Source organism: Bos mutus, chromosome 22 (assembly GCF_027580195.1).
Source record: "Bos mutus isolate GX-2022 chromosome 22, NWIPB_WYAK_1.1, whole genome shotgun sequence".
NCBI lineage: Eukaryota > Metazoa > Chordata > Mammalia > Artiodactyla > Bovidae > Bos > Bos mutus.
This window is the reverse complement of record NC_091638.1, coordinates 68,476,037-68,741,590: the sequence shown is the minus strand read 5'-3', so window position 1 is coordinate 68,741,590 and position 265,554 is coordinate 68,476,037. Positions and strand designations below refer to the sequence as shown.

The 265,554-nt window shown below is 52.8% G+C and overlaps 13 protein-coding genes and 1 non-coding gene across 30 annotated transcripts; 5 read left to right on the top strand and 9 right to left on the bottom strand.

Annotated features, from left to right (window-relative positions):
* Positions 1-3,812: 3,812 nt before the first annotated feature.
* On the bottom strand, positions 3,813-21,117 carry MAP4K2 (mitogen-activated protein kinase kinase kinase kinase 2). The gene is given in 33 exon segments (XM_070358904.1): positions 3,813-8,715; positions 8,807-8,862; positions 8,961-9,031; positions 9,277-9,363; positions 9,457-9,525; positions 10,285-10,462; positions 10,551-10,654; positions 10,754-10,812; positions 14,838-14,955; positions 15,038-15,098; positions 15,179-15,258; positions 15,352-15,436; positions 15,559-15,600; positions 15,676-15,764; positions 15,846-15,951; positions 16,055-16,088; positions 16,179-16,217; positions 16,299-16,342; positions 17,078-17,136; positions 17,452-17,530; positions 17,976-18,083; positions 18,175-18,256; positions 18,630-18,692; positions 18,767-18,898; positions 18,979-19,051; positions 19,418-19,460; positions 19,547-19,572; positions 19,575-19,593; positions 19,910-19,965; positions 20,273-20,337; positions 20,424-20,514; positions 20,750-20,807; positions 20,952-21,117. Coding segments are annotated over 33 exon segments (2,460 nt in total). The 5' UTR covers positions 21,048-21,117; the 3' UTR covers positions 3,813-8,627.
* A 320-nt stretch (positions 21,118-21,437) lies between these two features.
* On the bottom strand, positions 21,438-27,858 carry MEN1 (menin 1). 4 transcript variants are annotated; one of them, XM_070358917.1, is made up of 10 exons: positions 27,718-27,858; positions 26,860-27,320; positions 25,718-25,926; positions 25,384-25,512; positions 25,052-25,092; positions 24,890-24,977; positions 24,079-24,215; positions 23,530-23,665; positions 22,912-23,076; positions 21,438-22,711 (listed from the first exon to the last, which is right to left on the bottom strand). In XM_070358917.1, coding segments are annotated over exons 1-10 (1,851 nt in total). In that variant the 5' UTR covers positions 27,720-27,858; the 3' UTR covers positions 21,438-22,228. The 4 variants fall into 4 exon arrangements, with proteins under 4 accessions (XP_070215018.1, XP_070215019.1, XP_070215020.1 ...); XM_070358918.1 differs by having other exon boundaries at positions 27,706-27,828; XM_070358919.1 differs by having other exon boundaries at positions 27,616-27,731.
* A 4,667-nt stretch (positions 27,859-32,525) lies between these two features.
* On the top strand, positions 32,526-32,598 carry TRNAE-CUC (transfer RNA glutamic acid (anticodon CUC)). Its single transcript has one exon. It is a non-coding gene; the product is annotated as a tRNA-Glu (tRNA).
* A 5,738-nt stretch (positions 32,599-38,336) lies between these two features.
* CDC42BPG (CDC42 binding protein kinase gamma) lies at positions 38,337-56,753 on the bottom strand. Of its 7 annotated transcripts, none has more exons than XM_070359755.1 (37): positions 56,471-56,751; positions 53,877-53,968; positions 53,705-53,788; positions 53,269-53,364; positions 52,712-52,860; positions 52,124-52,217; positions 51,710-51,910; positions 51,340-51,585; positions 50,921-51,000; positions 50,002-50,099; positions 49,834-49,914; positions 49,444-49,535; positions 49,164-49,343; positions 48,650-48,745; positions 48,390-48,514; positions 48,240-48,312; positions 47,929-48,035; positions 47,728-47,842; positions 47,364-47,512; positions 47,195-47,283; positions 46,868-46,920; positions 46,700-46,780; positions 46,538-46,597; positions 46,141-46,246; positions 45,735-45,868; positions 45,502-45,641; positions 45,320-45,401; positions 44,503-44,719; positions 43,561-43,623; positions 42,841-43,440; positions 41,722-41,819; positions 41,410-41,494; positions 41,184-41,304; positions 40,938-41,058; positions 40,688-40,811; positions 40,481-40,566; positions 38,337-39,545 (listed from the first exon to the last, which is right to left on the bottom strand). In XM_070359755.1, exons 1-37 carry the CDS (start codon positions 56,628-56,630, stop codon positions 39,489-39,491), a joined length of 4,635 nt encoding a protein of 1,544 aa, XP_070215856.1. In that variant the 5' UTR covers positions 56,631-56,751; the 3' UTR covers positions 38,337-39,488. The 7 variants fall into 7 exon arrangements, with proteins under 7 accessions (XP_070215856.1, XP_070215858.1, XP_070215857.1 ...); XM_070359757.1 differs by having other exon boundaries at positions 46,700-46,777; XM_070359756.1 differs by having other exon boundaries at positions 48,653-48,745.
* Positions 56,754-62,797: 6,044 nt separating this feature from the next.
* On the bottom strand, positions 62,798-83,432 carry EHD1 (EH domain containing 1). Its single transcript, XM_005894080.3, has 5 exons — positions 82,800-83,432; positions 79,175-79,272; positions 67,805-68,217; positions 65,192-65,356; positions 62,798-64,735 (listed from the first exon to the last, which is right to left on the bottom strand). Exons 1-5 carry the CDS (start codon positions 83,201-83,203, stop codon positions 64,211-64,213), a joined length of 1,605 nt encoding a protein of 534 aa, XP_005894142.3. The 5' UTR covers positions 83,204-83,432; the 3' UTR covers positions 62,798-64,210.
* Positions 83,433-96,894: 13,462 nt separating this feature from the next.
* On the bottom strand, positions 96,895-117,967 carry ATG2A (autophagy related 2A). Of its 2 annotated transcripts, none has more exons than XM_070358995.1 (41): positions 117,671-117,967; positions 115,205-115,367; positions 114,936-115,088; positions 114,711-114,813; positions 114,163-114,298; positions 113,719-113,817; positions 113,325-113,421; positions 113,068-113,232; positions 112,824-112,964; positions 112,028-112,265; positions 111,799-111,943; positions 111,605-111,697; positions 111,005-111,163; positions 110,666-110,909; positions 110,223-110,319; positions 109,966-110,122; positions 109,120-109,262; positions 108,910-109,043; positions 108,656-108,813; positions 108,023-108,173; positions 107,695-107,894; positions 107,520-107,600; positions 107,183-107,289; positions 106,994-107,086; positions 105,372-105,478; positions 105,073-105,149; positions 104,205-104,375; positions 103,950-104,076; positions 103,651-103,865; positions 102,904-103,112; positions 102,524-102,659; positions 100,702-100,902; positions 100,385-100,486; positions 100,217-100,301; positions 99,992-100,127; positions 99,834-99,906; positions 99,600-99,682; positions 99,242-99,363; positions 98,946-99,100; positions 97,627-97,779; positions 96,895-97,537 (listed from the first exon to the last, which is right to left on the bottom strand). In XM_070358995.1, exons 1-41 carry the CDS (start codon positions 117,839-117,841, stop codon positions 97,301-97,303), a joined length of 5,817 nt encoding a protein of 1,938 aa, XP_070215096.1. In that variant the 5' UTR covers positions 117,842-117,967; the 3' UTR covers positions 96,895-97,300. The 2 variants fall into 2 exon arrangements, with proteins under 2 accessions (XP_070215096.1, XP_070215097.1); XM_070358996.1 differs by having other exon boundaries at positions 105,372-105,442.
* Positions 117,968-124,665: 6,698 nt separating this feature from the next.
* On the top strand, positions 124,666-134,131 carry PPP2R5B (protein phosphatase 2 regulatory subunit B'beta). Of its 2 annotated transcripts, none has more exons than XM_070359291.1 (14): positions 124,666-125,376; positions 125,816-126,290; positions 127,074-127,270; positions 127,852-127,953; positions 128,113-128,205; positions 128,332-128,462; positions 129,623-129,682; positions 129,786-129,894; positions 130,440-130,493; positions 130,826-130,876; positions 131,000-131,119; positions 132,223-132,350; positions 132,615-132,716; positions 133,342-134,131. In XM_070359291.1, the coding sequence occupies exons 2-14, from the start codon at positions 126,092-126,094 to the stop codon at positions 133,484-133,486; spliced, it is 1,491 nt and encodes a 496-aa protein (XP_070215392.1). In that variant the 5' UTR covers positions 124,666-125,376; positions 125,816-126,091; the 3' UTR covers positions 133,487-134,131. The 2 variants fall into 2 exon arrangements, with proteins under 2 accessions (XP_070215392.1, XP_070215393.1); XM_070359292.1 differs by having other exon boundaries at positions 124,671-125,376; positions 126,205-126,290.
* A 6-nt stretch (positions 134,132-134,137) lies between these two features.
* On the bottom strand, positions 134,138-135,002 carry GPHA2 (glycoprotein hormone subunit alpha 2). The gene is made up of 3 exons (XM_005894078.2): positions 134,900-135,002; positions 134,555-134,739; positions 134,138-134,443 (listed from the first exon to the last, which is right to left on the bottom strand). Exons 1-3 carry the CDS (start codon positions 135,000-135,002, stop codon positions 134,342-134,344), a joined length of 390 nt encoding a protein of 129 aa, XP_005894140.1. The 3' UTR covers positions 134,138-134,341.
* Positions 135,003-137,343: 2,341 nt separating this feature from the next.
* MAJIN (membrane anchored junction protein) lies at positions 137,344-154,385 on the bottom strand. 2 transcript variants are annotated; one of them, XM_005894109.2, is made up of 8 exons: positions 154,285-154,385; positions 148,764-148,809; positions 146,000-146,075; positions 145,700-145,825; positions 144,807-144,838; positions 144,416-144,507; positions 139,178-139,250; positions 138,272-138,298 (listed from the first exon to the last, which is right to left on the bottom strand). In XM_005894109.2, exons 1-8 carry the CDS (start codon positions 154,383-154,385, stop codon positions 138,272-138,274), a joined length of 573 nt encoding a protein of 190 aa, XP_005894171.2. The 2 variants fall into 2 exon arrangements, with proteins under 2 accessions (XP_070216609.1, XP_005894171.2); XM_070360508.1 differs by lacking the exons at positions 144,807-144,838; positions 145,700-145,825; positions 146,000-146,075 and adding exons at positions 137,344-137,628; positions 142,801-142,864 and having other exon boundaries at positions 138,181-138,298.
* Positions 154,386-183,970: 29,585 nt separating this feature from the next.
* Positions 183,971-191,077, bottom strand: BATF2 (basic leucine zipper ATF-like transcription factor 2). Of its 2 annotated transcripts, none has more exons than XM_005894077.2 (3): positions 190,861-191,077; positions 189,202-189,306; positions 183,971-185,993 (listed from the first exon to the last, which is right to left on the bottom strand). In XM_005894077.2, the coding sequence occupies exons 1-3, from the start codon at positions 190,897-190,899 to the stop codon at positions 185,310-185,312; spliced, it is 828 nt and encodes a 275-aa protein (XP_005894139.1). In that variant the 5' UTR covers positions 190,900-191,077; the 3' UTR covers positions 183,971-185,309. The 2 variants fall into 2 exon arrangements, with proteins under 2 accessions (XP_005894139.1, XP_070215649.1); XM_070359548.1 differs by having other exon boundaries at positions 183,971-185,990.
* A 14,731-nt stretch (positions 191,078-205,808) lies between these two features.
* On the top strand, positions 205,809-213,400 carry ARL2 (ARF like GTPase 2). 3 transcript variants are annotated; one of them, XM_070359427.1, is made up of 6 exons: positions 205,842-205,999; positions 207,655-207,778; positions 210,089-210,199; positions 210,295-210,457; positions 211,996-212,076; positions 212,921-213,400. In XM_070359427.1, the coding sequence occupies exons 2-6, from the start codon at positions 207,702-207,704 to the stop codon at positions 213,053-213,055; spliced, it is 567 nt and encodes a 188-aa protein (XP_070215528.1). In that variant the 5' UTR covers positions 205,842-205,999; positions 207,655-207,701; the 3' UTR covers positions 213,056-213,400. The 3 variants fall into 3 exon arrangements, with proteins under 3 accessions (XP_005894137.1, XP_070215528.1, XP_070215529.1); XM_070359428.1 differs by having other exon boundaries at positions 205,860-206,099; XM_005894075.3 differs by lacking the exon at positions 207,655-207,778 and having other exon boundaries at positions 205,809-205,964.
* A 7,468-nt stretch (positions 213,401-220,868) lies between these two features.
* SNX15 (sorting nexin 15) lies at positions 220,869-232,438 on the top strand. Of its 2 annotated transcripts, XM_005894074.3 has the most exons (8): positions 220,874-221,070; positions 226,104-226,139; positions 226,352-226,472; positions 227,768-227,883; positions 227,983-228,151; positions 228,465-228,608; positions 231,336-231,593; positions 231,881-232,438. In XM_005894074.3, the coding sequence occupies exons 1-8, from the start codon at positions 220,972-220,974 to the stop codon at positions 231,973-231,975; spliced, it is 1,038 nt and encodes a 345-aa protein (XP_005894136.1). In that variant the 5' UTR covers positions 220,874-220,971; the 3' UTR covers positions 231,976-232,438. The 2 variants fall into 2 exon arrangements, with proteins under 2 accessions (XP_070215177.1, XP_005894136.1); XM_070359076.1 differs by lacking the exon at positions 226,104-226,139 and having other exon boundaries at positions 220,869-221,070.
* A 234-nt stretch (positions 232,439-232,672) lies between these two features.
* Positions 232,673-249,653, top strand: SAC3D1 (SAC3 domain containing 1). Its single transcript, XM_005894108.3, has 4 exons — positions 232,673-232,979; positions 233,149-233,729; positions 234,526-235,022; positions 249,473-249,653. The coding sequence occupies exons 2-4, from the start codon at positions 233,156-233,158 to the stop codon at positions 249,521-249,523; spliced, it is 1,122 nt and encodes a 373-aa protein (XP_005894170.2). The 5' UTR covers positions 232,673-232,979; positions 233,149-233,155; the 3' UTR covers positions 249,524-249,653.
* Positions 235,583-251,327, bottom strand: NAALADL1 (N-acetylated alpha-linked acidic dipeptidase like 1). Its single transcript, XM_005894073.3, has 18 exons — positions 251,128-251,327; positions 250,865-251,037; positions 250,661-250,782; positions 250,150-250,272; positions 241,887-242,170; positions 241,680-241,784; positions 240,557-240,642; positions 240,297-240,416; positions 238,305-238,390; positions 238,159-238,222; positions 238,006-238,073; positions 237,689-237,780; positions 237,517-237,607; positions 236,698-236,779; positions 236,444-236,614; positions 236,282-236,369; positions 236,083-236,175; positions 235,583-235,769 (listed from the first exon to the last, which is right to left on the bottom strand). The coding sequence occupies exons 1-18, from the start codon at positions 251,325-251,327 to the stop codon at positions 235,583-235,585; spliced, it is 2,235 nt and encodes a 744-aa protein (XP_005894135.1).
* Between the last annotated feature and the right edge of the window lie 14,227 nt (positions 251,328-265,554).

Sequence of the window (265,554 nt, the reverse complement as noted above, 5' to 3'; positions counted from 1 at the left end):
AATCTCTAATCTTTAATTAAAAAATACAATTTCCTTTTGGTCAAGTGTATGATCAATTTTTTTAAGTGTTCTAAGGGCAGATGAATAGTTAAAAGAGTTTGGACGTTGGCTACTCCCTGATCTGTTCTGACTTCTTTTAGCCCTTGCGGTAGCTAATTTCATCTTCACAACCACCTTCAGAGATGGGTATTATCTGTTACTTATAGATGAGAAATCCAGGCACAGTGAGGTTAAGTCACTACCCCAATGTCACACAACTTAGCAGTGTAGTCTGTTGGTCCAAGACTCCTATTTGGCAGAACAGGATTAGAATGTTGGCCATGCCGCTTTCTGGCTGAGGACCATGGAACAGACTTCCCAGTTTTGAGGCAACTTGGAGTCCTACAGAGCCAGGCCAGCCACCCGCCAGCTGGCAACTAGGGAAGTCATTTAATGTCTATGCATCTCAGCTTCTTTGTCTGTAGCATATGGACATTAATGCTACTGTACAGGGCACTGCACTGATTGAATGAGATCAGGGGACGTGGTTGGTTTTAATGGACTATCTCCTGAGCTGTGGGGTCAAGAATTATACACAGATGCCTCCTGATTTTAAGCCAGGGTGAAGTATAATGAAAACAGCAACACATCTATCAGGTCTTTGTCCCCAGATTCTGGTAAAGAGCTTCAGAAACCCTTGGGATTTCCTGAGTGCTGGTAGTGTCTTTCATTATTCATAATGAGGCCCTTTGGACTGGTCACCGGATTTATGCTAACAGGGAGACTCACTGGCAGCTCTGAGGTCCCTGAGTGAGCTTCAGGATGGTGGCTGGTCACCAGAAAAACCAACCAAGTTTCAGCCTTACCCTCCACCTCTGGGTGGGGGAGAGAGGCTGGAGATTGCACTCAATCACATGACCAGTGTTCATTCAATCACACCTATGTAATAAAGCCTCAATAAAAACTAAACAACGACGTTTGGAGAACTTCCAGGTTGGTGAACATACCAATGTAACAGGAGGGTGATGCACCGATTGCATGCACCAGGGTGAGGCTCCTGACCTCAGGACTCGTCCAGACCTTGCTGCCCAATGCATCTCGCTCTTCATTTAAATGTGGCCTTTAAAATAACGCAGCAGCCATATACTGCACATTCCGGAGTTCTTTATGTCATTCTAGCAACTTATTGAACCTGAAGTGGGCTGTGGGAACTACCAAATTTGTAGCAAAGCTGGTCAGAGGTGTGGGTAGCCTGGAGGCCCAGGTCTTGTAGTTGAACCCCTTAACCTGTGGGATCTTCACCAACTCAGGGTAGTTCATGTCTGAACTGAACTATGGAACATCGAGTTGTCAGAGAATTGGTGTCAGGACGTAAAGAATAAGTTTTAGGACTTCTCTGGGGGCCCAGTGGTTAAGGCTCTGCATTTCCACTGCAGGGGGCACGGGTTTGACTCCTAGTCAGGGGTCTAAGATCCTGCAAATGACGCAGTGTGGCCAAAAAGAAGTTTTGACACCCTATGAATCCCTGGCGTTTTCCATCGTTTCATTCTAATTTGATAGTTCAGAAACTCCAAGCCCCTGGCAAGGTTGAGAGGTAGTATCGTGGAGCTAGTTGAGCCTGGAGGGAGCAAATCCACGGATGTTTCTGACCCACCCTTCCCCACCATGTCCAGCCTTTGGAGAGCCTCACACGTGATTTCATTGCCCGGATTAGGACTGTCTACCAGTGAGTGAGCACATGTGATGCACCAAATACTTTTCATAATTTTTTCCTGGAAAACCATGTACATTTACACCTTCCTATTAAAGGTATTAATTTGAACAAGGGGTTGATAGGTATTGGAATTTGTGAGTTGGGTACAAATTAGAAATAATAGCAAGATAGCTATGTACATGGAGAAGGCAATGGCATCCCACTCCAGTACTCTTGCCTGGAAAATCCCATGGATGGAGGAGCCTAGTGGGCTGCAGTCCATGGGGTTGCTAAGAGTTGGACACGACTGAGCGACTTGACTTTGACTTTTCACTTCCATGCACTGGAGAAGGAAATGGCAACCCACTCCAGTATTCTTGCCTGGAGAATCCCAGGGACGGCGGAGCCTGGTGGGCTGCCGTCTCTGGGGTCACATAGAGTTGGACACGACTGAAGCAACTTAGCAGCAGCAGCAGCAGCTATGTACAAATCGCATATCTGGTAAAGGACTTTTTAATCCATACTCTCAAAACTCAGCAATAAGAAAACAGACAACTCGTGTGGTGTTAACTAAACTTATTGTAATCATTTCACAATATATGTGTATCAAATCATCACACAGTACACTTTAACCTTTCAATATGTTTTATGTCATTTGTATCTCAAAGCTGGAATTTTAATTCTATTTAAAAAAATATTTATTTGTGGCTGTGCTGGGTCTTCGTTGCCGTGAGCCGGCTTTTGCTAGTTGCGGCCAGTGGGGACTACTCTTCGTTGCAGTGCTTGGACTTCTTATTGCAGTGGCTTCTCTTGTGGGCATGAGCTTGAGGGTCATGGCACACAGGCTCATTGGTTGTGGTGTAAGGGCTTAGTTGCTCTGCACCATGTGGAATCTTCCTGGACCAGGGATGGAACCCACGTTCCCTTCATTGGCAGGTGGATTCTTGTCCACTGAGCCACCAGGGGAAGTCCGACAATCCTATTTTTAAAAGCAAAAGATTTCAATAGACACTTTACCAAAGAACATGTATACCAGCAGGCTTCCTAGGTGGCATGAGCAGTAAAGAATCCTGGCAATGTAGGAGACATAGGAGACGCGTGTTCCATCCCTGGGTCGGGACGATCCCCTGGAAGAGATAACAGCCTGCTCTAGGCTTCTTGCCTGGAGAACCCCATGGACAGAGGAGCCTGGCGGGCTACAGTCCAGGGAGCCGCAGAGTGGGACACCGCTGAGTGACTGAACACACACATGTATGCTGGCAGACCTCGCTTCATTGCATGTCATTTTATTGTACTTTGCAGACTGTGTTTACAAACAAGGTTTGTAGCAACCCTGTGTTAGGCAAGTCCGTCGGTGCCATTTTTCTAAAAGCGTTTGCCTCCTTTTTCTCTCTCTGTTACATGTTGAGGGCTTCTCTGGTGGCTCAGCTGGTAAAGAATCCGCCTGCCATGCGGGAGACCTGGATTCAAGCCCGGGGTGGGGAAGATCCCCTGAAGAAGGGAACATCACATGTTGGTAGTTCTCACGATATTTCAAACCGTCAGCCAGCAAAAAGATATCATTTGCGGAAGGTTCAGATGATGGTTAGCATTTTTAGCAATAAAATATTTTTAAATTAACGTATGTACATTTATTAAAGACATAATGCTGTCACACACTTAATAGACTTGGTATAAATATAATTGTCATATGTTCTTTAAAACCAAAAAATTCACAGGACTCCCTTTATTGCAGTGACATGGACTAAACCCATACTATCTCTGAGGTGTGTCTGTATATGGTAAATAAACATAAGAAAAGATGCTCAACATCATTAGTCATGAGGGAAATACATGTTAAAACCACTATGAGATACTACCACACCTATTCGAGTGGCTAAAATTAAACAAGAGGGACAATACCAAGTGTTAAGGAAGACTTGGAGGAACTAGAACTCTCCTGCACAGCTGGTTGGAATGCAGACGGTCCAACAACTTTGCAAAACAGCCTGGCATTTTCTTAAAAACTGAAGATTTTTTTTAAAAATCAGAATTGAACAAAAAAAATTTTTTAAGTGAAACAATACATACATGACCCAGCCCTTCCACTCAAAAGCATTTACCCAAGAGGAATGGAAGTTTATATCCACACAAAGACATGTATGTGAATGTTCATAGCAACTTTATTTGCCATAAATAGTCCAAAGCTGGAAACAGCCCAAATGTGTATCAACAGGCAATTAGCTAAACTGTGAAACATCCATCCAATGGAATACTACTTGGCAATAAAAGGAATGACCATTAATATATGAAAGAACATGGATAAAGCTCAAAAGAATGATGCTTAGTCAAGTCAAATAAAAAGAGTACATACCGTATGTTTCTATTTACATAAATTCTGAACTATGCAAATTCATGCCTAGTGACAAAACAGTGGTTACTTGAGGCTGGGGAGGCAGGGAGGAACAGGAGGGCCTGATCACAAAGAGGAAGAATTTGGGGCAATGGAAACATTTATCTTTGATTGCAATAATGGCTTCACAGGTATATGTGTGTGAGTCATCAAACAGTACATTTTTAATACATGCAGTTCACTGCCAATTCTACCTCAATAAAGCTGTTTGAAGAGAAGCAACAGAAGGCAGCTAGAGAGAGAGGGACCCGCCCAGAGCTTGTCACAGAACATTGGTTTCATTATCTCCACTTGATTTCATCGTCTAGGAGAGGACTATCTTGGCTTTTTGGTTTTCTTTTCTAAGCCATTACTGAGTTTTTTGAGTGCTTGCCTTAAAATATTTAAACTCATGTTTTCTAACATGGTTTTTTTCCTTCTGGATTTGACATGGCATGTGCTTGACTCTTTTCGACCCCACACACTGTAGCCCACCAGGCTCCTCTGTCCATGGGGATTTTCCAGGCAAGAATACTGGAGTGAGTTGTCATGCCCTCCTCCAGATCTTCCCAATCCAGGGATTGATCCCAGGTCCCCTGCATCGCAGGCAGATTCTTTACCATCTGAGCCACCAGGGAAGCCCAAGAATAGTGGAGTGGGTAGCCTATCCCTTCTCCAGGGGATCTTCCTGACCTAGGAATCGAACTGGAGTGTCCTGCATCGCAAGTGGATTCTTGACCAGCTGAGCTGCCAGGGAAGTCTGTGACATGACATGGGGGATCTTAATTCCCTGACCAGGGATGGAACTCATGCCCCCTGCAGTGGAAACATGGACCCACTGGACCACAGGGAAGTCCCTTACATAGTATTTGATACATACAAAAAGTTATGTGGACCCTCACGTGCATTAGGAACTGAGCTATAAATTGAACATCCATGAACCCCCTCAACTAGCCTGAGAACCAAGATATTACCTTCGCAAATTCCTGAGGTCCTTCCTTACCCCGGCCCCACTCCCCCAACAGGGACTGTCGTTTGAATTTTGTGCTTTTCTTCCCCTGATCTCCTAAGCGTTTGATCGTGAGTGTGTGTGCTCGGTTGCTCCAGTCGTGTCCAACTCTTCTGTGACCCTATGGACTGTAGCCCACCAGGATCCTCTGTCCATGGGGTTCTCCAGGAAATAATACTGGAGTGGGTTGCCATGCCCTCTTCCAGGGAATCTTCCCAACCAAGGGATCAAACTCACATCTGCATTTCAGGTGGATTCTTTAACAGATGGTTTAGTTTTGCTAATTTTTGCTATCATGCTGTGTGTCATTTAATGCAATTTGCTGTTTTCACTTGACATTACATATCTATGATTCATCTGTCTTGTTGGATTATGTGTATTACAATACTTCCAATTCTCCCTACACCCTGCAGGTTGATATAGGATATGGTCTACCTGGGGAAAATACAGCCCAGCAAGCTCACCCAGTCCAGGGACCCAACTCCAGGGTCTCCTTGTCAGAATATCACATTCATTCCTTCACTCAAAAAGCTTTCTGTGTACCAAGCAATGACCAGGCAATGGACATGCCACCATGAACACAGAGGATACCCCGCTGTCCTGAAGCACCCATCTGGTTGTTACCGCTCATCCTGACCCTCACTTGACTCGGGGTATGGGCCAGCTACCCAAACATGCTGGGGTGACTTGCCTCTTCCACTGACGCACAGGATGGCTTAGAGAGGCTGATCTGACCCATCCCAGAGGCTTCTGCCCAGGGAGGGCAATGTGACAGTAGCTGTCACAAGGACAAAGCCAGCTCTGACCCAGCAAGGCCACTTCCAGGAATTTATCCTATGGGGCACTTGAGTATGTACAGAGTGGCACTGGCTTAGCAGTATTTATTGCTGCATCATTTGTAATATCACACTAGTAGAAACAACTGAAATTTCCATCAATAGGATCTAAGGTTAATTCACAGTAGTTATGAGAAACCCATACAGTGGAACATCACTGGCTATAAAAGAACAAAGGTGGAGGCACTGATCATGGAAAGTTCTCCAGGACAGAATTTTTTTTTTTTTTGGTCATACTGCACAGTTTGTGGAATCTTAGTTCCCCAACCAGGGATCAAACCTGGGCCCTGAGCAGTGAAAGCACAGAATTTTAACCACTGGACTGCCAGAGAATTCTCTCCAGCTCTCCAGGATAGATTTTAAAGGGCAAGATTAGGACACTGTGTGGAATATATCACCGTGTAAGAAAGGGGAAAGACGAATGCATGCTGAACTGCTTAAACATGCATGAGTACTTCCAGAGAGTTCATAAGTAACTGGGACCTGGATAGGAGACTTGTTATCTAGTTTGTATTTTTTTTTTTTTTTAAATTGTGGGACTTCCCTGGTGGTCTAGTGGTTAAGACTCAGCGGTCCCTGGTCTGGAGCAGGGGGTGAGTTCCACAGGCCACGTGGTATGCTCCCCACCAAAAAAAAATCTATGTACCATGGCCAAGGATTATCTATTAAAAAACACACATAAAATAATAATTTTGGTCTTTCAGTGCGTATTCCCTGGCTTCTTGACCTTCCTTTGGCTGATAGCCAGCCTTTGCTGGCAGCAAATATTTAATCAAAGGTCCCTGCTTTTCCCCCGCCCTCTGCTTTTGCCACTTTAGTCTGACCACCCCCACTGCTGTAGTGTGCTGGGGGACTGGCCTGCCACAAGGTGGCACTGTCTGCTGCCTGCTGCTCTGTGGGCTGAAAGTCCCCCAGGGCACCTGGGCATCAAGGGTCGGGGTCTATGTCCACTGAGCAGAAGCTCACCTCCCCAGCCCTGGCACTCCTCAATCCTGCACCTCTGCCAAGAAATCTGGAAAAATGGAAGTTAGGGATCAAATCCCTGTCACCCCCTCCACCTGGCCCATTAAATGCCCCCCAAGTGGGTGCAGACAAACTTCAGAACCTGGAAGGTGCCTCTTACCTTCCTTTGGATCTCAGGGAGAACACAGGAGCTGTGTCTCTGCTCCTGATCTGAGCCCCCGCTTCAGTTGAGAAACCCTCTCTTGTCCCTAAGAGAGCAGTCAAAGCTCTGCAGCAGGGTGGACAAGGGGACAGTGTGACAAACACGAGATGGCTCAGGGTCCCCTGCCAGGAGCACTAGGGACTGGGATGCCATCTACCCACCCACTCAGCATTTCATTCATTCATCAAATATTCGCCAATGGCCCACAGGTGCAGAGTTCTCATCCAGAACTTGAACATCAGAAGGGAGGGACCGGGCCAAACTGACCTTGGACCTTTGCTCAGGCTCCTCCCCCCAGCCCCAGGCCTTCCCGCCCACTGCAGCCTTGGTCCTGCCTCACCTACCCAAAGACTCTGCTCACGGGCAGCCTGGTCAATGCTTGGGACTACTTGGGGCTCCCTGGCCTGGGAGTGTGGCACTGTCTAAGAGGGACACGTGGAAGAATCACCATGGAAAGCCCAAAGCCAGCAACAGGTGAATGGATGTGCCCTCGAGATGCAGGCTCCAGCAAGGAGGACAGCTGCCCTCACTGGGGGCTGGCCCACATGTGGGTAGGGAATCCCTCTGGGAGCCCAGGAACTCTTGTTAAATGGACACAGGCTAATCTTCCCAGAGTCTAGCTTGATGAGCACGCCCGTGTTTAGTAATCCCAGCCTGACAGAGCAGACAGCAGGTGGGAGGCAGCCCCAGGCCTGGGTGCGGGATGCAGGTCATGACAGGCTGTCTCCACAGGCTGCAGCCTCCCTGGGGCTGGGTAGAGCAGCCCTGGGCTGGCCTCTTCTGGCTCCTTCGACAGGCTACCTGGTGGGCTCCCACATGGGACAGGGGTCCTCTGGATGAATCCACTGTTCGGCGCCTCCCCCGCCCCATCAGCATAACTCCTTGGCCACAAAGGAGACCTCACACTGCAAGGCAGGGGGCTCATCCTGAGCAGGGGAGCCCAGGACAACACAGCAACCCTGAGATCTCACGGGGGCCGAGGCCTCCCCTTTACCTCTACCTGGCTCCCCGTGAGAGAGTCACCAGAACACTGGTGGCCCCCCTTCCATGTTTCATCCACAGCCCCTGGTGCCAAGAAAGATGCGCTGGAGGGAGATGTGGCGGGAGATGAGGCAGTGGGCTCAGCATCCCCTGACCCAGAGGGACCAGTGGAATAAAATCAAACCAGCTTTAATGCCAATATAGTCTCTCTTTTAAATACCATGTTCCCCAGGATGGAGCGCAGGGGCAGGCTCTTGGCAGGATGAGTGGAAAGGAAAAGTGGAACAAAATGGAATGGATAGCCCCGGGCTGCCCCTAAACTGCCCAGGGCCCTGCCATAGCGCTCCAGGGACCAGCTGCCCGCTTGGGAGGGGGATATGACAGCAGCTTCTTCTGGTCCAGTTAATTGTGGAGGTGTGGGCTACGGGCCCCTCCCTTCCCAGAGCCCCCAGACTCTTCTCAGGATTTCTGCCCTTTCAGACCAGCAGAACCAGGGCCTGAGCTCCTCTGATCTTGGAGGGGCCCCCTGCCTGAAACAACTGCCGCGTGGGGCGGGCAGGGGTGCCCCTGGCCAAGCCAGCTAGGTGACTTGCTCAGTAACTGCTCTGGTGGCCTGTGAGAATGTAGAGGTTGCTGTGAGCCCCAGGCTTGTCGGTGGGAATGCTCTCAAGGATGATGTCTCTGGAGAGGAGGGAGAATGGAAGTGAGCGAGGTGGGAAGGCGCATGGCACCGCCATCCGTGGGGCGGGGACTGATGGGCACCGTGTCCTACCTGTGGGCGCCGAGCACTCGGAAGATCCTCGTCTCATCTGTGATCTCCTGGGTCACCTGGGAAGAAAGGGGGCACTGAGGCCACCCCAGCGCACCCTCTCCTAGAAGGTGGGGACCACCGGGTGGGGAGGCCTAGACTCCCGGGTCCCCCTCACCTCATTGGTGTCCAGGCTGCGGCCCTGCATCCCATGGCTCCAGAAGGCCAGCACGCTGTCCTGCAGGCACACTGGGAAGGGCCGGGCCACCATCAGCCTCGTGCCTGCCCGAGGGCCACTGGTTCCCCCAGCGATGCCCCAGGCCCAGGTGTGGGTGGCAGACCAGACTGCAGGTGGCCAGGATGGCTCTCAAGAGGGGCTGGGGGACCTGCCTCCTTGTTCTGCTGCCAGCTCCGAGCCCCAGGGCCATATCATGCGCTCCAGGCTGGCATCTTCTGCATCCACCCCCCTCAGCCCCACCGTCCAGTTCACTCACCCACAGTCTCAATGGGGAAGTCAAAGGTCAGCACGGGCGCCAGCGTGGCCGTGGGCTCGCCCAGCAGGTTGACAATCCTCACGCAGCCTGCATAGGGCCGGGGTCGGGGGGTGCTGATGGGTGGGGGGGCTCCCTTACCACCCCCTCCAACACCCCAGCCCTGACCCCAGGAACACTCACGGTCAAAGCAGACCAGGACTGTGTCCCTGTCCACCTGGATCACCTGCTGGGCCGAGCCCGGGAACCCCTCTGCAGTTAGAAAAGGGAGACATGGCCTGGCTGAGCCACCAGCCCTGCTCTGGCTCCGAGAGGAAGACACGGGGCAGCGGGTGGGTTGTTAGGCAGCCTTCACCACAGGAGCATCCTGGGGGGTGTTATGACGCTGGATCTCACTGCACAGCTGGGGCACTGAGGCTTGGCGCCAAAGTGACCCATCCGCAGGCTCACAGGGAGCCGGGCTGAACCTCAGGGAGCCACAGGAGAGCAGGGACCCGGGAGTCAGGGGAGCCGGGCTTCAAGACTCAGTCACTATGTGACCTCGGATCTCTGAGCTTCAGGTTCCTTAACTGTAACCCAGGCATGACGATACCTACCTCACAGGGCCGTTGTGAGAATCAAGAGTAAAATCTCATGAGACCCCTGGCTAGGAGTTTGGGCACCGTATGGTCCAGGGCACCTTCCCCTTCCTTCACCCACCGCCACTCCCTTCACTCCCTGAGCTGCCCTAGCACCCAGGATCCTGCTTCCTTGCTCAGAATGAAGGCCTCTGGCTCCTGCCTTCCCCAGCTTGGCTGTCCTTGCAGCCCCCGCAGGGTTGATCAGGTTGTCTTAGCTGCTGAGCCCTTTGGTCTAGTGACATCTTCTATGGGGAGACCCAGCTGAAGGGAGGCTGGGAGCCTCGGGATCCCCAAGATCTCCGTGGAGCTGTAAACTGTGGGGCACTCTCTGTGCATACATATCACGTGCACACACACACTCATTCACGCAGAGCCTGGCCCTCCAGCTCACCGGGTGGGATGAGGATGTCCGGCGTCAGGCCAGCCTCCAGTGGTAGGACGTGGAACAGGACGCGGCAGCCGGGCCCCTCAGGGCCCTCGGCCCCCACACACACCTGCGGGAGCTCCTTCCCGTCCAGTACCAGCGGCTCCAGCATCCCTGCTGGGCTGGGCAAGGGGCTGGAGAAGTTCTGGGGGCAGCAGCGGCACTCAGGTCTTTATTTCCTCCCCCACACCCCTCTGCTGCCCGCCCAGGGGGTCCCCCCACCGGCCCCGCACCTTCAGCAGCAGGAACTTCTGCAACGGCTCGTACCACTGCAGCAGGAGCAGGCTGGAGGGGAGCGCGGCCAGCAGGAAGGTGCTGCCCGTGTGGGGGTTCCGCACTGCGGGAGAGGAGGCGGTGGGCCCCGGGGCTGTGCCCGCCTGTGCCCAGCTAGCCCCGCCCCGCCCCTACCTCGTCCCACCCGCCCCCCAGCTCTTACCCACACGACACTGCAGGCAGCCTTTGGTGTCAGGAATCTTGTTGGACAGGGCAAAGCGCCTGGGGGGACAGCAACCAGGGCAGGTGTCCCCGGCACCATCCTGGGCAAGCCCTGACCCCCCGCAGAGCCCTAAGGATGAGTTCTAACACCTTCCCTGCCTCACAGGTGGCAGACGGAGGCTCTGGAAGGCCAAGTCACCTGCTCGAGTAACTGAGAAGCGGATGTGATGTTGGGCCCGTGGCTCCAGCACCCAAATTGACAGACTGGAGCCTGTACATCCAGACCAGGGGTTTGGCTCACAGAATTCTCTCTAACCCTGACTGGGGGGCAAGGCACTTGACCTCTCGGTGCCTCAGCTGACTCCTCTGCAGATGGGGGTGGGGGGCGTGCAACCGTGGTACCCACCTTGCAGGGTCACAGTGAGGTTTGTATGAGTTAACTCAGCAGAGGGCTTGCAGCAGAGCCCGCATAACAGGTGCCCTCACAGAAGGCTAGCTTTTCTCATCCCCTATTAATACTTTCCCACCTATTTTCAGTCATTGAAAATCCTTTTTAAGGAAAGGAAGGATCCAAATGCTGTTGTTGTTTAGTTGCTAAGTCATGTCCAACTCTTTTGCGACCCCATGGACTGTAGCTGGTCAGGCTTCTCTGTCCATGGAATTTCCCAGGCAAGAATAATGAAGTGGCTTGCCACTTCCTCCTCCATGGGATCTTGCCAACCCAGGGATCGAACCCACATCTCCTGCATTGGCAGGTGGGTTCTTTATCATGAAGCCACCGAGGAAGCCCAAAATGAAGAAATTAGGGTGTGGGAGGGCTGGGAGTTGATTCAGGCTCCAGCTCCTCCTTCAGCCAGAGCACTCAGGGCCAGTTCCCACCCCACACGCCGTATGTCACAGGTGGGCAAGCTGGCCAGAGGAAACAAAGACTCGCAAGAAAACGGCAATCACCGGGCCCTCTTCTGCTTCCACTGGCTATTACACGGGGTGGCCAGTGGGTGGCTTCCTTTGGTGCTGAGGGAGAAGTAGGGTCCTTGCTCTGGTTCCTTGCTGTCCCCCAAGCCCTCAGGGGAAGTTCCGAACCCGTTTCTTGCTCTGAGAAGCAGGGCAGCATGCCAGCAGCCCAGCCACCTCTCCCTGTGACCCAGGGCCCATCTGCACCCTCTGCTGGGACGTGGGGCCTGCCGAGGAAGCCAGCACCTCTCTCCCTGCGTTTGCTCCTCTCTCCCCTGTTCCTTCCACTCTCTTCCCAGTTGGCCTTCAGATGGGACAGAGGCAGATTTTTTTATTTGTTTCTTTCTCCAACAATTTGAGATCTCCGCTGTGACTTCCCGAACACACACCCAAAGCTGCCTGTGACTTGGGGCTGTATTGGGCCTATTTCCTGCAGGTCCCGGGCCAAAGCAGAGGTTGGCCTGGGACTGAGGTCAGGAAGCTCCAAGGCCACTGGGTTCCTAGCGTGGTCCTCGAGCGAGACTACTGCACGAAGAGCCTGGGCCCCTCATCTCCTCGGCGGGTGTAGCCACGGCCCAGCCTCCCCCACCGTCCCCACCGGCTTCCACCACCCACCTGGTCATGGCGAATTCTAAGCCCACAGCCCACCTACCCGCTCAAATCTCAGGGCCACCCCCCACTCCCTGACAAGAGCTGAGGCCTGACTTGTACATTTCAAACTCGATGTGACACCATTGAATTCTGCCCCACCCGCAGCTGATGACAGCTCCATCCTTCCGTTGCCAAGGCCAAAACCCTGGAGTCATCCTTGACTCCTCTCTTTCTCTTCCATCCACCAACTGTCAGGAAATCCTGTTGGTCTGGCTTTCAAAATATAACTGGAATCTGACTGCCTCTGTCCTCCTTCACCGCTACCCTGGCCCAAGGCGCCATCACGTCGCACCAGCCTCCTGACAGGCCTCTGCTTCCACCTCTATCTCCTCCAGCCTCCTCCCAGCACAGCAGCCAGACTGACCTGTGAGAACCTCAGTCAGGGCACACTCAGTCAGGGGTAAAGGCTGCTCTGTGGCGACAGGGCCCTCGGAGGCCAGCCCCTTCTCACTGCCCCCGTGTGGACCCCCTGACTCCCGGCTGTTCCTCACACGAGCAGGCCTGGCCTCTGGGCTCAAGCCCCGACCCCCCAGCCCCCAGATATTCTCAGGACTCACTCCATCACCCCCTCCAAGTCTTTGCTCACCAGCACCCTCTCAAGGACGTCCTTCCTGCCCACCCTTTGAACACCGCCTCCTGACCCTCCACGTCACCACTGCGCTGCCTCCTTCCTCGTGTCCATTGTTGTCTGTCCCTCTTGAGAGAGAGTCTGAGGAGTACAAGGGTCTCTAGTTCCCAGGAGGATCTCACACCCAGGAGGCTGCCTGGCACATACCAGGAGCTGTAAGGCTAAATGAGGGCCCCTGCCACCCGTGGGCAGAGGAGCCTGGCAGGATACAGCCCATAGGGTGGCACAGAGTCGGACACGACTGAAGAGACTTGGCACGCACACACCACCTCATAAACACACCTCAAGCCTGCTCACTGGGGGTCTCCCAGTCCCTCCCTTCCCCTCACGCACACTCTCATTAGTCCCCACATCCCGTCAACCCTACTTCCTAAATATTGCTCGGGTCCGTCCAGTTCCCACTGCTGTCCCTCGTCTCGGGTCACTACACTGGCCTCCCTTCCAGGCCCTCTCATCAGTCTCCTGCTCCATTCATCCTTCCCGCTATCACCACAGCCGTCGGCAGGTGCTCCTGTGTCCATCTGCCCAGACAAGCCCCTCTCTCCTTCCCCAACTCCAGGAGAGGGCGCGTGACCCAGGCCTGGCCCCTGGCTCCTCATCCCGTGGCCGCAGTGACCAGCCCAGAAGTGGGCACGGCCCTCAGCTAGGCCCGTGAGAACTGGCCCCAGCCCGTGGTGGGAATTACTTGGAAACAGAGGTTCCAGTTCCACGGGTTTATTAGCTAGTGGATCACTGGGTGGACCTGCAGGTAGCTGTCACTGGGCAGGAAAGCCTACTTGAGGATGTAGGTGACGAGAGGGAAACAGAGCCAGGAGACGCAGGAAGACGCCCAGGGTGCTGCTGGCGCCGGGGCCCAGCTGGGCCTGCAGCTGACCCTACTCCCGTTACTGCTACATGTTACTGTTGGTCGCTCAGTCCTGTCTGACTCTTTGTGGCCCCATGGACTGTAGCCCACCAGGCTCCTATGTCCATGGGATTCTCCAGGCAAGAATCCTGGAGTGGGTTGCATTTCCTTCTCCAGGGGATCTTCCCAACTCAGGGATCGAAACTGGGTCTCCTGAATTGCAGATGCTTTCTTTACTATGTGAACCAGCAGGGAAGCACCAGACCCCACTCCTACCCAAGGCATTAAATTCCCTTTTGTGCTAAAGCCAGTGAGTGAAATCATCCGCAACAGGAAGAGTCCTGACTGACATACAGAGGGATCCTACTAAGATGCTCCCCGTGCCGCTGCCAGTCAGACAAAGCCCAGATCCCGGCCTGGCATCAAAGGCAGGGCTCTGCCACCTGTACCGCTTCCCCTTGGGCTTCTCCCCCTCCCCTACTCAGCCCAAACACCTTCTACCTCCACAGATCGCCTAGGAAAATTCACACATAATTCACACATATTCCTTCCTTGCTGGAAGGCTGATCTCTAATGCATCTGCCTGGAAGACCCCAACTCCCACAAGCTCGTCTAGCCTCTCTGAGGCCTCCCCACCCCTCCCAGCTCTGGCTCACCCCAGAGCTGAGTGTTAAGGACTCATGGGACTTGTCCCCAAGCCCAACCTAAGAACTGGCATTTCCCAGTGCTCAGGAGACATTTGCCCCACAGCCTACCCACCACAGTGCCAAGGGCTCATCTGACATAGTCACATCCACTGTCTCCTTCCCTCCCGACAGGCCTGGGGGCAGCAGGAGGGAAGGCTACCAGCGGGGCTGACCAACGAGGAAACCAGGCCTCAGAGAGAGGCCAAGTGATATGACTAAGATGCCAACCATGTCAGGACCAGGAAAGGCCGTGTTCCAGCCCTGGCTCTGTCCCTCCGTCTCCCCTGGGTGCTCCCATCCCTGTAGGGCCAGGGTTGCTGACCTGGGGATGATGCGCTGGGTGAGGCGGTTGGTGGGGATGGAGAGGGGGACCTGCTGCTGTAGCCGCCGCTGTTCAAACAGGCCTGGGAGGTCATGGGCCCAGATGTGCGTGGATTTCCCTGTGGAGGGACGTGGCGGAGGTGGGGATCAGAGCTGGTGGGCAGGCCGCCAGCCCCGCCCCCTGCCCGTCCCACCTGGTACCTGAGAGGGACAGGAGCACGTTGTTCACGCAGTAGAGCCAGGCGCAGCGGTGCGAAATCAGCTGAGGCCACAGAGCGACAGGCAGATAGCGTCAGCCCCCGGCCCCGGTTCCCCAGCCCTCCCCTGCTAGCCGGGCCTCACCTTCTCCAGTGTATCCTCATGCAGTTCGTGCAGGTTGAGGGTATAGATGCCCTCCTCGGCTCCCACCACCAGGAACTGGTCTGCAGGTTGGGGCATGGGGTCAGAGGTCAGCTACATCCCCGGGCCCAAGCCAGGGATTCCCAGTCTCCTCCCTCCTCCCTGGCCCTGCCTACCCCGGGTGACAGGGTGAATCCAGGTGATAGCGGCATGGATCCGCAGGGGGCAGCCATTGAAGACCTTGGAGAAGCAGGCGCCCATCTGGAGAGGAAGCAGGAGGCTGATGAGGAAGTTAAGGGGCAGCGGGGGGCGGTAGTGGGGGCGGGCAGCAGGTGGTGGGGCAGCAGGCAGCCGGGAGGCGGAGCTATGAGACAAACACTTACGTGCACCTTGGGGGTCGGGGGGAGCCCGTGGCAGGATGACCTCTGGGAGGGAGGAGAGGAGTCAGGGTCTTACCCACAGACTCCTGCCTCCCCCACCCTCCTTCAGCACCCCCTCACCTCAGGATCTTCCCGGTGCTTCATGGTGGCCCAGGCGGTGGGGAGCAGGGGAGGGCTGGCGGGGCCTGGGTGCGGCAGGGGTGGGGTTCCTGCAGGCACAGAGCGGCGGCCGTGAATTCCAGTCCCAGACCACCCCGGGGCCGGCCTCCTGCTCCCTACAGCTGGCTCACCTGGGAGGCTGGGGTGAAGGTCCTCGGCTGGAGGCTCAGTGGGAGATGACCCCAAGAACGGGGCCCTCTTGATGGTTCCTATGGTGTCATCTGGAGAGTCCAGCTCCTGGCGGGAGGGTCAGGGGACCCAGCCCAGCTGTTAGCAAGTGACCCTGTAACCTACTCCCAGCCAGCAGCACCCCCACCCTCAGCTCCCCTCCACTCTGAACCTGGAGTTCCGAGGCCGGCCGGATGGTCAGGCTCCTGTTGGGGACAGATTGGAGGGAGATGAGGTGTGAGATACGATGGGGTCATGAGCCCGGTCCCCACCCTCTCCGGGCTCCGGGACCTCACCTTTCCTCCAGGGCCTCCTGGACTGACTGCAGCAGGCTCCTGGGCAGGGATGGGGAGGGGTCAGAGGTCAGCCTGCCCTCCTGCTCCTGCCCCCCTGCAGCTTCCTTCCCCCTCACTCACCCACTCAGCTCCTCCTTCCCCAGCAGCGTCCACTCCTCTTCCCACTATGGGGAAACCAAGTCAGAAAGGCCGGGAAGGAGGCAGAGAGACAGGCAACGTGAGAGGGCGCTGGAGAGATGGGGGAAGAGAGAGAGAAGGCAGGCAGGCAGACAGACAGATGGAAAGTGAGATGGTAACAGGCAAGAGAATCGAGAGAGACAACAAGAGACAAAGAAACTGTGAAAGAGGGACAAAGGCAAAGAATGAGAGGGAACAAGACAGTGAGAGAGACAGGCACGGAGAGATTGAGACTGTGGAGGCGAAGAGAGACGCTGATAACAGAGACAGCGAGAGAGCAGAGACGGTGAGTCAGACAACCCAGCAGCCACAGCGACTGAGGCAGAGAGGAACGTGCCGAAGGAGGTGGCGGTGGGGGGGGGTCCTCCAACTCGTGACAGGCCCACATGTGTTTTTTGGCCATGCTGCATGGAGCACATGGGATCTTAGTTCCCCAACCAGGGATGGAACCCGCACCCCCTGCAGCAGAAGCGTGGAGGCCTAATCACTGGACCGCCAGGGACGTCCCAGGCCCTCCACCAACTGTCCAAAACGACCTGCCCCAGGAAGGAGCCCCAGCCCTCCCGGTCCCCTGCGCGGACGGGTCTGTTAGAATGGCTCTCCCGGGCCTAAGGGCCAGGCTGCTGCGGCTGTCAATGCTCCTGGGTTTGAGATGCTTGGCCACCTGCAGAGCTCCCTAGCCCTGCCCCAAGGACCACCCAGCCACACAGCCAGCCCCTCACCGGCTCATTCAGTGGGTCTGTTTCCTTCCTGCGTGGGGCGCCGAATTTCACCTGGTGAACTGGGGGCCCAGATCCAGGGGTTAGGAGGCCAGAGACTCAGGACTGATCCCTAAAATCATACCAACTCCACACACAGCCCCCCATCAACTCCACACACAGCCCCCCACCAACTCCACACAGATAGCCCTCTGCCAACTCTCCCAATTCTATACATTCAGCCCCCTCCAGGCAAACACAAAGCGCCCCCCAAGTCCACACTCAGCCCTCCATCACCAAATTCACATACATAGCCCCCCAATCCACACAGCCCCCACCAAATCCATACACACAGCCCCCAATCCACCCACAGCTCCCCCTCCCAAAAACAGACTCACACTGGATCTCCGAGGGGGTCCTCTCGGCTGGGCCATGCTGCCCCCGGGAGTGAATGGTGTCCGGAAATATGTCATAAGTCTACAGGAGAACACACACGGTGGACACACGCCCACACTCACCTCATACTAGGTATTCCTTGAGGTGCTTTATACACACTGACGTGTTTGTATTCACAATAATGCTCTGAGATTACCGTGAGATTAAACGCACCTTCCTTTCACAGATGAGAAAACCAGCACAGAGAGCCAAGGAACTTGCCAAAGATCACAGAGAAAACAGGTGACTTAAGTTAAGGACCTTCAGTTAAGGTGGCCCTTAACTTCACAGGGCCAAGGGCAAGAACCTATTGGAGTGGGCGACAGGGATGCAAACTAGCTCAGGGAAGATTCCTAACGCGTGGGCTCAACCAGACCGAAGCTCCCTGTGCTGCAAACACACGAGCTGAAGGGACGTGACTGAATCACCTCTGTACTCCTCAGCCCCAGACCAGGCCAAGACCCAGTCCCCAAGGGCTCTCACTTACCTCCAGGTCACAGTCTTCTGGAGAGGGGGTTCCCAGGTGGGGATCATTGGCCTTGTCCAACAGCTGTGTGAGGAGAGCCCGAGGCAGGTGCTGGGTCGTGAAGGGGTGCTGGAGGATGGAGGGGGGCGCAGCTTGGTTCCTGGCCTCCAGTCCCTGCTTCTGAGCATCAGGCCCCCTGCTCCCCCCTCCTGCCTCCCACCTGCAGAAGCCTCTCCGCTGTCGGTCTCTTCTTGGGATTCTTGGTCAAGGCAAGCTTGAGGAAGTGATGGAAATTCTGGGTCCTAGTGGGTACAAGAGCCCCCCCGCCCCAATCCCGGCCCAGGTTAGCCCTCAGGCAGAGTGTCCTGCCCCTACTCCAGAAGATTCTGCGGAGCCTGCCCAGGGAGGGGCCAGCTTGAGGCCACGGGCAGCTGGCCTGAGCAACACTGCTGTTGCGACACGGCAGCGCCTCCATTATCAGCCATCTGCCTTTCTTCCTTGTCCACACGGGTCCCCGGCGTGGAGGCAGGGCCCAGGCCCCACTCCTGCAGACAGTCTGTGGAGGCCCAGGAAGGGCAGACCCTCAAGGCTGCACCTGGGGAACCGGCAGATGGCTCCTCCACCCTCATCGGGCTGGACTGAAAGGGGGGCCCCAGCAGGCGATGTGGCCCTTACCAGCGAGTCTTGTCTCTCAGCTTTGGCGGCTGGAAGCTGCTCTTCGACATAAGCATCAAGGCCCTGTGGAGACCACAGGTCAGAGGTCAAGGGTTACAGGGTTCTTGGCCCAGGCCAGGGGCAAGTGTTCTGCTGACCTCATGGGATGCAGGTGGAAGAGAGGCGGCTGCAGCTCGCCCAGCTCGATGGCAGTGATGCCCAGGGCCCAGACGTCACACAGCTCATTGTAGCCACCTTTGCGCTCCACGGCGGCCACCTCTGGGGCCATCCTGCAGGCAAGGTCACACATGAGATGGCCAGGGGCCTCCACGCATGGCCCCTACCCCCTCAGCCAGAGGCGCAGCCTCACCAGTATGGAGTCCCAATGAAAGACCTCCTCTTGGCCACAGACGCTGTCAGCTCGCCTGACACCCCGAAGTCAGCTGCAGGGAGAAAAGCCGCTCTCACCCCACCTCAGGCTGACACTCCCCACCCACGGCCAGGGCACAGGCTCAGGATGCACCTGGCGGGGCTCAGACAGCAGGGGGCCCAGGCTCAAGGCCAGGCCAGGTTCCCTCCTGGGAGGGGTCGACCACCTTGTAGCCCTGACCCAGTGCCCGGTCCCAGGTTAGACTCCATACAGACCCAACCACATCCAACTTTCCAGCAAGAAGGGAGAATGGTGCCACGTTCTAAACGGGGAAACCGAGGCTCAAGTGGTAAAACGACTTGCCCGAGGACAAGCAGGCTCCCAGACTCCAGGAGCTCCCACAGAACCCTCGCCCTGACGGTGTCCCCAGGGTACTGACCCAGCTTGACATCTCCCTGGAGGGTGAGGAGAAGGTTGGCTCCCTGTGGGAATGGAGGAGAGAGAATCCCATCTGGTGCCCCCAAGAGTTCCCTCCTCCCTCCCACGATGCCCTTGGCCAGATCCCTACCTTGATGTCTCTGTGGATCTTCCCTGAGAATGCAAGTGGTGGAGCCCCTGCGGACAAAGAGGAGCCCCTGAGAGCAGCTACCCCGTATATCTCCCCTCTCCTGAACCCCCTCAGGCCTGGGGCCCCCCACCCAAGCAGCTTCCTCCACCCCTCTCCCCAAACAGGAAGTGACTGAGCCAAAAGGGAAATGGGCTGCTTCCGGCAATAGGGCTGGGGCCCCTTCCCCCCCAGGACCCACAGCCCCTCAGGCAGCTCAGCCTGAGGGACTCCACCCACCCCACCCCACCCCACACAGGGGCCTGCTGGGCTGCCTGCCCTGCTCCTGGGGACGAGGGGTGTGAACAGTCCTACGGGCCCAGCTACCTTCAGTGCCTCTCGACAGACATAGGCAATCTGCCGCTCCTCCAGGGGCCCGGTGGCTGCAATGGAAGGGGTAAGGGCTGGCTTGGGGGTCTAGCGGGGATATGCTGACCCACCCAGCTCCACCCTGTGTAGGGGAAGCAGCAGGCACTGCTGGCGAAAGGAGAGTTGGCCACATCCCCTTCCGACATAGGGTAGGATATACAGCCCAGAGAAGGACAGCATTTTTCTCAAGGTCACACAGCCAGTGAAGAAGTGGAGAGGGGCCCAAGTGCAGGGCCTCAGCGCTCTCCTCCTGCCCTATGTTGGGGTAGGGGGATGGGAAGAAGGCCGTGGCCCTCTGGGGCCTGGAGTCCTAGCCCTCACCGTGGTAAATCTCCTGCAGGGACCCCCCTCCGCAGAACTCCATGCAGATCCACAAGCGGTCATTCCTGGGGTGACACAGAGCTGGGGTGGGCACATGGCAGGGCCACATGGGGGCTGCCTGGGGGCGGGCAAGGGGATACAGCAGCCTCACCTGAGGTAGCTGCCAATGTAGGCCACCACATTGGGGTGGCGGCACTCACGCAGGATGGTGATTTCCTGCTGAAGGGAGCTGATGTCGTCCCCTGGGAAACACAGGGCATCATGAAGGGCGCCGCCTTAACTCAGTGCCCCATCTGCAAAATGGGCACAGAGTGCCTCCTCTCTTCAGGCCAGACAGGTGCCAGCCGACAGTACCTCCTGGGGCCTGCCTCTCAGCGGGGGCCTCGGAAACGGCAACTCTCCGCTCCTTACACCGCGCCCGCCCGCGCCGCGCTCTGCCCTCCCTCCAGCGCTGAGGCCCTGGCTCCCGGCCCTCACCTGGGTCTAGCTTGACTATTTTGACCGCGGCCAGTTCGGACGTGACCGTATCGCGGGCCTGCAGGGGCGGAGGGGTTGAGAGGGATGAGGAGGGGGTGAGGAGGAATGAGGAGGAGGCGGGGCCGGGGGCCAGCTCCCGCAGCAAGACGCAGAGCGCGTATCCAGCTCTCAGCTCTCCCGCCCGGCCCGCCGCCCGGCGCACCTTGTAGACGTCGCCATAGGTCCCGGCCCCCACGCGCTGCAGCAGCTCGAAGCGGTCCCGTGGATCCTGCAGCGACACGTTCTGCAGCAGCGCCATGGCCCGGCGCCGGGCAGGCGCGAGCTGCGGAGCCGGCGCGGGGCGGCGCGGGGCGGGGCGGGGCGGGACGGGCGGGGCGGGGTAGTACCGCCGGGGCGGGCGCCGGTGGCTCCGAGGCCGCGGGGGCGGGACCGGGCCCCAGGGCGGGGCCAGGCCGGGGATGCCCCGCCGCCCGGCCGGGAGGAGGCGCCCGCGGGACCGACCCTTGGCGGCAAGGGGAAGCCCCAATCCCGGGAGGAGCGGGCGGCGCCGAGGCTCTTCCTTCAGCCACTGGTTCCTCGAGCTCTACAAGTGGGGAGACTGAAGCCCGCAGGGCCAGAAAGCAGAAGAAAGAGGGGACGCTCCATCCCAAAATTCCCAGATGAAACACCGACAAGTATTTTTTTTTTTTTTTACAAAATGTATTCATCTTCCTTGGAACTGAAAAATAAATCTATGTACAAAACAGGAAGAGATCAGGCTCCCCTCACCCACACGCAAACAAACCCCTGTAGATTTCCTCTAGGGTCCCCCGAGACAGGCTGGACCTCGGGGAGGTTCCCAGAGGGTGGGAAGAAAGGTCTGCTCTGATCTAGGGCCAGTTTGGGCAGGGAGGGGGCAGGGCTCAGGATTCACACAGGCCGGGGGCAGAGTTTTGCGTCCCCGACCCATGAGACAGAGAAGGAAGCTAGCATTTCCAAATTCTGGAAGCGTTTCTTAGGTTCTTTGTGCTAGGGGGCTTGCAAGGAATGGACTTCTGAAGTGTGGAAACGTTCTCCTAGGAGCTGGGCGGGGTCCTTGGTTCCCGGGCTGTAGGTGGGACCTCTGCTTCTAGGGTTTAGAGCGAAAGAGCCCCATGGGCTGGAAGCAACCCTGAGCCAACACCGCTCAGGACGAAGGTTAGAGCCTGGGTTCTGAGGTGAAGGCTGTTTCCCGTGGTTGGACCTTTAAAGACTGGTGATGGGGTCAGAGGGAAGGTTTCAGATGGCCGGCTGGGACCCTTGGGGATGGGCTCTATATTCCAATGACTGGGCAGAGCCCTCGATTCGGGGCGCTGGGCAGAGTTTGTACTCTGGGAACCTGCAGCCTGGGTTCCGGGTAGGGATGGGGCCTGCGGGTGGAGCCTGGGCTCAAGAGGCTGGGGTGGAGCCTCGACGGGTTGAGGGCGGGCTCTTGGTAGGCGGATATGGAGTCCCGGTACTTCAGAGACCCTTGCGCTGCCGCTTGAGGAAGGAAAGCGTGTAGTCACTCGGTGTAGACACCTTCTGCTTCTTCATCTGCACTTGTGACTGCGCAGTGAGCTGCAGCTTGATGGCGCTCGAATTGATCTTGGTGGCCACAAGCAGCTCCTTCATGCCTTTCATCTTCTCGCTCTGGAATGTCAGCACGGGACCCTCGGGTGGCGGTGATGCAGCGGGTGCCGGCACTGGAGCGGCGCTGCCGCCTTCAGCGCCGCGGGCAGTCCCGGGGACTGTGCCTGGGGGCTTCCGAGGGGGTCCTGGCACCGCACCCTGGCCCGCGCCTGGGCCCTTGTCCAGCGCCGGCTTCTTAGGCGGCGGCGGCTCCTCGGGCTTGGATTCCCGCCGTGGGCCCCGCCGCCGGCCTTCTCGGGCTTCCTCGCCCCACGGCTCTTCAGCCTCGGCCGCCTCCGCCTCTCGGCTCACTATGCGTACCTTCTGCCGTACCTGGGCCGGATGGGGAGGACAAGCGAAGGCCAAGGTTGCAGGCCAGTGGCTGGCACCCCGCACCCCAGCCATCTTGGGGCCTTGGTCTCACTCGCACCCAAAGGGTATAGGCAGATCCCCTGCAGTGCTACAAAGGTCTGACTCCTCCTGGCTGCTGTCACCACCCGCCCTCCCAGCCACCCTGCACAGCTGCCTCTCACCTGTCCCTCAAAACGGCCTAGGGACTGCACAAGGAAGGTGGCCCAGCCCACATGCAGCACGGGGGTGGGGCTGCCCTCTTCCCATTTGCAGATGCCATCATAGAATCGCAGCAGATGGGCGAAGCACTCTGGGTCCTGGAGGGCAGAACCCTGACTCTGCGTGCCCTGAGAAAGGGGGGAAAGGGCACAGTTAGTTCAGACCCCATTACTCACCCCTCACCAGGCGGCACAGGCCAGACCTCTCGTCTGGACAGAGAGCCCTGGCCCTGGGGGAGGTGAGTAGGGGTGGAAAGAATTCTTAGAAACTCCTTCCTTTTATAAATCTAGTCCTTAGCCTGGACTTGGGGCGAGTGGGGAACCACCCTTTATCTCCATTTCACTCCCTCAACTGAATGAGTGACCCTGACAGAGAAAGAGAAGGGCTTCCATCCCATTTACCTCACCTCCTCAAACCCAGACCCAGACCCTCGGCTACTGCATAAGAGAACACAGCTGTCTGCCTGTCCTGCACCAAACTTTCCTGTGCCGCCCCCAGTCCCAGGCAGCAGTTCCACGTCCTGGGACTGGGAGCCCTGCTCAGGTGGGAAGGTGTGCACAGGCTGGAGCCCAGCCTTTCACCTGGGTCTGCTCCCCGGGTCGCTCCTCGCCAGCCTCCAGCAGGCTGGCGGCCTCCTTCAGCAGGTTGGGGATGACGTCATTGGCTACTTCAAAGAACTCCTTGTAGATCTCCTCGTCTTCACGGCAGTAGTTGTAGCTGTGAGGGCAGCAGGGCACTGTGGGGTCTCAGCCATGGTGGGTACCCCCAGGGACCTGGCAGGGGAGGGAGCCCTGGTTTCTTTCCCGGGATCATCCAGGGACCGAGTGAATGATTGGGGTCCTCACTCCGAGATGATGGTGCTGTGTCAGCCCAGAGCAAGAGTTAAGAGGGGGGCCGGGAATACAGAGCTGGATGGCAGTGGTCAGACATCAGGAGAGGAGAGGGAAGGAAAGGCCTGAGGCCCTCATGAGGGGTCCCTACCTCTCAGGCAATGATGGTCTTGGCTGCCTAGTGACTGGAAGGAGAGGGATAGAACTTGGGACCCAGGCCTCCCTCCTGGATGAGAGGGGTTGTAAATTGGGTGGAAGGGGAAGAAAAGCTGGGCTGGGGTCATGTGGGGGGATCCTCACTCCTGGATGACAGTGGCTGTGTCGGCCCAGGCCTGCAGAGCTTCGCGCACATTGCGGTTGCGACAGTGGTAACCAGCCAGGTACATGTAGGGGTAGATGTGCTCATCCCGGTAGTAGGTCTTGGCTGAGGCAATGCCCTGAGAATGAGCAGAGGGGTCTCAAGGAGGCAGCCCCAGATGGCACAAATGTTCCACTGGATCACAATTGGAAGGGGCATCAGGAAGATTCCAGAGAGTCTCCTCCCATGAGACCTTACTACCCTGGCCATCATCCTCTCTGCCAGCTGCCCCTCCCCTGGTCTGCAGGTCTGCTTGCTCAGGCCTGGGCCAGACTGCTGCAGGCACCCTGCAGACAAAGGCCTAGGAAGGGGAGGGGCTTATCCTCCAAGCTCAGGGTCTGTCCCTTTCCTGAACTTTCCCCCACAAACACCAAGGCCTTCCAAATCCAGTCTAATGTCCCTCCCAGCCCAGGAGCCCCCAGCCCCACCAAGTTAATACTCCCACCTCAGTGCTCTCACCACGTTTGACTTCTGTTATACTCCCAGAGGACAATGACAAGTAGTAGAAAAAGTAGGGCTGAGGGGACAACTCTAGGACCTACCCCTCCCAGGCAGAGAACCAGAACACCTCTCAGACATCCCTGACTGCACTGAATATGCACGCAGTAAATACAAAAAGGGGACTGGATAGGTGATACCCCACAATACACACAAAGTTCTCTTCTTACCTGCCCCCCCAGTTCCAAGTAGAAGGGGACCCCAGCCACCGCTGGGCCACCCTTCTCTACCCTTCTATACCTAAGATGTCCCCACCTTGTGGTAGAGGGTGAGTGGGTCCGGCCGGCCCGGGGTGGGCTCCAGCTCCTCCAGATCCGCCAGGTTCCCCAGCGCCATTGGGTACCTGGGAAAGGCTAGTAAGTCCAGGCTGCCCCCTAGCCCGCCCTGGGGCCCAGCCTGGCCACTCCCCCTACTGACCTTTCCAGATGTCCCAGGTCATAGAGCAGCCACAGCAGCTTCTAGGGGCCAAAGAAGAAAAGTGCAAGCTGGTGAGAGGGAGGTGCACCCTCAGTCTACCAGGCAGAGGGAGCAGTCCGGCACCAGTAGGGGACTCCCCCCCGAGGTGGGAAAAGCCAGAATTTAGGAACTAGCCCCTGACTGGTGTCAAAGCACTTTCATGTCTCAATTTCCCCCTTCCCAAGAGCCCCAGGAAAGTCCAGGCCAGGAATGATTCACCCATGTTACAGAAGGGGAAGCTGAAGCTCAGCAAGGGGAAGCACCCTGGCCCAGGGTCCCACAGGTACCCTCACCTGCTGCAGCTGCAGTAGCTCCAGGGAGTCAGTGTGCAGGTCAATGGAAGGGTTGATGGCGCATACCATAAATGCCACCTCCATCTTGCGGTCACAGCGCATGTACGATCCTTTCAGGTACAGCCAGCTCTTGGGAGAGGATAAGACCAGATGTCTTATGATGGCCCACCAGTGCCTGCTGTAGGGATTGACATCAGGAACAGGGCCCTCCCCTTGAACAGGGCCCCAGACGTATGGAGGTGGTGACAGGAAGAGGGGAGAATGGCCCAAGAAAGCAGAGCTCCTTGGGTGGCCTGGGCTAGGAGAATATGGAGGGGGTGGGGGAGTGCAGTACCCGCTCAGCCACACCCGCGTTGACTGTCTGGCCTCTGCGATCCTCATTGCCCTTGCCATGCCAAGTGACTTCAGCTGTTTGTTCTCCATTGGGCCCAAACACTACCCAGGCGTGGTCCTCGGACAAGGCCAAGTGGACATCCCGGAGACCGAGAGCCTGGCAGGCCCCCACCACGGCGAAGGCCACGCCAGAGCTGTCCAGTTTGGTGCCTGTGGAAGGGAAAGTAATCAAAGAGGGTCCTCTGAGCTCTGGCCTGGGGGAAGGGACCTGCCAGCGGTAAGCCATGCTCCCTCCCACCCTCACCCCCATACCTTTGCCCTCTGACACTCCTGCCCTGCTTCCCTCTATCCCTTTCCTCCTAACTGTTCAGGGCCTCTCCCTCCCCCCTTACATTCCCCATCCTCAACAGGAGACCCTGAATCTTTCATAGTTCCCCAGCTTTTGACCCTGCCTTTTCTATTTCTCTGCAACTGTATTATATGTTTCTGCTAATTTAAGCATTTCCTCATTTTACTGTACTAGGTTATAACCAGGACACTGGCCAACACTTTTTTACACACCCACTGATGGACACTCCTAATTTATCTCTGTCCTCTTTTCTTGCTAAGCTCAGAAGTAGCCTCAGATTCCTTCTCAATATGGCACTCCAGGACCTGAATGCCAGTTAACTGGCCTTAGAACAAAAAGGAAAGCTCTTTTCAAGTCCTGAGCTTTCAGCTTCTCAAGGTGAAGCCCTAGTCTCTTCACCTTCAAATTATGTTCATAGATACTCCGTGGATTGTCTCAATTCCATGAAACATAGACAGATTTTGGCTCCTCACCCCCTAAATCTTCTGCTGCCCTCTGTGCCCCAGGCTGAGCTGCAGTAGCTGAGGTGCTGAGGGGGCAGAGGGTGGGCTAATGGATTTGGAGTCAAGTGACTGAGGTCCAGTCCCAGCCCCGTCACTCTGTGTCACTTTGGCAGATCACTTTCTCTCCCGGGGCTTCAGTTTCTCTAGCTGCAATGGGGGACATAACACTTGGCCCACCTCACAAGCTTACAGGTCTCAAACGGGCTCTGTAAACCACAGTGTTGGGAAGAGGTGGGCCAAGATTCTCACGTGAGACAGCCACCTGTCTCTTGCCACCTGTCGGGCTCCAACCTGTGATGAAGCTGAAGAGGGACTGGATGTGGGCACGATCCTTGAAGTAGGAGCGGCTGAGGCTATTCCAGATGACATCGGAGACCTTCTTGACCAGCTCACGGCTGGAGACGCCCCCCTCTCGCGGGTAGAGAGACAGGTCAACGGCGCCACGGATCTGGGCAGTGAAGCGGGCATAGAGGGCAGCGATGATGGACAGGTCGGCCACCGGGAAGTAGGTGAGGCCGCCAGGAGGGTCGGGCGCAGGGCTGGGCTGAAAAGTGAGCTCAGGCACGTTGGTGGGGATGACGCGGTTGACAGCTAGGAAATGCTCCACGAAGCCCAGTACCAAGGATAGGAGCACCAGGTCCGGCTCCTCCCGGCCCAGCTCGGCAGCGAACAGGCGCACCACATCGTCGATGGAACGCAGCGGGAATAGCGTTTTCTGGGCAGCCTTCAGCCCCATGGCGGCGGCCCTCGGCCTGCGGGCGACCGGAGGAGAAGGATGGTCGTGTGGGCACGGCCCACGAGTCCCCTCCCAGGTTCGGCTAGCGTTCCACACCCCTCTACACACCCACAGACACCAACCCTTGCTTCCCCGCCCCTTCACGCTCCGCTCATCTGTTCCCCCTCTTTCATCGAAGAGACCCCTCAGCCGAGGCTGCAGGGCCTTCCTGTCCCCCACACCACCAGGAGCCCCGGCCCCGAAGGAGGTGAGCCCCTAGGACCCCGCTGAGCACTCCCAATGGCCGCCCCGCCCCCTCTCTGCGCTCATACCCTCGGGGCCCTAGAGTCCGCCGGAAGGCGCCCCTAGGCCAGTCCCCCCAAATCCCAAGGAGAGACCTGGCCTAGGTCCCCCGCGCCCACCTCCGCGCTTACATCCCACACAAGGCACCGCGGCCCCCGCCGCCTGAAGTCTGCTGGGAAATGGAGTTCCGCCCCCCTCGGGCCGCACTGCCTGCCGGGAAGAGGAGTCCAAGGCCCGCTGTTGTCCCTGCCAAGTCTTGAAATGGTGGCCGGGCCGGCCAGTCCGCGATGGCTTATGGGAGTGGTAGTCCCGCTGCTCTGGGCTCCCCAGAGGGCGGAGAAGAGCGGAGGCAGCCCCGCCTTTCTGAGGTCCTCAGGGATTGGTCATTCCAATTCACGCTCACCCAGGTAGCCGAGGAACCGCAGTGCCTTTTGGGAGATGTAGTCCGGGTAGTGAGCGGGCGGTGTCCGCTTCTGTAGGTTGTTGCTTGTTGGCAAGATGTGATGACAACGGGAACTTTTTAACACTGCTGGAGTACTGTAAATGTGTTCAGCCATTTTAGCTGGTTATTTATCGGTATCGATTAACACATAAAAGTGCCTACTGTAAGTCTAGCTTTCGGTCTACAGGGAAAATCTGACACGTGTGCAAAGAAGACCATCTAAAGAACCATTGTAATTATTTGTAATACAGCAAAAGAAGAGTAAAGTAACTCTCTGCATCCTAAGATGGATCTTCAGGGCACATTGTTCAAGGGGAGAGGCTGCAGAACAATATGTATGATGGGGTAGGATTTATATTACCATTTAAAAACTTCAAAATAATACTAAATAATTTCTACAGAACTTGAAGGCTTTTGAACTGTAGCATATTCAAAAGCAGAGACTCTTTGCCAACAAAGGTCCCTCTGGACTGGTTTTCCAGTGGTCATGGAGAGTTGGACTGTGAAGAAAGCTGAGCGCGGAGAATTGATGCAGACTCAGTCCATTCTGCAAGGAGATCCAACCAGAGATCAGCCAGCCCTGGGTGTTCTTTGGAAGGAATGATGCTAAAGCTGAAACTCCAGTACTTTGGCCACCTCATGCGAAGAGTTGACTCATTGGAAGACTCTGATGCTGGGAGTCGGTGATGGACAGGGAGGCCTGGCGTGCCGCGATTTATGGGGTCGCCAAGAGTCGGACACGACTGAGCGACTGAACTGAACTGAAGGAGACAGGACCAACGTGGTGTTCTAGATTGAATCCTAGACCAGAAGAAAAAGGATTTAGTAGAAAAACTGGTGAAGAGGGTGGCTGATTGGCCCAGCTCGCCTAAGTCTGAGGGGACTTCAGGGGAGTGGGACTTTCAGTTTTAAAACTAAACCAGTCAAGTCTTGGGCACCTGTGAGCACTACTTATGAAATTCAAAACTATCTGTAGCTTCGTTCATTTTTCAAAGGAGATCAGCTCTGGGATTTCTTTGGAAGGAATGATGCTAAAGCTGAAACTCCAGTTCTTTGGCCACCTCATGTGAAGAGTTGACTCATTGGAAAAGACTCTGATGCTGGGAGGGATTGGGGCAGGAGGAGAAGGGGACGACAGAGGATGAGATGGCTGGATGGCATCACTGACTCGATGGATGTAAGTCTGAGTGAACTCCAGGAGTTGGTGATGGACAGGGAAGCCTGGCGTACTGCGATTCATGGGGTCACAAAGAGTCGGACACGACTGAGCGACTGAACTGAACTGAACTGAACTGAAGTTTTGATAAATGTACCATGTTGTGTAAGATGTTAACATTTAGGGAAGTTTAGTGAGGCATATATGGGAATTATATATAATTAATTGTTAAGTCTTGGGCACCTGTGAGCACTACTTATGAAATTCAAAACTATCTGTAGCTTTGTTTATTTTTCATTCCTAAGTTTTGATAAATGTACAGTGTTGTGTAAGATGTTAACATTTAGGGAAGTTGAGTGAGGCATATATGGGAATAGATCATCAAGGACTGCGTTCTGGGGTACCCCGTCATGTACAGGTTGGGAAACCAGGAGGAACCAGCAAAGATTCTGAGAGGAATCAGCCAGAGAGATGGGAGAAAAGCCACATGGGCATTTGGTTTAGAGGACCAAGCCAGAGGAATGAGCCACAGGGTGCCCACAGGTCAGCAAGCTGAGCACCAAGGACTGATTGCATTTAGCTCTGTGAGAACCCCTGGCGACCACCTTAGGAGCAGTTTGGGAACAAAAGCCCAGAGTTCTTGGGCTCAAGAAAAATGAGAGGGAAGAAATTGGAGACAGTGATAATACACAACTCTTTTAGGGAGCTTTCCAGAAGAGAAGAAAAAACCAAGCTGGCAACTGGAGGTAGAAGAAGGTCAAAGGAGGTCCTGGTGTTGTGGCTGTTTTTTGGGTTTTTTTGATAGGTAAGAAGTGGATTTATTCAGATACAGACAGAAGCACACTCCACAGACAGAGTTTGGGCCATCACAGAGGGTGAGTGCAGCCCCGAAATTTGATGTGTTGGTTTTTATAGGCTGGGTCTTGATGTCTCATCGCAGAAAGAATTCAGACAAAGTGATAGGTGAAGAGTGGATTTATTCAGATACAGAGAATCACACTCCACAGACAGAGTGTGGGCCATTGCAGAGGGCGAGTGCAATGTGGCTGTTGTTTAATAGGAAAGAAGGCAGGACTGATGACCTTGAACAAGTAGAGAGGATGGGCGTTCCCAATTTGCAGGCCTGTAGAAAAAAAAATTTTTTTAACTAAAAAAACCCCCCACAATTTGCAAGCTTGTCCTTTGCTAGTAGCATGAACAGTTCTAGTCACAATAATTGGAGATACGGTAGAGTACATGGGTACTTTCATTTTCCCAATGAAATAGGAAGCCCAGCTGGTCTTCCTCCCAAACGCCACCTTCTCAATGAGGCTGACCCAGACCTAACCAGCCTACTTAAAATCATAGTCTCCAACCGAAATGCTTCTTCTAACCCCTCCCCTCCACTGTGCTTTCTAAAATGTTTTCTTCTAAAGCACTAACAGCTTCTAGAACAGGGTTTCTCAACCAGGGCAGATTGACATTCGTATCGTATACGTGCTCAGTCACTCAGTCGTGTCTGACTCTTTTGAGATCCCATGGACTGAAGCCCACCAGGCTCTTCTGTCAATGGGATTTTTCAGGCAAGTATATTGGAGCTGGTTGTCATTTCCTACTCCAGGGGAGCTTCCCAACCCAGGGATCGAACCCATGTCTTCTTCGTCTCCTTAACTGACAGGCGGATTCTTCACCACTAGCGTCACTGTAGTTGGGGACCGATTTGTGCCCTGTAGGATGCTTAGCAGCCTCCCTGGCTTCTCCCCCTTTTAGATGTCCCTCCCCCTGTTGTAACAGTAGAAATGTCTCCAAACATTGCCAAATATCTCTGGGGGGCAAACTGCTCCCTGTTGAGAACCACTTCTCAAGCACCTCATAAGTGCTCAGTTGCTTCAGTCATGTCTGACTCTCTGCAGCCCCATGGACTGTCGCCCACCAGGGTCCTCCATAATTGTTGTTATTGCTCAGTCACTCAGTCGTGTCTGACTCTTTGCAACCCATGGACTGCAGCACACCAGGCTTCCCTGTCCTTCACAATCTCCCAGAGTTTGTGCAAACTCATGTCCATTGGCTCAGTGATGCCATCCAAGCATCTCATCCTGTGTTGCCCCCTTCTCCTCCTGTCCTCAGTCCTTCCCAGCATCAGGGTCTTTTCAGTGAGTCAGCTCTTCTCATCAGGTGGCTGAAGTATTGGAGCTTCAACTTTTCAGCATCAGTCCTTCCAATGAATTGATCCAGGATTGAGTTCCTATAGGATTGACTGGTTTGATCTCCTTGCAGTCCAAGCGACTCTCAAGAGTCTTCTCCAGCACCAGTTTGAAGGCATCAATTCTTTGGCACTAAGCCTTCTTTATGGTCCAACTCTCACATCTGTACATGACTACTGGAAAAACCATAGCTTGACTTATTTATTATTTGTCTCAAACCACCAAAATGTAAGCTCCACAATGACAGGTAACATGTCTGTTTTGTTCATGGATGTGTTCCATGTCCCTAGAATAGTGTCCTGTACATAACTGATGTTCAACAATTATTTGCTGGATAAATGAACAAATAACATTCATTCATAAGAGTGATTATAAACATTGGCCCAGAATTTAAGCTGTTTGCGGCGGGGGACAGAAGTACAGACACAAGAGGAATGAGGGACAGCAAAAGGGTGGCAAAATCAATGAATTATTGAACTTCCCTGGTGGTCCAGTGTTAAGAACCCACTTACCAGGGCTTTCCTGGTGGCTCAGTGGTAAAGAATCTGCCTGCCAATGCAGGAGACACAGGTTTGATCCCTGGGTTGGGAAGATGCCCTAGAGGAGGAAATGGCAACCCACTCCCACATTCTTGCCTGAGAAATTCCATAGACAGAGGAGCCTTGGTGGGCTAGAGCCCATGGGGTCATAAAGAGTCAGATGTGACTGAGCACACCCACGAGCAAGGCAGGAGGATGGGTTTGATCCCTGGTCTGGAAAGATCCCACATGCTGTAGAGCAACTAAGCCCATCCACAGCCACTGAGCCGGCGCTCTAGAGGCGGGAACCGCGACTACTGAGCTCACGCACCACAGCTACTGAAACCCATGCTCATCAACAAAAGAAGCCACTGCGACGAGAAGCCTGCTCGCCACAGTGAGAGAGCAGCCCCCACCCGTCCCAACTGGATAAAGTCCATGAGGCAGTGAAGACCCAGCACAGACAAAAATAAATAAATGAACGGATTGTAGGTTCCAGTGGGGTTAAAACTTTGTTGTTGTTGGGGTACTAGGGACAGCTGAAAAGATAAGGGTGTTAGTTAGAGAGTGGGAGGCTTGGCATTGAAATTATGGGGAGAAGGTTGCTGTCATTATTAGCAGTGAAAATATTTAGGGAAATTCCCTGGTGGTCCAGTGGTTAGGACTCCACCCTCTCACTGCTGAGGACCCAGGTTCAATCCCTGGTTGGGGAACTAAATCCCACAAGTCATGCAAGGAGGGGGAAAAAAAATTAACAGTAGTGCTTTCTGTACAAACCGAACAGGAGCTGTATATATAAATTTTAAATTTCTAGTAGCTACATTAAAAAAGTAAAAGATACAAGTGAGATTAATTTTAATCACATATAGCAAAATGTATTTCAACTCATAGTCAATATAAAGTTATTAAGGACAATTTATGTTTTTCTACACTAAGTCCTGTTCGCACAACACAAGACTTAGTTCTGTACACACCAAAGGTCCATATGGTCAGAGCTATGGCTTTTCCAGTAGTCATCTATGGATATGAGAGTTGGACCATAAAGAAGGCTGAGCCCCAAAGAACTGATGCTTTCAAATTGTGGTGCTTGAGAAGACTCTTGAGAGTCCCTTGGACAGCAAGGAGATCAAACCGGTCGATTCTAAAGGAAATCCAACCCTGAGTATTCATTGGAAAGACTGATGCTGGAGCTGAAGCTACAATACTTTGGCCACCTGATGCGAAGTGTCAACTCATTGGAAAAGACCCTGATGCTGGGGCAGACTGAGGGCAGGAGGAGAGGAGGGCAACAGATGATGAGATGGCTCGAGGGCATCACCGACTCAATGGACATGTGTTTGAGCAAACTCTGGGAGATAAGTGAAGGACAGGAAAGCCTGGCATGCTGGAGTCCTTGGGGTTGCAAAGAGTCAGACATGACATAGCGACTGCACAACAACAATTGAAGGACAATTGCTTTACAATATTGTATTGGTTTCTTCCATTCATCAATATGACTTAGCAACTGAACAGCAAAGCCTTTGAAATCTGGTATGTTTTATACACACAGCATATCTGACCAGTCACATTTCAAATGTTCAGAGGCTACGTGTGACCAGTGGCTCCCATATGACAGTGTGGCTCTCCAGTATGGCTGTGAGAGTGAGGGACTGGAAGGTAAGATCATGGGACAAGATGGCACTCAAGGAACAGAGAAGCCTGGCAGCTGGATCATCCATGTGTATATCAAAGTCTCTAAGATTCAAAATAATAGTAAGTGAAGTGAATTCAAAGTGCTCAGTTCAGTCCAGTTCAGTCGCTCAGTCGTGTCCGACTCTTTGCGACCCCATGAATCGCAGCACGCCAGGCCTCCCTGTCCATCACCAACTCCTGGAGTTCACCCAGACTCACGTCCATCGAGTCCGTGATGCCATCCAGCCATCTCATCCTCTGTCGTCCCCTTCTCCTCCTGCCCCCAATCCCTCCTAGAATCAGAGACTTTTCCAATGAGTCAACTCTTCGCATGAGGTGGCCAAAGTACTGGAGTTTCAGCTTTAGCATCATTCCTTCCAAAGAAATCCCAGGGCTGATCTCCTTCAGAATGGACTGGTTGGATCTCCTTGCAGTCCAAGGGACTCTCAAGAGTCTTCTCCAACACCACAGTTCAAAAGCATCAATTCTCCGGCGCTCAGCTTTCTTCACAGTCCAACTCTCGCATCCATACATGACCACTGGAAAAACCATAGCTTTGACTAGACGGATCTTTGTTGGCAAAGTAATGTCTCTGCTTTTCAATATGCTATCTAGGTTGGTCATAACTTTCCTTCCAAGGAGTAAGCGTCTTTTAATTTCATGGCTGCAGTCACCATCAAAGTGCTCAGTCATGTCCAACTCTTTGCGACCCCATAGACTATACAGTCCATGGGATTCTCAGCCAGAATACTGGAGTGGGTAGCTGTTCCCTTCTCCAGGGGATCTTCCCAACCCAGGTCTCCCACATTGCAGGTGTTTCTTTACCAGCTGAGCCACCAGGGAAGTAGGATAGAGGGAATTCCCTGGCGGTCTAGTGGTTAGGACCAATGCTTTCACTACCAAAGGCCTGGGTTTGATCCCTGGTCAGGGAACTGAGGTCCTACAAGCTGTGCAGCATGGCCAGCCAAAATAAATAAATGTAATAAAACAAGAATTGGATAGAGAGAGTGGCAACAAGCCAGGAGCTAGAATTATTAAGAAATGAGCCATGCATGGGTTGGGAGACACTGAGACAAAGTAAGTGGTAAAAGCTGATAACTTGAGTTCAGACCTAAGTGTTTGAAAGGAAGAGGGAGCAGGATGTCTACCAGTGGCCTCAGGAAGGACACCTACCCCATCTCCAGGCCGCAAGGCAGGAGGGCTGTGGAAAGTCTGCGGGACACGAGGCAGTGAGCATAACCCCAAAGGGCAAAGTTTCCACCAGAGCAGGAGGGCTAAGGACCATTTGCAAAAGGGGGCGAGGGCGCAGGGGATTTTGCTGCAGTTGGACCATCAGCTCTAGAGCACATGGTGAACAGCTTTCGGGAGCTGAGGGTGGAGACGGGGTCAGAACAAGGGATGGCCAGAGCCATGGAGAACCTAGAGGCCTCAGCCCCTGCAGTGGACCGAGCAACAGGGACAGGAGTAGGCCCAGGTATGATGGTCTTGAGGCAGGGGTCCGGTGGAGGGCCAGCTGCAAGCACGGAGGTCAGGGCTTCCTGCCGAGGACAGGGAGGGTCCTGAAGATCCAACTGGATTCCTGCTGATGGAGAGGAGGCTAGGGGACGGTGGTCCCTCTTGATGCCCGCCAATGACATGGTACACACGGACATAAATTAACGTCATGAGGGGAGGGCAGGGAGCCAAATGGGAGTTCAGCCTCCAATTTACCAGAAAAACAAATGTATATTGTTGTAATCAAAATTAATTTAAAATAGCATCTGCTATGTCTTGACAAAAGTATTAAATCTTAATTTAATAAGGAAACAATCAGACAAATGCAAATTGCAAGTTATTCTACCAAAAAAAACTGGCCTGGACTGTTAAAAAAGATGTTAACCTCGTAAAAAAATGACCTATAAAGGAAGGAGGAGAAAGTTGTCTTGGGTCAAATGAGATTCGAGACACAAGAACTGAATGCAACATGCGATCTAGAATCGGATACTCAACTTTTTTTTAGTGCTATAAAGAATGTTTTTGACATGATTATACCACAAGCTGGTTGACTTAAACAGAAATGTATCACTTCACAGATGTGGAGGCTAGAAGTCCAAGATAAAAATGACTGCAGGAGACACAGAGAACAGAATTATGGGCACGGGAGTCGGGTGGGGGGAGGAGAGGGTAGGGTGGCTGGAGAGTAGCGTGGAAACATACACACTGGCATATGTAAAATAGAGAGCCAGCGGGCATTTTGCTGTGTGACTCTGGGAACTCAAACCAGGGCTCTGTGACAACCTAGAGGCGTGGGACGGGGTGGGAGCGGGGAGGCTTAAGAGGGAGGGGACATAAGTATACCTATGGCTGATTCATGTTGATGTATGCCAGAAACCAGCATAATATTGTAAAGCCATTATCCTTCAATTAAAAATAAATAAATTAAAAAAAAAATGTCTGCAGGATTTGTTACTCCTGAGAGCTGTGAGAAAATCTATTCCAGGCCTCTCTCCTAGCTACGAGTGGTTTATTGGCAAATCCATGGCATTCCTTGGATTATAGAAGCATCACCCTGATCTCTGCCTTCATTTGCACTTGGTGCGCTCCCTGTGTATGCATCCACATTTCCCCCTTTTTTAAAGGACACCAGTCATATTGGGTTAGAGCCAACCCTAATGACCTTGTCAAACTACTTACGTCTGCAATGCCTCTAGTTCCGAATAAGGTCACACTCTGATTTGGGAATAGGACTTCATTTTTAGGGGTCATAATTCAACCCATAACAGATTAATACAGAGTATCAATATTAAATCTTGTGAGAGTGACTTATGGTGGTTCCTTATTCTTTTTTTTTTTCTCTTTTTTGGCCTCACCATGCAGCTTGCAGGATCTTAGTTCCCTGACCAGGGATTGAACCAAGGCCCTCAGCAGTGATAGCATGGAGTCCTAACCACTGGACTGCCAAAGCACAGCCAGAAAAAAAAAAGATATGCCCTGGGAACTTCCTGGAGATCTAATGGTTAGGACTCTACACTTCCACTGCCAAGGACACGGGTTCAAGACATGGATCGGCAGGGAATTCCCTTGGTGGTGGTTCCTTTTTCTTAACGGATGTCTGCAAAGTATTGAGCAAAGTTCAGGCTGTGTGTAACTTACCTTCAGATGGTAGCGAAATACATCGTCAGTACATGAGAAGCACAAAAGCAGCAAACTGAGCAATGGTGAATCCAGAAGAGGGTGGGGAGCTTGAAATCTTTCAACCTTTTTTGAAATTTGTCAACATAAAACTTTGGGAGAAAAAACATTTTTTTAACATGAAACTGTGAAAACCTGTTGGCTAAATTATTGAAGGGTGCTAGGGAAATGGCCATTTCTCCAATTTGGTGAGGCTGTAGCTTGTAAGAGGCCTTGGCGTCCCTGCCCTAGGCTGTGTCTTCAGGTTTTGGCATCTCCATAGGCAGAGCAAACATTTCCTGAGTGTATATAATTTAATTTATATATAACATTAGTATATAACCATTTTATACTGATTATCTCACCAAAGTCTTACTAGAACCTCTCATGATGGGTTTTATGATCCCAACTTACAGAACGAGAAACTGATGCTTAGAGAGGTCAGGTAACTTGCTCATGACTGCAGCTGTTGTGGTTCAGTTGCTCAGTTGCTGTTCGTGACCCCATGGACTGCAGCGTGCCAGGCTTCCCTGTCCTTCACTATCTCCCTGAGTTTGCTCAAACTCATGTCCATTGAGTCGATGATGCTATTCAACCATCTCATCCTCTGTACTAGACTGGAATCAAGGCTACACTCCTAACCAGGCCTTGCAATTTCATGGGCCCCCAAGCTCTAGCAAGACCTAGGCCCTTTTTTGGTTACTTTTGCTAGCTTTAGGGCCATCTACAAGCCTTAGGGCACAGCCATCAGCTCCAGACCTGCCCTGATCCTGGTGCACAGGCCTTACCTTCCTGCCTCACCCAGCCCCGCCTCCAGGCCAGGGTCCTGCCCAGTCATGGACACCCCAGCTCAGAACAAGGAGACCCCTCCCAGACATCCCCGCCTCCCCACCAGCCTCACCTGGGTGGAACAGCAGGCTGTGCCCTCCAGATCCACTTCCTACCCCTGGCCCCCTACCTCCCGGTTCTGTACCCTAAAGGCTGCCCTCTAGATCTGCAGAAACTGAGGTCTAGGAGCCTCTGGTTGCTGCTTGGGTTTGGACAAGAGGAAGCAGGAGATGGAAGGGAGGGAGTAGAGTGAGGAAAGGAATTAATTTCCTGGGCTGCCTTCCTGCTTGGCCACGGCCAAGTGCTTCCCTGAGAGCCATAACTCCCGCTGGTAACACCTGCCTTGCCCAGCTGACCTGGAGGTGATAACAGCTCCTCACTGCTGCCAGGGCTCAGGGCACCACCACTCCTTGGTCGGTTCCCCTGATGCTGCCCACACTTTTGTAAACTGCCCCTTCACTTATGACTTAAAAAAATATATATATATATCTATTTGGCTGCCCTGGGTCTTAGTTAAGGGATGCAGGATCTTTAACTACAGCAGGTGGGATCTAGTTCCCTGACCCCGGATGGAACCCAGGCCCCCTGAATTGGGAGTTCACAGTCTTAGCCACAAGGCCACCAGGGAAGTCCCTGTCCCTTCACTCTTAAACTCTCATTTCCACCCCCCGTGTGAACATCATCTGATTTGTGAAGACACAAAAAGACAACCTGGTCTTTAACTGTCCCTGATCCTCTCCCTCCTCCCCGATCCCTCTGTTTTCTGAACCCCAGGAAGACAGATCCAGGCGGGGAGGCCAGCAGCTTACAAAGCTGTTTTTATTGGTTCTTACTGCCTCACAGAGCGTCAGGGTTGATCCCTCCCGGGCATATGGCATTTGAGAAGATAAATACTTATTTTGCCCCCTACTCAACCATAGGGGGATGTTTAATAAAAATAGTAATATAATAAAATAATAATGACTGTGATCAATAATAAAATGCTCCTATGATCCCCTAATACACAGGTGGTTGAAGCTTTGAGAAAAAGGACCCGTCCCCTTTCTGGGAAGGGCCAGAGTGTGCCTGGAGACCCAAAGGGTGCCCACCTCTCACCAAGTAGCCCTTATAAATACCCCCCATCCCACCCCTGGCTGGGAGTTTGCTTCCTCCTGGACGGATTAGATGACTAATGGATGCTAGCTGGCTCTTGGGGCCCCTCCCTCTTCCAGCCCCACTGCCTCCCTGCAGAGAGAAGGGGCCTGGGCCTGTGCTCTCCCAGCTCCCACTCCCTCCAGCCCTCTCCTTTGGCCTCTCTCTTCTCCATTGCTCGTCCTTTACCCTTCTCTCCTTCTCCTTCTCCTCTGGCTGGCTCTCACCTCCTTCCAATCACTATCCTCTCCTCCTGTACTTCCTTTCCTCCCTTGTGCCTCTCTCACCACCTTCACCGACATCCTCTCTCCTTCTCTACCTTGGCCTCTTGACCAGAGTCTGTCTTTCCTATCCTGCCCCTGAGTGGAGTCTGGGATACGCCCCTACTTGGCCTTGCTGGGCTTTAGTCCACAGCCAAGACCCCAGCTTGCTCCCAGGGGTCCAGCCTTTCTCTGTCCCGCATCCGGACTCTCATAGGCCTCCTGGGGCTTGGCCCTGGAGATGAGAACTTTGGCACAATCACCCCTGGACGATGGGGCAGAGGGGCCCCCAGAACAGGAGGGGGCCATCCTATTCCTCGTGGCTAGCACAGGTTGGGGTTGCGAGCAGAGGGAAGGGCAGGATGAGGGCTGGGAGTTAGACCCCCACCCCTATCCCGCCTGCAGGGGCCTGGAAACCCAGGCCACGGCTGCCCAGCCCAGACCCTCCCTGAGTCCAATTTCCACATGTCCCGGACCAGCCGGAGTTTGGCATTCCTCAAGCTCTCTGCTCCCTCATGTCTCTCTGGGTCCTGGGACTGGGAGTTGGGTCCTGCCAGAGGACATCAAGGGGAGCTCTCAGATTCAGGGGCTGGGGGGAGGCTCCGGGGTCGTTCTGAGACCTGGAGGGGGAAAGAAACAGAGTCAAGGTTGAAAGAGGAAGGCAGGACTCCTCTCTCACCAGGCCAGCACCTCTCAGAGGCTTTCCCAGGACCCATCCATTCATTCGCTCATTCTACATTCAATCAACAAATAGCCTTTACTCCAGGCAGAAGACAAACTTGACCCTCGCAATCAAGGACCTCATAGGAAAACTAGAGCACAGCAGGATCGACAAGGACAGGGTGGAGGGAGGAGGGTGCCAGAGGTGGCGCTGGCCCCAGGGAGGCAGTGACCACCTGACCAGGCAGCCAGGTGGCCTTTGGAGAAGGTGATGTCGGTGAAGAGGCTTGAGCTGGCCTGAGTCTTAATCAGGTGGAGGACGGGAAAGGGCATTCCAAGAGGAGCAGGGGTGATGGCAGGGGTAAGGGCCTGGAGGTGTGAGAGAACACGGCGGGTCCCAGGGCTTTGAGTGGCCTGCTGTGGCTGCAGTGGGGGTGGCAGATGGAGACAGAACTGGAGGGTGAGGGGATGACTTCCCAAATCTTAGATCTTCCGGGTCCCCAGCCAGAGTGGACTGCTCCCTCCCCTGACCTCCTGCCAGGCCTGTGCTTAGAATTCCAAGAACTCCCCTTCTGTGGTGCTCTCCTTTTGTTCCAGGCACCGTGCTCAGGTATCTTCACCTCACAAAGGTCTCATAACGATAACCTCATTTTACAGGTAAGACAAGCTCAGGGAGGCTGGGCACGTCACCTGGGGCCACAATGCTGAGACCGTCAGAGCCAAGACAGTCAGGCCTAGGCTGACCTGCTTCCAGGCAGGTGGAACCCACTAAGGGGTTAGACAGAGGGAGTCAGCATCTCTTAGCATCCAAGGCAGGTGTAGGCTCAGCTTGTTCTCTGGCCTCAGGTCCCAGCACGAGACAGAAGGGCCTGACTCTGAGCTGGAGGAGACTCACCTGTATCAGGGAGACTGCAGGGCTCAGAGATCCCTGGGGGCAGGACACAGACTCGCTGGACAGAGATGTCCAAGGCTTCCTCTTCACTGCTCCAGGAGCAGGATGAGCGAGGGGACGAAAATCCAGGGTCAGATTTGAAGCGTCCAAAGGGGGTGGAAACATGGGGGAGGGACGCAGAGGTAGTGGAGGCGGTGAGGCTGTCCTTACTGGGGTCTGCGTCTTTAGCGAGGCCGTCACTGCCCATGGAGACTGGGCGCCGCGAGGCCTCGGAGAAGCTGTGGGGCCGCTGCGGGCCAGAGCCGCGGGCACCTCGTCCCTTCACTTCCGCAGCCTGTTAGGGGACAGCGCGAAGGGCTGGGACCGGGTCACACGAACTGCACGTGGCCTGGACGTGCGGAGGTCCAGGGACCCAGGTAAGGAGAGGCTGCTGATGGGCTCCGGAGGACTCATAACTCACCACTGGGGGCAGGTCCCTGGCGCTGGGTCTCCCGTCAGCAGGGCCCACGTGCACCAGGTGGTTGAAGTTGGTGGGTGTTGAGATGAGCTTGGAGCGCACGAAAGGGTCCCTCAGCATCTCCCTACGGGGGTAGGGGAAGGGACGTGCGGGGCAAAGGTGACACCTCTCCAGGAAGGCGAGGCTTGGACTCGCCCCGCCCCCAAAGCGGGAGGCCCCGCCCACCCACCACCCAGGGCACAGGCGCACCTGCGCTGCTGCTGCAGCTGCTCCTCCGACACGCGGAAGAAGAAGCGGCGCTTGCTCTTGGTGCGGAAGAGCTGGCGCCGGCTGTTGTCCGTGAGGTTGGGGATGTCGAACTCGTCCTTCTCTGCCAGAGAAGCAGAGAGCTTGGCGGTGCTCCCAAGGCCCCACGGCCCCAGTCAGCTGGTGCTCAGGGTCACAACCCCTTCCTCCCACCTCCACATTCCCTCACCTGCCAGCGGGTTCCTGAGGTAGGTCAGACGGACCTTCTCGGTACCAAAGAGGAACAGGGAGCCCTCTGGGTTCAGGGGTCGCACCTGAGGCAGCAGGCGCAGAGGTCACACCATGTTATCCAACCGCACCCCAGTCCAGCCTCAGGGGCCTGGGCAGGCCTCACTTTTTAAATTTTAATTAATTTCACTGCATTGGATCTTAGTTGTAGCATGTGGGATCTAGTTCCCTGACTAGGGATTGAACCCAAGCCTCTTGCACTGGGAGCGCAGAGTCTTAGCTACTGGGCGATCAGGGAAGTCCCCGAACTCACCTTCTTGAGTGGCACGGTCTGGACCCATTCTGCCCTCCTCACATCAAACACATCGATGGCATTCTCGCTGAACACTGTCAGGTAGGGGGCCGCATAACCTGCATAGCCAGGGTGGGACGCTGTGCGGTGCAGCCCCAGGCAGGTCAGGCACCTCTCTGGGCTGTATCGTAGGGCACACCCTGTCACAGCACTGTAACTTCCACACCCCACCAAAGGTCCTCCTGGAGACTCTCTGGGTTGCCCCACCCAAGCTCCACGGCAAGTCAGAGATAAGGAACGGGGAGCACTCACTCTAAGCCATGTCAGGCCTGCTTGTATTTTTCCTCCTTTAATTCTCAAACAACTCTAGGCAGGTAATGTTATCGTCCCTAACTTACAGATGACGGAAACCCCAGAGCTAAGTCTCACTTTGTGGTGAGTGGGAGCTGGGAACTGGCCCCGGGCAGTCTGGATCCAACGCCTACACACCAAGTGTCTGTGCTGCACCCAACCCGCAGGCCCCACCCCAGAAGAGCGGCTGTGAAAGGAGCATTGTCCCTCTCTTCCAGCCTGTAGCCCAACACCTCAGCTACCTGTGGACGTTTGAGGCTCCCCTGATGCCGTCCACTCATTCATTCCTCCAAACATTATAGCCCCTGGGGGGTGCTTGCCTGGGCTGCGTGCTGGATGTGATGAAGCACTGCAGACCCCCCATGTACCAAACCAGTCATTGTAATAAGAACGTGCTGAGAGTCAGGGCAGAGATCTGAATGCAGGTGGGGGAGCACAAAGGAGCAAAGGACCGATGGTGCGGGGAGGAGTGTAAAAGCGGTAACGATATTGACAACAATCATGGGGTTCATTATGGAGGGCCCACTAGCTCTAGACCCTGGGGCTGGACTTGCAAACTGAAGAGGCGGCCAGTTACAAAGAGGACAGTAGTTCAGGCAGGGAAAGAGCTTGAATGAAAACAAGGTCCCGTGCAAGAGGAAGATGAAGGAAGATCCCATACAAGCCACCAAGGGTGTGTCAGGCAGGAGGGCACATACTGGCCTCCCAATCCAAACTCAGGAATTTGGGCAGGACCCTGTCTTCCTCTGATACCAGGCCCTACCCAGCCTGGCCCTCCACAGGCCTCACCCCAGCCCGTGGGCACTGCTGGCCACAGCAGCTCTTGCATGCGAGACTTGCGGCCGGCGCTGTCCACGTAGACCCCGGCGGTGGTGAAGAGCAGCAGGAACTCACTGAGGCTGAGCTCCACGGCGCCCAGGGCCTCACCCAGGCCCCCGCGGGACGGGGGCAGCTCCTCAGGCACAAGACCGGCCCCTAGCGCTAAAGGCGCTGCCTCGTTAAGCAGTGGGTAGAGGGCGAAGGTGCCAGCCGCACCCACGCACAGCCGATCGCCCAGGAGCCCCAGGCTCTGCACGGGCGCTGGTGCCTGCAGCTCACGGATGCGGCGCTGCCAGGGCCCTGGACCTGGGCCCAGCTGGTAGCAGAGCACCTGGCGCTTGACCGCCACACAGAGCACGGGGGTGCGGGCCTGCAGGATGCGCCCGGCCGCCAGGGCCTGGCAGCCTCGAGACTCGGGGATCTTGGTGCTGGCTGCCTCCACGTTCTCCAGCTCTGCCAGGGCAAAGAGGCGCACGCTGGGGCCTCGGCCACACAGCGCGACCAGAAGGCCCGCAGCAGGGCTCACAGCCAGCCGCTGCACCCGCCGGCACTCGCCCACCTGGAAGATGTCTGCGGGGTTGGCGAGGGAGAGTGTCACCAGCAGGTGGGTGAGGGGCGCCCGGGGCCCAGCCTCCTCTGTCCCTGGGGGCTGACTCCACCCAAGCCCACCCTGGCCCGGCCGGCGGGTACCGTTACTGTGCAGATGGATCACAAACAGCCCTTCCTCGGTGCCCAGAGCAAGCCGTTCCTGGTCTGGAGGGGGGAGGGAGGGGATCAGGGGTCAGGGGTCAGAAGGCCCATCTAGAGGCGGGAGATTGGGTGGTCTGCCTGCCCCTGCCAAGGACTCAGAGAGGACAGTCCCACTGTTCCTGGACCCTTCTGTCCCTGAGTCCAGACTGGCTCTAATGGGGAAGGGCCACAGGGGCCAGGAGTCAGGATGAGAGGCCTCTCCCACCCTGAGCTGTGGGATCTGGGGATAAGTCACGTCATCTCTCACAGCCTTGGTAAAATGGGGCTGATAATAGTACCTTTCTCACAGAGCTGCTGTGAGGCTGCAAAGAGATGAAGCATCGCAGGGTAAGCGTTAAGCTCACAGCCACCTCTGCTCAATAAACGCCCTTGTCCCCTGGCTCCAAGCTGACACAGGGGACTTGGAGGACGCAAGCCCTGTCTCCCGTGGCTCTGTCCTGAGTGACGGCAGGGAGAAGCCCCAGCCCCAGCTGCCGGGGGAGGCCAGGGAGCCTCCTCTCCTGTTCCCCAGCGGTCTGGTTCGGAGGCCCTGCTGTGCACCAGGCTCCTGGGTGAATGTAACAGCCCCACAGTGGATAGTGTGAGGCTCCCCCATCACCAGGCGGCTGCTAACAGCCTGGACGGGAACCTCCTTTATCTCTTACTAAAGCCTTGGGTCTTTACACTCACTCGTGATTCTTATGCAGAAAGGGAGGTGCAGAGAAATGGAGGGATAGAAGCTAGGCACCCCACCCCAGCCCAGGTCCCTCACAACCATGCCCAGAGGAGTGGCGAGGAGGACACGTGTGCAAGAGGGTCCACAGCCCTGGGCTGCAGGGACCGGGCAGTGACAGCGGCCTGAGTGACCGCAGCAGGCCGGCGCCCCCTCCGCATGAGGCTCACCAACGATGGCGGCGCAGAGCGTGTGCGGCAGCAGCGGCAGCCCGTTGTCGTAGGCCTCCTTGAGGGTGTACACGGGCCGGGGCCGGGGCCGCGCGTCCAGCAGCAGCCGTTGCAGCTCGCTCAGCACCTGCAGCCAGCGCTCCCGCTCGCCCTCACTCTCCGCCAGCAGCAGCACGGTGCATGTGGCAGGCGGCACAGTCAGCTGAGAGGCCGTCACCTACGGGCAGAGAGGGGGCACCCAGGCTGGAGGGCAGAGTGCCGGCAGCCAGCTCTCCTTCCTCCCGTCCCTCTGTCCATCGCTGAGGCCCTGGAGCACCAGGTGGGCCTGCCCAGTGCAATGTCAGGCGCTGGCTGGCAGCAGGTGATAAGCCAAGGCGGGGGGTGGTCAGACAAGCACAGGGACAACTCCAGAGCCTTGGGACCAGTGCCACCGAGAGGGCAGGACAGGGCCTCTCGGGAACACAGGGCGGGGCCCGCTCACCCAGGCTAAGCGTGAGAGACGAACTCCCAGGGGAAGAGACGTTTCTGCTGGAGCCTGGGGGACGAGTGGAGTAACCAGGAGTGTTCAAGGTCAGGGACGGGCAGGGAGCCGGCAGGGCCCTAAACAAGGCTGGGCACAGCCAGCTTCACGTATGGAAAACTCTGCACTGTGGGGTGATGTGTAGCCACACAGACAGGAACGGAGGCTACTGTAGCCATCCACGTGCAGGCGGGTGGGCAGGATGAAGGAGGCAGCCACAGTGATGGAGAAGAGCAGCTGGAGGGGGTCCACCACAGAGGCAGACAGAGGTCTGGCCCATCCCATCCCTGAACTCACCCTAAAGATGCGAGGCAGGTCCTTGGATTGGGCATGGATAACATCAGGGGCCAGGACAGGGGCGGCTGAGAACTGGGGGTCCCTGGGAGGTTCACGGAGCAGGTCAGAGGTCTGCTGGCCCCAGCCGCCCCCTCGACCCACTTGCCCCCCACCCCTGCCCCAAACCATGGCCTGACACCCACCTCAGATCCAGAGCCTGCAGGAGGGCCCCGCTGGCCGGGCTGAGCTTCGGGTCTGGGGCATCAAAGAGCAGCAGGCGCGAGTCGCTGAGGGCGGCGAACACTCGCTGCCAGCCCCGACGGACACCCGAGGGCCGTGGCACCTGGGGGAAGGCAGGCAGGCACAGAGTTCCCACTGGGCCCCGGCCGCCTGCCTGCCCACCCGCCCGCTCTCCCCTCCCCCAGCGCCGGCTCACCGACAGGAAGCCCTCGTAGGCGGTGCCCGTGCCCGTTTCGGGGTGCACTCCCAGGGCCGTGTGGAGGAGGGTAGGGGGCACAGGGCAGGGGGGGGCCTGTGGGGCACAAGTCGGGTGACAGAAGTAGCCGCAAACTGTGGGGAAAGGAGGAGCCATGAGGCGGGTGGGGACCACTGAGGAGCAGAGACCCCGGGCAGCCCCAGCCCAGCGCCCCACAGGCTGTCACGGCCCGGAGCCATCGCCAGTTCCCAGTAAAGAGAGAGAAGAAAAAACTGAGCAGTGGGAAATGTTGACGGGGGTGGGGGGGCGCCTGATGTGGCAGGATGGGGGCTGCTTCCCCTCCCCCCACCCGGGGGCTGTGGCTGGCGCAGGGGAGGATGGTGAGCTGGGGGGCTGAGGGTCTCACCGTCACAGCCCAGGCCCTGGCGGCCCAGGCCCAGCATCAGCGAGGTGCAGCGGAGACACTTAGTGGGGGATGGGAAGCTCCAGGGACGCAGCGTGTGTGAGCCGGGCTGGCGAGGGGGACAGGCCCATTACCCATGTCTGACCCTCACCCAAGGCCCCCGAGCCCCCCGCCTCCCCCAGGCCACCCCGAGATTCAGGCAAGACCACCAAATGAGCCAGGTGGCAGTGTGAACTCAGCGCTCCGAGGGGATCTGGCCGTACTCAAAACTCAGTGCCACCGTCACCATTCCCATCACGGTCTGCCGGCACGGGGTGGGGGGTGGGGGGAACCCCAAGCGGGACCTTGAAAACCCGGCAGAATGGCTCGGTGCCCCTGCCCCGCCCCACCGGGCACTGACCTTTGCAGGGGGACTTTCTGCAGGGGGTGTGGTGGCAGCAGGCGTCCTGGGGAACACAGCCTGCAGGGGAACCGAGCACAGGGAGAGGGTGGGGCCCGGCCCCCCCACCCCCGAGGCCCAGGCCCCCCACCACCCTGCCATGGGTCTCCTGCCTGTGCTCACCCCCAGCCGCAGGCTGCGGCGGCCCTCCGGCCTCAGCTCCAGCGCCTCTCCGGAGGTGCCTGCATCTTTGGCGGAATCCTTCTGGGGAACGGCACGGGGGCGGAATCAAGGCCACTGCCTGTGTCCTTCCCGGGGGTCCTCCCTGGCCAGCCCTGCACCCGTTCTTACCTCTGAGCCCCGGAAGGACAGGAAGGGAATCAGGGAGTTTGAAGGCTTGGTGTCTGCAAACAGAGGGCATGTGTCATGGGGGCCATGGGGTCCCTGTGCCATTAACACCTGTTCCTTACAAACCAGGGGCCAGGGCGGGGCCTCAGTTTCCACCCCAGTAAATGGGGGAGAGACTGCAGGCGGGGAAGGAGCGGGTGGTGGCATACAGCGGGGGCTCAGTAAGCACTAGCTAACAGCGGGTTAGGCAGCAGAGCCAGGCTGATCCCCCTGGTGACCTGGAGAGGAGGTCTTGCTCCGGGACAGACAGGTGTGCGCTTGGCTACTCACCCGGCGGCCCACGCGCCCGCAGCTCCTCCCGCAGGGTCGCCAGCTCCTGCTGCAAGGCCTGGTGCCGCTTCTCGGCCTCCTGCAGACGGCTGGGGAGAACCGAGTGGGTGCTTGCCACAGGCCTCCGCCTGCGTCCTGGGCCCCTCGCCGCGCCGGCCCCTGCCCTCACCTCTCAGCCCGCAGCTGGGCCTCCTGCGCCTGCGTCAGCCGCTCCTGCAGGCCCTGCTTGGCCCGGATCTCGGCCTCCAGCGCTGACTGCAGCTCCAGCCTGGCTGACGCCTCCATCTTCTGCAGCCTCCGTGCCTTCCACTGGTGGTCCTGGTGGCCAGGGGGCATCACCGTGCAACGCCCCCAGGGTCGGGTTGCCGCTGAGGGCCCCCCACCCCCACACCACCTGGCCAGGCTCAAAGCCCCGCCTCTGCTGAGGGCCGGCGGGAGCTTAGGCAAGTCCCTGATCTTCCGTGAGCTCAGTGTCCCTACCTGCGGAGTGCGGCTCCCAGCACCCCTCCCCTCCGGGTGTTCCCGGGGCTCACCAGCGGCCGGGAAGGGAGAGTCTGGGTGCCCACGTTCCGCAAGGACTCCAGCTCCTCGGCCATCTTGGTGGCCAGGGCCTGCAGGTAGCCTCTTGACACCTTCTCATCATTCACCCTGATCAGGAAGGGGGCTCAGGGTCAGAGGCTACAACCTCAGCGCTGCCCGGGCCCAGCCCCCACCCCCAGTCCCCAGGCACCCACCAGCTGAGGATGTCGGCGATCTGGGCCTCCCAGTTGCTCTCCGTCTCCCGCCGCTCACCTTCCAGCCTTTGCTTGCTCTGCTGTTCCCGCTCCAGCTCTTCCATGAGCTGGGAGGGAAGGAGATTCAAGAGACACAGATGAGCCACGTGGGAAGCGGGGATCAGCCCCCAGCCCTGAGCCTGCCCATGTCCAGCCTGGCTCACCCACCCCATCTGGCCCACATCCCTGGCAGCTGTGCCCACCCACTCAGCTGGCTCCCTGCTTGTTCCCCCATCTCCGGGTCTCTCTGACCCTCCGTCTGCACCGCTCACCCGCTCCTGCTCCTGGCTCAGCCGCCGGTTCTCCTCCTGCAGCCGGCACAGAACCTCCTCCTTGCTGCTCGGCCTGCAGGGGAGAAGGAAGACTCGGTGACCCCCTGGCTCGGCCCCCGCCCTGTCCCCTGCCCCGGCTGCCCAGCTCACCCCTGGCCGTGGGCCTGCTCCAGCTGTGGACGCAGTGCGGCCACCTCCTGCTTCAGCTGTGTCTCCTGGGGCCTGCCACCCTCAGGTGACCCTGTGCCGTTGGTCTCAGAGGCGGTGTGGAAGGTCTAGAGGGTGTGGAGAGGGGTCAGGGCAGGGGTCCAAGATGCCATGACCTAGTCTACCCCTGGGGCCTGGCCCTGACAGACCCTGAATGGGGTCAGGATAAGAGAAATGGCACTGGGGACAGGGTAAGGCCTCACCACCTTGACCTGGGGAGACGCCTTCTCTGGGCTTCGTTCCCGCTGTCTCTGGAGCTGAGTCACCTCTCGCTTCAGGGCGGCCACCTGAGCTTGCAGCTGGGATGGGGTGCAGAGTCAGCCAATGCTGACCCTGTCCACCCCAACTCTTTTTTTTTTTTTTTGTGGCCGCTCCCCACAGCATGTGGGATCTTAGTTCCCTGACCAGGGATTGAACCTGTGCCCCCTGCATTGGAAGCGTGGTCGTAGGCACTGGACCTCCAGGGAAGTCCCTGTCCACCCCAACTCTTGACTTTGCTCCAGATTCTCGGGCTTTGCTGGCCGCAGCAGGAGTAGAAGGGGTAGACCCCTGCCCACCCTACCTGCTCCCTTGCTCAGGCCTCGGCCAGCCACAGTGGGCATGCAAGGCATTTGGTGTTCCCAGCACCTCAAACCAAGCTCCCCAGGCTTCCTCCCGCCACATCAGGCGTCATGAGGGCAGGGCGCTGTTGCTGTCCCCCCCCACACCATCATTCACCCTGCTCTGGGCATCGTGGGCTTCCTCCAGCTGGGAGTTCAGGGCTTGGGTCTGGTTGGCCATGGCCGCCTCTCTCTCCTGGGCCTCCTGCAGCTTCCAGAGCAGCTCCTCCTGCCGCCCCTTGGCCTCACGAAGTTCCCGCGCCTGTGCCTGCTGCCCCGCCCGAGCCTCGGCCAGCTCCTGGGGTCCAGGTGGGCGAGGGGAAGGCCAGCCAGAAGTTAGGGCATGGTCCTCCTTAGCACCCAGCCCTGGGCCACTCACCCATCTCACCACACCCCACCTGGAGGAGCTGGTCTCTCTCCTGCCGCAGGTCACTGTCCTGGCCTGGGCTGCCAGCCGGACACCCGTCTGCCTTGCTGTCCCCCAGCGTCTCTGCCAGGAATTGTCACTGAGACCTGCACGTACAGCCTCAGCCAGGAGCTCTACCTGCAGTGTCTCACGGAACCCTCACCCCAGCTTGGTTCGGGGCAGGGGGGCAGGGGGTGGATCTTCTCAGCCCATTTTCTACACACAGACTCAGAGATTTTAAGATATTTCCTTAAGATCACACAGCACGTACAGACCCAGGGACAGGACTGGAACCCAGGTTGGACTCAGGTGTGCTGGGAAACCAGCTCAGCCCCCAAGGTGAGGGGAGAGGGGAAGAGACGAGGTGCTGGGGGCAGGGTACCTGACAGCCTGTCCTGTAGAGTCTGCATTTCCTTCCGCAGCTGCTCCAGCTCCCGATGGTCCGAGGGGGTCTGCAGAGCCTCTGCAGTGTGGGGACACCCGTAACATTGAGGAGCTTGTCCTGCGGCAGGGCAAACCCACCCTGCCCAGGCCCTGATGGCACCTGTACCTTGGAGCTTCCGGCTCAGCTCCATCTTCTCCTGCTCCAGACAGCGGAGCTTCCGCTCCAGGGGAGCCAACTGCTCAGAGCTGCTCTCAGGGCCAGGACTGGGGAAAGCAGAGCAACACAAGTTGGCAGAGAACCATCCCCCAGCCTCCTCCATCTTTCTTCATCCAACATTGATTCATCTAAGAAATGCCCACTGCGCACCAGCTCTGTACCCAAGTCTGGGCTCTGGGCTGGGAAGAGAGACAGAGGAGACCACACCTTGCCCTTAGGAGGCCCCAGGCAGGTACCATGGGTGGTAGCCAGGACAATGGTTCCAGAGTCCCCTGGGCCCTGGTTCCACAGCCCTGGCCCTTATTGTGTGTGTGACCTTGAACAATAACCTAATGTATCAAGGTCTCAGTTTCCCCACAGGAAAAGGGAGGTGACGCTAGGGGCTCTTGCAAGAGCTGTCAAGAGAACTCAGTGGTATGGGCCCAGGACATAGGGAGCACTCTATGAATAAGGGTGAGAGGCATATGCTTATACTTCACAGTTCCCACTCTCCCAGGGCCTCGCTGCAGTCTCAGGCCAGCCTTACAAGTGGAACTGGGCTGAGAGCATCTACCCATTTTACAGAGGTACAAAGTGAGGCTCAGGGAGCAACACTAGATCTCTGGATCTGAGTCCACTACACACCCAACCTGCCATGGAGGGTCCCATGAGGAACAAATACTGGGGCAGAACCCATAGGGGTCATGGCCTCACCAGGACCTTGAGGACATGAAGGGTTGTCCTACTGGGGGCTCAGAGCACACTTCCCGAGCATCTGTCTCATGTGGATACAGGTGGGGCATTCAGTCACTTTCCCGGGGTCCTGATGGGCTGCGCTCCCAGTGTTCTCCAGGCCAGGCAGCCCTCCAGGTGTATGAGGACTACTCACCTGCCTGAGGTGTAGGTGAAGCCCACGAATGGCAGGTGGTGGCCTAAGAAGGTCCCATGGGAGGGTGGCGGCAGGGTTCCCTGCAGAAAGTGGGGAAGGAGAGTCAGAGTAAGAAGTACAGCTCCAGGTGGAGGTTCGAGACCCAGGAGCCCTCAAAAGACTACAACTCCCACAAGTCTTTGAGGTTCTGGCTGCACAGGTGCTGCTGGGAGTCTTCTTATAGGATGTCTGGATGACAGGATGACACTTGTGGTCAAAGATCCTTCACTTGGCACAATCCACTTCAGTGCAGGTGAACCAGCCCAGGTGAACCGTAACTCCCATGGGCCTCCCATCCCCAGCCCAGCAACTGCTTTGGGGAACTTTGCGGGGCAGGGGAGGGTCCCGCAGCCACTGCTGCTGTGGGTCCCTCCACTCACTGGATGGTTGAGGGTGTCGTCGTCCACATCGAAGTTGGAGGTGTCCATGGGCCCGCGCAGCTCGGGGATGTAGGGGGCAGTGCTGGTCGCCAGCCTCTCCCAGTCCACGCCTTCAAAGAAGGGGTGGTTCCGGAAGTCGTCCAGCCCTCTGCGGCCCAGACGCTCCTCCTGGCGGCACAGCAGCTGGCGGATCAGGTCTTGGGCGCTGGCTGGCACGTCGGGCACGTCGGGGAACTGCAGGTGGTCCTGAGGTCCCGGGGGACGGGTGCAGGTGAGTGTCTGGAATCCTACCCCCACCCAGGGCACCTCCAACCTCACAGCCTCAGTAGTCCCACGGCCCGCCCAGAATCCCAGGGCCTGGCAGCCAGACCTCGTGGTTCATGATCTTGCCGTAGGTTTCCACCAGAGATTCAGCATAGAAGGGCGTCTCCCCGAAGAGCAGCTCATAGGCACAGACCCCCAGGGACCACCAGTCGCACTGTGGGCCGTAGTGGCCCTTGCCCTCCTCCATGGCCTGCAGGATCTCAGGGGAGATGTAGTCGGGTGTCCCCACCGCCACCGATGAGTCCACCTGTGGGTGGCGCCACAGACACGGCCTCGCATTTGGGCCCAGCTCCCCCATTCCCCAGGGCTGGACGGGCCCAGTGCCCCGACCTGGGTCCTAGGCTTAGCCCTTCCTTCCCCTGGGAGTCTAATGCCGCTCACACCAGGCCTGGTGCCTCCTGCTCCCCTGGGAGCTCTCCCAACCGGGTGTCCGCTGTCCCACGTTGGGTGGGGTTCTTACCATGCCACTGTTGTTGAGACGTAGGCAGGAGCCAAAGTCGGCCAAGCGGATGTGCCCGTTCATGTCCAGCAGGATATTGTCTGGCTTGACATCCCTGGGGGAGGGCAGTTAGAGTGATCTGTGAGTGTGGATATGCATTTAGGTACATACCTGGGTGTGTGAGTGCATGCGTGTGCACACACCAATGTGTGTATGCTCACACTTTGTTCCTGCATGTGCTGGCGTGTGAAGAGGGGAAGGATGGTGGTCAGGCCTCCTGGCTCCCAAGAAGGAAGAAGGTGGTTAAGTTGGGAGAGGGACCCTTAGAGGCAGCTGAGTGTGCCGTGGGGGACACAGGAGCCAGACTCCCCCAGTGTCACCCACTGGCCGAGTCACCGCGAGCCAGGTGCTTACCCGTGCTAAGCCCTGACTTGCTCATCTATAAAATGGGACGATGGTAGCTCCCATGACACAACTTTTGGGGTGGGAAGAGTCACAGGTTCTCTGCATACGAAGCACCCAGCACAGGATTTGGCACATATATGCTCAGCTGTCCTCAGAGCTGTCAAGAGAGGCTGGCAAAGACAGCAGGGGCTTTGGGGGCCCCACCTGTGGACATAGCCCAACTGATGCAGCGAGTGGATGGCCAGCACCATCTCAGCCAGGTAGAACTGGGCCAGCTCGGGCGGGAGGCGGTCTTCAAAGCGGCTCAGCAGAGTGAGGAGGTCCCCTCCAGCGTAGTAATCCATCACCAGGTACTAGATGGTGGTGGGTTGGGGGCAAGAATCAGATAGGGGGGCACCTGTCTCCCACACACCTCACAGGGGTCCCGCAGGGCTCTGGAAAGGCAGGGCCGTGTCTCCCAGCAGCTCTGGGGCAGCCAGCTCTCAGCCAAGGCTCAGGCAAGAGGCTCCAGGCCTGAGCTGGTGGGGAGTGGAAGTTTCTTGGACCCAGGAGGAGGGGTCTATCTCTCCTTGGACCAGAGCTTCTGGCCCCCAGGGATGGCATCACTGACTCAATGGACATGAGTCTGAGCAGACCCCAGGAGCTAGTGAAGGACAGGGAAGCCTGGTGTGCTGCAGTCCATGGGGTTGCAAAGATTCGAACACAACTGAGTCAGTGAACCACCACCACCACCCCTCCTCCAGCTTTCTGGGCATCCTCACCAGATACTCCTCATCTTGGAAAGCATAATGCAGAGCGGTCACCCAGCGGCTGTCCCCCTTCACCAGAACATCCCGCTCCTCCCGGAAACAGGCCGTCTGTAACAGTTTGGGGAAACAGGGGGTGGGGGGGTTGGGATCAGAGCCCAGGAACCCCACCTTGCCAGTTCAGGGGATGGAGGAAGACTCAGTAAGGCTAGGAATGGGGATCAAGGTCGCCTGTGTTAGCCTGAGCCTCAGTGTTATCATAAGAAAAATAGAACAACCCTCCTTTTACTAAGAAAGGCTTCTTGTGCGGAAGGGATGGGAGGAACCCATGCTGCTGGGGGTGGATCCTCTGCCTGTTTGGCAGCCATGCCCGGCCACTCCCCCTGCAGGTCTCAGAGGCCTGTAGACTCCCCCTGCAGGGACCCCAAGTTCCCCCGGACCCAACACTGACCTCGGCCCGCTTCAGCATCTCCCACTTGTGCAGCATTTTCATGGCAAAAATCTGCCCACTGTCCCTCTGCCTCACCACAGCAACCTGAGGCCACAGAGAGCACCAGGGTTACGCCGGTCTGGGGGCAAACACCTTTTCCTCCCCCCTACCAACTCAAGGGCCATCTGCTCACCTCCCCGAAGGCCCCTCGGCCGATCACTTTCAAGATCTCAAAGTCGTCTCTCTGCAGCCGCAGCTCTTTCACCTTTGCTACGAAGGGACTGACTGAGGGACAGAGAGTGGGGCTCAGAGAGCCTGTGTGGAGGGCCCCGGCTCCGTCTCACCTGCCCTCCCGCGAGGCCAGGGCAGGGATGACCTCCCCAGCGATGGCCTCTGGCCAGGGGGTTGACAGGAGCTGCAGCCCATTCAGCCATGATCAGGAAGCACAGAAGGTGCGGTGCTGGCTCTGCTGACCACCTGGCCCCTGGATCTCCCTGAATCCACGGTTCCCAGGTGGCATCTGTCCCAGGGGCTGATGGGATGTGTAGTCCTCCCCTGCCTGGGGGCTGATCCTGACAGGCCAGGTCACCCTGGAATGATGGGGATACCATTCCCACCCCCAGCCTGCAGTCCTTGGCCCCTGAGCAGGACCAGGCCAGAGCCTGTCTTGGGAAACTGGACTGGCAACATTCCTTGTCCCTGGAGAGGCTTCTATGCCACCAAGGAGCTGTGGGTCCCTTGTAGGCACAGAAGTACCTGGGTGGAGTGAGGCCTGGGGCTGCCCTGGAGGGCAGGTAGGGCACGATTCTGCGGGGCTCTGGGAAGGCAGGCTCTGTGCTCCCCGAGAGGGGCCTCCTTGGTCCGGAGGTACAGAGAGGTCTGCCTGGGTTCACACAAGACTCAACAACAGGGCCAAGACACCTTTTCTGGCACCTGATGCTGGCACCTGAGGGCGTGAGCACTCGGGATTTCCTCCAGGCCTGAGAAGCCCTATGACTCTGAACCCTGCCTCCCTCTCTGGACAAGGCCTGTACCTGGCCAAGCACCTCCTCCTTACCGTCAGACACTCCCCGAAAGGACATCTCCAGCCACTCCCTGGCCCTTCCCAGGCCTGGAGGAGCCCCATGCCTGGGGGAGGAAATTGGGGCCTGGAGACTTAGGGAGGTGAGGGGGAGCAGCTGGGGTCAAGGGCGCTACGGTCTAGGCTCCCTGCCTCAGTTTCCCCCTGCCAGCAGGTACACTCCCTGCCAGCTGGGCAGGTCTGTGGGCGGGACAGAGAGCTGCTCCACAGGTTTATCAGGCAGAACCCCCGCAGCAGGGGTGGTGTGGAAACCTCATTACAGAAATAAATTGTCTCTTTCCTGGGTCTGTGTGTGTAGCTGGGGAGGAGCAGCTGCAGGCCTCCAAGGGGGAACCTGAGGTGGGGGCAGCTACCCATCGACCAGATGGGAGCCGAAGCCTGGGGCCCAGAGCCAGGAGGACCCAGGCCCCCAAGACAGGCTGCCCAGTCCCCTCGCCACGCTGCAGGGATGGGGGCTTTGGGCGGGAGCAGGGACAAGTTGAGGCAGGAGCAGAGTGAGTCACCGCCCTGCGAGTCACCTCAGGAGATGTCAACAGACAAGCCCCCACGCCGGGGTCCACGGCGAAGGTGCCAGAGGCGGGCAGGGAGGAGCACGTGGGCATCACGGGGGTGATGACAACACGGTCAGACACACACACACACGGTGCAGGAGTCCCGGGGGGAGAGGCGGGCAGCACAGCCAAGGGCCCTCTGACCGCCCTCTGCCTAGAGGAAGGCCTGGGGCACGTCTCACAGGCCCCCGACCGTGCCAGGCCTGCCCAGAGCTCAGGCATACCAGGAATGCTAGTCGCCTACTGGGCAAACACTCACCTCACCCCACCCTTCGAGCCAGGCCCCGGTGGCCTTCCCCCATGGCCCCACCAGGTGTAACTAGACAGCCCTGGGGGCTGGCACTGGCTTCAGGGTCATCTGAGGCCAGCCACTCCTGGTGACTCAGGTGAGTCAACCCCAGGAAGGGTGCAGACCCACCTCCAGCCTGGCCCCCTTCCCCAACCTGGGGCACAGCCCTCAGGAGGCCTGGTCAGCCGCTTGCCCACAAAGGGTGCCTGGGCCCAGTCTTGGACGGTCCTGTGTGTGGGTAAGTGTAAGAGTGTGTGTGTGTGTGTGTGTGTTTGTGTGTGGTGGGAGTGGGGGATGCTACAGAGCTGTGAGTGAATGTAGACAAGTGTGTATCAGAGCCAGCGTGGGTGGGGTGGTCGGCAGGGCTCCCTGGGTCCCTCCAGGAGCTGAACGTGTGTCTCAGTGTGTCCGTGGAAGGTGGGAGCCAGAGAAAACGTACGTGTCAGTGAGTCCCGTGCACAAGGGTCTCCATGTGAGAGTGCGTTCTCACGGGTCCTGAGGTGACTGTGTGAGCGTGTGTTGTGTACATGTGTCTGGAGTCTCCACCTGGCACCAAGTTTCTGTGTGTCTGTGTGTGATGTGTGTGGGGCCCACGTGCCAGGTTCTGGGAGTGGGAACGAGTGTGTGGGTGAATCTGAATGGCGGTGAAGTACGCAGGTGAAGGAAAGGGCCGGGGTGGGGGTCCGGTGGCACGTATCAGGGCCAATGCAGGTCATCTAGGATGGGGTGGGGGCGCCTGAGAGAGTGCGGCTCCTCACAGGAGGGTCTGCGAGCAGGGAGCACGGAGGCAGAGGCTCCCTTCGGGGTGTCCCTCTGTGCACCTCCCACCCACCCCCGCCCCCCACGGTCCCGCCCGGGCCACTCACCCCAGCTCAGGAACTGCGCCACATTGCGCTCCCGCCGCAGGGGGGCGCTGCTGAGCTCGTGGTGCAGCCCCAGCAGCAGATCCAGGAGGCCGTCGAGCCCCGGGCCGCCGCCGGCCTCGCCCCGCGCCAGCCGCTCCAGCGCGCGCAGCCGCCGCTCCATGGCTGCGGCCGGAGCCCCGAGCCCGGGCTAGAGTCGGGCCGCTTGCATGCCCGCCGTCGGTCCGTCCGTCGATCAGTCCGCGGATCGGTCCGCGAGTCCTCCCCCCACCCTCCCGCCCTCCCCGCTGTCACCGTCCTCCGCTGCCGCCCGCGCGCCCTCACCTGGACGCCGCTCCCCACCCTCCGCCCCGCCCCCCGACGGACGGGCAGGTGTGCCCGGGCCAATGGGAGACGGGACTGGAGGTGAAGGTGGGAGGGCGGAGGCGCGCGGGGGCGGGGCCAGCTCCCGGCCAGGAAGTGGGGGGGCGGGCCCCGAAGAGTAACTCCTGGGCGGGGCGGAGCAAGGAGAGGGGTAGGGGAGGGGTAGGGGAGGGGTAGGGAAGGGGTGGGGGGGGTCCCATCACATCCCGGACAGGAACCCGGTCCTCTCGCGGCCCCAGCCCCAGCCTCTCCAGGGCCCTCGCCGGCGCCTGTCCTACTAGGTGGGGGATGCCCAGGGCACTGCAGCTCCCCTCGCCCCCTGGGGCAGGGGCAGCCTCTCCGGAGAGCCTGCCCTCTCAGCGAGGGGAGAGGGGCTGGGGACGCCTGCGGCCCCGAAGCCGGATGGGAGTTGTAGTCCGCTCCCTCCCTGGGATACCGGCCTCTTGGCATACCCCCCCACCCCCTGGCTAGTTTCTGATTTCATTTTGTTTGTATCGTTACGGCCGACCTGGGAGACGGGTAGGTGAGGCAAGGATGCTTCCACCCATTTGGCAGATGACGCACAGGCTTGGGAAAGACGAAAGTGAATTGAGGGACTGAGGGGTGAGGAAGCCCCAAAGCTAGATCCTGGAGTGGAGTTGGCCTGATAATGTTACCATAGCTTTTTAAGCTTGGGCGGCCCGCCTGGAACGTGAGGACGAGGGCCAAGGAGAGGTCGAGGCCGGGCCGGAGGAGGTGGGAGAGGGGAGGGTCGGACTGTCCGGGGATATTTCTGACTTCTGCCCAGCTGTCTCCAGCTGGGCTGGGCTAGACGCCATGGGGACATGGGGCTGTCCAAGAGGAGGGATCAAGGGGTGGGGCATTTTAGTGGCTTCAGACAACAAATTCTTCCTTTAAAAGATCTCTTTGGAGATTTGCCTGCCTCCTCGGTTTCTCCGTGTTGAGCGGGGAGCCGCTCTGTGAAGGTCTGTGGAGCTGGACTGAACATCCCCGGTAGCACACAGAGGGGGTTCCTTCGCAGTCTCCCATCTGCTCTGCTCAGAGACCTGCCCTGGGGCAGGGCCAAGGTCTGTGCAATGCTCTGTCTCTCCCAAGTCAGTCAGGTGGGGGAAGGGAAGCCAGGATTCAAACCCAAATCTGGGGATGCTGTCATTGCCTCTGTGTCTCCTGGGACGGGGCAGGAGACAAGGATCGGAGGCCGTGTTGAGCACTCCTGGCTCTTACCTAAGGCGGGCTAGGCTTCCTTAAAGGCCAGGGCCTGGGAAGGGCTCCCAGGAAGGGTTTTCACCCTCTGTAGCCACAGGGGGGAGCCAGAGACCAGAGGAGGGCCCCGTGCTCAGGACAGGACCACGTTCCATTTCCTGGGGAGTAAGACATGATGCTGGGAAAGATTGAAGGTGGGAGGAGAAGGGGATGATGGCATCACCAACTCGATGGACATGAGTTTGAGTAAGATCTGGGAGTTGGTGATGGACAGGGAAGCCTGGCGTGCTGCAGTCCATGGGGTCGCAAAGAGGTGGGCACGACTGAGTGACTGAACTGAACACACAGGGTGAGGGTCCTGGGTGGAATAAGGGCCATTCCTCCTCTGACCCCTTTTGGACACCTTGATCTCCGCACCCCGACTATGGCCCCCAGGGTCAGCACTTAAGGACCAGCCTGAGGTGAGGCCTCTGGGTCTAGCTCACTCCCTCTGTGACCTTTAGCCTCTCTGAAAGCCAAGTTCTCAAACAAGTCCATCCCCCAGCACTTCAGACTCCATCCCCACAGTACAGAAGAGGGAAAAACTGAGCCCCAGACAGCAAAAACTGAGTTCTGCTGGGGTCTTCATGGGGACTGGCACTGGGGACTCCCCGCCCATCAGGTACATGGTTCTATTTGGCCCTGTATTTGCTTTTTTGTCACATCCTTGTTTCAAGCTTCAGTTTCCTTGTCCATGAAAGGGGGTCAGGTCTGACTCTGTCCATTCCTTTGCAGTTTTAAGGCCAGAATGCCCCTCAGGACCCATTCCGTGTCTGAACCCCTCTTCTGGCCTCGACAAGCAGCCAGTCCTCCCTTGCTGTCAGAAACAGCTCTGGCACATGGGCCTACTTTGCCCAGCAGATCTGTTCTCTGACACTGTGTGTGGCAAGGACCCTGGCCCAGCAGGTGGGTGCTCCATAGAGGTGGGAGTCTGAGCAGGAGTCCTCTGCCATCTCCGACACTCTGGTCACTGCCTCCTGTAGGGCCACCTGTTCCCTACATAACCTCTCTCCCCTCTGAGTGCCCTTGGCATCGGAGTGCTGGCATTAGCTCTCATTCAGCCCTGGGGGCAGCAGACCTTGCATTCCTATGGTGCTTCTTAGCATTTCAAAGTGAATGTAGATCTGTTATCTTCACTAGGGCCCTGCCAGAGAAGGGCGTTAGTAATGCCCTCCCTCATTAACAGATTGCTATCTTGAGGCTGGGAAGGTGAGTGGCGGCTGGTGCTCCTTACCCAGGTACCAGGCCTAAGCCAGTGTCTGGCAGCAGAAGGGCAGTGTGTGGCACTCAGACTCTGGGGACAGGGGACAGGAAAGGCCAGCCTGCACTGGACTTGATGTGTGTAGGCTTCTGAGAAGGGTCTTAAATGGTTAGAAAAGGAAACTGTCAGTTTAATGACCCTCGCCTGGCAGAAGGGACTGTTCAGATAAGGGAGGGCCCCAAGAGGACGAAGGCAGAGCCCAGTGCAAACGAGTGGCAGGGAACCCCAGTTTTCTGATCCCCACAGAGCATAGCCCTCTGGGTCTGGGAGGGGCCCAGACACAAGGCAGGCTTCTGGCTCACATCCGCACCCACTTTTTAGGCCTCCCAGCCCTGATCTGTGGCACCCTTTTCCCCAAGGCCAAGGTCCAGCTTGGTGACTGAGATAAGCCTCTCCCAGCCCTACTCCCAGAAGCGCCTCTCAGCAGATGCCCCGCAGGTAACTAGAATGGCAAGCTACCCCTGCCCTTGGCCGCACCGGAAGTGCAGCGCCCTCTCCTGGCCCAGGAGCCAGAGAACAAGGAGGGGCAGCCTTGGGATCCTGTAGCCCTGCCTACTGTTGAGTGATTTCCATCTCTCTTGAGTCTCCGTCTCTCTGCACTGCAGAGAACGGCTCCAGCTCAGGTATGGGCGGCCAGTGGTACTGGGAGCGCCCTCCAGTGGTGGCTGGGGCTTGTCTCTCTAGGACAAACCTGTTTGGAGGGTTGGGAGCTCATGTAGAGTTTCACAGCTGCTCAGAACTCTGAGTTTTACTTAAATGTGTGTATTCCTGGTGGTCCAGTGGTTAGGACTCCGGGCTTTCACTGACGATGGCACAAGTTTAATCCCTGGTCGCGGAACTAAGATCCCACAAGCCTCCACGCACCACCGCACCTCCCCCGCCATGCCCCCCTCGGAAAAAAAAGTGTGTTTGCTAGGGTGCCTTGGAGGGAGGGGCTGATGCAGACAGTGGGGTTGAGGGTCCCCAGTCCACAAGCAAGTCCTTGGCAGCCTCACAGGCCCACTCCCCCACCCACCCCAGCACAACAGGGGTGTATCCTTTGAAACGTCCACACTCCAAATGGGTGGACATATGGTGATTTCATCATCCTGGCTTTTCTTCCAAAAACCTTCTCTGTGCTGCTCCTACACGCCACAGGGGCTCCCACGCCCCTCAGCCACAGCGGCTGCAGCCCCATGTGGTTTTCTAATTATCAATCCTTCTGGGCGCACAGGAAGCCAGGCCCAAGCCCCCTCGGCCACCACCCCCTCTGGCCCTTGGACGCCACCGAGTCTGGGAGCTGCTTCAGGGAAGGGTGGGTCCTGCCTGCTTTGTTCTGGGAATTGGGTGGGGTGTTGGGCTCCTTGCACCCTCACTCCCACCCTCATCAGCCTCCCCGAGGTGCTCAGGAAAGGCGGCCACTCAAGTTAGGTATCCGTGGGCCCTGCCTCTGGGAAGCAAGGGTCACTGTCTGCCTTCAGCGCCTGAAGAAACAGACTTGGGAGAGGACAGATGAGCCCCAGCAAGTGGCAGAGCTGGGATCTGAACTCCTGCCTGTTCAAAGGCTTCCCTGATGGCTCAGAGGGTAAAGTGTCTGCAATGCAGAAGACCCTGTTTCGATCCCTGGGTCAGGAAGATCCCCTGGAGAAGGAAATGGCAACCCACTCCAGTACTATTGCCTGGAAAATCCCATGGACGGAGGAGCCTGGTAGGCTATAGTCCATGGAGTTGCAGAATCACGACTGAGCGACTTTACTTTCTGTCTGCCCTAAAGTGCTGGATGGATGGGTGGGCTGCCTAATCTTCTCACAGTCTCAAGGGTGGCCTTGGGCACATCCTCAGACCGGTCCCTGTGAGGTAAGAGGCTGGCACTGGGTGGGATTCATGGTTCATCTTTTTATTAAAGAGCAGAACAGTTTATTGCTCTCACATGGAACCTCCAGGTATAAGACAGCGCTGCTGTGGGGCCCCGAGGAGGAGTGGGTGGACTCCCTTCCTCTCCGGCGGCCTGGGATCTGAGGTATCATGTGGGCAGTCTGCCCCAAAAGTTTCTGACTCCAGGAGTGCTAGGAGGCAGCTGGAACCCTAACCTGACCCCAGTCCAGCCTCTGAAGAGGTAGCCTTTTACCCAGGACCCTGGCCAGGTAGGGAGCTGGGGAGGAGGCAAGGGGTGGGGGCCAGCCCTCCCCTGGAGGGTGGCCGCACCTCAGTCCACACCCATTGGCCTTCCTGAACCCCATCATAGCCGGGAGAGGACTCCCCCACAACCTGTAAAACCCAAACCAAGGCATGAATTCCGGGGCTGCCCTCAGCCCCTGGTCAAGCCTCAGATCGGCATTCCCATGCTGGGACATACAGGGGTGGAAGCCCCCAGGTGGCTGGAGGTGAAGGGGCGGAGCAGGCCGGACAGCACTTCTCACACTCAAGGAGCAAGAGAACCTGTCCTGATTTTTGTGCTCTGATAGCTTGGATGAGCATCTCCACCTCTCAAATGACTAGAAACCAAGGGGCTGCCCCAAGCTTTCAAGACCCCAGGCCTGAGTGACAACATTTAATCTTCAAGGTGGGTTTCTCAAGCCTGCGTCTACTGCTGCGGGCTTTGGGGGATGCAGTGACCTGTCAGCTTTGCTTTTTCTCTTAAAGAGCATTTTCTATTGGAAACTCGGTGGTGTGCGTGCTCTTGGAGCTGGGCAGACCCGCCACACTTGCTCTTCAACCTCTCCTGAGTCTCAGGTTCTTGGCTGTCAAATGCAGAGAATGTTAACCTTCCAGGTCAGGAGGTTCAGGGTCAACCCTCTGAGTGGAGCACTCAGCCTGGCCCTCAAAACCCACAGGCACCTGCTCACATCCTGCCTCTTGCCACAAATGTGCCTGGAGCGGATTCCACCCCAATTGCACCTCAAATCTGCACTTCCTCGGCGTCGGCTCCAATTTGTCACCCTCCCCTCTGCGGGTACAAACAGTCCCCCATCTGTGACGCTGGCTGGCTCCACCCTTTGTAGTTTTGTTGTTGGTGTTATCTGCTTGGTCTGCCTTCAAAGTACTGCCTTCCCTGTCTCTAAACCACCCTGGGGCCAGCACAGAGCCCAGTGTTCCGTGTCTGCTTGCCCCCTCCAGGTGCCCGTGGGCGCCCCCCCGTCTGTCCACGGCTAGGGCGGAGCCCAGGTTGGAGGTGATGTGGTGACGATCATGGGTGGGGGGCACCTGCTCCCCCAACCCCTGGGGGTGGGGGAAGCCTAGTCCCCAGTCATCAGAGGCTCTCCCAACCTCTTCACCCCATCCTTCCCCCAAATAAACGATTCCTGCTCAGCCCCCACCGAGCACAAGGAAAGGGGATTTTTGGCCCCATTTGCAGACCTGACCCTGCTGGGCTTGCCAGTCTGTCTCTGCTGGTATCTTGGCCCCCACCCCCTGGCTGCCAGCGCCCCGGCAGGCACTGTGGGGGTCAGGCCCTGGGAAGAGACATCTCAGAGCCAGAAGCCAGCTTCAGCACAATTTAACTTTTTTTAATGCGAGAAAAAAAAGTCATGTCTTCAGTTGCTTTTTCTCTCCACGGGCAAGTGTGGTTAAGCCACTGAAACTTCAACAGTGAATTCCCGGCGAGGCAGCGGCCTCCATCCTCCTGATACTGTGTGGGGTGGGGGCCAAGGCCCGCTACAAGTAACGAGGCCAGTTCCTGGGGACACGGACCCAGTGGGGGCCTAGAGAGCAGCACTGGGAGGGTGGGCCAGGTCAGAGGTCGGAGTGAAGCAGTCCCTAAGACCCCCGAGGGTGTGCCAGTGGGAAGCCGGCTGCCCTCGCCACAGGGCCTCTGCGATCACAGCCCTGGAGGCCAACCACTGGCCCGCAGGAATGTCCAATGGCCCCGGTGGGCTCGGGTTTCCCGCTACTCAACCTAGGGGGCGCCATTCTAATGGCGTCCAAGTGGAGCCCTCCTCAGGAGGAAGGCAGGTGGGAGAGGGTAGGGGCTGGACGGTCCCCGGTCTCTGTCTGGCCGCCAGACCCGGGCTGCGGCACCGAGCCCCACTAGGTTCCTGAGGACCCGCCGCCCACCAAAGTGGGGCAGGGAGGTGCCAGAATGTTTCAGGGAAGTGAGAGGATGAAGCAGGGAATGCCGCCTCTGGGGTCTCCAGTGGGGTGTGCTCCGCACGCACCCCACCTCCCATGGCTCCTGACTGGAGTGTGGGGAAGGAGACAAAACTCACAGCTTCTGAACAAGTGGCTGGGAAGTTACCGGAAAATTCAGTCAAATACGAAAAGGGTTACTTGATCGAAGAAAAACTAGCTTACGTATTTCTCTGGAAGACTTTCTCCACCCCATGCCCCCTGCGCCCCTGGACTCCCCACAAAAAGGGGAGCAGGCCTGGCTTCTGTGATGCCACATCGGGGGATGCGGGAGCAAGGGCAGGGCCTGTGGCCAGGGCACCTCGGGAAGGGAAGGAGGGAGGCACAGAACCAACCGAATCTGCGAGAGGCGGCAGAGGCCAGACTGGGCGGGGAGGGGGCCATGGCCTGACTCAGCCTGAGAAAACAGGGACCCTGCGTCCCTGTCTGCAGAGGCCACAGCTGCAGGAGGGGTGAGCCAGGCAACTCCCCGCCTCGGGAGGACAGAGGCCCTGCGTGCGCGGGGCTGCCAGACAGAGGAGGAGGCAAGAAAGAACGCTGCCTCTAACGTTATATATTAAAAATATCCATAGTTCTTATGCACAAAATTCCGTCATTCACATGTGAGTATCACCCCTGCCTCCCCAGGAGCAGCCTTAAGAGAAAGATGGTGGTTTTCCTTTGCAAGCTGAGGAAACAGCACTCAGTCTTTATGGTCTTGGGAACTGCGGGCTACCCCCCACCAAGTCTCCGCCTGGCCGGGCACTGGGTGCCGGAGTCTGGCGGCGGGGCACTCACTCGTGCCTCCGCTTGGAGGGCGGGACCAGGTGCGGAGGCAGGTCGGCAGGCAGCTCGTGGCCCTCCAGCTTGACTTTGATGAGGTGGTTGGCCAGGGCGAACTCCTCGTCGTCCAGCAGCCCGTCCCGGTCCACGTCGGCCAGCTTCCAGATCTTCCCCAGCACAGTGTTGGGGAGCTTGGACTTTACCATCTCCTTCTTGGCGTTGGCGCCCGTGATCTTGCCGTTCACGGGCGACAGCGTGTAGAAGATCTCGTCGTAGGTGGGCTTGTCCTTGCCCACCACCCACTCGACATCGTCGATGCCCTCACCGGCCCCCTCGCCATAGCCATGCCCAAAGGGCCCATTCATGGTGCCGTCGAAGGCACCGCCCTTCACGACCTGGGCGGGCATCAGGGACTCCTCCTGGCGCACCATCACCATTAGCCGGGCGATGTCGTTGGCCAGCATGTCGTCCACTGTGTCCAGCAGCTTGGGCTTCAGGGCCTGGAATTTGCTGAAGTCCTGGGTCTGCAGGAGCTCCTGTCGGGGCAGGGGAGGGCGGACAGGCCTGGGTCAGGCCCTCCTGGTCTCTGGTGCCACAGGTGCAGCAAAGGGTTCCCAAGGGAAAAGAGCTGGCTCCACCTCATGGCCCAGCCACTTCAATCCTGGCTCCCCTATCTCTTAAGTCGGAGGTAAAAACAGTCCCCCTCCTAGCAGGGCTGAGGCAAGAATTAACTGGGAGGAGGCTGGGGTGCCTGGCACAGCCCCGTCCTCTCCCTACCCCTCTGGGTGAGTCACCACATTCCCCTGCGAGGTGTCACGGCCCGGGTCCACCTCTCCCGGGTCAGCTTCCGATTGGGTGGGGTGCTGCTTCCACTTTGGGAGGCCCCACCCTGTGGAGCCGGGGTTCCCTCCAGAATCACCTTCCCGGTGCCCCGAGCCGTCTGCATTCCGATCCCCACCAGCCCGCTCCCAGGGCACCGGGGGCGGCTGTACCTGCATCTTGCGGAGGTTGGGGAAGTCACCGGGGGAGATCTGATGCTCCCGCTCAATCTTCTGGTAGATCTCGCCCAGGTTGTTCACCAGCTCTTTCTTCTTGCTCTCCTTCCCGAAGACATTGGGCATCTCCTTCTTGAGGGAGCTGATGATATACGCGTGGACCTGTGAAGACAGGGAAGGGGCGGAGTTAGGTGCTTCCTGGACACCTTCTCAGGGCGTCTCCTGATCAAGTGATGCCCAGCATGATCATCAGGACTGCCTTGGGATGACTAAGGATTAGAAAACTCCCACAAGGATATTCTCAGATGTTTCAGGCTTTATCTAACTCAGTACCTTAGTTGGGTATATCTAACATAGATCCTGCCAATTAGGGTGGCACACCCTTCCCTTCCCTACAGCGGGCAATAATGCTGGCAGCCTGTCAAGCACAGCCCTCCAATCCCATGGCCTTGCCAAGCAGCGTCCAGCTAGGAGGGCTGCAGCCAGCCAACTTTACGCCCTCTTCTCCCAGACCTGCCAACTCCACCCTGAAAAACCCTTCCACTAGCCTGACCCTGTCTTCCCTGCAGGGTTGAAACCTGGCTGAGAACTGCCCGAGGGAAGCAGGTTGGTCACAGGGTCACAGTCACAGCTTTGCTCATTACAGGCTGGCAGAGACTGAGCAACTCAGTCCAGGAAAAGGAAACAGTCTCACAACAGCAGGTGCAGGACAAGACTGGAGAGGCTGGGGCTTTCCAGGCAGGGTGACTCAATGTGCCGAGGGCCACGCCATTACACACCATCTCTGCAGATGAACAAGCAGGGGCCCAAAGCCTGCCCCTCGTTCTGTCCTGAGGCTGAGCAAGAACCCTGCAGGAGTGGGGCTGGATGGCAGGCTGGGACCGGGGGCGGGGGCAGGGGGGGCAGGGAGCGGGGCAGCGGTGGCGTGGTCCTTTCCTGTGACCAAGCAGAAGTTGGACTGGAAACAGGAGGCCAGCACTCCCCTCCATTCACCGTTCTCTTCCTCAGCTCAGGACACCACTTGTCCCTTGAGGCCAGGAGCCACTTACATGGATGTTCTAATGGGTTCCTTTCTCAGAACTAGCTCACCATCAGGAAGGTTCCAGAAGTGAGACAGCTAGAGAACCGAGCAGCCCCGAGTCCTGTAGGGCGGGGTTCTCTTAGCCCAGCCCTGAGTCCTCCAGGGCAGGGTTCTCCCTCTTTACTAAGCATATAGCAGGTCACAGGAGACTGTGTCCAAATGCAGATTCCGGTTCAATAGGGCAGAGCTGAGGCCTAGAAACCTATGCTTCTAGCAAGCTCCAGTCTACTGGTCCTGGGGCACTCTGGGTAACCAGGGTGGAGACACACCAAGAGGTGAAGGATGAAGGGTCACTGCCCATTATTTGGGACAGGGAGTACTCAGAGCTACCTGAATTCAGGCCTCAAGACAGTGGGTGTCCTGAGTCACTGTTTGGCCCACAACAGAGTGCCAAAGCCTCTGGGCTACACACAGGCAGTCGGCTCCGCGGGGGCAGGAGCACTGCCTGGGGGGGTGCCCGGCTCTCCCAGGACAGGGCTTGCCCCTGGAGATGCTCATGATGCGGCATTATTCAAAATCATATGTCCTAAGAGGATATGCCATTGATCCGGTGGTAAAGAGTCCGCCTGCCAAAGCAGGAGACTCGAGGGACATGGTTTCCATCCCTGGGGTGGGAAGATCCCTTGGAGAAGGAAATGGCAACCTACTCTAGTCTTCTTGCCTAGGATATTCCACGGACAGAGGAGCACAGGGGGCAACAGTCCATGGGGTCGCGAAGAGCCGGACACGACTGACCGTGTGAGCACAGACACACAGGGAACATGCTCTGCTCCTCGATGCCTGAAGGGCCCACTGGCAGCATTAACCTTCCCTTTCCAGACACCGGAGGCTTGTGCAGCGCTCGGCCAGGCGCTGAGGCTCCCAACTCGAGCAATTCAGATGCTGTGCGCAGACGCCAGCAGGCCCTGAGCTTCCACAGAGGGCAGGGATGGTTTGCAAGGCCTCTGGGGCGGAGGCCACCCAGTGGCTTCCCTGGGCCCGCAGGCCTGCGCCCCAATTCTCCACGAACTACCTCCTGTTCCAGCTGAAGCATCACTTCCCGCCCGGGTCCCCCCAGTCTGGTCCACCCTCCTCAGGACAGCTCCCCAGCCACCTGCTTGGTAGCAACCAAGACGATACAAATAAACCGTGCTTTCTTTTCATCCTCTGCTTTCCCCTGTGCGGCGGACAGATGCCGGGAGGCTGGGAACCTAGCAGTTCCCACTGCATCCCCGCACGTGCTGCAGGCCCTCAGTGCTTGGCAGGCCTGGGGGGCCAGCCGATGAGGCCTCGAGCGGCTCCCCACCCACGCTCCACTCCCCAGGCCGCCCCTCGGTAGAGTGGCATCTTCTTGTTTTGATGTTTATGTGTTAAAAGGAATCTCAGTGAGGAAGAGGTTGTACCCATGGGTGCACAAGAGGACAGATTCAGACGAGGCATGGCACAGTGTGGCCAACGAGTGCAGGGCTGGGTCTGGGGCACCCAGTCCCAGGGCCCCGAACTGACACCCCAGAGCGCCCTGGCCCGCGGCCGCCCGCCCCACAGTCTACCTTGGCCAGCCGCGCCCTCTTGATTAGGTCATTGAGCTTCCTGAGGGCAGCGTTTCGGGGCAGAGACTGGATGTCTTTGAAGAGGTCCTGCTCCTCGGCCTCGAAGAGCTTGCGGTTGTCGGGGATGAGGAGCGGGTGGGACCAGAAGGAGCCGATGTACACCCGGACCACCTCGGGGGTGTTGATGATCTTTCCCAGGGACCACATGAGGGCCCCGTAGACCCGCATCAGCTGCTGCGTCTCAATCTGGTCGGCCTTGTTCAGCACCACACGGATCTTGTCCTCGTGGTTCTTGAGGGCCTTGATGACCTCTGAGAACTCGTCAGAGATGTCCAGCTTGTGGGCGTCAAAGAGCAGGATGATACGGTCCACCCGCTCGGCAAACCACTCGAGGACGGCCGCAAAGTCATACCCTGCCGGAAGAGAAAGGGTGGGTCAGGGGCTCTGGGGGTCTGATGGCTCCCATCTCTGAGTTGGCCTGGCACTTCTTACCCTAAGTTTCCAGAAGGGACTCCTGTGGACAGCACAGCACCCTGCGGGCAGCAGGTCAGTCAGGCACCCCCTACTTCCATACCCACCATGGTAGCGCCCTCACCCATGCAGCATATGGCACTGAGAGGTGCTTTACAAACAAATAACGGAAAATGAAAGTCACTCAGTCGTGTCCAACTCTTTGCGACCCCATGGACTATACAGTCCATGGAATTCTCCAGGCCAGAATACTGGAGTGGGCAGCTTTTCCCTTCTCCAGGGGATCTTCCCAACCCAGGGATCAAACCCAGGTCTCCCGCAATGCAGGCGGATTCTTTACCGGCTGAGTCACAAGGGAAGCCCATAATAATGGAATAGGGAAAAAAAAATGGAATACAAAAAAATAAAGCCCAAATAATGGAAAGAAACTCATGAAGTCCAAGTCCTAAAGTGGGAACAACTATGGCAAAAGCGAGGAGGAGAGCGAGCGGCACAGTTCAGCACCAGGCGGTGAGGGCAGACTTGGGCGCTCCCAGCTGGGCGCCCCTGATGGCAGCCACAGGTAAGAGCAGGAAGACCTGCCGCTGCCGCTTGTCCAGGGCTCCATGCTGGGCTCCTGTGCTTCAGGAGCGCCATGCATTCTCTACAGCAGGGGTTGGCAAGCTACAGCGCAGGGGCCGGATGTGGCCCTCCACCTGTTTCATAAAGTTTATCGGAACGCAGCCTGCTCACCTGTACTGCCTCTGGCTGTTTTTGCACTATGACAGCGGGGTGTGGCTGTGGCAGAGACCACGAGGCCTGGAAAGCCAGTGATTTTGAACGCTCTGACCCCAAGAGAAAATATTTGCTGACCCTTGCTCTATAAACCTATGAAGTGCTGCAAACCACTTCCCCCTCTAAAATGAATCGGCTGGACTAAGCCCCAGTTCCCGACTCTATTCTGTGCTGTTTCCCACCAACAATTAAGGCTGTTGGTCTGCGGCTGCACTGCTGACAGAACCGTCTGGTTTCAGCTCAATTCCCGGTCCCCCAGCTTCAGACTGAATTTCCCAGCCTCTCTGCTGCAGAAACGAACAAGCCACGAAAAGGTGCACCAGCCCTTTTTCCTCGTCTCCCTCCCTGAGGCCTGGAATGCAGGTGTGAGGACAGGAGCTGGAATACCTACCGTGGGTTCAGGACTACCGTATTTCACACAAACTATCAGATGCTTCATTGAAGCCAATGGATCTGTGAGTCTCTGCAATAGTGGTTTAATTGTAACACATTTTTACAATTATGCCACCTCAAAATGCTTCTACCTGTACTGTCCCCAGAAAAAGTAAAAATTCTGCTTACCTTTTAGGAATACTAAGGAGTGGTAGGAAGACCATGGAAACAAGGGCTCAAGAGTCTTTGGGAAGCTTGGGTCCCAGCCCTCGAGCCGCCACTATCTGCGTGACTCTGGGCAAGTCCCCTTGTTCCTCACCTGCTGGCCAGAAGCTACCCCAAATGCAGGCCGGCCCTCCTAGGAACCACTGTATCCTTCCCAGAGTACAGTCACGCCCCTGAGAAGGTGCCAGAGAAAGCACTCCTGTACAGAAGGGCCTGGGACACTGCCCAGAAACAGGCCAAAAACCAGCCCCCTCTACTGCAGACCTGCACCCACACTCCCCACCCCAACCAGGCTGGGATTTAAACAGGCCTTCTCCAGACAGCAGGGAGCAGAAGAGGAGCAGGCAGAGGGGGAGAGCAAAGGAAAGGACCAAGTGTCAACAAAAGGCCCAGAGTGGCTCACGGTGCCACAGAGAGGGCATCCTCCCTGCTTTCTTGTAAGGCGTGGGCTGAGCCGTCCCGCCAAGCCTCCCGGGCTGAACGTGAGTCCAGCCTTGCAGGCCGCCTCCCCTCCAGCCAGAACACTCCCCCAGGGCGGGGGATGCTTTAAGATAAACCGGGCCGTGTGGGGCGTGCCAGCAGTGAAGCTGTGCCTGGTTAGACAAACATTCCGGGTGCCCGGCCCCCAGTTCAAATGGGCTCCAGGGTTGTCTGCCTGCCCAAAGCAGCAGCCACGCAGGCCTCTGCATCTGGACATGCAGAGACAACGCAGGCCTTTAGTAAGAAAGCCCTGGAGTTCACTCCCAGCTCAGGCCACTGACTCTGTGACCCGAAATTCTTAACTTCTGAGTACACTTTTTTTTATCTGTAACAGTCAAATTACAATTCCTTCTCCTAAGTTCACAGGGAGGACTACATGGACTCCCAGCACAGGCCCCGGCACCAAATGCCGGTTGGGTAGGCTCAGGCCAGGGAGAGGCGGCAGGGCCCCCGAAAGAGGTTCTGAGTCACTGGGGTGCGTCACTGATCAGGAACCAAGGGCGACACACCAGTCAGCCTGGCTCAAAGCCAGAGGCCGGCACTGGTCCTTGTGGGAAGACGCCGAACTTCAGGGAAACCCCAAACGCACGGCTTCCGTCGACTTAGCACGCAGCCCGGCCAGGGCAACCTGTTCCACCACAGGACAGGGTGGGAACCAGGACGCTCTGATGGGAGGCTCCGCCCACCGGCCACCTCCAGTTTTTGAACAGCGGGGGAGGGAGGCGGAGTTGGGGACAGCAAAGCCCCTGTGAATGTGAACTTGAGCCTGGGCAGGGGAGCCATCAGCCTTCCAGGGGCCGTGCAGATGAAGGAACGGCCAGGCTACCAGATTCCCTGCACTCAGAGGGTGTAGGAAGGCAGAGGGTGAGGGCCCGGTCGCTCCCCCGCCCGCCACCACCAGGCTGCGGGCTCCAAAGTACAAGGTCCCCAGGGCCCTGGAGGAGCAGAGAGCGGGCCAGCCCCAGCCTCGTGGCCACCGCCTTTTATGGCCGGCTCTGGGAACAAGCAGGTCAGTGCTGAGAAGGCGATGACTCAGGACTGAAGGGCTGCTCCCTCTCGGCAAAAATGAGGCCCCACTTCTCACCTCGGCACATTGTTCGTCCTCAGACCACCACAAGTCCAAACGACCCGAGTCCCACAGCTGGGGAGGCGGTGATGCCAAAAACGAGCTGCTGGGAGAGAGGCGCCCTGATGGGCTGGGCTCGAGGCCCAGTTAGCTTTGGCCTGGGACTCAGGACGGCATGCAGGGAGCTGAGATCACCCCCGGACTCCACGCAGCTTGGCCTCACTCCTCCAGTCCCCCAGTGGTGGGGGGTGGGGGGATCTGATTGGGGGAGAGGAGGAAGAGAGAGAAAGCAGGAGGAGGAAGACAAGAGGAGGAGGAGGAATCGCCTCTGAATGAGGCACCAGGTCCACCAGCCCCACCCAGAGTGAGCGTGGCCTTGCCTGCAAACCCAGCTACTCGCCAACATCTCAAGTTGGAGCCAACAGAGCGAAGAAGCCCATTTTTTTGCAGGTGAATGAAATTTCCTGTTTATATGGAAAGTGCTCACACTTTTGGTGAGAGAGACCGGGTGGCTGGCCAAGCACGCTCACAGGTCATGCACAGGGTCTCAATGCTCAGACTCGAGAGACGTCATCGCAGGTGGAGGACCACGTCCTACCATGTGGCTGCGGCCACGGCAGGGGTCCCCAACACCTCAGCCTGTGTGTCTCCACGGGCACCGAGGGCTGGACCGACCTACATCAGGGATGCTAAGAGCAGCGACTGAGTCTGCGTTCTGTGCCAAGGGGCTTAGCGGGAGGTGACAAGTCCTGGGACCAGGGACATGTCCAGAGAGGAGCCCTCCACCCCCAACACTGCCCCAAGCACTGAGCTCCAGGCTCTGGGACATCCTAGAGGTCAGCCTTGGCGGCAGGATCGGGCCTAACACACGGCAACCCCAGCAGAAGCAGGAAGGCGCCCAGTGAGGAGGACACCACGCTCCACACACGGGTGTGGACACCGTGCTGCAGCCTCGTGCATCTCAGGAGGACGGTCACGGGGGTGCTGACACCCACAAAGGACACAGAACACACAGCCAAGGGTTTGAGCTGGAAAGAAAGGGCTGAGCCTGCAGTGTGAGTAAACGCCATGCTGATAAGAGACAAGCTTGGCTCAGGAAGTTCCGGGACCTTGAAGACATTATGAAATGATGAAACAAGCTGGTCACGGGGGATGATTCCACCGGTATGAAGTGCCTCGAGTCAAACTCACAGAAAGAGGAATGGTGGGGGCCAGGGGCTGGAGATGGGGAGGGGAGCTGTACTTTAATGAAGACAGAGTTTCCCCTTGGGAAGAGGAAGAAACTTATGGAGGAGAAAGATGGTGGTGGTATTTGTACAACAATGGGAACGTACTTAAAGCCACTGACCTGTGCATTTAAAATATGGTTGAAATGGTAAACCGTATGCTATGCATGTTTCAGACTTCCTGTAGCTCAGACAGTAAAGAATGTGCCTGCAGTGCGGGAGATCAGGGTCTGATCCCTGGGTCAGGAAGATCCCCTGGAGAAGTGAATGGCAACCCACTCCAGTATTCTTGCCCGGAGAATTCCATGGACAGACCATCGGGTGGCAGAGTCAGACACGACTGAGTGACTGACACTTTCATGCGTATTTTACATGGGTCATATAGACAGGAGGCCCCAGCCTGCCCCTCTGGCCTTGGCCCCGTCCCCAGCGAGCCTCCTGCAGGTCCCAGCTGCTCCAGGGGTTCTGCCCCTGTGGCGCTGCCTCCCTCCTGATGGGGTCTGCCTTCCAGTCAAGAGTCTCGCTCCCCACCCTCTAGCACAGAGAAGAGGGAAGAGTTGGGATTCAGCCTCGCCCCAGCCCAGCATCCTCCAAACACAGGTAGTTCCAGTAGCTGGGGGGGGGAAGCTGCTTCAGCTATTCCAGAAGTTTCTAGAATGCAAACAATAGAGGGTTTGTCTCCAGTCGATTTTTGTTTCCTGCCATTCAAGCTGCGTGGGCCTCGGCGTTTCTTGCCACAGCTCCCATCACACATGCTTAACCCGCGCTGGGGCCCGGAGGAAGGGGTGCAGGAGGACACGAGAGATTAAAGAGCAAAGAGTACACACCGTGAGGACTTGTTCAGAGTTCCCTGGGGCTACAGATCCTAAGGGAAGGGCACAGAGGCTGGGAGAACGGGTCCAAGAAAAGAAACTGAGAAACCGGGACTTCCCTGGTCCAGTGGTTAAGACTCGGCACTCCCACTGCGGGGGCAGCGGTTTGATCCCTGGTCACGGTACTAAGACCCCACGTGCCTTGAGAACTGAGAAATTAAAATCAGCACTCTGCGCGAACATTTACAGCAGCTTTATTCAAAACTGCTCCAAACCAGAAACCCAGATGCCCTTCAACAGGGAAGATAGATGACAAGTTACAGTACATCCATAGCCCAGGATGTAGTAGCTACAAAAAGGAATGAACTACAGGCTCTCAAAGACGGATGAGCCTCAAAAGCACACGCTAAGTCCAAGAATACAGACACTAAAGGCTTCGTTCTGTATGATTCTGTCTATGACTTTCTGGAAAGGCACGACCTTGGGGCAAAGATCAGTGGTTGCCTGATGCGGGATGTGGATGAGGGACTACAAAGGCATGCGGGGAACTTCCTGGGGGCGATGGAAACTCTGTGTCTTGGTCATGGCAGCAGTGGCTATACAACTGCTGCCTTGGCTGAACTTTTACCCTGTGTAACAGACCTCAATAAATCCGGCCTAGAAATAAGCAACAAAGAACAGAGGAGGGGGGCAGGGGGTGGGGAGAGGGTGGATGGACTCTGGAATCAGGCCTGGACCTTCTACTCTCTGAGCTTCCGTTTTTTCACCTGCAACCTGAAGGTGGCAAGTTTTGCTGAGACTGTGAGTGAGTGAGTGCCTGACCCGTCCTAAGCGCTCCGTAAATGTTTGCAATCTCTTACTCACAGGATTTGTATTTTGGGCCCAAGAAGCTCAAATTCCGACGGCTGTGTGGGCAACGACTTCTAATGTGTGAAGAATGCCTCGTACCCCAAATATAAACTGAGTGTTTGCAGGCAGCTGCCCGGGAACAGGTGGGGCTCCAGCATGGGCTGGTCCCACTCCCCCACGGGCAGAGCGGCCAAAAGCTGGACAGAGGCGGGGGGCGGGGGGTGGGGGGGTAGTGAGAGGAAGGCCCTGAGGAGGTAGCTGTGCTGAAGCCAGGCCCCCAGAGGAGGTCCTGGAGTCTGAAGGGAAATCCCTGCTGAGTCAGTGCTTCCCCTCCTCCAGCCTCCTCGGGATGTTCTTCAGAGAAAGGCCTTCCTCATCACAGTCTGGGAATCCCTGGGTTTTTCACTGTATTTTTATTCAGCTGACATTTGTGGAACACTGAATTGGGCAGCGGGCACTAGGGCAAAAGCTTAACACTTGCAAATTCCTGTGACCGCTGACGAGAACCTGGAGGCTGGTGCTGCTCTCCCTGCTCTATCAACACGGCTCCCGGGGGCGCAGCACCTGCCTAGGGCCCCAGCAGGGATGCAGTACTCAGCCTCTCACGAGGCTTCAAGGCAGGCTCATGGAGCCGTTCTACGGGCAACAGAAAACCTGGTGAGCTTTCGGGGCCAGGGCCTCTCAGGAGAGGGCAGCAGGAAAGGCCACCTGTGGTCAGGGGGCGGGGCAGGCGAGGGATGGCTCCTGAGCTTAGATAGAGCCTGGGATCCAGGGACAGTTAGCAGGGAGCAAGTGAGAACCCAGCCTTAGCTAGGGCTCCCAGGTCCCATCCATGGACAGCTGGGGGTGGGGGCGGATTTCTAGCTGGAGGCAGAGAATAGGGAGCGAAAACAAAATCTCAGCATTGCTGTTCAAAGCCCTGAGCCTCAGGCCCATTTCTGGACTTGGAATCTGGTCTCAGGCGGGGAGAGAAACAGGGTAGACCCTGCGCATTCCGGAGAGCTGAGCCCGGCACAGCAGGGCCCAGGGCTTGTCAGAGCCATGCTCTCAGAGCTCCTCAGCCCAGAGTGCCGGCCTCCCACACACTGAAGCCTCTGCTGGGTTCGAATCCCAGTGCCAGCACGTGCTGGCCCATGTCCTCTTAGGCTGCTTAATGGTGCTAAGCCTCCGTTTCCTCATCTGAAGAGCAGTGACTTCCTGAGAGGCAGCTGCTGCAGCCGGCGAGTGGTGCTGGTTCCTAGCACAGAGGTCAAGCAGAAAGCAGACACTGGCCGGCCGAGCTCCATGCCCTAATGCAACTCAAAACAACTGGTCCCTGCTGACTCGACTCCCACGAACAGGGGAGGGGTGGCGGGGGAGGCACGGCTCAGCTCCCAGCCTCGCCATGACAGTGGCAGGGCCACCCTGGCCGGCCCCTGCTTCCACCGAGCGCCTCCCTCCGCTGCCCACGGAGGACCGGCGTGGGAAGACCCGCTCCTGCCCAGGCCCTGCCTGACTGTGCGGGCAGCCAGCAGCCTGGGAGCCCCGGGCACCAGCCCCGCGGGCCCCATGTGCCCTCTGGAATGCCTTGTATCAGTCACAGGGGCAGCACCCGAGAATGAATGCTGGCCTCGCAGGTCACCTTTGTCCGCTGACATGAGAGCACTTTATCTTGAGGCACTCAGGAGATTAGCACAAGGGGGTGGGGGGCAGCCCAAGACCCCCAGAGGCCCCTACTCTTCCCTGCAGGACTTCTCAGGCGTCTCCTGCAGGGCCTGGGCTGGGTCCTGATCGCTTTGGGCCTGCTCGGGACCCACCTCTTATCTCCCCACCCAGTACTTCCTGCACACACTAGGCACCGTTCAGAAAGGGGAAAAGTCAGGAGGGGCCAGGCCAACAGGGTGGGAACTGGAGGTAAATGCAATAAGTGACGCCAACTGTAGCCTCCAGAAGGCTGCTCGACTTCCAGGGAATGAGGTCAGCAGACCACAGAAACGCCTGCCGCCTGCCCGGGACCCACATGTGCTGTGGACCCGATCTTTCTGAGAGGGAAACACCTGCTTTCCACCCTGTCGGCACTGGGAACAAGGGGTGGCCACCGGGGAGCCTGGAACGCACTGCCCTTCCCTAACTTCCTCTGCCGGGGGACATGGACCTTTGCGGTGACAGATGAATGGGGTCTCCAAGGAGAAGCCAACCACTGTCGTGTCCACCTGGAGGACACCACCCCGGAGGCCACACCCAGCACATCCAAGAGGTCCAGTCTGATGGCCTTTCTCCACTGATAAAACGCTGACCCCAAACGTAACCCGCAGTAAATCCCAACTTGGTAACTTTTAGTGCGCGCTAACTCGCTTCAGTCGTGTCTGACTTCGTGCGACCCCATGGACTATAGCCCCGCTGCCTCCTCTGTCCATGGGAGTATCCAGGCAAGAACACTGGAGTCGGTTGCCACGCCCTCCTCCAGGGGATCTTCCTGACCCAAGGATCGAACCCATGTCTCTTAAGTCTCCTGCATTGGCAGGCGGGTTCTTTACCACTAGTGTCACGTGGGAAGCCCACAACTTTTAGTAGAATACTTTAAGACCGCTAGAGTTATGGAGGGAAAGAAACAGTGGATAAAATCAGCTGGATCCCTCACAGGAGAACAGCCCTCCTTCAATCAAAGTGATGCACTTATCTGTAAGCCAACCTCCTCCTTCCTGCCCATGATGGGGAAATACAGCAGTCTCCTGCTAGCGTCTTCCTCCAAGTATCTGCCATGTGCATGGATACCAGGTGGGCTGGGGAGGCCTGGTCCCCAGTGACACGCACGCCGCTGGACTGCAGAGCACGCTGAGGCCCCGCTCGGTGCCTGTCCTGCAGCCAGCAAGTCCGGACACCACTGCCCACCTTCCTACGGATGGGGTGAGGAAGCAGAGGGAAGGGGAGCAGGGGAGGGAAACACCCCCTGCAGGCAGCGCCAGGGCACCCTGTGCAGCTCGACAGACACCCGGGGGACTTCCTTGGTGGTCCAGTGGCTAAGGCTCTGCGCTCCTAACGCAGGGGCCCGGGTTTGATCCCTGCTCAGGGAACTAGAGCTCACATGCCGCAAGAAGACCTCGCATGCCCCAGCGAAGACTGAAGAGCCTGCGTACTGCAACTGGGGATCCGGCATGGCCAAACAAATAAATATTGGAAAAAAACGAGAGAGAGGCAGATACGCCCAACTCCTCAGTCAGCTGAGCTCTGAGGCCCCTGCCTGAAGTTTCAAAAACTGCCCAGCAGGGGAATTTCACAGCACTGGTGGAAAACTTTCTGAGTTCCCTTTTAGGAGACAACAGGGGCCACAAGAACCCCAAATGCTTTTCCTTAAATACCTTAACTTCCAGCTCTGAAGGTTATAAGAGGTGGTGCTTGGGGAGGATGTGTGTGTGCGTGCCAAGTCACTTTAGTCATGTCCAACTTTGAGCCACCCTATGGACTGTAGCCACCAGCCTCCTCTGTCCATGGGATTCTCCAGGCCAGAATACTGAAGTGGGTTGTCATGCCCTCCTCCAGGGGATCTTCTCGACCCAGGGATCAAACCTGTGTCTCTTGCGGCTACCTGCACTACAGGAGGATTCTTTACTGTAGAGGCACTGGGGAAGCCCTTTTTATGAGCTATTATTACCCCTTATCCAAAGATGCATTCACATCAACTGACCAATCTGACCTGACAGCCCCCAGTCAGGAGACCCCCTCCCTGCCTACTCCCCCAGGCCATTAAAGACAGAACTCTACAGAGTCTCAAAGAAAGTTCCCCCAGAGTAGCTCAGTCCTGGAAGGAGATGGAGAAGAAATTCCCTTTTGTGGGTCTCTCTCTTTAAGAGTAACTTAATCAGATACTCAAGGCTTGTTTTGGCAAATGACAACAGCCTTGTTTATCGGGCATTTCGTACAACCAGGTTGGAGCAACAACAGCAGTAAGAAAGAAAGAACTGGCCCTGGCCACTTTCAAAGAGGCCCCCAAATCTGCTCTTTTGAACCTCTAGATGTGTGACTATCATCAGGGGTGGAAAACCTAAAAGTTTAGACCAGATGGAGAGATAAGAGCAGTTTCAGCATGTTCTGATGCAATCCCATATCGACAGGGGCCCACAAGCCAGGAAAAAAGAGCAGCAGCAGGCTTTCTCAGCACTGAAAACAGGGCCCCCACCCCCTCACAGACACACTGCCTCCCAAATCTCAGGCTGCTGGCTTCTGCTGTGAAGCTCACTAATGCCAGGCGGCCTGCTGGGGAAGGGGGAGAGACAGGAGAGGTCTGCGAGTTAATGATAAACAAATCTGGCCACTTGTCCTTAACCCCCTCTGAGGCTGATTCTGTTTCACTTTTACATTTGCAGCTGCAGGCTCTGCTCCGAGCTGGCCCCCATGCTCCTCCCAGAAAGCATTCAAACCCGGAGGCTCCCCTCCCTTCCACAGAAAAAGACAGCAGCAGAAATATAACCCAGGTCAGGCACATCCTGAACCAGATGTTTAGAAAAGCTTGGCGAAGTTGAGACAGGAGTTTAGACAACTAAAATGGGCCTGGTACACTAATATTCAGCATGCAAACCTTACCACCACACACGGCACCCAGGGAGGCTGCTGATGAACAGTATTTAAGCAAATTTAAACATGTTTCCACAGCCCAAAATGTTTAACAGATCCCTGCCAGCTTCTCCTTTTGGCTCGCTCTTTCAAGTCAAACTGTTCTCTCACAGTCCTGCTGGACTCGCTAGGAATTTATCCACCTCTGGGAGGCAAAGCTTTCAAACTAAGGTGAACGAGCCCCAGGGGAACCAGAGGCTCGTTGAGAGCAGCAATGCTGACCAGGGTACCTGGACCTCACAGCCAGCCAGGATCCTGCCCTCCTTTTCCAGAAGGCCCCAGAGGCTGGGAAACTTGAAAACCACATACAGTTGGCTGTCGTCTTACCCTGACAACGCCTATAACCGCAGCAGAGGGAGCCGCCATGCAGATAGCAAGGCTGATGGGAAAAGCGTTCTCACTCAGGCTGGGAGAGCCTTGGGCAGCCTCTGGGCTGTGTCCCTGGCGTCAGATGGAAGTTGTCTGATGACACCAGGCGCCCCGGGCTGTGCCAGAGTTTGCTTACCTCTGCTGATGCGCTGCTTCTCTCCAGACAGGATCCCCGGCGTGTCAATGATGCTTATGCTGTCCAGGACCGGGTTGGGCAGCTGGGCGCACATGAACCTGCACGAGAGCAAGAGCCCGGAAGAGCGCGGTCAAGATTCGGTATCGCTGCTCCGGGTGAAACAGCAGTGATTTCTGTACTCCCCTCATCTCTGCCTCTGGCTTCCCTTTCAGAAGCAAGGAACCTAAAGGAGGTTTCTCTAATGTCTTAAGTTTCCAGGGGTGGGAACCCGACGGTTCAGTGTGGAGGATGCTGCACTTCCACTGCAGGAGGCACAGGTTCAACCCCTGGTAGGGGAACGAAGATCCTGCATACCGTGTGGCCAGAAAAAAAGTTTCCGGGATGGCCAGCAGATTGCTTGTATTGTCTTAACTGGGAATTCAACCAGCAGGCTCCAACTGACCCACATCAGCACTTCCCTCACTGAGCTCTTCCCCCCACAGTTCGAGAGTTCAACTTCCAAGTTGCTGATGTGTTAGCGAAAACTGCACACACAAGCTTCAGTCACCATTCAAACCCAGAAGGAAGGCAAAGAGTGACAACTGGGACCTTGGAATTGCATATTAAGATTTTCAGCCACCTGGCTAAACTTCCACATGCCAAGAGAGATGGTCCTTTCCTATACCTGCTGGGGCCAGCCCTCCCTTCCACCCAGCTGCTTGGGTGAAAGGACTGCAGTGGGCAGCCAGCGACAGCCAGGGGACCACACAGGCTGGTGGATGGTGGGGCAGGGAAGCACAGACACCAAATTCTCTGAAAGTCGAAGCAGATCAGGGAAGAATGAAGCCAGAGAGTCGCGGGCGAGGGCTCAGCTCTGTGTACCTGAGTTCCCACCGAGCTCAGAACAGCCCAGAACTGTCCCATCTGATACCAGAGATTCTTGACTGGACACAGAGAAGTCCTCTAAACACTTCTCTAGACAAGGTACTGCGAGCAAAGAAAATACTGGCCCATTGTCTAGGAATCTGAGGAGATTAGCTTCTCCCTGAGGCCCCATCCCAAGGGACCACAGCCCACAGGCCAGGGGCAGCTGGCCGGGGGCAAGAGGTGCTGCCTGCAGGTACAACCGAGCAGAAGCAGCTGACTCTCAGGATGAAGAAAGCTTGGGCCTCATCCTCACCGTGCCAGCAGCAGAGCACATATGCTGTAAATAAACGCACGACCTGGTGCTCCTGCCAGGGAAGGAGTCAGCGGAGAGAAAACCAAAACGGGAGGATTTTCAGCTGGCTCTGAGAAGCAACACACGTAAAACGGCCTTGTCAAGAGCCTAGCCAGTAAGTTGACATCTGTACGGATCAGGTGCGCTGCAAAGCCCGGAGAGTGAGGCCAAAAACACGAAAGGGAGCGGGCAGTGTAGACGTGTCCCATCCCATTTTCTCACCAACAAGGATGTGCTGATTTCATCTCGAGCTACAAGTACCAGTTACAAGTACCCGGGCTGCACCCTGGCTCTGATTTGAGTCTTAGAGCAGCCACTCAGGGGGAAGAGGCCGGAAAGTCAAGTCCATGACCCAATGAGTCTCTTTAAGGGTGCGGGAGAGGCTGTGTCAGCCAGTGAAGAGCCCCCTTTGTGTGCCCCGGCTGGCCGGCGGCGCTGGTGTACTACGCGGGCTGACACGGCTCGGGCCTCGGCTCCAGCGCAAACCCACATCCCCACCCGCGGCTGACGAGCCCCTTCCGGTGAGGTCGCTAGTGTTCTGGGACCCTCTGGCGATGAAGCGGTGGCAGAAGGAGATAAAAGCGTGGCTCTGGGGTCCTGCGGCACCAGCACAGACAGTCAGGGTGCCTCTCTTCGACCCGCATTCCTGAACCACTGGTTTTTTATTTTTTTTTCAACGAGAAGCAGCAGGAGGAGGTAACTGGCTGCACAAAGGCAGACAATCGGCCCTGCAAGGGCGCTGCATTAACTTGCTCGGTGGTGAACTCGTCAACGGCTGGGCTCCCTGAGCAGCGGTTTCCTGAACGAGATGATGTCTAAGATCCCTTCCAGCTCCGAAACTTTAGGTCTCCAAATTCAGAAAAGAGGTCATACATCCACTTCTCCTTACAAAAAAGGTCTGCTCTCACAATCAACAGTGGACACCTAAGGCCAGCAGAAGGAGATACAACTCCTTTCTTCTAGCCTCCCACATTTCTCTGGGACAGCAGACCTAAGAGTGCTCGGAATTCCCAGCCTGGCAGGGAAACCTTCCACAAGACTGTATGGCGCCCACCAGGTGACAGTCAGCCAGCTGCCCATCTTTAGGTACAGGTCTCAGACCCCAGTATCTCTCCGAGGCGGGCTGCTGGCCAGGAGGACCCTGCCTCTTCAGGAGTCCCACTCCGAGGGCTTTACTCTACTCTGGCCCTGACTCACCAACACCATAAGCCATGAAACAGGAAGGCAGGTTTAAATGCCCCGAAGAGGCAAAAAGACAACAGAAGCCCGCCTGTCTTCTCGGTTAAAAGGTCAGCTCTGCACACGGAGGTTGGCCTGGCCACTGGCTGGGATCGAGGTCGAGCTGATCTACCCTGTGGGGCTGGACAGTGTCTGGAAAGGAATGTGATCACACAGGGCGGGGACCTTCTGGAAGGCAAGAGTCAGGGATTCCTTCTGAGGCCCCTCCCCAGAAGGGACTTTGAAAGGCATGTAAAGTCACTCCTCTAATGGAGTTTGGCAGAGAAGACAGATTCGTGAAGTCCTTTGGTATGTCCCCTGGGAGCGTAGGAGGTGGGGGATTTTAGAATACCCATTGAGCCGGGACCTTGAGTTCTTTTAGAGAAAAATGAACCAGGCTGTAGCGCTCCTGAGAAGGAGGCTGATGTATTTCATTCATAGGGTCCTGAGGTCAGACCTCTACAGGGTTACTCTCATTTACCCATTTAACTGGGAAACAGAGGCCCAAGTAGGTTAGAGAACATCCTAGGGAGTTTACTGGGGCTGCAATCTCATTCCAGGGCTCCAGGGGCCACGGCCTGGCAGCACAGACCCTTACCCCAGAAACCTTTAAAGCAGCACAGGCCCTTCAGAGCTGCCCCTGGAAGAAGTGCTGGTGCTCCCCTCTGTCTGCTGCCTCTGCAGGCCGCCCCAAACTCAGCAGGCCACAGCAGATCTCCCCGGTCCCTCCTCCACAAACCACCGGTCTCCAGGGAGGCACACCACACCAGCAAAGTGAATGGCTAAAAGTTTCACTGTATTTTTCCAGGACACTTAAGAAACAGACCCTTGAAGGGAGGGGGTGAGGGGGTTGGTCTGAATGAATTAGGTGCGCCCAGCCTTAGGGAAGGAGGTGGAAACCAAGACTACCTGAGGGATGTGAGGCGTCTGGGATCTGCCAGGGTTGGGGGTTGGGAGTTAAACCGATAACCTGGGAAATTCGGGGGAGGGGTGCGGGGGGAGACAGAGCCGCGGGAGCCGGCGACACCTACTCGCAGACCCCCTTGGTAAGGGTTTTCTTTGGAAAGTGGCAGGGAACCCAGTTCCGGGGTGTGGTCGCTGAGGGGTCTCACGGGGGCTCCGGACAAAGAGCAGCGGGGGCAGTGGTCACTGGACAGTCGGGACCCCGGCGCCTCCCTCCCCCCCAACCCCGCGTCGAGGGGTAGCTACCTGTTGAGGAAGGCGTTGCCGAAGGCGTTGAGCTTGCGGAAGGGCCGCCGCGGGTCGACGACGAGCGCGTTGCCCGGCACCACGCCCTCGGTGGGGCCGTGCATGACCGCGATGAAAGAGTCGGTGGTGGGCTCGGGCCCGATGCGCATCCCCGGGAAGTCCTGCTCAATCAGGTGCCGGATGAAGGTGGTCTTGCCCGTGCTGTACTGGCCCACGAGGAGCACCATGGGCTTGTTGTCGAAGTCGGCGTCCTCCAGCGCGGGAGAGTGGAACTCGTGGAAGCGGTAGTGCTCCTCCAGGGGCAGCAGCTTCTGCGCGTACAGCTGCCGCAGCCCCTCGGACACCGTCTGGAAGAGCTCCGGCTCCTTCTTGCGGCGGGCATCCTTGCTGACCCAGCTGAACATGCTGCTGGACACCGGGCTGGCTGCTGCAGGGCAAAGGGGCTGCTGAGAGCCGAGCGAGGACGCGGAGCCGAGGCTGGGCCGAGCCGGCCGGCTAAGGGGCGGTGGGGCAGGGGGGCGGGGAGCGGCCCGCACTGCGCAGGCGTACGGCACGGCCGGCCGAGTGCCCTTCTGCACAGTGGAACGCGCGCCTAGCCGTGCGCTCTTTATAAGGCCCGGCCGCGCGACGCCGCCACTCGGGGCCGCGGGGAACTGGGAGAGGGAAGGAGGAGCCCCGCCCGCGCGCCCCGCGCCACGTCCCCCCCTTCCCCGCCTCTCATTGGCCGATTGCAAATCTCGCGAGCGCCGCTAGTTCCGCTGCGGCGCCCCCCTCCGCACCTGCCCTGGCCCGGGTGCCGTGGCAACCGCACCTGTTTCGCCCCGCCCCTTGTGGGGAGGCTCGCGGAAGTGCTGCGGTCGCGAAGGCGGCTGTCCGAAGTGCGGCGCGCGGACGTCCCAGGGTTTGCACGTCTTCCTCCCCCGCGAGATTCCCAGTTGGACACCCCAGTACTCTGAATACGCGCCCCACCGCAGCTCCCTCAACGGGCGGCCCTCCTTCTCCCACTCAGAATCCCCAGAAGCAGGGGAGAACCCCGGGTGCCATGCGCCTCCTGTCTGCACTGCCCTTCCTTGCCTCCTCCCCTCGCCCCTGCTTCCCTGACACTCCTTCTCATCCCCTCGTCCTTTATCTGCTCTGGGAGAGGGAGAGACAGGAATGAGGTAGTGGAGAAAGCTGAGAGAGTAGACCATCCAAGGCGGGGTGATGACTGGGGAAATAAAAATGGGAAGGGAGGAGGTTGGTAGGGAAAGTCTGAGCCGTCGCAAGAGACCTGAGCTCCCCGCAGGCCAGGAATTGGGAGCTGGACACTAGCAGTGGAGGACACATATGACATAGAACACATGAGGAAGAAGAGACCACCTCCCTCAAGAGGCTGCTTCTGAGGGTGGGGAAGTGGGGTGAAGAGGAAGTTAGGCCCTCTGGCACTTTGAGTTTTGAGGAAGTTAATCAAAAATTCCCTATGTAGGGTGGAGGGGAAACGTGGGGCAACAGTGAAATCTTGTGGGAACTCAGGGGGAATTAAAAAACCCAAATACTTCCGCTTTCCTCTCTGGGTCACCACCAGTTACCATGCTTTACTCTGACCTGTGCCTCCTGCCCTTACCAGTTCCTGGCTCTTCCGTTAGGCTCATTCCCCCACCATCATCCTGGGCCACACATAGGTCCCCTTGGCTGTCCAGGCTGGTGAGAATCTTCAGTGGGTGATGTCAGAGCTCTGCAGACTGTGATTGTTATGTAACCGGTATCAGGACACCAAAGTGGCGGGGGTGGTGGTGAGGAGGGCACTCCTGGATAGATCTAAAATTCACCTGGGAGCGTGAAGGCCTCCTGTCCAACCTTCTGGCTGCTGGGAAATGTGGGAACCTGGAGGGCTGGGTGCCTGTTATCAGGCACCTGTTATCAGGGAAGAGAGCAGGCTGGCAGGCTCAAAGGACAGATGCAGGAACTCAAATCTGATAATCAGCAGAATATCAGGGGAGCTGAGTCAAGTGGGAACCAGAGGGGGCCAGATGGGAGGTTTGCTCACCCACCCCTTGTGGGATCAGGTCTCAGTGTCTTTTGAGGGAATTCAGTTCAGTTCAGTTCAGTCGCTCAGTCGTGTCTGACTCTTTGCGACCCCATGAATCGCAGCACACCAGGCCTCCCTGTCCATCACCAACTCCCAGAGTTCACTCAAACTCACGTCCATCGAGTCGGTGATGCCATCCAGCCATCTCATCCTCTGTCGTCGAATAAACCACATTAAGTTGATTGCCTTCCCTCCACCCCCCACCTCACCCCGTTAGAGAGCGGCTGAGTAATTCCAGCCCTGTCTGCAATCTTAGCTCTCTGACTTAACTGCTTTTATTTGGGACTTCATTAGCATTCTTTTCATCAATCACAGTAAAACACAGAAACCACGAGACTCTGGCTTTCTCCTCAAAAGAGGATATTGAGACTCCTAGGCAGGGCTGTCACCCGTCCAGACTTCCGGGGCCAGCCTTAGAAGCCAAAAGGACTTGCTTCCTCCACAGTACTTTGAGGGGTCCGCCCCGGAGATGCAACTTCTGGGGTGTTCCAGGGAAGGGCCTGAGGCGGAGGATCCTGAAAGAGGTGGTTGTCTAATGGCCTGAATGAGGGTGCCCGAGCTTGTCCCAGTAGCTCTCACACTGACCTGTCATGGTTTTCACGTCTCCCTAGAGCCTTGTATGCTGGGAAAACCCAGTCCTAAAAAACTGAAAACAACAAAATGTTCCTGGGTTATTTATAAATGAAACCAGCCCCTGTTGGTTATGTATGGCCACTTGACTTTCTCCAAGGACTCAAAGGATTGGAAGGAGGGATCTGTCTCCCTTACGAGGCTCAAGCGTGTGGCAGCTAGTTTCCCCACTTTCACTGAGTGGCACCTGGGTCCTGGGCGGCTTCTGTATCTAGTGATGCCCCAGACTGTGAAAATGTCCTAACTTTCTTTCCTTTTTTCATTTTTGTGTAGGCTAGTTTCTATTTGGTGGGAAGGTTTCATCAAACATGAATGAACCATTTCACTTTTGGTTTCTCCCCTTTTACTTTCTGTTTTTGCCTGGTTCCCTGACAAAAGGGTAAAGAAGAATTCAAATGTTTTCCTTTTGCTCAGAAATGATGGCCATTCCCCTACTCCCAGTGTTTTCTTCCTTCAAATTCGCATATACCCCCTGCCAAACCCTGTTTTGGGTGATGCTAAGTCTCCTCTGCTCCCAGCTAGCAGAAGCGGGTCAGCTGCTTACCCTCCAACCAGTCTGCTCAGCCTCATGATGGCCTGGTCTAGAGCATGTCTACATGGCTCCTAAAAACAACTTAAAAAAAAAAGAAAGAAAAGAAAAACAGAATTTTTCTCCAAATATAGCAGAAGCATCAGGCTGGAAAAAACCAATAACACATAGGTTTGTCCCCGGGATCAGAAGTGGTTCATTCTTTCCACTGAAAGTTTGCATATAAGCACAGTTTTCTTTCTCTCAGTCATGAGGAATAGATTTGGCCAACAGGTCACTTTTGCCAAAATAAAATAAAGAACCAAGGAATTCTGAACTTCCCTGGTGGTCCAGTAGTTGTGACTCCAAGCTTCCAGTACAGGGGGCGCACAGGGAATTCTGTTCTTTTGCAGGCTGGGGGCTCCAGCACCAGCCAGAGGGTATCCTCTCCACCTCTATGGGGCCCCTCTTTGGAAGACTCAAGGACATGGCTCTAGGCACTAGGGCTCTGGGAGGGTTGCTGGGCTCCAGAGGCCCTGCAGGTGTCCGGCAGCAGTCAGGACGTGGTCCAGCTTGGAAGGGATAGTGTCAGGGCTGCTCAGGATCTCTGCCTTTAGATCCCAATGGGAAAAAGCCCAGAGGTTCGGGGATATTGAGTGACTTACTTGAAGTCACCCAGGTTGAATGAGAAGCTGGACCTTTGGAATCTTAACACTGTGTTCTCTCCACACCCACACCATTTAAAGTTGCAAGGTGGGGCTGGTAGCAGAGCAAGTCAAAAGGGTCTGAAGAGCCTTTGCCCAGGTACCAGCTAGGGTGAACTCTGCCCTGAAGCAGGAGCGCTTGCTCTGCAGCCAGGGGAGCCCTGCCAGGGTGCTGTGTACGTATAGCCACATGGTGCTTTGCAGAGCTGAGCAGCAGAGGCCTCGAGCACTGTTGATTGAAACTGCACTGCGGGGCTGGAGGAAGCCACCCACTGCTGGGCTTCCAAACGTGTGTCCTAGTCTCAGCGGCCTCTGACCGCATCTTGAAGGAGCTGCCCATCTGATCTCAGGGGTGCGGTTTTTACCTAAACTCCCCAGAGAGCTTGGCTGCCATCCCAGCCCTGCCTTCCAGGCCTTTGCTGTGGACTTCCGGGGAAGTGGTTTATCATTTTCATGTGAGAGTTCTGCCTTCTGCAGCGATACCATCAGGGATCCCTGGGCAGCGTCTTTGTTGTTGTTCAGTCGGCAAGACGTGTCCCGCTCTTGGTGACCCCATGGACTGCAGCATGCCAGTACGGCATGTTTCCCTGTACTTCACCATCTCCTACACTTTGCTGAAACTCCTGTACATGAGTTGATGATGCTATCCAACTATCTCATCCTCTGTCACCCCTTTCTCCTGCCCTCAATCTTTCCCAGCATCAGGATCTTTTCCAGTGAGTCAACTCTTCACATCAGGTGGCCAAAGTATTGGAACTTCAGCTTCAGCATCAGTCCTTCTGATGAATATTCAGGACTGATTTCCTTTAGGATTGACTGGTTTGATATCCCTGCAGTCTAAGGGACTCTCAAGTAAGGGTCTTGGGATCCCCTTATTCTACATTGATGAAAATGGTGGTTGTAACCCTGATGTCCCCGTGGTCTCAGAAGACAGAATGCACATGATGCTTGCGGATGTTGCTGCCTGGGTGGCCACGCTCCTAGCCCTCCGTGGGGGAGTGCCGCCATTTGCCTTTCTCACGTCTTCTCCAGCATGTTCTCCTGCTCCAGCTGCCTCTTCCCTCCCCACAGCCTCTCTCCCCTGTTCCCCCATGACTGGGGGCTGCCCTGAGCCTCACCATGGGCCCCACAGGCTGGGGACTGGAGAGTAATTCTATCTCTAATTGTGTGTCCCACTCAGCCACCATGGCACAGAAACCTCTTTGTCTTTAACAAGCCTGCCTCCCTGGTCCCTGGCCCAGCCCCTCACACCCGCACCTCGGTGTCCCAGAGCACCTCCAGTCCTTTCTGCTATCCAACACTTCTCTGCTGCTTTCCCCAAGTCGGTCTCCACCCAGGTCGCTCAGAGCTGGGTTGTCCACGCAGCTGCCCCAGCTCACCTTCCCTCCCAACAGTCAGATTCTCACCTCCCTTTTGACCTTGCTGGAATATTCGTCTGACCTAGCCTTCATCCTGATCTTCAGTACAGGTCAGGGTCATCTGAAAAGGGATCGGAAGTGCGGGAGAAGGGAGGGCTCATGTCTGCCCAGGCTCCATGATCGGTCCCAGAAGTATGTGCTGGGGCTTCTCGAGGGGCAGGAATGCAACGGGACCCTCCCTGGAGTTGGGGTCGAGCCTCCAACTGGTACGTCCAGATGGTACCCCAACTGGCACCATCCAGCTGGGGTGGTGCCTCCATCTCCTGCTCACCCAGCCTGGCCTCCTCCCCTTTGGTCCCAAGTCCTCCCCCTTCCAGAGCCCTTTACCCTTTGGTAATTTCGGTAGGCAGAATTCTGAGATGTTCCCAAGATCCCCCGCCCTGGTGCACACACCCTGTATAAAGCCTGTGAATACGATGAACATGACTCCTGCAGCTGGTCATGTTTGATGGTATAGTGGACTTCAGATAGGTTATTCCGGTGACCTGACCTCGTCACACAAGCTCTTTATTTTGCGGTTTGTTGTTTTGGTTGCTTGTTTTTGGCCACACCACACAGCATGGGGGACCTTAGTTCCCTGATTAGGGGCTGAAGCCGTGCCCCCTGTAGTGGAAGCCCCGAGTCTTAATCACAGGAACACCAGGGAAGTCCACACGAAGTCTTTAAAAGCAGAGCTCTGGCTGGTGGCAGAGGAAGTCAGAGACTCAAAGTGCAAGAAGAATGGCGAAGGATGTGCCCTTGTTGGCTTGAATTAGAGGGGACCACTTGGAGAAGAATGTTGGTGCTCTAGGAGTCTAGAGCAGCCCTCAGCTGACAGCCAGCAAGGAAACGGAGATCTTACTTCTGGAGCCACAAGGACAGACTCCTGTCTATCCCTCCCAGCTGACAAGAACAGGCATGGAAGTGGATGCCTCCCGGAGCTCCCAGAGAACTCAGCCCGGCCAACACCTGATGTCAGCATTCGAGACTGGACTTCTGACCTACAGACCCGTGAGCTAATAAGTGACTGCTGTTTTAAGCCACTTAGTTTGTGGTTATTTTCTGTGCGGCAACAGAAGACTCCTACTGCAATGGATTTTTTTTTTTTTTTTTTGTCAACCAACCGTTTATTGGATTGGCAACTCCTGGCAACAGGACATGAGAAGAAAATGAAAGGAAACTAGAGTGATCGTGGAGTACAGATAACTGGGAAAAGTGAAAAAGTGAAAGTGTTAGTCACTCAGTTGTGTCCGACTCTGTGACCCCATGAACTATAGCCCGCCAGGCTCCCCTGTCCGTGGAATTTTCCAAGCAAGGGTACTGGAGTGGGTAGCCATTCAAGCAGATATCAAACTGAATATACAGTCACCTGGTTTCACACACACACACACACACACAGGGACTCTCAACTGGAGGTGACTCTTCTCCCCAGGGGACACTCTTGGCAATGTCTGGAGACATTCTTGAATGTCATAGCTTGAGGGATCTGTTGGCATCAAGTGAGTGGAATCGATGCTGCTAAGATTTTATAAGACACAGGACAGCCCCCAAAGCCAAGAGATACCTGGTCCCAACCCAAAATGTCAGTAGGGTGGAGGTTCACACACACACACACACACACACACACACACAGCCAGCCGCTATGGAGAGAAACAGTGCAGCCTAAGGGCCAAGTGCATCACCAGGTTCGAGTCCTATCTTGAACCTGATCTTTAGCAAGACTCAGGGTCTGTGGGACAGGGTGTAAAACAGAGCTAAGGAAAGCACCCACCTCCTAGAAGTAAATGTTAGTGTACAGAGTGCACAGGACCACAAAGGCAGCTAACCCGAGTGCTTACAGGAAATGTCTACAGGGCTGTTCTTGCGTCAGAGGAGCTGGGGCCATTGTGGTTTTGTTGTTGCTATTGTTGTTTAGTCACTAAGCCGCATCCAACTCTTTGTGACCCCATGGACTGCAGCATACCAGGCTCCTCTGTCCTTCATTATCTCCTGGAGTTAAACTCATGTCCACTGAATCGGTGATGCCATCCAATCATCTCATCCTCTGTTGTCCCCTTCTCCTCCTGCCTTCAGTCTTTCCCAGCATCAGAGTCTTTTCTAATGAGACAGCTCTTTGCATCAGGTGGCCAAAGTATTGGAGCTTCAGCTTCAGCATCAGTCTTTCCAATGAATATTCAGGGTTAATTTCTTTTAGGACCAATTGGTTTGATCTCCTTGGTTTATTTCTTTTAGTTTACTTCCCTACATTGTCCAAATTTTATATAATGGACATATTTGATTCTTTCTTTTTTTTAATTTTCTTAATGGGAGGGAAGAAGAGGAAAAAAACTGAGGGACATTCTACAAAGCAACTGCCTTGTACTCTTCAAAAATGTTGTTGTTTGGTCACTAAGTCTTTTCTGTCTCTTTGTGACCCCATGGACCACAGCACGCCAGGCTCTTCTGTCCTTCACAAATATTAAAGTCTTGAAAAACAAAGTAAGGCTGTGGATTGTTCCAGATTAAAGACTAAAGAAACCTAACAACCAAACGTGAGGCATGATCCCAGTTTACTGGGACAATCAGAGACACCGGAAAGGGGCCGGTGTATCAGATCCCAGGGTTGCAGCAGTGTTACATCACGGATGCCAGGCCTAAATTTGGTAACTACTGTGGTTGCGTAAGACAGGTCAGTGTTCTTAGGAGATACATGTTGAAATACTTGAGTGAAAGGTCATGACCTACCTAACTTCCTACCAAATGGTTCAAAAAAAAAAAAAGGTGTGTGTGTATGAGACAGAAAGCAAATGTGGCAAAATGATAAGTACTGTGAATCTGAGCGAAGGGTATATGGATGTTCACTGTACTTCTCTTGCAGCTTTTCTGAAAGTTTCTTGACTGTTAAAAAGAAGGGAATTCCCTGGAAATCAGGCACAGGTTCAATCCCTGGTCGGAGAACGAAGATCCGAAAGCTCACGAAAGCCAGCCACTTTGCGCTGTAACAGGCACCCCTCTTTCAGGCACCATGTGGCCTTGTCCAGTGTCTGCCCCCTCGTTACCTAGTAGTACCAAGGTACCTTTACAGTCCGCCGGATAATCAACTGGATTCTACTCATGCAATGGAGCACTGTGGGCAGTGAGTGAATGGGAACAAAATACAGGTCCAGGAACCACCTGGCATCCACTCGACCCAGCCGCAAGGTTCCACTGATTCAATAAACGACCCCAGGCCAAATCAACACACACTGTTCTGGGCTACCTACCTGGGTGGTATACTGCAGAGAAAGGCGAGGAAATGGTTACGGTGAAGGTCAGCATTGCGCTTACCTGGGGAGGGGTCACCTTCAAGAACACCTGCAAGGAAGCTCTGCAAGGCAGATTTTCTTATCTTCAATGGTGTAACACATGGACTCATTTTATACTCTGAAATATATACTATACATTTGTTTTATACACAAGTAACAATAAACGTCCCACCAGAAACCTCACTTAATGTGAGATGCGCGCTGAACACCGGGGACCAGCCGCTGCGTGCTGGGTGCTGACTGTGTCCAGCGGACCGGGAGGGGTCCGGGCGGGGCGGGGCCGGGGGATGGCCGCTGGGACCAGGGCTGGGCGGGGAGGCGGTCCGGGGCGCCCCCTGCTGGTGGCCGCTGGGAGTGCAGCCTGCAGAAGAGCGGGCTCCCGGGCCGACCGCATGAATGCCAGCTTCCCCTTTCTGCACCCACCGTTGCCCCTGTCACTCCTTCAGCCCCTCCAATGCTCACGACCTCTTCCTGGGCTTCACCTCAGCAAAAGCTGAAGTCAACTCACCTTCCCCAGGGAACCTTTCCCGATCAAGGCCACACAACTCTGACCACTCCTTCCCTGACGTCCTTTCTTTGAGGGTGGACAGTTAATTTGTGTGTACGCTCAGCCGCCCTAGTCAGCATCACCTTAGTCCACGGATGTGTGGAGATAGTGAGGAAGCGGCTGGCTGGAATTTACTGAGGCCTCCTCCCTGCGGGCACTGTGCTGACTGCTCCGGGCTTCTGCCGCCCCTCCCCCAAGCATCTTCATTCACAGACGTGCTCCTTTAGCGTGCACTTATTCAAACACCTACTCTGTGCCACTCTCTGAGGCTGCAGGACACAAAGTCAGTGGCCACTGCTCCTAGGGGTTCAGTCTGCAGGCAGAGTAGCTGGGTGTTGGTGATGGGGTGTAAGGGGAGCTCTAAGACAGGCCACACAGCACCCTGGGGACCAGTGAGTAGGGGAGAGGGCGAAGCCGGCTCTAGTGGTGAGCTGGGAGGCGTCCCGGAGATCTCCAGGCTAGGCGAGATGTGCGCAGGCCCGGGGCCTGCTGGGGAAAGGCCGCAAGTCAGTGGTGATGGAGGAGCCCGGGGGAGGGAGTTGGGTCTGCCTCTGGTCTCTGAGAGCCATCAGAGGGCTCTGCAGAGGCAGGTGGAGGAGTAAAGCCAGAGCAGGAGGCTGCCTGCCACCCCTTCCCCCGGGAGCCAGCAGCCCCGAGAGGGTCAGAGTTCAGATCCTCCACGCAGCCAGAGTAAGTCGAACACCTACTGCGTCGGGCTGCCAGACCAGGGAAGATGAATGAGTCCCGGACTTTGCCCTCGAGGAGTCTGGGATCAGCGTAAGGATAAGATAAGCTCTTAGAGTTCTCAGCCCCGCACAGAATGAGATAAGGAGACAGAGAGGCCCAAGGAGCTGGTGCAGGTGGAGGGGAGCAGATCGTTCAGTCATAGGAGGGTCATCCCTGAGGGCCCTCAGCAGAGGGGGTGGGGCTGACAGGACACTGAGAGCAAAGCTGATGTGGGAAGGAGCGAGGGAAAGGGGCCGATCCCTGCCTGGCCAGCCGCGCCAAGTCCTTAGAGGGAGAAGGTTGACTTGCTCTGTGACTTTAGAGAGATGCTCACCCTTTCTGAGCCCATGTTCTCACCTCCCAGACCAGCCTCACAGCAGTTACCTCACAAGGTTGCTGGGGTGATTCCAGATGATTGATGTAGGCAAGCTCCCAGCACACAGAAAGGGCTCAAAAACATTTCATTTACTAAGCAATTTGGACTTTATCCCTAGGTCTGTGTTTCCAATGTTTAAATACTAATTTTTTAGCAGCAGAAACCTTTTTATTCAAATGAAAATGTTCTCAGAACCCCATGTTATAAAAACCAGGCAGGAGTGAGGCTACTATGGGAGCTGGAGCAGGGGTGGGGGCCGTGCTTCTGTCCACAGCGGGGGCCTGGGCAGTCAAGAGAGCAGAAGGGGTGGGCGGAGCAGGGGCCTGGCTCCTGGGGGGCTCCAGCACAAACTGGAACCCAGAGTCCTTGGCTCCTCTTGGCCACATTGGACCGTTGGCGGTGCTTCCTCAGGGTGCAAGGTGGAGGCCCAGGGTCGGTCCAGACATTTATTGAGCACACACCTGGGCTCGGCTTGGGCTGGGGGCTGAGCTCATAGGTGATGGGAGAACAGAAACATGGGGAGAATGCAGTGCTTGGGGGAAGCATGGGGTGCTGGGGGTGCTCGCTGGGCACTTCCGGTCAAGTGGGCTTTAAGAAGGCTTCCTGGAGGCAGCAAATGATCCAGCCAAGCTTGGAACAGTTATTAATAGTAAGTAAGCCTGACAAAAAGGCTGGGAAGGGTGCTCAGGCAGAGGGAACCGCATGGACTGAGCACAGAGACACAGCACAGCCAGTAGAGGTGGAGCCCTAAAGCAATTCATTCATTTTCCCCACGCAAGAAGGAAAGTGGAAAGGTGGGAAGGGGGCAGGACTGTGGTAGACAGGTTTCATGGCCCGCCAGGGCACCTTCCACCCGCCCCTTCCCCCGCAGGTCCTGGTGGCTGGCATTGAGGCGAACATACCTGTGACCTATGGAATTGGCAGCCAGAGGGGACACGAGAGCACTGGCTGTCAATTCATAGGTCAGAGCCCTGTGCACTCGGTCTTGGCAGCCTGCTCACAGCCCACCGCCCTTCGCCACCCTGGTGCTGGGAGTGTGGCCATGGGGGTGGGGGTCCCTGCTGGTGTGCTGGGCAGTCGCCGCTTTGCCTCCTCCGTGGGCGTGGCCCCCACCCCAGATAACAGCAGCCCCACTGGAACTAGAGGTACTTCCACATGGAGTTGCTGTTACAGGGGGTGGGAGCCAGTTGGAGGCCTGGGCCCTGTCCTCACGGCCCCCGGTCCAGTCTTTTTATGGAGGCTCCTTATCATCTGGGGCCCACACCTGAAGTCTGATGCCAGCACTCCTTCTGGGCGAAGTCCAGGCTCAACCCCAGATCTACTCATAAAGCTGGGAGTGGCTCCCATTTACAGCTCCCGGGCAGCCTGTGCCCAATGACACCCCCACACCCTCTCCCCGAGTCCCTTGTTTCCTCGTTTCTTTCCCAACTAGAGCTGGGCCCCAGGTTCAGGTTTGCCGCTGCGGCCTCCACTCTCTGCCCTTTGCCCACCCTTCCTGCTGCAGCCACAGGGCAGAGACACAGCGAGGGACCACTGGGCACCTGCGATCTCCAGGGGCCTCTGAATGCCCAGAACCCTGAGGAGGGCACCAGACACGAAGCTGGAGATGAGATGGAGAGAATGGTGGGGGGACAGGGAAGGGGAGACAGAGAAAGCGGAAGACTGAGGCAGGGGCGCCAAGAGAGGGCGATGAGAGGGGCAGGCAGAGAATGGGAAGGAGACAGAGCTGGGGGGTGGGGAGCGTGGGAGAAGGTGCTTGAGACATCACCCCCCCACAGAATGCTAAGAACAGGGCTATCAGCCGCTGCCTTCTGGGAGAGCACTCAGCACCTCAGTGGCCCGACAGCCAGCAGGGTCCTAGGAGCTGGGTGACACTGAGCAAGTGGCTTAACCTCTCTGAGTGCTGCTGTTCTCATACCAGGGTGTGTGAGGTCACCCTGGCCAGTGCTGCTGCGGAGCCACCTCCCCTTCCAGCTTTGGGTCTGTCCCCCCAGTTGGGAGAGGAAGCAGGTGTTGGTTGGGGTCCCTGATCTGGCCCAGGGCCCCCGGGGAACAGCCCTCTCTCCTGCAGTGTGTTCGCATCCCCACCAAACAGGCTCTGGCCCCTTACAATAGTAGTCCTGTGAGGCCTAGGGGTCTTTGGAGAACCCAAAGCTTCTGGGGAGAAAGCGGACCTGGGACTCAGAGCTTTTAGAGTGGACCTAGGCTATGGACCCCTTTCCCAGCAGTGGAAACCAGCCCTGGGGGGCAGAGGAGGCTGCCCAAGGTCACAGAGAAGGTTCTTTTGAAGACCTGTAGGCAAGACCAAGTACCTGGTCTGGCAGAGGCAGGGGCAGCGGCAGAGATCCCCCTGCTGTCCACTCAGGTTTCCATCGATGGAAACCGAGGCCCAGGCGCAGAAAGGACTCGCTTGGGTCACCCAGGAGTTGCCTCGGGGCCCTTCCTTTCTTCTTAGAAGGGCTGGGCTCGGGAGCATCCAGGGTGGGTGGGCAGAGGGGCTGCAGGGACCTAACCCCACAGGGAAGGCTCTTACCTGGGTGCTGGGCTGGCCCTGCGGCACAAGGAGGAAGTGGGCCCACTCTGGGCCCAGCGCCTTTTGAGCCGTTGGCCCAGCCCCTGGCCGCAGTTAATGATTACCCTGTCGCCTGTCAATACTGATCACAAGTGCAGTTCGAAGGGCATCAAACCCTGGACTGTGCTCGGGCAGGGTGGGGCAGTTCCAGGAAGCATCAGCCTGGGCCCCACCTGCCTCTCCTGGTGGCATCAGATCCCAGCCATCAAAACCCCGCTACCCTGTCACGGCATGGCCCACCGCCCCACGCGACCGTGGGCAGTGAGGACTCTGGGGGTCACTAGGACAAAACTTCTGCCCCGCTCACCTGGGGCCCAGGTCCTCACGGAGGGCCCACCAGGGGCACCAAGCGGGTGGGGGGCTCTGCTGACACCCCAGCAAGGTGAGCATTCTCTACGCCTCTTAACCTGGGCCTCAGTTTCCCCACGGGCCCTCCCATCTCAGCGCAGTGCTCCTGGAGAACAGGATGGGAGGGGCCCATAGAGTAGCACCTCCTTCCTTGTTCCCCAGAGACAAGGTAAGAGGTGGGGGAGGGGGCGGGCGATAGCCATTTCCCCATCCCGAGTGTTTCTGTGCAAAAGTCACTGTCAGGCCCCCTTCCAGCCACAGTGTTGTCCCCAGAACCCCTCCCCCTCCAGGGTGGAGCTGGGACCCTAGGGCAGAGGTTCCAGTCACCTGCAAACCTGCTAAGGAAAGCATGCGTGGCCCCAGAGGACCCAGCCTTCCAGAAATGGCCTTGACTGACCCTCGTGGCCCCTGGGTCGGCTGGGCAGATGACTGGGAGGGGCCTGAGGCTCAGAGACCGAGGGCGAGGCCTCAGGTCACAGGGTCGGGGCCTCAGCCCCGCTGGGGTCCTGCACAGTCCCACCCTTTGCTCTGGTCCAGCGCCCTCCCAGCGCCCCAGGGAGGGCTGGATTGGGCTTTTTGGGGAGGAGCCAAGAAACGTGGTCTGGGTGAGGTGGGCTCCAAGGACCACTCCTCCTCTCCTCTCCACTCAGCGCCCGCCAGGTCACAAGTGGTGCCAGGGTGACAGTCCCCCAGGAGAGGGGCGGGGCCCAGCACATCAACAAGGCAGCGGAGGGGAGGAGCAGAGAGACGGGCAGGTGGCTGGGTTCGAGGCCGGGGGCAGTGGGTGGGGTGGTGGTGGGCGGGGGGCTGTTCACCTGCCGGGTGCGTGAAGAGGGTGTGGCAACCCCTGGTGGTGAGCTGGGCAGTGCTGGGTACAGAGCTGGGGATGGGGTGGTGCAGGTCGAGGCTGGGGCACTGCAGGTACACAGGAGGGGCTGGCGGTGGGCAGTTTATTCCACGTCATGCAGACACTGACCCACACGCTCAAGGAGCTTAAAAATACATTGAGCCACACGGTGTTCGTGCCCCCATCTCCCGCTGAGACACAGAAAGACACTTGGCTGAGTGGGTCCGGGTCCGAGAGCCTCCATTCTGGAACAAGGCAGCGGTGTGGGCCCAGGTGGTGGGGGGGGCGTGGTGTCCTTTCTCCCGGGAGGAAAAGTGCAGAGACAGGGCCGAGGCCCCAGGCAGGGAAGGTCCACTCTCACAGCGGTTGGCAGCGGGTGGGCCTGTCAGGGTCCTTCCTGGTCCGTTTCTGAAGGCCTGGCCCATCCAGCGGGGGGCCGCAGCGCTCAAGTGCCCCTGGGATGGCCGGGCGAGGTGGGGTCCCGGGGCCCGCGCTCAGTCCCGGGCCTCGTCCAGACGCCACTTCAGAGCGTGGTCCTTGTGCGCGTCGGGGAGGATCTGGTTGCGCATCCCTCCCAGCAGGTTGGACGTGGCCTCGGTGGCCAGGATGAGGGGCTTCACCACGGTTGGGGGCAGCTGGCGGATCACGCCCCCCACGGCGCCGGTCAGCCCCTTCTGTTCGTGGCCCCGAGACGCCACCTCGCAGATGGTCTGAGCTGTGTCCAGGATGCCCTGTGGAGGCCGGCGGTCAGTGCGGGAGTCCGTGGAGGGGGTGTGGGTGTGGACGTGGGATGACTGGAAGCGGGGCTGGGCCTCCTTACCTCGCGAACTGTGTCGTAGGCCTTGGCCACGCCCTCCCGGAGGTCAGCCGGCTGCTGGCCCTTCCGCAGCCTCCGCACGGAGCGCTTGTCCTGCAGGGAGCGCGAGATGGGCGCCGCTGGGGACAGGATGTCATACACGGTCTCAGCTGTGGCCTGGGGGCGTGGGGGACAGCAGATGAGGAGACAGGACCAGGAGGGAGCCCACTACCCCCCCACAATCCCTGCCTCCCCCACAGCCACACTGTACTGTACTGCTCCTGGAGTCCTGCCAAGCTCCCAGCCCCCACGTCAGGGGGCTTTCAGGTGACCTCATGCCCCGAGGGGACTCCCCGAACGTCCTCTGGACCCACACCCCTCCTCCTGCCTGTCTGGTGGCGCCACAGATGCAGCCCAAACCCAGTGCCTTGCCCTCCCCAGCTGCTCCTCGTGAGCCCCAGGGGCGGCCCTGACAGAGACCGGGGTTCCCCTCTGCCACCCCCAGCGTCGTTCCCCTCACCCGGCCTCCTCACCTGGCCGGGCCACACCCCAGCTCACTGCCCTGGGAGGGCCTCAGATACCCGCTTATCCCTCCAGCCTCCTCTCAAGAGATCCTGCCTGCCCCTCCCCAACTGCCCCGAGGATTTGCACACTCCCCGCTCACTTCTGAGGATGGACGCACCTGTCCATCCGGCCCCCTCTACTCCAGAACCCAGGGCACTCATCTGCAACTGCTCGCAGGGTAACCCCCGGGCTTCCCGCCGGGCCTGGTGAAGCACCAGGGTCAATCTCTGGTCCATTCAAGAGAACCATCCCCTTCCCCACCTGTCAGGACAGTGCCACGAATGGACGGACACCTGCTGCTGCTGCTAAGTCGCTTCAGTCGTGTCCGACTCTGTGTGACCCCATAGAGGGCAGCCCACCAGGCTCCCCCGTCCCTGGGATTCTCCAGGCAAGAACACTGGAGTGGGTTGCCACTTCCTTCTCCAATGCATGAAAGTGAAAAGTGAAAGTGAAGTCGCTCAGTTGTGTCCAACTCTTTTCGACCCTATGGACTGCAGCCCACCAGGCTCCTCCATCCATGGGATTTTCCAGGCAAGAGTACTGGAGTGGGGTGCCATTGCCGTCTCCGAATGGACACTTAGTGGGCTCTAAAGCTGGGGGCCTGACACTCCCACACAGGAGCCACGGGGGCTCCAGGCCGGTCACTTGGCCTCTTGTCTCTGTGACTGTTCCTCCTAAGATCTCACACGTCCAGACTGCCCACGCTCGGTAGAGCTGAGGAGGGAACTGGGCACCGTGGAGCAGAGCCTCCCCGCCCTGGACGCTGGGGGTCCGATCACCTGGATAGCTTGCACCAGCCGGTTGCTGAGTTCCAAGGCGGCCGAGGCTGTGGACGAGCCGAAGGAGGCAGCGCCGCGCTGCAGCCCCCGCATGAGGCGGCCGTCCTTCCTGTACTGCTCGATGGGCAGCCACAGCAGGTCCCGGAACCCTTGGACTGTGGGGAGGGGGTGGTCAGAGATGCCCGAGGCTGCCCCCACCTACCCTGCTGCGGGAACTCGTCCACTTAACTCCCCAGAGCGGCTTCTAGGCTGCCCGAGTATGGCAGTTTCCAGAGCGCCCAAAGTCAGATACTCACAGAGCTGGACGACTGAGTGCATGGGGCCCACACCCCCCAGCAAGCCCGGCAGCTGGTTCTTGCGGATGTCCTGCAGCCACTCATTGAGCGCGTAGCCCAGCACCTTGTCCACACCCAGGAGCCTGGAACAGGGCGGGGAGAGGAGGGTGGGGCGGACAGAGCCCCTCACTGAGGGGTCACAGGGCCAGAGGGACCCAAGGCACCCCAACACACCCTGCAGCTCCACCCGGCCCTGTATGGAGGGACTGACTGAGCCCATTTCACAGAGAACAAAAGTGAGGTGCCAGAAGGGTGAGGTCTTGGCCAAGGCCCGAGTCAGGAACAGACAGAGGGCCCTGCGAAAGGCCTGCAGGCTCACCCATGCCGGCAGCAGAGCCGCTTTAGCTTCAGCTCTGAACAGTTGAGCTGGGCCAGGCCGATGAGGAGACCTGCGAAAGTGCCCTGCAGAGGGGAGAGGAGCTGGAGTTTACACCCTGGGGCCCAGGGACCGGCCCAGCCCCCCGGAGCCACTAGAGGCTGACAGCGGCCGGTACTGCCTGGCCCCCTGGCCTCCAAAGGCCACGGCAGGACTGGGACCTGACAGCCCACTCACCACCTGGTCCATGGTAACGTGCTTGCCATGGTAATCCAGCCAAATGGGCACTTCAGACGTGAAGCGGAACTCCCTGGGTGGGGAGTGGGGAGAGAGTCCTGAGGTCACTGGCCTGGCCCCCTGAGGCCTGGCCCAGGGTCCCCAGCCCAACGCCCTACCTGAAGTAGATGGGCTGCTGCTCGGTGGGGGAGGTGCCGAGCCTACCGCCTGTGGTCTCCTGGGAGCTGGTGGTCTCCACACCCTCCGGCTGCCCTTCCTGGGGGCCGCTGGGCGGGACCGGGGTCTCAGGGCGAGCTGGAGGGGAGACGGCGGGGACAGACTGGGGGTGGGCCCAGGCATGGTGGTGAGGCGGGGACCCTCCCCTCGCCAGCCCAGTTGCTCACCTTCAGCGGAGGTCTCTGCTGGGACCATGGGGTTGATGCTGGCCGCCAGGGTGGTGAAGAAGTCCCTGAGGAAGAGCAGGGCGTCCTGCGGGGAGTGAGGGGGTCAGACTCAGAGGCCAGTGGGGCAGCAGGCTCAGCTCAGGCTCCGTCCCCACGTGGCCCGCTCACCTGATCCACGTTGAGCCGCAGGGGCAGCAGCGAGACGCGGAGGCAGCACTCGGGGCCCCCCAGGTTGGTCACGGGGGCCACGTGCAGTGCTTTGACCTTGAGCTGAAGGCAGGAGGTGAGCTCTGGGACCCGCTGCGCCTCAGGCCCCCACCCGCCCACCGCTCACCCAGCGGGTCCTGCAGAGGCTGCTCCCTCAGCGAAGCCCGCCTGTGCTCCCACCCTCCCGGATGTGTGTGAGCGCGCGCATGCGTACGCGAGCGTGCCTGCGGGCTCGTGTATGGCCGTGTGCGGCCCGGGGCGGCCCGCGGGGCCCGTACCATGTTGGAGTGGGTGCGCCGCGGCATGCGCTCGCTCGTGTGGAGATACAGGAACTTGTTGATCTGGGAGGAAGCCAGCCGGTCGCGCACCTCCAGCTCCTGCACGATGAACACCTGGCGGGACAGCGGCTGCTCCTCCAGCTCCCGGCCAGGGGCGACAGGGCCTGGCTCCGCTGGGTACGCCTCGTGCTGGAAGCTCACCTGCGGGGCGCACGGCGGCCTGAGCGGGCCACTCCCCGCACTCTCCGCCCCACGTGGCTGTCCTGCCGGCACCGCATGCTCCGCACAGCCTCTGGTGAACCCGCAGGCCCGTTCTCACAGACCTCCCGTCCCCCGAGTGGCACCGGCGCCCCGTCACTCTCGAGGGCAGATCTGGTGCGGTCCTCCCGGCATCTCTCCATCGCCATGGCTGTCAGTCCTGCCTCCTCTACAATCCCTCCAGTCCCTCCACACTGTCACCGCCGCAGCTGCCCCTGGCCCGGGGCTGCCGTTCCCCCTCCCCTGAATACCCCCTGCTCACCCCCTCAAGCCCCTTCTCCTTCCACCCAGAGGGACCTTCGTGAAGTGTTCGCCTGCCCACCCCACGCCTGCAGACTCCTCCCCGAAGCCTTGCTAGGCCTTGCTCTCCCTCCAAGCCCCTCCTCGGCCCTTGCCCTTGATGTGGGGCACCCTGGCCTCTCTGCCCTTGACAGGTCAAAGCCTCCCTCAGCCGCAGGCCCTTGCCGGGCCTTCTCTCCCCATCACTCGGCACTGTCACCAGCTCCCTGGCCCATCTGCAGTCTGCGGAGCACTCACCACCCCCCTGAAGCACTTCCGCCCGAGTTCTCTCAGCACTAGCGCCATTGTGAGCTCGGGGAGTGGGTCTGTGTGGGCTCGCTCTCAGTGAGTGGCCCTTGACCTGCACCATTTCTCAGGCCAGCCTGGCCCGCTCTCTCCCTCATGGACACTCAGTCCAGCAGCCCACCCTGTGGTTCTTTCCGCTGTCCCTCTGGTAAAACCCAGAACCGCCCGTGGTCCTCAGGCCCTATGCAGCCTGCCCGGGGTCGGATCTCCGGCCTCGTCTCCTACCGCTCCCCGCCCTCCTCAGCGGCAGTCTCGCCGGCCTCCTTGCTGGTCCCAGAACATGCAAGGGATGCTCCTGGCTTGTAGCCCTCGCACTGTGCCCTCTGCCTGAAAACCTCCTCCTGGCTCACTTCCTCACACCTTTGTGCAAAACGGCACATTTCCACGAGCACCTTCCAGCCCTCCCCAGTGCTCCCTGAGCCCTCTCTCTGTTCACATTCCCCAAGCACTTATCACATTTGAGTATATGTGTATCTAGTCTTCGGAGGCGGGCATAGCAACCCACTCCAGTATTGTCGCCTGGAGGATCCCATGGACAGAGGAGCCTGTCCACAGAGCTGGACACGACTGAAGTGACTTAGCACACGCGCACGTGTAGTCTTATCAGGCTCCCTCTACTATGACACAAGGGACAGGAAGGCAGGTGTCTGTCTGCTTTGCTCATCGCTGCATCCAGCACTTAGAACAGCATAGCAGCAGCTGACTGAGTGCACGACCCACGGGTTCCGTGGAGTGAAGCGCTAGCTGGGCAGCCGGGAGGGAAGGGCCTGTTCTGGTCCCCCACCCAGTCTGCCTTCTATGCCCAAGCCCCCGGCTCACCTTGCTGACCCCGGTCCCCACCCCCACCTTCTGCACCCAAGCTCCTGGCTCACCTTGCTGACCCCGGTCCCCGCCCAGCCCACCTTCTGCATCCGAGCCCCCACTCACCTTGCTGACCCCGGTCCCCACCCCTGCTTCCTCTGCCCAAGCCCCCGCTCACCTTGCTAAGCTGAATCTCCATAAGGACGTGGTGCTGCCTCCCACTGCCCCCCTGTGCACGCCAGGAGTTCTGGGGCCGGTTGGGGCCGGAGCTGCGAGAAGGGGAACTCCGGGGGCCTGAGAGGCTGACCCTTGCCCTGGGCAGAGGAACAAGGGACGAGTTGACTCAAAGGGAACCCCCTTCCCACGTTCCCTCCGGTCAGAGTCGGGGCCAGAGACCCTCCCCCTGGGAAGTTGGCGGGGCATGGGGAAGAGGAAGCCTTAAGGCCAGAAGATGAGGCTTGGGTTCAAGGTCTCCAGCTGCCGAAGGTCAGAACTGGACCCCAGCCCGGGCCCCATCTCCTGGGGGCCCCACTGCCACCCGCACCCGCTCCTTCTCACCTGTGGCCAGGGTGGGGGCCAAAGTCTCGGCCGCCATAGAGGTGCCAGACGAGGGAGACCTCACGCAGCACCACTCGACTGCTGGGCACGGGGAAGTGGGCAGGTGCCCGCAGCAGGTCCGTGCTGCCCAGTGGCTGCGCAAAGTGCCCGTCCTGCACTACGATGGGGCCTGGGTGCAGCTGCGTCACCACGGGCTCCCCGTCGGCGGGCTGCAGGGGGGACGCCACGTGAGCACAGCAGCTCCCCCGGTCCAGGCCGCTTGTTTCCCCCATCCTCACACCCCTCTCCCCTATTTCACATAAGGGGAGTCTCACGGACCGTGACCTGGAGGGGCCTGAGTGCCCCGTGCTCCTGCCAGCCCTGCCTCCCTGAACTAAGGTCTTGCTTGCGTGTGACAGGGAGCTTGGGCATTCCCAATGGCACCGGGCGGCCGGGAGGCCAGCACCCTCACAGCGAATGGTGCTCCTCCCCCTCCTGCTATCTGCCCTGCTCCTCTCCCTCCCGACCCTCAATGTCCCCACCCCTCTGCCCCAGACTCCATGCCTTGTCACTCCTCTGGACCTTTGTCAACTTCTTCCAAGCCCACAGTGAGGGTTGCCTCCCCAGGGAGCCCTTCTCAGCCCTACCTGTGGTTCCAACCCGCATCCTGGCAGGTGACCACCTCCTGCCTCTCCCACAGTGGGAGTTCTAGGAGGCCCCAAACTGAGCACCCTCTTCCTGGCCCTGCCCAGCCTGCCCACCACACACCAGGATGCCCAGGCCAGGAGCGTCCAGGATGCAGAACTCATCGCTGTCCAAAGTGTCTCCATCCCCCTCATCTTCCTTTTCAGCTTCTTTGGCCCCAGAGCGGGACCCCAAGCTGCCAGTGGGGGCCCCAGCAGCGGGTGAGGGGAGTTGAGCCCCACTCCGTTCTCCAGGGAACAGGTAGACCGACACTGGAGAGGCCTGGAAGAAGGGGCTGCCTGTGGTGGAGAGAGGGGCCGGTTGAGGGCTGCCTGGTGTGGGTGTTGACTGTGTCTGCTGAGCCCACTGCACCCTGACCCCACCTGAGGCCTGCGCCAGCTCCCGCAGGCTGCGCTCGGTGTCCAGGAGGGCGTCCGTCAGGTCCCGCTGGTTGATGAGGGCCGTCTCCACCGGTGGGCACGAGGGCAGGGAGGCGGGGCTTTCTGAGAGCTGGGCCGGGCGGAGGGGCACTGGTGAGCTCGAGTTAGGAGGGAGGGGTGGGCCCCAGGGCCCTGGTGGGGGCCGCAGCAGGGGACAGGCCTGGGCGGAGCTCCGGGAACGGTGGGGCCAGGCCTCACCTGCACCTTCTGGCCGGCGATCTCCGTGGGGCTGGGCGGCCGGGGTGGGGGGTGCAGGTCCCCCGCGCTCGTCAGGTACTGCAGCAGGTTGATCAGCAGGGCACAGGAGTCAGCGCAGCTGTGCACGTGCATTGCATTGTTGGAGCAGCGCAGCTCGAACAGCGGCTGGCTCTGCGGGGCGGGGCCGGGCGGGGGTCAGCCCTGGGGTGGTCAGTCAACAACCCACTGAACATGGGCACACTCAGCCTGAGGGAAAAGGGGCTTCGCCCAGGGCTGTCCGAGGAGGCACAGGGGCTCTTCAGTGCCTCCAGGCTCCCGAGTCCTGCACCACAGCCCGGTGAGCCGGGGCCTGTGGTGGGGGTTTAGTTGCTCAGTTGTGTCCGACTCTTGGCGATCCCATGGACTGTAGTCCACCAGGCTCCTCTGTCGAAGGGGCTTTCCAGGCAAGAATACTGGAGTGGGTTGCCATTTCCTTCTCCAGGCGATTGTCCCCATCCAGGGACTGAACCTGGCTCTCCTGCATTGCAGGCGGATTCTTTACCAACTGAGCCCCAGGCCTAGTGACTGTCTTTTGCAGACAGGGAAATCAGGCCCCCACGGGCTGTCTCCGCAGGTCCTGCTCTTTCTGGGCCACAGCTGCCTTGTGCTGGCAGGGTTCCTACGGAGGGACGTCTGCCGAGGGCCGGACCCTTCCCAGGAGGGTGGCAACCACAGGGGAGGGCTGCCAGGGACTGCGAGCTGAGCCCAGGCCCCGGGGCAGAAGCAAAAGAGACAGCAGGTGGGGGACAGTGACGCCCTGAGGCTCCCTTGCCCAGATACCTGTTCTGGCTCGGGGACCCTGGTAGGCCCTGGGCGCAGCCACACTCACCAGTCTGTCATCGGTGTTCCCCTTCCAGGTTTTTATCACGAGTTCCAGGAGGTCAACATCCAAGACGCAGACGTAATCTGAGGCAGAAGGCAGAAGAGGGCCCTGTTGCCTCCTCCTACCCAGCCCTGGCCCTAGTGGGAGAGTCTAGGGTTTGAGTGGGTGCCGCCCTGGTGTGCGTGCGTGTGTCTGTGGGCACTGAGAACCTGGCCGGCGGCTGGGGGAGGACGTCTGGCCGCTCTGGGGGTGGCCAGGGCCACAGTCCCTCAGAGGGGAGGGAGCCCAGTCTAGGCCCTGCCCACCTCGCCGCAGATCCAGGGTCTCCATCTCACACTTGTCGGACAGGTACAAGGCGGAGTCGTCGAGGATGAACCTGGCGGGGAACAGGGCTGAGAAGGGCCGGGAGCCGCTGCAGGGCCACAGCTCCTAAGAAAGTGGGGCTCACAGAGACAGGCAGAGGGGGCCCTGACAGGGCGTCCCAAGCTGACAAGAAACTAGTGCCGGCCCTTCTCTGGCCTTGGTGTTCTTGTCTGTACAATGGGGAGACCACAGGCCCAGCCAGCAGGCACTCGGGGACACTGGGCAGCATTTCTCTTTCTGCGTATCTGCCAGCTTGTCCATCTCACCTGGATGGAACTCACAGCAGCCCTGGGAGGGAAATGTCCTGCTTTTCCCTACTGCTTTTAAATATATAAGAATAAAGCTAATCTCAGATTCTGAGAATAGAACCTTGGCCCTCCCAATCTGTGGGTTCTGCTTCTGAGGATTCAACCAACTGCGGATCAGAAATATTTTTTTTAAAAATCCATTCTTGGTCAGAGAACCAAAACAAACAAACCAACAAAAACCTAGAAAGTTCCAAAAAGCAAAACCTGTATTTGTTGCATGCTAGCAACTACTTTCACTTTCCACTTTCATGCACTGGAGAAGGAAATGGCAGCCCACTCCAGTGTTCTTCCTGGAGAATCCCAGGGACGGGGGAGCCTGGTGGGCTGCAGTCCATGGGGTCGCACAGAGTCAGACACAACTGGAGCGACTTAGCAGCAGCAGCAGCGACTACTTATGTAGCATTTACACTGTGTTGGGTGTTAAAAGTAATCTAGAGATGACTTAAAGAATATGGGAGGATGTACATGGGATACATGCAAATGTTGCACCCTTTTATATAAATGACTTCAGCCCTGAATTTTGGTGTCACGAGAGGTCCTGGAAGCAATCCCCTGCAGATACTGAGGGATAGCTATCCATCTCCTTCCAGTCTTTTCTGTGAAGACACGGAGATGTATACAAACACACCCCCAAGAATCTTTAAAAATATATGTATGTATGGCTTTATATCTTATTTTTTTCAGTAAATATTATTTGATGGCATTTTTCAATGTTACTCTTAAATTTGACTTTAATGGTTGGGTAGGCCGTCTTTGGGTCAGGAAAATCCACTGGTGGTGGGCATGGCAACCCAATCCAGTGTTTTTGCCTGGAGAATCCCATGGACAGAGGAGCCGGACGGGCCACAGTCCATGGGGTCGCAAAGAGTTGGACACGAATGAAGTGACTGAGCACAAGGCCACGTTTGCTGACTGAGGTCGTAATCTGAGGTCATATAAACTGCTTACAAGTTTTAACTATTTTAAATTATACTATGGAGGCTTTATATTTTACCCTTCTTATCCTTTCTTTTATCCTGAGGACGACCTCCAGAAGTGAGATTATCAGGCAAGAGCTCAAACGCTCTGCCTCAGAGGTCTGACTGCCTCTAGGTAGGGGAAACCTCCTTGACTTCCTCAGAGAGGGATCACTCAGATGCACAGAAAGGCCTGAGGCCTGAGGACACACAGCAGGCATGTGGGACCCTGGGGAAGGGGTAGCTACAGCCGACTTGGGGTGGGATGGATGGGGAGCTTGGGTAGGAGGGGTTGCATACCTGAGCAGGAAGGTAGAGGTGTCCATGACGATGTTGCTGGAGAGGGTGAAGGTCTCAGCAGTGACAAGGACACGTACGGGGAGGTAGAGGGGCCTGGGAGGGAAGGGGTCACATTTGGGCTGGGGCAGGTTCCTTGCCCATGAGAGCCTGGCCCCAGCCCCAGGCCCCCAGGTCCCTGAGCCTGGGTACCTGTAGTCCACGGCACAGGAGAACAGGTGGACGTGTAGGATGGTGATGACCGTTGGAGGCAGGTAGCCCAGCACTGGGTCATCCAGGACATCTAAGAACTCCAATAGCTTTGGGGGCCAGAGGAGAGGTATGTGAGGGTGAGGGAGCTTCTTTCTTCCCAACCCCCCGCCCCAGCCCAGCCCCCTATGTGCTGCCCATCAGCTGTCCACCGCAGCCTGGCCCAGGGGCTCCACCCATGAGCCATCTCCAGTCCAAGGGCAGCTCTGGCGCAGCCCCTGCCCCTCGCACCTGCCTCACCCAGGCCTGGAGACCTGCCCGCTGCACCCTCTTGGCTCACCTGGGAGTGCCAGCTCTGCTCCGGCAGGGCCATGCGGTGGCGCAAGGTGGCCCTGTGCAGCCGCAGGGTCACCAGGAACTCCTGGGGGGCAGGGCAGAGTCAGCACAGGAGCCCCAGGGACCTGGGAGGCAGAGCCCTGACCAAACAGGTGGGCCGGAAGCAGGCGGGCCTGTACCTTGACGTTCCTGTGGGGGTCCAGCTGGATGCGCACCGCGGTGGACAGCATATGGGGGCCCCGGCCCTGGCCTCTGCGGCCCGAGGCTCCTTGCTCAGTTACCCCATCCTCCGATGGGTAGATGGTCCGGGCCAGCTGGGCCGGGGGAGCAAAGGCGGGCAGCTCCAGGCGACCGGGCAGTGGGTAGTCATCCATGGCCGCTGGGGAGGTATCTGGTGAGCTCCCCTGCCCAGTTGGGCACTCCACCCAGGGCACACATCCCTCCCGAGAGACTACCCGTGACCATAGACCCCTGGGACCCATGGCAACTGGCCCCCAGCCCTCACACCTCGGTGGTAGAGTGCTGCCTTCTCCGCTTCCAGGCAGAAGTAGCCAAGTCCCGGCTGGCCTCGGTACTGAGAGACGCTGAAGATGGTTCCTTGTTCCACGTCCAGCACCAGCTCGCCATGGGCGCCTTCCAGCCGCTTCCCACACTCGTCCTGCAGACAGAGCGTGCAGCCTGGCCTCAGAGGCTTTACTCGGCAGCCCCCACGCCCTCGGGGTCAGGGGGCCTCCAGAGCCCTGGTCTGACTAGGATTGGCTCTGGCTGCTCTCCAGACTGCTACAGATCTGGGGCAGCACCCAGAGGAGAAGGGTCACCCTCCCTGTCTACCTCCAAGCATCGGATGGTGCCTGCTCGGACCCCGAGCCTTACCTAACCCTAACCCTGAGTGCCTTACACATGGCAGGTGCTAGTAAGTGGCTGACGGGGCGTGATGGGATGGGTGGGGTGGCATGGGTGGGTCAGGGGAGCAGGTGGCTCCCTAATGGCTGGGCAGGCCACACTCGGACCCAAGTAGGGCTTCTGTTTCGCACATTCCCAACTCGGAGCAGCTCACACAGGTCTGGTTTTCCTGCCGGTGGGGGCTCTGGAGTCGGGGGTCCCTGCCCCTGGGCTGTCGTCACCTCCTCTATGCCTCACCTTGGTCTCACAGTGGGCAGTGATCCGGCCCTTCAGCACCGTCACCAATGCAGAGAAGGTACTCTGGGAGCGAGGGCTCCGGGACTCACGGGCAAGGGGCCGGGGGGCACCTGATGCCCCCACTGAGAAATGGGTGTCCTCGTCGTCCGAGTCCGAGTCTAGGATGAGATCAAGGAGCTGAGTGGCAGGGAGACCCGGAGGTGGGGGAAGGGTCTGCCCCGGCGCCCGGGATGCCACCGGAGCACCCTGCCTACCCAGCTTGAAGGCAGACTTGCACATCTTGAAGCTGTCTTGCCAGAAGCCCGAGGCATCTGGGCAGCCGGCGGGGGGCGCGGCGGGGGCGGGAAGCAGGTCTGCGGGCTCCCACATGAGCAGGTCATTGTTGATCCTGGGAGGACGGTGGGACACGGCGGTGAGGGGGGCCCGGCCAGGCCCTGGCCACCCCGCCCCGCCCACACCATCACCTGTTGTAGAGGCTCTCGTAGGCCTCCTTGCTGGGCAGGAAGATATGGGCGGCGGGCAGGATCACTTCTAGGCTACAGCGGGACAGCGCCAGGGCCCGGGTCTGAAAGGTCCTCATCTCCTCAGGGTCTCCAGGGATCACCATCTTGAGGGGGAGGGGCGCGAGTGGGGAGAGCAGGGAAGGGGATGCGAGAGAGGTCAGGGCCTGCTGCCGGACTCAGAATCTGCTTCCTGAACTCCAACCATCATTCACATGAGCCTCCTCTGCTGGGATGTATGACAGCCGTCTTGTCTGGTCTGAAGGACTGACTGCATGTGAACCCTGCTCCAAGGGGCCTCATTTATGTTACCTCCTCTATCCTCATGGCAGGCCCTATGGGAGGGGTTGTTACACCCACTCTCCAGAAGGAGAAGCTCATCTGTTGTTCACTTTCTAGGAAGTTGGACAATCCCGAGATGACACAGCCACGGAGGGGCAGAGCCTGGATTTGAACCTAAACCGTTTGGACCAGAGGCTAGGCGCTTAACTGCCTCTCACTCAACCCTCAGCACCTTCAGAGAATAGGATCCCAAGGCCCAAGTGTCCACTGCTGAGAAATGGCTGATGGGACGGGGTCATAACCGTCCCCATCAAGGCCCGTGGCCCAGGGCACTGCCCTCGCCACGGCCCCCACTCTCGGGCCCCACAAGCTGTGGTGTTTCTGATTCTTCACTGACCAGAGACAATGGAAGACATGAAATTCTCACTGGTGCTGAGTCACATGTTATCTGGCCCTGCAGGTGGTCTTATCCCCCTGGCCCACAGCCACTAAGTGGCTCCCAAGAGACTCAGAAGGCCTGGACCTCACCTCTTCCGTCTCGTACATGGTCCTTTTGGAGGAGAAGGGCGAGGGCTCGGGCTCCCGAAGGTCGCACAGGTTCTCAGCCGACAGCTCCAGATCCTCTCCCTTCTCCGGGGCCACTTCCCACGGTGCGTTGAGCTGGGGGTTCAGGGTCACCACTACCCTGCCACGGCACAGGCCTGTCACTGGCCTGCAGGGCCTCCCGCTGCCCTCGGTAGCAAAGCCCTCCTCTCCTGTCTGCTCCTTCCAGAGCCCTGACTTACTGGGGCAGGAAGTACTTGTGCCCAGGGCTCTTGGGATCCAGAGCTTTGGAGACCCGCAGGCAGGGGATGGGCGGCTTCTCTCCATCTTCATAGGTGACTGGAGGGGATAGGGAGGGGTGGGGGTCGTCACTGCCACCTTTCCCCATCTCTTCCTCAACACCAGGTGGGTCAGTGGGGGCCTGGAGCCCTGCCCACGACAACTGTGTTTTATTGTTTATGGACCTGTGCCCTCCCTTGCACCCACAGTCTGCAACAACCCTGGGGTAAACAGTCCACTCTGCCCACTGAGCAGAGAAGCCCGGGGAACGGGCGGTGAGGGCGCCTCACTAAGCAGATGAGGCCTGGAGCCCACTCATGACCCAGCCCCTTCTGGGGCCCCAAGCCCACCTCTCCCAGAGGCCTCAGCCCCCTGCCCAAGGGGTTGTCTCCTGGGGCAGTCTTACCATGCAGGTCAGAGCAGGTAAGTTCCAGGCGGGTGGGGGCTGGGGGACCAGGCCCACTGCTCAACTCTGACCGGAACTGGGGCTCAGTCAGCTCCAGTCTCAGCTGCTCAGCTCGCACGGCCCGGCCCGCCCAGGGGTCCCGCTCAGGCCGCAGGTCAGCGATAGGGAAGCGCAGCTGCAGTGTGGCCCGGGGTGCTGAGAGCCGCACCAGCGTGTGCTGCTCGGCTGCTAGTGGGGGCTCTGTCTGCGGGGCGGGGAGAATCAGAGCTGAGGCCACCCCCCACCACCCCAGGAGCAGGAGGATCCTGCCCCGTTCCCCACCCGGGTTGGGCCTCTCACCAGCAGGCCCGCAGGCAGCTCAGGAGGGGGTGTGGTGGCCAGGTGCAGCAGGGCAGCGAGCCGGTCCAGGGCCCCCAGTTCCACATCCGCCTGGAAGTCGGCCAGGTCCAGGGCCAGTTCTGAGTGACAATGGCAGGCAGGTGGGCGCCGGGGCCGGCTCTGAGGGGGAGGGTGCTCAGGTCAGCGAGTGCTGTGTGGCGGGGGATGTGAGGGCAGGATGGGCAGGGGTCCTCTGAGCGAAAACAGGAAGAATACAGAGCCCTCCCAAGTTGTGAGGAGATGAGCTTGGGGAAGGGAGACCCAGGAGGGGAGCAGGGCGTCATGGCCTGCTCGAAGCAGACAACCACGCCGCCCAGAACCTACCACCCACCCCCAGCCCTACGAGCTGGCAGGGCTTTGCCATGAACCAGGAGAGGGGCTGAGAGGATGGCACGCACGTGGCCCAGAGATATTTCAGGGCTCCGGGGTTGGGGATGTACTCTGGATGGAGCACAAGGAATGGGGTAGAGGGGGGAGCAGGGAGGCACCAGGGGAGGCTGGTGGGGGCAACACCCACAGCAAACAGCCAAGGGCCCCCAGGCCTGGAGTCGGCCGGGTTACCTTGGGCACCCGGCGCAGGGTCTGTGTGTGGCGCAGGTGGGCGCAGGGCTGAGCCGAGGCCTGGGATCGCAGGCTGTTGGGGAAGCTCAGGATCTGGGCAGGGACGGGGAAGACGGCGGGGTCAGGCTGAGCCCCTGCGCCCACCCTCACCTCCGGGCCCGGCCGCACCGCACGCACAGGCTGTCAGCCCTCACCTCTGCGTACTCAGGCTCCAAGGCGCCCCTGGGCCACAGGCACTCCAGCACCTCCAGCTGCCCGAAGTGCACTTCTGTGCTGGTGGCCCGCCGGCCCCTGCTTGTCTGCAGCTCCCAGGACAGCTGCACGGCGGCACCCGTTAGCCTACGGAGAAGAAGCTGGGCGTCAGAAGCGGGGACTTCAGGGGCTCGGGGGTCCCCTCACGCTCAGGCCACCCTGGGCTTGTACCGGACGTGGCTGCAAGGACAGGCCCTCTGGAAGCGCGGTCGCAGACGGTGCAAGTCATGGGAGCCGAAGGACCCATCCACGGTGGCATCAAATTCGGCAAAAAAGTGGGTAGTGAGGTCAGGGGGTCCAGAAGACGGGGCAGATGTCTGAAGCAAGGTCAGGGTCACACCCCCCAAGGTCATCTTCAGCAGCGAGTCTGGGCGCAGGGTGTTCGAGGGGGGCACCGGGGCTGTCCTGCCTGAGAGGACAAAGGCTTCACCAGAGGCTCCCCAGAGCTCGTGGGGACCCCAGGTCAAGTGACAGTCAGACACTTCGGCTCGGGGCTGGGAGAAGCCTCGGCCGAGGTGAGCCCTGACTCCGACCGGGAGCTTGGCCAGGCAGGCGTGACACGAAGCCTCGTTATGTCAGACACTGAGTCCAGGCTCGATTCAACCTGCTCAAGGAAACTGGACAAACTGGAGGTGATAAAGCACTTACCCAGTACCTGACACATATAAACTCTCAAACATACAGCCTGCTGGGGTCAGGTCTTATCCCTCACGAGAAGAGAAACTGAGTCTCCAAGAGTTTAAGTACTTGGGCCAATGTCACTGACTCTACCGCCTGAGCCCCCAGGGAATCCCCCGGTGTCACTGCCTCTGAAATCCAGGCTCTGTCCGTCACTTTGCCACCTCCCCTGAGCGTTCCCCCAGAAGCAGGTCACCAACGGTGGACCCCCAGGCCTCCTGCACGCACGTTAGCAACGTGACCCAACACCGCGCCTTCCTCCAGCTCTCCCGGACCTGGGAGGACTCACCGGTAGGGGGGGCTTGAGCAGAGAGCCGGCGGGAGGCTGTGGTACTGTGCACAGAGGAGCCCAGGTCTACGTCGGAGAGCGAGAGCTCGGACACGGCTGAGGCCACACTGCTTGTGAGGCCCGCCATGGAGAAGAAGAGGTCTGTGAGCCAGAGGAAGGGGTCTCAGAGACGGCCGGGCTTGGCCCCCCGAGCCCTGTACCCACACCAGACTCCGTCAATTGCCAGGTCTAGCCCCACACCCACCAGTGCTCTCCAGGTTGACAAGGGGGTTCGAAAGGGGGTCTGGGCTGAGGGGCTCAGTCCCAGTCCCCGCCTGCAGCTGCTGGTTCAGATCCTGTTCAATCAGCCACAGGTCTTCAGCACCGAGCGGGCGGCTCTTGTTCAGCTTGTCCACCAGGCTCTCGGGGTCTGCCGGGGAGGACATAGCCTTGTGTCAGTCCCATCTGCCGGCCCCTTCCCAGCCATCCTCCCCCACCCCCCGGACTACCCAGACACCTCACCTGCAAGGCTCACAGCGCTGAGCAGTTCCTGAAGCTGCTGGAGCTGCCGTGGGGTCAGGAGCAGGTGCAGGGAGCCCAGCTGTCCACACACCTCCAGCTGGGGGAGTAGCGAGCAACCATGGAGCCCACGCCAGCCGCTGCGGCCACCCACCTGCTCTTACCCTGAGGAGGCAGCCTGCCAGCCACCAGGCTGAGCTTGGCCACCAACTAGCTGTGCGACCCTGGCCCCAGCTTGACCACTCTGAGCCTCTGTATCCCTGTTTCCCCAGTTGCCTTGAAGGCAATGAGCTCCCCCCTTCCAATGACCTAGCTCTGTCCCAGGGAATACCAGCTCTGCTGAGAAGGACGCTGAAATGGGGTATACTTCCTTGTCCCCAGAGGTCTGGGGACCCACCTTGGGGCCTGGGAAGGCCTCATTCTGCTTCAGTTTCACTGTCAGCTCCAGGCACCCTGAGCAGCTGCCAATCTGCAAAGGTGGCTCTGGGGGTCCTTCCTGGGAGACGAGATATAGGAGAGGAGGGATCGAAAAGATGCAGTCAAGGTGGCAGTAGTGGTAAAGAATCCGCCTGCCGATGCAGGAGACGCAAGAGACGTGGGTTCAATCCCTGGGTCGGGAAGATCCCCTGGAGGAGGAAATGGCCACCTGCTCCAGTATTCTTGCCTGGAAAATTCCATGGACAGAGGAGCCTGGCTGGCTACAGTCTAAGGGACGGCAAAGCGTCGGACATGACGGAGCGTGCACACGGTCAGAAGGGGTGGAGAAGGGCAGGTGGGTCCAGGGCCAGCAAGGACAGGGATTCGAAGGAGAGAGAGACCGTGAGGACCAGAGTCGGCCCACCTGCTGGGGGAGCTCCTCGAAGTGCAGGCGGACCCCCGCCAGCTGCAGCAGCTTGTGGAGGAAGGCAGGAGGCTGGTGCACATCCACCGGGGGCGCCTGGCTTGGGTCTCGCACCGCCTCATCGCAGTACTCCAGTCTGGGGAGTGGAGGATCAGAGAGTGCCTGGGCCACCATGAGCTGGAGTCCCCCGCCACGCATCATATTCTAGAAGTCTGGGGTCAGTGACATCTGGCCTGCTGAGCTACCGCATCGCAGCCAGGCCATCCTGGAACTCCACGGCCAGCCAGCTCTTGCTCCTCAGACCCTCAGCATGTGACCTGATCCTGAGGGCCCAGCACCCTGGCCCTGCACCACCCGGCCTCTGGACACCACTCCAGGCTCCCAGCACAGTCCACCTCCCTCTGCGACGACCACAGCCCAAGCCCACTCAGACTTGCCCTGATACCTCCTAGGAGCCTGGGATGGGGAGGCAGGCAGGGCCAGGGCCATTCAGCAGCCCCTCGCGCCCCTCCCGATTCACAGAGCCCACCTGCTCGGCCTGCCCTTACCTCTGCACGTGGGCCTCCACCGCCACGCCACGCTCCCCAGTGCCCGGCGAGTGCTCCACCCTCACGACAGTATCCAAGAAGGTCACCTTGATCCTCCGCAGTACTGAGGGGTGGAGAGGGGGGTCTCAGGTCAGGCAGAGTGGTGAAGACCAGACAGTTTCCCTGTCAGGCAGCAGGGTGCTGCCTGAGGTCCTTGCGCTAAGGGCCGTGGAAGGGCCTACTCACCAGTCTCGATGGTCTGGGCGAACATCTCCAGTCCTTCCAGGGGCTGCGGTGGCTCAGAGGGCTCAGGCAGCCCGTCCCGCAGGCACTCCTGAGCCAGCTGCATGCTGGTGGTCATGCACGAGGCCCAGCTCTGTGAGTCGCCAGTCCCCGGCCCTGCAGGTAGGAAGAGGGTCTCAGGGCAGGCGGGCCCAGTCAGACCCTGGGTGCCCAGGCCCGCTCCCACTGTCTGCTCCCCTCCCCGCCCCGCCTGAGCTTCACCCGGCTCTGACCTGGGCCCTGGCGGGGTTGCAAGGTGAGCTGGAGGCCTGACACGTGCACAGTGCAGTGGTCGGTGAGCAGGGCAGCCCAGGGCACGGCCACTTCAATGGAGCCCACGAAGCCTTCCACCAGCTCCAGTGGCGACTCCATAGACTCCAGTACCTCATTCACAGACTGGGAGCAAACAGGAGACAAAGTCAGCTCAGGGAACTCCCAAACCCAGCTGTCTCCCTGCTACTGCACTCCTCACCAGGCCGCTCCACCTTGGAGAGTGCTCTTGCTCTCCCATCCCGCCACGTGCTACTTACAAAGTCCTACCTCTGCTCAACTGACCCCTACTCTTGGCTGCCCTGTTACTGTACAGTTCAACACGCCCAGTCTTTCAAACCTGAGGACGGGGGAGCTGAAGGAGGAAGAGGAGGGAGCCAGGCAGAGAGGATGGAAGGGAGGGTTCCAGGCATGGGAACAGCACGTGCAAAGGCCCAGCCGAGACTGCAGCAGCCCACATTCACCTGGACAAGCATGGGGTTTAAGGGGAGTGTCCGGGAAAGGCAGGCAGGGGCTGACCTGAGCTGGAGGGGGACCCCAACTCCACCTGGTGTAGCTGCACCTCTCTCTGAAGCACAAGGCTAGAGCCTCCTGTTACAAATAGAGGGACAGCCCCCTGCACCAGTCTGGAAGCTCCCCGGCGGCAGGAGCCCACCTGCCTTCTTAGTGTGATTCTAGGCACTGTGGTGCCACCCAGAGAGGGCCTCAGTAAACCTCTGTTGGATCCATGAATAAAATACACGGCAGAACCAGAAGGTCCACAGAGATCAAGTGCAAATTCCTTACCCAGAGATCCACAGATGGGGAACCTTGAGCCCTAAACAGAAGGGACTCGCCTAGTCACTCAGTGCATTCTGGGAACTGAGACTGAGACCCAGGTTTTTCTCTTTCTGCTATCGCAGGGTCCCCAGGGACCAGGCTTCTCTGGAGGTCCACAAGGTAGGGGCTGCAGGCCTAGCAGCTTGGAGAAGGGTGGGCATATTGGGAAAGAACTTGCATTCCACCAGGGGTCAACCCCTCCCTGGAGGCCAGGAAGGAAAGTAGCCTAGCTAGGAGTCAATTCACTCCCCAACCAGAGGGCAGGGCAGGTGGGAGTGTAGAAAGACGCAGTCTACAGGTTTGGGCCAGCCTAAGAGGCTGAGGTTAGAGGTCAGAAAAGGTCTTCTGCACAGGGATTCACAGCTAAGAAATGTCACCAACTCTGGGCCTGGGGGTCTCCTATGCTCCACATTTGCTCAGGAAGGCCTGGTCTACCGTAAAGCCCAACTCTTCTCGCCCAGACTATACTGAGGTGAGGCACACTGTCTGCTCCCCTAGAAAACTGAGAAGCCCCTGTCCTCATCGGGGCTTCCCTGATGGCTCATTTAGTAAAGAATCCACCTGTAATTCGGGAGACCCAGGTTCAATGGCACCCACTCCAGTATTCTTGCCTGGGAAATCCCATGGACAGAGCAGCCTGGCAGGCTACGGGGGAGGGGGCGGTTCACGGGGTCTCAAAGAGTAGTATACAGCTTAGCGACTAAACCACCAACTACCACCTGTCCCCTTGCCCACCCCTGTCACTCTGGACTTGAGGGCTGATCCAGTGCCAGCCCTGGTCTTTCGCCTCTACAGGGAGGCGCCTTTGCAACTTCCCAGGTCAGCTGTACCCTGAGTCACAGCTCTTTACCGCCCCCAGCCTCAGGGCTCTGACCCAGACCTCATTCCTCTCTGCTTGCCCAGAATCTCTCTCCTCTCTGCCTCAGGCCAGACCTCTCCACCTTTCCTCCAGGGCTTTCCTCTAGGTGATGCTACATACTGATGCCCAAGCCCCTCCCCAAACACCCATTTGGTCCATCCCACTCTCCCCAAAGCAGGAAGTAGGCAGCAGAGGCAGTCACACAAAGTGTTGATCAACAAGGGTGCTGACGCGGTTGTTGACATCCATATCCGGAGATGAACACCACCCACTGAGCCTGGGACGAGGGGTCAGGAGGTCAGGGCACCTTTCCCACAGGTGCCCACAGCAGGGTCCTGGACCCCTTCCAGACTTCCCCAACCAGCTGTATGTCCCAACTCTGCCACTTCCCTGGCCTGGTCCCACCAGAGCCCTCTAGTTCCTGCAATCCCTCCTCACCTTCTCCTTAGCCCCTTGACAACACCCTCAACTCTGGCCCCCAATTTGATACGCTTATCCTGGCATTCTCCAGAGAAGTGACATCCGGCTCTCCAGCCTCAGTTTCTCTTCCTGCGAAGAAGAGGCAGGGACCCCTTCCCGTCTAGCTTCTGGCTCTGGACACGGCTGGCTGGGGTCCCTCTGACCCCTGGAAAGGGCCGGACGCCCAAGGCCTCTCCACTCCGGTGCCTGGTCCCTTAGGTCGACCCTTTCGCAGGCAGCCTCAGGCCGCTGAGCTCCCCGAGTCTGACCCTTCCCAGGTTCGGATCCTCACCCAGATCTCCAGATGTATATCCCGCAGGGCAACGCTGCCCTTGTACAGATCCAGGCTAAGCTGGTCCAGGCTGAGGTGCTCCTGGAAGAAGTGACCCAAGTAGTGGTGCAGCAAGTAGCGGCAAACCCGCTCTTTCACACAGTTCGACCACGGCCACAGCCATCGTGACATCTCGGGGACCGCCGGGCCCGGGCCGCTTCCACTCGCCTCTTGCCAGCGTTCCCCGTCCGGTTGCGCTGTTCACTAGAGCCCCCGGCTCACCCCGCCGCTTCTCTTAGTGCCAGGCCGCACCTCCGGACGCCCGACCACGCCCCCCACGCTCACTGCCATTGGTCACTGCAAAGGGCGAGGCCTACTGATTGGCTGCGGGGGCGGAGCCTTCAGGCGCGAAAAAGGGACTGGGTTCCCAGTACGATATAGAGCTCCAGATACTGATTTACGCTTGCGTATAAATTCTGTGTGGGTGGACCTTTAACCTCTCCTACGGGCTCCGGGAAGGCTGTAGCCTGAGGTGCCAGCCCTTCAAAGGAATGCGCATGTGCCGACTCTTCCAATTGGTACTTGAGGTGGTTGTGGAGGATTTAAAGGGACAGTGTCCCATTAAACTTAGTAAAAGCTTTCTAGAGGACCACTTGGTGTCAGAGCCCCAGCACTCATCTCTAGAAACAATTAACTGAAAACATTTGCATTTTGAGCATTACTTTGCTAGCGTGTGAGATGCTTTTGAACTGTGGTGTTGGAGAAGACTCTGGAGGGTCCCTTGGACTGCAAGGAGATAAAGCCAGTCAATCCTAAAAGAAATCAGTCCTGAATATTCATTGGAATATTAAAAGAGAAGAAGAACTAAAGCGCCTCTTGATGAAAGTGAAAGAGGAGAGTGAAAAAGTTGGCTTAAAACTCAACATTCAGAAAACTAAGATCATGGCATCTGGTCCCTTCATGGCAAACAAATGGGGAAAAAATGGAAACAGTGGCTGACTTTATTTTGGGGGCTCCAAAATCACTGCAAATGGTGACTGCAGCCATGAAATTAAAAGACGCTTGCTCCTTGGAAGAAAAGTTATGACCAACCTTGACAGCATATTAAAAAGCAGAGACATTACTTTGCCAACAAAGGTCTGTCTAGTCAAACCTATGGTTTTTCCAGTAGTCATGTATGGATGTGAGAGTTGGACTATAAAGAAAGCTGAGCGCTGAAGAATTGATGCTTTTGAGCTGTGGTGTTCAAGAAGACTCTTGAGAGTCCCTTGAACTGCAAGGAGATCCAAGCAGTCCATCCTAAAGGAAATCAGTCCTGAACATTCAGTGGAAGGACTGATGCTGAAGCTGAAACTCCAATACTTTGGCCATCTGATGTGCAGAACTGACTCATTGGAAAAGACCCTGATGCTGGGAAAGATTGAAGGCGGGAGGAGAAGAGGACGACAGAAGATGAGATGATTGAACGGCATCACCGGCTTGATGGACATGTGTTTGAACAAGCTCCGGGAGTTGGTGACGGACAGGGAGGCCTGGTGTGCTGCAGTCCATGGGGTCGCAGAGAGTAGGGTACGACTGAGCAACTGAACTGAAGTGATTTGCATTTTGCAAAACACTTAACCTTTCTCTATCTCGTTCAACCCTCACAGCAACCCTCTAATGTAGAGACTATTGTAACCATTTTATAGAAAAGGAAACAGATTTATAAAGGTTGCTATGAGCCCATAATGAAGAAGGTCTCACCTGGAATGCTTGAGAGGAGATTAATGCATCTTCCCTTCTCTTTGTACTTGGTCAGGCCTCCAGCCTCTCTCCCTATGAGAATAATAATAACTTTTAATATCTCTTATCCTAAAATCCAATAAAGAATGGATTCTAACCCCCTTGAGCAGGGGTTTATTATTTTGTACAGCCCTTGAACCAAGAATGGTTTTTACATATTAGAATAGTTGGAAATAATCAAAAGAAGAATAAGATTTCATGACCTAAATAGCGTATGAAATTCACATGTGTCCACAAATAAAGTTTTAGTGGAAGATATCTATGCTCATGTGATTATGTACTCTAGGGCTGCTTTCTTTTTAAAAATTTTAACGAATTTGGCTGCGTAGCTGCAGCACGTGGGATCCTCCTTGTGTCATACAGCCCATGGATTCTCTATACGCAGTGCAAGCTTAGTTGCTCCTCAGCATGTGGGATCTTAGTTCCCTGACCAGGGATCGAACTTGTGTCCCCTGCATTGCAAGGCAGATTCTTAGCCACTGGACTAGCAGGAAACTCCTTGGGACTGCTTTCTTGCTACAGCAGAGTTGAGTACTTGAGACAGAGCCCTACAAAGCCTAAAATATTTATTTTCTGGCCCTTTACAGAACAATTTGCCCACTCTTGCCTTACAGGTTTGGTCACACAAGATCCCTTACATCATGATGACTTAAGAGATACTCACAGGTAATTATAATCCCATTTTAGCCTTACAAGAGAGATGAACTCTACTGAAATCTAAAACCAAAAGTTGGCCTGAAGCCGAAAGTTCAGGGATCTGGATTCCAATTCCAGCTCTGTGTGGCCTCAGGCAAGTCACTGCTCCTATTGATGAGACTGTTTAATCCCTTTAACCTGGGTTTGGGTTAGACAGCTCAGTACCTGAAGAGTCTGAAGAACAGCCTCTGAGAGAATTGTTAGAAACACAAGGCAGGCCCCATTCTAGGAGGCCAGCTAATAAGATGCTGCTCAGAAGATGCTTGTGGAATGAATTAAGAGGTCTGCCTGACCCCCATGTTAGGCCAGGAGCAGGGCTGTGTTCATCAAGTGTTTATTAAATTAATAATAAAAATAACAGGGCTTCCCTGGTGGTCTAGTGGCTAAGAATCTGCCTGCCAATGCAGAGGACAGGGGTTTGTTGACTTGAAAAATAGCCAGAACCTAAAAATCGAGGTCCTCCCCTGGACAGCAAGGAGATCAAACCAGTAAATCCTAAAGGACATCAACCCTGAATATTCATTGGAAGGACTGGTGCTGAAGCTGAAGCACCAATACTTTGGCCACCTGATGTGAAGACCCAACTCATTGGAAAAGACACTGATGCTGGGAAAGATTGAAGGCAAAAGGAGAAGGAATCGACAGAGGATGAGATGGCTGGATGGCATCACTGACTCAATGGACATGAGTTTGAGCAGACTCAGATAGAGTGATGGACAGAGAAGCCTGGCGTGCTGCAGTCCATGGGGTCACTAAGAGTTGGACACGATTTAGAGACTAGACAACAACAAAAATTGCGAGTCATGTTTTATCTGGGAGACAGCATTTCAGGTGACCCTGAGAGAGCTGTTTTGAGGAGTTTGGGTGGGGAATCAGGTTAAACAGAAGTTTGCAACAAAGGGCAGATAGTCTGGACATCAAAAGTATTTTTGTGAATTAGAGAAGACCAGAGTTCCCAAGTTAAGGAGTTAAGTGCTTTTCTCTGTATGGGGAGATGCAAGAGTCTGGCCTCACTGAAATCATCCCTTTCCTGTGCACCTCAGCTATCTAGGGCCAGTATCTTGTGCTTTTCACTTCCTGAGTTCCTCAGTGCTCAGCGTGGGGAGTGGCTGCAATCTGATGGCCGTTATGTCTCAAGTATTTTTCTCTTTCCTGAGTGCCCTTAGGGCTCAGGAATTCACATTTGGAGACTGGGAATCCTGATGACTGTGACATCCTTGCTGACTGACATGGCAGGAAATACGCCATTTCTCAGGTTGGATCCCTGGTCTGGGAAGATCCCACATGCCGCAGAGCAACTAAGCCAGTGCACCCCAGTTACTGAGCCCGTGCGCGGCAACTACTGAAGCCCGAGCATCTAGAACCCGTGCTCCACAACAAGAGAAGCCACCGCAATGAGAAGCCTGCGCACACAGTGCAGAGTAGCCCCCACTGGCCACAACCAGAGAACGCCCATGGGCAGTAACAAAAACCCAGCACAGCCATAGCTGTAGCCCATCAGGCTCCTCTGTCCATGGAATTCTCCAGGCAAGAATACTGGAGTGTGTCAGTTCAGTTCAGTCGCTCAGGGTTTCCATTGTTTCTCCATCTATTTTCCACGAAGTGATAGGACTGGATGCCATGATCTTAGTTTTCTGAATGTGGAGTTTTAAGCCAGCTTCTTAACTCCTCTTTCACCTTTATCAAGAGACTCTTAAGTTCCTCTTTGCTTTCTGCCATTAGGGTGGTGTCATCTGAATATCCGGAGAAGGCAATGGCACCCCACTCCAGTACTCTTGCCTGGAAAATCCCACGGATGGAGGAGCCTGGTCGGCTGCAGTCTGTGGGGTCGAGAAGAGTCGGACATGACTAAGCGACTTCACTTTCACTTTCCACTTTCATGCATTGGAGAAGGAAATGACACCCCACTCCAGTGTTCTTGCCTGGAGAATCCCAGGGACGGGGGAGCCTGGTAGGCTACCGTCTATGGGGTCGCACAGAGTCGGACATGACTTAGCAGCAGCAGCAGTAGCATCTGAATATCTGAGGTTATTGATGTTTCTCCTGGCAATTTTGATTCCAGCTTGAACTTCTTCCAGCCCAGCATTTCGCCTGATGTACTCTGCATGTAAGTTAAATAAGCAGGGTGACAACATACAGCCTTGACGTACCCTTTCCCCAATTTTGAACTAAGTCTGTTGTTCCATGTCTGGTTCTAACTGTTGCTTCTTGACCTGCATACAGGTTTCTCAAGAGGCAGGTAAGGTGGTCTAGTATTTCCATCTCTTTAAGAATTTCCTATAGTTTGTTCCACACAGTCAAAGACTTCAGTGTAGTTAATGAAGCAGATGTTTTTCTGGAATTCTCTTGCTTTTTCTATGATCCAACAGATGTTGGCAATTTGATCTCTGGTTCCTCTGCCTTTTCTAAAGCCACCTTGAACATCTGGAAGGTCTCAGTTCACACACTGTTGAAGCCCAACTTGAAGGATTTTGAGCGTTACCTTGCTGGCATGTAAAATGAGCACAATTGTGCAGTAGTGTGAACATTCTTTGGCATTGCCCTTTCTGGGGATTGGAATGAAAACTGACCTTTTCCAGTCCTGTGGCCACTGCTGAGTTTTCCAAATCTGCTGACATATTGAGTGCAGCACTTCAAAGCATCATCTTTTAGGATTTGAAATAGCTCAGCTGGAATTCCATCACCTCCACTAGCTTTGTTCATAGTAATGCTTCCTAAGGCCCAGTTGATTTCACACTCCAAGATGTCTGGCTCTAGGTGAGTGATCACACCATCGTGTACAACTAATCTCCTGAACCTTTCATCTTGCAAAACCGATATTCTATACTCGTTAAACAGCAACACCAAAATGAGTGAATTTTGTGGTGTGTTAATAATATCTCAGTAAACATGATTTTAAAAATAATTTTCAGGCTTCCCTGGTGGCTCAGTGCTAAAGAAACTCCCTGCCAATGCAGGAGACATCAGTTCAATCCCTGATTTAGGAAGATTCCACATGCCTTGGAGTGACTAAGCCCTGTGCACCACAACTATTGAGCCTGTGCTCTAGAGCCTGGGAGCCACAACTGCTGAGCCCATGTGCCACAACTACTGAAGCCCTTGCTCTAGAGTCCGTGCTCTGCAACAAGAGAAGCCACCATGATAAGAAGCCCTTGCACTTAAACTGTTTATAGAGAGTAGTCCCTGCTTGCGACAACTAAAGAAAAGCCTGCACAACAAGGAAGACCCAGGACAACCGAAAATAAATATTTAAAAATTATTTTAAAAGTCTTTTTCAACTCTCCAACAGCCATGTAACATTGTATCTATTTTGAAATGCAGTTCAAAGGCTATTTCTTGCAGGAAATCTTATGTGTGTCTTCTACTCTTCAGTGCCCCAGTCCTCAATCTGAGGGTTGTACAAAGCACCAACCTTCCATGGCCACTCTGGCCTGGAGACCCTCAGAGTCCAGAGCACTGGGCCGGGGACCTGGGCTGGGGGTCTGGAATTGGTGTGCTCCTGACTTAGGCTGGGAGGTGGGAGCCTGGGCTGCGGTCCTGGATTTTGATGGCAGGATATGTAATCTTGGGCAAAGCACTTCTCCTCTCCACTCCTCGGGGTCCTCATCTGGTTGTAGAAGGTTTGGTGGGCCTCCCCTCCCCCAGCTTTTTCTGTAGGGGTGTTGGAGAAGCTTCATCTCCTAAGCCTGGGAGGTGGGCAAGGAGGAGAGTATGGGCTTCCATTTGACAGATGAAGTCACAAGGGCCAGACGGACAGGCCTACCGAGCAAAGGATTCTGCTCTGGATCTCAGCCTGGCTAAACTGCAGCCTTTGCTTTTCATTGCTCCGGTAGGTGGGCACCCTTTGGGCACCCAGGCTCCCTCTGCAGCAGGTAAGGTGGCTGGGTGGTTCCAAGGCAGCAGAGTGGCCAAGAAGGCCTAGGGCAGGATGAGGAAGACTCTGTAAAGGACCCCAGCCCCTCCCTGACTTCATCGCCAGGTTCCATTGCCCATTCCTGGTGCTCCATGGACCAGTTGTTCATTTGGGCGGAACTTTTGGGTGGAGATTTCGCAGTATAGGGTAGGAGATGAAGTCCAGGAGAATGAAGGGTGTTGGGGTCCAGGGTGCTAGGAAAGGGGCCCAGGACTACAAACCAGGAACTTTTGGCAGGAATGCCAAACTCCTGGAATTCCACCTGTGCCTTGGAGTCCCTGCAGCAGGGTTTTGAACAAGAGACCCCAGGAGCACATCTTAGGTCCCAGAGAGGCTGGGAGTTCCATCCAGAGAGGCTAGCTTGCTGGGGTGGTGTGGCAGCACCAGGGAGCACCTCCAGCTCTGATGCTTTGCCACTCCTAGGCTGGCCCTTTAAATCCAGACGATGATGTCACCTTAAACAGCAAGGGAGGGGAGGGGGACTGCAGGCTGAGGAAGGACTTCATTTCCCAGCAGCCTTGGAGGCACCACACCCCTCCCAGCAGGCACTGACTCACTGCAGACTATTAACCAGTCCAGTGCCATTTTCTACTGGTGTTTTAAAGTGTCCGGCCATTCTGGAGTGAGAGTGGCCTTCCCTTGTGGGTGGAATGCCTGGGGCACAGATGGAGCAGGGCAAATCTTTGGGTGTGACAGAGGATTGGGCCTCTTTGCTGCCAGAGTCCTGGCATCGCCCCCAGCGTCCTGGTGCAGACTCCTGAGTCGTCCTCTCTCCGTGTGCACTCTCCCTTCCAGAGCCCAGGAGCCCAGCCCCAGTTGGACCCCGTCCCACTCTGCTTCAGTCTTGTCCCCTGGTGCCCGCAGGGATTACCCCTTCGGTCAGGCAGCCGCTTTAATTAGTGCAGGGACTACATCTCCCAGCTGCCCCCGGCGGGAACTTCCTGACGCAGCCCCCCTCCCCCGCCCCCCAAACCCGCGGGGATGTGCGGGCCGACTGGGGGAGGTGACTTGATGTCATCGTGAGAAGCTGGGTGGCGGGTGCCGGTGCGCACAGAGCCGGGGCTCCCGCGGTGCCGCGCGGGTCAGATCCCCCGACTTGAGGAGAGGTCTGCGCGCTGCCCCGGCCAGCCCGGAGCCCGCCGGGCGCCCGCGCCCCGACTTGGGGCTGAGTTGGGGGCATGCTCCGGCCCCCCCGGAGCCGGAGAGAGAACCCAGGAGCGCCGCCGCCCAGCGCCAGCGCCCCGAACCGAACCGCTGCGAAGGAGCCCTGAGCAGCTGCTGCCCTCCCCATAGGCAGCCCCTGGAAGGCCGTGACCTAAGTCTGGGCATCTGAGAAGTGAGTGTACCCCCATTGGGAGGCAGATGAGATTTGGGGGTGAGGAAGGAGAAACTGAGGTTGGGGAGGGCGCCGGGTTGTAGGAGGGGGGTGGCATGGGGATAGGGCCCCCATTCTTGGAAGAGTCCCTGGTGACCCTGATTAGTGGAGCAGGAACAGGGTCCCCATTCTCTTAGGGGCCAGGGATGAGGGCCAAGGTCCCCATTCTAGATAGGGTCTGGCTTGGGGGAGAGGCCCTATTTTGAGGGGGTTGTTTTAGAGCCTGGGGCCTTTATGTCTGGGACAAGGGAGGCACCTGCACCTCGTTTAGGGTCTGGGCCAGGGTCGAAAGGCAGGAAGATGGGCTGTCAGCGGCAGCCCCACAGGCTGTCCTGAAAGAACTGACAGGCTCTCTGTCTCTTTCTTGCCGACCTCTCTGCCCTGACTTCTTTTTCAAAAGAGCCAGGCTGGGAATCCTAGCTGGACTCTTCGGACCCTCAGGAAGGACCTGAAACCTGAGCCATCCTCCTCTCTACCGTGCTTGCCCCCCAGGACTGGGCAGTTGCCAAAGGTCCTGGGGGGGGGTCCCAGGACTGTGGTTGTGCCCACCCCATCCCCCCCACCTCCCGCAGCGCACAGGATGGGCCCAAGTTAGTCAACCCAGCCTCACTCAGCATCTTGCAGCCCCAGAGGGAACCTCAGGGGCTCTGAAGGCTTGACCCACCGCCTAGCCGCCATGGAGACAAAGCTACCCCCAGCGAGCACCCCCACCAGCCCCTCTTCCCCGGGGCTGTCCCCTGTGCCCCCACCCGACAAGGTGGACGGCTTCTCCCGCCGTTCCCTCCGCAGGGCCCGGCCCCGGCGGTCCCACAGCTCCTCACAGTTCCGCTATCAGAGCAACCAGCAAGAACTCACTCCACTGCCCCTGCTCAAAGGTGAGCCCGGCTGCTGGCCGCGAGGGGACCTGAGTCCTGGAGTGGGCCAGCGAGCCTTGGGGGTGGGGGAGTGAGAAGCAGCTGGCAGCTGTGATCCGACGGAGTCTGGATGGCCCCTTCCGAGCAAGGGACTCCACCACCTGAGCTGACCCCCACCCCCCAGCCCTCTCGCCCTCTGTGCTGACGCATGGCCTGACTGGCCTGTCATCCTTGGAGGTGGGGCATCTGGAGGTGGTGCCACCCTGGGGGGCAGACCAGGGCTAAGGGTGGGGCCTACAGCCTGGGTTCCAGGAAGCCACTAGCAGCCTGGCTGCTGCCAGGGTCCTGGAGCAGGTGCTCAGCATGGCTCCCTGCAATCACGGTGTTGTCCCCCCACCTCTGGGTACAGGGCCCCACTAGCTGAGGCAGAGGGCACCCGGGAGACTCCTAGTCCTGGCTCTTCTCCCCACTTCTGGCTCTTAGAACAGAGTGATACCTAGGAGAGGGAGGCCGTGGCTGCTGGGGGCACCTGTGGAAGGCCCAGGAGTCCAGGGTCTGTAACCATGCTTTCCAGTCAGGCCGCCGTGTTCTCTGGGCCTCAGTTAGGATGAAGAGATGAAGCTCCTTTACCTCACAAGGATGGAGGGTGGGACAGAAGTGGTTTACTTTCTGCAAGGAGTGGGAGATGGCCCAGAAGCATGGGGCATGGGGGCAGAGGAGCCTGCCCTAGGGATTAGGAAGGCCTGCCCCTGCCCAGAGCTGCAGCAGCTGGGGCCCAGGCTCAGACCCCTCCTCCCTCCCCAGATGTGCCAGCCTCTGAGCTGCACGAGCTGCTGAGCCGGAAGCTGGCCCAGTGTGGGGTGATGTTTGACTTCTTGGACTGTGTGGCTGACCTGAAGGGGAAGGAGGTGAAGCGGGCGGCACTCAATGAGCTGGTGGAGTGCGTGGGGAGCACCCGGGGGGTCCTCATTGAGCCTGTCTACCCAGACATCATCCGCATGGTGAGCACCTTGGTGTGCATGGGAACCCTACTGCCTGCCCGTGGAGCTCCCGGGCAGAGAATAAACCCATACACTGGCTTGGCCTTAGGGCCCATGTCTTCCCGCCTGACCCGTCTCCCAGCCCCACTCCTGCCCAGCACTCTGCCAGTGTGGGTCCCTCAGTGCCCCCTGGGCTTGTCCCACCCTGCTCTTTTGCTTACGCTCTCCTGAGGCCTGGTGTGCATTCCACACGTTCCTTGTGCCATGGCCTAGCTCATCTGCTGCTTCTTCCATGAAGCCTCTCTCAGTACTCAAACTAGAAATCTCCCCTTTACTGCTTAGAAAGTCCGTAGACCTTACCATTTTCCATCTTGTCTTCCCTGCTGGCCTGCACCTGGTAGAGGGTGGGGATGTGTCTCATCTGCCCCTCAGTCCCCAACCCCAAGCCCAGGTCTTCCATGAACTAGATGTTTAGGCAGTGATTACAAAGGAGGGAACTGCTTGCTGAGGCAGGTGCTGAGGCCCGTTAGACTCTGGATGAGGGATGTCCTAGCTTCTGCCTCAGGGGGTTCTTCCTTAAAGAACCCTGACCTGCCCCTCAGATCTCAGTGAATATCTTTCGGACGCTGCCGCCCAGTGAGAACCCTGAATTTGACCCTGAAGAGGATGAGCCCAACCTTGAGCCTTCCTGGCCACATCTTCAGGTAGGCAGGCTGGGGAAGACAGGGATATGAGTTTCAGAAGAGACCCGAGGAGGGGGTAGAGGGTCTCTTGAGATCCTGGACTGTTGGCTGAGGGCCACAGGGCAGGATGAAGGGGAAGGCAGTTCCTGAACTCACCGTGTTGTCTGTCCCCTCCTCCAGCTGGTATATGAGTTTTTCCTGCGTTTCTTGGAGAGCCCAGACTTCCAGCCCTCTGTGGCCAAGAGATATGTGGATCAAAAGTTTGTCTTGATGGTGAAGTGGGGAACCCGGGCCGGGTGGTGTCATGGGGCAGGGGCAGGCTCTCTGTGGGGGCGTGGGGATAGGATGGAAGTAGCCTGGCTTGGTCTCTTTCCTAACCCCTGATCCCGGCACCCACAGCTCCTGGAGCTGTTTGATAGCGAGGACCCCCGGGAGCGTGAGTACCTCAAGACCATCTTGCACCGGGTCTACGGCAAGTTCCTGGGGCTCCGGGCCTACATCCGCAAACAGTGCAGCCATATCTTCCTCCGGTGGGTGCCTGCTGCCTGCCCTGCTGAAACCTAGGGAGGGAGCGGGGAGAGCTGTGGGAAGAAGACAGAGGCAAAGGCTTCTGGGCTAGGGGACCCTGTAGAACTATGGTTTATTGAGTTTTTTCTTGGCAGCATGTACTGCTGCCAGTAGTACTGCTTATACAAACCCTGTGAGATCAACAGAGAAAGGGTATTTATTTCTGTTTTACAGATGAAAAATAGAGGCTGAGAGATGAAATGGTTGCAGGGACTAGGTCAGTTCAGGGGGCCTAGGATCTAAATCTTTTGATCTTTGTTGTACCAGGCCATAGGACCCAAAGAAAGGGATTCTTTCTGTAAATATGTATTGAGCACCAATGCCTACTTGGCATCAGGGGCCCATATGGCCTTGTAGTTGAGACTGGCTCTTGAACTCGATGGCCTGTGTTTGAGTTTGGTTCAAATATTTGGGTGAATTTGGGCAAAATATTTAAGCTCTTTCCTAGCTTCCTCGTCTCTAGAATGAGAATGATAAGTATACTAACACAGAGACAGTTGTCAAGATGAAAGGAGGCAATGCCTTCGATCACTGTAACTCCCGGACGAAGACTAGAACTCTGAAACCTTAGCTCTTATTGTTATTAGCTATGAAATAGGTGAGGAATGATCCCTGTCCTCCAGGAGCTCAGGGTATTAGATCCCTTGCTTATTAACTTTAGGGCAAGTTTGACTGAGCTGCTGAGCCCTGATTTCTTCATCTGTTTGATGGATCTAATAAGCTCTACCTCTTGGGATAGTTTTGAGAAACACGTAGCCCAGAATAGACACTGTCATTCTTTCAGTTGACTGGCATGAAGAGTGAAGGACTCAGGCTGAGTGCCTGTGGACTGGATGGGGACCAAGTAATGAGCGTTAGGGTCTGGCAGACGGTGCTTCACAGAAGAGAGTTTTGAGCTGGGACCCAGAGTGGCAGTGGTGGCTGGGCTGAGAGGGTGATGTAGAAGTGGGTGTGGATCTCAGTGGGCCCGGTTTGGTGTTTGGGGAAGAGAGCACAGCCTCTGGGTTGGGAGAGAGCTGGGTTAATGTGCAGGGCTGGGGTGGGTAGGCAGGGTGGTTGAGAGGAGGGTCGGGTCTGCTCCGATTGCCTTGAACTCTTGTGCATCCTTCTCTTCCTCTCAAAGATTCATCTATGAATTCGAGCACTTCAATGGCGTTGCTGAGCTGCTGGAGATCTTAGGAAGGTGACTCTCTCGGGGCCTCAGCTGGACCATCTGGAGGATTCTGGGAGGAAGGATGGAGGCCCAGTCATCCCAACCCTCTTCATCTCTTCTGTCCCCTCCTCAGCATCATCAATGGCTTTGCACTGCCCCTGAAGACTGAGCACAAGCAGTTCCTGGTTCGAGTCCTGATTCCCCTGCACTCTGTCAAGTCGCTGTCTGTCTTTCATGCCCAGGTAAGGCCCAGGCCTGGCCCTGCCATGGTGGAGAGGTCCTGAGGGTCAGGGCAGCCACCGGACTGGCAGGGTCAGCCTGACACTCTGACTCCAGGCACTCTAAAGCATGAACTCATGGGATCCTCTCTCACCTTTTTCTTGACTAATTCTCTTCCATCTACCTTAGAGAATCCCCACGATCCTTTCAGGCCGATCTTAGACATCAGCTCTCTGAAGGCTTCCCAGCCCCCTCCCTCTTAACCTGCTCTGGGCAGGATTAAGCTCTCCTCTTTCTATATTCCCGTAGATCATGGTACAGATTGTGGTTATGGAACCTTTTATAAAATTTATAAGGATTGGTTTGCTGAATATTTCCCCTGTAGGGTCATTATTGTGTCCCTACACATCAAACACGGTGCCTGGTATGTCCTAGGTGGCCAGTAAATGCTTGGTGAATGAGCGAAGAGTAAGTGAGCAAATATCTGGTGCCCTGTCCCGGTCCCCTCTGACCCTGTGCTCTTTCTCTCTGCCTACCCCTCCACCACCCTACCCCCGCTGCCTTGCAGCTGGCATACTGTGTGGTGCAGTTCCTGGAGAAGGATGCAACCCTGACAGAGCATGTGAGTACCTCTGGTGTGTGTGCTAAATTGCTTCAGTCTCGTCCGACTCTTTGTGGCCCTATAGACTGTAGCCCGCCAGGCTCCTCTGTCCTTGGGATTCTCCAGGCAAGAATACTGGAGTGGGTTGTCATGCCCTCCTCCAGGGGATCTTCCCAACCCAGGGATTGAACCCACGTCTTGTGCGTCTCCTGCATTGCAGGTGGATTCTTTACCACTGAGCCCCCAGGGAAGCCCTCAAGTACCTCTGGTGGGGGAGGCAACCTGGCGTCCTGGCAGGCCACCCTGGGGCCAACCCTGGCAGGCCTGACTCCTTTCTGCCTCAACTCCCACAGGTGATCCGGGGGCTGCTCAAATACTGGCCAAAAACCTGTACCCAGAAAGAGGTATGAAGAAGGGCTCTGGTGTCCACTGCAGGGAGGCTGGGAAGGCTTGGCTTCCGGAAGGCAGTTGGGTGTATGTCGGGGGAGATGGGAACCATCGCCCCTGTGTCCCTGCCCCCACCCCAGGTGATGTTTCTGGGGGAGATGGAGGAGATTCTGGATGTTATCGAGCCCTCGCAGTTCGTGAAGATCCAGGAGCCCCTCTTCAAGCAGGTGGCCCGCTGTGTGTCCAGCCCCCACTTCCAGGTACAGGTGGGGACAGGTGGGGTAAGAGCCAGGGTACGGACTGGAAGGTTGGCAGGTTGACCTCACACAGCTTCCTCTGCCCTCAGTTTCTCCTCTGGACCTTCCTGGGTCTGATAATGTGGAGATGCTGGACTCAGGGTCAGGAGACCTCGCAAATCACTTCACCACTCTGAGTTGGATTAAGCTTCCTTGTCTGTAGAATGGGCCAACTGGGTGGAGAGGAGAACTGAAGAGATGGTAGCACAAACACATCTGGTAAACTGGAATGGATGTTTACCAGACGTCCCTGAATGGGATGGGTGGTTGTCATCACTTTCCCCCTTTCTTAGTGGCCTTAAATTTCATTAGCCTCTCAGAGACCAGCAAGGCTTCCCCACTCCATCCAGGCTGGATGTAACCAGTGTTCTCCTACATGTGTACGCAGACTTTCATTTTTATAAGCCGTAACCTGGTGGTCGGAGAAGGCACTGGCACCCCACTCCAGTACTCTTGCCGGAAAATCCCACAGACAGAGCCACCTGGTAGGCTGCTGTCCATGGGGTCGCTAAGAGTAGGACACAACTGAGCAACTTCACTTTCACTTTTCACTTTCATGCATTGGAGAAGGAAATGGCAACCCACTCCAGTGTTCTTGCCTGGAGAATCCCAGGGATGGGGGAGCCTGGTGGGCTGCCGTCTCTGGTGTTGCACAGAGTCGGACACGACTGAAGCAACTTAGCAGCAGCAGCAGCAACCTGGTGGTTGTCAATTTTTCTCACAGTGACTCTGGCACTTCAGTTTACTAAATACCTCATATAATTCTTATAACAGCTGTATGGAGGTAGCTATTATTAGCCCCAATTTACAGATTTGAAAACTGAGGCTGAGAAGTAAATTGCCTTTCCCAAAGTCATGTGGCCAGTGTGTAGTGGAGCCAGGATTCACCTTTGAGCATTGGACTCCAAATCCAATGTTCTTTGCACCTCACCACGTTGGTCAGATGAACCCTGAAGATGGGGTGTAAGGAGGACAGCGTGCCCTGGGTTTGGGGCTGGGTCTGATTCTGGGATGGGCACCTGCAGGGAAGCCACTGAGGCGCTTACTCTGCCATCTTGCTGCCCCAGGTTGCAGAGCGGGCTCTGTATTTCTGGAACAATGAGTATATCCTGAGCCTCATTGAGGACAATTGCCACACTGTGCTGCCTGCTGTGTTTGGGACCCTCTACCAAGTCTCCAAGGAGCACTGGAATCAGTGAGTGCCCAGGCTTTGACCTGACCCACAGAGGCTGGGGCAGGGCCAGCCAGTCCAGAACTGGGGTTACTCCTAGCTGGAGAGGATCAGGGAAGGCATCTGAAGGTGGCGGAGGGGTGGTGAAAGGGGAAGGAGAAGGGTAGTGCTTGTGGTGTTCAGGGCTGCAGGCTGTTTGGGACACAGAGATAGGCAGAATGCTGGAGTGGGAGGTGGGACCCAACTGAAATTGCTCTCATCTCTCACCTTGTCCTTGTCCCTGCCAAGAACCATTGTGTCTCTGATCTACAATGTGCTCAAGACCTTCATGGAGATGAATGGGAAGCTGTTTGATGAGCTCACGGCCTCCTACAAGCTGGAAAAGCAGCAGTGAGTGCTGAGAGGCTGGGCATGGAGGGAGAGGGGAGAAAAGCAGGAAAAGGACCAGCCCCTAAGGGTTGGAGGGAACCTAAAAGGACAACCCATATCCCATCTGGTCAGATGTTTAAAGTCTCTCCCTAAGGTCTTGTCACGTGCTGGGCCATCTGTGCCCAGCTTTCCACTGCATCCTCCAATTATCCTCCCAAGTACTTCCTCCTAGTATGGAGGTTACTGGTGGCTCAGTGGTAAAGAATCTGCCTGCCAATGCAGGAGATGCAGGTTTGATCCCTGGGTCAGATAGATCCCCTGGAGAAGGAAATAGCTACCCACTCCAGTATTCTTGCCTGGAAAATCCCATGGCTAGGGAAGCCTGGTGGGCTACAGTACATGGGGTTGCAAAAGAGTTGGACATGACTTAGCAACTAAACAACATAACAACAGCCCCTCAGGCGGGGCCTCTCAGGGCCAGGCTGATCCACCTACTCCATGACCATGGGTGGGACCCATCTCTCCTTGGTGTTTTCTTCCCAAGTGGAAGATTCCCACTGAGTTTCTTTGCAGGTAGGGTAGTGGTGAGGGAGTTAGATTGCAGTTGGAGCTCCAGGAAGGGGACTGCCTCTCCCTCTCTCCCCAGGGAGCAGCAGAAGGCCCGGGAACGTCAGGAGCTGTGGCAAGGCCTGGAGGAGCTACGGCTACGCCGGTTACAGGGGACCCAGGGGGCCAAAGAGGCCCCGCTGCAGCGGCTTACACCCCAGGTCACCGGTGGAGGTCAGAGCTAAAGATCCCCAGAAGGGGAGGAGCTAAACCCAGAGCTATCAGTCCCTCCACCCTCCCTCCTGCCCAGGGGCCCAGAGAGATACACACCTGCTCCTGGCCTTGCCAGTGGGGGCTTGGAGGGCTCTCTGCCTGGCCCAGCGTGGGCAGTTTCCTCTGGGGGGAGAGGAGGAGAGATGGTGGTCCTGGCAACAGAACTCTCAGGCCCTCCTGGCAGGACTGGACCAGGGTACATTTGATCAGGAAGCGGCCATCGGGGACTGCCCTGCCCCACAAAGCTGGGCTCCAGACTGCAGGCAGGTTCCCAACCCCCGCTCCCAGCCTAGGGCAAGGGGACGCAGCCCCTCGCCTGCCCCACCTTGTGCCAGCGCAAGGTCCTTCCTCACCCCACCATGGGATCCATGGTCTATTTATTCTCCCCCAGCTCCCCTGCAACACAGACATTATCCTGGGCCTGGGGCACCCTCCTCCCCTCTCCTCCCTGGCCCTGTACATCCTTGTCCCCTTTTTATTTATTGGGCAGGGGGAGGGGTAAGGGCACAGGCAGAAAGAAGATTCCCTGTGTCCTGGGACAAGGGGGGTGGTCACAGTAACTGTGGTCTGTTCCCCTTTCCATGGCTGGGGGTAGATTTAATAAAGAGAGAAACTCACGATCTGCTTGCTTTATTTAGGGGTAGGGACAAGGGGGAGGTGAACTGATGAAGGACTGGTTCGGAAGCCAGGCAGAGGTGGGGAAGAGGCAGAAACCCCCCTCTTCTCAGAGGGTTGGACCTGTTATCCTTACTGAGGTTCAGGATATATAGGATATACTCCAACTCTAAACCCTGTGACCAGGGGGAGGGGAAGGGGAGAAGGATGGGCTAGTAGCGCGAGAGGCGACACATGTCACACTGGCAGGCCCTGGCCGTGAAGATCTCCAGCTCCTCCTTCCGGTTCCCCCCACAATGCAGCTGTACCTTCACCTGTAGGAGAGGTGGGTGTCTGTTCCAGGCTCCTTTCTTAGGCCATCTTAGATCCCTGCCTCCTCTGTCTCTGCAACCCCAATGAGCCACTGCCGAGCTCAGCCCCCTCACCTTCCTCAGGCTGCTGATGGTACAGCACTGAGACACGGAGGTGATGTTATGTCGATAACCACTGGCCACCAGCACGGAGTACCGGGAAGGGAAGGCGCTGGACTCGCAGTGGCCCACACAGGCCTGTGCCACATGGGAGCCCTGGCAGGTGCCTTGGCGGTCACTTCGCACCGTCACGTTGAAGGCTAGGAGACAGGGGAGTGGTAAATGGTGCCTTGGCGAAGGCTTGCCCAGCACCTGCCGCCTGAGCCTCACTGGGTCCCTCAAGGGTGCTGCCTGCCCCGCCTTGGTCCAATCCATCTGCTCTTTGCTTCCACCCAGCTCTCTGCTCCCAGAGTCACTTACGGTGCAAGTAGCAGCCTGGGATGGCAGCCTGTCGACTCTGGCCTTCAGTGACCGCCAGGAGCAGCAGGCAGAGGAGCAGGGTTTGGGGGGACGCCATGGGCATCTGAAACACAGAGGGTGGGTAGATGTTTCTAGGTGGGTGTGCAGGTGTGGGGGAGGAGTTCTTTACATGCTGCATGCCTCTGGGTGAATGAGCCAGGGCTAGGCTGGTCTGTCTGGGGTGAGGCATGCCTCAGGGGCCTGTCTTTCCCTTGGGTGTGCCTTTGGGTGTATGTGTATGTGCATGTATGTGTGTACCCGTCCTCTCTGGATGGGTGTGAGTGTGAGCAGCTGTCCCAGTGTGACTCGCATGTCAGCCCACAGCAGTGATTCTCCCCAGGAATCTCCTCTACCATCTGGAGCACAAACCTCCGCCTCCCTCCACCTGCCCCATCTGGGCCTGCAGGACCCTTAGCTGGAGCCCCCAGGCCCTCCCCGGGCTCTTGCTGCCTCAGTGAGCTCACCGCTTCTGAATGGATCGTTGAATGGCTCCTCTTGCCTCCTGCTGGTCTCCTGACGGTGCTGGCTCTCCGAGTTTTTATTCGCCATCATCCTGGAGCCACGCCTTCTTGGAGATCAGCTTTCAGGCCTGCCTCTCTTCTGCCCGAAGCCTCACAGCAAAACCACCTGGGAGATCCTGCTCTTCTCTGAGGTGTGGTCCTCAGAGGGTGGTTTCTGCTTTCCAGCTGTCCTATGGCTGCCTGTGGCCCAGGGCTGGGGAAGTGAGGTGTACAGAGAAGGCCAGGACCTGGCAGAGGGGGCAGTGTGTGTGCGCTTGGGGAGAGAGGGCTCTGGACTGGGCTGAGTTGTGGCCACCTGGGTTCTCTTCTTTGCTGTGTGACCTCAGGCAGGACACTACTGTTTAGGGCTTTGCCAGCCCAACCTTAAAGTGATTAAACTCAGCCCTGCCTATCTCTTTTACCCACTGCAAAGGTAAGGATGGAGAGAGATTCTTACGGACAAGGAGGTGAAAGCGTCTCACTGATGATATCAGTGGGGATATCCCGAGAGGTGCTTCATGGCAGAGCCAGAGGAGAGTGGGGCATGGGGTTCTAAGTTCGTTTCAGAGCTTCACTTTCACTGTCAAGTGGATGACTTCTCATTCTGGGGGTCAGCTGCAGCGTGGGGCTCCCCCTAGTTCCTGGAATAACAGGGACCTGACACCTGGAAGAGCCTGAAGCCATCAACCCCAGCAGATCCAATCATTTAGTCCAGCCCTGGCTCTGGTGTTGCAGGTGGAGGCAACTAAGGTTCAGAGAAGGAAATTTACTGAAGGTCACACAGCTAGTTCATGGCAGGGCTGATTTGGAACCCAAATCTGCTGTTCATGCATGGTGCTAAATTATACCTGGGGTGAGAATGTGGCAAGTTAGAAAAAGACCCCTCTCATCAGCGAGAGCCACAGGGGCTGGGCAAGGGAGAAATGAGAAGGAAGCCAGTGCTAACTCTGGCCCTGCACACCCCAGGGCTACAGGCTCACTGACCTGCTCAGAGAAGCAGAGCCAACCACACAGACAGCCAGAGCTGGAAGGCACTTGAGAGCTCATCAAATCCTACCCTTTCATTTTCCAGATGAGAAAATAAGAACCAGAAAGGAAAGTGACTTTGCCAAGGGTTCATTGTAAGCTTGGAAGTCAGAATGGCACTACTCAGATCTCCAGACTCTGGAGCTGAGCCTTTGGACAGCTTTGTAAAGCAGGCTGTGTTTGGGACAGGAGGGCAAAGGCGTAAACACAACTTGTCCCTAGTCCTCCAGTCCTCACGCAGAGTGACTTCCCCTTCAGCCCTTCTCCCCTCAGGTCCCAGGCCCTTCAGTAGCCCACCTCATCTGTCCTCCCCACCTAGGGAAAGGTATCAGAACAAGGGGTCTCCAAGAGACCCCTTTAGCAGTCCAGCCCTAACTTTTCCATTTACCATGAGACACTTCCAGCATGACAGATAATCAGCTCTGTTCAAAGAGTAGGAGTGACAAGCGCTTATTACCTTACAAAGTGGCCTATTCTAATGCTGGTCATCTCTGCAGTTAAAAAATGCCTCTAACCTACACTAACTTCAAGTTAATCCAGTAAACTGCTCTGCATTACTGTCAAAAGCCAAAGGAGTAGCTAGATGAGAAGAATTTATCTACGAAGAGACTGTATTTTGGGGCCAAATGGGGTGAACTGACAAGACATGATTTCTTGAGGGGCAGCAGGTCTCAGGACACGGACATTCTCTAACCCGGCCAGGAGAGTTGAAGATTTGAGGTCAGGTACAGACTCCACCTACCCAAAGTGTTCTGTTAACAACTGGATCCCTGTATCTTGAGAAAAAGATAAGAGTTTGCTCTCTCTCTACTCCCACTAAAATTCAGTGATTAAGTCTTCATAAATAATTTATTGTCATTAGAAATCAAAGTGCTAGAGATGAAAGACCCAACTGGCCCATTGGGCAGTAAAATTCTCAGACTAGAGCATTTTAGAAACTTACATTCTTAGTGATTTAAATTGGGTGAGGACACTCCTTTGTAAAGAGGCAAATGACAGGACAAACCCACAAGAAGACTCAGGGAGTCTGGGGCTTTGGTTCTCCATGACTGGAGCGTCAGAAGCAGAGAGCGGAGTGGGAAGGGTCACTGCCCCTCCCACTACTGCATTTAGGAGGCTCACTGGCTGCTCTTTCTGAAGAAATACCTAAACGGGAAGAGAGAGCTGCAGAAGGAGAGCAGAGCAGGTTGAGACTCCAGAGGTCCAGTTCCCCTCTCCCAGGTCCCATTAGGGCTCTATTATTAGCTAGGGCATTTCTGCTCTGAGACCACTGATTGGAAATTCAAGTCTGAAACAGCATTTGAAAAGGTACCCAAGTTAAATTATACTCTGGAAGTATAAATAAAGAACAACAGCAATGGGATGGCTGAGCTCTAGACACATGAAGGGATTTGTTTTGTACTCTGCAAAAAGGACTCTGAAGACAGAGCCTAGGTTCAGAGAGAAGAATGGAACTGTTTTAGTAACAAAATCAACTGAATAACCCAAACACAATAAGAATAGTTGTTGTCCAAGTAACATTTGGGATATCAGATTCAATGCTGGGCACATCAGGGTGGGGTAGGTTAGTTAGGACCCTAAAGCTCTATCTCATTTCCATCATTTGTTCTGCACAAAATAGTGATTTATAAGGGTAATCCGCTTTCTTTTCTAGTCTTCTTTCCTTGAGAGATTCAATGGGGCTAAGTTTAATGGCAGGAGAGAAGTCTGTCTTACGTCAGAAACCCGAAGAAGCCACTGGTTCCCAGCTCTGTGGGTCCCTCAGCTGGAGGTGGATTGTTTTGCTGCGATGGTGGGATACTCTTCCCTACCAGGCTGTCCTCCCACTTAGAATCTGCAAGGGAAACACTCAGGCAGGGAAAGGGCTACTTGTATGTGAGCAGGAGAAGGCAGGACACTGAGCATAAGCCAAGGGCAGCCTCAAACCAGGATAAGTGAAGCCAGGGGCATTGTTGGCTCTGATCTTCTCAATTTCATCCCAGCTCAGTAAGAGGCTATTCTGACCTTGGAGTATTTTCAAAGTCAGGTCGAGATTTTTTACACTGCTCAAATCCTAGACACCTACCGTGGCTGGTGTGTCTACACGTGGACTGACAACTTGTTGGAGAACTCACTTTGCTCATGTGCCTGCATCTGTGATAACTGCATCCATACTGAATTCTCATGCTGAGTGAAAGATCAGCAAGCCAAAAGGGTGACACCTTGACATGCATTCCCAGCCCCTGCCAAGCACCATCTGCACCTTCCATATTAACACTAATGCCCTAAAGAGAAGAGGAGGAGAGACAGCTTCCTAGATTGTTCTCTGGGATAGAAAAGCAAAGCATATCCCTCCCAACTTTTCTGTAAAACTTACATGGAATGTTCTGAAACTGTGGGACCACTAGTTTTGCTATCAGAAGCACAAGAAGAACATGCATTGCCTCTTTCACTCCATTTGGGAACTGCTGCTGCTGCTGCTAAGTCGCTTCAGTCGTGTCCGACTCTGTGCGACCCCAGAGATGGCAGTCCACCACGCTCTGCCGTCCGTGGGATTCTACTGCAGGGGCTCCTATTACCCAAGAGCATGCCCCCAGACTGAATGAACAAGCACCTCCAAGGGAGCAAGGCACATCGCCCACTGAGTGTGCCCAGACTCAAAGAGCTTTGTGCTGCTTTGCTCATCAGGGGACTAAAGAGGACAGGATGCTTACTAGAGGAGACCAGAACCTACCCTGGTCCTGGACATCGGTGACATCAAATGCTGGGGTCTTCTGGCATTCTTGCTGGGTTTTTCTTTCTCTGTTCTGATTAAAAGACCAAGAAAAGTCTCAAACTTTACTCTTTTCCAGCTTGGGGGTCTGAATGCTATTTGCTGGTGAAGAGATTTCACATCAGTGCTGGGGTCTGGCTCCCGACTGCCCAGGCAGGTTCTATTTTTCTGTCCTTTTCCCATATCAGCTTCCCAAACACTGTCCTTCTAAAATCATAATGTTTAACAGACAAGAACAAACCAAGCTGGGTGTACCTTACCATTCCATGTTTCTGAGTACCAGCTATTGCCAAGGACAGAATTTCAAGTTTTCAGAAATCAGGAGGACATTTATTTTACCTTGGAGAAAAGTATAATCTATGTGGTAAAACTGACATATAAACTAAGTACTATAAGTCAGTGTGATAAGACTACCCTATCAGTCTACATAGAGTACTGCGGTTGCTGAGAAGGATGTGAAGAGAGTGGGTAGTGGTTAGACAAGGAAGACTTCACAGGGGAAGTGTTATTTAAGTGGGGCCTCAATGGACAGCATCAAGGAGTCAAAGAGAGCAGGGCATTCCAGACAAGGACATGATGTACAAGGGCACATTGCCCTTAACATGTAAATATGATCAATGTGGCTAGAGCCAGCAGAAACATGACTGTGGCATAAGCAGCCAGCACACTACAACACAATCTTATTTCTCCCTGTGCTACTGCCCTATAGACCTTCCTTTGTACTTTGAAGAGGACACTCTATAGCCTGGTTCCAAGCCTATAATATTCTCTGAGACACCTAGATAGTCAGAAACATGGTTTATATATTTCTTTTTGGGAATCACTGCCAACTGGTCACTTCCCTCATTGAGGCAAAACCTGAGGCTTGACTACCCAGCAGTGCTGGGGAGTTCTTGAGCCATTTTGCTGGTGAAGAATTCTGTAGCAAGCGGCTGCCGACTGTTAGGGTGTATCAAGGGGGCAGAGGCACAGTGATGCCAGGAAAGGGAGGACAGGTCCTCCAAGCTAAGCATGAGCTGATATTGCTGGTAACCTTTTCCACAAGCCCTTAAATCTCAGACCACATGGGCAGCCACCTAAGTCATACTCCTATAAAAGTGAAAAGATCTCTTGGGCAGAAGGAGACTACCTCTCTCTTCTTCTATATAGGGTGGAGGGGAAACTAGAGGCCCTAGATATGATTTCTAGCTTGAGGGAAACTACGGTTTGCAATTTAAATCCTGCTGCATTGGCCCTAAGGAAAGCATCTACTAAGGCTGGAAGTGGGGACCAGAAGCGCAAAGGCCCTGGGGCAGAGGCACAGCCCATCTCTGAACCCGTGGAAATTTCCATGGTAAGAGAGCCTTCGTGCTCTCCTGAAATCTTGACAGAGGTTTCCTCAGGCAAATGTTGTAAGAGAGGAAAAACATTATAGCGTGAAATAAAACTTAGGGTACCATCCAGGACATCCAGCCACAATAATACCCTGAAAACCTGATGCAAAGCTGTCCCCTGTACCTTCAGGGTCGCCTCTGCTTGGAAGTGCAGGTCAAGCAAGCAGAGGCGGAAAAGAAAGCTACATGCACAGCAGTCTATTTCCCTTCTGGATCATTCATCTGCTCTCTTCCATTTTTTTTCCTTTTACAGTCTGGATCTCTAGATCTGGGAGCTGAAGTAACAAAAGGAATGAGTCTGCCCTTCTTATCCATTCTCCCTAAACACCTCTGATGAAACAGAGACCTTATTCAGGTATGTGTTGTATTCTTCTAAGCTTTCCCTGCACAGGCTCCCTATGTGTATAGATGTGCACAATCCATACTGTGTTTCTACACCTTAACTTCCCCCAAAGGGGAGCGAAGATATTAAGCACCGGACCAAAGGAGCGTGTTCGATTCTTCCAGCTCTTAGTGACTTGCACTAAGAGTCACTGTGATCATGTTAATTTAAGAGACGTCTGCTCTCTGAGAACAGGGTCTACAATGAAGATCATTTGGGCTTTGAGTCAAAATCAATAAACATATTCCTTTTCTTTTTTCCTCAGAGTTTTTTTTCTAACCCAGTATCAGGTTGACAAGGTAATTATGTTGAGTTAAGAAACTGTGGGTTCTTGAGGGAGATGATGCGTCAGACTAAGAATAGGAAGGTACAAAGGGTAGAGAGTGAGGGAAGTGTTCCTTTAACAGTAACTATCTTGGTTGTATAAAGTGTCTTTGTTCTCCAGAGCTTCATGTCCTCTTCTTGTACTTTCTAAATTCTTCTTCCCTCTCAAAAGGATGAGAGTATAGAGGGAAACCACCTGCTAAGATCACTGCATGGGCCAGCTGGCCACGGGTATAACAACACGGCTCTGTACCCTGCTCCTGCCTACAAAGGCAGAGGTCTTCATCTTTAAGGGTTCACTCTACTCCAGCTAAATGGTAAACTCCTGGAAAAAAACTAGATTTTATATGTTTGTGTGCACTCCAGCACCTAACACAATGCCTGGCAAACAGGGGACAGAACTGTTTAGAAATGAAAATCAGTTTTCTGCTTAAAAATGTTTTAGGGAATTCCTGTGATCTTGAAGGTGGCTTTAAGACCTTTTAGGATGAAGCCTGTGCTGACCTCTCCAGTAGGTCACCAGAAGCACTGTACTCTTACACTCTTTCCACTTGGCCTAAGTGCTTGGCGCACCCTGAGCTACTCTGCGAACTCTCTCTCACACCCACTTGGTCTCAGTGAGGTTCTCCTTTGTGGTCCCTTTGCCCCCTGGGCTTCCTTTATTCCTGTTCATAGCACATTTATCATAAATTGTCTGCCCAGCTTTACACTTTCAGCACTTCTGGGGGAGAGTGTGCTTGCTAGTACTTGGCACACAGTAGATACTCAATAAATGTTTGCTGAATGAATGAATATGTAAATGTTTACTCAATAACTGATCATGTTTTGGATCCTGGGAAGGTGAGGGAGGTGAGCTAGGAAATAAAGGTCAGAGCTGCTTTGGAGCTATGGTGGAGAAGTAAGAAACGTCACAAATAACAGCTATTTCAAGGAAAAAGCGCATTATTTTAGGGACTATTATGGAAAAGAAGCCCTAAAATTGAGGAGTAGCAGATGTATGAATATCTAAATGGAGAACAGACCTCACAAAATGAATCAAGTATTATTGAGGCTGACCCATCATTGCTCTAAATGAAGTTTTCTTTTACCAGTATCCTGTGCTGATACAAACCTATTTTGTCTGTAAAAATTAGATGTTCCCAGACTCAGACTCCAGTGCAGATGAGGGCAAAAAGCTTTTGGAAAAAAAATTCTACACTGGATTTCACCTCAACTCAACAGACCTATTTTCTTTTTCGACTGCAGAGTATAAAAAAGCAGCTCTTTAAGCTAAGAGAAGGCTTTTTAACAAAAGGATTCATCGATGTGTGTATTATGCAGCTACATTTAGGACAGGCTGTGGCAAGGGTGGATGGCTGAAAGTTGTTCTGAAGACAGGGAAACCTGAGAATGAGTGCAGTGAATTCAGTCTGTACTTAGGACCAAGATGTGCTGATAATAGGAATCCTGACTCGTAACCAAACAGAAATAGCCAAGAGTCTTGAAGTCTCCATTTTGGTGCATACCCTCCTGGTTTCCATAGGGGGCTTCTTTTTGCTGAGCCCTTGACTGGAAGTCCCCATCTCGGCCCTAAAGTGGGAGGAAAAAAAGCCCAAGAAGCATTACTGGCAGCGGCAACATCCTCACATTCAAGCAAAAGTGTCCCAGATGAATATTTCAGCAGGTTGGCTATATTTATGCCACTCCTGGCCTGCAGAATAAATTGTGTGGCCAAATTCTCTTTGGGTGCTGCTTTAATTCACAGCAGAATCACAATTTGAGACACTTGGGGATCTAGGGGTTGAGAAAGGGAAAATGTGATTGACAGCAGGATTTTGAAATACTTGGTTGGGCATCAAAACACAGAGAAAGGGAAGACATGAGGCCCCTTCTCCGTGAAAAATTCAGTCAAACAGAACCAAGCAAAGCTTCATACCTCCAAGCACCCTCACATCCCACCTGTCTGGAGGAGGAATTTCCCGCCTCTTCACTGACACGTGCATTAGGACAGTGTAGGGGTCAGCTCCTGCGTGGCCCACCCTCACAGCCCCATACATCCCCACTGCCCTTCTATGTCTTGGTGCCCACATAATACCAGGAAAAGGACACTTGCTTTCTGTGAACCTGAGTTGAAAGCACTTTGGCTTGGGGAGCAAACCACACCTTGGATTATTCCAGCATCTCTCTGTGGGTGCTAATATGAAAAACTGAATTGTCTTACTGACTCATTCTGTCCTTGACAGAGAATCAAAAGAAGAAATAAGTAGCCCCTACAATAGTAACTTCAACATGTTAAGAGTTGTGCTCAACACTCCCCGTAATTTGCAGCACCTCAGCCAGTAATTGAGGCATACCCTCTTACAGACATCTATGTTTCGACCTGTACTACCTCTTAAGGTAGAGTTCCAAAAGCTGCACAGGCTCCGCAAGCAGCAGACACAACCACCCACACCTGCTGGAAAACTGAGAGCAGGCACAAAAATATACTACTCACTGCATGAAACAAGGTTATATTTTATTCGTTCTCACTCTTTTGAGGCTTTCTCTATGTTCATGTATGATACTGTGGGACTTCATATCTTATGCCTTCTGAGTGTCTTTTTTCTTTCTGTTTTTTGGCTGCACTGCTCGGCTTGTTGTTGTTTAGTTGCTCAGTCCTGTCCAACTCTTTGAGACCCCATGGACTGCAGCCTGCCAGCCTCCTCTATCCATGGGATTTCCCAGGCAAGAACATTGGAGTGGGTTGCCATTTCCTTCTTCAGGGGATCTTCCCGACCCAGGGATCAGACCTGAGTCTCCTGCATTGGCAAGCGGATTCTTTACCCCTGAGCCACCAAGATCTTAGTTCCCCAACCAGGGATGGAACCTGTGGCCCTTGCAGTGGAAGCTCAGAGTCCTAACCACTGGACCACCAGGGAATTCCCTCAGTCCTCACTGAGGATAATGAACAGAAAAATTCTACTTTGCTAAGGAAGTAGATTTGCAAATTATATTGCAAATACCAACTTGCTTCCTTCCCTTAGTCTACCCACCCGAATAAGCAGCTATGAATGAAGCCCTGAGACAGAGAGTGACTCACCCCAACAGAGGGCAAGGCCTAGCTAGAATGCAGGGTTTAGTGCCTCACTCAACACCACTGACCTGTCCAGCCCTGGCCTGGCTGGGGAGCTGGGCACTTCTCCGCGTTTTCGTTTCTTCAGCACGGCTTCTGCTGTTTTCCTCTCTGCCAGGACCTTCAGAGAGGAACCAGATTCCTGAGACTTTTCCTTTTCCAGAGTTGTTCACATGAGGGCACAGTGAAGAGAACTGCCCATCTATAAATTGCCAAAGGCAGCTTTTAACATCAGCTTTGTAAGTAAGGATAGACAAAGTCTCAGAAATCTAGCCAAGAAGATAAAAAATTCTCAAGTATACAATCCTTATTGGACCTGGGCAACAACCAAAGGGCAAAAGAGAGGAGTCAAGAGCAAAACATGAGATAATAAGAGGCAATAAAGGCAATTTTCATCTCCTAAACAAAAGGCAAACTTACCAACCCAAGAGGACTGCTGTTCATTGATTTTCCTACAATAGGAAATTTGAATATCATAATGAAGCAAGGCTGTTTCTTCATCGACTTCTTAGAACTGGTCCTAGATAAAACTTTGGTGTGTGCCCTTTTCCCTTTCACCTGGTTATCAGTTTTCCAAGAAATACTGTGTCTCCAAACTTTTTTCCTCCCTTATTTTATTGTCATCTACAAGTCATGTGGAGATGACGTGGTGAGAGATGACTTGACTCCATTGTGTCATCTAAAAAGTCTGACACAGATAATATTATAACAATAAGTCACTTAAAGGGGATGATCCCTATTATGAAAGAAAAAAAGTAGAACTTATGGCATCAGTGACAAATGAATTGAGGTATTTTGAGATAATGCCTTTGTACTTTTTTTTTCCAATCAAACTGGTAGATGTCTCCTTGTCCCTCTATTTGTAAAAATAACAATGGCCCCCAGAGATTAAAAATTGGGAGATATGTTTAAGATATTACTAAGTGAAAGTCATTAAATACTCTAAAATGGAAGGAATTATTTATATCATAGGTTATTTTTCATTGAGTTATTACCCTAAGTCATACTGTACTTTCCATTTCCCAGTACACATTTAATATTTTCAACAACTCAATGACTATTATTATTTTCACCATTTCACAAAGGAGGCATACAAAGACTGAGTAATTTATCTAAGGTCACACACTCCTAAGTGGCAAATCCACCAAGATTTGAACCAGGCAGTCTAGCTTGGAGGACATGCTCCTGACTTCTGCAGTGTCAGTGTGGGGGCTCAATCTGGCTATTTCACCACATTCAGCACTGCTAACCTATGGATGTTCAACTGCCCCCTTTTCCTTCTCCTCCACCTACACTTTCATCGTTCTACTTACCCGGTGACAGATTTTCATGAAAGCATTTCATCTCCACATACAGAGTGAAAACAAATGGATAAGGGACCAAGACAGCTTCCCCATGTTTGAACTTCAGATGGGACACTCTTTCCCATTTGCTTTTATCTGGGATGTGCTAAGGACTGAGGATGTAGCCAGTATGAATCCCTGAGTACTATTTTAGAGGAAAGACTCTGTCTCCTTTCCATGACCTACCCTCCAAACTGCACGGGTTTGCTGCTTCCACTTGAATCTACAGTGTGAATTGCAGCTCATTTCCCCCCAGGAAAGAAAGGATACAGGGAAATACAATAAAGTGTTCTGTAGCAAATGGCTGTAAATTATCCAGGTTTCCTAAGACCGCACGAATAGAATCCTGAAAAAAAAAATGTGAAATAACTTTAATACTAATTTCAGCCAGTCTATTAACTTACCTCTATCGCTGTTCTTCACGTACCCTATACTCTTTTAGAGTCCAACTACTTGCTGTTCCCTGAATATACCTTCCACTTCTCCACTTCTCTGCTCTGGCCTGAAATACCCTTTTAGTCCATCATCATATGACTAAATTCCACTTATTCTTTTATGGCACAACTCAAAAGCCATCTCCTCCACAAAATTTTCCCTAATTTCTCAAGTTGAATTAACTACAGGTCTCAAATTTCACAGTAGTTAGCCTCGGGCCTTCACTATATTCCATGCATCTTTTTCCCCCTTCTGTGCCTCCAGGCTTGTGAAATCTGAATTCCTTGACCAGAGACTGAACTCTGGCCCAGCAGTGAAAGTGCTGAGTCCTAACCACTGGATTGCCAGAGAATTCCCTCCATGTACATATTTTTATTTTCTTTACTAAGAAATCTTCTTGAAGGAGAATACATACCTGATTTGTCTTAGCATCCCTTCTCTACCATAGTGGATGAAGCATAACAGGTCCTCAACAAATAGATCCTGGATTTGTTGCTCAGTTCTGCTGGACTTTCTATGACCCTATGGACTGCAGCCCACCAGGCTCCTCTGTCCATGAAATTCTCCAGGCAAGAATACTGGAGTGGGTAGCCATTCCCTTCTCCAGGGGATCTTCTCAAGACAGGGATTGAACCCCATTACAGGCAGATTCTTTACCATCTGAGCCACCAGGAAAGCCCCAATGAATAATATTGGTATTTATTTATATGTACGTATTTTGCTTTAGTTTATGTCAAACCTTTTCTTCTACTGTCTTTAAATCTTAATTATTTAGTCTCTAATTAACCTATGCTTATTAGTATATGGGCAAAGAGTCTGATATGACTGAGCACTCACCACTACTCAAGAACCCTTTAAGATAAAAGATTTCTATTATCCTCATTTTACCGCTGAGGAAACTAAGACAGAGAGAGGTACAGTGATTTATGGAAGGCTACACAGCTAGTAATGATGGAGTTAAGACACAAACCCAGGCAGTGGGGCTCCAGAGCTTACACTCCTAACCATTAGACTAAACTGCTTATCAATATATGTTTTCTAAGTGAATGACAAAGGATAACTTCTGCTTCAAAACTAATGAAAGTAAAAAAAAAAAGAACATATAAAAAGCACTTCAAAAAGTTTTAGGGAATTCCCTGGTGGTCCAGTGGCTAAGACTCCACACTCCCATTGCAGGAGGCCTGGTTTTGATCCCTGGTCAGGGAACTAGATTCTGCATGCTGCAACAAAGAGTTCGCATGCTGCGACAAAGACTGAAGATCCTGCAACTAAGACCCGTGCAGTCAAATAAATCAATAAATGTTTAAAAAACACACAACATTTTTATATGATTATAAATGCATATAAGTGTTCTCTAGCTACCATTAGATGAACTATTGTGCAGCAAGAACCGCATACATCTATTTCTAATCCTCACTACAATCCTGAAAACTGATATTATTTATCAATCTTACTGACAGGTAAGGAAACAGACTCAGATAAGGAAGACAAATTTCCCAAAAGTTGTACTGTGAAGGCAGAACTAGAGTTCAAATCCAGGTTTCATTGGTTCTAAAAACTATGTTTGCAATACTTTACTGCCTTGAGCTTTTCTCTGCCCATATTAAGTGAAGCAAAGTGAAATAAATTTTGCTCTACTCATAATTAAAATAAGCAGAAAACTGTCATGGTCCTATGTTAAAATAATTGCTATTTATAATGATGCCTCTGAGGTCCTCAAAGATCTTACTGTATTTTTCAACACATAGCTAAAGAGTACCTTTAAGGCTTTGACTCAACTTTTTGGTTTTACAGTTTTGCATTTGTATATGTAATTATATTCAAATTCTTTGAAATGTGGCAGCATATGTCTTTATAAATTACAACAGTCATAGAGCACTCAGTCATGAAGTTAGAAAAGAATACACTAGTTTAAAACTCTCATATTATGAATGAGGCAAATAAGACCCAGAGAGAGAAGTGATTTGCTAAGGCTCACACATTTCTTAGTGGTTCAGCCAGGACTAGAAACTGCGGCCAGCCCCCAGAACTCTAATTCCTTGTCCAGTGCTTTCACCAGTTTACAAATTTGTCCACCGTCTTTGTCTTCTTCTTGTGGGAGAATTTAAAGCCATTAGAGTTGGGTAGTAAAGGAATGAAAATGAAGTGGAAATACAGCAAATGCAAATGTTTCCAATTAAAATGAAGACACAGCAGCCTTGTCTGTGTATTTACAGTTGAGTTTCCTGAACGTCAAGTACCAGGCAGTGGTTGGGATGGTGAGGTTTCCCAGAGCCCTGGAAGGCAGTCCTCCGGATGCTTTCTCTATGCCAGCCGCCACAAAAGACAGCTGCCCATGGCTGGGAACTCTAGTGGAAACAAAATCACTCTTAGCCTCAAAGGTGCTGACACTTCAACTAGGAAAATTGAGAAAGAGTATAGGCTTTAATTTCCCTGGAAAAACAGTAACCTTTCTCTGCAGAGGAAATGTGGCAGGGAGAAGTCGAGTAATCAAGCGGAGATTGTGACTCAGTTTGTAGGAAACAACTAAAACCTAAATAGGGATGCATCCTCAGCTTAAAAAACAACATTCCCAGAAGTTGTCTGCTTCTTTCCCTACCTCCAGCTCCTGGACGATGACTTCCTTGTTTTCTACCTCTTCCCCTCTAGAAGGTAAACAGACAAGAAGTAAATGAGCCAAGAAGAAAAGCTCTGGAGACAACAGACTCTAGTAAAAATGACATTTCCAATGAGCTAAGGGAACATAACTAAATAACAATTGTGTGTGCTGACCCAGTGCTCAAGGGAAGAAGAGCTCACTAGGTGGTGCAGACTGAAAGCTGGTACAGGCTGTACCAGAGTATCTTCTCCATGCCCTGCCGGGACCCGACATTGCCACCGTTAAGGTTAATAATTGTTTAGACCAGTAGTACAAGTGCAATCTGCGGACCTCCGGGGGTCCTCAAGACCCTTTCAAGGAGTCTCCAAGGGCAAAATTAGTTTCATAATAATACTAAGATATTATTTGCCTTTTTCACTATATTGACATTTGTATCATAGTGCAAAATCTGTGGTGGTCAAAATGCTGGTGCTTTAGCACAGATCTAGTCAGTTGCACTAAACTGTACTAGCAATTGTAGCCATCTTTGCAACCACACAGGAAAAAAAATTCAATTCCATTTAATATGTTAGAGGAAGAAGTAAGGCCTTAATAATTCTATAAATCTCACCCCCCAAATAATGGATTTTAATATATTCTGTGATAAAACAGGAAGTATGGATAAAGTGTTTCTGCGGCATACCAGAAGATGATGGTTCTCTTGAGAAGTGCCTGCACAACTGTTTAGGTTGCAAACTGAACCACATGCTTTTTCATATTTTATTTGACTGGTCAGCTGACAGATAAACAATGGTGCTTATTCAGACTTGGGAATGTGACAGACATTTTCTCAAAAGCGAACAGTGAGCTTATCAATAAAACTGACAGTATTTGTTGTTAAGGATAAATTTTTGGATTTCAAGTAAAATTTTGAATTTTGGAAAACTTTTATCCACCACTGTAGGGTTGACAACTTCCAAATACTTGGGCATTTTTCTGATAAGATTGGTAGTGATATTAGCAAATATGTTTTTTGATACTGTATAATGAAGCGTGTTGACATTTGAACAATCTGCAAGTGAAACAATATTTTCCAAGCGACCATAGAAACACTTCAGGTTACAAAATCATTCTAGGTAAAAGATCAGCTTTCAAAGAACAAGATAGACCAATGGATTTTCATGTTGCAGAGATCAGAAAGTACAGTGATATAATTTCAGATTCCACATTGCAACTAACCTTTAAAAAACTACTATATTTTTAAAAAATGAAACTGAGTTTCCTGGTTGTCTAGTGGTTAGGACTCGGCACTTTTACTACTGTGGCGTGAGAGATCCCACAAGTTGTGCTGTGCAGCCAAAAAAAAAAAAACAATTTTTTTAATTTAAAAAAATAATAAAAATTTAAAAAGAAACAAAATAAACAACTGTTATTTGTCAAGTTTTGACACAGGGCCAAGGAAGATTATCCACAATGATCTGAGAAGACTATTAATATATTCCTACCTTTCCCTACTACAAACATTTGTTGTTCAGTTGATCAGAAGTGTCCAACTCTTTGCAACCCCATGGACTGCAGCATGCCGGCTTCCCTGTCCTTCACCATCTCCTGGAGTTTGCTCAAACCCATGTCCACAGAGTCAATGATGCCATCCAACCACCTCTGTTGCTCCTTCTCCTCCTGCCCTCAATCTTTCCCAGCATCGGGATCTTTTCCAATGAGTTGGCTCTTGACATCAGGTGGCCAAAGGATTAGAGCTTTGGCTTCAGCATCAGTCCTTCCAATAAATATTCAGAGTTGATTTCCTTTAGGATTAGTTTGACTAGTTTGATCTCCTTGCTGTCCAAGGGACTCTCAAGAGTCTTCTCCAGCACTGTGGTTTGAAAGCATCAATTCTTCGGTGCTCAGCCTTCTCTGTGGTCCAACTCTCACATCTATACATGACTACTGGAAAAACCATACCTTTGACTACATGGACCTTTGTTGGCAAATATATGTAATGCTACATATATATGTACAGCTGAGTTTTTCATGTAATTCAACCAAAAGAAAAAACTCACGACAGATTAAATGTAAAAGCAAATACAATAATCTAGCAGTTTTTTTATTAAGCCAGACATTAATGAGATTTGCAGAAATTTAATGTGATGTCAATCCTCCCATTAATTTTTGCTTTAGAAAATATGGTTTAGTTACAAAGTTGTGTTTGACTCTTTTGCCACTCCATGGACTGTAGCTTGCCAGGCTCCTCTGTCCATGGGATTCTCCAGGCAAAAATACTGGAGTATATAGTTATTTTTAATAAAAATATATTAAAACTTAATAGGTATATCATTATTTTAAAATTAATATTATACATTTAAAAGTTGTGCTAAAATACATATAACCTCAACTTTTCCATTTTAACTATTTTTAAGTATATAATTCAGTGGCATTAATTAATGGGTTGGCCAAAAATTTTGTTCAGGTTTTTCCATACAATATTACATTCAAAACCATGGCTTGCAGTCAGCCCTACCTTATTTCTAAAACTTATTTCCACAAACTGAAACATTGTGCTCTTTAAACAATAACTCCACATTCTTCCCTTTACCCAGCCTGTCTTTACGAGTTTTCCTATTTTAATATTTCATATAAGCAGAATCATACAAGATTTGCCCTGTTGTGACTGGCATATACCTAGGAATGAAACTGCTGGGTCATATGGTAATATGGTCATATGGTAAGGGCTTCCCTGGTGGCTCAGACGGTAAAGTGTCTGCCTGCAATGCAGGAGACCCAGGTTCAATCCCTGGGTCAGGAAGATCCTCTGGAGAAGGAAATGGCAACTCACTCCAGTATTCTTGCCTGGAAAATCTCATGGATGGAGCCTGGTTGGCTACAGTCCATGGAGTCGCAAAGAGTCGGACACCACTGAGCAACTTCATTTCTTCATGGTAATTTTAACTTTTTGAGGAACTGCTAAACCAGTTTCCATAGTATCTGCATCATTTTACATTCCCACCAGCAATGTATGAAAGTTCCCATTTCTCCACATCCTTGTCAACAACTGTTGTTTTGTTTTTTAATTATAGCTATCCTAGTAGGTGTGAAGTGGTATATCATCGCAATTTTGATTTGCATTTTCCTAGTGACTAAAGATATTGAGCATTTTTTCATGTGCTTACTGGCCATTTGTATATCTTCTTTAGAGAAATGTCTATTCAAGTCCTTTGTCCATTTTCAATTGGATTGCTTATCTTTTTGTTGTTGAGTTGTAGTTCTTTATATATTCTGGATATTAAACTCTTATCAGATACATGATTTGCAAATATCTTTTCTCATCTGTGGTTTTCCTTTTCACTCTGTTAGTAGGGTTCTTAGACATATAAATTTTATAAAATCAACTAAGTGCAATTTATCTAATTTCTTTTGAGGCCTGTGTGTTTGGTGTTGTATTTAAGAAACCACTGCCAAATCCAAAGTCATAAAGATTTGCCCCTATGTTTTATTCTAAGAGTTTTAGGTTTAGCTCTAATTTCGTCTTTGATCCATTTTTAGTTAACTGTAGTATATTGTGTAAGATAAGGGTCCAACTTTATTCTTCGGCATGTGGATATCCAGTTTTCCCAGAACCATTTGTTAAAGAAACTCTTCTTTCCCATTGAATGCTCTTGGCATTCTAGTCAAAAATCAATTGACCATAGATGTTAGTGAGGTTTTATTTCTGGGCTCTCAATTCTATACTATTTATTGGTTATAGTCTGTCCTTATGCAGTACCACACTTTTTGATTACTTATAGTTTTGTAGGAAGTTTTTTAATTGGCAAGTATGAGTACTTCAAATCTGTTCTTTTCCAAGATTGTTTTGGCTATTTGGGATCCCTTGAAATTCCATATGAATTTTAGGTTGGGTTTGTACATTTGCAAAAAAAAGTGCCATTGGGATTTTGCTAGGGATTACATTGAATCTGCTGATTGCTTGAGTACTGTTTTCATCTTAACAATATGTATATTTGGCTGCACCATAGGGCATGCAGGATCTTATTAACAGTTCCCTAACCAGGGATCAAACCTCTGCCCCTAGCAGTGAAAGCACAGAGTCCCAATCACTGGATTGCCAGGGAATTCCCATCTTAACAATATTAAGTCTTCCAATCCATGAACACAGATATCTTTCTAATTAATTAATTAATTATTTTGGCCTCTCTGCATGGCTTGTGGAATCTTAAATTCCCTGACCAGGGATTAAATCCAGCTCTGACAGTGGAATTCTGGGTCCTAACCACTAGATCACCATGGAATTCCCATAGAGGTCTTTCTATTTAGGTCTCCTTTCTCTCAGAAATATTTTTTAGTTTTCAGTGTGCAAGTCTTGTACCTCATTGGTTGAATTTATTGCTAAGAATTTTTTTCTTTTTGATACTATTGTAAGAAAAATTGTTTTCTTAATTTTCTTTTCAGAAATTACTACTAGTTTACTGCTAGTGTATACAAATCAACTGATGTTGATTTAGTATAACTTTGCTGAATTCATTGATAAGGTTTAATAGTTTTTTGTTGGTTTGTGTGGATTTTTTAGGTTTTTCCACATATAAGATCATGCCAGGAATTCCCTGGCAGTCTAGTCGTTAGGACTCCATGCTTTCGCTGCCAAAAGCTCAAGTTCAATCCCTGGTTGTGGAATTAAGATCTCACAAGCCATGTGGTGCAGCCAAAAAAAAAAAAAAAAAAAAGATCACGTCATCTGCAAACAGAGATAGTTTCACTTCTTCCTTTCCATTATGTATGCATTTTTTTTTCTTGACTAATTGCTCTGGCTAGAGCTCTAGTACCATGATGAACAGAAGTGATGAAAGTGGGCATCCTTATCTTGTTCCTGATCTTAAGGAAAAAGATTAAGTTTTTCACCACTGAGTATGTTGTTAAACTGTGGTTTTTTCACATATAGACTTTATATTGAGGAAGCTCCCTTCTACTCCTAGTTTGAGTATTTTTATCATGAAACGGTGCTAGATTTGGTCAAATGTCTTTTCTGCATCCATTGAGAGGGTCATGCGGTATTTTTTCTCTTCTTTCTATTAATGTGGTGTATTATATTGATTGATTTTTGTATACTCAACTATCCTTGCATTCCTGGGGTAGTTTCAGGAATATAAACAATGCCAATCTTCTTATTAATTTTTTAAAATATGGCTATTTTAAATAAAGTGTTATAGTATTTTTAAATTAATAAGTAATTATTTGAAATTGTTCTTTTGATTTTATATGATAAATATTGACAGGTATGACTCATTTAATCAAAAACTCTTTGGAAGCCTCAATTTTAAGAGTGCAAAGGGGTCCTGAGATAATTTGAGAACCACTGCCCCAAAGGTATGCTATTACCAATTTAAAAGCTTATATGAATAATAAATATATAGAACATAAAATACCTAGAAAAGAGAGCTACAAGGTGCTGCTTCAGCCAGTCTCCTGGACTTGGTGAAGGCAGAGAAGGAATGACCTGTGGGAATGTATTAACCTGTGTTTGTAAAGGCTACCCTCCTAGTTTTAAAATTACCTGATGCTGTTGCCATATCTAATTTTGAATTTATACACGTTGGGTCCTGCATGAAGAAATCTCGTCTCTGGAAATGGGTAGGTGAAAGGTTTTAAACTCATTGCTTCCGAACAGTAACCTAAATAAAATAGAAGTTTTAAAGAATTACGAAAAAGCTAAATATGGTTCCTTATGTATGGAAATAAAGCCTGCCCAATCTGTAGCATCTCTTCATTAGTATAATGTCCAGTTCTCAGTATCACTGCCCATGTCCCAGGCTCACTTCTAATATTAATTACCTGGATCATTTCTCCACCTGCATGGGGAGGATATATGATATTCTGAGATAATCTTTATACTTGAAGTCAGAAGACCTAAGTTAAAGTTTTGCTGTTTACCTTATGACCTTGTACAAATTACTTCTTTTCCATGAGACTAATGATACTAACATCTGATGATAACAGGGTTTTTGTTAGGATTAAATCTATCTCCCAAATATCTCTTGCATCTGTTCTCATCCCTTGCCCCCATTTTCTCTGGAACCTAGGCCAATGTGAAGAGGGCTCAAATCAAATAATGAAACAGTTTAAAGGACGCACCAGTAAGAGGCAACTGGGAACACCTCTGCTGTTAATTTTCTCTGACGTTTAGGAATTAGCACACCTTCCTGCTACAGCCAGTGCAGGAAATAAGGACGTACATTGATGTTTTAAAGTCTTGCCAAGGAGGGCCTTATCTTCCCACCTCTCAACTGTTCTTCTTCACCACTTATGAGAGGACCCTGCGCCACAAGACTGCCCCCTACTCTCCTAGCACTTACTAGTTTTACTTTTCCTATTCCAGAATCTCTACTCACTTAAAGGCCTCTCTGTGGGAAACTCAGAAGAAGAAATGGAGAACGAAGTACGGCATGCCTCCTCTACTCCAAGAGAGCACTTGGTATGCACTCAGAGGACTTTTCTATGCCTCTTTTTATTTGTAAAGTAGAGATAATAAGCCTTGTACTTTCTGTCTCTTCATATGGAAGTTTAAATAATAAATAACGAGAGTAAAAGGTCCAGAGTTTCTAGGATCAAATCTACCCATATACAATGCAAGGTATTGATTTCCGAGGCAGCTGAGCTGAGGTAGACAGGACAAGCACAAAGTAAGAATAATTTATGTTTTAATCTCAGTTCCATTATCCCTACATAGTTTTTCTGGGCCTTGGTTTTATTATTTATACAATAATAACAACTTATGTATGTAACAACTAACAACAATTTTTTGTCATACCCTATTCTAAGTACCTTATATATAGATCTTACTTAATTCTCACAAAAAGCGTATGAAATAAGTAATCTAAATATGATAGATGAGGAAACTGAAGCACTGAGAGATGAAGTAAGTTTTCTATGGCTATGGATTTTGGAATTGGAATTCAAATTGAGGCAGTGTTAATTGAGACTTGATGGTCTTAACCACTTTTCCATGCTGCTTCCTGGGGTTATTAGAAAGCAAAACAAAACAAAACAAGATAATGACTATAAAATCATTTTGCAAGTATTAACATATTATATACACATAAAGAACTATTTTCATTATTCTTTCCTCCATATTACCCTGATTCCATGCCTACTCAGCAGGGAGAACTCTAATATGTACAGTTGGAAGATCTACGTGCCCAAAGAATGGCATTCCCCACAATTTCCAAAGTTCAAGTCTGGGGCTGCCAGTAAAGAGATATCCCAGTGTCCGATCTTGGCTGCTTGGGATTAGAATGACAGGAGGCTGGAGCCAAAACCCGAGACTATTTAGACTAGAATTGCACTCAAAAGTGAAAAGAAATAGTTGGTGCCAACTGCAGAGTTACCAGAGGGGAAATACTGTTCACATCCTGAGAAAAACTTGCACATTCTCCATGCCCTCGGCATGGCAAGAACCCACGCTAGATTTGATAGTGTTTTTGGTGCTAGATGACTTTACCAAGTAAGCAGGGACCACCTGATGAGACTTAGGTTGCTGCCACAAAAACTGAGCCCTTCATTATTCAGAGGGTTCTTCTAAAATGCAATCACCACAGACTGAGGACTGGGGCCATCAGAGCAAAGGAAATGAAGAACATTTGCTGGAAATGACAATCCAGAGAGGAAACTTCATGTGCTGTGCTACAGCTGGCTGGCTGAGAGAAGTAAAAACAATCCCCTTCTAGCTGGGGCCTGTTCCTGTTAATTGCTGCCTGCCTGCTTCAGAAACAAACACCACACACTAATTACTCTATTCGAAAATAAAGATTAGACAGCATAATCCCCAATAACCACATATAGCAGTGGTTCAAAGATTCACAAGGTTATTTTCCAACATGAGTACTGCAGTCATGGTGACACTATGTCCCAAGAACATATCATTAAGTTGATGAGATCTTACAGATGAAAGGTCAGACTCTCAGCCAATTTTAGGTGATCATAAAACATGATGCCTTTAAAACAAAAAAAGAGAAGTTATAGGCAATATGGGATAGTGGGAAAGACACAGGATTTGTAATTGGAGGACGAAGGCTTGAGTTCTAGCTCTGCCTCTTAACAGTCATTCGACCTTAATCAAGTCACTTAGCCTTTTCATTTCTCAATTTCTACATCTCTAAAAGGGGAATGCACTTATCCCTGAAATTTCTGTGAGGATTAAATGAAATAATGCTGTAAAAAGCACTTCATAAACGCTGGGTAATTATATTAACATTAGCTCTTTTGATAGATTTGAAGTTTCTCTCTTAATGCTTTACTAGAAAAGCAACCTCAAGAGAAGTGTTTAGCTTTAATATCAGTACAAAATCTTGACAAATCTCAATTAAGACTCTTTCCTTGAAATTCCCCAGTAATAGATTTAAATGAGATATAGGCACTGATGTTAGAAAGGGAAAGATTTTTTTAAGGTTTTAGTAATTTGTCTCACATAAAGAAACATTTGGGTCAATGCACAGAACTTGAATCAGTGCTGAATGCAATATGAAGATAATGATATGACTACTGAAGCTGAAGGAGAAGATCATACAGAAGTACCAGCATTAAATACATCTGGTGATACTTGATGGCAAAATGCTCTGCAGAGTTAATAAAAGAGCTTTAATAAGCATTCATTAAAAATACATTTATGAGCAGGTCTAACATAACAGGCTCTGTGACCACTAATGAGTTTGGGCCAAAAGAAAAAAAACAGGGAAATCCCACTCATGCTATGAATCCAACACCCAAGTTTTAGAACTGAGGCTGAGGACAGAAGCTTGGCTTCTCCTTCTGCCTTCAGAAGTCCTTGGCTAGTTTCAAAAGTCTGCCTGTCTTTGCTGAAATAGATCCAAACTCTCTGAAAACCTATATTTCCAATGAGATTTATGCTTGCCTATAGCTGAAGTGCCCTTCATTTCAGAGGAGACAAAAAGGAAGTGAATTCATCAAAGAAGGAAATGACTGCTATAGGTCACATAACTCAGTATGGAACCAGGATTAGCCCCCAAGACTGTTGAATCCTTTGGCTAATACATTTTCCATAACACATCACCTGATCATTTTATTAAACTATAACCCTGGTCAATCACATAAATCTGGATAGCATCCTCAATCTGGGTACAAAGACATCAAGCCAAAGTGCAGCATTTCTGGATTAGAGCTTCTTAGGATTATATCTTGGGATATAAAGGGTTTCTTTCACATTTGTTTGTCTTTGAGCTCTATTTTCAAAAGGAACTATTCTCAGTTTCCTCACCTTGCAGGGTGACTAGGATGATTAATGAAATAACGCATGTATAATTGCTTATTGCAGTGCTCTATGCATAGGTTATTCAATAAAGAATAGCTGTTTTAAAAGCAAAACAAATCCAAGAGTTAAGATATAGGACAAGAGCTGATCTAAGACTACCCAAGATACTTCATTGCCTACTGATGTCATTCTTTCCCATTAGACTTCTACCTACTCTTTCTGGTAAGACACAATCTTTAAAACACCACTGGCATTTATTCAGAAATATATTTGCAACTGGAACTGTGTCAGATTTTGTTTTGTTTTGTTTGGGAGGGGAGAAGTAACTAAATCTTCTAACAGAGGGATAGGAAGGTGTCCTGAAACAAAATCAAAAGGCCTTAGTGAACAACTCAATAGGGCAGAAAGGAGATTAAGTGAACTTCTTAAGTTACTCTTTACACCTAAATGTCTCTTGCACTTTCATTTTAACCATCCTAAAAGCTAATGGAAGAATTATCTTTGGTCAATAGGTCTAGGACTGTGCTCCTTCCTTGGAAAAAGCAATAGAATGGTATCTCATCTCACCATCCTGCCCATTAGTTGTGGCTTGTTACATGAAGATCCTTGGAGAAGAAAATGGCAACCCACTCCAGTATCCTTGCCTCGAAAATCCCATGGACAGAAAAGCCGGGCAGGCTACAGACCAAGGGGTCGCAAGGGTCAGACACGAGAGTGACTAAACCACCACATGAAGATCAACCTATTAGCATTCATATCACACTGAATTCACTGCAGAACTCTAAAAATCCTAATCCCAGGAATCCTAAAAGCATTTCGATGTAAAACTGCAGGCAATGAGGGATATTTTATTTTTTGGTTACACCACTGGGTGAATTGCCCTGAAGCAGTACCTGCAAAGATTTTAAAATGATAAAAAAGCATCAGTACTTTCAGAAGGGCAAATGGTGAAGAGAATATCCTTAGCTAAACAGAAAGAAGCATCTTTTGCAGTTTTGAGCTATAAACTTTGAGTCCTTGATGTACATATCTCAAGGGTCTTAGTGACAGAAGACAGACGAAAGTGTGAAAAGAAAGCTTCTAAAATATACAGCTTTGTTCTTGGCATGAAAAAATGGTAGATTCTGAAGAAACAAAGTTAATAAAAAACTATATTACTTTTTATACAAAGAGAGCAAATTTCACACAGGAAATCTGAAATATTTTACTGCCTTTAATTCTGGTGAGATACTGGGAAGATAAAAATTATATTCACTAGGTTTACAAAAAGATAAACCCAACATGAGGAGATCATCTAATTTGACCAAGGTCATACATCAAGAGCAAGACTAAAACACAGATGTATTGCTAAAGCAAGGTAGTCTCACTGAATTAAGGGTGTCAAGTATATAGTTACCTTATGAATTAACCTAGACTCAATATTAGCCTCAATTCTTTATATCTTTATATTTTACCACCTAAGTATATCTCTAATATAACAGAATCAGGCATAACTGCTAAGAAACAAAATTTAGCACTTTGAAAGATCATCAGACCATAGGGATCTGATGAATAAAATCTTACATTTATAAAAGCACTTTTAGTTTATACAATGCTTTTCCCATCTATCCCTATCTCATAAGATTCAAAAACATCTATTGAAGTAGGCAGGGCAGTTCAGCTAACTTATACTTCACGCTAAATGCTCTCCTAATTTTTATCTGATTTGATCCTCTCGATCTTGTATTCATTCAATATTTATTCATTCAGTTCACAATTATCTGCATACCAACTATGTTCCAGAAACTTAAGTGCTGGAGATAAAGTGGGGAATAATAAGAACTCAGTAACTGCCTGCAAAGAGCTTACAAATAATTTGACGGATGATGACTGCTACAAAAAAGGACAGGGTGACATAGGAACATGATAGATAATCCTAACCTAGAATGGAAGTCAGGGAACTTCACGTAAGTGACTCATATTTGAAGGATGAGTATGAGTTGGGGAAGGCACAAATGGCGAGTGGGTGAGGGGTCTGATGCAGGTACAAGAAAAGCAGATACAACAGTCCTCAGTTGAGAGAGACTGCTGTCATTTCAAGAGGGAGAAGTATAGTACTTCTGAACACAGGTGGCACGAAGCGTGACAAACTAGGACTACAAAGATAAACAGTGAGTCATCACTCGTTTGAGAGCCTACTATGTATCAGGCCTTTCTTTCAGCAATGATAGAGGGGGTAATAAGAAAGACACGATTCTTTGTCTTTAACAGCTTAGACTTCAGGAAGTTTGGAGAACAATAATAAACACATAAATAAATCAATGTAATTTGAAGTACTGTAAGTATTATGAAGAAAATAAAACAGGGTTTTGTAGTAGAGAGTGACTGGGAGACTGCTTTAGTGTGGCCAGTGAAGGGCTTTCAGAAGAGATCAAACTGAGTTATGGCCTTAATGGAAAGTGAAACAACAAAGTCAAGGGGAAGAGCATTCCAAGCAGGAAAAACCAAGCACAGAAGCCCTGTGATAACTGGTAGTTAAATGACAGAAAGGTCAGTATGACTGGAGCACAGAGAATGAAGACTTGAGTAGAAAGAAACGAAGTCAGAGAGCTAGGCAAGAGCCAGATCATATAAAGGCTGCCAGCCATTGTAGAGTTGCGATTTTATGCTACTGAAAGTGAAAGTTGCTCAGTCGTGTCTGACTCTTTGTGACACCATAGACTATACAGTCCATGGAATTCTCCAGGCCAGAATACTGGAGTGGGTAGCCTTTCCCTTCTCCAGGGGATCTTCCTGACCCAGGGATCGAACCCAGGTCTCCTAAAAAGAAGTGTAATTATTTGATTTATGCTTTAGAAACAGTACTCTGGCTGCCAAGAGAAAGATGAACTGAAGAGTTGTAGCAGTCGGGCAGAAAGATGTTTCAGATTCAGACTTTGAGGTCTTAGTAGTCAGTAACTACTTAGATTGGGGGTATATTTTAGACTGATGGACTAGATGTGGGAATCAAGAATGGCTCTTGATTTTGGTCTATGCTATTAGACAGGTAATGGTACACATCCTTTACTGAGATGGAGAAGAATTCTGAAAAAAAAGATTTGCCATTCTAGGGAATTCTCTGGCAGTCCAGCAGTTAGGACTCTGGGCTTTCACTGCCAAGGGCCCAAGTTCAATCTCTGGCAGGGGAACTAAGATCCCATAAGCTGCCTGGTGCCACCAAAAAAAATTTTTTTTTGCCATTCTCTTTCTGTTCTGGGTAAGCGTGAGAGGCCTGTTAGATATCCTGTGGCCTGACATATCCTGTAGATATGTCAAGGGGGTGGTCTCTTGGTATGCAAGGAGTGGAAATCAGGATAGAAATATAAACTTGAGTTATCAGTGTTTAAGTGGTATTTGAAGATGGTATTGGAAGCTATTAGAACAGTAAGATCATCCAGGGAGAAAATACAGATAGAGAAAGAAAAAGGGCCTTCCTCATAGGCCAGGCTATGAACTGTGAAGTCTATCCAAAGAGCAATCAGAAGGCATTGAAGGGCATAATAAAGAGATGACATGATCACATATCTGTGGGTTTAAAAAACAAACAAACAAACCAAAAAATCAAAACAATCCCTCTGATTGTAATGTAGGAAATAACCCAGAACCAGAACAGATGAAAGAGGCTCCGTTAGGAGACTCCTGTGGTTCCTGGCAGAAGCTGATAATAGCCTGGTTTATAGTGATGAGAGTGGAGATGAAGAGAAGTGGTCTGGTTTAGAAGACGTCTAGTCATGATTTGGTGACTTGACAGGGTAAAGAAGAAGTCCAGACAAGGATTGTGAGCTGCTTGAACAAACAACTGAAAAATAAAGATACCTCTTCCCCCCTGCCAAAAAAGGAGACTTAGAAAGTAAGTTTTTGAGGGGAAGATAATTGAGTCCATTTTGGGATATGCTCAATCTTAAGGTACCCACAAAATATCTAGACATTCTAGGTAGGCTGTTGGATATTGTGGTAGGTCTACTATGTGCAGATTAAGGAATTAAGTTCAGAAAAGTCAAGGACGTAGGGTCAAGTATACCTTTCCCAGATGCCAAGATTCAAGGACCTGAGTAGTTGAACAGAGAGATCTCACTGAGAGCTATGACTCAAATATTGATACTTACTTCCTAGATTCAGTCAGGCATCTGAAAACAAGAAATTCATTCAAATCATTAAGACATGATGTGACAAGACATATTTTGATGAAAGAAGTCATGTTTTCACGCCAACTCCTAAGCCTGAGTTAGAGGATGGTTATGAACCAGAATGATGGCTTTTGTGTGCAGCTTTGTTTTTTTAAGAGGCTGTGGTGAGAGGGAGCTGGGGGGCTTAGAAGACTGGATCTGTGCCAGAGGCAGCACTTCGTGCTGGGTGTGGTGTGGCAGCAAGAACTGTCCCTGGGGTTCCTTCACCTCTGCCCTGCTCACTCGCCCGTGGAAGGGGATCTGGACATAGTTCGGCGCCTGCCTGGCTTCCATCCCTGCTCACCTGGTTACCCCGACCGGAGCTCCAGGCCGCCGCCCTAACCAGGAGGCCCTGCGCTGGGCATCCAAAGGGGCCCGGGGCTTCTAAGGCTGCCTCAGGAGGCGGCTGCGGAATGGGGACTGGGCCCGAAATCTCCTTCAGAGAAAGGCGCCAACCTCACTAGAGAAACAGGCCGCTGCCAGTTGTTACCTCAGACCCAAGGACCTCCCAGGCGCGGCCTGGCTCTTTCTTACAGGGGTTCTTCGCGCCTCATCAAATTGGCTTGGGCCAGGGTACCCACTAAAATCTGTTCTTTAAAAAGAGCGGGCGCCGACCTCGCACGAAACCTGGCTTGCTGACCTGCTCGCCCTCGTGCCGAGCCTCAACTCTTGCCGCAGGCAGACCAGGCCTTCAGCGCACGCGCAACTGCGCACCCTGGTCGCCAGGTAGGCCCGCTCCGAGGCCTGGGCGCGGTCTGCGCGTGCGCGCCGCTGAGACGCTGCCCAGGGGTCGCGCGAGACCGAGATCTGGGACGGCGCCCCGCCTCACGCGCCCCGCCTGCGGGAGCACAGGTTCCCAGTGTCTTTCCCTGGTTCCTGACCTCCTCTGCCTGTTGGTCTTTCTGTGCCTGGTGTGGGTGGATCGGGTACTGTGGACCGCGGAGCCCCCACTGTGTCGAGCATCGTGGTGGCGCTTTCCGTACACGCGCTCCCTTAACCTTCACCCCTGTACTGTACAGCTGTTAATATCCCAGTTCTAAAGAAGCCAGGAAACAGGAGCGACTTGTGGACACGCAAGGACTCGAACACTCAGATAAGTTTTTGTGACTCCAAAGCCCAGCACCTTCCCATCCTTGCTGCTGATCAAATTCTGACTGCGTTGTGAATTATTAAACGCCTCAGTCCCACATTCAGTGGATCGGACTGGGTGTCCTGAGTTCCTGATAATGGACCTGCCTACTTGGGAGATACCCCTCGGCCACAACTCTTATCCCTGTAGCCCTGCATTCTCCGGTCTCCATTTTTACTGTTCATGCCATCCCCTCTGCATGGAATACATCCCCCCACCAGTAAGGCCACCCCATTTTAAAGCCTACTCCACATGCTGATGGCTGAGTCTTGTGTATTTTTCATACTCAGGACTACTGAGCACCTACTATCAGCTAGTACTGCACAAGGGCCTGGGAAAGGAAGGCAGGAAAAGAGAGGAAAGAAGTGGGAGTGGGAGGAGAGAGGAAACTAGATCCGAGGAGGATGCCTACCCCATCCAAAGAGGGCATCTGCCAGCCAGTCACCTACTGAAAGAAGGGAAGTGTGGCCTGGTAATGTCCAATCTGATTTTCTTGAGAAACCTCCCAAAGTGTTGGCAGGGCTTTCCTAGTGGTCCAGTGATTAAGAGCCCATCTTACAATGCAGGGATGATGGTTGGGTCCCTGGTCCAGGAAGATCCCACATGCTTTGGAGCTGCTAAGCCTGTGCACCGCAACTACTGAGCCTGCACGCTGGAGCCCAGGAGCCAGGTACTAAGGCCACGCACACCAGAGCCTGTGCTCGGCGTCGAGAGAAGCCACCGCAGCGAGAAGCCAGTGCACCGGAACGAGAGAGCAGCCCCTGCTCTCCACAACTAGAGAAAGCCTGTGCAGAGCGATGAAAGACCCAGCGCAGCCAAAAATAAATACAATTATTTTTAAAATAAAAATGTTGGCAACAGTTGAAAAACTTGAATACACTGTGTGGACTGAAACAAACACATTTGTGGGCAGACCTAGCTCTTGAGCCACCTATATGTAGCTCTGACTTTGACTGACACAGTGAAAGTTGACCAAGTGGATACGGCTTGAGTCCCAGCGCAGGGCAGCTTCAGGCCACTATTGGGCGCACATCCCTTGCACTCTCCATGCCTGGGAACCAACAGAAAAAAACCTTTTTGGGTAGAGGTGGAGTCAACCCAGGGAAAATGAATCAGTCTGCTGAGAGCCTGAAGAAAACTGTTGTGTACCTGTGCTGGTTACTTTCTATCTATTTACCTGGACATTGTTTGTACCTAAGATTGTGGTAAGGAAGGTCATGAGTCTTACATGACCACCTGTGTAACGTGTGTAAAGATTTCCTGTGGAGGAGGTCCCCTGGCCAGGTATAAAGGACAGAGGAAGTAACCACTGTTTGGACATAAATAGCCCTCAGTTTCAACCAGCTTGGAGGGAAATAGGCAGAAACCCAGGGGATTCCAGAAACCCCTGGGGCATTATTACAACCCCAAATGACCAAACACCGACTACCAGTCATCTACAACCATGGAGTGCTGAGGGAAACAAAAGGAAACCATAAACACTATGAAGGGATGAGACTGAACCAAAGTGCTCTCTGGCAGACACATACCTGCACATACATGCGCTGCTATTGAGGCACGGAAGCAGCATTTGGTGGCTCCAAGGTGACTTCTCAGCCCATGTGGCCCACTGGCATCTTCTCCCTGCCCGAGGAGAGTGCCAACTACATGGTGGGCTCTATCCTTTGTAATGAGGCCAGGGTTGCTTCCACTGGCTCACGCTGAGGGCCCAGAGTAGCATGCAGCTTGTTCTGTCTGACTATTTGCGACCACATGGACTACAGCACGCCAGGCTTCCCTGTCCTTCATCATCCCCTGGAGCTTGTTCAAACTCATGTCCATGGAGTTGGTGATGCCATCCAACCATATCATCCTCTGTTGTCCCCTTCTCCTCCTGTCTTCAATCTTTCCCAGCATCAAGGTCTTTTCTGATGAATCGACTCTTCGCATCAGGTGGCCAAAGTATTGGAGCTTCAGCTTCAGCATGTCTTTCCAATGAACATTCAGGACTGATTTCCTTTAGGATTGACTGGTTTGATCTCCTTGCAGTCCAAGGGACTCTCAAGAGTCTTCTCCAGCACCACAGTTCAAAAGCATCACTTCTTCAGTGCTCAGCCTTCTTTATGGTCCAACTCTCGCCTCCATACATGACTCCTGGAAAAACCATAGCTTTGACTATTACAGACCTTTGCTGGCAAAGTAATGTCTCTGCTTTTTAATACGCTGTCTAGGTTTGTCATAGCTTTTCTTCTGAGAGCATCTTTTGATTTCATGGCTGCAGTCACCATCTGCAGTGATTTTGGAGCCCAAGAAAATAAAGTCTGTCACTGTTTCCATTGTTTCTCCATCTGTTTGACATGAAGTGATGGGACTGGATGCCATGAATTTAGTTTTCTGAAGGTTGAGTTTTAAGCCAGCTTTTTCACTCTCCTCTTTCACCTTCATCTAGAGGCTCTTTGATTTCTGCCATAAAGGTGGTGTCATCTACGTATCTGAGGTTATTGATATTTCTCCTGGCAATCTTGATTCCAGCTTGTGCTTGATCCAGCCCAGAATTTTGTATGATGTACTCTGCCTAGAAGTTAAATAAGCAGGGTGACGATATACAGCCTTAATGTACTCCTTTCCCAATTTGGAACCAGTCCATTGTTCCATGTCTGATTCTAACTGTTGCTTCTTGACCTGCATACAGGTTTCTCAGGAGGCAAGTCAGGTGGTCTGGTATTCCCATCTCTTTCAGAATTTTCCACAGTTTGTTGTGATCCACAGAGTCAAAGGCTTTAGTGTAGTCAATGAAGCAGAAGTAGATGTTTTTCTGGAATTCTCTTGCTTTTTCTATGATCCAGTGGATGTTGGCAATTTGACCTCTGATTCCTCAGTCTTTTCTAAATCCAGCTTGAACGTCTGGGAGCTCTTCGTTCACATACTATTGAAGCCTAGCATGGAGAACTTTGAGCATTACTTTGCTGGCATGTGAAATGAGCACAATTGTGCAGTAATTTGAACATTCTTTGGCATGCCTTTCTTTGGGATTGGAATGAAAACTGACCTTTTCCAGTGCTGTGACCACTGCTGAGTTTTCCAAATTTGTTGGCATATTGAGTGCAGCCCTTTCATAACATCATCTTTTAGGATTTGAAATAGCTCAGCTGGAATTCTATCACCTCCACTAGCTTTGTTCATAGTAATGCCTCCTATGTTCCTTCCCACTTGATTTCACACTCCAGGATGTCTGGCTCTAGGTGAGTGATCACACCGTCATGGTTATCTGGGTTATTATGATCTTCTTTGTATAGTTCTTCTGTGTATTCTTGCCACCTCTTCTTAATATCTTCTGCTTCTGTTAGGTCCATACCATTTCTGTCCTTTATCAAGCCCATCTTTGCATGAAATGTTCCCTTGGTATCTCTGATTTTCTTGAAGAGATCTCTAGTCTTTCCATTCTATTGTTTTCCTCTATTTCCTTGCATTGATCACTTTGGAAGTCTTCCTTACCTCTCTTTGTTATTCTTTGGGACTCTGCATTCGGATGGCTATATCTTTCCTTTTTGCCTTTGTAGGCATACAGCTACCGGAGGAATTCTTACCTGAGACAACAGGAGACCCTTTCGTGGGAGCCAACACCTGAGCAGGAATGCTAAGTGCCAAAACTCTAGGAGTGGAATTAGAGCAAGTGACATTATTGGATGAGGTGGGGAGGCCAAAGTGAGTATTTAACTTAGAGTAGATTTAGGAACTTGGAGCCAGTGAGATAAAGAGCTAATAAATATTTGCTCAATCAACAGACATTTATTGAGTAACTTCTATACAAGCACTGTTCTGAGCCCTTAGGGATACCTTGGTGAACAAGCCAAAGTCAGCTGTCATTATGGGGATGTGTGTCAACTAGATGTGAAGGTTGTAGCATGCTGGGGTGAATCACCAGGAGAGTTGTATGGGCTGATGACCCTGCTTAAGGAGCTAAAAGTGGAAGAGATACTGACTGCAGAGATGAGACAGTGGGAGAGCACACTCCTTCTGGGCCTGAGGACTGCCTTGTCCCTTGGGGTTCTTTTTTTTTTCAGTTCAGTTCAGTTGCTCAGTCATGTCCGACTCTTTGCGATCCCATGGACTGCAGCACACCAGGCTTCCCTGTCCATCACCAACTCCCAGATCTTGCTCAAACTCATGTCCATCAAGTCAGTGATGCCATCCAACCAGCCCATCCTCTATTGTCCCCTTCTCCTCCTGCCTTCAATCTTTCCCAGCATCAAGGTCTTTTCCAATGAGTCAGTTTTTCACATCAGGTGGCCAAAGTATTGGAGTTTTAGCTTCAGCATCAGTCCTTCCATTGAATATTCAGGACTGATTTCCTTGAGGGTTGACTGGTTTGATCTCTTTGCTGTCCAAGGGACTCTCAAGAGTCTTCTCCAACACCATAGTTCAAAAGCATCAATTCTTCGGCGCTCAGCTTTCTTTATAGTCCAACTATCACATCCATTAGAGAAGGAAATGGCAACCCACTCCAGTGTTCTTGCCTGGAGAATCCCAGGGACGGGCAAGCCTAGTGGGCTGCCATCTATGGGGTCGCACAGAGTCGGACACGACTGAAGCAACTTAGCAGCAGCAGCAGCATCACATCCATACCTGACTAGTGGAAAAACCAACTTTTAAAAATTTACGTATAATACAATTCATTGTTTCTGATGTATGTGTATGATTTTTTAGCATATAGTTAGATTGAAGGATAAATCAGGATAGAGAACAATTTCGTCACACAAAAAATTCCTTCAAGATGCAGTTAAACCCTCCTGCCACCCCCAACCACTAGCATCCTGTCCTTCGTTCCTAAAGTTTTGCCTTTTCCAGGGGACCATATAAATGAAGTCGCATGGTGTGTAACCAGGAATTAGGTTCTTCCTCTTAGTGAAATGCATTTAGATTTATCCATGTTTGTTTTTCTTTCTTTTTTTTTTTTTTTCTGGCCATCCCATGAGCAGAGTCCTAACCACTGGACTGTCAGGGAATTTCCTAAATTTATCCATGTTGTTGCATGTATCAATATTTAACTCCAGAAGAAAAAAAAGTTAACTCCTCTTTATTGTTGAGTGCTGTGCTAAGTCGCTTCAGTCGTGTCCAGCTCTTTGCAATGCTATGGACAGTAGCCTGCCAGGCTCTTCTGTCCAGGGGATTCTCCAGGCAAGAATACTGGAGTGAGTTGCCATTTCCTACTCCAGGGGAATCTTCCGGACCCAGGGATTGAACCCGCGTCACTTTCATTTCCTGCAATGACAGGCAGGTTCTTTACCTCTAGCGCCACCTGGGAAGCATTGCTGAGTACTATTCTGTTGCATGGCTCTATCACTGTTTATTTGCCTATTGATAAATATTTCAGTTGTTTTCAATTTGGGACTATTGTGAATAATTTCTATAAGCATTCATGTACCGGTTGTTTTGTGAATTTAAGCCTTCATATTGTTTTTCCTATTTTTTGGCTGGACTGCACAGCATGCAGGATCTTAGTTCCCAGAGCAGGGATCAAACCTGTGCCCCAGGCAGTGGAAGAGCAGAGTGTTAACCACTTGACCACTGGGGAAGTTCCAAGTCTTTATATGTATTAAGTAAATACCTCAAAGCGGGATTGCTGGGCTATGAAATCAATCCTGAATATTCATTGGAGGCTCGATACTGCAGCTGAACCTCCAATACTTTGGCCACCTGATGGGAAGAGCCAACTCATTGGAAAAGACCCTGATGCTGGAAAAGATTGAAGGCAAAAGGAGAAGAGGGCGGCAGAGGATGAGATGGTTGGGTGGCATCATCAAATCAATGGACATAAGTTTGAGCAAACTCCTGGAGACAGAGAAGGACAGGAAGACCTGGCGTGCTGCCTTCCATGGGGTCTCAAAGAATTGGACACTACTTAGCCACTGAACAACAATGACAACAACAACATGGTAAGTATATGTTTAATTTTATAAGGAATTACCAAACTGTTTTCTGGAGTGGTTGTACCATTTTGGATTCCCATCAGCAGAATATGAGAGTTTCAGTTGCTCTGCATCCTAGTCACCATTTGATATCTTCAGTTAAAATTTTTTTTGTCTTGCTAATAGATGTTGATGGTATCTAGTTGTAGATCTAATTTGCCTTTCCCTAATGACTAATGGAAATGGCAACCCACTCCATTGTTCTTGCCTGGAGAATCCCAGGGACGGGGGAGCCTGGTGTGCTGCTGTCTGTGGGATTGCACAGAGTCAGACAAGACTGAAGCGACTTAGCAGCAATAGGAATGACTAATGAAATTAAAAGATGCTTACTGCTTGGATGGAAAGTTATGATCAATCTAGATAGCATATTAAAAAGCAGAGACATTACTTTGCCAACAAAGGTCCATCTAGTCAAGGCTATGGTTTTTCCAGTGGTCATGTATGGATGTGAGAGTTGGACTGTAAAGAAAGCTGAGCGCCGAAGAATTGATGCTTTTGAACTGTGGTGTTGGAGAAGACTCTTGAAAGTCCCTTGGACTGCGAGGAGATCCAACCAGTCCATTCTAAAGGAGACCAGTCCTGGGTGTTCATTGAAAGGACTGATGCTAAAGCTGAAACTCCAGTACTTTGGCCACCTCATGTGAAGAGTTGACTCATTGGAAAAGACCCTGATGCTGGGAGGGAATGGGGGCAGGAGGAAAAGGGGACGACAGAGGATGAGATGGCTGGATGGCATCACCAACTCGATGGACATGAGTTTGGGTAAACTCCAGGAATTGGTGATGGACAGGGAGGCCTGGCGTGCTGCGATTCATGGGGTCACAAAGAGTCAGACATGACTGAGCAACTGAACTGAGCTGAACTGAACTGAATGACTAATGATACTGAGCATCTTTTCATGTGCCCTTAATTTCTGGGGAATTAATAAACCTGTACCCTAACTCAGATCCCAACTTAACAGTGTTAAAGAAGACACATGCAAATTCACATTTGGCCCGCCAAACTGGAACATTTTAACAGCAACGCTCAGCAGATGACAACTGGATTCAAAGCACTTACGCCAGATCTGTCAAGCCAGCAAGCAGGTGGCAAGAAATTCCTGGCTGCTAAGCCATGTCTCCTCTCTTCCAGGTTTTCTGTGGAGAAGAACATTCTATGCCTTTGCCTTTGGCATGTACTCACTGTCAGACTCTTCAACTCCTGCCATGGCTTTTTTCCTAGACCTCCTATTTAACATTCTCCTCCCTTCTTTCTCTCCTTCACTGAATATATAAATATTTATTGAAAGCCCACATCATGTCAGGCACTGCATTGGGCCCCAAGGTCCTAAAGTTGAAGATGTCTGCTCACAAAAAATTCACATTTGTAACAGGGGGATTAACATAAAAGCAGATTTTAACATACAAAGTAGTAAGGGCTCTGATGCACCTGTGTTCCAGGCCTTGGGGTACTTAGAGGATGATACTTAACCAGCCAGGAGTTAGGAGGGTTTTCTGGAGGAGGAGATACCTGAAATGAGTCCTGGAGGATGGGAAGTATTAACCTCAGAGCCACAGAGAGGACATTCTGGGAGGAAGAGACAGAGTGAGCAAAGGCCTGGCAGTGAGAACTAGATGCTGCGTGTACCTGTCTGTGAGAAGTTCAGTTTCACTCAAATATATAAGTGGAGGTGTGGAGTGGCAGGAGGTGGGGTCCATGAAGGAGAGAAGGGAGAGACCATGAAGAAGCTTGTGCTCAGGCACTAAAATTTATCCCCAAAGTAACAAAATGCCTTTAAAAGCTAGATTTGGGGACGGGGAGCTGGGGACGTGGGCACAGGCGCCAGGGCCTCAGGCTCTTCTCTAGCAGCTGCAGCATAGAGAGCAGTTTTTAAATTCCCAGTTCCATTTCTGATCGACTCAAGAGAGTAAAACTAAGGGGCCCACACTTCAGCAACAGCGACCTCTGGTTGGAGGGCAGGGAGAGCCCCAGGCTGCCTGCCATCCAATTACCACGAAGCTCGGTCCTCAGACCAGGGCTGACAAGGACTCTGGGCCTAGCGAGCATCTGGCTCTGCCGGCGGCCTCCCAGGGACACGGAGGCAGGACACGTGTTTTTAATGCAGTCAAATCCACATGGTTTGTATATTTTTTCCTTTAATCTTGGGCATTTGTTTCTCTTTCTGAGAACATAACTGGAAACACTACAGAGTCAATAATCATAAAAAGTGTACCTTTAAGCTCTGTACAGTTTTATACAAGTTCACGATGTACTTTTGCTGCCTTCTAGATAATTTATTCTGCAAGATATTACTGCACAGTTGTATATAACTTATGTACTGTAACATCACTTCTGCTGCTGCTGCTGCTAAGTCGCTTCAGTCGTGTCCGACTCTGTGCGATACCATAGACGGCAGCCCACCAGGCTCCCCCGTCCCTGGGATTCTCCAGGCAAGAACACTGGAGTGGGTTGCCATTTCCTTCTCCAATGCATGAAAATGAAAAGTGAAAGTGAAGTCGCTCAGTCATGTCTGACTCTTAGCAACCCCATGGACTGCAGCCTACCAGGCTCCTCTGTCCAAGAGATTTTCCAGGCAAGAGTATTAGAGTGGGGTGCCATTGCCTTCTCCAAACATCACTTCAGTTATGTGTAAAAAAATAAATTAATTACTTGCCCCCCCAAAAAAACAAAAGCTAGATTTAGGTTTTAGAAGAATATTTCTGGTGTCTGTTCCTTTTCTGCTTGTTGATTCTATCTCATCCTTCAAGGCCCAATTCAAAGGTCACCTCCTCTGTGAAGCCCTTTCTAATCCCTTAGCCGAAAAATCTACTCCTTGCTGGGGCTGTCTTTCCTGCCTTGTACATACTGATCAGTCTGCCTGGCAGGTGGGAACTTTCATTTACTCCACTTTGGGCTCCTTGTAAGGCTTGAGTGGTATCTAGCACATAGATGGTGCTAATAAATGTTTGATGAATGTGAATTGATTTGTGAATGAAGGAAGTTTTCTGGACAGGCCAGTCCAGAGCCTATCAGATTATACCAGAGGTTCTCAAACTTGAACCTGCATTGAAATCACCTTAGAGTACTTGTGGATTGCTGCGCCCAATCCCAAACTTCTTCTTCTTTTTTAACATTTACTTATATATTTGTTTTTGGCTGTGCTGGTCTTTGTTGCTGGGTGCAGTTTTCTCTAGTTGCCGAGAGTGAGAGCAGGAGCTACTCCGAAGCTGTGAATTTTGCGGGCTTCTCAGGTTTCAGTCTTGCTGCATGTGGCCTCTGTCGTTGCTGCATGGCCTGTGGGATCTTCCCTGACCAGGGATGGAAACTGTATGCCCTGCATTGCAAGGCAGATTCTTGACCACTGGACCACCAAGGAAGCCCCAGCCCCCAATTTCTGATTTGTAGGCCTGGAGTGGGAAAAGCCCTGAGCATGTGTATCTTGAACTTGTAAAATAAATTCTCAGAAGACAGTTGGTGCTGCCTGGGGGACCACACTTAGAGAATCTTCGATGTAGCTGCGGTTACAATTCAAGTGTTTTTCACAGCCAAGTCCCGTGCTAGGGCATTGTCAAAGGGCCATTATTGCTGCAGTTTATCAACCATCTGATGGACTACCTGGCCCTTCAGGGGATTTCCTTGGTATTGACTCTTGTCCCACCTGCTTTGAGCTGCAGCTGGGGGTTCCTGTACCCCTTCCTGGTCTTTTTATCCCAGGGACTCCGTAGGACTTTTCAGAAGAGGCCCTGGTCACATGGGTTTCTTAGCTAGCTTCCCTTCCACTGAGTGGTTCCATGAGGGAGCCCCAGAAAACAGGATAAATCCTGAGCTTACCTGTGAAGAAACTGAGGATGTAGGAAGAAGGAGTGCCAGGCAGGAGCAGGGGAGTTCCCCCAACCTCCTGCAGCTCTCCCTAAGAGGCTCAGAATGGGGTCCTGTCTCCTTTAACAGCTGCTGCTACCCGGGCCTCTGCAGCTCCACCTCTCCCTCCCCCAGGGTGGGAAGGAGCCACTTTATCAGCAGCTCCACTTCCTGCAGCACCTAGGGTTCCCTCCTCCCCTGAGTCTCTGTCACCTCCCTTTGGGCTTCCCAGGCCAATTACCTGCCTGACACCAGTCCTCCGCCCTCAGCCTTGGAGGCTGGAGGCCACAGATTGGCCTGGCAGGGCCACAGGGAGATATGACCCTGCTCAGAAAGGCAGCCTTGGGGGTGGGAGCAAGGGGTCTCCTAAGGGTGGAGACTATTATCAGGTTGGCCAGTTGTTGCTTTCTCTTTGCATGTTGGGTGTTTCAGTTAGGTCGCTGTGAAGCCAGTGACCACTGGGGTATGAGCCCTGTAGAGCTCAGGGAAGAGATGGGGTGGGTTACGGCTGCTCAAAGAGGCTTCTGAAGACTTCTGGGCTCAGTTTAGACTTTGGAGGCCATTGTGCATTTGGTAATGAAAGCTGATTCCTGCAGGTGGTGGCTGTCATCGGACAAAAGCAGAGAACCCCAGAAAGGAGGTGAGAGAGACCCTGCAGAGACCTCTTCAGAAGAATGCTCTTTGGAAAGGATTTGTGTTTGGACCTAGCTGGGAGTCTGAGCCCCTGGAGGTTCAAGTATGCCAAGAGCTTGTTCTAGACTCTAGGTTCCAGGCCCAGCCCAGAGAGTTACACTTAAGAGGGGCAGGCGGTGGGGCACAGCTAGCACTCTGCATTTGTACTGAGGATCCCAAGTGGTTGTTGATTAAAAATAATTTTATCATGAAAATCTTCAAAAAAGTTGTACACTCACCTCCTAGACTCTATCGCTACAATTTAATTGTACTTGCTTCATCATATATCATCCGTCTATCCATCATTCCTTGATTTTTTGAGGCATTCTAAAGAAGTTGCATACCTCAGCATATTTCCCCCTAAACCCTTTATCACACGTATCATTAAATAGAGATCAACACTGAGTTACAAGCTTTTTCTTTAAAAAAAAAAAAAAAAAGCGGGGCTGTGCTGTATCTTCGTTGCTGCCTGGGCTTTCTCTAGTTGCAGTGCATGGGCTCAGTTGCCCCATGCTCACTGAGCCCCATGCTCAGTTGCCCCATGCTCACTGAGCCCCATGCTCAGTGGCATGTGGGATCTTAGTTTCCTGACCAGGGATCAAACCTGTGTCCTTTGCATTGGAAGGCGTATTCTTAAACCACTGGACCACAAGCGAGGTCCCACAGCTTTGTATTTTTTAGTACAAAAATTTATGTAAAATGAAATGTCCAAGTCTTTATATATATTTGCTGAGTTCTGACAAATGCATACACCTGTGTATCTCAAAACCCTATCAAGATATGGAACATTTCCTTTGTACCAAAAAGTCCCCTGACGCCCCTTCCCAGTCAATCCCTGCTCCCACTTCCACCCCTACCCTGGAGGTTGACATGACATGACATGAAAGTCGCTCAGTCGTGTCCGACTCTTTGCGACCCCATGGACTATACTGTCCATGAAATTCTCCAGGGCAGAATACTGGAGTGGGTAGCCTTTTCCTTCTCCAGGGGATCTTCCCAATCCAGGGATCGAACCCTGGAGGTTACCACCACCCTAATTTTTTTCCATTATAAATTGTTTGCTTGTTTTAGAACTTCATATAAATGAGTGTATAGTGTATACTATTTTGTGTAAAGTTTCTTCCACACAGCATAGTGCTTTGGAGATTTATCCATATTGTTGCCTAAATTCACAGTTCCTTTTAATTGCTGAGTAATATTCTGTCTAGATCAGGCCCCTTTGTGCCACGGGGCACCCAAGGGAGGAGGAGGCAGCTCTGCAGCTGGGTTAGGGTCCCTCAAGACCTAGTCTACTCCATCCCACAAAGATCCTTTCTCTTGTTTCTTTGCCCTTCTATATTATAGTTGTTCCCTTTGCCTAGAATTCTCACCCTGCCATATGATTCCCCCATCACTTAGCTGAGTCCTTGTATTAATTATCTGTTGCCCTATAACAATTTCTCTCAAAACATAATGGCTTAAAATGACAAACACTCGGGACTTCCCTGTGGCCCAGTGATTAGGACTCTGTGCTTCCACTGCAGAGGGCATGGGTTCCATCCTTGCCTGGTTGCATGGTGCAGCCAAAAAAAAATTTTTTTTAATAAAAATAAATAAGTAAATAAATAAAATGATAAACACTTATTATCTCACACAGTTTCTATAGGTCAGAAATCTAAGAGGGGCTTAGCTGGATAGTTTTGGCTTGAGGTTTCTCATGAGGTTGGAGTTAAGATATAGGTGGGGTCACAGTCAGGGGGTTCAGTAGTAAAGAATCTGCCTGCCAATGCTGGAGACCTGGATTCGATCCCTGGGTTGGGAAGATCCCCTGGAGAAGGAAATGGCAACCCACTCCAGTATTCGTGCCTGGGAAATCCCATAGACAGAGAAGCCTGGCAGACTACAGTCCATGGGGTCAAAAAAGAGTCTTAACACAACTTAATGACTTAACAGTAGTCATCAGAAGGCTGGAATGGGGCGGGAAACGCTGCTTCCAAAATGCTCAGTTATAGGTCTAGCAAGTTGATGCTTGCTTTTGGCAGGAGGCCTCATTTCTTCCTTGTCTGGACCTCTCCATAGTGATCTCACAACGTGGTAACTGAATTCCCTGATAAAAATAAATTGACCATTTAAATTATTTCCTTTGACTTAATAATTTCCCTTCTGGAAACATGACCTAAAAAAAGAACTCAAAGTGTAAGTATCCATGTTTGCACAAACGTATTCATCATGAGGCAATCTACGTGTGTCTGTGTTTTAGTTGCTTAGCCATGTCCAACTCTGCAACCCCATGGACTGTAGCCTCCAAGCTCCTCTGTCCACGGGATTCTCCAGGCAGGAATACTGGAGTGGGTTGCCATTTCCTTCTCCAGGGGATCTTCCTGACCCCGGAATCGAACCTGAGTCTCCTGCACTGCAGGCACATTCTTTACCATCTGAGCTATAGGGAAGTCCCAAGGCAATCTATAGTGGTGAAAAATGTGAAACATCCCAAACATTCCACATGGGATGGATGGTTAAGTAAAGAATGACATATCCATGAAATTGGCATGTTACACAGCTACTAAAGTGATTGTTTTGTGGAGTAGTTAATGACATAGAAAATGCCTATGATATTCTCAGGAGAAAATTCCAGGATATAAAACTTATGTACAATATGATCCTGTGTGAGGAAAATAATTTATATTTTGAATTGAATTTGAATTTTAGCATATTGAAGAAATATGCTAAAATGTTAAGGGTGGAAATTGCTACGCTCTTAAAATTTTTTTCAAAGTTATACAGTCACAAGAAATTGCAAAGGCAGTCCAGAAAGGTCCTTACAAGACTTATGTGATGTGCTGAGTCACTCAGTCGTGTCTGACTCTTTTCAACCCCGTGGACTGTAGCCCATCAGGCTCCTCTGTCCATGGGGATTCTCCAGGCAAAATACTGGAGTGGGTTGCCATAACCTTCTCCAGGGGATCTTCCCAACCCAGGGATGGAACCCAGGTCTCCTGCACTGTAGGTGGATTCTTTACTGTCTGAGCCACCAGGGAAGCCCTTTACATGACTTAGTACAGTATCAAAATCAGAAAATTGTCATTGCTATAAAGTGTGTGTATAAGTCTATATCTTTTTATCACATGTGTAGTTTTGTGTATTCACCACATGGAAGATACAGAATTGTTCCATACCCCAAAGATGCCACCCTTTATAGTCACCCCAATCCTTCCATCTACCATCCCTAACCCTTTGCTATCACTAATCTGTTCTCTATAATTTTGTCATTTTGAGAATGTTATATAGTGGAATCTTAACAGTAGGTGGTCTTTTGAGATCGTCTTTTTCCACTCAGCAGAATGCCCTTGAGATCCATCCACCTTGGTTCATGCATCTATAATTCATTCCTTTTTATTGCTGAGTAGTATTCAATGAATGGTATAGAAAATTTCCCCCCTTGCTTTTCAGATTTCCTACTGGAGCATGCAATATTTAAGGCTTAGGAAAAAGGAAACATACTTGCAAGAGGGGCAGTGCAGAGAGAAGCAATTCAAGCATTCAAGAAAATTTTGTATCGAATTGAATAACAGAATTTTAGACTTGGCGTGCCCTCTGCAGTCACCTGGGCAAGTTTTTCATGTTGTAGGAATCCTCCTTGCAGTGTCCTGGCAGGTTTTTGTGCAGCCTCTGTGTGGATACTCCCAGTAACAGGGAAATGCTACCAGATGAAACAGCTCATTAAATTGATACAAAATATGCCTTGCTTCCTGGAGCTTGGGCATGACTGAAAGATCTTCTGTCCTGGGTTATTTTTACCCTGCCTGGAGTCTCTTCCCTTTCTCCACTAACTAGATAAATACAAGCCCAAGAGAGTGAGAAAAGCCTGCAAGAGCCTGAGCAAGCTGGGGATGTCCTGGATCCAGAACTGGCCTCTCTAGGGAGATAGCCGCGTTCACTGGCTTAGAAAAACAAGGGGCTGAAGACCTTTCAAAATGGAATAAAATTCTGCATGAACACACACACAGATATCCATGGTCCCCTAGGAATGTTCTCCTTTCTGCATGATAGGAGTGTCCTTCGGAAGGCACGGAACCATGTCTCAGAGGAAAGGTCTTAGCTTCTCTTCTGCCTGGAATCCCCAGTTTCAGACCAGAGAGCTCTTTTCCAACCATCCTTGAATGCAGACTCTGATCTGTCCATGGTTCTGATTGTTAATGGTTTCACCTGGGGACAAGGCATGGTTCTTTGATTCATTTCTTTGTGGTAACTTGGGCTTCCCTTATGGCTCAGCTGGTAAAGAATCCACCTGCAATGCAGGAGACCTGGGTTTGATCCCTGGGTTGGGATGATTCCCTGGAGAAGAGAAAGGCTACCCACTCCAGTGTTCTGGCCTAGAGAATTCCATGGACTGTATAGTCCGTGGGGTCGCAAAGAGTCGGACTCAACTTTCACTTTAACTTCGTGATAACTTATCGATCATTTACTGTGTGCCAGGGACTGTGATGTGCTCCTAATAGCCAACCTCTTTTTTTAAATATATAATTTTGTTTATTTTTGGCTGTGCTGGATCTTCACTGATGCACAGGCTTTTCTCTAGTTGTGGCCGCTGAGGGCTATTCTCCAGTTGCTGTGCACAGGCTTTTCATTGCGGTGGCTTCTCCTGTTGCAGAGCACGAGCTCCAGGACACTCAGACTTCAGCAGTTGCGGCACATGGGCTCAGTAGGTGTGGCTCGTGGGCTCTAGAGCACAGGCTCAACAGCTGTGGCGCACAGGCTTAGTTGCTCTGTGGCATATGGGATTGTCCCGGATCAGGGATTCAACCCATGTCTCCTGCATTGGCAGATGGATTCTTTACCACTGAGCCACCAGAGAAGCCCCCCACCCTCTTTCTGTTGAAGTACATCAGACATAACAGGAAAGAGCACACATCAAAAACATATTGTTCGGTGTTTCATGCAATGAATGCATTTATGTAACCACCACAAAGATCAAGAAACAGAACATTGTCAGCCCCCCACCAAGAAGGCCTCCTGTCCCCTTCCAGGTGCTGTCCTCCAACTGTAACCACTACCCTGACTTTTAACAACATTGATTAATTTTTTTTCTACTTTTTAACTTTAGATAAATGGATCATACAGATTGCCTTCTCTTCTGTCTCTGGCTTCTGTGGCCCAGCACTATGTTTGTGAAGCTTATTCACACTATTCCAGATAGTCGTGTTGATAGTTTGCTCATTCCTGTTGCTCTGTAGCATTATCTAGTATAAAATACTCCACAATTTATTGGTTATACTCTTGATGGGGCCTTTTGATTATTTCCAGTTTTCTACCATTATAAATATTGCTGATATAAAGTCTCTCATTTATGTCTTTTGATAAACATGTGCTTTTCTATTATGCGGCTGCTAAGTGGCTTCAGTCGTGTCCGACTCTGTGTGACCCCATAGACAGCAGCCCACCAGGCTCCCCCATCCCTGGGATTCTCCAGGCAAGAATACTGGAGTGGGTTGCCATTTCCTTCTCCAGTGCATGAAAGTGACAAATGAAAGTGAAGTCATTCAGTCATGTCTGACTCTTCGTGACCCCATGGACTGTAGCCCACCAGGCTCCTCCGTCCATGGGATTTCCCAGGCAAGAGTACTGGAGTGGGTTGCCATTGACTTCTCCAGCTTTTCTATTATATATAATGTATATTACATTTACATGTATATATAAATATGTATGGGCTTCCCAGATGGCTCAGTGGTAAAGAATCCACCTGCTAACACAGGAGCCACAGGAGACACAGGCTCAATTCCTGGGTTAGGAAGATCCCCTGGAGGAAGAAATGGCAACTCACTCCAGTATTCTTGCCAGGATAATCCCGTGGACCGAGGAGCCTGGCAGGCTACCGTCCATGGGGTCACAAAGAGTCGGACATGGCTGAGCAACAGCACACACATGCACGCATGGATATGTATACACATACACACATATACATTGGGTGGATTGTGGGCGGGTACTTTTTTCAATTCCCATTTTTCAGATAAGAAAGCTGAGGCTTGAAGACGTGTGGAGCCAGTTGCGGAGCTGGAACGTGCACCCAGTCCTGTCTGGCCCTGGAGCTCAAACTCTGTAATCATCATGCTTTACTGCCTCCTGCTGTTTAAATGTACTTATGATGGACCTGACTGGTTGCTGCCATTGAGGGAGACAAAAAGATAGGAAGGCACAGTCAGTCACAGAAGAAGGAAAATGATAGATGCTGGTGAAAGGCACATGAATGTGATGAGGAGCCTGAGGGGTCATTTTTATCTTGGAAGGTCATATGAGGCTTCCTGGAGGATGAAGCATTTGATGAGGAAGGTTGGGGGCAGATTCTGGGCATACAGGAGGGAAGGAGTGCCAGGCTGAGAGAGCTCTGGGGCCTGAGAAGAGGAGGCCCTCATAGAGGCATAGCTGCAAGGGCTTTCATAGATTATTTCATCTGGTCCCCAACATGTCCACCCACCCACCTTTATACTGCTGGCTTCCAAATTTATATACTCAGTCTTTTTTTTTTCTTTTCTCGGCTGTGCTTTGTGGCTTGTAGGATCTTAGTTCCCCAGCCAGGGATCAAACTCAGGCCCTCAGCAGTGTTAAGTCCAGAGTCCTAACCACTGGACTGCCAGGAAATTCCCTATACACCCAGTTTTGACCATTCCCCTAATTGCCAAACAGTTTTATATTCAGTCAGATGACAAATAGGCACCTCAAACTTGACCTGGCCAAAACAGGTCTCCTGGTTTCCCCTCCCCAACATACCCACTCCAAACTGCTCCTCTCGCAATCTTTCTTAAGGTCTCAAGCTGCGACATCATCCTTCTGTCCTCACTTTCCCCATGTCCAATCCATGAGCACATTCCATCATCCCTACCTGTAAAGCACACCCTGAATCAGACCTCATCTTACCACCTCCCTGCTACCCGCCTGGCTGTGGTCACCACCATCACTTACCTGGAAGACAGCAACAGCCTCCCCACAGCTCTCCCAGTTCCTTCTGAAGTTCCACGGGGAGAAGCCTTCTTGGCCTCTTCCAGCTTCTGGTGACTCCATGTGTTTCCTGATTAGGGGCTACCTAACTCCAATCTCTGCCTCTGTCCTCATATGACCGTCTTCTTTGTGTCTTCTCTTCCTGTTACAGCGGTCTCCTCTTATTGGTCTTTGCATTTAGGGCCCACCTGGACAATCCAAGATCATTTCATCTGGAGATTTTTAATTTAATTGTATCTGCAAAACCCTAAGGGCACATTTGCAGGTTCTAGGTGGACTTATCTTTCAAGTGCTACCGTTCAACTCACTGTGTTGTGTGCTGTGCTTGGTCGCTTCAGTCGTGTCTGACTCTGCAACCCCATGGACTGTACCCCACAGGGCTCCTCTGTCCATGGGATTCTCCAAGCAAGAATACTGGAGTGGGTTGCCATGCCCTTCTCCAGGGGATCTTCCTGATCTGGGGATCTAACCCATGTCTCCTGCATTGCAGGCAGATTCTTTACCTGCTGAGCCATTAGGGAAGCCCATTCAACCCTGTAGAGAGGTGAATATCAGAAAAAAATAAAACAGCTGGAAGAATTTTTATTGAGTTTACATTCAGTCCTCCAGTGAGTGATTACTTTTCAAAGCATAGAAGACTCTTGGCTTGCACACACTTGCTCTTTCAGCACTGACTGTTCATGCGTCACTTCAAAGGTCGTTCCCGAGGAGTGAGCGTCTGCATTGTGTAAGGCTAACGTGAGGCTGAGTGTCTCTAGCCTTGCTGGAGCCTCAAACCTACCAGATTATCTCTGCCTACTACTGGGGGCATGACCACTGCTGTCAAGGGGTCAAAATTGTTTCCTCCTAAAACAAATAGTCTCCCCAAGGAAAGCCAGCTGCTAGTGCTGCTGCTGCTAAGTTGCTTCAGTCGTGTCCAACTCTGTGCGACCTCATAGATGACAGCCCACCAGGCTCCGCCGTCCCTGGGATTCTCCAGGCAAGAACACCGGAGTGGGTTAGTGCTGATGATAAAAGGAAAAAGAAGGGATCCAAGAAAGTACTAGTTCTCACCCAGTGTGATGAGCAACCTCTAAAATGAATATTCTCCCAATGGTCCTGCCTTCTGTTTTTTTTGTTTTTGTTTTATATTTTTGGCTGCAGTGGGTCTTCGTTGCTGCATGCTGACTTTCTCTAGTTCTGGCAAATGAGGGCTCCTCTTCACTGAAGTGCACAGAATTCTCATTGCAGTGGCTTCTCTTGTAGAGCGCAGGCTCTAGAGCACAGGCTCAGTGGTTGTGGCACATGGGCTTAGCTGCTCCATAGCATGTGGAATCTTCCTGGACCAGGGATCGAACCTGTGTCCCCTGCACTGGCAGGCAGATTCTCATCCACTGAACCCCAAGGAAGGCCCCACCTTCTGGCTTTTATGCCTTTGTGACATCCTCTTGAGTGTGGGCTGGATCTAGTAACTTGCCTCTACTCAACAGAACATAGTAAAACTGACAGGATGTCATTTCTGAAATTAAGTTACAAAAAGACTGTGGCTTCTGATCGCTCACCTTTTTCACTTTCTGGCTTGCTTGTTCTGAGCGAAGCCAGCTGCCGTGTCAAACAGCCCTATGGAGAGGCCCACATGGCAAGGAGATAATACCTGCACCCAACAGCCTGTAAGAACCTGAGGTCCTCAGTCCAGCAGCCCTCCAGGAACTCAGTTCTGCCAATGACCTGGTGAATAAGCTTGGGAGTGGACCTTCTGAGGCCCACAGGGAGCCATACGTGTGAGCTTGGGAGCAGATCCCCCAGTTGAGCCTTTGGATGATTGCAGCTCCGGCCAACACTTCGTGGTTTGGGAACTGTTTTTTTATGTTTTTTTTTTCATTTGCTCGGGTCGTTGTTGTTGTTTGTGTGGACCATTTTTAAAGACTTTATTGAATTTGTTACAATATGGCTTCTGTTTCATGTTTGTTTGTTTTCTTCTTTTTGCCCCCAAGGCATGCAGGATCTTAGTCCCTGAACAGGGTTGGAACTCGACCCTCCTGCATTGGGAGGTGAAGTCTTAACCACTGGGCCACCGGAGAAGTCCTTGGCCAACACTTTGATTGGAGCCTGTGAGAAACCCTGAGCCACTAAGCTGTGCCCAGATTCCCACTCTACGGGAATTTTAAGATGATAAATGTTTGTTGATTAAACCACTGGGTTTTGGAATAATTTGTTATGCAGCAATAGACACACCCATATATAGATTTCTAGGATATATTCAACCATGTGGAAGACTTCTGCTACAGTGGTGGCTGTTTACAATTTGGGGATTCACAGATATTAGCTCATATGCCTCAAGAATCTACAGCACCTCCTCCCACTCCTTTGATTCTGTTTATATTTTTAAACAAACAGAAAACTATAGTGACAGTTGCACATTCCATTTTTTCTGCTTGATATGTTGTAAGCATTTTCTCACCTCATTAAATATTCTTCAAAGCATTCTTTGTTCTTACCATCTCTTCTGGGGTATGAGTGTACCAACATTAATTAAGTCACTCCCCTCTCTTATTTTGAGCTTAAGGTAGGGTTTTACCTTCTTGGGTCATGTCTATGGGCATGTTTCAGCCCCTCCATTCAGGGCCTACAGGGAAAGTTCCAGGAAGGTAGAAGGCAGAATCACCTGTGGTTAAGTGCTCCTGAGTTACATCAAGCCTATACCATTTCCTAGCTACATGACCTTTACACCCGTGGGCCTTGGTTTCCCCTTCCAAACAATGGGGTAATAATTATATCTACTTTCCAGAGTTATTAGAGGCATCAATGAGTTAACCCAAGTTACACAGAGAGTGCCTGACAAATTTTAGGTTATACAGACACAAGCCAGGCCACAGTGTCCTCGTCACCCCACGAGTCCTGGAGCACCATACGTCATATCGACTCTTGTCCCAGACTCAAGCCAGCCTCCAACCAACAATGTCTTGGCTTCCCTCCCACCAGTCTGTTCTCCCTGAACCTGCTGGTGACTCCTGCTCTGTAGCCATCCACAATCCTGTGGCCACGACACCTCCTCTTCCTGCATGACTCTGAGCAAGTCCATCCCATCTTAAGGCCTCAGTCTCCTCATCTGCAAAATGGGAAGGGAGGTTGGATTAAGAGGTCCATGAGGGATTGCCCACCTAAGATTCTAGACCATGTGCTTTCCTTTCAAAGGTCTTTTGGTTCAATAGTACAAAGTACAGTCAGAATTTTAAACAACTAACCAAAGCAAAAAGAATTGGAAAACACTTTATTTACCATAACATAGGTACCAAGTGCTCAGCATTTCCTGGAGTGTGTCAAACACTAGCCTAGTGTCTGCTTACATGTGTAAATCTGGGTGAAGAGCTGGAGTTTCTCATCTCTGTCCCCTTACAGTGTTTGTCTTGAGTCTGAATGAGAACCGTCCCCCACTTCCACCCCCATCCCCAAGCAGGCGCTGCAACTGTGCTCCTATCTGGTCCCAGGACCCTGCTCCATCAGGCCAAAGAGCAACAGGGTCATTGCTCAGAGGGGCTGGAGGGTAATGGGGGCCTGTGGGCTGCACAGGGATGAGGACAGCACTGAAAAAGACACAGGTCTCGCTGCGTGCTAAGTGCTAGTTGCTCAGTCATGTCCAACTCTTTGCGCCCCCACGGACTGTAGCCCGCCAGGCTCCTCTGTCCAGGGGGATTCTCCAAGCAAGAATACTGGAGTGGGTTGCCATGCCCTCCTCCAGGGGATCTTCCCAACCTAGGGCTGGAACCTGCGTCTCTTACGTCTCCTGCATTGGCAGGCAAGTTCTTTACCACTATCACCACCTGGGAAGCAGGGAATCACAAAGCAAAAGGTTCAAGTCCACCACTTGCTCAAACCTAAGTTTGCACCTGGTCCTTCCCTCATTCTTTCCACCTGCCTTTTGTGCAGGATATGAATGCTCTCAGAAGTCCACTCACCATGGCCCTGGGAGGAAGGGAGAGGTAGGGAGTTTTCGGGAATAGCTTGGTGAGCCGACCCTTCAGAATCCAAGGTCACCATGTGGCTATGGACCCTCAGTGGGTAGAAATCCCAGAGGGGACTGCTCCAGGCTTGTCCACAACTCCAACCCACAGGTTCAGCTCTTTGGCATTGAAAAACTACTAGGAGCAGAAAGGATTCTCTTCTGGGCTCCTGCTGGGCCCTTCCCCACCTGGGTTTGGGCTCTGGACCAGCCCCAGTAAAGGCAAACTTTCAGAAATTACAGGGCTTTGTGGCCCTGGGAATCACAGAGCAAACAGTGGGGAGCGTCCCTCCCCACTCCCAGCACTTAAACCTCTCATGCCGGCTCTAGGTTTCTAGGACCCCAGCCCCTACGGTGCCTGGGCCAGGATCCCACCAGGAGAAGGAGGAGCAGATTGTGATGTTTTGGGTCCCAAGAAAGGCTGTGTGACCTTGGACAAGTCACTTGGCTTCTCTGAGCCTCTGTGTCCTTTCCACTCCTAGTTAGCTGGTCAGCCAAGAAAGGCAGCCCCCAGCAGCAACAGAGGAGATGCCTGTGTGCTGAGGCTGCTTCCTGGGTCCAAGGAAGGCGTTAGCCCAGTTCTGGGGGCCAGGTTAGAAGTGGACTTGAGCAGAAGAGAGCAGAGGGAAGTCCAGGAGGGGGTGGGGGCTGGGATCCACGCCCAGCCCTTGCCAATCTGCTGCTGAGGAAGCTGGCTTATGCTCCCTGCCCTGCAGAGACCCCAGCCCCGTAGCAGCTGAGGGGCTGTGGGGTGTGGACCCTGGCTTCCCCCCGTTGGGGTGCTCCAGCCTGAGGAACTCTAGAGGGGTAGGTTGGGCTGTGGGGCTGGGCAGGACGATGTTGAGCTTAGAGGAAGGTTTCAGCAGGCCAGAGCCAGCAGGGGAGGTGGACTGGGCAGGGCTGGGTGACAGCTGTGCAGGAGATGCAGTGACTGCAGTGGGACCGAGGGACAGTGAGGGCAGAGGGGACAGGAGGAGGCCGAGGGAACCATGAGGCTGTGGGTCTGGAGAGGGTTGCGGAGCCGAGGGAGAAGAGACTGGGGTCCGGAACAGGCCCAGCTGCTCCTGGCAGCCATGCTGTCCGTGGGGCACGGAGCCTGGGGGCCGCTCGGCCTGGCCCCAGCAGCCAGCGGCCCCTGGAGCCAAGCAGGAGGCACAGTCCAGCAGGCACAGGCGCTCATGCACGTGCAGGGCCTGAGTCCACCAGGCCAGCTCGGCCTGAAGGGCCTGGATCTCCTTCCGCAGGGCGTGGTTCTGCTTCTCCAGTGACTCATGCTGCTGGGGGGAGAAGCAGATATAGGTGGGGAGGGTTATGTCAGCCAGAGTCAGAGGCCCAGCTTGAGCCCTATTTCCCAATGCCCCAGGGTCCTCAATTTAGGAGGAAAGATACTCCTGCCACCTCAATGCCCTTTGGCTGCTCTCTGGCCAGACATTCATGACCACCAGCTCAGACCTGTCTGCTCTCTCTCCCCAGTGCCAGGTCCCTGAGCCAGCCAGCCTGGGGTCTCCACTCACCCGGGAGCTCTACCAGCCTCCTAACTGGTGCGCCTCTCAAACTACGTGATCTCTTGGCCCAGAGGAGACATTCGACGGCTGCAGTGCTAATGGAACATTAAAGCCCTTTAAAGTCTCCCGTGACTCCCCATGTGTGGGGGCCCCAGCTCACACTTCCAGTTTTATCTCTCCAACTGCTCCTGATGCCTCCACTTCCTGTTCCTCAAATGGACTCTGCTTCCTCGTCACACTTGCAGTCTCCTCTGCCTGGACAATTCCAGCCCCGCTTCCCCGGTCTAATCCTGACATGGCCTTCTTGTGACAACTTAGATGTCCTCTGTCCTGGACACTTCTAGGCTGCTCAGTGCCACTGCCAGACCTCCTCGACATCCAGCACTTGCCCACCAAGGCACTGTGGGCGGAGTCCAGGGTCACGTTTTACAGGTTGGCAGCACGGGTGTGCTCTTTTCGGCATTTAGGTTCTGTTCTGCTGAGTACTGGGTGGGAACTCAGTGGGACAGTAATCAATGTGAAGTTCTAAACAATCATTTATTAGTATGATGGCAACAGTGGTGGAAAATGCAGAAGAAACTTTATTTCCACAGCTCATCAGACTCGGAGAAGGCAATGGCACCCCACTCCAGTGCTCTTGCCTGGAAAATCCCATGGACAGAGGAGCCTGGTAGGCTGCAGTCCATGGGGTCGCTAGGAGTCAGACACGACTGAGCAACTTCACTTTCACTTTTCACTTTCATGCATTGGAGAAGGAAATGGCAACTCACTCCAGTGTTCTTGCCTGGAGAATCCCAGGGACGGGGGAGCCTTGTGGGTTGCCATCTATGGGGTCACAAAGAGTCAGACACGACTGAAGTGACTTAGCAGCAGCAGCAGCAGCAGCAGCAGCTGGCTCAGTGACTTCCTTTGCGTCCCTTGCCCTGCCTCTTATGGACACTTTCTAAAAGAAGAAGCTGCAAGGGTGTTTTATATTAAAATGTTGCTTAAGCCATGGACTCAAAGTTCTAACAGGCCTCAAAGCCACCCACAGCGCCACTCCCAAGCTGGTTTCTGCTGTGGAAGTTGGAAAGACATTTTAAAAACATGTCATTAGGTCACTCTTTACCTAAATTCTCCAAAGGCATCAATTCACCTCCAGAAACTGGGTCACTTATTCATTCATTTACCACCCTCAGGTTGCTCAACGTCACCTCCTCCGGGAGGGCTTCCCCAGGTAGGTTTCCATCACCCTACATATCCCACTCCCTTCTCTCTTCCCTGCTTTAATCCTTCCTAGAGCACTTATCACTATCTGATATCCCAAATACCTCATGGGTCATTTATTTGTCTATCCAGCTTCCCCATGAAAATACGAGCCCTAGGAGGGTGAACTGGACTTTTGTGTGCTGTGTTCACAGCTGTATCTACAGTGCTTAGAACTGTGCTTGCTGCACGAGAGATACTCAGTAGGCATTTCTGGAAGGAAGGAATGAATGAGCTCATGAAGTCTCAGCTGCTCCCAAGCATGCCATCCTGGGTATCAGCCCTCATTCTCATGCATTGTACAGGGTGCAACTCTCTTATGCTCGTGCCAGCCCTATTTCATTTGCCTGCAATGCTTTTTCTTACCTTCATCCATTTGGAAAACTCCTATTCATCCCTCAAAACCAGCTCAGACTTCATCTCTGTATCACCTTAACCCAACTACCTGTGTGTTGTTCCTACCTATGAGTTCCCACTTTATTTTGACTCTATTGTTCACTCCACAGAGAAATACTGAGTTCCTTCTATCTGCCAGGCACTGGTCCAGGTGATGGGGAGACAGTAGGCAGCAGAAGAGCTCCCTGCCTTCAGGGTGCTTACAGTCTGGGGAGGAGGACAAGCAATGGTCAACATCTAAACTTGTGATGCAAGGTCAGTGCTAACCAGAAAAATAAAGCAGAGTAATAGGTGAGGTCTCTTTAGCTCAGACGTTTAGAAAGACCTCCTCCTTTTGAGGCGGTGACATTTGAGCCAAACACCCAGCAAGGAGTGAAGATCTAGCTGGGCTGCTGTCTGAAGACAGAGGGAGCAGCCGGGGGAGCCCCTGAGGCTGGACATGCTCCACCAAGGAAGGAACAGAGAGAACGAGGTGCAGGATGTTAGGAGAGGAAGGTGGATGGTGCGGGTGGGGTCGCAGAGAGCGTAGGACCTTTGGGTGTGGAGGGCTCCGAAGTTTACTCATTGCAGTAAGGACTACCGTGTATGCAGCCCAACCAAAGGCCAGGTCCTGAACCCAGCTCTTAACGGGCCCCCCGAGGTGTGTCCTTTCTGCACAGAGGAAGAAGGGAAACCCCAAGGTCAGGTTACCATCTGAGGTCAGGTTACCATCAAGTGTGAGTGGAGCCCCCCACCCTCCACCCCACCAGGCTCCTTGGCCTCCTTTAGTCTTCACAAGGGTCCTGCCAGGGGGCAGGGATTTTCAGATGAGGACAGTGAAGCTCAGTGAAGGAAATGACCTGCAGCTATGGAATGCAGCAGCTGGGACTCTAAAGCCAGCCTGTCTTAACCCTGAACCAGTTTCTCACAGACGGTCTTGGCCACTTACATCAGAACCCAGACAGGCAGGGTGATCACCGCAGTGCAGCACCTCTGAGCTAGGTTCTGGATGGGCAAGGCTCAGGGACCTACCTTTGAATGAAGGCCTCACCTGGTCACTGGGCCAGGTTCTCCCAGTTTCCCTCCCCTTCTTGTCTCCTCCCTCTAGACTGGGAGTGCCTTGAGGGCAGGCCTGGGCTGAGGATGCACTGTCATGCCCCTGGAGCCCCGCGTATCTGGCACACAATTTCCGCTCAACACTCAGGAATTTTTGAATCTCAGCAGCAGAGCCCTCCTCTCTCCCCAAGTTCAGGGCCCCTGGCACCTACAGCAGTGCAGGGGAACTGCTGATTAGTGGGACAGAGAAGAGGTGGCCGGGCCAGGTGAGTGACGTCGGGGAAGGGAAGGGAGGCAGCCCCACCTGGTGCAGGGCATCCGCCTTGTTCGTGTGCTTCTGCCGGCTTCTCTGGGCGGCTGCCCGGTTCTTCTGTTTCTTCCTCAGCTGCCTCTGATGCTCCTCAGCGTCCTGTAGGGTGAGAGACTAGGGCTCAGGGGGCCCGGCAGGGGCGGGCTAGCTGTAAAGCCATCCCCTTCTCTTTTGGGGAGGGTCAGTGCTGTGCAGCCTGTGGGATCTTAGTTTAGCTCAGGTGTTTAGAAAGACCTTCTCCTTCTGAGGCGGTGACATTTGAGCCAAACAGCCAGCAAGGAGTGAGGGTCTAGCTGGGCTGCTGTCTAAAGGTAGAGGGAGCAGCCAGGGGGAGCCACCAGGGTTCAAACCCATGACCCCTAAATTGGAAGCCTGGAGACTTAACCACTGAACCACCACGGAAGTCTCAGCCATATCCTTCTTGAATCAAGTCCCCGAGGGTCCCCTTTCCCCCAGAAGCCCTCTCTGGCTCCGTCGGTGTCCACACACCCCATCACAGACACAGCACCGCTCGGTGGAATGCCAGCCTCACACACGTACCACTCACAGCTCATGACCGGGCAGCACATGCCCTAGACAACCCGCTTCACACCTACAGCCTCCTTATGGACCGTGTTGCTCTGGGTAGATCACTCACTTCCCTGAGCCCCATTGCCTGATCTGCCCCAAATGGAGGCACAGGTGCCTTCCTCACTGGCTGGAAAGCTGGCAGGGGTTAATAAAAGTCGCTGTTGTTCTAATCACTACTGTTTCCACTGTTAAGGTGTTGATTTCTCTAGCCCTGAGCTCTTTCTGTGAGGACGGGACGGGGCGCGATTCTGATTCTACTCTGTGTTCCCTTGCCCAGCGCAGGCCCAAAGCTGATATTCATTAATCCCACAGACATTTGTGCACTATGATGTGCCACGCACTGAGCTGAGGGGACACGGCAGCAAACTAAGAGGCAGTACTCTCTGCCCTCAGGCTACTTGCATTCTAGTGGGCCAGCAGCCTAGAATGAGGGAATGAGTCCCCTCTGACAGAAGAGCGGACGCAGAGGGTGACAGCTGTGACCCTCTCCCTACACTGGGTTCATGAACTTAGATGAAATAGTTAACCCAAATGCCCAGGGCTCTGGAAAATCAGACAAGAGGGAACACTGGAGACCCCACAACCCCCTCCCTCAGGTCACTCTGGGAGGTGTGTTCTGAGTGTGGGGACCTCAGGCAAGACCCTGCCGCCCTGGCTGAGGACTCTGCGACTCCCAGGTTCAGGAGGCCCCTTGCAGGTGCTGGGGCCTGAGAGACTGGAGTCTGGAGGGGAAAGACCTGCCATAAGAGAAGGCCTTGGGCCTCTGGTACTTGGGTTCTGGACTAGAGGCAAGGCCTCCAGGGGAACCGTGGCCAGAGCTGGGGGAGGAAGGAGGAGGCTCCTGTAATGGCAGCGTAGGACAGGTAGTGAGGAGCAGCTGTAATCAGAGGCCGAGTTCTAAACTGAAGCCTGGATCCGCAATGTGAAAGCAGGAAAGCCCTCAAGCCAAACCCCTAAGGAGACTGAGGTCCAGAGATGGGGTGTGTGAGGCCTCCGCCCCCAAGCCCATGCGAACAGAGCCGGCCCCGGCACCCTGAGGCATGTTCCCCTTCTTAGCCCCCGAACCTGCTCCCCTGCACTCACCGTCCTGGTCAGAGGCCCATCGCCCCCGCAGAGGTGCATGGTGGGGAGGAGAACCCGGGCTCACACCGGTCGGGGCGTCCCTCAGCTGCTGTGACCTCCCAGTGCCCTCTTGGGGCCCAAGGAAGTGGCAGCTCTTTAAATCCCCGGTGACCACTCCGCCCCCAACAAGCCAAGTTTCAGTTTCTCCTAAAGCCACCGGCTGCTCAGAATCCCAGGCTCGGCTTGGCTCACGTGGCTGGAATTTCCTCACATGAACGGGCCTTCCGGTTGGGCCCCTTCTCTGGGATGAGGACGGTGGAGGGTGGCCAGAGGAGGGGGGCTGAAGGCCAGGTGTGGGGAGGCTGTTGTAGGAGAGGGCGGGCAGGCTGCCAACGACAGAGCCAAGAGAAGAAGCCAGTGGGGCACCGAGGGCTCACCAGGGATGTGGGGGGACCCCTGGGCTCCACAATTGCAGGAGCCAGGTTCACAGCCCACTTTTGGCTCGTTGGAGCTGTGCAGCTTTCAGAAGGTGATTTACCCTCTCTGAGCCTTAGTTTCCTCGTCTAAAAAGGGAGATGATACAGATATCCACTCACAGGCTTGATGTAGGAACTAAGCAAGATAATATAACCACCTCCCCCAACCCTGTGAGACTAATAATGTTGAGACAAGTCTGCAAAAATAAGCAATGGCCCTTAAATAGACGAACAGATGGCTAATGGCTGTGTTTTCATACAACAGACCACGCAGCAGAAGAGAGAGTGGCGTCTAGCAGTTAAGAGCACAGCTTCCAAGCTACGTGACTCAGGTTCGTCATTTCACCTTTCTGTGCCTCTGTTTCCAAATCTGTGAAGTGGGGATAAAGATAGTTTTGTTGCGAAGGTTATGTACGTGAAGGCAGGTGAGGCACCTGAAAATGTGGCCGGTGCAGAACGAGGGCCCAAGAAATACAATTGTAATGCGGCGAAGAGTCAAAGCTGCGTGTATCATCGTGTCTAAAAGTTCATTCCACCCACTTGGACGAAAATGACAAGTGGCAACAAGATCTGAATAACACCATTTCTGTAATGGTGAATAATAGGATATGTGATTACGTAGGAAAAGCATAAAAATATGCAGGAGAATCAGAAACACAAAATTCAGAGAGTGGTGGCTTGGTGGGGGTGGAGGTGGAGAGGGACTAAAGGGGCCCACAGAGACTTCAGTGCGTCTGTGAAATATCAGTGCTTCAACTGTGGGAACGAAGTTGTCTTGTGATAGTACTATTAGCTACACTCTGGGGTCCTGGAGAGGGAAAGGGCAACCCATTCCAGTATTCTTGCCTGGGAAATCCCATGGACAGAGGAGCCAGGTGGGCTACAGTCTGTGGGGTCACAAAGAGTCGGATACGACTTAGTGAGTAGACCACCACCACCACACTTTGGGGTAGTCCTGAAATGTTTCATAATAAAAAGTTTTGTTAAAGACCTAAAAAAACCTGAAGCCCCAGGCAAATCTGTATGGTTGCTGTATCTCTAAGACAGACCATGCTTGGGAGCGACAGAAGTTCAGGGGATGGTGGAGCCACTGATTCCTGTCCAAGAACAGCATCATAACTGATGTACAGTGAAGAGTCCTGTGGTCTGCTGACCAGAGCATCTGGGGGTTGTGCCTGAGTCTCAAGGGCTCAAGACTGATGGTGTGGGTAAATACTGTGGATTCCATCTTCTGACAGATAATGGTGTCCTGAGAGATAATGTGTTGAGGAGTTCACAGCTGTCTCTGAGCTTATTAGAAAAGAACACTGTCAGGAACTCCCTGGTGGTCCAGTGCTTTGGACGTGGCACTTTCACTGCCGTAGCCTGGGTTCAATCCCTGGTGGGGGAACTAAGATCCCTACAAGACTCATGAGCAGCCAAAAGAGAGAAAAAGAAAAGAACACCGCAATTGATTAGCAATGTCTGCCATGCCATAATTGATCAGTAATGCCTGTCATGAGCAGGGCATTGAGAGCAATAGTCCCCTGCTACCCACCCCAGTATTCTTGCTGGGAGAATTCTGGGACAGAGGAGCCTGGCGGGCTACAGTCCATGGGGTCACAGACAGTCAGACACGACTGAGAGACTTGGGCTTCCCCAGTAGCTCAGACAGTACAGAATCTGCCTGCAGTGCAAGAGACCTAGGTTCAATACCTGGGTTGGGAGGATCCCCTGGAGAAGGGACTGGCTACCCACTCCAGTGTTCTTGCCTGGAGAATTCCATGGACAGAGGAGCCTGGTGGGCTGCAGTCCACGGGGTCGCAGAGTCAGATAGGACTGAGCGACCAACACTTTCATAACACTTTCATGCCAGAAGTGGGCATGAAACCTGTTTCTGCTCTAGAGTCAGACTGGAATCTGGCACGTGGCACTCTCCTCACCAGGTCTAGCACCTGGGATCTCAGTGTTCTTGTATAGATGCTGTGGATGACCAGGAAATCATACCTGTTTACAAAGTTGATTTGAAGATGGGAACGAATGAAATGAGAAGAGAGCTCTTTGCATATGGTGAAGTACTATCTGGTTAGAATCCATTCCCATTCCTGAGATTTGTGGGGACACAGGAGGAATTATGCCACCTCATAATTTTAAATGCCTGTGTATACATGGGATTGGGCATGACGGCTGGGCCTGGCCCTCCTTGTGTGTGAAGGGCCTGGGGGAGGAGGCTAAAGTGGGGGCACCCCATGCAGTGAGGCTGCCCCAACTACTCTGAATTACTCCTGTTTCCCAGAAACCAAGAGGGCTGAGGCCTCTTGCCTGAGGCGGGCACCTGAGGGGCTCATTAGGCCATAAGCTCCTCAGGGAAGGGGCTCCTCCTCCGGGGGAGCCACAGGCATGATGTAACCAAGGAAAACACACCTGGAGGTGGGGAGGGAGGGGTGAATAGGGCTAGGGCCCAGGTATCCCCACCTCAAGCTCCCGGCCCTAGACATGGACCCCAGTGTTCCCCTCTCAAGACTCTGGCTTTTGGCGGAAGGGAGATAGCAAGTGTTCCTGTGACCCCTCTCAGAAGGCCACAGCCCCGGAGGAAAATCAAAGAAGGCAGCATTTATGGCTTGATGTCCCCGAGGAGTGGCAGGGAGGGAGGGACACAGAGTGGGTAATGTTTAACCATGGATGGCTGTGCCAGGCTGGTAAAGTAGGCTTCAGGGCACCCAGTCCAACTTCTTACTTAGAAGGTGAGGAACTAATGCCCAGAGAGGCAAGGTCATCTGGGGGAAGGGGGCGGAGCTGGAGGGGGACACACCATCTTCCTCCAAGCCCTGTCTCCACACCCTGCATGGAAGGCCCCAGTCCATGAGTCCCAAGACTGGAGCACCTCCATGGGTGAAGGCTTGGAGGCCTCCCCAAACCAGGGTGACAGAGTGAGCTCCTGGGCAGCAAGATCGCTGCCTGTCTTACTCTCTGAAGCACCTCCAGCACCTCAAACTGCCTCCACGTAATGTTGCTATTCAGTCACTCAGTCATGTCCGACTCTGCGACCCCATGGACTGCAGCACACCAGGCTTCCCTGTCCTTCACCATCTCCTGGAGCTTGCTCCAACTCATGTCCATAGAGTTGATAATGTCATCCAATCATCTCATCCTCTGTTGCCCTCTTCTTCTCCTGCCCTCAGTCTTTCCCAGCATCAGGGTCTTTTCCAACGAGTCAGCTCTTTGCATCAAGTGGCCAAAGTACTGGAGCTTTAACCTCAGCATCAGTCCTTCCAATGAGTATTCAGGGTTGATTTCCTTTAGGATTGACTGGTTTGCACTTGATTAACGAACACATGAGTGAAAGTCCAGCAGGCGGGCAGCTTGCCATCAGAGAACCCCACCAACTTCCTGGATGAGTAAAATACTTTCACTTTCCTCATTCCTAGGTTCCTGGGGGACTCTCCCTAACCAACTTCTTCATTTTACCAGTGGGGAAACTGAGGTACCAGGAGGGGACCATCACACAGCTGGTTGGGAGAGGCCAGGACACATTGATTACCTTGTCCCAATCCCCTCCCACACCTCCTAGAGTGAGAGAGATGCCCAGGGTCTTCAGTCACACCCCCCTCTTTCTAGGTCCTGTCCATGTGCACCCCTCAGTTGAGGCCTGGCCTCTCCAGGGCACCTCAAGCGAGCTTCAGACGATGGCAAGGAGAGAAAGAGGCCAGGTGCCAGCTGGTGGGGCTGAGGCTGGCTATCGACTTCCTACCATGAGCATGGATGGGCCCTCATGGAAGCTAAGCCTCAGCTGGGAGGGGTTCACAACCGAATCGGGTGTAGGACGCATGCCCAGCATGTTGATGGGCAGGGCAGGAGGGTGACAGCCTGCCTCTGTGAAGGCGTCTGTGGCAGGCAGAGAGCACTTCCTGTTGGGGCGGTCAGAGGCTTTCCAGAGAAAGAAAGGAAGGATGTTGAATTTGGGAACGACATTGAAGATCAGGGAGAGGGACTTGACCCAGGGTCCGGAACTTGATCTCAAGCAAGTCATTTAACTAACGGGACTTCCCTGGCGGTCCACTGGTTAAGAATCTGCCTGGCAATGTTGGGCATGTGGGTTCAACCCCTGGTCGGGGAACTAAGATCTCACATACTGCCGGGCAACGAAGCCCATGAGCCACAGCTACTGAGCCTGTGCACCGCAACAAAGATGCTGCGTGCCGCCACTAAGACCCAATGCAGCCAAGTAAATAAATAAATATTTTTAATTACAAAAAAAAACAAACAAACTAACCTCTTTCTGGCTTATTGTAAAATGGGGGTAATAACATAAGTATCTAGAAGTAATACATGTGAAGTGCTTAGAACACTGCCTGGCGCACAGTAAGTCCCATAAATATCTTTTAAGCTTTTAACAGATGCACTTAATAAAAAACTGATGAATTTTTTGTTCACATACCGCAGGCTTGTATTTTGTTTTTTTCATTATTACTTTTATTACTATTATTAATTTTAAGAAAAAAATGGCAGAGTGCAAGATCAGGCATGAGGTTTTTTATTCTAATGAAATACATTTAGTGAAAAGGGGGTTAGTGATTGTGTCCATATGTAAAGAGCAGCACGTAATATTTGATGAAAACTGCTCAAAATTTCTCATGCTTACAAAGAAGTCTCAATAAGAGATGGGAAATGAGCTGTCTCTAGATTCTTAGTTTATAAATGATCTAGCTAGGCTTAAGTTACTGACAAGTTTTGAGTATACCAGCTTCAGGCATGGCTTGATCATGATGCCCAAACAAGGTCATCAGGAGTCAGTGCTTCACCCTATCTGCTCTGTCCCTTATTGGCTTCATTCTCAGGCAGGTCCTGCTCATGGTGGCAAGATGGCCACTAGAAACACCAGCTCAGCTGCCCCAAGAGGGGCGTCCCTGCTACTTCCCCATTATTTCCAACAAAGATATCAGACCTGGCTCTGCTTGGTCTGCCCTGAGTCATGTGCCTGTTCCTGACATCAGTCACTGTGGCCAGGAGACAAGGTGAGATAGGTAAGGCTGGGGTCCCCTGGGGGCCAGGGGTGAGGGAGGGGAAACTTGCAGAGGGCTTGGGGCACTGTTGGCAGGAGAAGGGGGACCGGATGCTGGGCTGATGTCACCACCTTGGCTGAGATTCAGATATGAGGAAGCTGCCTTTCCGCAGTACATCCCTTGGCTGGGTCATGTCCCCAGCTGGGACAGGCTCGAGCCCCACGTGTCTCTTACACCAAGCCTGGCACTTTCTCCTTTTATTACCTCACAGGGACCTGTAAGTGGGAGAGGAAAGGTTTGCTAAGGGGACAACTCCAGATGAACAATGCTGGGCAAGGACGTCGTGGGGACAACCCGTGGCATAGGGAGAAAAGGACTGACTTTCACTTCAGCACGGCACCTTGACCATGGAGGTTCTCATTAAAGCTGGAATCTGCAAATAGCTGGGCCTCCAAGGGAGAGGGCAACTTCACTGGAACTCTGTAATGCCATTACCTCCCAATCCTGCCAGGTCCCCTGGGGCCTCCAAAGCTTTACGCTTCGGATTCTCTGCTATTTCTTGAACGTACATGTCTTTCTGGGAAGCTGACTCAAACCTCTGGAAGAGGGCAGGGACTATAAATAGTAAACAACCGAGCATTTAAGAGTGGGCGAGCCTCCCAGGGCTTCTCGGGTATGGCAACAGCGACCACAGCACATGGGTTTCCCCAGGTGGCCCAAGTCCCAAACAGGTTGGGTTCAAATCCCCGCTCTGCGTCTTCCACCCATGTGAACTTGGATAGGGCCCTTACTTTCTCTGGGCCTCAGTTTCCTCATCTGTATTAATGGGCCATGGTGATAACTGAAACCACATCTGGACAGCAGTCACCAGAGAGCTCCTTCTTGTCCCCGTGTTCCTGGATGGGCCTCCCTGGTGATGTCACATTTAGACTGTCCACTTTGGATGGTGGAGAAGCCCAGGCTGGGCACCCTGCTGAGATCCTGGACACTGGAGAGCAAAGACAGTCTCCCTGGCCTTGGAGGGAGCGTTTCCCTTCTTCAAACGGTTCTCTTCCCCTGAGCTTCTGTGTCGGTTCCCACGAGAGCTCTGAGAGGCAGGAAACTCTCACTAGGAGGCCAGTTTGGGAGGTGGGCAGCCAGGGTCATGAGCAAGGGCCTGGAGGACTGGGGTGGGATGAGGGCTAAAGCCCAGCCCAGAGTGGCCAGCGACTCATGAGCACAAACCAGAGAGCACTCGCCACAGCTGACCCAGCCCAGGACTCATACCAAGGGTGCCAAGAGCTTTGGCAAGGCAGATTGGCAGTCGTCATGGTCAGAAGATTCTAGAGATTGTCATCCAGTCTCCTTGTTTTACAGTTGGGGAAACAGGCTCAGTCGGGGAGGGGACTTGCCCCGGGGCAAGGAGGCGGCAGAGCCAGGCAGGTTCTGCTGCAGCCCCGGATTCTTGTCCCCTCTGACTTCTCACTTATCCAGGTAACGTCTGCCAGCTCTGCTGTGGAAATAGCAGGGACACAGGGCACCCTCAGAAGAGCAGGGAGCACTCACACCTGTGGCAGAAACCTGCCGTGGGTCCTTGGCAGAAGGACTCTGACCTTCGTTGAAGCACCATTGAAGACGGGGCCTCCCACGGGTCCTGGGCCAGGTAGGGGTCCCCAGTCAGAAAAAGCCCAGGAAGTTGTCCCAGGAGAACTGGGTTCACCTGCAGCTCAGGGACTGCCAGGGAAGAGGCCTCCGGCAGACTTTCGCCCTCTCTGGGGCTCAATTTCCTCATATGTAAAATGAAGGAATGTGACCACTGACCTCTGAGAGTCCTTTTGCCCTGGGTGGAGGTTGGGAACAGCCTGAGGCCTATGGGGAGGCGACACCTCTAAGCTGGAGCGAGTTCCTGACGTTTGAGAGAACAGAGCCAGTATTTTACTGAACCAGGGGCTGAGCATTGAACCGAGGGTGGACGCATGGGCACAGGAGACCCAGCACTTGCCTGCCTTCCACGCCAGGCTCCAGCTCCCACTCGACACCCGCGGGCAGGCTGCCTGCGAGACGCCCTGCTTGGTTGGGGCCTGGTCTGGGCGTTGAGCTCTGTGGGTTCTCAGAGGAGAGGGTAGGGGCCAGGCCTGGGCTGAGAAGCCTGGTGGTTAGGAACAAGGCTGATGAGGCTCTGCTGCTTCCAGGCCATGTGAGCAGCTAGAAAGCAGTTAGTGAACCCTCTGCCCCATTCTTTTCACTCAACAGATATTTTCTGAGCACCTATTATGTGGTAGGCCCTGTTCCAGGTATTGTGAACAGCTTAAAAAAAAATCCAAATCCTGCTGTTGGGACTTTCCTGGTGGTCCAGTGGTTAAGAATCTGCCTTCTAATGCAGCGGACGCAGGGGACTGTGAAGCCTTCTTTACATTCCTTTTATACTGATATATGGTAGTTTCTTGAATTCTCAGATCCACCTTGCATGGCAAACATAATTATTATACTGTTTTTACAAAGGAGACAACAGAAACTCAAAATGGTTAATGACTTGACCCAATTCACAAAGGTGGTGGTGGTGGTTTAGTCACTCAGTCTGACTCCGTGACCCTATGGACTGTAGCCCGCCAGGCTCCTCTTTCTATGTGACTTTCCAGGCAAGAATACTGGAGTGGGTTGCCCTTTCCTTCTCCAGGGGAACTTCCTGACCCAGGGATCGAATCTGGGTCTCCTGTATTGCAGCCAGTCTTCTGCATTGCAGGCTGATTCTTTCCTGACTGAGCCAGCACGGAAGCCGCCTCTCTGCTAATGCAGGGGACGCAGGTTCAATCCCTGGTCGAGGAACTCAGATCCCACAGGCCTCAGAGCAACTAACCTTGTGTGTCACGACTCCTAAGCCCGTGAGCCACAACGAAGATCCCGCGCAGCCAAAATAAAAAAGCAAAACAAGCAGAAACAAATCCGTGGCCTCGCGGTACTTCCGTTCTTGAGGGGATGGAGGTATAGGGGAGAATAAATTGTGATCAATTAAGGGAATTACATAGGCTGATAGGAGGACTTAGGTGTCACAAGGGAATACAGAGCAAAACAAAGGATTTGGCGAATGTGGGTGGGGGATTGGGCTGTTTCAAACTTAACAAGGGTGGTCACACTGGACTCGGTTGTGGTATTTGAATGACAAAAAAAAATTTTTGTGTTTTTTTTTTATCTTTTTTTTTTTTTTGGACATACTCTGTAGCTTGTGGGATCTTAATTCCCCACCAGGGATTGAACCCATGCCCTCAGCAGTGAAAAGCACAGAGTCCTAACCGCTGGACCCTCAGGGAATGCCCCTCTAAAACTGTTTTGAGACGTTGAACGTTTGAGCAAAAAATTGAAGAGAGGTGACAAGGAGGTATGCGTTAAGGGCGCTGGTCATTCGGAGGACTGACAAGCAGGGGAGGAACAGGCGATGGGGCACAGAGAATGGGGAGCACTCATGCAAGGGGCAGGAAGGCCACTGAAGCCCCTGGGCTCTGCCCAGCAGACCGTGGAGGGTTTTGAGCAAAGGACGGACATGATCTGACCAGAGGTTATAAAGGTCCCTTTACCCTGGGGAGGAGGAGCAGCGAAACTGCTCGAGAGACTGCTGCGGCCATCCGGGTGAGCGGAGCCCTGGCTCATCTGTCTAGTGGAGATAAGAGTGGTACCTGCCTCTCAGGTTGCTGAGTGAAGGCACCACAGCTCCTCCCTGGCCCCCTTCCCCACTCCCCCACCCCACCCCATTCACCAGGCCAGGCCCTGGGGAGACAAACAAGAAGCAGCCGGCACAGCCTTGCTCTAGAGGTTGCCAAGGCATGGGTCAGATGGACGTGGAAGAGCTCAGATTTTCAAGTTCTTAATCATTCTTATGGAGAAGGGAATGGCAGTCCACTCCAGCGTTCTTGCCTGGAGAATCCCATAGACAGAGAAGCCTGGAGGGCTACATACAGTTCATGGGGTTGCAAAGAGTTGGACACGACAGAGCAAGTAACACACACACACAATCATTCTTAAGATTCTGGAAAGGTCTGAGGATGCCATGTGCCCTGAGGAGGATGACTGGGCTGTAACAGCTCATTTTGTCATCTGGGAGTTGGAGAAGATACCTCCCCTGGCTCCCACGAGAGGCATCTGGGCTTCGATCTATAACGAGGATGCTCGGACACTCTGATTGCCATTCAGGGCCTTCGGCTGCGGCTTGCACGTTGCACACACGTGCACTTGGGACACGGGGCCCGTGGATACTCAGGCCCACTAAACCACCGCCGCGGGGGGAACGGGGCGGGCGTACAGGGGCAAGCCAGAGTAGGACCGTGGTCCACAGGCAGCTGTTGGTGACTAAGCCGTGTATTCAACCCCCCGGTCTTTGTTTACTCGTTAGGACAAAAGCTGCCCTTGGGTATGCTGCCATCAAGTGCTGGGTGGAGCTTTCGTCATACACGTGTGGTCCCCAAAATAAAACTTGCATCACAGATGTTTCACCAGAGAGAAAAACAGGATTCCTTTTATCAAAACTGTAACTTTTTAAAATATATATATAAGATGGTAAACTTCTTCACACTACTTTTTTTTAACTCTATTTTTTTGGCCAGCCCCCATGGCATGTGGGATCTTAGTTCCCTCATGAAGAACTGAACCCACTCTCCCTGCAGCGGAAGGATGGAGTCCTAACCACTGGACCACCAGGGAAGTACCTGTAACTTCATTTTAAACAACCTCAATTGAACATTACAGTTTAAAAGAATCAAATAGGAAATTGATCTGGAGCAACCTTAAATATATATACAAATAAATAAAATACATACTTTGATATATACTCCTTGCTGGGCTTCCCTGGTGGCTCAGCAGTAAAGAAGCCGGCTGCCGGATTTCCACAGTGGTGCAGTGGATAAGAATCCGCCTGCCAATGCAGGGGACGCAGGTTCAACCCCTGATCTGGGAAGATCCCGCATGCCTCAGAGCAACTAAACCTGTGCACCACATCTACTGAGTCCGTGTGCCGCCACTTCTGAAGCCCAAGTGCCTACAGCCTGTGCTCTGGAACAAGAGAAGCCACCGCAGTGAGAAGCCTGGGCAAAAGCAGCAAAAACCCAGCGCAGGAATAAATAAATAAAATTAAAAAAAAAGAATCCGCCTGCCCACGCAGCAGATTCGGCTTTGATCCTTGAGTCAGGAAGATCCCCTGGAGAAGAAAATGGCAACCCACTCCAGTATTCTTGCCTGAGAGATTCTATGGACATAGGAGCCTGGCAGGCTACGGTCCATGGGGTCGCAGAGTCAGACACGACTTAGTGTCCTGGTGTCTCAGTGTCTGTCTTCAACAACAACAGTAATACTCAGTGCTAATGCTTAATGATCAACAGTTATACTTAAGTAGAGTCTTTTCCCTCAGCTTTTATGATTATTATTATTGTTGTTGTTCCATGATAACAAAGTTTCCTTTATGATTATAAAGGTGATGCAGTAAGTGGACTATCTGGATCCAAAAGGTTACACCTCTGGGACTTCCCTGGCAGTCTGGTGTTAAGACTTCGTGCTCCCAGTGTAGGGGACACAGGTTTGATTCCTGGTTGGGGAACTAAGATCCCGAATGCCATGGGGTGTAGAAAAAAAGTTTACATGTCTTAAAATTAAAACCATAAGGCCAAATTTTCCTCCTCAGATATTGGGTAAATATTCCCTTTTAGAAGGCATCTAGAACTCTACCCTCAAATTAAAATTCACTTACTTAGTTCCAAGAAACTCTCCCTTCAAAAGCCAGTTTCAGAGCTGTCAGGATTTGGGTATTTTAAGCTCATGAGTCTTTCCTGTGAATATGTATATATTCAAAAGATATATATATTCACAGTTATATATAACTACAGCTCTAGAGATCTTCTTTCCCAGTTGTCTTTCAAAGGTATTCCCCAAAGATTCAGTTCCTCAAGAGCAACCTTTCCTCCTTTCCGTGAAGCAAATGAAAATACTTTTCACTAGGCTCCTAACTGGGCTTTCCAGGTGGTGCTAGTGCTGAAGAGCCTATCTGCCAACACAGGAGACAGCAGACATGTGGGTTTGATCCCTGTGTTTGATCCCTGTGTCAGGAAGATTCCCTGGAGGAGGTCATGGCAACCCACCCCAGTATTCTTGCCTGGAGAATCCCATGGACAAAGGAGCCTAGCAGGCTACAGTCCATGGGGTCACAGAGAGCTGGACATGACTGAAGTGATTTAGCATGCACGCAGGCCCCTAACAGGTTTTTAAAAGCCCCTCCACCCCCACTCCCCAACCCCTGACTTCTAGCTACTAGCAATTATGATTCAAAAGTTCAACACAGTTACCCCCTGGTCTCCTAATGTTTCATTAAGCTATGATGTTTTTTTCAAACAGGTGTCCATTGAAATTCTACTCTAGCCCCAGGGGAGCTACAACAACAGCTTGGACAGGACAGGGCTCTAAAGCCTGACATTTATACAAGGATTTCAACTACTATAGCGAGACAAACCTTGACAGCATACTAAAAAGCAGATACATCATTTTGCTGGCAAAGGTCTGTATAATCAAAGCTATGGTTTTTCTAGTAGTCGTGTCTGGATGTGAGAGTTGCACTGAAGAAATGATGCTTTTGAACTGTGGTGTGGAGAAGACTCTTGAGAGTCCCTTGGACTGCAAGGAGATCAAACCAGTCAATCCTAAAGGAAATCAGTCCTGAATATTCATTGGAAGGATTGTTGCTGAAGCTGACACTCCAATCCTTTGGCCACCTGATGCAAAGAACTGACTCTTTGGAAAAGACCCCGATGCTGGGAAAGTTTGAAGGCAAAAGGAGAAGGGGGTGGAAGAGGATGATGGTTAGATAGCATCACCGACTGAGTGGACATGAATCTGAGCAAACTCTGGGAGACAGTGGGACAGAGGAGTCTGGTGTGCTGTAGTCCACGGGGTCACAAAGAGTCGGGCACAACTCACTGCCTTAATAACAGCAAGAACAGTAGCAGTGAAGTAAAACCACCCAGAAGTGCTTACAGTAATAATTAAGTTTCCCTCAAACTTGCTCCAGCGTTAACAGTTGAGTTGCAGCAATTTTCAAACTTCTGTGACTATGAGCTTGTGAGTACATATATTCTGATATAAATCAGAATCTGATATAAATATCAGAAACAAACATGCTAACAAATACCACGTACCTTCTCTTCAAGGGCACAGGCAGCAATGTTTTGTTTTCTTTTTTATTTATTTGGCTGTGCCAGGTCTTGGTTGCAGCACATGGGATCTTCAATTTTTTATTGCAGCATGTGGGATCTCTGACCAAGGATCAAACCTGGGCCCCCTGCATTGGGAGCAAGGAGACTTAGCCACTGGACCACCAGGGAAATCCCAAATGTTTTCTGTTTTGTTCATTCTATTTAATTTTTGCCAATGCTACCTGGCCGAGCTATATGAAACTGGTATCTGTGTGGTCCAAACTGTCAAATATGGGCAATTTCATATGGTCCAATTTATTTGTGACACTAAAGTAACTCTACAATCTACTTAATGGGCTACTTAGTTCGAAATGGGCTACATAGTTCGAAAACATTGTTTAGGGGTTATTGTCATTTTAAAAATTAAAATGGGCCTGAAATTCATTTTTTTCACTTAATATGGCATGCACATCTTTCCATGCAGGTATTGGGTTGGCCAAAATGGTCATTCGGGTTTTTGTAACATCTTATGAAAAAACCTGAACAAACTTGTTGGCCAACCCAATACTACACCTTTCTCAAAAGTTTAATAGAAACCACCACACAGGATTACCCCAACTTAGGTAACTGATGTCCACTGAAGACTCTTAGATTTTTTTCCAATTTCTTACTGTTCCAAACCATGCCAAAGTGAACTTCCTTGTCATAAATGTTCATGTGCTGGTGCTAGAATTTCTGTAGTGTGGACTCAGCGAGGCAGGATGGAAACACTGTGATCTTAGCTGTATTTCAAAGCCTCTGAAGAAAATTTACTGTCACTTTTTTCCCTTGGGGGCGCTTGGTGGAGAGCAAGTGGTGCTGAGGGGCCCCACCAGGCACCCCTTTCTGTCCAGCTTTCATCTCTCTACAACCTTCTTCTGCAAGATGGGAAGTTCCAGTTCACCCCAGACCTCTCCCTCTGTAGACAACCACCACGGAGGAACCCAGAAAAACAACACTCTGTACTGCCCACCAGACATAGTTTAAATTGCTGCCCAAGTTCCTTAAACTCTGGGGACTCCACTATCACATCTACAAAAAGGAAATAATCTCTTAGGGTTGCAGGGAAGATAAAGTAGGAAATGTGGATGCTTTATAAATGTCACAGCAATCAGTCATTCTTTTCAGCTAGTGCTGCACTGGTCTTTCCCAATCATTAGACACAGCTTCTTCTACTGCCTACTCACATTCACCCCATAGTTCCCTTGCGAAGGGCTCAAAACAAAGACACTAAGGCTCACCCTTCATTTTTTATTTTAATTTTCTGGCCTCCTGGCACAGCAGGAAGGATCTTAGTTCCCCCATTAGGGATTGAACCCGCACCCCCTGCAATGGAAGAAAGAAGTCTTAACCACTAGATGGCTAGGGAAGTCCAAGGCTCACCTTTCTTCTTCTTGGAGTGGGACACTGAGTGGCATGCTGGATCTTAGTTGCCCAACCAGGAATAGAACCCCTGCCCCCTGCAGTGGAAGCAGGGAGTCTTAACCACTGGACTGCCAGTAAAATCCCAAGCTCATCCGAGTTTACAATCTGCGGAGTCCCTGGCCTCGGCTTCCTCACTTATTCTGGACTTAAGCACTAACGTAAAGAACCAAACTCTTGGACAAAGTCATTCATTAAACTACAAATATTTATTGAGCACCTACTACATGTCAGTTATGCTAAGCACATGTGAGCGTCAATTTTCTTATTGGCAAAATGAAAAATGGTGCTTCTCAACAGAGAGACAATGGGCATCTTGGGCGGAACAATTCTTTGTGCAAGTCTGTCCAATGACCTCTAGACGACAGGGGCTCTGCCTTGAAATTGGAACAACTCACTGACAGCCCTACACATTTCCTCAGGGGCATTTCCACCCTGGATGAAGAATCCCCAGCCTACCCTCTACGATTGATTTCGGAAGCCAGGGAATGAGGGGAAGCCCTAACACGGGCAGATTTAGGATGACGCCTTTCAAGGCCCAAGACAGCAGGATCTGGATCCTGTTTCCGCGGAACAAAGCCCTACGGTAGCCCCAGGGTGACGTCAACGGCCTTGGGGCTCTCGGTTCTGACTCCAGAACTCCGACTCCCTCTTCAGCTAAGACACAGCACCGGAACTTCAGGTTTCCGTTCCAGTCGGGCTTGGGGGTCCCAGAAGGGCGGTGCTCTGGTCACCCAGGAACTGGGGATGCGAAGAGTTAACGCGAACGGCCACCCAGAAGCGCCCACCCCCCCACACCTCCCCGCCCCCGGCAGGCTAGAAGGATTGTGCATCCCAGCACCTCCCGGCGCCTTCGCGGTCACGTGGGAGCGAGGGCGGGACCAATAGAGGAGCCAGCCAATAGGCTGTGCTGTCCGTGGGCGTGACAGCCAATAGGAGCAGGGAAAGGGGTCCCGGGATACGAAGAAACGGCGGCCGGGAGGGGGCTACCGGGACATGGGGCTTCTGACCATACTGAAGAAGATGAAGCAGAAAGAGCGGGAGCTGCGACTGCTCATGCTGTATCCTTCCTGACGCCGGAGCCGGAGCCGCGAGGGTAGCGGGGGTGCGGTGGGGAGCCCGCCCACCGGGCAGTGTCAGGCGCCCCCTACCGGGCGCTGCCTGTACGGCCGGCCGGCCTGTACCAACTGCCCATTGTGCGTCACGCTCGTGGGCCCTACCATCGCTTTTGGCGGGGGGGAGCCGGGAAGAGGCCGTACCACCGGCTCGACGCGGTCGGGGGGGCCTCGTTTCCAAGGTGTGGGCGTTACGGCGCGGCGGCCGGACCAGGTGTCCCGATATAAGGGAAGGCGGGGCTGGTGACTCGAACGCTACCACCCGTCGGCCCGAGCGTGGGGCCGCCGTCCTCCCCCGACCTGGGCGCCTCCTCCCCTAGTTGGAGGGTGCCAGGCCTCGGCCCCGCCCTCAGGGTCGGCCTCTCGGGGGCGTGCGGGCCCCGCCCTACTCTCCCGGTAGAGGGCGGAGGAGCAGGGGCGCCGTCTGCGGTCGCTAGGTTCGCGTGGGTCCGACTGTCCATCTCTTTGCTGTCTCACGGCCAGTCGGGGTCCCCGCGGTTGACGGCTTGTAGACCCGAGGGCCTTGCCGACTTTCTGAGTCTCGCTCGCAGGCGTGCACATCCGTTCTCCCGCTCCGTGCCAGGCTGGGGCGGGGTGGGGGGCAAGCTGAGATCCAAGAGCTGGGCCGGCCTCACCCCCAGCAGAGAGGAGACATTTATGTGCACAAATAACTTAGTAATATTTACATCATGTCTGTTTTTAAGAACTGTGAGACAGGCACAGAGAATTCATTCATCCAATAAACATTTATTGAGCTAAGCGTCTGCCTGCAATGCGGGAGACCTGGGTTCGATTCCTGGGTTGGGAAGATCCCCTGGCGAAGGAAATGGCAATCCACTCCAGCACTCTTGCCTGGAAAATCCCATGGACGGAGGAGCCTGATAGGCTACAGTCCATGGGGTCGCAAAGAGTCGGACACGACTGAGCGACTTCACTTCACTGTTACGTGCTAAGTTCTGTCCTGGGCGGCTAGGGAAAACAGCAAAACAAAACAAAAATCCTACCTTCGGACATTTTGTGTGATACTGAGGGAAGAAAATGTTAACAAAGTTAATCCTGCACAAATACGGTGGTCAAAGAAGACCATACTGAGAAAGTGACAGTTGAATCTAGACAGGTGAGGGATGAATTATGTAGAGATCTGGGGGGAAAATGTTTAAGCAAAGGGAACAGCAAGTGTAAAGGTCTCCGAGGAGGAAGCCGACTGGTGTGTTCAAAGGACTGTCAGGGAGGGAAGTGTGAGCTGAGGGAGTGAGAACAGTGGAAGGCTAGGTCAGATGGAAGAGGTATTTCAGGTGGGACCTTTAGTTCTGAACTTTTCCTCTGTTTGTTTATTTTTGTGGATTTTTTTTTTAATGAGGACCATTTTTAAAGTCTTTATTGAATGTGTTACAGTATTTCTTCTGTTTTATATTGTTTGTTTTTTGGCTCTGAGTCCTGTGGGATCATAGCTCCCTGACCAGGGATTGAACCCACAGCCCCTGAATTGGAAGGTGAAGTCTTAACCGCTAGACCACCAGGGAAGTCCCATATTTTTGTTATTATTTTTCAATTAAAAATTTTTTGCATTTTAATTTAATTTTATTTTGCATTAAATTTAAATATTTTAATTTTTATTTTTATTTTTATTTTGCAGTTGATTTTCGGGCTTCCCAGGTAGTGCAAGTGGTAAAGAATCTGCTAATGCAGGAGACGAAATGGACGGGTGTTCAGTCCCTACGTGGGAAGATCCCCTGGACAGGAAATGGCAACCCCTCCCAGTATCCTTGCCTGGGAAATCCTACGGACAGAGAAACCTGGCGGGCTACAGTTCATAGAGTTGCAAAGAGTCAGACGTGACTAAGCACACACATGCACATTGTTAATTTACAATATTGTGTTAGTTTCAGGTGTATAGCAGAGTGTTTTGGTTATGTATATATTTACACACATTCTTTTTCCATCCGTTTTTTGAGATGGTTGGATGGCATCACTGACTGGATGGACATGAGTTTGAGTAAGCTCCAGGAGTTGGTGATGGACAGGGAAGCTTGGTGTGCTGCAGTCCATGAGGTCACAAAGAGTCAGACACAACTGAGCGACTGAACTGATTGTTTTTGAGGTTCTTTTCCCGTGTAGGTTATTACAGAATACTGAGTAGTTCCCCGTACTATACAGTAGGGGATGTTTGCTTTAATGAGAAGTGCAGACAGGAAGTGAGAGCTGAGACTAGTTAGGCCACTGCAGTAACACAGGTAAGGTAGGATGGTAGCTTGGATCAGGGTGGAAGCAGTGACAGACGTTGATTTAAATCTTGATAGTAAGACCAGCAGCAGTTGCTGCTGGATTGGCCGTGAGCGTTAGGAGAAGAATGGTGTCAAGCGTGGGTCCTAGCGATAGGATGAGTGAGGAGCCACTTGCTGACAGGTATTATAGAAGCGGGTGGGGAACACGTTCAGGGGGAAGATGAGAGCTCAGACTGGTCCTGTAGGATGCTGCTGAGACATCCTAGAAATGTCACCCCGGCAGCTGGATATAGAGACCAATGTCCAGGGGAGCAGCCGGGTGGGACGTACGAATTTCGGAGTCATCAGCATAAAGATGGTATTTGAAGCCATAATTCTGGATGAGACCACTGAGAGAGTATGTGTGGACAGGGAAGAGAACCTAGGGCCGAGCTCAGATCAAAAGGTCAGGGCGATGAGGAAGGGTGACCAGGGAAGTCAGGAGAGCCAGGCAAGCCCGTGTCCTGGAGTGGAGGAGGGGGCTGGCCAGGAGCAGGAGGAAGAGGGCTGAGGACTACCCAGTCAGTGGAGAGCAAGGCGTCTCTAAGGACTGACCTTGGCCAGAGCAGTCTCGGGGAAGCAGTGGGAGCAGAGGTCTTATGGGTTCACAGAGGAGCAGGAAGACAGAAACTGGAAAGGGTGAGTATGGACAACAGTTCTGAGATTTGCTATAAAGGGAACGAAATAAAGGAAAACGTCAGGGGGAGAGGGGTCAAGAGAGGGTGTTGTTCGCTTCTTCTTGGTGGGAGAGACATCCACTCATCAGCTGATGAAAATGATCCAGTGGAGAAGGAAGCAGGACGATGGAGCTGGGGTGGGGGGCGATGAGGAGAGCAATCAGCCACCAGTGATCAGGGACTAAAGCCGGGTCTCGGGAGAGATCCTCTCACCCCCATCCCCCCAGTCCCAGCTGTAAGCCCCCTTGGGTGTTAGAAGGAAAAAGGAGGGTGGTTTTCTCCAGCTGGTGAACTTAACCCATTTGTTTGCACACTCAGCAGCAAAGGGTTTGGAATATTCCAGAAACAAAAGGGCAAGGGTGGCTGCCTCCAAATACTTGCTCCGTGGAATGCTCTTCTTTCCCTAGTCCTTCAAAAAGCCGGCTCCTTGCAGTCTGGGCCTCAGTCCAGCCGTCTCACACTGGAGTGGAAGCCGCACAGGGCAGGGACCGTGATTCCAGGGCACCCCCAGTGCCAGAGGTATTCTGGAGCAGTGTAGGCCTTAAGCATGGGGTTGGCCAATAAGTTCATCAGGTTTTTCTGTAACATCTGTGGCGAAACCGAAGGGACTTTTTGGCCAACAGTACATTTTTATTTTTTGTATTTGGCTGTGCTGGGTCTTCGTTGCCGCACAGGCTTTTCTCTAGTTGTGGTGAGTGGGGGGCTACTCTCTAGCTGTGGTGTGCAGGCTTCTCCTGGTGGCGGCTTCTCTTGTGAAGCAGGGGCTCTAGGGCCTGCTTCTACGAGTTTTAGGAGTTGCGGCTCCTGGTCTAGAGCACAGGCTCAGTGGTCGTGCACGGGCTTAGTTGCTTCTTGGCATGTGGAATCTTCCCAGACCCGGGATCGAACTCGAGTTTCCGGCATTGGCAGGTGGAATCTTTACCACTGAGCAACCAGGGTAGCCTGGCCAACAGTATATGTTGTGGGATGAATTATGAGCATCTGGTCAGAAGATGATACATTTTCACATTTATCGTGTAGGTCAGGCAGGTACTCAACATACTTTGATATGTGGTCAGAGAGGGGCCCTGGGATGGTGTCACCAGCCCGCAGAGCCTGGGGACTTCTCCTTAACCTGGCGCACCCCCAGGGGCCTGGACAATGCCGGCAAGACGACCATCCTCAAGAAGTTCAACGGCGAAGACATTGACACCATCTCCCCCACACTGGGCTTCAACATCAAGACCTTGGAGCACCGAGGGTGAGCGGGGTCCCCGAGGGCGGGCCTGCCCAGCACAGGGCAGGGAGGGTGGGCGAGGGCCGGACTGACCCTGCAGCCCCCACTGCCCTGTCCAGATTCAAGCTGAACATTTGGGATGTGGGCGGCCAGAAGTCCCTGCGGTCCTACTGGCGGAACTACTTTGAGAGCACCGATGGCCTCATCTGGGTGGTGGACAGCGCCGACCGCCAGCGCATGCAGGACTGCCAGCGGGAGCTCCAAAACCTGCTGGTGGAGGAGGTAGGCAGGGGGCTCCCCCAGTGCCTTGGTCCTGGTGTTTCATGCACCTGTGTGGGTGTGTGAACACTATCCTCAGCCGATTCCCTGTGGGGTCCATGATCCCAGGGGGACACTCAGTTGGGGTCTGTTCCCTCACCCAGCCCTCACCACGTGTCCAGCACCCTTGGGGAGGCAGAGACAACCAGTACACCCGCCCCAGGGAGGCTGACAGTGCCATGAGCAGAACACGGATCCATGTGGTCTGATGTGGGTCCACATCCCTGCAGTGCCACTGCTTCACCACCCTGAGCTTCAGTTTCTGCACCTTGAGTCAGGCTTTGGGGAGGATGACTTGAGGCTGGTGTGTGAAGCTTTGGCAGGCAGTGGAGCCTGGTTCAGGAGTTGGACTGTTTGCTTTGTGACCTTAGGCAAGGCACTTAGTTTCTCTGAATCGCCACTGCATCTCTCAGATGGGCATTATATTAATAATTACGGTGATCTTAAAATGTACTGTCTGAGCCAAAATGCTCTTCTTTAAATAAAATTTTAGATTTATAGAAAAGTTGCAAAGATAGTGAAAAGTTACCCATGTATCTTTCACCTGGTTTCCCTTAATATGAACATCTTACAGAACTGCCAAACACTTGTTAAAACTATTTAATAAGAAATTAACAAGTTACTGTTAACCGAACTACAGGTTTTGTTTGGATTGCACCAGTTTTTCCATTAATGTCCTTTCTCTGTTCCAGGGTTTAATCCAGGTTACTCCACTGCATTTAGCTGAAATTCAGGACACTTTTGAGAGTTAAAGAGGGAGTTGTTAATAATTATTTAGGGACAATAGGCCTAAACAGCAGTCAAGCAGGTCCAGTGAGATCCTGGCTGTTGAATGTTCAGCCCTGGCCTGGCACCTCAAGGCCCTTGTTAAGGGGTAGAGCCGCCATCCACATGGAGGGACTCCCGGTCACAAACACACAGAGGGAAGTAACTGGAATCACAGGCAGAGAGGAAGGTCTGTCAGGGTAATGGGACAGTTAGGGGACTGTGTGAACTTGGAGGAGGGGAAGCTCATTGCCCTCAGCCCCCACAGCCCCTGGGATAGTCGCGTTCTTTTTGATGTCAGGTCATCAGGTCACAGCAATCTAGAAGCAGAGGCTTGAGGATCATCTTGTCCATCACCCCCTCCCCTTGTCCATCACCCCCTCCCCTTGTCCATAACCCCTCCCCTTTGTCCATCACCCCCTCCCCTTGTCCATCATCCCCTCCCATTTATAGAAGAGGAATCTGATGCACAGAGGAGAGAGGTGCCCCCTGGGTGTGACTGTGCTGGAAGCAGGGTCTCAGGCCAGCCCACAGCTCCCTCCAGCCCATAATGGCTGGACAGGAAGGCTGTGTTCACACTGCCCACACTAATGGTGTCTTTGCAACCACCATGGGACCTTGCTCTAATCTTCCAGACTGCTCTCTGACCCCAGCTGCTCTGGGTGATTAGCGCAGGGGCTGGGCTGCCCTCTGAGCCTCCACCCCGCCTCCCCTTACTCTCTGTTTCTCTTCTCTAGCGCCTGGCCGGAGCGACCCTCCTCATCTTTGCCAACAAGCAAGACCTGCCCGGAGCACTGTCCTCTAACGCCATCCGCGAGGTGAGTCCAGGCCTTGGCACAAGCTCACAGAGGAAAAGGGGCATGTGATTCTTTGTTCATTTATTTAGAAAGCATTTATTAGCCCCTGCTGTGTGTATTCAGGGTACTGGAGATTCAGTGATAGAAGACGGAGTTGTGCTCCACAGCCTGGGGGACAGCAGATCTGCAAGTAGATTATCCCGGGGATAACAGTAACCAACAGGCAGTGGGCGCTTTTTCTGTGCTAGGCTTTTTGCATGGATTAACTTACTCAGTTCTCACAGCAACCTCCTGAGGTAGGAACCATTATCATCATTCTACAGATAGTGAAGGAGGCTTAGAGAGGTTAGGTAAGTCCCCCAGGGTCACACAGCCAGGAAGCAGACAAGCCAGGATTTAAACACAGGCCTATGTGACCGCAGGTTACATCTTCATCTGACTCTGAAGCTTGAATACCAGAATGAGAAAGAGTGGGGTTAGAATCTAGGTTCTGCCACTGATTAGCTGTGTGACTTTAGGCAGGCTGCTTAACCTCTCTGAGGTTTTCTCCTCAGTAAAATAGCAAACACAATCCCTGGCTTAGGGGACCATGGGGCGAATGGATAAGAGGACATTTGTAGGGCCCATAGCACAATGTCAGGGGCCCTTGTTGCAATCTTATTATAAGGGGTAGTGCTGGCATGGTGGTGACAGAGAGCCCGGGTGCCCTGGGAGGCCAGCAGATCTTCACCAGGGGCCAGGGGAGGCTTCCCAAAGCAGGCCCTTGATGGGGGCTTGGATTTCCCCTGGGCCAGGGGAGGGAAGGGGCTGAGGGTGGGCAGGGCCTGTGGTCCCCAGGGCCCACCATCACCTCCCGCCCTCCCAGGCCCTGGAGCTGGACTCCATCCGTAGCCACCACTGGTGCATCCAGGGCTGCAGCGCCGTCACCGGGGAGAACCTGCTGCCTGGCATCGACTGGCTCCTGGATGACATCTCCAGCCGCATCTTCATGGCCGACTGAGCCGCTTCTGATGCCCCCCTACTCAGCTCACAGTCTAGGCACCCCCCACCCCGCCACCAAGCACCATCCCTGGAAGGGTGGGAGTCCGCCAGCCCAACTAACAGCCCCCGCCCCCCTCCATACCCTGCTGCTGCTACTGCTGCCCACTGCTGCTCTGTGGCCAGCCGGCTCCCGAGGCGGGAGGCCTGTCACCCTGGCTGTCCCCCTGGCTCCTGACCCGGCCCGCCTGCAGCTGCGGGACCAGGAAGAGAGGGCTGTGGCTGGGAGGGGGCTGCCTCTGCTGCTATCGAGGCTGTGGGCCTCACCATTTGCTCAGCTGTGAGAATAAATTGTTCCCCGCTCCCATTCCTGGCTGAGTCATTTGTTGATTCTACAGCCCTGCAGGGTGCCTAGAGCCCACAGCCCAGTGGGAGACGAAAAAGACAACATTTCAGTCAGAGGATCAACTGTCACTGTGTCAAGAGAGTGGCAGAGAATTACAGAAGCACGGGACAGGGCATTGGAATTCCATTTGGAAGAGTTCAGGTGGGCTTCCCAGAGGAGGTGACGTGAAAGCTGGGAGTAAAGGATGAGTAGAAGTTTTCCGGCCAGAGGAGGGGAAGGACAGTTTACTGGAGCAACTGCTACCCTCAGAGGTATGAATGAGAAAAAGGAAGGCACCCCAACATCAGGGCTCTCAGCTTGTCAAACGGAACAGGGGCTGAATCTCAGCTCCCAGCTTCCCACTGGCAGCCAGGAATCTGTGCGCAGTGGGCAGCCTACACGGCTGTGTGAGGCAGCGCTGGTTCAAGCAGAGGGACTCACAGGACAGAGGCCTGAAGAGCAAGGGCTCTTGGGAAACGGGGGGTGATGACTCCGGTGTAGGAGGGTGTGGACATCAGGCCAGTTAGCTAACTGAGAACAGGGCTGGGAAGGGACCTTCCCTGAAGGCTAACGGGCACTCTTTGAGGCAAGGGCCAGGGTGGGAAAGGATGGGAACCAGGGAGACCCAGAGCCCCCATCCAGGTGGCAGGATAAATGGATATTTGGACAGGGTGCCCTGCTTGTAGTCCTTCCAGTAGGGGCTTCCTCTGCAGGGCTCTGTTTGAAGCACTTCTCACTTACCATCACATTGAATTATAAGCCCAACCATATATGTCCCCATTTATGTAGGAACAAAGCCTCCAGGAGGTCATGTGACTGACTTAAACCGCCCCCAGCTAGGAAGTAGTGGGGCTGGGGTTGGAACCCAGCACACTGAGCCGCCACACCCTGCTCACCATTTTGCTTTTGTTTCTGTGCTCAGAATTCCAGTGCCAGATGGAATTGGGCATAACATGTTTATGAGGGAAGGTGAGTTTTCCTAAGGGACAGGTGAGCAAAAGACACAGATTCACTGCTCCAGGAGCCCTCCCTGGAGGGTGGAGACCTCCGCAAATCTGCACTCTGTTAGGATGGAAGAAGAGAAATGGGTTTTGGGTGGACAACCTTAAAATATAAACTTGTCGGGACACTCCTGGTGGTCCAGTGGTTAAGAATCTGCCTTCCAGTGCAGAGGACGCGGGTTCGATCCCTGTTTGGGGAATATGCTGTGAGGCAACTAAGCCCGGGTGCTATAACTACTGAGCCCTCGCACCTCGATGACGACTCCGTGTGGCAAATAAAGACCTGACGCTGCCAAATAAAATAAGAAAATCAGTATTTTTTTTAAGAGTATAAACTGTCCATCACCATAGAAATTGAGAACCACCTGCCGTGTCTTCTGTGCAATATAGACACCATGTCCCAGGCTCTCATCCCTATGGGGAGCAGACATATCCAGTCTCCAGAGCCGAACCCTGGCTCTGCCACTCACTGATTGATGAAGAGCTAGTTGCTTAACCTGTCTCTGCCTTGGGGTCCCCACCTGGGTTGAAAACAGTGTCACCTACTTCCTAGGGTTGGGAGGAGAATCAGATGGGTGGGTTGCCTTGCGCATCGTATGCACTATAGGTCAGCTATAATTATTTTTATTTGAACCAGTAGGAGTTCAAGCAGATCCAATGTGAATTCAGACATCCACTGATCTGGGTGAGTCAACCCAGTGTTCAAGCCCTCCTAGGGGCCCTTAGTAAGCAGCATGCTTTCATTCAAAGGTGAATTATACATGGTTAATGACAAATATTTCCCAGGCAAGGATACTGGGGTGGGTTGCCATGCCTTTCTCCAGAGGATCTTCCTGACCAGGGATCGAACCTGGTCTCCCACATTTCGGGTAGATTCTTTACCATCTGAGCCATCAGGGAAGTCCAGAGACAAATAAGAAAAATAACAAGGTTATAGTCATCACAAGTCCTCTGAATGTGAAGGATGAGCTGCAGCAGAAAGTCTGCATCACGTGGTCAAGCCGACCGAGTGGGAATGTGGGGAGCAGACCCCCTGCCCTGCCCCTGTGCATTTGCAGCTTTTCCTTCTCCTCTGCCTTCTGAAAAGGCTCTTCTGTTCACTTCTACCAGTGACGGAACTCCTAATGGAAGGAGAAAGGCCAGAGGCTAAGCTGACCTAGGTGGGAAAGGTCTTAGATAAAGAAGGCAGAAATGGGAGAATGCGGAGCCACTGGGCAAGGGAGAGGAGGGAATGATGGGAGAGAAGGGGACTTGAAGCCAGGGCCCTGCCAAGAGAACTCTGAAAACCAGGTGTGCATGTCTGTTAATTGCTCAGTCCTGTCTTGACTCTGCGACCCTATGGACTGTAGCCCACCAGGCTCTTCTGTCCATGGGATTCTTGAGGCAAGAATACTGGAGTGGGGAGCCATTCCCTTCTCCAGGGGTCTTCCCAACCAAGAAAGGGGTCTTCAGAGGAGCCCTGTGTATGCTGTAAGAGGGGACACACCCCATCCCAGCCTCCTCACGAACACCTCTGGATGAACTACCCTGTTTCCACCGCTCCCAAGAGTCTGGTTTGGGAGTTTGCTTTGTGTTTCTGAAGTTACAGCACCCACTCATCTGAGTTCCAGTAAGAAGAGTGGCCTCCCCTGCTACTCCATTTAGGCTTCCAGCGTGGTGGTGGTGGGATCAGTCAGGGTCCTGGGTACGCTGTCCAGACACAGATCACTGCCTTTGGCAGAAAGACGTTTCTTGGGCAGATACTGGGAACTCAGGGCACGTCGGTGGAGATTGGACAGCTCCAAAGGCTGGGCAGCCAAACCCACAGCCGACACTGTACTCGAGGAACGTTGTCCCCTCACCAGGCACTGTGCCTGTCCCTCACTCAAGAGTCAAGTCTTTCAGGGGGGAGTCCCCGACCCCTACTTGGGACCTGGGGCAGGGAAAGGAGCTGGCACCTTTGGATTCTGAGCTAAGAGGCTGGAGGGCTGCACATCCTAGTGAACTACCTCGAAAGATCTGGTGCTATGGTGCTAACAGAAAGAGGCAGGGGCGAATGCTAGACGGACCCACAAAGGAAAAAGAGAAAGCCACTGCGGTAGATTCTATGTCAACATCCCCATTCTAGAGATGAGAAACTGTCGCTCAAGTAGTTAAGGGGAACTCTTGGAGTTAGTAAGACGTGTGACTTCAGAACCCATGTCACCACTGTACTTCTCTGGAGTTCTTTATGTTCCCCTGCCGTGAAGAGATGCCCCACGCCCAAGGGAAGAGAAACCCAAGTAAGACGGTAGGTGTTGCAAGAGGGCATCAGAGGGCAGACACACTGAAACCATACTCACAGAAAACTAGTCAATCTAATCACACTAGGACCACAGCCTTGTCTAACTCAATGAAACTAAGCCATGCCCGTGGGGCAACCCAAGACGGGCGGGTCATGGTGGAGAGATCTGACAGACTGTGGTCCACTGGAGAAGGGAATGGCAAACCACTTCAGTATTCTTGCCTTGAGAACCCCATGAACAGTATGAAAAGTCAAAATGATAGGATACTGAAAGAAGAACTCCCCGGGTCAGTAGGTGCCCAATATGCTACTGGAGATCAGTGGAGAAATAACTCCAGAAAAAATGAAGGGATGGAGGCAAAGCAAAAACAATACCCAGCTGTGGATGTGACTGGTGATAGAAGCAAGGTCTGATGCTGTAAAGAGCAATATTGCATAGGAACCTGGAATGTCAGGTCCATGAATCAAGGCAAATTGGAAGTGGTCAAACAAGAGATGGCAAGAGTGAATGTCGACATTCTAGGAATCAGTGAACTGAAATGGACTGGAATGGGTGAATTTAACTCAGATGACCATTATATCTACTACTGCAGGCAGGAATCCCTCAGAAGAAATGGAGTAGCCATCATGGTCAACAAAAGAGTCCGAAATGCAGTACTTGGATGCAATCTCAAAAACGACAGAATGATTTCTGTTAGTTTCCAAGGCAAACCATTCAATATCACAGTAATCCAAGTCTATGCCCCAACCAGTAACGCTGAAGAAGCTGAAGTTGAACGGTGCTATGAAGACCTACAAGACCTTCTAGAACTAACACCCAAAAAAGATGTCCTTTTCATTATAGGGGACTGGAATGCAAAAGTAGGAAGTCAAGAAACACCTGGAGTAACAGGCAAATTTGGCCTTGGAATACGGAATGAAGCAGGGCAAAGACTAATAGAGTTTGGCCAAGAAAATGCACTGGTCATAGCAAACACCCTCTTCCAACAACACAAGAGAAGACTCTACACATGGACATCACCAGATGGTCAACACTGAAATCAGATTGATTATATTCTTTGCAGCCACAGATGGAGAAGCTCTATACAGTCAACAAAAACAAGACCGGGAGCTGACTGTGGCTCAGATCATGAACTCCTTATTGCCAAATTCAGACTTAAATTGAAGAAAGTAGGGAAAACCACTAGACCATTCAAGTATGACCTAAATCAAATCCCTTATGATTATTCAGTGGAAGTGAGAAATAGATTTAAGGGCCTAGATCTGATAGAGTGCCTGATGAACTATGGAATGAGGTTCGTGACATTGTACAGGAGACAGGGATCAAGACCATCCCCATGGAAAAGAAATGCGAAAAAGCAAAATGGCTGTCTGGGGAGGCCTTACAAATAGCTGTGAAAAGAAGAGAAGTGAAAAGCAAAGGAGAAAAGGAAAGATATAAGCATCTGAATGCAGAGTTCCAAAGAATAGCAAGAAGAGATAAGAAAGCCTTCTTCAGCGATCAATGCAAAGAAATAGAGGAAAACAACAGAATGGGAAAGACTAGAGATCTCTTCAAGAAAATTAGAGATACCAAGGGAACATTTCATGCAAAGATGGGCTCGATAAAGGACAGAAATGGTATGGACCTAACAGAAGCAGAACATATTAAGAAGAGATGGCAAGAATACACAGAAGAACTGTACAAAAAAGATCTTCACAACCCAGATAATCATGATGGTGTGATCACTGACCTAGAGCCAGACATCCTGGAATGTGAAGTCAAGTGGGCCTTAGAAAGTATCACTACGAACAAAGCTAGTGGAGGTGATGGAATTCCAGTTGAGCTATTTCAAATCCTGAAAGATGATGCTGTGAAAGTGCTGCACTCTATATGCCAGCAAATTTGGAAAACTCAGCAGTGGCCACAGGACTGGAAAAGGTCAGTTTTCATTTGATTCCAAAAGAAAGGCAATGCCAAAGAATGCTCAAACTACCGCACAATTGCACTCATCTCACATGCTAGTAAAGTAATGCTCAAAATTCTCCAAGCCAGGCCTCAGCAGTACGTGAACCGTGAACTTCCAGATGTTCAAGCTGGTTTTAGAAAAGGCAGAAGAACCAGAGATCAAATTGCCAACATCCGCTGGATCATGGAAAAAGCAAGAGAGTTCCAGAAAAGCATCTATTTCTGCTTTATTGACTATGCCAAAGCCTTTGACTGTGTGGATCACAATAAACTGTGGAAAATTCTGAAAGAGATGGGAATACCAGACTACCTGACCTGCCTCTTGAGAAATCTGTATGCAGGTCAGGAAGCAACAGTTAGAACTGGACAAGGAACAACAGACTGGTTCCAAATAGGAAAAGGAGTACGTCAAGGCTGTATATTGTCACCCTGCTTATTTAACTTCTATGCAGAGTACATCATGAGAAACGCTGGACTGGAGGAAACACAAGCTGGAATCAAGATTGCCAGGAGAAATATCAATAACCTCAGATATGCAGATGACACCACCCTTATGGCAGAAAGTGAAGAGGAACTCAAAAGCCTCTTGATGAAAGTAAAAGTGGAGAGTGAAAAAGTTGGCTTAAAGCTCAACATTCAGAAAACAAAGATCATGGCATCCGGTCCCATCACTTCATGGGAAATAGATGGGGAAACAGTGGAAACAGTGTCAGACTTAATTTTTTTGGGCTCCAAAACCACTGCAGATGGTGACTGCAGCCATGAAATTAAAGACGCTTACTTCTTGCAAGGAAAGTTATGACCAACCTAGATAGCATATTCAAAAGCAGAGACATTACTTTGCCAACAAAGGTCCGTCTAGTCAAGGCTATGGTTTTTCCTGTGGTCATGTATGGATGTGAGAGTTGGACTGTGAAGAAGGCTGAGCACCGAAGAATTGATGCTTTTGAACTGTGGTGTTGGAGAAGACTCTTGAGAGTCCCTTGGATTGCAAGGAGATCCAACCAGTCCATTCTGAAGGAGATCAGCTCTGGGATTTCTTTGGAAGGGATGATGCTGAAGCTGAAACTCCAGTACTTTGGTCACCTCATGTGAAGAGTCGACTCATTGGAAAAGACTCTGATGCTGAGAGGGATTGGGGGCAAGAGGAGAAGGGGTCAACAGGATGAGATGGCTGGATGGCATCACTGACTCAATGGACGTGAGTCTGAGTGAACTCCGGGAGTTGGTGATGGACAGGGAGGCCTGGCGTGCTGCGATTCATGGGGTCGCAAAGAGTCGGACATGACTGAGAGACTGAACTGAACTGAACTGAATCCTTACAGAAAATGTGAATTTAGCGAATCCTAGGGAAGGAGAAGGCAATGGCACTGCACTCCAGTACTCTTGCCTGGAAAATCCCATGGACGGAGGAGCCTGGTAGGTTGCAGTCCATGGGGTTGCAAAGAGTCGGACACGACTGAGCGACTTCACTTTTACTTTTCACTTTCATACATTGGAGAAGGAAATGGAAACCCACTCCAGTGTTCTTGCCTGGAGAATCCCAGGGACAGGGGAGCCTGGTGGGCTGCCGTCTGTGGGGTCACACAGAGTCAGACATGACTGAAGTGACTTAGCAGCAGCAGCAGGGAAGGAGAAAGGGAAATGATTTGCCAATGTCTGGCACATACTGAACACAATAAAATTTGGGGGAATGGATGAAAGAAGGGAATTGGGAAGCAAAGAAGTCATTGATATGTGATGAGGGTTTACCATCGCATGGGGTGGGTTTATCTCAAAGCAGACCTGAGTGATCCAGCTTCCCCAATCCTTGCTGCTGCTGCTGCTAAGTCGCTTCAGTCTTGTCCGACTCTGTGCGACCCCATAGACGGCAGCCCACCAGGCTCCCCCGTCACTGGGATTTTCCAGCCAAGAACACTGGAGTGGGTTGCCATTTCCTTCTCCAATGCATGAAAGTGAAAAGTGAAAGTGAAGTCGCTTAGTCGTGTCCGACTCTTCGCAACCCCATGGACTGCAGCCTACCAGGCTCCTCCGCCCATGGCATTTTCCAGGCAAGAGTACTGGAGTGGGTTGCCATTGCCTTCCTTACTCTTCCCCAATCCCTTCCCAAATCACTTGGTTCCGGCTTTACCAACCATCGAGAACTTTTTAGACACTCCCTTGGCCAAGCGCCTGGCTGAGAATTGCGCTGTCACTTGCGACCAGCTCCCTGGGCCGTAGGACGAAGGGCGCAGGCCCGGGCGAAGCGGCGACTCGGGAAGACTGAACTGGAGGGGGCGGGGGCGGGGGAGGCGTGGAGGAGGCGGAGGCCGGCGGTCAGCTCCGCTCCAATTTGTTTGCCATGTCCCGGCAGGCGAAAGACGACTTTCTGCGACACTACACAGTCTCCGACCCCCGGACCCACCCCAAGGGCTACACTGAATACAAAGTGACGGCGCAGGTGAGGTGGGGCCCAGCAGGAACTTTACCCTTTTAACAAGAGCGGTGCCGTGTTTTACTTTAAGGCAAGACGCTGCTGGAGGCTCCCATTTTAGACGACAGAATGGATTTCCCCTTTAAGGGGGGGGGCGGTTAACCGGCCTTAGTTTACTTCTTTAGCCATCAAGGGGCGGGGCCACAGGAGGGCTCTGCTCTTTTAAAAGGGCGTGCCGGCAGTTCCCAGACTGCGAGGTGTGTCCACGCCCAACGCGTGGCAGCTTGGCGTCAGGCTGTGAATTTCTTTAAATTAACTTGAAAACTGGCTCACCCCAAATATTGATTAGGTCTCCAGTCTCTTGGAGTAAGTTTTGTCTGTTGGTTTGTTTGATATTTATATGAAAACTCTTTAAGTAATTGAATTACTTTATAAATTTTTTCAAAAAATTATGCCTGTGACTAAAAATTCATACACTTGTAAAGCTATAAAGGAATAAGTCTCTTCACAGTCACAGCAGGAAGTCAGTAGATAAAGACGAAAGTTGGTATATGAAGTAATAACGTTATAAGTGTATAGAGACAGGATATCATGAAAGGAATTAAAAATAGAAACAGTATAATATTATCTGTAGAATGACATACAAGAACTAATTGGGGAAGATTTTTCACTGTAAATTTTTTTGTATTTTTACAATTTTGAAGTAGGCAACTATTAAACAGGTGCATTAATAACTGTTAAAGCAGAAATGTAAAGGCTTCCAAAATGATTTAAACGCAGAATCCTAGATGTTTAAAATGGTCTTTCCTCAAATCTTTTGTGTCATTCCTGTATCCAAAAAATGCAAATATTAAAAAAAATTTACAAAATGAAAATAAAAAGATAATCCCAAGACAAATGTCATATGGTATATCACTTATATCTGGAATCTAAAACAATTATACAAGTCAACTTATTTTAAAATGAACAGACTCACAGACAATAAACTTATGGTTACCATAAGGGAAAGGGAGGTGGGGAATAAATTAGGAGTTTGGAATTAGCAGATACAAACTACTGTATATAAAATAGATTAGGGCTTCCCTGGTGGTCTAGTGGTTAAGAATCTGCCTGCCAAAGCAGAGGACGAGTTCGATCCCTGGTCTGGGAACATGCCACATGTCGCAAAGCAGCTGCTAGTGCTCCACAACTACTGAGCCTGTGTGCCCTAGAGACCATGCTCTGCAATGAAAGAAGCCACCACAAGAAGAAGCCTGTGCACTGCAACTAGAGAGTAACCCCCACTCCCCAAAACTAGAAAATCTGCACCCAGCAATGAAGACCCAGCGCAACCAACAATAAATAAATAAATCTTAAAAAAAAAAAAAAGGATGAGCAACAAGGCCCTACTGTATAGCACAGGGAACTATATCTTTCTTTCTTTTTTTGCCTCACCCCCAGGCATATGGGGTCTTAGATCCCTGATCAGGGATCAAACCCATGCCCTTTGCAATAGAAGCCTGGCATCTTAACCACTGGACTGCCAGGAAAGTCCCTATAGTTGATATCTTGTAATAAGAAGAAGTATTAGTCACTCAGTAGTGTCCGACCCATTGTTACTTCATGGACTATAGTCTGCCAAGCTCCCCTGTCCGTGGAATTCTTCAGGCAAGAATACTGAAATGGGCTGCCATTTCATTCTCCAGGGATCTTCCCCAGCCAGGGATCAAGCCTAGGTCTCCTGCATTGCAGGCAGATTCTTTACTGTCTGAGCCAGCAGGATCCCATCTTGTAATAAACTAATAAACTATAATGGAAAAAAAAAAAACTATAATGGAAAAGAATCTGAAAAAGATTATGTATGTGTATACACCTGAATATTGTAAATCAGCTATCTCAGTTCAGTTAAACTCTTCGCGACCCCATGGACTGCAGCATGCCAGGCTTCCCTGTCCATTACCAGCTCCTGGAACCTACTCAAACTCATGTCCATCAAGTCGGTGATGCCATCCAACCATCTTATCCTCTGTTGTCACCTTCTCCCACCTTCAGTCTTTCCCAGCATCCGGGTCTTTTCCAATGAATCAGTTCTTCACATCAGGCGGCCAAAGTATTAGAGTTTCAGCTTCAGCATGAGTCCTTCCAATGAATATTCAGGACTGATTTCCTTTAGGATTGACTGGTTGAATCTCCTTGCAGTCCAAGGGACTCTCAAGAATCTTCTCCAATACCACAGTTCAAAAATAAGTTCAAAATCAAAGTAAGAGTTGAAAAGAAGAGAGTACCTGGGCATTGCTGGGTCATTTGCTGGGCATATGTGTAACTTTTCCTAGCAATCGCCAGTTTTCCAAAGTAGTTGTACCATTGTATACTCTCATTCTCACCAACACTTGACATCATCAGCATCTTTAATTTTAGCCATTCTTGGTGGGTGTGTAGTATTTCACTGGGATATTAAAATTTGCATTTCTCTTAGGACTAAAGAGCATATTTTCATTATCTTTCTGGCCGTTCAAACATCTTCTTTAGTGGGAGTTGCCTGTTCAAGTATTTTGTCCATTTTGTAAAGTTGGGTTGTTTGTCTTTTTGATATTAATTTATAGAATGTTCTTTTTTTTTACTTACTATTTTCTATACTTTGTTTCCAATAATCCTTACATGAACTACAAGATTTCCCCTTCTTGTTTGTTTTTATATTAATTTTATTGAAGTATAGTTGATTTACAATGTTGTGTTAGGTTCAGGTGTACAGCAAAGTGATTCAGCTACACAGATACATATATTCTTTTTTAGGTTCTTTTCTCTTATAGTTTATCACAGAATATTGAGTAGAATTCTCTGTGCTATACAGTATGTCCTTGTTGGTTATCTGTCTTATATGTAGCAGTGCGTGTGTGTTCATCCTAAGCTCCTGATTTATTCCCCCATTTCCCCTTGGGTAACCATAAGTTTGTTTTCCATATCTGTAAGTCTATTTCTGTTTTGTAAATAAGTTCATTTGCAACTTTAAAAAAAAATTAGATTCCACATATGAGTGATGTCATATAATATTTGTCTGTCTCTGACTTACTTCACTTGGTATGATAATCTCTAGGTTCACCCATGTGACTGCAAATGGCATTATTGCATTCTTTTTTATAGCTGAGTAATATTCTGTGTATATATATGTACCTATAGGGGTACTTTTGGCTTCCCTGGTGGCTTAGTAGTAAGGAATCCTGCCAATGCAGGAGATATGGGTTCAATCGCTGGGTTGGGAACATCCCTTGGGGAAGGAAATAGCAACCCACTACAGTATTCTTGTCTGGGAAATCCCATGGGCAGAGAAGCCTGTGGGTTACAGTCCATGGGGTTGCTAAAAGTCAGACACGACTGAGTGACTAAGCACGCACATGGGAGTTATATATATATTGTGGAAAGGAGTCCTTTGTCAGGTATATATTCCTCAATGGTTTTTCAATATAGTTTATTTTACCCAAAATATTTTAGGCAAGCCTGTAGTGAAAAGCAAAGGCCAGGATTTCAATGCTAGCAGTCCTCCCACAGGTCAGGAGCCCTCTCTAAGCCTCCATTTCCTCATCTCCTAAATGGGCATGTGAATCATAGGTGTCTCCCTGGGATGTAGAATAATGAATTGGAGATGTTTGGAAACTGTCAGAGCTACTTCAAGCTGTAGGGTGTTATTTTTTAATTCTTATGAGCATGCCCTAATGAAAATGGAGTCTTTTTTCCATCTCAGACACCAGTCTGCTCTTCACAACCCCAGTGAGGTTTCTTCCGTGTCCAAGAGTGTTCATGTCCGTGTCCAGGAGTGTTCACTTCCGTGTCCAGGAGTGTTCACCCACAGCAGCTTCCTCCTTGAACGGAGGGGTGGCTCCTGAGACAGAACCTCATTCTTTAGAGAACTTGGAGGTCTTTGGTTTCAGAAAGAGATGCAGGGGCTTACCTTCTGAAGGAAGTGAGATAAAAGCCGGGTTGAGGATGGAGCCCTCTAGATGGGCCTTTAGGGCTCCCCCCATTTTGAGACTGGCTGGGACCTGGGACCCTGTACTGGCGTACTTACACTTGCCCCTAGACAAACAGAACACAAAGAAACTATTAGGACTTCCCTGGTGGTCCAGCTGCTAAGACTCCACACTCCCAGTGCAGGGGGCCAGGTTCGATCCCTGATCAGGGATTTGGGTCCCACGTGCAGCAACTAAGAATCCGCACGCCACAACTAAAGGATTCCGTGTTCTGCAGCTAAGGCCTGGAGCAGCCAAGTAAATACTCACGTAAATAGAAAGTGTGCATCAGCCGCTCCGTCATGTCCAACTCTGCGTCCTCATGGACTGTGGCCCGCCAGGCTCCTCTGTCCATGGGATTCTCCAGGCAAGAATACTGGAGTGGATAGCCATTCCCTTCTCCAGGGGATCCTCCCGAGCCAGGGACCAAACCCGGGTCTCCTGCATTGCAGGCAGATTCTTTCTTATCTGTGCCACCAGGGAAGCCCAAATAGTTAGATAGATATTTTTTAAAAAGAAAAAGAAGCTATAAGGGACTCAAAATAACTGCCTGCATGCTAAGTCTAAGCAATTGTGAACCATGAGATACAATAAGGCCGTAAACCTACTGCCACTTCAGAGGTGCCTGGCGCAAAAGCAGGGTGCTGTGCATGGTGCCTGCACACCGCACCACCAAGGGGATGAGCTGATCACTCAAGCCACCCCTCGGGCCCTAACCATTTAAGGAACCAGCTAGCCCTCCTCGGAGGGAGTGCTTAAGGGTCCCTGTCGCTTGTTTCCCATCCCTTGTGCTGCATCTGGGTCCCATTAACGCCTTGCCCGATTTTCTCGGCCAGCCTCATCAGTTTCTGTTGATTAAAGAGTCCAAGGACCCAGGTCGGTAACAGTTTGACAGATGAAGAAACTAAGGTACATGGTACAAAAACTGCTTAAAGTTATACTCAGGGCCTTAAACCAGGACCCCTTGATACCACTGGCTGAAGGGCTCTGCTCTTCTGAAGGGGGCTGGGAGCTAGCTGGGCCATCTTTTACAGGGGATGGATGTCGGTCTCACTGGTTTTTGCCTTTCTTCCTCAGTTCATCTCAAAGAGGGACCCGGAGGATGTCAAAGAGGTGAGCCTCATAGGAGGAAGGGACCATCTCCTGATTCCAGATCCAAAACCAGTGCAGGGACACTGGTAACTGCACAGGAGACCAGCCCCCCTCTCTCCCTGGAAGGAGGGGCTGCTGTGCCCTAACGCGCACACAGCCTGGAGCCGGGCTGGGGCTGGCGAAGGCCGAATCCCACCACTGCTCAGCCCAGTCAAGTCACGTGTCCCTCTTAGGTGGTGGTCTGGAAGCGGTACAGTGACTTTCGAAAGCTGCACGGAGACCTGGCCTACACCCACCGCAACCTCTTCCGCCGCCTCGAGGAGTTCCCAGCCTTCCCCCGCGGCCAGGTGTTTGGTGAGTCTTGATTCAGGCATTCAGGCCAAAGATGGAGAGAGCATTGGGCAAAGGGGACACTTGCTGCTAAGGGCTGGATGGAAGGGGTCTGAAACTCCTGGCAAAGATGTGTTTCAGACCACTGGAAGGGCCCTTGTGTGTGTGTGTGCTAAGTCACTTCAGTTGTATCCGACTCTTTGTGACCTCATAGACTGCAGCCCGCCAGGCTCCTCTGTCCATGGGATTCTCCAGACAAGAATACTGGAGTGGGTTGCCATGCCCTCCTCCAGGGGACCTTCCTGACCCAGGGATCATTAGAGACGGTCTCATTTTACACATGGGGAAATGGTTCTGCCCTTTTTGTGTGTTGAGCCCTTTAATATTAATTCCTGTCCTCATTAGCCCCATTTTCAAGATGAGGAAACTGAGGCTCAGGATGAAGGGGCTTGAGCCAGAACTCCAAGCCACAACCTGGTGTTTCTTCTAGATCTGCACTTGTCTAGAAAGAGCAGCCATGAACCACCTATGGCTGAGGAGCACCAGAAATGTGGCTAGTCTGGACTGAGATGTGTTTATGGGTCAAATACACTGAAAAAACAATGTAAACTATCTCAATAGTTGAATATTGATTATATATTCAAATGAGACTATTTTGGATATACTGGGTTAAACAGAATATGTAATTAAAATTTAATCTGTCTCTTTTTTTTTTTTTAAATGCAGCTCCTAGAAAATTGTAAATTACATATGAGGCTTATATTATATTCTCCCAGACGGGGCTGGTCTGTTACTTGTGTCTCTGGACTCACAGGAGATGTTCTTGTATAGCAAGGTGAAAGGTCCTCGCTAGCAAATTATGCCAGGCAGTGGGATAACTCCCCCTGGCAGCACGATAACTAGCCCAGAGTTAAATAACTCTGCATGATGCCTGGAACCGAGCAGAGAAGCTGTAAACACGGGGCTACTTTCTGTGTGACCTTGGGCAAGTCACTTCCCCGCTCTGAGTCTTACTTTCCTCCCTAATACATCGAAACCATCTGAAATTATTTGTTTCTTGTTGGTTGCCTGCTTCCCCCTGTCTGGGATGTAATAACCATGAGGGCAGAGACCTCGCTTCGCTCAATACTCATCCGGTAAATGGATGAATAGGGAGATAGGTCCCTCCTTGCGAGACCCTTGCCCCAGGCAGAGCCAAGGTGGATTTCTGGGAGAATGGGGTGGGGGCCAGGGGGCTGCTCAGATCCTCTCAGGCAGGACCAGGAAAAGTGGCCAGTGGGTCACTGTTGTCTCCTTGTCCCTTGTCCTGGCGGGTGCAGGCCGGTTTGAAGCCTCGGTGATTGAGGAGCGGCGAAAGGGGGCCGAGGACTTGCTTCGCTTCACTGTGCACATCCCCGCGCTCAACAACAGCCCCCAGCTCAAGGAATTCTTCCGGGTATGTGCGCCTGCTCTTCCCTGGTCCTCAGCACCTGGGAAGCCTGCCTGCCCACAGGCTGTCCCTGTGACTCCCCCGGCTGGTCTTTCTCTCGTGCAGGGTGGGGAGGTGACACGGCCCTCCGAGGTGTCCGGAGACCTGCACATCCTGCCCCCGCCTCTGATTCCCACACCACCGCCCGACGAGCCCCGGGTCCAGCCTCATGAGACTTGGTTGCCCCAGCCGCTTCCTGCAGAGAGAAGGGGCCTTGAGGAGTTGGAGGTGCCAGGTACGTGGAGCAGGAGAGCGAGCCAGGGCTGGAGGGTCCAGAGCCTGTCTGTATGGGGAGTGGGAACCACTCCTTCCTCAATGAAAAGCCTTTCCCGCCTCCTCTACCACTATCCTGCTGAGGAACTCTGCCCAGGTCATTTTCCTTCTCAGGGCTATAGTTTGTTAATCTGTAAAATGGGCACAAACTTTAAGAATGGAATTGTCTATGCCCGTGGTTGCTGCAAGGCTTCAGTGAGTGGGTAACGATATTTTGAAAGCTGGGAGATAACAATAAAAGCAGGCATGAATGTCACCAATGATCTATTCCTCAGCGGACCCGCCACCATCCAGCCCTGCTCAGGAGGCCTTGGATCTCCTCTTTAACTGTGGGAGCACCGAGGAGGCATCCAGTTCCCCTGCCCGAGGCCCCCTCACCGAGGCTGAGCTTGCCTTGTTTGACCCCTTCTCCAAGGAAGGTAACAAGTTGGGATGAGTGGGGTCAGGGTAGGGTGAGGGGGTGGAGCTGGGCAGGAGGTCCCTACCATAGGGAGGCATAGCCACCAGCTGCACCCTGCCTGTGTAAATCTGAGAAAGGCGCCCCCTGTGGGCGAAAGGTGGCTTTGATAATTAGAAGCAGTGCCCCTTCCCAAGGAAGGTGTTGGAGAAGACTCTTGAGAGTGCCTTGGACAGCAAGGAGATCAAACCAGTCAGTCCTCAAGGAAATCAGTCCTGAATATTCATTGGAAGGACTGATGCTGAAGCTGAAACTCCAAAACTTTGGCCACCTGATGCGAAGAACTGACTCATTTGAAAAGACCCTGATGCTGGGAAAGATTGAAGGCAGGAGGAGAAGGGGACCACAGAGGATAAGATGGTTGGATGGCATCACTGACGCGATGGACATGAGTTTGAGTAGGCTCTGGGAGTTGGTGATAGACAGGGAAGCCTGGTGTGGTGCAGTCCATGGGGTCGCAAAGAGTCAGACATGACTGAGCAGCTGAACTGAACTGCACCCTTCCCAGGTGCTGTTGCTGCCCTGGCCAGCTGGGTACTCCAGCACAGTGAGCAACTGTAGTGGAAGTGAGCCGCTTCCCACCATGGATCGTCTCCCTGAGAACGCTTTGGAACCAGCAGGGTGTCACACTGCCCTGGGAGGGTCTGACTTCTTTCGCTCGAAGCTCAAGGTGAAGGTTTCCTAGCTGGCTCAGGGTCTGGCTGTAGATCCTGAAGGCTATAGATCCTGTCAGTGAAGGGCAGTGAGGTCTGGGCTCCAAGGACAGCAGAGGAAGCCCCTGGGGCAGCCTCTGGCATGTGAGGGCACCAGACGTGGAAGGGCCCCACATGGAGGCCCTGGTCCTGAGCTCCTTGTCAGATCACGAGCTTGACAATCCCTGGCTCTGAGACTCAGAATCTTTTCATTTTAAAATTCTGAGTTTATGCTGCTACTGCAGCTAGGGTGTTGAAGTGGTTGACGGCACTTCGGGTCGTCATGACACAGTTTCATTTTGGCTTCCGTAGCTGTCTCTTTCAGCCTGTTTTGTTGGCTTCCCTTCTCTACCCTTTGGTGACCTCTTGGGCAGGCCCTTAGCTTTCTGATTGTCTCTGGCACTTGAGTTCTCTCACTCTGAGGTCCGATCCAAATCAGGACCTCAGTCTTGCATCCAGTTTTCAGCCTTACCCTGCACCCCCTGACCCCACAACTCGGGCCTGATTGGTGGCTGGGCCCCCGGCCATGGTAACCAGGGTGTGAGGAATGTCCTTTGGAGGAGAAAGGCAGGGGTGATGTCGCCATGGCTGATGAACCCGGCTACAGAGAGGCAGGATCCAGGCACTCTGCCTGGCCCCAGCCAAGCCTCCTGGGATGCCCAGTGCCCAGGTACTTGGGCAGGAGCCTGGAAAGACTCTTCAAAGGCAGCTCCCATAAGATGTTCCTTCGGCCCATGAAAAAACTCCTAAATTCTCGCCCCAACCAAGCTGGAGGGGTACTTTGCTCAGATGCTGCCTTCTGTCCTTGCCCCACTTTGTGGGTTCGTCCAGCCAAACTTTTACCATCAGAATTCTCCAGGTGAGGGGCTGGCACTCATCTCTCTCTCTCTTCATCAAATATACCAGCCTCTTGAACTCAAGTACTAGGGTGTTCCAAGATCTCTTCTGTCTTCTGCTTCATGAGCAACACAGGAAGGGCTGTAGTCCAACTGGAAAGTGAAATGTCACCTTACCTTCCTGTAAGGCCCCTGGTCTCCACATGGGGTTCCTCTGGTGGGGCTCTAGAGAGGCCCACCCTTCCCTCTCCAGGCCAGTGGTGTGCAGTGGTGGTTCCTAGTCCTGCACCTTCCCTTTAAAGGCCTTTTCATCCAAGGTTCACCAGATCGCTAGCCTTCTTTTGTGGAATCTACAGAGGGAATCTTTGACCATCTCCTTGCCAGTCCTAGAGGATATATGAGCCCTTCTCTCTGGAATGTGTGAATGTATGCCACCCATTTCTTCCCATTTGGGGCCTCAGCTGAAATTGAAAGACTTTAAAAAGCCTGGAGGTTCACTGGATCCATTATTCTAAGATTCCAAAGCTTGGAGCATTTCTACCCTTGACCTGGCATGCTTGGCCTAGAATCCTTCAATTAAACTTTGTGAAGGAAATTCTTGGATTTGTTGTAGTCGGGAGGGGAGTAGAACCAGTGACTCGGAGCTTGCAAATTAATGTTAATGACGACTCAGTGGTAAAATGTTAATAATGACTCACCTGCAATGCAGGAGACACAGGACCCCTGGATTCGATCCCTGGGTTGGGAAGATCCCCTGGAGTAGGAAATGGCAACCCACTTCAGTATTCTTGCTTGGAAAATCCCATGGACAGGAGCCTGGCGGGCTACAGTCCATGGGGTCTCGAAAGAGTCAGACACAACTGAGCATGCACGCTCAAAGAGTTAGGCTACGTTGTACACCTGAAACTTATATAATATCGTAAATCAACTATATCTCATTATAAACAAAGAATTAGGGAAGTAAGACTGTTTTTACAAAAGCACACAAACTCCACCAACCAAATAGATCGTGGCTGGTGTGCTCTGCACAAGTGGCTTTTGGATTGCTCAGGCACTGAGAAACCCAGGACGGGTTGGTGGGCCAGAGAGGTCTGGGGTTGGGCAGCAAGCCCAGGGCAAAAGAGGGCCCGTCTGACCTGAGTCCTCCACATTTGATGACAGAAGGTGCAGGACCCAGTCCTACCCACATAGGGGAGCTGGCAGCGTTGGAGGCAGGATCTGGAAGGCCGGACCAGGAACCCTGGGAGCCAGGTGGACAAGCAGAGGAGGACGACGAGGAAGGAGAGCCCGCCCCTGCCTATCTGAGCCAAGCCACAGAACTCATCACCCAGGCCCTACGGGACGAGAAGGCAGGCGCCTACCCTGCCGCTTTGCAGGGCTACCGGGACGGCGTGCACATCCTGCTCCAGGGAGTTCCTGGTGAGCAAGACTGGAGGCTGGAGGGTCAGGCCTGGGATCCTGGATGGTACAGTGAAGGGAAAGGAAAGTGAAAAACAAGGATCACAATTGCTCCTCACTGACCAATTGTGTAACCTTGGGCTGCTGCTTTATCTCTTGTGGCCTCAGTTTTCTTATTTGTAAAATGGGGAGCATATATCTGACTCCCAAGGAACAGGGAAAGACACTTGGTGATGCTCTGTGGACAGTAAGGAGCTAGACCAAGGGTTCTGAATCCAGGTACCCACTGAGCCATTCTGTCTTCCCAGGTGATCCATCACCTGCCCGCCGAGAGGGTGTGAAGAAGAAGGCGGCCGAGTACCTGAAGCGGGCAGAGGAAATCCTGCACCTGCATCTGTCCTAACTCCCACCCCGAGATGGGAGTGGACCTATTCCCAGGACTCTGGCTCCAGCACTGCCAGCCACCCTCTTCTCTCCCTGGTGCCTGATCTCCTGGTCCTGTAACTGGCTGTTTCTGTATGTAACTGGACCAAGAATGAGAAAAATAATGAGTTCTCAGCTCCCTGACAACACCTGCCACCTTGGAATCAGGGACTCACATGTCTGATCCTGCCTGTCTCTATCTTGATATGGGAGGCTGCAGCTCTGGTCCGTAAGCCATCTGTTTATCCATCTAGAACAGGGGTCTGCAAACTACCGCCCACAGCCGGAGATGCCCCACTGCCTTTTTTTGTAAGGCCCATGAACTAGAAGAGTTTTTACTTTTTTTTAATAGTTGAAAAAATCCAAAATAATAATATTCTGTGACAGGTGAAAATTATAATGAAATTTAAGTATCTAAAAAATAAAAGTTTATTGGAACTCAACCAGGCTTTTTCATTTAGTGTTGTCGACCGTTGCTTTCTCACTACACCGGCAAGGCTGAGTGATTGGTTGTGACCTGTAAATCCAAGAGTATCTACTGTTTTGTAGATACTGTCTTTGTAGTATCTACTGTCTTTGTAGAAAAAGTTTGCTGACCCCTGATCTAGAAGACAGGGAGAAGAGTCCTCAAGGGAACAGAAAAGAACGGCAGTAAGGCCGACTGAGTCAGGTTATCGGGTAAAGAGGAACCAAAGCGGGTCTCCCCACTTGGGTCGGGTGGTTCAGAGCTAAACAATGATGGGATTAGAGGGAGGGAGCCCGGGAAGGCGTGGCTCCACACTTGCCCCGCCTCTCCTGCAAAGCGATTGGTTGCGGAAGGGAACTATAAAGTGGTGCATCATGGGAGTGGTCCGACTATAGCGGTGCACTGTGGTTGGGCTTTAGTGGGACCTGAACCTGAGAAACAGTGTTGGCGACGTTGAACTACAACGCAGAGGATCTCGGGAGGCCTGCACGGAGATCTGTGGGAGGCGACAGGACTCGGTGAGGACTGCGGCGGCCAGACGGGCGGGGGGAAGGTTCAGACCAGGGCGGGGAGGCGGGCCGAGAGGGGTTGGCCCCGCCTTCGCCAGCCTTGGCGTGCTCTCCCGCAGAATGGGGCGAGGGGCCGCCGCTGTCCACTGGATGCTGAGAGCCCGTCCTTTCCCCCCAGCCCACCTATGCCCGGCTACGAGCTGCCCGTGGGCACGTGCCTGGACATGTGTCCGGCCGCCGAGCGCGCACAGCGCGAAAAGGAGCGCCGCCTGCACCGCTTCGAGGTGGTGCCGGGGTGCCGCAGGGACAGGCCCCGAGCCGACCCGCAGCGCGCGGTGAAGGAGTACAGCCGGCCGGCCGCCGGGAAGATCCGGCCCCCGCCGAGTCAGCTTCGTCCGCCGTCCGTGCTGCTGGCCACCGTGCGCTACCTGGCTAGCGAGGTGGCCGAGCGCACCGACGCTTCCTGCGCGGAGGTGGCCAGCTTCGTGGCGGACCGGTTGCGCGCGGTGCGGCTGGACTTGGCCCTGCAAACCGCGAGCGACGTCGAGACGGCGTTGGTGCTGGAATCGGCTCTGGCTGTGCTGCTGGCCGTGGTGGCGCGGCTCGGACCCAACGCGACGCACGGGCCAGTGGACCCAATGTTGCTGCAAGCCCAGGTCCAGGAGAGCTTCGGTTCTCTGCGCCGCTGCTACGCGCTGGGCGCCGGTCCCCACCCCCGCCAGGCCACCTTCCAGGGCCTCTTTCTGCTGTATAACCTGGGTGAGTCAGGGTCCCCGCGGCAGAGCAGAGGCCGGGACAGTGGAGGCCAAAAAAGGAAGGAGAAGCTTTCAAACCTCACCACTAGCTCCCTCTCCATCCTAAATGTCTCCTTAATGTGTATCTCAGCCATTGCACAAGATCCACTGAGCCCCTACATGAACCTTCTGACCGGTCCCTTCCCTTCTCTGGGTCTCGGCTTTCTCATTATGAAAGTGGAGGGGATAGAGTTGGAATGGGACAGTTGAACCTAGATAGTGAAGGCACTGGCACCCCACTCCAGTACTCTTGCCTGGAAAATCCCATGGACGGAGGAGCCTGGCAGGCTACAGTCCACGGAGTCGCAGAGTCGGACACGACTGAGCGACTTCACCTTAAGGGGAAGGGAGGATTGGCTTTGCTTGAGATATGGCGTGGCCAGAGCAGGAGCTGGTGGAGGAGGAGTGAGTTGGGGGTGGGGGAAGGCCAGAGAAGGTGGTTGAAGATTCATGAAGGTGGGAGGGGGATGGGGAAACCTAAGGGGATGGGTTCCCCAGGTGGCACCAGTGGTAAAGAACCTGCCTGCCAATGTAAGAGATGTAAGAGACAGGGATTCTATCCCTGCGTTGGGAAGATCCCCTGGAGGAGGTCATGGCAACCCACTCCAGTATCCTCACCTGGAGAATCCCACGGACAGAGGAGCCTGGTGGGCTACAGTCCATGGGGTTGCCAAGAGTCAGACACCACTGAAAGGGGATAGCACGGAAGGCGGGCCTGCTCCCGGACTCAGCATCCTCATTCGCGCTTCTCGCCCCTCCAGGCTCGGTAGAGGCCCTCCACGAGGTTCTGCGGCTGCCTGCAGCTCTGCGTTCCTGCCCGGCCCTGCGCACTGCCCTGGCAGTTGACTCCGCCTTCCGTGAAGGCAATGCCGCCCGCCTCTTTCGCCTGCTCAGGACGCTGCCCTACCTTCAGAGCTGCGCTGTGCAGTGCCACGTGGGCCGTGCCCGCCGGGGAGCCCTGGCCCGCCTTGCTCGTGCACTCAGCACCCCCAAGGGCCAGACCTTGCCCCTGGGCTTCATGGTCCACCTGCTGGCCCTGGATGGGCCCAACGAGGCACGGGACCTGTGCCAGGCCCACGGACTACCCTTAGATGGACAGGAGAGAGTGGTGTTCCTGAGGGGTCGTTACACTGAGGAGGGGCTGCCACCTGCCGGGACCTGCCAGATACTGGTGGGGAACAAACTTGGAGGGCGCACTCTGGAAGACGTGGTCATGGCAGAGGAGGAAGATGAGGCTGTGGACAGACCCACAACCGAGGTATGAAGAGGACTGGGTCCTCCCAGAGCCCCGAGACTGGGGCTGAACCACTCAGGTTTCTTTTTTCATGATTCCCGCACAGTACAAGGAACAAAAGCTCAGCTTGATTTATTTGGGGAGGGCACGGAGGAGTTGAGACATGCTGGGGCCGTGGGGGAAGAGGAACCCAAACTGGACTATGCCCTGTCCACCCTGGGCCTTAGTTTCCCTGCTGATCACTGGGGGGTGGCTCTGGTGTCTCTTAGTTGACATCTAAGGTTGGCATTATGCGTCCCATCTTCACTCATCTGCTACCAAGAGCAGTTGGTGGTTTCGTCATTCCCCTCATCCCTGTCTCCTGTTCACCCTCTGCCAACCAAGATCCAGCAAGAGGGAAATTTTCATCTGGGGCTTGTCACTCCCTTCAAGCGTCCACACTTGTGGGACCCCTCCGAAGTTTGAGAGGGTCCTGTGGTCGTGCCCTTTCCTAGCATGAAGGGAGATGGGGACATAGTCAAAGAAACCTGGAGGGGGAGTGAGTAGGATAGAGAGTAGGTGGGAGCTGAAGAATGAGGGCGGGGTCAGAGGTCAGCCACAGGCCTCAGGGTGGCTGCCGCGCCCTCCAGGGCTGCCACCACGATGCTGAGCTGTCTCTGCACCTCAGCCCAGGCTGCAGGTTCGTGGCCTGCGTTCTTGGCCTGGGAATAGGCATTGGACAGGCCAGGGAACGTGGCCACAGAGCCGGTGCGGGGTGCCCAGAGCACATGGCTGAAGGGAGAAATGGGGGAGGATCAAGGTCATGCAGGGGCCAAGAATGAGCAGAGCTTCAGCCTGCAACAGCTCCTGTATACAGCTAGGGACAAATGCACCTCTCTGCTGGTAGTGGGAGGCGATGTAGGCTGTAGTCCCAGGGTGACCTTAACTGATTTGCCTCCCCCTCTTTGAGCCTCACTCCCCAGCCATCTCAAGGGACTGGGTTGTGCTCTAAAGGCCAGCAAAAGTGACATTCTCCTCCCTTGGATGGGTACCCATTGCCCGGCCTCATCTCACTGCACCTCCCAAGAGCTTTGGACAGGCTCACCTGTAGTAGCGTTCTTCTGGGAAGGCTTGTGAGTTCAGGAAAGTCCGTTCCAAGAGCATCAGCTGGTCATTGATCATCCGCACCTGCAGGGGACTGAGGGTGACAAGACCTTCTGGTCACCCTACAACCACCCAGCTGCCAGCCTGCATCCTGCCCTGGATGCTGCCCTCCCAGACACCTGCTTGCAACCCTTGCTTACTCGGGGGTGCCCTCTCGCAGTGTTGCTATGCGTTGGTTGAATGCCGTGGCTGCCCCCTCAAACCTCTCCACCGCAGTCACCAAAGGTCCTGGGGGAGAACAGCCAGCATCTTAGCCCTGGGGGCATAAGGCTCCCCATGCCTCAATATCGGGGTCTCCATACCGAGGCTGATGCCGTGCTGCTCCAGTAGGACCCTGAGGTCCTCGGCAGCCTGCAGGAAGCTGCGGAGGGTCTCGCTGTAGTCACTGACGTTAAGGGGCAGGAAGAGGCTGTCACTGAGCCGGAGCAGCACGCTTCCCGCGGTCCGGGCCACGGCCTGATGGCTGCTGAAACCTGGCGGGGAGGGTGATGAGGCCAGGCTCAGCCTTCAGCCCTGCCTCCTCCCGCCGCAGGAGACCCCTTGCCCCCTTCCTCACCAGGGTCCAAAAATTTGTCCACGTAATCAAAGGTGTCAAAGGCTGTGTGGTAGGTGGGGTAGATCCGGGCTGAGGTCTTGCTCTGAGGAAACAAGACCCACGGTGACAGGCTTGGGATGAGAAGTGGAAGGAGGAGTTCAGTGTAGAGCCATTATCTCAAGTCAGTTGTCACCACACCTGTGAAGCAGGTTCTAGGTGTTCCCACCTTACAGAGGAGGAAATGGGCTCAGAGAGGTTAAGTAACCTTCCTGATGTCACACAACTAAGTCCAGAGCTGGGTCAGGTGCCAGCTTCCTGTTTCGCATGAAGGAGAAGAACCTGAGGCTTTGCAGTCAAACAGGAGGATTCACATCCCAGCTCCACCACTCAGGAGCAGAGTGGCCATGGAGGGGAGAAAGGGTATTTTGGAGCATCAAACAGGGAAACAGTCTGGCACTCTGCAGCCCTTATCTCATTTTACCCTCAAATCACCCGTTTTATACTGTTTTTTAATGTACTCTGAGACAAACTTTTTTTCACATTTTAAGATCTCTGAAATCAGGATGCTTCTTACAGTCAATGTCATCCTGCATTCAACTGACCGTGTATTTTTTCCCTTCTGAATAATGCATATCACAACAGTGCATCTTATACTCAGTGGTGTCTTAAATTTGATAAAATAATATAGATGAGGATGAACATGCTCAAGAGAGGTAAAGAAACTTGGTCGAGGTAGCACAACTACTGAGTGATGGATGCAGTTTGCACAGGAGCAGCCCGAGAGAGGAGGGGGCTAGTGGAGCAAAGTCCCGGGCTGGGGACTAAGGGGTGCCTGCTTACCCGGTCATAGGTGTAGGCGATGTCCATGGAGGAGATGCCCAAGAAGTGAATGAAAGGGGCATAATCGCTGCCAGCGCCCAGAGTCCCCACACTATGGGAAGGAATATGGTCAGGCTGCAGGGCGCTGGGCCAGCTCACCAGCCTGGGGTCCCCATCCCGGTCCCGGGCTCACCTGGGGACCAGGCCGTACACGGAGCTGCTACGGTTGTAATATCGGATCCAGTTGTCATAGATGCTGAGACCGCTGGAGCCCGGTGCGGAGATCTGAGTGGAGGGGAATCTAGTCTGCCGCTGGCCCCTCCCCAGGTCCAACAACCAGGCAGGTCCTCCGCACCAGCCCTTGCGCAATCCTGCAGATCTTTCAAGGCCCTCCCCGCAGCCTCAGTCCCACCGCCGGCCCCTCTCCGAAGCATCAGCTCCGCCTACCCCGTGTAGCCCCGCCCCCGACAAGCCTCCTCCCACCCCGCTCCCAGCCCCTCCCCTTTCCACCTGTTTGGCCGCGGAGAAGACGACGCTTTGGATCGGGGGCGTGCCTTGCACCCTCAGGGTGGCATTGGCTGTGAGAGGATCCAAGAAAGACTCTATTTGGGCCCCGCCTTTTCGTGTCCCCGCTCCCCGAGTCAGCCCTGCCGCCCCTCATACCAAACACCGAGATGTCCACATTGATGTAGGCCACGGCGCGCTCCTGCAGCTTGCTGAAGAACTCCTGCAGGTGGACCCGACCACGTCAGCCCCGCGCGGCCCGCCCCGGGAATCCTCTCGAGTGCCCAGCTGCGGGGCTCACTCACCTCCGTGAATTCTGTGGAGCCGATGAGACCAAACTCCTCTGCCCCCCAGCTCGCAAACACGATTGATCTGCGGGGACGCCAGGTGCCTGGGGAGAAGGATAAAGTGCTGGAGGGCAAGATCCCCCAGATCTCGGGGTGGCTTAGGGGGAAGGTTGGGTATGTGGAGGGAGAGAGGGCTGGAACCCACAGGGCAGCTGGCCATTGGAGGTAGGTCTTGGCACCTCCCCGGCCAAACCTTCGCTGAGGCTTCGCCCTCTTTTTACCAGGGCCTCTCCTCTGCTGTGACACCTCAACTTTGGCCCCCACCCCCGACAACAATCTCCTTCAGTCCGGTGGTCCGTTCTACCAGAATGCCCTGCCCCTCTTCTCTCTGGATCCCCTAACTCTCTTCCTGGCATCTTATGCAAAACCGGCCCCTACTCCTATTCATTTGGTGATGAAACACACGTTGTCCTTAGAGCATTATCCATATTGAGCCAGTCCTTACAAGGTCTTGAGAGACAGACTCTCATTGTCTCCATTGACGAAATGGAGCCACAAAGAGGTTTAATGACTTGCCCAGGGTTACACAGCTGGTAGGCAGCAGAGCCAGAGTTCAAATTCAGGATCTGGCTCCAGAATCCAGGGGCTTAACCAACGCCCCACATCGCTCTCATAGCCTCCTGCAGGCTGGCTCCCATCTCCGCCTCATGCCCTCACTGCTCTTGCCACAGTCCTCAGTCACCTCCTGGAAGCCTCGGAGTGCTTGCTTGCCCCTCACCTCCTTCAGACTCCCCTCACCCTCCATGGCACTGTGTGCTCTGGGCTGTACTCCCATCTCTGGCTGCAACTCAGTCCCCTTTGATCATTTCTCATCTTTTTGTTTTAAATCAAAAATTTTTTAAGTATAAAATGATTATATGCTTGCAATGGAAAGTTCCCACGCTTTTTTCTGCCCAAAATGCATAACCTGAATCTAATCCGAGAAACCGAAATTGAGAGACAGTCAACAAACTAAATAATCAGGATAGGAAAGAAAGAACAGCTAAGAAACTATTACAGATGACCCATGCGATTACTACACAGGCAACCTGTGCTCCTGGATTGACTCTTGGACCAGAACATTCTTTTGCTCTAAATGTTAAAGGAAGGACTTCCCTGGTGGTCCAGTGGTTAAGAATCCATCTTCCAAGGGACACAAGTCCGATCCCTGGCCGGGAACTAAGATCTCACATGCCTCAGTGTAACTAAGCCCTGTGCTGCACAACAAGAGAAGGCTGCACGTTGCAATCAGAGAAAGCCCTCAAGGGGCAGTGAAGACCCAGACCAGCCAAAATATAAATACGTAATTTTTGAAAGTTATTGGAACAACTGGAAAAAATTTTAATTTTCTGATTCTGATCATTGTAGCATTGTTATGAAAGAAAATGTCCCTATTTTTAGGAAACACACAGCTCTGCCACCTGGTGCAGCCACTCTTTCCCACCTGGACCCCCACCCCCACCTGGAACTGCCACCTCCCTGAGCTCTGGCTTCCACCTGGAAAGCCCGGTAGATATTTTTCCTAATAGCATGCTTCATAGTTGTCATTACAGTCAGAATTCTGGGGTTCTCTGGGGGGACGTCCAGTGCCTAGAGCTGGCCTGGCACACAGTAGGCATGGCTGAAGTGTTTGTAGAGTTAACGACTGTCTGTCCCCCTGCCTCAACCAAGCTGAGATTCTCCGTGGGCAGAGCCTGGGCACAGCTTTGCTCGCGACCACACCTGATCTCGCTTCACTGGAAGGGTGCAGAAGACCCTCAGAAGGTATTGCAAGAGTTCCCTGTACCGCACTGGGCTGCTTGAGCGAAGCCAGGGCTAGTGTCATGCATGTCTGTCCCGAGGGCCCTTAGGCTTGGGCACAGGCCAATGCAAGAGTGGAGGGGGTGTCAGCGCCCAAAATTCAGGGAGGACTGGGTTTAGGTGCCCTCTTGGGGAGCGAGTCCCTGGACCGAGGCAGGGCGGCCCGCTCACCCTTCTTCAGCAGAGTCCCCAGGACGCGGGAGAGCTCCAGGAGGACGGCAGTACCAGTGCTGGGGTCCACGGCCCCGTGAACCCAGCTGTCCCGGTGGTTTCCATATAGCACGTAGCGGTCTGGCAGGAGGAGCAGAGTCAGAAACTTCAGAGGAGCATGGGTGGGCGGGGCAGCCAAGCGGGGCCGAGGGGGCGTGGTCAGCGGCGCCCAGGGTTGGGCGGGGTCCTGGGGGCGCCGGGAGCCGTGAGGAGGCGCTCACCTGGCTCCACAGCCCCGCGGATGATCCCCAGGACATTGGAGGAGTTCCGCAGCTCCAGACGGTTGTGGACACTCACGTTCACCTGGCTGGAGGGGGACAGGAGTCTCGGCACCGCCCACTCCCCCTCCAAAATGCAGGAAAACCTGAGGCCCAGAGTCAGAAAGGAACCTGGAAAAGTCACCTGCTTCGAAATACCAGGAGAGACAGCGAGGCTAGAGCCCAGCTCTTCTGACTCCAATTCTCCTTTGTACTCACTCGGTTACTGGATACTTAGTGTATGTCAGCATCGTACCAGCTTTGGGCAATGGCTGAGACAGACATGGACCCCACCCTCGTCGGATCTCCCTCTCCTGGAGCAGCCAGACCCCAAGGAAGTGAGCAACTGCAGGCAGTGAGGGAGCTTGGGGGGACACTGACAAGGTGCCTGGTGGCAGGTGGGGTGTTAGGGCAGGCCAGGAATGGCAGAGCTTGGGGAAGAGTGTTCCATCAGCCGGAACAGCAAGTCCAGAGGCCCTGATTTGGGAAGGAGCTTGGTGTGTTCAAGAGAGAGGGTGGCTGAAGAACGGAGGTCCAAGGTGAGGTCGGGGGACTCCACAGAGCCTTGTGGAGCACACAACTGATTCACAGGTTTCCCCAGGACAAGACAGGTGTTTTGGAATCAAGGAGGGGTTGGGAAAGAGGAGAAAGGGAAGGGTCAGGCCTCAAAGTGAGCATCGAGGAAGCCTAGGGTCAGGGAAGCATAACCGACTTCCCTGGTTGTCCAGTGGTCAAGAATCCGCTTTGCAATGCAAGGGAACCGATTTGATCCCTGGTCCAGGAAGATGCCACGTGCCGTGGAGCAACTGAGTCTGTGAGCCACAACTACTGAGCCCACATCTACTAAAGCCCACGTGCCCGAAAGCCTGTGCTTGGCAACAAGAGAAGCCACCACAATGAGAAGCTGGCACGCCACAGCTAGAGAGCAGCCCCTGATTGCTGCAATGAGAGGAAGTCTACGTGCAGCAACGAAGACCCAGCACGGCCAAAAATAAAAGAATAAATACATACATTTTTTTTAAAAAAAAAGAAAGTATAACAAGGGAAGAGAATGGGAGCGTTGGGGGAGGAGGGGACTCCATCTTACCCGTCTTCTGGGAAGATACCATTCGACCGGAAGCCTGGCCCCAAATTGTAGTCACAGCCCAGTCCTCCCTGCCAGTCAGCTGGCGCTAAGTTTCCTCCAAGGTTACTGGGGAGGAGGGGGAGGCCCTTCAGAGCAAATATGGATGTGGGGTTGAAGTTGGGGGCCACCACCGGAGAGTGGGCAGGAGACCCTAGGGCACAAGCTCACCAGAGAAGGACTTGTGCATCCTCGAAGCCAATGGGCTGAATGGGAATTGGGGGAAATCCAGAGGCATTGTCAGAGTTTAGGCGGAAGGAGGAGGGCGTAGCTGGAAGGTAAGGAGTCAAGGGGTCCCCAAAATACTCGAAGTAGGAGCCTCGCTCCACGCCCGAGGGAGGCAGGCACCAGGAGTGTGGGAAGGTCTCATTTGGCAAGCTCTTCCCGTCGTTGATGTCTTTGGGGTCCGTGTACACTAGCACTCCAGCCACCCCGTACTTGGCAGCATTCACAGCCTGCAGGAAGCAGAGGAGGCTGTGTTTAGGGAAGGGAGGTGAAAGGGGGGCACATCTCACATTGCTCCTCTTCTTCCCTTCATCACTGTGGAAGCCAGTACAGGTCTGCCTTCCTCCCAGCAAGATGACTCTTATGCAAGTCATTTGTTGCAGTGCTGCTTGAGACAGCAGAAGACTGCTGAGTGTAGACAACGGCTCATCAGTGGGGCCGTGAGACTGAGGTACCCTGCAGAGGAGCAACATGCAGCTGTAAGAAGGAAGGAGAGTGTGCTCCTACACCCCTATTCATACAAGCACTATTCGTAGTAGCCAAAAGATAGAAACAACTCAACTCTCCGTCACTGATGTACAGATAAGCAAAACCCAGTATACAGCATGCAAACGTAAATTACTGTCTTAAAAAGGAGTGAAGCTCTGATACATCAATGAACCTCAAAACGTTGTGCTAAGTGAAGGAAGCCAGACATGAAAAGGCAAATATTGCATGATTCCTCTTACGTGAGCTTCCTAGAATAGGCTAAGAAACTCAAATACAGGTTACTAGGGGCTGCAGAGGGAGAATAAGGGTGTTAAATGGGTGCAGAGTTTCACTTGGAACCATGAAAGCAATCTGGAAATGGGTCGTAGTGATGGCTGCACGACACTGTGAATTTTTTTTTTTTTTTTGACACTGTGAATGTTCTTAATTGCAACGTACATTTAAAAAACAGTTCACTGGGCTTCCCTAGTGGCTCAGTGGTAAAGAATCTGCCTGCCAATGCAGGGGACACGGGTTCAGTCCTTGAACTAGGAAGATCACACATGCCTCAGAGAAACTAAGCCTGTGTGCCACATCTGTTGAGCCTGTGCCCTAAATCCCAGGAGCTGCAATAAGAGAAGCTACTGTAATGAGAAGCCGTCCTCACTGCAACCAGAGAAAAGCCCTCACAGCAACAAAGGCCCATTAAAGAATGGTTAACATAGTAAAGTTTATGTTACATATATTTTAAGTCAATGAAAACAAAACAGTACATTAAAAAAGGAGATCAAGGACAGAGTTTATGTACCACTTGAGAATGATCTCCAGGATGACTTTTTGTTTGGTTGTTTGGTTTGGGGTTGGTTTTTTTGTTTTGTTTTGTTTTGTTTTGCCAGGCTGAGTGGCTTTCGGTATCTTAGTTTCTCAACCAGGGATGGAACTTGGGCCCCCTGAAGTAGAAACAAGGAGTCCTAACTGCTGGACCACCAGGGAATTTCTTCTAAGATATATTAATATGAAAAGAGCACAGTTCAGAACAGTGGGTATTGTACACTATTTTTATATAAAAAAAAGAGAAAGAAGAATATACCTTCATATATTCTTCTTCCCAAGGAAACTCTGGATCACATTCCATAAACAAACAAACAAAGCTACCTCTTTGGAGGGAGCATTATGAGAAAACTTTTTTCATTCTATATGTTTTTTTAAAAGCTGAGAGTTTCACTGTCTGTATCATTTTACTACACCTGTTCCCCTTTCCTTTCTTTTTTTTTCCCACCAGCTCTTATCAAGGGCACTCCTTTTATGTATGTATGTACATAGGTATTTATTTTTACTTCTTTTAAAATTGTGATGAGAGGGCTTCTGGTTCAAAATGGTGGAGTAGAAGGATATGCACTCATCTCCTCCGGTGAGAGCACCAAAATCGCAACTATCTGTTGAACAACCATCAACAGGAGGACGCTGGAACCCATCAAAAAAAGATACCCTGCTTCCAAAGACAAAGAAGATGCTGCAATGAGAGGGTAGGAGGGGCACAATCACGACTAAATCAAATCCCATACCCGCCGTGTGGGTGACCCACAAATGAGAACACAATATACCAAAGAAGTTCTCCCCCTGTTGCGAAGGTTCTGAGCCCCACGTCAGGCTTCCCAGCCTGGGGATCTGACAAAGGGACTGGAAACCCCTAGGGAATCTGACCTTGAAGGCCAGCGGGATTTGATTGTAGGAGTTCCACAGGACTGGGTGAAACAGACTCCAGTCTTGGAGGGCATAAACAAAATTTGTGGGCACCAAGACCCAGAGGAAAGGAGCAGTGACCCCACAGGAGACGGAACCACTTGTTAGTATTGCAGGGTCTCCTGTGGAGGCGATGGTCAGCAGGGGCTCACCAAGGGATGGGGACACTGGCAGGAGCACTCCTAGAAGACCCCCTTTCATATAAGCTGTCTTGGAGGTTGCCATTAACCCTATCATAGGGCCCACAGGCCCCAGGGCTAGGTCCTCTTGGGCCAAACAACTAACAGGGAGGGAGTGCAACCCCACCCATTAGCAAATAATTGGATTAAAGCTTTACATGAATCAAGGCAAATTGCAAGTTGTCAAACAAGAGATGGCAAGAGTGAACGTCAACATTCTAGGAATCAGCGAACTCAAAAGGACTGGAATGGGTGAATTTAATTCAGATGGCCATTATATCTACTACTGCTGGCAGGAATCCTTCAGAAGAAATGGAGTAGCCATCATGGTCAACAAAAGAGTCCGAAATGCAGTACTTGGATGCAATCTCAAAAACGACAGAATGATCTCTGTTCGTTTCCAAGGCAAACCATTCAATATCACAGTAATCCAAGTCTATGCCCCAACCAGTAACGCTGAAGAAGCTGAAGTTGAATGGTTCTATGAAGACCTACAAGACCTTTTAGAACTAACACCCAAAAAGATGTCCTTTGCATTATAGGGGACTGGAATGCAAAAGTAAGGAAGTCAAGAAACACCTGGAGTAACAGGCAAATTTGGCCTTGGAATACGGAATGAAGCAGGGCAAAGACTAATAGCGTTTTGCCAAGAAAATGCACTGGTCATAACAAACACCCTCTTCCAACAACACAAGAGAAGACTGTATACATGGACATCACCAGATGGTTAACACTGAAATCAGATTGATTATATTCTTTGCAGCCAAAGATGGAGAAGCTCTATACAGTCAGCAGAAACAAGACCAGGAGCTGACTGTGGCTCAGACCATGAACTCCTTATTGCCAAATTCAAACTTAAATTGAAGAAAGTAGGGAAAACCAATAGACCATTCAGGTATGACCTAAATCAAATCCCTTATGATTATTCAGTGGAAGTGAGAAATAGATTTAAGGGCCTAGATCTGATAGATACAGTGCCTGATGAACTATGGAATGAGGTTAGTGACATTGTACAGGAGACAGGGATCAAGACCATCTCCATGGAAAAGAAATGCAAAAAAGCAAAATGGCTGTCTGGGGAGGCCTTACAAATAGCTGTGAAAAGAAGAGAAGCAAAAAGCAAAGGAGAAAAGGAAAGATATAAGCATCTGAATGCAGAGTTCCAAAGAATAGCAAGAAGAGATAAGAAAGCCTTCTTCAGCGATCAATGCAAAGAAATAGAGGAAAACAACAGAATGGGAAAGACTAGAGATCTCTTCAAGAAAATCAGAGATACCAAAGGAAAATTTCATGCAAAGATGGGCTCGATAAAGGACAGAAATGGTATGGACCTAACAGAAGCAGAAGATATTAAGAAGAGATGGCAAGAATACACAGAAGAACTGTACAAAAAAGATCTTCACGACCCAGATAATCACGATGGTGTGATCACTGACCTAGAGCCAGACATCCTGGAATGTGAAGTCAAGTGGGTCTTAGAAAGCATCACTACGAACAAAGCTAGTGGAGGTGATAGAATTCCAGTTGAGCTATTCCAAATCCTGAAAGATGATGCTGTGAAAGCGCTGCACTCAATATGCCAGCAAATTTGGAAAACTCAGCAGTGGCCACAGGACTGGAAAAGGTCAGTTTTCATTTCAATCCCAAAGAAAGGCAATGTCAAAGAATGCTCAAACTACCACACAATTGTACTCATCTCACATGCTAGGAAAGTAATGCTCAAAATTCTCCAAGCCAGGCTTCAGCAATATGTGAACTGTGAACTTCCTGATGTTCAAGCTGGTTTTAGAAAAGGCAGAGGAACCAGAGATCAAATTGCCAACATCCGCTGGATCATGGAAAAGGCAAGAGAGTTCCAGAAAAGCATCTATTTCTGCTTTATTGACTATGCCAAAGCCTTTGACTGTGTGGATCACGATAATCTGTGGGAAATTCTGAAAGAGATGGGAATACCAGACCACCTGACCTGCCTCTTGAGAAATTTGTATGCAGGTCAGGAAGCAACAGTTAGAACTGGACATGGAACAACAGACTGGTTTCAAATAGGAAAAGGAGTACGTCAAGGCTGTATATTGTCACCCTGCTTATTTAACTTATATGCAGAGTACATCATGAGAAATGCTGGACTGGAAGAAACACAAGCTGGAATCAAGATTGCCGGGAGAAATATCAATAACCTCAGATATGCAGATGACACCACCCTTATGGCAGAAAGTGAAGAGGAACTAAAAAGCCTCTTGATGAAAGTGAAAGTGGAGAGTGAAAAACTTGGCTTAAATCTCAACATTCAGAAAACAAAGATCATGGCATCCGGTCCCATCACTTCATGGGAAATAGATGGGGAAACAGTGGAAACAGTGTCAGACTTTATTTTTCTGGGCTCCAAAATCACTGCAGATGGTGACTACAGCCATGAAATTAAAAGACGCTTACTCCTTGGAAGGAAAGTTATGACCAACCTAGATAGCATATTCAAAAGCAGAGACATTACTTTGCCAACAAAGGTCCGTCTAGTCAAGGCTATGGTTTTTCCTGTGGTCATGTATGGATGTGAGAGTTGGATTGTGAAGAATGCTGAGTACCGAAGGATTGATGCTTTTGAACTGTGGTGTTGGAGAAGACTCTTGAGAGTCCCTTGGACTGCAAGGAGATCCAACCAGTCCATTCTGAAGGAGATCAGCCCTGAAATTTCTTTGGAAGGAATGATGCTGAAGCTGAAACTCCAGTATTTTGGCCACCTCATGCGAAGAGTTGACTCATTGGAAAAGACTCTGATGCTGAGAGGGATTGGGAGCAGGAGGAGAAAGGGACGACAGAGGATAAGATGGCTGGATGGCATCACTGACTCAATGGATGTGAGTCTCAGTGAACTCCGGGAGTTGGTGATGGACAGGGAGGCCTGGCGTGCTGCGATTCATGGGGTCGCAAAGAGTCGGACTCGACTGAGCGACTGATCTGATCTGAAAGCTTTACTGAGCACAGCCCTGCCCACCAGAGCAAGACTCAGTCCTTCTCATAAGGAAGCTTACACAAAACTCTTAGCCTCTTCCATCAGAGGGCAGACAAAAGAAGCTAGAAGAACCACAATTGGTTAGAACAAAAACCACATTTCAGAAAGTTAATCAAGATGAAAAACAGAAAGTTACATCCCAGATGAAGGGACAAGATAAAGCTCCAGAAAAACAATTAAATTAAGTGGAGTTAGGTAACCTTCCAGAAAAAGAATTCAGAATAATGATAGTGAAGATGATCCAGGATCTTGGGAAAATGGAGAAGATGCAAGAAACTAGAAGAACGAAAGAACAAAGAAACAGAGATGAATAATACACTGGAAAGAATCAATAGCAGAATAATTGAGTCAGAAGAACAGATAAATGACCTGGAGGATAGAATATGGAAATCACTGCCAGAGAATAGAATATAGAAAAAAGAATGAAAAAAAAAAAAAAAAAGAAAACAGCCTAAGAGACCTCTGGGACAACATTAAAGGCACCAACAATTGTATTATAGGGGTCCCAGAAAGAGAAGAAAGAAAGAAAAGACCTGAGAAAATATCTGAAAACTTCCCTAACATGGGAAAGGAAATAGTCAGCCAAGTCCAGGAAGCACAGAGAGTGCCAGGCAGGATAAATCCAAGGAGGAACACACTGAATCACATAGTAATCAAACGGACAAAAATTAAAGACAAAGATAAAATATTAAAAGCAACAAGGGAGGAACTTCTCTGGTGGTTCAGGGGCTAGGACCCCTCGCTCCCAATGCGGGGGGCCCAGGTTAGACCCCTGGTGAGGGAACAAAGATCCCATATGCCACAACTAAGAGTGTGCACACGGAAACTAAAGATCCCATGGACTGCAACGAAGACTGAAGATCTCATGTGCTGCAACTAAGACCTGGGGCAGCCAAATAAATAAATATTATATATATGTTTTTAAAAAGCAACAAGGGGAAATTGATAAATAACATACATGGGAACTCCCATCAGGTTATCAGCTAATTTCTCAACAGAAACTCTACAAGCCAGAAGGGAATGGCATGATACATTTAAAGTGATGAAAGGGAAGAACCTACAACCAAGAATACCATATTCACCAAGACTCTCATTCATATTGATGGAGAAATCAAAAGCTTTCCAGACAAGCAAGAGTTAAGATAATTCAGCACCACCAAACCAGCTTTACAACAAATGCTAAAGAAACTTCTCTAGGTAGGAAACACAACAGTCAGAAAAGATCAACAGAAAATAAACCCAAGACAATTAAGACAATGGTAATAGGATCATACATGTCAGTAATAACCTTAAATGTAAATGGATTAAATGCACCAACCAAGAGATATAGACTGGCTGGGTGGCATACTTGTGCATGTATGCACTTCCACTTACCACATCACTCTGCTTGACCCCCCAAATTGTATGTAATTATTTTATATTGTTAGAAAGTTAGAAAGTTAAGTCACTCAGTCGTGTCCGACTCTTTGCGACCCCATGGACTGTAGCCCACCAGGTTCCTCTGTCCATGGGATTCTCCAGGCAAGAATACTGGAGTGGGTTGCCATTTCCTTCTCCAGAGGATCCTCCCAACCCAGGGATTGAACCCAGGTCTCCCACATTGCAGGCAGATGCTTTAATTGTTAGGTTAATCATATTCTCATTATGGCTTGCAATTATAATCTTTTATTTTTTTCTAGCTATTGATTCTGAAAACTGATAAATATGCTTTACTATTATTGTAGAAAAAACTGTGATGAATACACATAACATAAAATTTAGTATCTAAGTGTACAGTTCAGGGACTAGATCCCACATGCCACAACTGAGTTCGCATTCTGCAGCTAAAGAGTACCAAGTGCCACAACTAAGACCCAGGACAGCCAAACAAATAAATATAAAGGAAAAAAAAAGTACAGTTTAGTGGCATTAAGTACATTTCTATTACTGTGCTACCATCACCTCCATTTATCTCCAGAACGCTCTTCATTTTGCAAATTTGAAGCTCTTAACCCACTAAACACTAATTCCCTAGCCCCATCTCTTGTTATATACCTTTTAATATTTAAAATAAGTAAGTAAATAAACATTTAAAAACCATAGACAGGGCTTCCCTAGTAGTCCAGTGGTTAAGAATCTGCCTTGCAATGCAGGGGACATTGGTCTGGAAGATTCCACATGCAGCAGGGCAAGTAAGCCCTTAAGCCACAACTGTGGAGCCTATGCATCGCAACCACTGAAGCTCGAGTGCCCTGGGGCTGGTGCTAGACAACGGGAGAAGCCACCTGCACCGCAATGAAGAATAGCCTCCCACCCTGCTCCCGCAACTAGGGAAAGCCAGCACCAAGCAACCATGACCCAGTGCAGCTAAAAAATAAATAAATAAAATAATAATAAATAGCAATAGGCATGGAATCCTCCGTCAAAATTCTGTATTGAAATGAAGCAAACTGGTGGGTGGGAGGGGACAATAGGAGGGGTTTAAGTCAAATATTCAGGAGAATTTCACAGGAGGACTTAGACTTCCAGAGTATGAAAGCTGAAAAATTTCCCCAATTCCTTTATTTCCCAAGGCTCAGGGATGTTGGGGGAGGCACCCATGGTTACATAGCACAGAAGTATTCTTTGGGCCTACCCATGGACTAGAACCTGGGTGGGCGGAGTCCCACAGCAGCCATCGTGAGTGGAAAGAGGAATCACCCCCTTCTTCTGCCCCAAGCCCAGGGCTTGGTGCTCCACTCGGCACTGCTCATCCCCTTCCCCTCACTCCTCCTGCCTGCTGCCGGCCCCTCTCCCCACCCAGCCCCTTGCACTGGGGGCTGCTGCTTACCTTAGCCCCGCGCCCTACACCCCCATAGCGGGTCAAGACGATGCTATCTTGGAGTTTGACTCCCTTGTTCTGCAGTTCCTTGAAGTCTTCTTCCGAGCCCTGGTTGGCATAGACGAGGGGGCCCTACTCCCAAGAGAAGGTGACTTGAAGCCAGGCCCAGGAAAGAGAGGGAAAGGCTGAATGGCAGGATGAAGGGTTTAGATCCCGCCCCCCTACCCTACCCAGAGCTTCTCAGCTCCCCAAGACCAAGTCACACCTGGTTTTCTCTGTGCTCTGTGTCCAGGTACCCTGTATCAGGCCAGGCCTGGAGCAGGGCCCGTTAGTGTTTGTTGAATGACTAAGCGATGGGCAAAAGGAGTAGTAATGGAGTGTGGAAGCGAGTACATTCTGGGTGGGGGCTGCGCCCCAGTTGAGGCATTTCTCAACAACCCCTGGGGTCAGGATGGGAGCAGCTGAGGTGGGAACAAGGGGGAATTGGGCGGGCAGTGGGGAGGGGGCATCCCAGGCCCACCTGCGGGGTTCCAGGGGGAGCATAGGCAGCATAGGGCGGCACCACGTTGGGGCCCCCCTGCTCCCCAGTCAGGTTCTCTTCACTGTGTCGGCAGGAGAAGAGGATGGCCCCAGTGGAGTTCACTGTTGAGAGAGGGCCGTGTCGGAGCGGGGCCCGGCGGCTGCCCCAGCCCACAGGCATCCCGGAGCCAGGGCCGGAACTCACCCACAGCCACACGGTTGGGCTGCTCCCCGCTGGGGAAGGACAGCAGCACCTCATACTCAGTGGTCCTGGCTGAGTCCAGGCCTGACTCCGGGTCCTGCCAGCGCTGCAGCAGCAGCTGCACCAGCGCCTCATCCCGGGGGGTGGTGGCCAGATGTGGCTCCTTGGAGAGTTCTCTGCAGGGTGGGCGAGAGAGGGGTGGGTCCAGGGTCAGGGAGGGGAGGGGCCTCTGGCACACGGGAGAGGTGCAAAGGCAGGCCTCTCACCTAAGGTTCTCCCGGATCCTGTTGGCATCTAGCTGTTCTATGACGGTCTCGAGGATCTTCAGGTCCAGGTCCTGGGAGGCTGAGGCACTGGGGGCTGGTGAGTCAGCCCCCTTGGGGATGGCAAAGTGACCCACAATGATCCCCAGCCCCAAGAGGGCAGCGGCCCCCACCACCCCTCCCAGCACCTTTACCCACTGCATCCTGTGGAATCTTGGCCAGCTCGGTGGCCTCCTTATAGATGGGACCTCAGACCTAGTTAACTATTATCTAATGGGCAGCCCTGCCCTTTGGTCACTAGCTGGCAGAGAAAGGAGGGGACGTCCCAAGGAAGGGCCAGGAGCTCCTTACATCCACCTCTATTTCTGCAACATTGACTTGGAAGAGACCCCCGAGGGGCAGCAGATCCACGCGTGGACGCTGAAGCTTAGAGATGGGCAAAGTCTCACCCACTGTCTGCCAGTAAAAGAGGCCAGGCCAGGACTAGAACTCAGAGCCCCTGTATCCAGAGCAGGGCTGGCCCTACTGCTCGCCATCCCGGCCTCTGGTTCCTCGGTGTCACTTGATCTGTAGCCCATCCAGCCCTGGCTCCTTGAGTAGGTTTTAAGTTCAAATCCCATCCTTTGCTAGACATTAGCTGTATGACCTTAGACAATTCACTTAGTGTCTCTGAGCCCATTTTCTTAGCTGTAAAAATGAGATAATAGAACAAATTTCACAGAACTGGGGTGCTATTTTTATTAAACAAGGCCACATCTGTAAAAATGTCTAGCCTGGTGTTAGACCCATAGTGGGAACTCAGTGTATTTTAGCTATTTCTGCCTCATGTGAACCCCCTAAAAATGCTAAGCCTAGAGCTAAGGGAAGAAGAGAGACCCAGAACTTTCTATATCTATCCCGCAGGGACCTAAGCTTACAGAAGGAAGTGGGACCCTTAAAATGAAAACTGTTCTAGAGGATGGAGCTGGGGAAGCCCACACTTTCTTGATAAGGTGACCTCCTCCTCATCATCATCCCCTGACTGTATCAGGAATCCATCCATCTGTTCATGCACCCACCCCCACATTTATTCACCCATTCTCCCATCCACCCATCCTCTGCCCTCCCCTCCATCCATCCATTCATTCCTTCAGGAATCCATCCATCTGTTCATGCACCCACCCCCCACATTTATTCACCCATTCTCCCATCCACCCATCCTCTGCCCTCCCCTCCATCCATCCATTCATTTATTCATTCCTTCACTCTAACTGCCAGCATATTTCATTTATTCAGCCCTATGCCAGACCCATGCCAGGCTCTGGGGAAGCCAAAGTGCCCAGGAACTCAGGTCCAGCAGAGGAGCCAGACAGGCTTTGTGTTGAACCATGTGGTGAGCACCCCTATAGAGGGGAGGACCAGCGTGCTCCCAGTGGAATGAATGACAAATTCTGTCCAGAAGGGAACATTTGAGGGGATCTTCCAATGATAAGATAGTATTTGGCATGCAGAAAAGGCAAGGGGCAGGCCATCCATACAGATGAGGATGGGTGGAGAGGGAGCCACCAAGTACTCAGTATAAGTGTTGAGCCTCTTTCTGACTTCAAAGGGAGCCGGGAAGGACTGGGAAGATCCCTGGGGCTCAAATGTGACTCCTTCCACCATCCATGGCTTATCCTGCCTTGGGATTTTGTCCAGCCAGGCTGCAATCTATTGATCGGCCCAAAGATTCCTGGAGATCCAGGAGAGCTGGGCATGGTAGACTTTGTGTGTGTGTGTGTGTGTGTGTGATTTCTCAGCACCCTCTCAGAGCAGAGCAGCCCCCTTCCTACTGCTTACAGCCCCATTCACCTGTGCCACGGTGCCCACCTCCCTCTTGCTATTGGTCAGGAGTGTTAGCACATTAGCGTGTCAGGACTAGGGGTGGGGTACAGTGTGATCAGGGACTTCAGGGAGGTGCCCCAAAAAGCCAGGTATTGGAGAGATGATTATCAGCACCCAGGATGTGATCTTATCTGTAGCCTATCAGTGTGGGGAGTGCACACATTCCTTTACAAGGGCATGAGAGGACAGTCACCACTGGGCAGCCAGCCAGACATCAAGGTCAACTCATAATTAAAGAACAGATGTGGTGATGACACCATGAGACAGAAACCCCATGATCCTGCCCTACCCCTGTCCTGGAAAGTGTGAAGCCACAGACATGACACCTGGACAAGAGTGTGTGACATCTGAGCAGGTGACATTGGAGAACTCCAGCTCAGGTTGTTGGAATCAGCTGACGTCAACTCTGCTATCTGCACCAGATGTTAATTTGATCAATCTTCTTTCTCCATCTTGGCTGGGAGGATGGTATGGTCCCTCTGAACATTTTGGATGGACTGTGGGTATTGATGGAAATCCCTTCAGAGAGCTAATGCATTTGATTTCCTTTAGTGAATGATTATGTCCAGCCACTCATCCATTTATCTTACTTTTGGGGTGCACTGCCTGGCATGTGGGATGTTAGTTCCCTGGCCAGGGATCAAACCCACACCCCTGCAGTGGGAGCGTGCAGTCTTAACCGCTGGACCGCCAGGAAGTCTCTTGATTTCCTTATCTTCCCACCTCACTCCCTCCATCCCTTGGGCTCAGAGTTCTTCAATCCCCCGTGACGGCCCGTCCATTGGTGCTGGCTCCCGTCCTCTCTCCACTCCCAAGTGTGCTTATCTTCCTCACCCAGCCAGAGTCTCTTGCAAACCCTCTCCACTGCCTTGATCCTCTCTGCTTTGGTCACATTCACTGGAAAAATCCCTGACCTGGTTACACGCCCCTCTGCCTACACTTCACCTTCACCCTTGACCCCAAATGTACCTGTGCAGTCAGATGACCTCACTCATCTCACCTTAAGTTTATAATCCGGGGCCTCAAGCAGGCCTTTAACACTGCCCAGCAGTCCTACCATCCTTCCCTGGTCCGCAGTCCCTCCCCCCATCCTAGATGGTGGTTTCATATTCCCTCCTCTCTTTTCAAGCTTCCGACTCGTTCTTCTCCACCCTTACTCTCAGCTGAAGACTGTGCTTCCTATTTCACTGAGAAAATCAGAAGGAACATCCCCTTGTGTGATCCACACTTCCATCCAAGGGAGCCTCTACCCTGGGCAAAACCCACCCTGCCCTCACCGCTCAAGCATGTGGCCCCACAAGGCTCCCTGCCTTTACTGGATCACTTGCACCCACCTAAATCACCTGTTTATGGTGCTTAACACTTAAAAAAAAAGAACTCTCAATTCTACTTGCTCTTCTAGTAACTGTCCCATTTTCTGTCCCCTTTTACAAAAAAACTCAGCAGAGTGGACCATGCTCGTCTCCAATTCGTCTCCTCCCATCCTTCTTTGTTTTAGGTATTTATTTGGCTGTGCTAGGTCTCAGTTGTGGCACTTGAGGTATGTGGTCTTCGTTGCAGCACGCGGGATCTTTAGTTGTAGTGGGTGAGGTCTATTTCCTGACCAGAGATTGAACCCAGGCCCTCTGCACTGGGAGCGAGGAGTCTCAGCCACTGGACCACCGGGAAAGTCTCTCCTCCCATTCTTTCCTGAGGCCACTCCGTTTAGGCTTTATTCCACTGAAATCACTCTTGAAAAGGTCCACTTTGCTCCATGTTGCTCAATGCCCTGGTCAGTTCTGTCCTCTTTTCTTACTTGAATCGGCTGCCGTGCTGCTCACAGTGGATCACCTGTCATCTTTCTGTGCTTTGGTCACTTGGCTTCCAGGACATCTCACTCACCCGGTTTCTTTCTTTTCAGTCTCCTTTGCTGGGTCCTCTTCATCTCCTGACCTCTTAGTGTCAGACGACCAGGGCTCAGCCTTGGATGGCTTCCCCAGCTACACCCATTTCCTAGGCGATCTCATGGCTGTACATCCCACTGTGGTCCCTCCCTCAGGCCTCTACATCTCTGCTCAAACGTCACTTCTGCACGCAGTCTTCCCTGCCACTCTCTCTAAATTGTGTTCCTTTACCTCTCAGGCTTTCCCTCCCCTCTCCCGCTTCATTTTTCTCTATTGCATCCATCACTGTTCTGATACTAATTATCCCTTATCTCCCCTTGTAGAATGTAAGTTCTGCTAGGGCCCACATCTTTGTTTTATTCACCACTGAATCGCCAGAGCCCAGAGCAGTGCCAGGTACATAGCAGGCACTGAACAAATACTTGTAGAATGGATGAAAACCTGACCCGAAGCTCAGCTCCTCCACCCTGGGCATTCATACTCAGCTGTCTGATATTTAAGGGGTGTCCAGGGCAACCACAGGGATACAAAATGTGGGCACGTGGGCTTCCCTGGTGACTCAGTGGTAAAGACGCTGCCTGCTAATGCAGCACACTTGGGTTCGATCCCTGGTCCAGGAAGATCCCACATGCCGCAGAGCAACTAAGCCCGTGTGCCACAATTATTGAGCCTGTGCTTTAGAGCCTGGGAGCCACAACTGCTGAGCCCAGGTGCCCTAGAGCCCGGGCTCCACAAGAGAAGCCACTGCAATGAGAAGCCCGCATATCGCAAAGAGAGAGTAGCCCCCACTCTCTGCAACTAGAGAAAAATTCACGCAGCAATGAAGACCCAGCACAGCCAAAATTAAAACAAATAAATACATAAAACTAAACTAAAATAAATAAATGCATAAAATAGAAACTGCTGCCTAGCTTGCCGAGGTGGAGTAAGGGAGGGGTGTATTAAAAGTTTGGGATTAGCAGGTATAAATTATTACATATAGAATAGAAAAAAGCAAGGTCCTAAAACATGCTGCAACTAAAGATCCCCTATGCTGCAAATACAGCACAGGGAACTATATCCAATATCCTGTGATAAAACCAGCCTAAGGCAGGCATTCCCCCACTGTCCAGGTTTGCTGGGCAGTGCCAGCAAACTGGTGCGCAGAGACTTGACAGGGAAGACAGAGCTGTTCCAATAAAGTCTGCCTTCTGTGGAGGCGATTACTGAGACAGGGAAGAAAAGGGCAAGAAACTGTCACTGCTGCTACCTGATGGCAGCTTTGACGTGGGTTCTTCTTTATTTTTTAAATCTTTGTGATTCTCGGGCTTCCCTTGTGGCTCAGCTGGTAAAGAATCTTCCTGCAATGCGGGAGACCCTGGTTCGATTCCTGGGTTGGGAAGATCTGCTGGAGAAGGGATAGGCTACCCACTCCAGTGTTCTGGCCCGGAGCATTCCATGGACTGTATAGTCCATGGGGGAGAAAAGAGTCGGACATGTGAGTGACTTTCATTTCACTTCACCTCACTTGTGATTCTCACCTACCCTAATCCAATCTTTATAAAAGAGGCAGTCTAGAGAAAAAAAAAATGTATGCATATACACATAAGATGTTATGGAAAAACCCAAAAGAAGTTTTTGGCCAATCCTATTTAACTGAATTACTTTGCTATAAGGCAGAAATCTGGAGGAGGAAATGGCAACCCACTCTAGTATTCTTGCTTATAAAATCCCATGGACAGAGGAGCCTGGTGGGCTACAGTCCATAGGGTTGCAAACATTCAGACATGACTGAGTGAGCATGCAGGCACAGCAGATATTAACACAACATCAGAAAACAACTATACTTCAATAAAACAAAATTTTAAAAACCTGCCACCTATCAAACGAGACCATGCAATATCTTGGAGATAGAAGTCCTTGGAGATAGAAGTGGTTAAACTGATTTAATCATTTAGCTGATCTATCTTCCTCAATATCATTATGGTATGACTCCCTTCAGGAAAAGAACACAGCTGTACCCCTGGGTCACTGGTTGGCTAAGGGAAGAGGGTGGAGTCTTGGGAGTGGAGGGCAGACAAATCAGAGCCCAGTTCAGGTTCAGTTCAGTTCAGTTCAGTTCAATTCAGTCGCTCAGTCGTGTCCGACTCTTTGCGACCCCATGAATCGCAGCACGCCAGGCCTCCCTGTCCATCACCAACTCCCGGAGTTCACTCAAACTCACGTCCATTGAGTCAGTGATGCCATCCAGCCATCTCATCCTCTGTCGTCCCCTTCTCCTCCTGCCCTCAATCCCTCCCAGCATCAGAGTCTTTTCCAATAAGTCAACTCTTCTCATGAGGTGGCCAAAGTACTGGAGTTTCAGCTTTAGCATTATTCCTTCCAAAGAAATCCCAGAGCTGATCTCCTTCAGAATGGACTGGTTGGATCTCCTTGCAGTCCAAGGGACTCTCAAGAGTCTTCTCCAACACCACAGTTCAAAAGCATCAATTCTTCAGTGCTCAGCTTTCTTCACAGTCCAACTCTCACATCCATATATAACCACTGGAAAAACCATAGCCTTGACTAGACTACAGGTTTCACTGGTTAAGAATCTGCCTACCAATGCAGGAGACACAAAAGACTCAGATTCAATCCCTGGAGTAGGAAATGGCAACCCACTCCAGTACTCTTGCCTGGAAAATTCCATGGACAGAGAAGTCTGGCAGGCTACAGTCCATGGGGTTGCAGAGTCAGACACAACTGAGCACGCACACACACACAGCTCAGTCTAAAGCTGGGACCAAATCAAACCTTCACTGGTCCAGTGAATCGTCAGGTTTTGGCCTGGGCAGGATCCCACGGGTCTGGTATAAGTCAAACTGGGTCTGACAAGGGGCCCAACCTGGACTTGCACCCCCCCAGCTAGTGTCCCCTGCAGTGGGTATATGAAGGCAGAGAGATGGTCATGGTTCTTCCCATGCCACACTAGAGGATTCTGCCCAGTGAACAATACCACCCTTAGGGTTATGGGGCTTTGCCAAAAGTTGTCCTATAGCACGCTGACCAATTTTGTATCTCATTTAGCAATCTTGTTTCAGGATTCCTCCTCTTTTTCTCCCTTGAACATATATGTGTCTTGCTTTCTTGTATCCTCCTTTGAACAGGCTTTGTCAGCTTGCTGGCTCTGTCATCTCCTTCGTTAGGGAGTTAAAAAAAAATCTAAAGCACTTTGTTTGTTTAGTGGTATGGGAAAAATGTCTAAGTTTTTGAATACTCTGCCTATACATTCTCTGTGCATCTGTCTCTTGTCTTCTCTCTCTCATTACATTAGTAATCAGGGTATGCCTAGGAAGGCTCCCGGGGCTGGGCCAGGTCTGAGGGCAATGAAGATGAGGGGTACAAGCCCTGAGGGCCTGTCAGTGGCCAGGGCACAGGGACCACAGCTGGACACTCGGGTCCATGGATGAGGTAGGGGTGGAATCTATGACTCAGGACAGGAAGACCATCGTTGGTGAAGGGGAGCAGGTCTCAGGGCGGGGCCCCAGGAGACCCTGGTTGGAGGTGGGAGTGGGAATTCAAATTCCAGCAGCATTTCCAGGCATGAAGTATGTGGGTTTGGGACCCCTTTGGGGCTCTCACTCCCCCCTCCCCCATGACTTGACTGACAAAAAAGAAGAGACTCATCCAAGGCCACAGGGTGGAAAGTGGCTCTTCCCGCCCCTCCCTAATCTGCCCTTTGGAGTTAGACCTGGGGCTTCCAGCCTCCCAAGGAGAGGGTGCGGCCCCCTTCCAGTCCCACCCCAGCGCTTATCACAGGATCGCTGACCTTGAGGATGATAACAGCCAGATCTGGAGCCTCCTCTGGGGTGGGGGCAGCTCAGGACCCAGGGAGGTGGAGGATGTTGGAGGATGGCCTACTTGGAGCTGGTGGGCTCTGATTCCCAGGGCCCACACACAGGCAGGGGGAGCCATGGCTCAGATTTGGTAAAGTTTACTGCGGGGAGCTGGAGAGGAACAGCCAGGGGGGCTCCCCAAGGAGATGTGCTGTCTCCAGCCTCAGCTCAGCTAGGGCCTAGGGCTGACATGTGTTTCTGCTGTTGAGGGCACGGTCAGGCTGCAGGATGACCAGTCCTGCCATCTGGGAGCTGGGTTGCTGCAGACAGGGGGGAACCAGTTGAGTGGCGCTAGGCAAGCTGGTCGTCTCACCCCACCCAGAGCTGGGTGGAGTTCCTGGTACCTGGAACAGCGCCCCCTCCTGGACAGCCTGGGCTCCTTCCTGGATGGCCTTACCCTCCTCCTGAAAGGCCTTACCCTCCTCCTGGATGGCCTTCTTTCCCTCCAGGATGGCCCTTGCTTCCTCTTTCAGGCTTTTATACAAGGAGTCAGGCTGGAACAAAGGGTTGCAGGGGCCAGAGGTGGGTAGACGACGCCAGGCAGGACGGCCTGCCAGGGGCCTGCCCAGGAGCAGGGCTGGGAGGTGGGGAGGGGGCACCACAAAGGAGGTGGGTCCTGGGTTGAGGTCTCACCAGGTCTCGAAGCTTCTCCCCCAGAGCCAGATTGTCGGCTTGGATAGTGCTGAGTGACTCCCGAAGCCTAGGGTTGAAAGGGAGACCTGCCCCCTCAGCCCCCAGACTTGTCCTAGGCAGCCCCCCATGAGCTCCTGATCTGGAATAGCCACAAGCCCAGGGATTCACCAGGAGCCCGGTCTGGTTCTGGCAAAGCCAAAGGCAGGGAGGGAATTCATCTCTCCCTTGTGACTGGCAGCAGGGGACCTAGAGGCAGATGAATCCTGCTTCTCTTCTTTAGCAAGGGGATATCCGGCTGCTGCCTTGCATGTACTGGCCCGGGAACCCTCTAAAGGAGGCTTGGGCTAGCAGCCCACCCCTCTGGTCTGCAGTGGGGGCTGTGGCAGGGTTCTGTGTGGTTTCTGTGTGGAATTAGCCTGGCCCGAGCTCCTTGGCCAGCTGTAGATGAATACGCGTTGACCACTCAGATCCATGGCTGTGGGAATCTCCTGCAGCCTTGGGGAATGACTGTCACACTCCTCCCACCCCAAGACCTCTGTCTCCAGGTGGAGTTTGGACCCTGACATCGCCACTGATAAACAAGCAGCCATGGGACTGTGCAGACCTAAGCTGCAGAGCCTGACATCCAGAGAACTGACCACCCCCATCCCCTTTCTCCACAGAACAAAATACCTCTCAAGTTCTTGGACATTTAAAGATGGCAGCCCCTTGCAGGCAACATCATAGACTTCCCGCTAATCGGGCACATGGGCACATTGATGGGAACGGGCTGTGGCCCCCACTCCTCTGGGACAGGACATACAAGCCATTGATGCTTGAGAGGGAAGGGACCTACTGGCTAGTAAGGAGGTCACCCAGAGCAGAACAGAGAGCAGGAAAGGGAAGGAGGGAAGGAAGAGGGCCCAGTGAAGGCGCCAACTTACATCAAGCCCCAGGCCCTGCACTCCATTCTGGGAAACCCTGTCCCCCTCCCTGTCCCCACCTGCCCCGGTCCCGGCTCACCTCAGGCAAACATTTTGCAAATGGCTCATTTCCTTTGAGGTCCGCTGCGGGCCCCAGTCTTCCTTATCCAGGAACTGGGACTCCTGGAGGTCCAAGTCCCTGGGTGGGTGCACAGTGAGGATTGGACCTGAGGCTGGAGGCTGGGGAGGCTGGGGTGAGCAGAGGGGGAACCCAGCCCAAGGCCCAGGCTTCTTCAGTCTTGCCTGAGCCACCCCCACACACATGCCCTAGGGCTGAGTCCTGGCCCAGGTCTGAATGTTGATGGCGGAGAGGCACCCTCCGCCCCCTCCCCTCTCACCCGGCTCACGTGGCCTTACTCTGCAGGGTCGCTAGCGGGCTCAGTTGCGGTCAGGAGGGTAAACAAGAATGTGGCGCTGGCTTCCTGCTCCTGGCCCAGCTGCTGCTCTGAAGAATCTGAAAAAGATGGCTTTGGCAGAGAGGGTGCCCTGGTGACTGAGGCGGCATGAGGCTGGCTGGCCACCTGAGAACTGGGGTCTTCCCACACCCGACAGTCAGAGGATGGGCACAGTGGCGAGGCGTTCAGGCCTCCCTCCAGGAAGGAGAAGAATTTCTCCAGCCCCCCCGCCCCCGCTGCCCTCGGCCTTGGGAGGTCTGGTCACCTCTGTATCCGGCTCTCCGGAGATCTGAGTGTCTTCTGACTTCTGCTCCGCAGCAGGTGGCGGCGCTGGCTTCTCCTCAGGCTCTGAGTGGGCTGTTTGTCCATCCCAGGGACACTGAGGGAGATGGTAACTCACTTGGTGAGCCACCCCCACCATCCCGCTGGTCTCCCCTTTCCAGCCTCCCCTGCTTTTCTTGGGGCGGCCTCTGTAGGTAAAATATAGGACACCCAGTGAAATTTGAATTTCAGAATAAATGGTCATTTTTTCAAGCATATCTCAAACATTGAACAAGCCACACTCATACTTTAAAAAGTGTTTGTTTTTCATCTGAAATTCAAATTTCACTGGGGTGTCTTGTGTTTTATCTGGCAACCCTACCAAAGCTATACAGTAATGGTATCTTGTCAACTGAATTCTTGCAAATGCAAGGTGTTCCTGGTAACTTTGCTTGGAAACTTTGCTTTAGAAACATCTCCAAAAGAAATAAAAATAATTCACACAGAGGTCCATAGTAGCCAAATGACAGCCAGAAGAAAAACTGAAACTTGCCTAAAGGGCCCAAATACAAGGAGAGGGAAGTAAGCAATGACTTATGATTGCGATAGAATGCAATCCACTCTGAGGTTAATGGTCTCCAGTAAACACTGGTCCACCAAACTCTGTCCTTGAGCCAAGCATTACGCTGGATACTGAGACCATACAGATAGATGATTGTGACCAAGTTCTGCCCAGAAGCCCCCAGAGATGGGGGGCAGGGGTGGCCTAGGCTCTCAGATGCCCACTGTGTTAGGGACATGTGCCATCCAGAAGCCTGTAAAGAAAGCCTTGACTGAGAGGGCCACTTGGCTTAGGAGATCCAGAAAGACTCCACCAGTGGGTGCTGCTTGATCTACGAGTGGGGTGTCTTGGCCAGAGAAGGAAGAAGGGCAATCCAAAAGAGGAAGTGGCTTGGGCAGGACGATGCCAACGGACATTACACATTCAGACGGGGGTGCTCCCACTGAGAGCCAGGGTGAGCAGGCCTGGGCTGTGGCCTCCAGGGGACAAGGAAGAGTTGAAGTAGGAGATAGATGGGCCCCTGGGCCAGAGACCTGGTGTTTGTCAAGTGGAGTAAAACTGAAGCTTTGTCCTCAGCCAGGTGAGAACCATGCCCCATTTCCTTCCTCCATTGATATGGAGGGAATGAAGTAGTGGTGGGGAATTTGTGACAGCAAAGACAGAAATGAGACTTTTCTGATAACTAAGAAAAAATGAACAGGCTGGGAACCAGCACAAACAGGCCTCAAACAGTCAGGCAATCTTGGGTATTCGTTAGTGTTACAAAAGCTAACAAACAGCTTGTAGCTGGACTTGTCCTTCACAAAGCTAAACGGAGCAAATTACTGACTCCACGTGAATCACACTCTGCACCCGGCACTCTTCTCCCCTACACTCTTCCATAGCGTTCTTCATTTCAGAAAGACGGTCACGGGCTGAGAACCAGAAAAGACTAGTCCCAGTTACCATCTGCCTGATGCCAGCTGTGGCTGTTTTGAAATTTAAAAAAAAAAAAAAAAATCTATTTCTCTTTTAAAATTTTACGTATTTATTTTGGCTGCGCTGGGTCTTCATTGCTGCACACGGGCTTTCTCGAGTTGTGGCCACCAGGAGCTTGTCTTTGCTGCAGTACTTGGGCTTCCCATTGTGGTGGCTTCTCTTGTTGCAGAGCACAGGCTCTACGAACACAGGCTTAGTTGCTCCGCGGCATGTGGGATCTTCCCAGATCAGGGATCAAACTGGAGTTCCCTGCATTGGAGGGTGGATTCTTAACCACTGGACCATCAGGGAAGTCCCTGTTTTGAAATCTTGCAAAAGGAAAAAAAAAAAAAAAAAAACCCGCAAGGCTTTCCTTAGGATATAAAACCTCTGTCTTTTCTGGGGGCACAGTTCTTGAGGTGCCGGCCTGCGGTTTCCTCTCTGCCTGGCAAAGAACAAAGCTACTCTTCTTTTTTTCCTCCAAACCCTGTCTCCGTATTTCTAGTCAGCATCAGTGAACCGGGAGCCAAGATTTTAGCGTCAGTGTGGGAGATCTTTGGGTGTTTGTGTTGATTGTCTGAGCCCGTGGCTGGGCAGATGGATGGCAGGAGGAGACCCTGGGGGCAGAAGCTCAGGGCCTTGAGGGTGAAGGAGAGTGGCATTCATGACTGCTGCCTGTGATAAGTGTCTACTCTGAGTTGTACCGTGGAAGGTGACCATGAGACACTGTCAGGCCACAAACGCAGGCCTCACATGGTTTGCATATGCTACGCACCAATGCACCACACAGAGTCGCCCAATAGAATACAGGATGCCTGGTTAAATCTGAGTGCCAGATACACAATGAGTTTTGTTTCAGTATGATGATGTTCCAAATATTGCAAGGGACATACTTGTCCTGCAAGATTATTATTTATTGAATTTGGGACGTGATTACGTTAAATAGAAAATTCATTGTTTATCTGACATTCAAATTTAACCAGGAATCCTGCATATTTTTGTGGGCAACCCTAACGCCACGCCCACCTATTGGTGCCCATCAGAGGAAACTGGGAGGCATGAACAGCTTTCTGGCTAGAATTAGTAACCAGAAAGTATTGGAGAAGATGATTGGAGATATAGGAGAGTATCTGAATAATAAGAAATATGGAAAGTTGTAACACGATAGGGAGTCCAGGGTCACTAGTTCTTTGACTTCCCTTTGGTTCCACATCAGACTCAGCTTGGCTGTCTAACAGCCGACTGTATGAAAGCTCTCTCCCCCAGGCCATTGAGCACTTTCCCAGAGAATGCCTGGCATTCCCTTGGTGCCCCATCAGGGTCCCACTGGCCAAGCCAGTGATTGAGGTGATTAATTCAGATTTAGACAGAAGACAGCTCCAAGCTGAAAATCCATAGACCCACGTTGGAGTCTCGCTCTGCAGTTCAAAGATGGGGCAGCCCCAAGCACTCAGGTTCAGTTTCCTAGCCTATAAAATGGGTATCAGTTCAGTCGCCCAGTTGTGTCCGACTCTTTGCGACCCCATGGACTACAGCACACCAGGCTTCCCTGTCCATCACCAACTCCCAGAACCTCCTCAAACTCATGTCCATTGCATCGGTGATACCATCCAGCCATCTCATCCTCTGTCGTCCCCTTCTCCTCCTGCCCTCAATCCCTCCCAGCATCAGGGTCTTTTTCAATAAGTCAGTTCTTTGCATCAGGTGGTCAAAGTATTAGAGTTTCAGCTTCAGCATCAGTCCTTTCAAAGAATATTCAGGACTGATTTTCTTTAGGATGAACTGGTTGGATCTCCTTGCAGTCCAAGGGACTCTCAAGAGTCTTCTCCAACACCACAATTCAAAAGCATCAATTCTTCAGTGCTCAGCTTTCTTTATGGTCCAACTCTCACATCCATACATGACTACTGGAAAAACCATAGCTCTGACTAGACGGACCTCTGTTGACAAAGTAATGTCTCAGCTTTTTAATATGCTGTCTAGCTTGGTCATAGTTTTTCTTCCAAGGAGCAAGTGTCTTTTAATTTCATGGCTACAGTCATCATCTGCAGTGATTTTGGAGGGCCCCCCCCCACCAATAAAGTCTCTCACTGTTTCCACTGTTTCCCCATCTATTTGCCATGAAGTGATGGGACCAGATGCCATGATCTTAGTTTTCTGAATGTTGAGTTTTAAGCCAACTTTTTCACTCTCCTCTTTCACTTTCATCAAGAGACTCTATTTCTTCTTCACTTTCTGCCATAAAGGTGGTGTCATCTGCATATCTGAAGTTATTGATATTTCTCCCGGCAATCTTGATTCCAGCTTGTGCTTCAGCCAGCCCAGCATTTCACATGATGTATTCTGCATATAAGTTAAATAAGCAGGGCGACAATGTACAGCCCTAATGTACTCCTTTCCCAGTTTGGAACCAGTCTGTTGTTCCACATTCATTCTGTTGCTTCTTGACCTGCATACAGGTTTCTCAGGAGGCAGGTCAGGTGGTCTGGTATTCCCATCTCTGTCAGAATTTTCCACAGTTTGTTGTGATCCACACAGTCAAAGGCTTTGGCAAAGTCAATAAAGCAAAAGTAGATGTTTTTCTGGAACTCTCTTGCTTTTCCAATGATCCAACAGATGTTGGCAATTTGATCTCTGGTTCCTCTGCCTTTTCTAAATTCAGCTTGAACATCTGGAAGTTCACGGTTCACATATTGCTGAAGCCTGGCTTGGAGAATTTTGAGCATTACTTTCCTAGCATGTGAGATGAGTGCAATTGTGCGATAGCTTGAGCATTCTTTGGCATTGCCTTTCTTTGGGAATGAAATAAAACTGATTTTTTCCAGTCCTGTGGCTACTGCTGAGTTTTCCAAATCTGCTGGCATATTGAGTGCAGCATTTTCACAGCATCATCTTTTAGGATTTGAAATAGCTCAACTGGAATTCCACTCCACAAATATTCAGTGAGCCTTGATTTTGTACCGGGCCCTGCCCTGAATGTGGAGAGGATACAAAAAGGAATTCCCTCCTTTGGGGAGTCTGTTATGGACCTCATATAAGGATGCCAGGGGTCAGTTACTA

Bases quoted from the DNA above. Each gene is read 5' to 3' on its own strand.
- SAC3D1 (XM_005894108.3), top strand. From the start codon at position 233,156: ATGCCCGGCTACGAGCTGCCCGTGGGCACGTGCCTGGACATGTGTCCG. The intron at 233,730-234,525 runs GTGAGTCAGGGT...TCGCCCCTCCAG, and splicing joins CTTTCTGCTGTATAACCTGG to GCTCGGTAGAGGCCCTCCAC. The intron at 235,023-249,472 runs GTATGAAGAGGA...CTTGCAATGCAG, and splicing joins TGGACAGACCCACAACCGAG to GGGACATTGGTCTGGAAGAT.
- CDC42BPG (XM_070359755.1), bottom strand. From the start codon at position 56,630: ATGGAGCGGCGGCTGCGCGCGCTGGAGCGGCTGGCGCGGGGCGAGGCC. The intron at 46,598-46,699 runs GTGAGCACAGGC...GTTCCCCTGCAG, and splicing joins GCCGCAGCCTGCGGCTGGGG to GCTGTGTTCCCCAGGACGCC. The intron at 43,441-43,560 runs GTACCCGCCGGC...CCAACCCCGCAG, and splicing joins GATCCATCTGCACAGTAACG to ACATCTTCCAGGTGGGCGAG.
- PPP2R5B (XM_070359291.1), top strand. From the start codon at position 126,092: ATGGAGACAAAGCTACCCCCAGCGAGCACCCCCACCAGCCCCTCTTCC. The intron at 127,954-128,112 runs GTAGGCAGGCTG...CCCCTCCTCCAG, and splicing joins CTTCCTGGCCACATCTTCAG to CTGGTATATGAGTTTTTCCT. The intron at 132,717-133,341 runs GTGAGTGCTGAG...CTCTCTCCCCAG, and splicing joins TACAAGCTGGAAAAGCAGCA to GGAGCAGCAGAAGGCCCGGG.
- SNX15 (XM_005894074.3), top strand. From the start codon at position 220,972: ATGTCCCGGCAGGCGAAAGACGACTTTCTGCGACACTACACAGTCTCC. The intron at 226,140-226,351 runs GTGAGCCTCATA...TGTCCCTCTTAG, and splicing joins ACCCGGAGGATGTCAAAGAG to GTGGTGGTCTGGAAGCGGTA. The intron at 226,473-227,767 runs GTGAGTCTTGAT...TGGCGGGTGCAG, and splicing joins CCCCCGCGGCCAGGTGTTTG to GCCGGTTTGAAGCCTCGGTG.
- EHD1 (XM_005894080.3), bottom strand. From the start codon at position 83,203: ATGTTCAGCTGGGTCAGCAAGGATGCCCGCCGCAAGAAGGAGCCGGAG. The intron at 68,218-79,174 runs GTAAGCAAACTC...CTCTTCCGGCAG, and splicing joins GAAGCAGCGCATCAGCAGAG to GGTATGACTTTGCGGCCGTC. The intron at 64,736-65,191 runs GTACAGCCGCCC...CTGCCCCGACAG, and splicing joins CCAACCTCCGCAAGATGCAG to GAGCTCCTGCAGACCCAGGA.
- ARL2 (XM_070359427.1), top strand. From the start codon at position 207,702: ATGCAGGAGACGAAATGGACGGGTGTTCAGTCCCTACGTGGGAAGATC. The intron at 207,779-210,088 runs GTATCCTTGCCT...GCGCACCCCCAG, and splicing joins GGAAATGGCAACCCCTCCCA to GGGCCTGGACAATGCCGGCA. The intron at 210,458-211,995 runs GTAGGCAGGGGG...TCTCTTCTCTAG, and splicing joins AAAACCTGCTGGTGGAGGAG to CGCCTGGCCGGAGCGACCCT.
- GPHA2 (XM_005894078.2), bottom strand. From the start codon at position 135,002: ATGCCCATGGCGTCCCCCCAAACCCTGCTCCTCTGCCTGCTGCTCCTG. The intron at 134,740-134,899 runs GTAAGTGACTCT...CCTGTCTCCTAG, and splicing joins CCCAGGCTGCTACTTGCACC to CCTTCAACGTGACGGTGCGA. The intron at 134,444-134,554 runs GTGAGGGGGCTG...CCTCTCCTACAG, and splicing joins CCATCAGCAGCCTGAGGAAG to GTGAAGGTACAGCTGCATTG.
- BATF2 (XM_005894077.2), bottom strand. From the start codon at position 190,899: ATGCACCTCTGCGGGGGCGATGGGCCTCTGACCAGGACG. The intron at 189,307-190,860 runs GTGAGTGCAGGG...CTCACCCTACAG, and splicing joins ATGGGCCTCTGACCAGGACG to GACGCTGAGGAGCATCAGAG. The intron at 185,994-189,201 runs GTGGGGCTGCCT...TTCTCCCCCCAG, and splicing joins AGGCGGATGCCCTGCACCAG to CAGCATGAGTCACTGGAGAA.
- ATG2A (XM_070358995.1), bottom strand. From the start codon at position 117,841: ATGTCACGATGGCTGTGGCCGTGGTCGAACTGTGTGAAAGAGCGGGTT. The intron at 107,601-107,694 runs GTACAGGCCCGC...CCTGCCCCCCAG, and splicing joins ACCCCCACAGGAACGTCAAG to GAGTTCCTGGTGACCCTGCG. The intron at 103,113-103,650 runs GTGTGTGGTGGG...TCCCCCCTGCAG, and splicing joins CTCCTGGCCTGGGCATCCTG to CCCGCCGACGGGGAGCCCGT.
- MAJIN (XM_005894109.2), bottom strand. From the start codon at position 154,385: ATGAGTTTAAAACCTTTCACCTACCCATTTCCAGAGACGAGATTTCTT. The intron at 139,251-144,415 runs GTCAGTGGTGTT...TCTTTTAATCAG, and splicing joins GCCAGGCCAGGGCTGGACAG to AACAGAGAAAGAAAAACCCA. The intron at 138,299-139,177 runs GTAGGTTCTGGT...TTTCCCTTGCAG, and splicing joins CACCGATGTCCAGGACCAGG to ATTCTAAGTGGGAGGACAGC.
- MEN1 (XM_070358917.1), bottom strand. The intron at 24,978-25,051 runs GTCAGTAGGGGG...AGCCTTTCCCAG, and splicing joins GACCTGGGACATCTGGAAAG to GTACCCAATGGCGCTGGGGA. The intron at 22,712-22,911 runs GTGAGAGGCAGC...CATCCGGCCCAG, and splicing joins TAGGCCGTTTTGAGGGACAG to GTACGGCAGAAGGTACGCAT.
- NAALADL1 (XM_005894073.3), bottom strand. From the start codon at position 251,327: ATGCAGTGGGTAAAGGTGCTGGGAGGGGTGGTGGGGGCCGCTGCCCTC. The intron at 242,171-250,149 runs GTAAGCAGCAGC...TGCTTCCTGCAG, and splicing joins GTGTAGGGCGCGGGGCTAAG to GCTGTGAATGCTGCCAAGTA. The intron at 238,391-240,296 runs GTGAGCGGGCCG...CCTTCTCCCCAG, and splicing joins GGGGACTCTGCTGAAGAAGG to GCACCTGGCGTCCCCGCAGA.